The sequence below is a fragment of the Anabrus simplex genome, chromosome 6 (genome assembly GCF_040414725.1).
Source record: "Anabrus simplex isolate iqAnaSimp1 chromosome 6, ASM4041472v1, whole genome shotgun sequence".
NCBI classification, from domain to species: Eukaryota; Metazoa; Arthropoda; class Insecta; order Orthoptera; family Tettigoniidae; genus Anabrus; species Anabrus simplex.
Genome location: NC_090270.1, coordinates 27,948,043 through 28,236,400, shown reverse-complemented (window position 1 = coordinate 28,236,400; position 288,358 = coordinate 27,948,043). Strand labels below are relative to the sequence as shown.

Sequence of the window (288,358 nt, the reverse complement as noted above, 5' to 3'; positions counted from 1 at the left end):
ACTTTAATTATATGCTGTCGCGAATATATATAATTAATATTCTTCTTCAGTAGGCAAATCTATTCTTGGAATATGTAGATCTGCTCGCATCTGCGTCTTGTCTACATGAAAGTAATTTTTTAGAGTCTCGTTAAACAATTCACCCGCTGCTATATTTTTTTAAAAACAATTCAAATGAGCCTCTACTGTTCTCCAGTGTCTTCGAAACCTATCCTTTCCGTGACGTACATAGCCTCCTATACGTTGCATTGATACGAAGTTCATTGCCTTAGTAGATCACATGGGCCATACCTTCCTACGCCGCCATTTTGTTGTTGGTCTACGAGATGCGAACGGGCACATTTAATCCCCCTGGCATGAAGAAAATATATTGGTCACGATATATTTTCTCATTGTTAACTTGAATCTCAAATGTGACTTTGCATCTCGTATATTCTCTGCCATTGCGATATTATCTATTCGATTATCGAATATCAGCAGATTGATATCGATTACGTCCTAGTTGCATTAATTTGTTTACATGTCCCGTAACCATATATTTGGCAACTGCTTTTTCTTCATTCTAGTGGTCGTAATAAAGATATTTATCCCTTCCTCTTTGCGCATTTCACAATGGTAGGTCATTTAATGGCTTTAGACTTTCTTATCTCTTAAGTTCTTATTACATTTGCTGATTCTCTTGGAAGTACAACTTGATATTGCATGCATTATGTACGTTACGATATTTGCCATTTAAACTTGCTATTTCGTACGCATTATTCCCAAGTACGCGTTCGATTCTGTAGGGACCATTGTATAACGGCAGAAATTTAGCACATATTTTTGCTGGTGCATTTGATATTGGTGCAGTCTTAACCAGAACTAGATCTCCTTGTTTGAAATGTGGATGGAACTTCTTATTCCGTAGTCTTCTTAACCGTTTTTGAGACTGATCCTTGAGTCTCTGTTGGATCTTTAGATTTATTTCTTGAGGATCTGGCTTTTTCTCTAGCTGCATAGTGAAAATGCTGTCCCATGTTCTCTGTGGGTGAACATTTTTATGGGCTACGCTAGGAATCTGGGCTATTGATTGATTAACCGTGTTGTTTAAACTTTCAGCTATGATATCTAGCATATCTATCCATTTCCAATGTTGTTGACTACAATATATTCTCCCGAATTTAGCGATCTCCTTCATATATCTCTCTACGGGATTAGCTGCTGGATGACGAACTGAGCGTAACGTATGCTTGATGCCCTCATTTCTTATTCGTTCGCGGAACATAACTGAAGTAAATTGTGTTCCTCTATCAGTAAGGATCCTCTCAGGTTTTCCCATTTCAGGAAATGTCTTATTAATGAGGCCGTGTAAAACTTGTTTAGTATTGGCTCTCTGTATGGCTTGCAATGAAATATATTTAGAGAATATGTCGATAACCACTAGTATATATTTCTTTCCCTTCCTAGCAGTGGGCAACTTTCCAAAAATATCTATTGCATAAATTTCCTGAGCTCTAGATGGTATAATTGGGATCGGTTTATGTCCGCATGTATAATTGTTATGCTTTACTCTCTGACACACATCGCATGTTTTTGCTATGTTTCTTACTGATCTTCGTAATCCATTCCACGTGAATTTCTCCATTATCGTCCCTATAACCTTGTCTATACCAGCATGTCCTGTCATCTTATGAGTATGCCAGATTAATTCTCTTTGTAGCTCTTCCGGTATTACAATTCTTTTGCTGTTACTGATCTTGTCCACTACTTTCAATAGTATTCCGTCTACGATTTCATATTTCTTTGTGAGTTCTGGCGTTGATTCCCTGTTAACCAAATTATCGATGATGATCTTTAATTTCTGGTCAGATTCTTGAAATTCTCTCAGATTCTCTAACTTTCTTAGTAGTTGTTCGTCTTGAGTATCCAGTTCGATTGCTAGCACATGTTCTTCACCTTCATGTGGGTTTCTACTTAACGCATCAGCTAAGATGTTTTCCTTTCCACTGCAATGTTCAATCTTTAGGTCAAACTGTTGCGTGAATAACATCCATCGCGTTATCCTTTCGCTGATCATGACGGCTTTTAACCCAAAAGTCAACGCCTTGTGGTCTGTCCGTATTGTTACTGGGTACCCATAAATTATACGTCTCCAATGTTGTAATGCGTGCACTATTGTGAGTAGTTCAAGCTCAGTAGTAGTATAATGTTGCTCATGTTTTCTAAGTTTCCTACTGGTAAATGCCAAATAAGTTCGTCTTTTGGTTTCATTATCTTCTTGATATAGGCATGCTCCTACACCAACGTGTGATGCATCAGCTTGAATTGTGAATCTCTGTTGATAATCAGGATATCCCAGTTTGATACTTTTCTTCATCAGCTCTTTCATGTTGATGAATGCTTCTTCTGCCTCATCATTCCACTTCCATTTATTGTTGACCTTTAGCAAGTTCTGTAACGGTGCAGCCGTATCTGTGTAACCTTCACAATGGTCTGAGAAGAATCCAGTCAACCCAAGAAATTGCCTTATATGCTTTACTTTAGTCGGCCTTGGGAAATCGCATATTGCCTTTATTTTTACGGGATTTGGTCTTATCCCTTCTCCATCGATCACGTGACCTACAAAAAGTACTTGGCTTTGGCAAAATTTAGATTTTGATAAATTTATTTTGAAGCCAGTTCTCTGTAAATTACTTAATAGCTTTTCTAATTTGACACAGTGTTCTTCGAAGGTAGTGCTCGCAAAGACTAGATCATCAACATAACAATTTACAAAGTCCTTTACTTCACTCGTCAGGCTTCTGTCTAGTGCCCTTATCAATACTGCCGAACTGACCTTTAATCCGAAAGGCAACCGACAATAGGCATATGTTTGGTTATTAAACATAAAACCTGTTAATAACCGTGACTTTTCTTCAAGTACAATATGGTGAAATGAAGCTGTGCAGTCCATACTCGTAAAATATTTCTGACCTCGAAATCTCTTCACAATGTCCTTAATTTTAGGGGCCTGACTATACTCTGGAATCAGTCTGGAATTTAGGACTCGCGCATCGAGGCACAAACGCAGTTTTCCGTTGTTTTTCTTTACAATTACTATAGGGTTCAGAAATGGAGTGGTAGTCTTCACGATCAATCCATCAACTAACATTTCCTCGATGATTTGTTTAACTTCAGTGAAATACTTCTCTGGCACATCATATATTTTTCCCTTATATGGCGTCCAGTCAGTAACTATCAGTTTGTACTTGTAGTTAGGAATCTGCCCTGGTTTATCACTAAAAACTTCAATATATTTCTTTATGATGTTGTACAATATTCGTTTTTCTTCTGCAGATACCGCAGCTTGAGTAATAGCCTCCCAAATTTCAGATTTTTCATAGCTCTCCTCTTCGATTGCAACGATTTCCTCAATTCTCATGATTAATTCCGGCTCTATTTCTGTGCTAAGATCTTTTCTTCTAGTTCTTGGCTCTCTCCGTCCAATAGATCCACTTCTTTTCCCTCGATCTTCAACCATTCGTTTTCTTCAAGTGTGCTACTAATTTGAACTCTTTCTACAGTTCTATTTCCATCATTTTCTACCACTGGAAATCGAATTTCACCCTTATCCATATCAATTGTCATCCTAGAGCTTATCATGAAGTCTATTCCAAAAATGACGTTGTATTTTATTTTCTTCATAACCATGAATGGATGCTCAAATTCATATTTTCCGATCTTTATACTTAAGTAGGCTTGTATCTTGCATTCAACAGACTTGTCTGGAATTATGCCTCGGATTTTTACACCAGATACAGGTATGATTGGTATCTGTATTTTCTGATTTAGCTCTTGGAATAAGGTATATGACATTACACTTATGCTAGCTCCAGAGTCCACTAAACAGTACAATCGGGTGTTGAACACTCTCACAACTATTACTGGTAACTTGAATTTAGGTTGAGTTTCGTGACAAGTATCTTCTTTAATTAAATCTTCAGGTTGAATGTCCCAATGATCTATTTGTGCTACTACCCAACTGATAATTTTGACAATATTCACTAACGGTTTAATATTTACAATTTCGTGTTTAACTAGTTCATCATCGGCGTTTTTTTTCCGCTCAGATGTTTGGGAAATTTCTGTGTTCCCATGATTTTCATGCTCCTTCCAACCTTCTTCCTGTCTTCTTCGTTTATAATTCTGAAGTTCGAGACTTTCTGCGCCTTCGAGGTCGCCGTTTATATCCTTATTTTTGATGGCTTCCTCCCATCGGCTCCTATTTTGTCTCTCTTCTCTTAGCTCTTGAAGATATCGCCTATTCTCTTCATTTTGATTATATTGTGCAGGTCTTCTCCTCTCATCGTATCGCCTTCTGTTCCTCTGATATGGTCGACTTCTATTGTTCCCATATCGAATGTTACTCCTATACTGGAAACTATTTCTATTTCCAATTTGCCCACATCTTCCATGCTGTTGACCACTATACTGACAATAACATTTTCTTGGTTCTTTGTTTTGGGCTCTAAGACAATCTTCTGTCCTAATTTCATGACCCTTATCTAGTCCTTGGTTAGTGATTTCGGAGCTGAGCGTATTGACTGCTTCTATTTGTCTTATATTTCTGGGGTTCCTCTCTATTAAGCAGGATGACGTTAGGTCGATCTGTCTTAATCGTCTCTCCATGTCAATAGCAGTTTGTATATCAGAGGCTGCTAATAATCTTTGTATTTCGAGTGGTAATTGCCTCTGAATAGTTCTAATTGCCTCCAGTTCGCTAGGTGGAGAATCTAAGTCCTGAAAACGATGAAATTGTAGGGAGAAGAAATCACTAAAGCGAGTTTGGCCTGCAGTCGAAAATTTCCTTGAGTACAGCTCTAATCTTAGCTGTTGCTGGATCTCAGGATCCCAGAACTTCTTCAGGAAAGCTACCTTAAACTCGTCATAGTTATGGAATGTGTACTTGAAAGCCTGGAACCAAATATTTGGGTTCCCGTCCAGATGTTTTTCGATAATTCTCAATTTCTTTTCCTCCTGAATTTTTCCTTTCCTAAAATATTCCTCTATGTCCCTAAGGAATTGTTTCGGTGAGGTCTTAACCGAACCATCAAAATGTTTTGGGCGGTCGTCGTATTTTTTAATGATATTAATTATCGTGCTTCCTTCACTTTGATTACTACTGTTTAATATTTCCATATCTCTTCTACTTGGGTCACTTATCCCTGAAGGTGTGTTCTCTCTCTCATTAATCTGTACCTCTACTGCTCTCTGCCTATCACTAGAGCTTGAGGCCATAGATTTCGCCGTGTGTGATTCCACCTTCATCTCCTGTATTTCCCTTCTGATCTGATTCACCACTTCTTCCGTCTTTTCGATTTTTCGTTCCGATTCCACCTTGTTATCTTCTATTTTCTGCTTCAATTCATCAATTTTCTGTGCTACTTTGCTCGCAGCTTGGTCATATTTCTCATCTAAGTCTTGTTGCCTTAGATTTAATCCTTGCATACTAGCTGTTATATTATCTATTTTCTCTTGCTCCAATTTTCGGATTGTTTCCTGGTTCGCCGTTACCATTTCATTTATTTCATTTATTTCCTCGAGCATTTCCCTGTTTCTATTCTCCATGGTTTCAGTCAACCTCGTCTGCATGTTTTGGATTTCGTTCTTAACTTCATATACTTCCGACCGTGTTTTCGCTGTTTCTTCTTTTGCTTCTTCTTGTTTCTTGCGTAGCTCATCGATCATCCCTTTATGTTCGTCTTCTATTTTTCTAACGAATTCTTCTAAAGATTCTTTCTGTTTTAGCTGATCCTCTCTTCTCTCCTCTCTCATCTCAATGATGCATCTCTGGAATCTTGATTCCCGTTCCTGTTCTTTCTCTTCTTGTTTCTGTTGCCATTCTTCTTGTTTCTTGTGCAATTCTTGCATCAACTCATAATGTTCTTTCTTTCTTTCTTTCTTTCTTCGCGTTGTTCTTGTTGCCATTCTTCTTGTTTCTTTTCTTGTTCCTTTTGAAATTCTCTAAACAATTCTTGTTGTTTTCGTTCCTTTTCTATCCGTCTTCTTTCTTTTTCTTCTTCCAGCTTCCTCTCTTTCTCTTCACGCTCCTGTTTCTCCTTCTGTCTTTCTTCTTCCAGTTTCCTCTCTTTTTCTTCCAGTTTCCTCTCTTTTTCTTGTTGTTGCTTCAAATATTCGAGAAACCATAATGGCGCTCCCTCTTGTTTCTCTTGAGCTCTTTTCATCTCCTCTTCTTGTTCTCTTCTTGTCTGAACTCTACCCTGTGTTGCCATTTTATGTCGTTTTCTATATATTCGTTATAATATCTCAAAGTTTATATTAAGCTCTCTATTTTGTTAAAAATCACTTATTTGCCTAACAGTCCTCTAAGTTCACAAAATATTAAATATTATATCACACACACCACAATAACTTAGTCTACAAGGTTTAAAAATCGTTCAAGGTTTGCACTATATGCACTAGTTTGAAGTTTTCTCTTCAGTAAATAATAATATTGATGGACCTTCCTGGAGATCGGCACAATCTCACCAGATAGACCAACAACAACCAGACCAAGAGTTCAAATCTATGATTTCGTTCACATTTCGGAACATGTTACGAAATAAATAAATTAAAATTCCGTTATGCTGCATTCCATATTTATATGTATGGCCATCAGCCTATACCATAATTAAAATTAACTAAGTTTCATTTCATACTGACTTAAAATCACCTTACCCTAGATTATTATTATTAAAAAGAAGCATTCATCTAATAAATACAATAATTCCTTATTAATATATCTTCACAGGTTCAGCCATGTGGTAATAATTAATAAATTACTCAATACATTAGTGACATGTTTTCTATACCCGATACCTACATTTCGAGCTTCGTCACATGATTGTCTATTAAGTAATATAAATTATCAGACTATTTTCATACACTCCCGCGATGTGTTTCTCTTCAGGCGCCAACCATTAATGCGACATTTAATTTATTTCAAAGTGAAGACCGTTTCCAATACTTTTTTCACTTTATTTGGCGTTCCCACGGTGTATTTCTCTTCACTCGCTCCACTGTTGCGGCATTTTATTCTTTGGCAACCAACAGTTCCCACGGCATCTTTCTCCATTTTAAATCACGTTATGATGTCAAAAATTACCTCTGGCAACCAATATTCAATGATCCCGCGGTGTCTTTCTCTTCAAATCGTCACACATTGCGGCGTCATTTTAATAACTTTCCCACGGTGTGTTTCTCTTCAATTGCCCCACAGTTGGGCAGCCATTTTAAATACTTGCACCCGCTCTTGCAACGGTCAGTGCAAGATTATCCCGGTAGCTCATTAATTCTTCTCAGGGTATCCTTTTTCCGCCCATAAAATCTGAGATTTTATATGTAATTATTTAACGTGGTTTCGGAAGAGAAATTGGCCGCTGGGGTACTCGTGATGGGAGTATCAATATCCACGAGAATGACGACCGATATCTAGAAATCATCTTGCATTTCGTTTGTAAGAACTTGTCGATTGCTTACATCTAGAAAACTTAACAACTAACTTAACTCTAAACGTTACCAGAACAGAAATCATAACTCAGTCACATACTAAAGAAAATATATAAGATTATTTATTGACAAAAAATTAATGTTCGAGATATAGTGAAATCTGGGTAGTATTCATTCCGTGTTATCTCATCATTTGAAAATAAGTTAGAGTCAGCGCTGGCTCATTTAAGATAAAATAGTGGAACTTAAAAAAAATGCTAACATTCTCTCATTTATAAGTTCAAATTCCAATAAATACACATGTGAACCTTCGTAGCCATGTTCCGAAAGTATTACATTTTTAAAAAATAATATTTGCGATCATTGAGCATTCAAGGAATCAAATAAAATTTTCATATTGTAAATACTGCTCTGTTAATTATTAAAGTTATCCTCACAACATATGAGACATGTTTCCCAAGTATACACTTTCGCGTGTATTAAATTGTGGCAGTGTTCACCGACCTTCCCTTCATAAGTTAAAGTCTTTCATAGGTTTGAACTCCGAGTGTTAGGTAATATCTTTCTAGTGTGAACAAGTAACGACTTACGAGCTAAAGCAATACCACCCTCGTGCCTACGATATCTGGCTCCTAACTAACCATTGTAATATTCTTCATTTTTATATACTGAGTTAAAATCATATTTATCTGAGTAGAAATTAAAAAAATCTAACTAACTCTTCGAATAGTTTCTAATCTACACACTCATCTATTGTTGGCTCAATGTACTCTTATGATCTGCACTGTCTCAATATTTCATTTATATACGTGCTACTGAACGTGTATGGATAGTATAGAATGCAGGTATTTCATATCAACCTGTAAGATCACCGCTCCATGAAATACTAGATATATAATCAATCATGAGTCTATTGCATCATATATAAGAACACTCTCTCTTACGCAGTACCTGTTATTCACCCAAGTCAAACACAATATCACTGTCACGATACACAATTCTACATAATTCATGTTTACCTTACCTTGAAAATGGTCATCTGCGCGGAATTCTCTTCTTGACGTATATTTTCAAACATGGCATAGAAACTCACCTTATATTACTAATAAATCATTAACACGTCAAATAGCAATTCTTACACTTCCCGTAGAACATAACTAAATCTCTTCACGTAAACCATTCATCAATATATAATCACATTTCAATACACTACCGTCGATACTTTAACATCCTATCGGCTTCCATTTAGCCGCATGCATATAGCCATAACTCCGAAACCATATGCTAAATATTCAAGAATTGCTTAGCAAAATACGCAGTCAATAACCTCTATTTTTAATAACAGTAATATGAATTCATATGCCCTCTTTCTCTGACGAAAGGAATACTTAATTTGTCAATGATCATCGTATTGCGCAGGTAATTCGTGACGTAAACTATACTCAGGTAAAACGATATTAATCGAACCTTTACTAGTAACTTAGACTCATTGATTCTAGCTCTACTCAAGTAACATACCTTTCTCTTATCGGATATTATTTCCACTGTCGATGTGCTAGTGCAGTATCCAGTATATGTCATATTGTCATTCTAATTCATCACTTCCATCTAATTTTAAAATCTTAAGTATTTCACACATTACTTATATTACACACGCGTTCTTAATTACTTCATAAATCACCAAACTCTCAGCACATGCCAAAATAGATTGAGGGTGCAGATTGCAAGAAACTACTCTACTATAGAAAAGTATGGACTTAGCTCGTCAGTTGCTACATCTGGTCTGGTGGTTGCTCCGTCCTTCACTTGCTGCTAGACCCTCAGATTGGAACTGGATCTCTGTCTGAACTGGACATTCGCGGTCATCTGCTGGTTACATAGCTCGTCAGACCACTACGTATCATCCGGTCTTTCGGCTGGCCGATGCTCATCCAACGTCATCATCTCCACTGGTTGGTCTGTCCAATAATCTCCGCCTGGTCATCTGATTCGACGGTACATATCCCCAGTTCGGTCCATCTTGATGAATTAGCAGACGGTCATCATCATGTATCTGTTGACAATGAAAAGAATTCCCTGTGCGCAGTAATTAGTCATGATATTCTGCATTTTCTGTTATTTAAAATAATCGTTAAAGTTTTTCTTTTTGTAAAAAGTTTTCTCCGTAAATAATTATTATTTTTTACTGCTACGGTAGTTATACTCTTCTCGTGTGTAGATATTAAATATTTCACAATGGTGAATTCCGATTCTTTCGATCGTTACGTTGCTACTTGATATTCCAAATCCGTCGTATATCACCAAAATTTATATATTTATATTTTTTTCTCGGCTCATCTACTGGCATACAACGATGAATACTTTAATTATATGCTGTCGCGAATATATATAATTAATATTCTTCTTCAGTAGGCAAATCTATTCTTGGAATATGTAGATCTGCTCGCATCTGCGTCTTGTCTACATGAAAGTAATTTTTTAGAGTCTCGTTAAACAATTCACCCGCTGCTATATTTTTTTAAAAACAATTCAAATGAGCCTCTACTGTTCTCCAGTGTCTTCGAAACCTATCCTTTCCGTGACGTACATAGCCTCCTATACGTTGCATTGATACGAAGTTCATTGCCTTAGTAGATCACATGGGCCATACCTTCCTACGCCGCCATTTTGTTGTTGGTCTATGAGATGCGAACGGGCACATTCTCTATAGGTTGAAACTTGGTTTCTTCCGAACATCGTAACTTTAGTCTATTGGTAAATAGTTATTCTCTTCAATCCTCATGCCATAGAAGAGGTTAATCTTATAATTTCAAACTTACAGCAATGTCTAACCTCTATAGGTTGAAACTTGGTTTCTTCCGAACATCGTAACTCTAGGCTAGCACACTTACCCTTTTATATCCTATTATTACTATGTGTAATGCTAACGCTACATTTATATATTTGTTCTTTTTAGAAAAACCATGGAGAATATTAACCAGCTAGGTCATATTTCAACTCCAACTACCAAGCCGCTAACAAGTCTACCGCTAAATGAGCAATTTAAAGTAATTTCTCTACGAAGATTAAAAACGAAATTTTGAGAAAGGATTTTATGCGTCTGCAAAGACTTTCAAGTTTTTTACCTAATAGATTTAGCGTGGTAACTGATTTAGAAATAGAAGAACTAAATCAACGTTCTATTTTCATTGTATATCGCGGCATAGAGAACAAATCTTGTGTTATTAGTTTTATTGGCGCGTAAAAGCATGTACATACAAGAATTACATCGAGAAAGCAAAAATACGTAAACATCAATACAAGTAAAATTCATCATGATAAAACTAGTACATACAAGATGTAAATAAATACTGTAGAATTGGCATATTCTTTTATTTTAGATTAGGTATTACCTTCATCTCCTACTCCTTCCTCTCGAAGAAGAATAAGAGCAAGAAAGAAGGTGTTGATTAAATTCGTAAGTATGTTATCGTCTAGCACAGTAAGTATGTTGAGAAGAATTTTTTTTCTAAACAGTGCTTGATTCTAGTCTTGCAATGTAGTGTACTACAACATCGCACTATAGTATATATATATATATATATGTGTTTTTTTGAACGGTAGGATGTATTGAAGTCTAAACTTGCACACTCTCGCTTTTGCAATGCATGTTCGATAAATATGTACCTTGGCAGAGTAAGTAAAGGTAAAGGAAGTTATACACATCAATTAATGTTCTGATCACATGTTAAAGTTAACAACATCGAGTGCAGTGTTCGATTCTAGTCTTGTTATGTTTCAATCTGATTTTCTTAGAACAAAGCTATCCCCTAACATGTTCTAAATACATGTTGTATCGAGTACAGTGTTCGAATCTAGTCTTGATCACTTATCTAGTGTTTTGAACACATCAATTAATGTTCTGATCACATGTTAAAGTTAACAACATCGAGTGCAGTGTTCGAATCTAGTCTTGATCACTTATCTAGTGTTTTAGGCACATCAATTAATGTTCTGATTACATGTTAAAGTTAACAACATCGAGTGCAGTGTTCGATTCTAGTCTTGCTATGTTTTAATCTAATTTCATGTTCTAATCACATGTTGAAGTTAACAACATCGAGTGCAGTGTTTGATTCTAGTCTTGTTATGTTTTACAATCGTGTTTTTTTGCAGTTCATGTTCGATAGAGGTGTACCTTGAAAGAGTAGGAAGAGTTCGATTCTAGTCTTGCTATGTTTGAACCTGATTTAATGTTCTAATCACATATTGAAGTTAACATCGAGTGCAGTGTTCGATTCTAGTCTTGTTATGTTTTACAATCTTGCTTTTGCAACGCACGTTCGATAGAGATGTACCTTGACTGAGCAGGAAGAGCAGCTCAGTAAGTATGTTGAGAAGATAATTTTTTGTTTTTCTAAACAGTGCTTGATTCTAGTCTCGCAATGCTGTGTTCTGCAACATCGAACTGTAGTACGCGATTGTAGTTGTAATAGGTTTTAAACAGCAGTATGTGTTCAAGTCTAAAAATGCATCACTCCAGTTACGCGATATGTATAAAGGTATTCTCAAACATGTCGTATCGTGTTCTATTCTAGTCTTGATCACTTATCTAGTGTTTTGAACACATCAATTAATGTTCTGATCGCATCTTAAGGTTAACAATATCGAGTGCAGTGTTCGATTCTTGTATTGCTATGTTTTAATGTTCTAATCACATGTTGAAGCTAAGCAAACAATCGCTATCTTATGCAAGCTATTCAAATCTGTTGTCTTGTTTTCTCTTAGAACAAATCGATGTTCTGATCATATGTTGTATCGAGTACAGTGTTCGATTATATTCTTAATCGCTTCTTTTTAAATTGTCCGTTACTACGATCAAGAGCGCTACACGGTGCTCTCAGACGGCGGATGTGGAATTTGCCGCCACCACATGTCGAAGAATAAAGATGCTAACACGATGCTCTCTTGGCAGCTTTTCAAATTGTCCGCATGATAGCAGCACGATGCTCTGTAGATTAAAGATGGCGGTCGCAAGAGGGCAGCACGGTGCTCTGTAGATTAAAGATGGCGGATGACAGCTAACGAAATTACCCGCATGATGGTAGCACGGTGCTCTGTTGATTAAAGATGGCGGATGACAGCTGACGAAATTGCCCGCATGAGGGCAGCACGGTGCTCTGTTCATTAAAGATGGCGGATGACAGCTAACGAAATTGCCCGCATGATAGCAGCACTGTGCTCTGTTGATTAAAGATGGCGGATGACAGCTGTCAAAAAAGCATGTGGCTTTGTTTCCAAACAAGAGCACGTGGAATTTGCCGCCACCACATTTCAAAGGTATCTAGCTAAAGAGGGCAGCACTGTACTCTGTTGCTTAAAGATGGCGGATGATGGCTGTCAAGAAAGCGTGTGGGTTTGTTTCCAAACAAGAGCATGCAGAATTTTTCAAATTGCCGCCACCACATAGAGGGCAGCACGGTGCTCAAAGATGGCTGCTGTCACGTAGAGTTGCCTGCCACCACAGGTATCTAGCTAAAGAGGGTAGCACGGTGCTCAAAGATGGCTGCTGTCAAAAAGCATTTTTCAAATTATCCGCCACCACATTTCAAAGGTAAGTAGCTAAAGAGGGCAGCACTGTACTCTCTTGATTAAAGATGGCGGATGACAGCTGTCAGAAAAAAGCATGTGAGTTTGTTTCCCAAACAAGAGCACGTGGAATTTACCACCGCCACAAAGAGGGCAGCACGGTCCCCTCTGGATTAAAGATGGCGGATGACAAAAGCACGTGAGTTTGTAAAGCACTTCGACTTTGCCGCCACCACATAGAGTGCAGCACGGCGCTCTCTTGATTAAAGATGGCGGATGACAGCTGTCAAAAAATTCACGTGGCTTTGTTTACCGATTCAAATCTCGCGCTAGTGAGGTTAAGTTGGTAGCACTAACGTTTAGACCCGCCTAGATGGCAGCACTGCCGATGACAGGTGACGAATTTGCAGCTACTGCGATAAAGAGGGCAGCACGGTGCTCTGTAGTTTAAAGATGGCGGATGACAGCTGTCAAAAAAGCACGTGGATTTGTTTATCTCGCGCTAGTTAGGTTAAGTTGGTACTACTGAGGTTTAGGCCCGTCAAGATAGCAGTACTGAGGTTAGCGATGCGTTGTTGTCTGTCAAAAAGCACGTGGCTGTCAAAAAACACGTGGCTTTGTTTACCGATTCAAATCTCGCGCTTGTGAGGTTAAGTTGGTACCACTGAGGTTTAGGGCCGTCAAGGTGGCAGTACTGAGGTTAGCGATGCGTTGTTGTCGATGACAGCTGTCAAAAAGGACGTGGCTTTGTTTACCAATTCAAATTTCCCGCGGGAGGTGGAGGAGACCTCTGGGAGGGCTCTGGCTGTGGTGAAGGTGGAGGAGGCCTCTGGCTGTGGTGGTGGTGGAGGAGGCCTCTGGGAGCCTGTGTTGGTGGTGGCCGCAGAATCCCTGTATTATACTACTTAAGCCAAATTTTCTTTACTAAGTGAGTAACCACAAACTGACTGACTTTTCTTATCAATCTTGAACAGTGATTTTATCAGTGCTGCGTGTGAACAATATTTCGTAGTTTTTCATCATTTGTCAAAAATTCATCTTTAATGATAAGTTTATTTTTCAAAATTTAATATTCATATTACACAGAAGAACTCTAGGATTTTCAAGTGTTCCATATTTCAAGGCTAACAAACTGAGATACTTTCAACAGAAATTTAAATTCTTATTTCAATTTTCAATTATAAGTGTGTGTTCGTTTCATGAATTAATACTTAGAAAGACTTTAAGTGAAGAACTGGCACTTCGTGTTTTCACAAAAGTTAGAAAGACTTTAGGATCAGTGATATTTATTTATTTTTCTCGAACTGAATTCAAGAAGATTTACGTTTAAACTTTTGATTTCAATGAAAAATCTGGGTCCTATATTAATATTGCAGGGTGATGAATCATTCAAATTATTAATAAATTATTTGGAAAAGTATAACCATCTATTATTCGCCCTGCGATTCTATCCTGCTCTGTATCGGATCCAAAATCAACTTCCACTACCTGAGATCCTTCTCATGCCCTAAACCCACGAACTTTTCCTGGTACAATATTAATATCCATGTGACTTATACTTGTTTTCTCTGTCAGCCTATGTAATCATGTCAGTGTCTTTTCAGTTACAGATTTTAACGCTTGCCTGTGAAAAGATATCTTACACCCCTTTTCCAATATCTGATTGTAATTGTCACCAACGCAAGATATGACCATTTTTTGCTATATTCCTTCAAATTGGCGTACTTCACTTAGCACGTTTACGAAAATACGTGCTTTTATATGTTTGTAATATATAACAATTATTTAGAAAAAGCCTCGTACGTCGACAATGATTACTTGAAAGTTCCCGCTTACGCCGGCAGCTCGGCAGATTAAGTGGCTTACGCATTGACAAAAAAATGAACAATTTAACAAGAAAGAACAGTTTGGTGCTATTCAGAATGCTGAATCTGTAAATGTGGATCCAGAAACAATCTCGCAGATTAACGCTAGCACATACCTACCTCTATTCTAGAACCCATGAGCTGACGTTGCTATGGTTACGGTCGAGATTCCTAGAGCGGGGAAGTATGGTGTCGATATCTCGAAAAAGGTTGGTTTTAGGGCCTTAAACGTTGCTTGCCGAGTTTTGTTCTTTCGTCATGAGGCTTAAATGAGCTTTTCCTTCAATCATGCAGAAAAATATCAAAATTTCACCCATATTATTTCACCTATATTACCCTACGCCAGGGCCTCTCAGGGTGCATGCACCTGGTGCATGCACTGTGCACGGTGCCAAAGACGACTTCATTTGGTTGACTAGAGTGCAGATCCCCACTTCTCGATTTGGAGCAATAGCGCTCTCTCTCTCTCTCTTTCCCCACGCCTGTCTCAATCGCTCCCCCTGTCTCCGTCTTCCTCACTTGCTCCGTTACGCTCCAAATCCGAACCGAGTTGAGCCGAGTTGAGCCGAGCTTAGCCGAGTAGCCCAGAGATGAAGCGTTGGTCCGAGCCGAACAGGGCGATACGCAGTGCACGGAGCTCTTGCGCCTCGATTTGCACGCGTGAGATTTTGGGCGTTTGAGAGGCCCTGCCCTATGCTAATGTGCCAAAGACTCCAAATCACAGTTCTCATCGGAACCCCTTGAAATTCCGGGATGATACACAGATACGCAGAATAATATCCTTCAAATGGCGAAAGAAATTTCAATATTGGTCCAATAGTTTCTGAGTTTACCAGTTACATAGACTGAAACGCACAGTCTCTCTTTATACCGGCACAAGAGTATTGAATAACACCCTTGTGGTACGTTCTGCTATGTATCTAAATGTTATGGATAATAATAGTGATTACCTGCTATTCCTCAAAGTTAACGAACGTCAGCTGGACTACTTTATCCCTCCGCAGTTTCATTTCACGACGTTATCTTGGCAAATATCAACGAAAGTAGGTTGTAGTTTAGCCAATGTAAAATACTCCTTCATACCTCTATATTAAGGTAAATCGCCAATCAAAGTCAATATCAGAACGTCAGCTTTATCTCTCCGCAGTTCCGTTTCACGACATTATTTGGGCAAATATCAATTAAAGTAGTTTTTAGGATTAATCATTTTAACAGTACTAAGGTATGTAACATTCTCCATAACTCAAAATTAAGATAAATCAGCAATCAAAGTCAATATCTTTTCCACACAGGAGTATGCATTTCTGCCATAAAACCTTAGGCCACCAGCACCACGTGTCGAGCTATGAAACTACTCCGATTACAGTGCGAGGACCCGATTGTCAAGGCCAGTAAGGAGCTTGCTAGAGCGACGCATCAAGCCGGTCGTGCCAACAACACCTTCTAATACTACAGACCTCACAATCGGCTTGAGTTGGGAAACATGACGTCACAAGATTAGGCAGAGCATTAGTGAGTTCCGACTTCAAGTTTTGCTGCGACCAGTGCCGCTGAGAAGCCATCTACAGTAGGTAGTGAAAATTGGAACTACTCAATTTCTTTTAGTCCATGCAGGAAACCAACGTTTACGGTCTACGAACTAATTTGTCGAATTCATTCCATCTCCATCGTGTGGAAAACAGTAGATGGTGGGGTAAAGTAATGTTTGGTATAGCATGATATTCAACTAAATATGGGTAATGCATTGATATGTATTGAAGTTATATGCTAATTATCTCTGTACGAGGCACTGAAAGGAAGTTTTTATGGCGTTACTGAACCTGTGAGTGTAATTATTAATGGCTGCCGCGTTGTGTGTTACCGAGTTAATGTTTTGTGGCAGTTAGGAGACGATTTTGTAAAATCATTTATCAGAATTCATCATTTAATGTAATTAGAAGTGTGCGATATGTTGTTTAAACGTTACGTACCAAGATGTAGAGGGAATTATGAAAAGGACCCCGAGTAGTTTTTTTTAAATTTCCGAAAGACGATGGACTTCGCCAGAGATGGATTACAGCAATACATCGGGACAACATTCGAGTCACCCAGAATTCAAAGGTAAGCTTGTCACTTTTGTAATTTAATTAGTGTTTTAAAGAGCCGCATTTTGCAACTGATTGACTATTAGGCATGTACGATAGTCCCTCTTGGGATAGGACATCATTTTCTCTGTGAGTCATGTTGTAAGGGCATCACATTTTTTCTCTAATGGTATGTTTACGTTTATCTCCACTGATGTTGTTGGCTGCTTTTATATTCAAGTTTGTCTGTACTCTGGTTGCACAATGTTTGATGCCAGTGAGAGAATATTGTTAGTGCTTCTTTCTTAGGTTGTAGCATACCAGTAACTAATCAGATATTTTAATATTCATTTTAAGGTATGTGAACTACACTTAAATGACGGATCTATTCTTAGACACAGTGAATGTTATGACATTGCGACTGGCAAGAAGTATTCTGTGCCACTTCAGAAACCTCACTTGAAACCAGGAGCCTTACCATCAATTTTGCCTAACTGTCCTAGTTAACCTGTCTTCAGCTTCTTCAAGGGAGAGTGCTGATGAAAAACGAGAGCGTTTAGAAAATAGAGATTTGGCAGCAGCAATAGCAGAAAATTTGCAAACACAAGTTCAATACAATGAGGAAAGGAGTTTTGTGAATTTTGAGGGATTTCTCCAGTGTTCAGAAGGAGTAGAGTTGCCAAGTGATTGGAATATAGTGAAGTCAAAACCTGTTGCAACATTTATACTGGTAGATATTAAAGATGTACCAACACTCTTGTGCTCTGTAGTAGTGAATAATGACACCATAATATCTCTGTATGTAGGAAAAAATCAACTTACAAAACTGGGAAAAAGAAAGTTTCCTTTAGTCATTAATAATGTTAATGATATTACTGCTACTATTGATTGTTCAGAAACCTTTAGCACACTGAACAGTGAGGATGCAGTGCATGATCACCTGTTGTTCATATCAAAACTTGTTGATGGAAACAAAGGAAGATTAATTGTCTATGTGAGCATTTACGTTTATTAGGTGTGCACAAAAATCATTAGACATATTCCTCACACTTTTTAATTTTCTGTGGTATTTTCTATTCAGTATCACCACATGCTTATAAGTTTATGGAAAGCTCTGGGTATCTAGTACCGCCTCATCCTAACACACTTCATCTGATTTGTGCAAGCTATAAAACTAATCCTGTTGTGGAGCAAATGGATGACAATTGTCAGTTCTATGTAAAACAAAGGAAGTTCAAATTTCCTTGTGAATATGATCATGTTATTTCACTGATGGTTGAGGAATTGTGCGATAGGGTGTTTAAATGTTCCATACCAAGATGTATAGGGAATGATGACAAAGGACCCCGAGTAGCTTTTATTTTCATTTCGGAAGGACGGTGGACTTCGCCCGATATGGATTACAGCAATACATGGGGACAACATTCGAGTCACCCAGTCACCTTATTTAGATTACACAGGAGGTAACTACTTGTAACTCCAAAAATGCAGCAGCTAGCACTCAAGTGTTCATGTTGCAAAGTGTACTGTCCTCCTATAAAGATGTTTTTCACATTCTTCCTGTGAGAAATTTAATGGGGAAGGACTATTCACATTTATCAAACAGATACCTTCTGGTTTGCAGTCAATAGCATTCCAAGTAATATGTGTGGTAACTGATAACAATTCACTCAATAGAAGGGCAATGTCATTCGTTGCTACACCTTCCCAATTATCTATTGTTTATAATGAAAAAGGAACGCGCGTACTTCAATTTTTCGGAGAGCATGATTAACGTCAAGGCGTGCACGGATCATGCTTAGAGAGTATGAGAGAAGGGTAGTGAAATAAATTTATGATTAAAGTGGAACTTGCAGTTTATTCAAGAGATAAGCAAAGGAATTATATCACCTTTTACAGATGTATTGCAAGATTGCCCTTGAAGGTGTGGAGGCGAAGTTGTTCTGCGGCGTCGGCGCCGTCTTTCGTCGTCGGCGGCGTCCCGCGTCGTTGGTGTTGTCTCAACACTGGACGTTGACGGCGACTCGAACCTGAGGCAGATCGTGCAGCGTGAAATAGTTGTTAAGGAGCAGAGGAATGAAGAACTTCCGCACAGAATGTCAAGGGAATCAGGTGCGAAACTTTTCTACCGCACTGCGAATTAAGGCGAAGCACTTTTGAATAGTTTCCACAGTAAATGGTGTTGGGCGCACTTTTGAAACAAAGATGAAATCAAAGTAACTGTTCCGTGAGAACAATGCAGTAGGCACCATCGTACTTGAAATAATAAATAATGAAAGCAATCTGGAACCTTCCGAGATGCAATAATTAAGCACTTCACTCAAACTCAAAAAAATAAATTAAATTTTTTGGATACAGTCTCTGCACTGTATGCAATGAGTACAGCACGCACACTCTCGTTGAAATAAATTAGAGCTTCTACGAAAATATCAAGAAACAGTTTATGACAGTCCAAGTTCTGTTACGTCGTAATTTCTCAGAGGCAAGGTTATCACTGAGGCGTAATTTTAGACAGTTTTATGAGGGGAATTGACATAGTCTTTGAATGAAATGAAGGTTGGCACAGTTTATGCTAGGAAATATTAACACTGTTTTCACGCGGAGTGTTAGACACAGTCTTTAAGGAAAAAAAGTAGGCACTGTTCTTTACAAAATAACGTGACACTGTTCGTAAAAGAATTGTTCAGTCGCTAGGGCACAATTTTACGAGACAGCTTAACATGGTAGAGGAAACAACTACAGCACAGTTTCAAACGTACAGTCTCTTTAAATTCACAGTCCATAAACGAAATACAATTGCACGAAAATAAGCTTTCGTTCACGCGCAAAGTCAAAGTCCACGGAGAAGACTTTCAACACTAACACTTTCGAACCCATGTACTCATCCGGACAGAGTAACGAACCGTACAGCGAGGCGACGATGTGCTTGCTCGCACACACACACTGAGTGACACACGCACTCACCGCATACTGCACACTGCTTTACTCAAGGCCGACTCCCTTTTACTGCCGAAGGTCGGACGGTGTGGTTGCGCATGTGGGCATCTAGAAAAATTTATATCTCGGCCGTCCTTCCGTCGATTTACATGAAATTTTGGCTAGCAGCATTTATTGTTCCGGCCTATAAGGTGACGTTCTCGAAATTATGATATTACATTCCGTTCATGATGAAATGCCATAGAACAGGAGAGAACCTTCGGTGTGACGTCACTTGGCCTTGGCTGGAGTTCTGGAGCAGTGCTACTTTGCATGCTGTCTCCCACAATGCCTGCGCGCTCGGCGCTCGTTTTGAATGCATACAGTCGGGTGTTAGCGAGTTCCTCTCAAGAAATACATGAACGTGAATGCTCGCAGGGCATTCCCGTTTCATATCCCCCCTGCTCAGGAAAAAAGAAAATTACTGGACGATTTTCTTTTTGTTCAACTCCTAGTAAAGTATATCTTGAGGTTAGCCGAGTTGAAAATTTCCGCAACGTCGCTATCTGGTCTTCCTACTTCGTAGGCACCATTATCTAGTGCGGTAAGTATCCTGAAGGGTCCTGTGAACAAGGGACAGAATTTGGCATAAATTCCCTGGTCAGGGTGCGAAACTGCAGGCTTGCGTATTAATACCAGGTCACCCACTTGTAAGGGTTGTCGAAACTTGTGATGTCGTAACTTCCTTTCCCGGATTTGAGTAGCATGCCGTAATTGCCGAAGTGCCTTGGCAATGCGAGCTTGTTCCAAGTACTTCATGGGTATCGGATAAGGCCGTTTCTTATAAGGTGAAGTGTCAGTAACATCTAAGTGGTGCTTAAAACCCTTGACAACCCCAGGTTTATCAGAAAATACATCTGGAAATTTCTTGAAAAGCTCTTGGATCGCCTCTGCTACTTTAATTTCTTCATCATCTTCATAATCTGGGCTTTCAGCTACATTGGCATAAATCGTGAAGTTGTAGTGGTCCTCGTTAAACTCATCATCGAAGATGGGCGCCATTTGGTCCGCTACGGGTCCCACTTCCTCGGGTCTCCCCTATTCGTGGATGTCTTCTTCGACAGGCGGAGCCTCGCTCATCTTGTCTTCTGCTATATCCACCAGGTTCTCCAATTCCGGATGCTTCACTTCCTTACATGTAACCAACTGTAGCTCTACAGATTCGACGTGAAAAAATTTAATCATATTAGCAGGATAATCAAGGATTCCCCCATGTTGAATGAGGAAGTCCGATCCAAGGAAAAAATCTAATTTCATTTGAGTTAAAATTTAATATAGATGTTGGAACTTAACACCACTAATTTATATCTCAAGAAACGCCTGGAATTTGCATTTAATAGCCTTGTCGGGAACTATGCCTTTAACCTTAACTTGGGCAACAGGCAGGATGGAAATGTTGGTCGTCTCTTGCGCCACATCTATTAATTTCTGCGAAATTAGTGAGGCTTGTGATCCTGAGTCCACTAAATAGTTGACAATCACATTGCCTAACTTAATAATAATGATCGGTAAGCCGCGCTGTATCTGAGGCTGTCCTGGTGTTTAATCCTCATATAGTAAATCTGCATCCTCTAAATACCAATGGTTGATGAGTGTGCTACAGATTACTTCTCCTTCCTCCGGGTTTCCGGGCAATCTCTTTATTGCTTCGTCAAAGTTTTTTTTGCACCCGTAGCTTCGGGATCCATTTCCGTTCTCTCATTTCTTCTCTGCACTGGTATTCCAAAGAAGCTGCTCCAGGTAAGCCTTCTTCCCTGTTCTTATTCCTTACATATTCCCTAGTCTCTCTCCAACGTTTCTCTAATTCTTCCCGCTGGGAGTTCCTATTGTCATTGGGTTGGTTAGCTGCCTGCCTCCACGAAGGTCCAGGTAGAAACGTAGCCCTCCCTTCGTAGGGACGATTTCTATATCTTCTATGCCGAAACGGAGTATCTCGGCGAGTTTCTCTTTCTTCTCGCCGTTCTGGATTTACTTGAACCGGAGTCTTCACTTCCGCAGAGTTAGCCGAAGTTTCTTTGTTTCGACCTGCTTTTGTTACGTTCTGTGTGTGCGCAGTATCGAGTCTCCTCAGGATGTCATCGAGCTGCTCTAAGTCCTGGACGTTTGCTGCTACCAATATCTCCTGAACGTTTGAAGGAAATTACAGTGTTATGACCTGAATGAGTTCTTGCTCCGGCAAAGGAGGGTCAAAAACTGCATCTTTTTAAGCTGAGATATGAGATAATCTGAGTATCGTGAGGAATTAACGGAAGTGTTACACTTTCTGGAGTATAATTGGAGTTTTATCAGGTGGTGGGCCTCAGCACTCCAAAACCGTCTAAGTAAGGCTTCCTTAAACTCTTCGTAAGTGCTGATACTGAATTTAAAAGCAGTGAACCACATTAACGCCCTGCCTTCTAACAATCGAGATGCTATACGTAATCGGCGGTCAGTTTTAACGTGATTCTCTTGAAAATAATCTTCGAGGTTAAGGAGAAACTCCTTAGCAGTATACTCCTCCTTCCCCGAAAATTTGGGTGGTTTTCCTCAGTCATTTTAAAAAACTGTGGAAGCAGTCATGGATTCTCCACTATTGTGAAGGCTAGATGACGAAACATCCTGTTCAATTTGGGATACTTTGCTGTTGAGAGCTTCCATACCTCCTTGGAGTTCGAGTTTTAGGGTTTTAATTTTCCCCTGTACGGAATTCTCAATTTCCTTGACTTCCCTCTCTAAGTCGGTCTCAACCTCTGCTACATCGCGATAGATACGAGTAATCTGCGTATGAGCACTATCTAGTTGCGTCTTGACACGTTTATCGGCCTCCTCTTGCTGACTTTTCAAAAGAGTAATTTCGTTTAGCAACTTCATGAAATTATTTTTAACAGATTCATGAATTTTGTCTTGAATAGAAGCTATTTTAGTTTGCGCCAGTGACAATTGAGCATGGGACTCTTGAAATTCTTCCTTTAAGTTTTCTACTTCCTTAAGGTCTTCCTGAGAGGACGGAAAAGCAGTTTTTAAGTCCTCTGCTACTTGTGATTTAATGTCTTGCTTAATGGTTTCTAAGTCACGTGTTAATTTTTCATTTATTTCCGTAAACTTAGCATCCATTCTCTTGTTAGATTCTTTAAATCGTTTCTCAATTTCGGCACCTGCACTATTGAGCCTACGTTCCAAATTATTATTAACTTCTGCAAACTTTTGATCAACGGATTCTGTTAATTTTACAATGTTAGCCTCATTAGCCTCCCTAAGCTGAGTTATACTAGCATTAGTGGCCTCATTAGCTTCTCTGAGTTCAGTCATGTTAGCACTTAAGGTAGCGTTAGATTCTCTAAGTTGAGCTCCTAAAGTATTATTAGTGGCCTCAATACGACTTTCTAAGTTAACTAAAGCAGGATTAGACTCTTTAATTAGAGATCCTAAAGTATAATTAGTGGCCTCATTAGCTTCTCTGAGTTGAGTCATGTTAGCACTTAAGGTAGCGTTAAATTCTCTAAGTTGAGATCCTAAAGTAGCATTGGTTTCAGCAATCCTACGCCCTAAATTAGCATTACTCTCTGTAATCCTGTCATTTAGACTGACTTTTAAAGCCTCAATAGCAGCTAGTATATTCTCCACATTAATGTCGTTATTTTCACAAAATGCAGAAAATACAATCATTCAATTCATATGTAAAAGCACCATTATTGTCCAATGGTAAAGTTCAATAGTTCACCAACACAAATATCAAACACTTATATGAGACTGTGCATAAAATTAAATATTGTGTCTGAAATGATTAAGAAAGAGAAAAATCACTTGTGCCATAAAATTAATCAGAGTTCTGTGCCATGAGTTCAGGATTTCATCAAAGTCATTGAATTGAACTTGGTAAAATTTAAAGTATCCACTGAACTGAAGTTAAAGTTTGAAATATTCACTTCTATTTGAACTTCAAAGTTGAAATATCACTGATTTCATCAAAGTTAATTTTTATCACTTTGTACTATCTTTAATCTGGCCCAACGTTACGGGTGCCACTTTACTATTCACTACCTTCTCTCTGAAACAGGAACGCCCGTAATTCAATTTTTCGGAGAGCATGAATAACGTCAAGGCGTGTACGGCTCATGCTTAGAGAGTATGAGAGAAGGGTAGTGAAATAAATTTATGATTAAAGTGGAACTTGCAGTTTATTCAAGAGATAAGCAAAGGAATTATATCACCTTTTACAGATGTATTGCGAGATTTCCCTTGAAGGTGTGGAGGCGACGTTGTTCTGCGGCGTCGGCGCCGTCTTTCGTTGTCGGCGTCGTTCCGCGCCGTTGGTGTTGTCTCAGCACTGGACGTTGACGGCGACTCGAACCTGAGGCAGATCGTGCAGCGTGAAATAGTTGTTAAGGAGCTGAGAAATGAAGAACTTCCGCACAGAATGTCAAGGGAATCTGGTGCGAAACTTTTCTACCGCACTGCGAATTAAGGCGAAGCACTTTTGAATAGTTTCCACAGTAAATGGTGTTGGGTGCACTTTTGAAACAAAGATGAAATCAAAGTCACAGTTCCGTGAGAATAATGCAGTAGGCACCATCGTACTTGAAATAATAAATAATGAAAGCAATCTGGAACCTTCCAAGATGCAATAATTAAGCACTTCACTCAATCTCAAAAAAATAAATTAAATTCTTTGGATACAATCTCTGCACTCTATGCAATGAGTACAGCACGCACACTCTCGTTGAAATAAATTAGAGCTTCTACGAAAATATCAAGAAACAGTTTATGACAGTCCAAGTTCTGTTACGTCGTAATTTCTCAGAGGCAAGGTTATCACTGAGGCGTAATTTTAGACAGTTTTATGAGGGGAATTGACATAGTCTTTGAATGAAATGAAGGTTGGCACAGTTTATGCTAGGAAATATTAACACTGTTTTCACGCGGAGTGATAGACACAGTCTTTAAGGAACCCACAACCTCCCGATTTCGCGTCGGTTCGGATCCCATTGGTGTCTGGTTGGCCGTTTTTGTTCTGTACTTAACATCTCTTCAATACGTACTAAATGTACGTAACACGACCTAATAGGTTGAAAGTCGCTTTCGATTGCAATGCGGTCGTGAAAATTCAATATTCATTGATTTAGCCCTCAACGGGCAACTTAAACGCACTCTACAGTGTGATGGTAGTAGTACCAGACTTGTAGCTTAGATCCTTTTCAACAGAACAAAAATAGCCTAAGCCACCATAGCTCAATTGGTAGAGCAACCGACGCGAAATCGGGAGGTTGTGGGTTCGGATCCCACTGGTGTCTGGTTGGTCGTTTTTGTTCTGTACTTAACATCTCTTCAACTCGTACTAAATGTACGTAACACGACCTAATAGGTTGAAAGTCGCTTTCGATCATGGCGGTGTTGCAAACAAACAGGCTCATGGGGAGAAGGAAAATGATGTTGGTGAAATTATGCTTGAGGAAGTGGAAAGGATAGTAAAAAACTCCATTGTCATAAGGCAGCAGGAATAGATGAAATTAGACCTGAAATGGTGAAGTATATTGGGAAGGCAGGGATGAAATGGCTTCATAGAGTAGTAAAATTAGCGTGGAGTGTTGGTAAGGTACCTTCAGATTGGACAAAAGCAGTAATTGCACCTATCTACAAGCAAGGAAACAGGAAGGATTGCAACAACTATCGAGGTATCTCATTGATTAGTATACCAGGCAAAGTATTCACTGGCATCTTGGAAGGGAGGGTGCGATCAGTCGTTGAGAGGAAGTTGGATGAAAACCAGTGTGGTTTCAGACCACAGAGAGGCTGTCAGGATCAGATTTTCAGTATGCGCCAGGTAATTGAAAAATGCTACGAGAGGAATAGGCAGTTGTGTTTATGTTTCGTAGATCTAGAGAAAGCATATGACAGGGTACCGAGGGAAAAGATGTTCGCCATACTGGGGGACTATGGAATTAAAGGCAGATTATTAAAAGCAATCAAAGGCATTTATGTTGACAATTGGGCTTCAGTGAGAATTGATGGTAGAATGAGTTCTTGGTTCAGGGTACTTACAGGAGTTAGACAAGGCTGTAATCTTTCACCTTTGCTGTTCATAGTTTACATGGATCATCTGCTGAAAGGTATAAAATGGCAGGGAGGGATTCAGTTAGGTGGAAATGTAGTAAGCAGTTTGGCCTATGCTGACGACTTGGTCTTAATGGCAGCTTGTGCCGAAAGCCTGCAGTCTAATATCTTGGAACTTGAAAATTGGTGCAATGAGTATGGTATGAAAATTAGCCTCTCGAAGACTAAATTGATGTCAGTAGGTAAGAAATTCAACAGAATTGAATGTCAGATTGGTGATACAAAGCTAGAAGAGGTCGATAATTTCAAGTATTTAGGTTGTGTGTTCTCCCAGGATGGTAATATAGTAAGTGAGATTGAATCAAGGTGTAGTAAAGCTAATGCAGTGAGCCCGCAGTTGCGATCAGCAGTATTCTGTAAGAAGGAAGTCAGCTCCCAGGCGAAACTATCTTTACAACGGTCTGTTTTCAGACCAACTTTGCTTTACGGGAGCGAAAGCTGGGTGGACTCAGGATATCTTATTCATAAGTTAGAAGTAACAGACATGAAAGTAGCAAGAATGATTGCTGGTACAAACAGGTGGTAACAATGGCAGGAGGGTACTCGAAATGAGGAGATAAAGGCTAAGGAATGAACTCGATGGATGAAGCTATACGCATAAACCGGCTTCGGTGGTGGGGTCATGTGAGACGAATGGAGGAGGATAGGTTACCTAGGAGAATAATGGACTCTGTTATGGAGGGTAAGATAAGTAGAGGGAGACCAAGACGACGATGGTTAGACTCGGTTTCTAACGATTTAAAGATAAGAGGTATAGAACTAAATGAGGCCACAACACTAGTTGCAAATCGAGGATTGTGGCGACGTTTAGTAAATTCTCAGAGGCTTGCAGACTGAACGCTGAAAGGCATAACAGTCTATAATGATAATGTATGTATGTATGTTTATTCGGGGCGTCGACCTAAGAAGGTCTTTTGCCCCTACTTTGCACTATATGTTGTGAACCTGTGTGTATTTGGAAATGGTGGTAGTGTAAAGTGTTAAATGTGAGGAAAAGAACGTTAAGGACCAAGCAAACACTTAGTCCCCAGACCAGCGATATTAATCATTTACAATTAAAAACCCCTGACCCAGCCGGGAATCGAACTCAGGACCTCCGGGGTGACAGGCGGACACGTTGCCCCCTACACCGCGGGGCGGGACAGTGTTTGTGTTACTCTCTGCATTCTGTATATTATAAGTAACAATGTGCTGAAAAAAGTGTCGATTTTCTCATGTAAATTTAATTTTGGTCTTTTGCATGCCTATTTTGCTCATAAAAGTAGGCTTGGAGTGAATGAAACATCCTGTGCATAATTTTTGAGAGTGATTGTACAGCAAGGGTAATCATACAGTTTTTCTTCTTATTCTTCTTACTACTACTACTATCGAGATTATGTCTGTCTTAATGTTTTCACCTTTTTCCACATTCTGCCCATATACATACGCATTACGTCATGAAGTATTTGTGCAGATGCCCTTTGAAAAATGTAAATTTCGCTTCAAAAATTTGAGTTCCTTGTAAAATTTCAGGCAGTTCATTTTCAACACCGTAGATATGAAATCGTCTCGCGGCATACGTGTTTCGATACCGTTCATAAGTGACCGTAGGGATGGTGAGATTCGTTTGAAAATAATTCAACTTACATGAAATCATGAACAAATTCCTACTTAGCGACGAAATGCATGCTGTCGAATCTACGATACCGTAGTTGCGGCCTTACTGCTCTGACGTCATAGCCGTGCCGTGCGATGGTCGTGCCAGAATGTACGCAGTTCGAAATTGTGACGTAAAAATGGCAACTAATATTTATCTGGCATAATGGAATTATAACATGAAAACATCTACGAGTATTTATTTATTTATTTGGCATGTTTACTTGTGGATCGAGACGTTATTTAACATTATCGCTCATTGTTTGGAACTGTCGTCTAGTTGTGGAATTTACCATGCATATTTCATTCAAAAATATATCTCCTATTATTACGTATTTGCTGGATTAATCTGATTCGCTCGATTATTGATCGTGTGCCGTGAGTTTGCGCGGTGCGAACTTTGAATGCTGGGAGCTGCTGACTTCCGCCTTGTCTGTGTGAGAGAGGGGCAGTCTGTCTGTTGTGTTGGAGCATTCAACATGGCTGGTTTTAGACGCGCTCGTAAAAAGACATCTTGGTGCAGTCGGAGAGTGCTAGTAATGGCGAATTACTCGCAAGGATAAGTGTGAGGATGTCAGAGTTTGGCCCTTGATCTTTCGAATATTTATCAGTGTGCTCCAACCTAATTATTTCATCCGTGTAAGAAGAAAACTTTGTGTGTGTGTGTGTGTGTCAACCGTTAACAACATGGCAAGTTCTAAAAGTGTTGTAAGTCTTAATATTGGAAAAACTCTACTAAAATAAGTACTGGAATTAATCTCGTACAGCCAAGGAGCTCATCCTTCGAACGTCAAGTCGTTAATTAAAAACTGTATACGTCTGGTAACAAAATTTATAGTATCGGTTATGGACTAAATTTGTGAAAGTATGTAACTAAATTATGTGGGAATTTGGAATCGCTAGTTATGCGTCTATGAGGTTATATTTCGTGTGAGTTGTTTTAACTTACTGTGTTGTGGTTCGTACCTTGTTTGCCTACTCATTATTTGAGATGTTTATTATTATTATCGTCGTGATTATTATTATTATTATTATTATTATTCTGTTATTTTATTTTAGTGTTGTTTTTCCTCCCTAATTTTTCTTCGTCGTTTGTGTTCTCCTTCTAACTGTTGCTATTGCCTTGGCCGGCTAATTATTTGGTTGTGATCGTTATTTGCATTGTTCGGTATTTAATTAATGACACCTCATGTACGTATCCTAGCGTAATCCAAAGCCCTCTTCATTATAAATTATCTAAGCTGTAGGCGAACTGTTTAACAAAAGAAAATTTAATTTCTAAATATCACCTCTTGCATAAATAATAATAATAATAATAATAATAATAATAATGATAATAATAATAATATTTTTAATAACGTCAAGTCTGTGAAAAATTGAAATTTGCTGGTCGATATTTAACTGAATTTATTCCATTCTCTTTACGTTTTCTTGTCACATTCTACTCATTGTTTGGGGATTCCTTGCCTTTGTTTTTATTACGTAATGTGTCATCCCCTTCTTATCTTATCTGATGGACACGTTATTAAATTTTGGGGCTTTGATGACTATTATGGGATGATGGCTTGGCGTCGGTAAATGCACTCCTGTTATGTGTTGCCGTGTTCTGTTATTATGTGGGAACGTTTATAGTATTTTTCCTTTGATATTTTTCATTTAGTTGGGATTGTTTTCCACCTTTGTTTTGTTATAACTTAATCTGGTTTGGTTTATTTATGTAAATTTTATTCACGGTTGGAGCCACTGATTTCTTGTACGTGTGTTCTTGTGTGTGTCTTTGCGTGTGACTTATTATTCGTTGGTAGTGTAGCAAATTTCAATTTTAAGCAGTATTTATAGTCGCGGGCCCGCATACTGATTATCCTCTGATTATTTTATATTTTTAAATGAATTTCCATGTAGTAATTACCTTGTGTTTATCGTTCCAAAAATTCTGGTTGCAACCAATTAAAAAAAAATAATAATCTTTCTGTACATTAAGGTAACGTAATTGACAATTTTATATAATGGTATCAGTTATGAGTTTTCCAACTTTAATTTGTAGAGGAAGACTATGTTGATATCAGCTTCATTTCGTCTTAATTTAAATTTCATTATAAAATACTGTTTCTCCCTTTAGTTTTAATTGCGTTTTTTGGTTTTTAAAAAGAATATATATATATTTAACTGTTCTTATAGTATTTTAAATGTTCAAATTTAATTTGTTAAGTAAATATTCCTTATTTTAAATTTAATCTTGTCTGTTATTTAGTAGTTAGTAATATTGACCTGGCAACCTGCCAAACGTTAACGTAAGTTCCTGGCCTTTCGCCTGCATGTTTTTGCCCTCCACGCTTCGTACTTTGTGCTACTGCCCTTGCGATAAGTATTGCGTTTGGAATTCATTTTATTGTTTGTGCATTTGCATTGTTTCTTCTACTTCTTGGTAAGGTTGCAGTAGTGTTTGATAGCAATCGCGGTGGTTGTTGGTGTTGTTACATTGTTGTTGTTCTAACAACTTGATAAGTTGCCTAGGTCAACGTTGTTAACTGCCAAAAGAGACCAACCTTTTAAACTAAAAAAATTGTAAAACTGAAATGGATCCAAGTAATTGTTCTTAATGTTTGTTTCATGTGCAATTGAGACTTCCTTGTTGCTGCCCTATTGGCCTTGAAGTATTGCGTGGCTCTGTATTTGTGCACTTCCTGCTTGTTTTATTTACCATGTTCCGTGGTCATGGAATCTTGTTGGCTTTTGGGGTCTGCTTATTCTATACCTGCCATGTATTGGTAAGTTGAAGATCATTATATTATTTCTACTAATGTGTATTTTCTGATATTTATTTAATCTGCTTTTAAATTTATATAATTGAAAATTTCTTCCACATTTTACCTTAATGATGTGAAGTTCTTTGGTCTTGTTATCTACACCCCCTTGTTGTACTATAGGTTTTCCTGGAATTGCTGTGCCTTTCCTTGGGAGAATTATTTGAATTCATTTGTGTTGGGTGTTGGAACTGCTGTTGTAAACTGATTTAATATTTACGAGATGTCTTTATTCCAGCTTCATTCGTGGTCCATATTGAGTGTTACAAATTTGTAGTGTAATTACATTTTCCCTTTCAGTGACTGTGCACCCACCTCACTGTTTGGCCTGAACATGTGAAATTGATTTACAATCTTGACCCATGTGACTCTCTCCTTCCACCTTTATTTTTACTGTCCTGCCTTGTCCAGGTTGCTATGTGTCATGTATTATTATTGTGAGTTTTTTTGATGAGGTGAGTTCTCATGTTATTGATAATTTTTGCTTGTGTATATTGGTTCATATCTGGGGCATTTGCTGTGGGAGTTTCTTCCTATTTTGCCTTATGTGGTCTTGTGCATGTTCCCGTTATTGATATGGTATTGTTATGAGTCTGTATTGAACTCGTGTATGATTATGTCATGTGATTATGTTGTGTTGATAAGAATCTCACTTGGAACTGTTGTGTTTAATGCTATTAGTGTAACCTTGGGCAGTGTTCTTGTTATCATCTACTCTGAAATGCATTTACTGATTGAACGGTGATAGACTATGTCTGTATAGTTCATCTGAGATTATATTATCTTTTAATTTGATATGTCCATGTCAGGTAGTTCCGTCAGTTCTGTTGTGGAGTGATTAGTTTATGTAGCTCATATGATCCATGTCTTAATTCTCTTGGTATTACCCATCCCCCTTTTATTCATCTTTTTGCTGTGTGCATGTACTTCACTCATGTGGTCTTGTTGTAATGAGGTGTGGTCTTAATTTCTTTGTAAATTTGTGATTTCCTTGGCCTGGTTAATTGTGGTCGTTTTGGATTAGCTTCTTACCCTTGCATATTTTCTGTTGGATGTCTATGTACTAAATTCTTGCTCTGGGTTTCATTCTCTGATGTTTATGATGTGTGACTAGTGTCACACATGTGTGTGATTTTCTGGTGCTGGTTAATGATGTCAGTTTTGGCCTTGAGCTTGAGTGAATTTTTCATTCTTCCTGATTTTTCATTGCTAGTCGTGGTTGGTTGCTGCATGTGTTGATCCTTGGTTGTCCTTATCTCTTGTCGCTATACCTATGTGTTGTTACTGGTGCTTCATGGTTGTTTTGTGGGTTCATTTCTGGGTTCTAGTGTGGAGTACAGCTGGCTTATCGCTGAAACGACCCTTCGTTTTTACTGTGTCTTCATGTTCGGAGTTTGGTTGTGGGTCTCGCAATTGTTGTGTGGTTATTGGTGCTGTTCGTTACCTAATAATTGTGAAATCTGTTCTGAAATTAACCTTCTGCATTAAATTTTCTTTTCTGTTCATTTTCTATGGGTTATGGGAATGTATTTTGTAAATCTTGCTATTTTGTGAATGTACACTGACCTGATCATGCCTTCATTTGATGTCTAGTGATTTGAGAGCTTATGTCTCTTTTGATTTGTATCTGTGGATGAGATGATGTATATGATCTGGTATTATTATGAAAAATTTGTGTACGAGAAGTTTTTCTTGCACCTGGTGGTTGTCTCTGTGTAACCTCTTCCGATTTAGCTTATTTACATAAGGTATTCCTTAGTTGGTGCCTTTGCTAGTTCCATATCTGGTTTTGTAACCTAAACTCTTGTAATTCAGTTGCTTCTGACTCTATCCTGCATGTTTTTGCAATTCTATATTGTTGCCTGGTTGCCATCTGACTGTTCTGGGTTCTATTCCAGTGAGTATGGGATCATTTGTGATAGTTCCTGGATGGTAGCTAAAATTTCTTGTCCATCATTGGAGGTATGGGACCCAACTGATGGATTGAACGTTCTCCTCATTCAACTCATGCGCTTTCTCATCGTGTAACCTATCATTTCTTCATCGTTTATGTTTTATTATATCCCGTGTGTTCCGACTGGCTGGTAGAGTGTCTGTGGTGATTGGCGTAATCACACAGGGTGGACTGTTGTATTGTCACCATATTATTAGTCCTGGGTTATCCAGAGGTTCTTCTGAAGAACTAGCCAACAAAAGAATGTAAAATAACTTCCTTATTTTGGCGATTCTTCAAATGCCAATACAAACAATGTGGTCGGATAAAATGACGTTAACGATGTTACTTATGTGTTTAACTTGGGTGGAAAGTTGGAGCTATTATCTCTGGTAAATTTGGACACGTGGAACTTGCGTAATTCCTCGGGACGTACTGAAACATTACAAAAGTGTCTTGGAAGCCTAGTGGGAAATTTTTTTGATCCCTAGCATGTGTGGTTGAAGCATTTCCGATTATTGTGGTCTGTTAAGTATAGTCCTCTCCGTGTAAGGACGTACACTAAGGGTGCAACCTTACCCTTTCTCCCCTGTAATATTAAGGTATTGATTTATAGTGACTTTTCTTGCTGTTGGGTCTTTTTCAGTGTCGGTAACCATACAGTTTAGGGACCCTACTTGCCGATACGACGTCTTACTGTTACCGTTAATCTGGCACGTTGGCAACGTTCAGTCACTGTTCTAGCGTGAATTGTGTGTTGCCACCGCATTGCCTCTAAAGTCACTAGCGATACATTTGCGAGAATATTTAAAGCATATTTTCTTTTTCTGTGGGATTGTAAATCTATTTGGCTAATACCAGGTAAGTAGAATTGTGGCATGTTCGGATAATGCATTTAATAACATAGTTTGTGTGAAATGATGAGCACATCATTTTATTAATTACGTTCCTATTTCGTCCCATACTTATACGAACAGAATTCGATTGGGATGTCTAAGAAGGAAGAAAAATCTGCAAAAACTCCTCCGAAAAGGAAACCAAGGTTACGTCCTTTACAAGCTTCAGGTCAAGAAATGCTTGTACATTGCTACGAGCAATTGAAACAGGAAGACGACGAAGAAGGTATCAGTCGTAGTGATACGAAGCTAATGGCAAGAGTTTCATTATTAACTGGGGTAAGTGTTCGTTTTTATCTTGTTTCTATGATAAGTTTCTGGCATAATGACAATCAGTTGAAAAGGAGCAGTATTTCATTCTGAACCTAACCTAACCTAACCTGATCATGTAGGCCTAGGCCTATACCGGTACCATGTCTTGTGTCGACTTCGATACGGTTCGTAGACTTAACCTTTGTGTATTCATGTTGACTTACGGTATATGTGTATGTAATATATTTCTGTGTGTGTATTCTTACAGTGTAGTTTCGGTTTAGTCCGAAAAGTAATAGGAAATTTCAAGAAGGGAGTTGAATTTTCTACACCAGGTAAACGCCGAAAGCGTGAACATCCAGTGACCGGCATAGACAGTTTTTCTAAGGAAGCGATAGCAAGGTTTATTTATGATAAATTACATAAAGGTAAGGTGACTTCATAAGGAATCTATTGCAACATTATTTATAGAAATTGGCACGCAGGTGAGATAAGCTCCCAGAAATGTTTTGTGCATGTATTGTCATACAGCTCTTTTGAGTCCCTTGTAACTCTTTTTTCTTCCCACAGGAGAAGTCGTAACTGTAAGAAAGGTTTTCGACCACATGAAAGCAAATTATGACACTTATTTGTACAAGGGCTCCGAAACATCATTAAGAAGAATTTTGAAGGCCATGGGGTTTGTGTGGAGTAAAGGTGATCCCTATGCGTATGTTAGAGAAAATGAAGACATTTGTTTTAAGAGATCCTGTTTTCTGAGGGAATACATGCGTAATAAGGACAGTGAGAAACCAAAACCTGTTGTTTTCTTGGATGAGACTTGGATTTTTATGAATGGTGAATATATATGTTATATATTACATTTTATATTTAAAAAATCTTGGAATAATTTATCTTCATCAGGTGTCTTTGGTTTCAGTTGTGCATTTGTCTTTCAGGGTCACCCACATACTCCTGGAATAAACCACACAAATCTGGACATGATGTTCAAGGAGTAATTCGTCGACCTGTGTCTGAGGGAGGAAGACTGGTTATTGTTCATGCTGGAACGAAGGATGGCTTTGTACCTGGTATGTTCTTCTTCATTTTATTGTAGTGAGGTGATCTCTCTTTACATAGTTATGAGGGTATTTAGGGTTTGTAGTACGGATGCAGGGGGGGGGGGGCACATAAGTCTCTGATAAGACCCCAACTTAAGTACAGTTCCTGTGTATGAGACCCTCACTGGGATTGCTTGGTTTGAGAATTGGAAAAGTTCAAAAGACAGAAGCACGATTTGTTGTGGGTGATTTCTGACAAAAGAGTAGCGTTACAAAAATTTTGTCGGGTTTGGGCTGGGAAGACTTGGGTGAAAGGAGACAAGTTGCTGGACTAAGTGGTATATTCTGAGCTGTCGGTGGATAGGTGGTGTGGAATGACATTGGTAGACGAATACGTTTCAGTGGTATTTTAAAAGTAGGTAAGATCACAGTACAGTGATAAAGTTGATGAAAAGTGGGGCAAATATTTGTTTTTTTTTAAGAAGGGAGTTAGGGATTGGAATAATTTACCAAGGGAGATGTTCAATAAATTTCCAAATTCTTTGCAATTATTGAAGAAAATACTAGGCCTATCCCTGAAACTACATCTTCTGTCCTAAGTGCAGATCAGTGGTGACTGATTGATTGAAATTGACTGGCACTAGGTCGGAAGTGGCATTATAACTTACCGCTCATTGAGCTCTGTACGTGGTTTTTGATTTTGACTTCTCCACTGTTATTAAAAAGACTTGCAGGTATTCACTTTAGGCCAATGATTAACCTTAGAGAGGTATTTCAATCAAAACTTACTCAGTGTATTTTCATATAATATTACTGGATATTTGTATCAGTAAATTACTTGTATTGTAGGCCTATTTATTATGTTTATTCTGCATTCGACAATCTCCACCTGAATCAGTGCTTGATACCTGACTGTTGAACACCTTCCAAGCTTCTTATTTCTTACTGCCTGATATAGGTTCAGTGTTCGCAGCAATTACATTTGTTCTAAGGTATTGAAATGGGTGTTTATACTTATATCTTTTATGCAAGTGATCGTGGACTTCTAATCCAGATATAGGCCTACTAATGGAGATACATTCATGAGAGATGTTACGATAAAGTAGTGTAAGTAGTAATTAATTGACTTCATCATCAGGTGACTTTGCTACACAGTAGTTGGTTTTACTTAAAATCAGACAGCTTTTTGTATCATTCAACAGAAATCACATTTTTTTATTAATAGGCCTATACTTTTTTTAGAACAAATAACTTCATACTAAAACTTAAAATTCTTACAGGTGCTGATTTGATATTTGCTACAAACTTGAAGAGAAATCAGGATTACCATGGTGCTATGAACAGCGAGAAATTTCAGATGTGGGTGAAGACGCAATTAATCGTAGGATTAAGAAATATAGGACCCTGTGTTATTGTAATGGATAATGCACCATATCACTGTAAGCTTGTTGAGCATCAACCAACAACGAAATGGAGGAAGGATCAATTAGTGGTAATTATACTTAATTGAATATTTCCTTCTACTGAATGATGTTTAATGATGTTACAGAAATTAATTTTTATTTTTCCTTTAATTTACAGTCATGGTTAAGGCAGAATGGAGTTTCTCCACCAGAAAATGCCACAAAAGATGAGCTGCAAAGGTTGTGTAATATGAATCGAAGTCACTTAAAGAGGTACAGAAGCACGTAAACATAAGTTTAGGTAATGTTGTTTACACTCGTGTATTTGACTTTCATGTATGCATAACAATATTTCTCTGTTTCTTTAAAACCAGGTACATTGTTGACGAGATGCTGCACAGTGAAGGCCATACTGTCTTACGACTTCCTCCATACCACTCATTTTTCAATGCCATCGAATTTGTATGGTCTGTGGCAAAACAGTATTATAACAAAACAGTGGCTTCAAGACCTGGTCACGGATTGGACAGAGCTACAGCTGTGTGGAAAGAATCTCTTGATCAGGTAGGCCAAGTGGAAATGTTATTTATTGGATATATGCAAGTGGAGTTTATAATATACTTGTCAGGTTGTGATACTTCAATATATCTTATAGGTGACAGCAGAGATGTGGAGAAATGAAGTAAAACACACTGAGAAGAAGATTGTCGAGTTCTACAATAATGAGCTGAGAGGTCTTCCTGAAGTGGAGGAACTAGTCATTCATCATGGAAGCAGTGAATCGGAGGAGGAAGATGAAGAAGATGAAGAAGAAGAAGAAAGAAGAGAAGCCGAGGAGTTAGCTGTACCATTGTAAGAGCCATTCCATGAGATTAAGAATGTTATAACTTTGCTGGGAAATAATACATTTCTGATTGCCCCGTCCTTTCTGATATAACGAAGTTACATTTCAAAATTGTGGGAATTGTGTATCTACAAGTTACAGGGCGGTATAGATGTGCAGGTGGGGATCAGTGTCCAATCGGAGTGGAATTATCTAGAACTGCTGTGGCGCAATGTGATGAGGAGCGGGCAAGGGGGGGAGAGAGAGAGGGAGACAGCACTCTGTCACCAATACACGATGTAAACATTGTACGCCTGTTAAAATACTGACATAACTTAAATTTTATACACTATCTAATGTAGTGTTGGCTACTGAATGCATGATTCGAGGCAGTGTATCGATTCATTCAAGTGTCCGAGTGAATCGATTCACAGGAAAGGCGAGCTCATGGCACACGATTCAGCTTACTCCCAGCGGACAGTGCTGAGTGGCGCACTCACTGGACGTTGACGGGGAGCCGAGCTTCCGCTGCAGCGAGACAGTGTATCATGGCACATCGAAAGAATCGTGAACGAGCGCGGCTCAGTGAGACACATGATACACACGGCTCCTTATCGGCTCACTGGACACGCGGAGAGCCGAGCTTCCGCTGCAGCGAGGCATACAGTGAATCATGGCACATCGAAAGAATCGTGAACGAGCGCGGCTCAGTGAGACACATGATACACACGGCTCCTTATCGGCTCACTGGACACGCGGAGAGCTGAGCTTCCGCTGCAGCGAGGCATACAGTGAATCATGGCACATCGAAAGAATCGTGAACGAGCGCGGCTCAGTGAGACACATGATACACACGGCTCCTTATCGGCTCACTGGACACGCGGAGAGCTGAGCTTCCGCTGCAGCGAGACATACAGTGAGCCATGCTAGACTGAAAGAATCGTATGCTATAATGGACTCTCGAGCTCAGCTCATTTGAAAATAATACCCATTTGCATTCACTGTCCTCTTCTTACAGGGAGATTTAAATAATAGATGGATTTATTTGCAGTGTTAAAAAGGTAGTCACAACATAATTCTGAAGTAGCTAGTAAGTAGGTAGGATATTAGGTTATACTATTTATTAGTTTAATGAATCTTAGTATTATAACTTAGTTGACATTTGACAGTTAAACTCGACTCTAGCCTGCCCTATGACTATGAGTCATGCTCATGAGTCATGGCCACTCAAAAGTACCTGTTTTATATTGGGAAGAACGGCTCAGTATTCTCTCAGTTCATATGTCGCATCGTTGCACAAGACTTCAATCATATGTGGACAGACGCAATAACAGTATGTTGAATCAGAAAACCAGCGGGCTACTGTACATGTCGGGTAGCCTATACAACATATGACGATTTAAAAAAATCCTCAGCTGATAGAAAAATACTTTTTTTTTAAAGACTGAGCGAGTTGTCGTGCGGTTAATATCGCGTGGCTATGCGCTTGCATTCGGGGGATGGTGGGTTTGAATCCCACCGTCGGCAGCCGTTAAGATGGTTTTTCCGTAGTTTCCCCATTTTCACACCAGGAAATGCTGGGACTGTACCTTAATTCAGGCCATGGCTGCTACCTTCCTAACCTTTCCCACCTTGCGTCGCCGGAAACCTTCGATGTATTAGAGTAACTAACATTTTTTCTAAGAAAGGAGTTCATAGTATGAAGACCAGATGGCAGCTGCGAGCACTGAATGCTGTTGCTGCTGTCTTACCAGCACATACTACACAGATGCAGTAGGAGCGGTGACCAATGAGCCATGAATCGGATCACTGTATCGATTCAGTAACGTGAACGGAATCAAATGAATCGATTCAGTAAAATGAATCGAATGTCCCATCACTAATCTAATGGTTTTCCACAGTTCTCTGAAAGTCACAACTCACGTATACTGTATATATATAGAGAGAATTACATATAAAAATACCTGTGTCCACAATAAGTAGCCCACATATTAAATATAAATCAATTTGCTTTACGTCGCACCAACACAGATAGGTCTTATGGCGACAAAGAGGATAGAAGAGATAGGAAAGGGCTAGAAGTGGGAAGGAAGCGGCCGTGGTCTTAATTAAGGTACAGCACAAGCATGTGTCTGGTGTGAAAATGGGAAACCACCGAAAACCATTTTAACGGCTGCCGACGGTAGGATTTGAACCCACCATTCCCCGAATGCAAGCTCATAGCTACGCGACCCTAAACGCACGGCCAGCTAACTCGGTCATCTTTGAAAATGTCTTTTTCTATCAGCAGAGGCTTTTTTAAAATCGTCATATTTTGTATAGGCTACAGGAGATGTACAGTAGCCCACTGGTTTTCTGATTAAACATCATTTATTTAATCTATTGCATCAGTCTACTTACATACTCACTGTCCACGTACATCGGTAACCTCGTGATTCGATTATTGAAGTATTGTGCAATGATGCGACATACAAACTAAGAGAATACCGAGTGGTTCTTCCAAATATAAAACAGACAATTTCGAGTGGTCATGAGCATGACTCATAGTCATAGGGTAGGCTAAATAATAATGTTATTGGCTTTATGTCCCACTATCAACTTTTAGGGTTTTTTTTGAGACGTCGAGGTGCTGGAATTTAGTCCTGCAGGAGCTCTTTTATGTGTCAGTAAATCTACTGACATGAGGCTGAGCACCTTCAAATACCACCGCACTGAGCTCGGCCCTGCCAAGTTGGGTTCAGAAGGCCAGCGCCTCGACCGTTTGAGCCACTCAGCCAGGTGTGGAGGCTAGAGAGCTGAGTTTAAGTAATTGTCGAACGTCAACTAGTTATAAAGATACTGATTGATTAAACTAATACAGTAATTAGAATAACCTAATTGACTACCTACTTACAACCTAGGTACTTTGGAATTGTGTTCTATCTTTTTAACACTGCAAATAAATCCATGTATTGTTTAAAACTCCCTGTAAGAAGAGGACAGTGGATGCGAATAGGTATTATTTTCAAATGAGCTGAGCTCGAGAGTCCATTATAGCATACGATTTTTTCAGTGTACCATGACTCTGTATGTATTGCTTCAGAGGAAGTTCGGCTCCCCGCCAATGTCCAGTGTACCGATAATGAACCATGTGTGTGTTGTGTCTCACTGATCCATGACTGCGTACGATTCTTTCAGTGTGCCATGATTCACTGTGGCTCGCTGCAGCGAAAGCTCGACTCCCCGCCAGTGTCCAGTGTGCCTATAAGGAGCCGTGTGTGTCGTGTGGCTCACTGAGCCGTGATTGTGCATGATTTGTGTGCCGTGAGCTTGCCGTTCCTGTGAATCGATTCACTCGGACACTGAATGAATCGATACACTGCTTCGAATCAAGCACTCAGTAGCCTACACTAGTAGAGGTACATAGTACATTACCATTAAGATAGATAGCATTGCAAAGTAATTCGTCTTTACCATAATAACAACAATAATAATAATAATAATCGTATGGCCTCAGCTACCATGTGCAGACATTTCAAGTTGACGCCATCTGGCTGTCTGCTCGTCAATTTTGACGTTCCGTTATACTCTAGGCCCACTAGATGGCAGACCGAGTAAACCGAAACTCTCTTGGGCGTCTGTGGCTGAGATTTAATGAATTTTGTCGGGTAAACACCAAATGTGTCACCAGAGATCTTTTACATGCCGACATCGTACGACATGAAGTGTCGAATGGACTTTTTTCTGCCCTTCAAAAATCCGACTACCTCTGCCGGGTTTGAACCCGCTATATTGGGATTCGGAGGCCGTCACTCTGCCACTGATCCACAGAGGCAGCTGTCTTTACCATGAAATACATCGTCGTCGTACATGACTGAATTACTATCAATATATCTTAGAGAAACTGTAATGTACATGAAACCGAAATTGAGTTAATTTCCACGATACATTCTTCCTATATAAAGGAGACCATGTAGCTTATCCACCTTCATTTCAGCCACATAAATATTCAGCAAAAGTTGCAAAATCACATTAAAGGACAAATACAATTTTTTAAGTAGAAATAGTCTGGAACATAGATTAGTGAGGTTGGACATCATGCCCGTCATCATTCAGGAGTCGCTGTTGAACATACTGTACTTGTCAAAACTAGTAAGTTTCTATTTTACACAATAATAGTGAAATGTTGATGAAGACGACATACACCCAGCCCCCGTGCCAGAGAAATTAACCAACGGTGGTTCAAATTCCCCACCCTGTCGAGAATCAAACCCACACCCTGTGACCAAAGGCCAGCACGCTAACCATTTAGCCATGGGGCCAGACAATAATAGTGAAAAAGCATGTTCACTGCAGCTATTGTTGACAGGATATTTCTTCTCTTTAAAGAACAATGAGTACCACGAATTAATATCCTGTTTTGTTGATTCCTGTAAACTTTGTATGTACGGTTTTGGTTCGCCAGTTCCTAGCGTATCTACTGAATGAAAACTTTGTAGACCAATGGATTCAGTTTTATGTTTATTGCCTTCAGTCGTCACGACAGTTTTTTCAATGACAACAGTCGCTCAATTACAAATCCTGTCAAACCTAACCTAACCCTGCGACAATCAGTGGTTTTCGATGGATCACTACCTAACCGGTCATTATAATTTGTTTTCGGTGGATCACAACCAAACCTGTCCCTATCAGTGGTTTTCGGAAGAATACAGTGGTTTTGTCACAAGTCAATACAGACTCTTGAATCAATGTGTGAAAATGGGAAAGTGTAGAAAACCCTCTTCAGGAATGCCAATCTCTAAGTCCATAGTCTTTTCAGCGTTGTCACACAGCTGAAATTCACTTTAGAAGTAATTGTAAAAAGTCGTATATAGGCTCTACAGATAAATAGTACATTACCAATTCCATCTCGATTGCTATGATACGCACACTGCATAGCGGTTTTGCTCTATAGATAAATCATATTATAGTGAAAAAAAATTTGTTTAAAAAAAAAAATCTGTCTGGCATGAAGGTCCAGAAGGAAAATACTTTCATTGAATTCTTATTTATGTGCTCACCACCCTAGTAGGTTTAAATAAACCTTATAAATACGTTGTAAGACCCATTCTCGAATATGGATCTGCATGTTGGTTTAATAAATTCCCTAGAGAAAGTTCAAAGAAGAGCGATGCGTTTCGTAACTGGGAATAGAAGGAATACCATTAATTGGGAAAGTCTTGAATCTAGAAGAACTAGAGCTCGCCTGTGTGGTCTTTATAAGAGCTATACGGGAAGGGCTGCTTGGAGTTGTATTAGGAATAGGTTATAACCTCCCTCATTGTATCACTATTTGCAGCGATAGCCAGGAAGCGTTAAAAGCACTATGTGCAGTTAAAACAACATCAAAAATGGTATGGGAATGCCAAAGGATGTTAGATCAGCTGTGTGAATTTAGCTCAATTACCCTATTACGGGTCCCTGGGCACACAGGTATCAGTGGAAATGAAGAAGCTGACAAACTAGCGAAACAAGGCTCAAAAGGTCCTTTTATAGGACCAGAGCCCTTCCTGGGAGTGTCACTCCGAAGCGTGAAACTGGTAATATCCCAGTGGACAAACCAGTCTCACTTAGGCATTTGGAAGAGGTTAACTATAGCAAGGCAGGCACGTGAACTTATCAAAGGGCCTAGCCAAAGTTATAAAAAGGTCCTGATAAATTTGAATAGGACCAGAATGCGAATGGTAGTTGGACTGTTGACAGGCCACAATACCTTACAGAGACACCTACACATCATGAAAATCAGTCAGGATCCGATGTGTAGAAGATGCGGTAGGGAGGAGGAGACGTCCGCGCATGTGTTATGTCAGTGTGAGGCTCTTGCAAGCACTAGACATCGATACCTTGGCTCACATTTCGTGAGCCTGGAAGACATCAGGAATGCCAACATCCGGGCACTGGTATCCTTTATAGGAGCACTAGGTCTGGACTAGGCAAACCCGTTTAAGGGACACAAAGGGTCTTCACAGACCTACGTGTGGAGCCCTGCGAAGGCAGGGTTCACCCATTCTTTATCTATCTATCTAACCTCCCTCATACTTATCGAGAAATTATCATAAGCATAAAATTAGGGCCAGAAACCAGCATACGGATGTGGGCAAGTTTTCCTTCGTCAACAGGACCATAAGGGATTGGAATAAATTACCTGCGGCAGTCTTTGATAGATTCCCTTCTGGTATCAAGTCATTTAAGACCATTTGTGTAAAATGAAAAGTAAAAGTTGTAAATTACGGGCACTGAATTTGTGATTTTCTGCTTGGTTTCGATTGTGAAACTGGGAGGCTTTTTCTTGTGGTTTTCTCTTTCCAGGGAAGTGCTTGCTGTACTCATGTTTTTGTAATTGTTGTTGTTCTTGGTTAATTAACAATGTTTTTAACTTTATTTTATCATCACTTGTAACGTTAAGCTAGTAGTAAGCTCAATATATAGTTTTGTAAGCCATAGTAGCAAGTATTGGAAATAATTAAATTGTGTATGAAACTTACATGATGCTGGATTTAGAATGACTAGTAGTATTTCTTGTAATATTTTTTTCCATGGAATTCCTTTTTGTACTTGAGTTGTTGTAGTTGTTGGGTAGTATGATTTAACTTTATTATCACTTGTAGTGTTAAGCTAGTAGTAAGTTCAATCTATAGTATTGTAATTTGTAGTGTTAAGTACTGGAAATACTTAAGTTGTGTGTGAATATGTATATAATGACACTGGATTTAGAAAGTTTAATTAGTAGTATTTCTTGCTTGTTGTAATGTTGTTGTTGTTGTTGTTGTAGGGTAATTACGGTTTAACTTCACTTTATTATCACTTATAATGTTAAGCTAGTAGTAAGGTCAACCTATAATATTGTAAGCCAAATTGTTAAGCACTGTAAATACTTAAGTTGTGTGTGAATTTGTATATGATGTTGCTCGATTTAGAATATTAAACTAGCAGTAATTCTTGTTATATTTTCCTTCCATATATCTGCTTCTTGTACTCTTGTTGTTTGTTTGTTTGTTTGTTTGTTTGTTTGTTTGTTTGTTGTAGTTGGGTAATTATGTTAACTTTATTATCACATTACTGTAAGTGACCGTTGCCACTGGGGTATTTCCCATTTGCAATTTATTAATAATAATAATAATAATAATAATAATAATGAGTGACAGAGTTTTAACGTAATTTGGAAGGAATGTTTTGCGTATGATAAATGAGTACCAGTTAACTATTGGGGGCAAAGGCGGTCATGCGTTGAGCTAACCACTCCAGCCCACCCCACCAAGTGCCAACGTCATGGATAGTGGAAGCCTTCACCTTCCCCCTTTCCAATGGCTTTCATGGTTTGTACGGAGATGACTTTGCTTTTTGCTTTTTAAATATTAGTATTCATGTTTATTATGTTTGTTTATTCATACCCCTGCTTTGTAATTCAGTGACCATGGAATGGCTCTAAATGTTGTAAATTATATTTATATTTACTTGTATTTATTTCCTTTTTCCTTATTGCACACGTTTGTTGTTGTTATTGTTATTACTACTACATATCGCTTAACATGTAAATAAACTAATATTTAATGCAGTAAATAATGCTTATCTCTTCGGATTCATTTCTTCGTTGCATATTCGTTTTGCTATGACAACATGACTTCTTTATGATATAAATAAATATAAAATAAAAGTATTTCTTCCCAAACATATTTGTTATACGTGCACCAATCAGAGAACCAACTAGGGAAGTACCTCTTACTAAGGTGCATAATGTTTTTGCATACATGTATAATTGAAGAATTGAAGATCCATATACAGGTAAGTGGGTCGCCCATGTGGTAGGCCTATTACGCGTCATAGGAAACTGAGTGAACTGGCTGTGCAGTTTGATCACATTGCTGTTAGCTTGGTTTCAGGAGATGGTGATGTATTCGAACCCCACAGTTGGCAGGTCTGAAGTTTTTTTTTGCCCGTCATTTTCATTTCAGGCTAGTGCTGTGTCTGTACGCTTATTTACATCTTAAATCCTAGCCCTCTTTCCTATCCAATTCTTGCATCACAACCTGTCTTCATGTGATTTAAGCCAATATATATGTAAAAATCTGGTAATGTTGTTTGACTCATAGTGCTCCTGTACATTGGTTTCCGTAATGTTGAAAGCTTGAGATACACCAACTTGTAAGCTGAAAATATGTTTAAAATGCCAAATGCCGAAAACCGTAAAAGTTCTTAGTGGGATGTAAAGCTGTTAGCATTATTATTAAAAGGAAGGACATATGTCTTATGTGGTAAGTCCTTGAACTTGCAGAAATCGCAATGAATTATTCAATCTATATTCCCTCCCCCCTTTCTTTAAGAATGCAGTTATAGTAATGCATACATCAGAATCAGAATAAAGGCAGGAAATGTTTAACATTATTTTAAGCGAGTGAAGGAGAGAATGTATGACTAGCTCAGGTTGGCGGATTCGAGTTCGGCGGTATTTGAAAGTGCTCAAATACTCCAGCCTCATGTCTAGATCTACTGGTACATAAAGAACTCTTGCGGGACGAAATACTGGCACCTCGGTGTATGTGAAAACGATAGAAGTAGATAGTAGAACTAATATTCAATTCTGCAGTGAGCTTGAAGCTGACCTAATTTCCGTTCACGTAGCTTGGCACATTAGTATTCCTATATGTTTCCTGATAACCGTGAAGATATAACCAGCCTGCAGGCTGAAAATATGCCCAATCTCTCTCCTTAGGCTACGGGTTACCGGTATTGAAGAGAGAAGGAAATGTTCGCGCAAAAGAAAGGGAAGTCATTGGACTTTCGAAAATCACACTGCAAAGACTTATTAAACAAATTGCATCGTTTAACACGCCCCTATTTTCAAGAATATGGTTATAGTACGCCTACTGCATATCAAAATAAAGACAGATATATGTAACATTAATTTGAGTGAGAAAGGGTGTTTATTTCCTAAATTTCTCATTGAGCGTGGAAACCGACTTAATTATGAATATCTTGATTTATTTCATCTTAACTTTTATCATTTACTAGGGTAGGGAAACATTTATTATCGGTGTTTACATTGAGGTTAGTTTGTTTGGTTATGTCTGGTGATTTTAATATGTAACCAGGCAGGTTGGCAGCAGTGATCAGCCATTACAAAAAAGAGAAAAGAAGAGCATCGGGCGGCGATATTTACTTTCTGGGGTATTTCGTTACGTGGCTATTACTATACACTTGGACCCTCTCTTTCTGCTCGTGTGTGCGGTGTTCCAGTTACTCGCACGCCGTTACACCCATGCATCTGCTGATCGGAGATCTAATGTGTGTGATACTTATGGTTGCCTACTACACTCTGTACTGGTGCGATCAATCTGCTGTATCATGTACTGCCAAATTGTGTGGTGTGTGATGAGACGCTGGCCACGTTGCATCCCATTCTGTTCACACTCAACATGTTTAACTGCAACCAAGTAAGACCTTTTCTTGTTGTTTGGACTTCAAAAATTCGGTGTGTCTCTTCCCGTATCCAACGTATGAAAATTTGGTATGGACTTGGAAATTATACCATATGGCATCCGTTGCTTTGGACTTGCACCTTCCCTGTGTCCTGGCTTAGGGAGGGGGAGGAACTGTGCCGTGAAAATGGCAACTAATATTTATCTGGCATAATGGAATTATAACACGAAAACATCTACGAGTATTTATTTGGCATGTCTACTTGTGGATCGAGACGTTATTTGACATTATCGCTCATTGTTTGGAACTGTCGTCTAGTTGTGGAATTTACCATGCACATTTAATTCAAAACTATATATCCTATTGTTACGTATTTGCTGGATTAATCTGATTCGCTCGATTATTGATCGTGTGCGTGAGTTTGCGCGGTGCGAACTTTGAATGCAGGGAGCTGCTGACTTCCGCCTTGTCTGTGTGAGAGAGGGGCAGTCTGTCTGTTGTGTTGGAGCATTCAACATGGCTGGTTTTAGCCGCGCTCGTAAAAAGACATCTTGGTGCAGTCGGAGAGTGCTAGTAATGGCGAATTACTCGCAAGGATAAGTGTGAGGATGTCAGAGTTTGGCCCTTGATCTTTCGAATATTTATCAGTGTGCTCCAACCTAATTATTTCATCCGTGTAAGAAGAAAACTTTGTGTGTGTGTGTGTCAACCGTTAACAACATGGCAAGTTCTAAAAGTGTTGTAAGTCTTAATATTGGATAACTCTACTAAAATAAGTACTGGAATTAATCTCGTACAGCCAAGGAGCACATCCTGCGAACGTCAATTCGTTAATTAAAAACTGTATAGGTCTGGTAACAAAATTTATTGTATCGGTTATGGACTAAATTCGTGAAAGTATGTAACTGAATTATGTGGGAATTTGGAATCACTTGTTATGCGTCTACGAGGTTGTATTTTGTGTGAGTTGTTTTAACTTACTGTGTTGTGGTTCGTACCTTGTTTGCCTACGCATTCTTTGAGATGTTTATTATTATTATTATCGTCGTGATTATTATTATTATTATTATTATTATTAATTTCTGTTATTTTATTTTTGTGTTGATTTTCCTCCCTAATTTTTCTTCGTCTTTTGTATTCTCCTTCTAACCGTTGCTATTGCCTTGGCCGGCTAATTATTTGGTTGTGATCGTTATTTGCATTGTTCGGTATTTAATTAATGACACCTCATGTACGTATCCTAGCGTAATCCAAAGCCCCCTTCATTATAAATTATCTAAGCTGTAGGCGAACTGTTTAACAAAAGAAAATTTAATTTCTAAATATCACCTCTTGCATAAATAATAATAATAATAATAATAATAATAATGATAATAATAATATTATAATATTACTATTATTATTATCATTATTATTATTATTATTATTATTTTTAATAACGTCAAGTCTGTGAAAAATTGAAATTTGCTGGTCAATATTTAACTGAATTTATTCCATTCTCTTTACGTTTTCTTGTCACATTCTACTCATTGTTTGGGGATTCCTTGCCTTTGTTTTTATTACGTAATGTGTCATCCCCTTCTTATCTTATCTGATGGACACGTTATTAATTTTGGGGCTTTGATGACTATTATGGGATGATGGCTTGGCGTCGGTAAATGCACTCCTGTTATGTGTTGCCGTGTTCTGTTATTATGTGGGAACGTTTATAGTATTTTTCCTTTGATATTTTTCATTTAGTTGGGATTGTTTTCCACCTTTGTTTTGTTATAACTTAATCTGGTTTGGTTTATTTATGTAAATTTTATTCACGGTTGGAGCCACTGATTTCTTGTACGTGTGTTCTTGTGTGTATCTTTGCGTGTGACTTATTATTCGTTGGTAGTGTAGCAAATTTCAATTTTAAGCAGTATTTATAGTCGCGGCCCCGCATACTGATTATCCTTTGAATGTTTTATATCTTTAAATGAATTTCCATGTAGTAATTACCTTGTGTTTATCGTTCCAAAAATTCTGGTTGCAACCAATTTTTTAAAAGAATATTTTAATCTTTCTGCACATTAAGGTAACGTAATTGACAATTTTATTTAATGGTAATATATATATATATATATATATATATGGTTCATGTTTGTGGGTTACTGTAGTCACGTCCTAGTTCGTGAAACATGGGCAACGGCTGAGTGGCCTAGTAAGTGGTCCTGAGAGTCGGGATACCAGTTGCTATGGAATGGGAGTGGGCATATCAGACATATTCTGAGTCGTGGTCCTCCTTGTGCTCAGGCGGCTAGGACTATACAATCCACCGGTGGTCCATAACCCGTTAGAGGAGAGATCCTCACTTGGACTATGTGCAAGTAGGGCAGCATCTTGCTTCATGAATTAACCGAGCTCAGAACACTTTAAGCAAGCCTCGGACCTATGGGAGTAATGGAGTCCCACTCCCATTTGACAGGCGAGGGACTCCTTGGAAACAACTTGGCGAACGAAATGGAATTCAATGGGGAGCTATCAATATTAATGGGGCTTATGGAAGAAAGAAAGTAGAACTGGCTGAGTCAGCTAAGAGGATGCATCCGGATGTGCTAGGAGTAAGTGATATTCGGGTAAGGGAAGATAACGAGGAAGAGATAGGAGATTATAAAGTGTACTTGACGGGTGTTAGAAAGGGAAGGGCAGAGTCTGGGGTAGGGCTCTTTATCAGGAATACCATTGCACGCAACATAGTTTCTGTTAGGCACGTAAATGAGCGAATGATGTGGGTAGATTTGTCAGTTGGAGGAATTAGGACTAGAATTGTGTCCGTGTATTCACCATGTGAGGGTGCAGATGAGGATGAAGTTGACAAGTTTTATGAAGCATTGAGTGACATCGTAGTCAGGGTAAACAGCAAGGATAGAATAGTGCTAATGGGCGATTTCAATGCGAGAGTTGGGAATAGAACTGAAGGATACGAAAGGGTGATTGGTAAATGTGGGGAAGATATGGAAGCTAATGGGAATGGGAAGCGTTTACTGGACTTCTGTGCTAGTATGGGTTTAGCTGTTACAAATACATTCTTCAAGCATAAGGCTATTCACCGCTACACGTGGGAGGCTAGGGGTACCAGATCCATAATAGACTATATCTTAACAGACATCGAATTCAGGAAATCTGTTAGGAATGTACGAGTTTTCCGGGGATTTTTCGATGATACAGACCACTATCTGATCTGTAGTGAACTAAGTATGTCTAGGCCTAAGGTAGAGAAAGTGAAATCTGTCTGCAAACGAATAAGGGTAGAAAATCTCCAGGACGAGGAAATTAGACGGAAGTACATGGATATGATTAGTGAGAAGTTTCGAACAGTAGACATTAAGCAGGTTCAGGATATAGAAAGTGAATGGGTGGCATATAGGGATGCTGTAGTAGAAACAGCCAGGGAATGCCTTGGAACAACTGTATGTAAAGACGGGAAAAGGCGAACATCTTGGTGGAATGATGAAGTGAGAGCAGCTTGTAAACGTAAAAAGAACGCTTATAAGAAATGGCTCCAAACAAGGGCCGAGGCAGATAGGGAGTTGTATGTAGATGAAAGAAACAGAGCGAAACAAATAATTGTTGAATCCAAAAAGAAGTCATGGGAAGATTTTGGTAATAACCTGGAAAGGCTAGGTCAAGCAGCAGGGAAACCTTTCTGGACAGTAATAAAGAATCTTAGGAAGGGAGGGAAAAAGGAAATGAACAGCGTTTTGAGCAATTCAGGTGAACTCATAATAGATCCCAGGGAATCACTGGAGAGGTGGAGGGAATATTTTGAACATCTTCTCAATGTAAAAGGAAATCATCCTGGTGGTGTTGTGAACAGCGAAGCTCAAGGGGAGGAGGAAAATGATGTTGGTGAAATTATGCTTGAGGAAGTGGAAAGGATGGTAAATAAACTCCATTGTCATAAAGCAGCAGGAATAGATGAAATTAGACCTGAAATGGTGAAGTATAGTGGGGAGGCAGGGATGAAATGGCTTCATAGAGTAGTAAAATTAGCGTGGAGTGTTGGTAAGGTACCTTCAGATTGGGCAAAAGCAGTAATTGCCCCTATCTATAAGCAAGGGAACAGGAAGGATTGCAACAACTATCGAGGTGTCTCACTGATTAGTATACCAGGCAAAGTATTCACTGGCATCTTGGAAGGGAAGGTGCGATCAGTCGTTGAAAGGAAGTTGGATGAAAACCAGTGTGGTTTCAGACCACAGAGAGGCTGTCAGGATCAGATTTTCAGTTTGCGCCAGGTAATTGAAAAATGCTACGAGAGGAATAGGCAGTTGTGTTTATGTTTCGTATATCTAGAGAAAGCATATGACAGGGTACCGAGGGAAAAGATGTTCGCCATACTGGGGGACTATGGAATTAAAGGCAGATTATTAAAAGCAATCAAAGGCATTTATGTTGACAATTGGGCTTCAGTGAGAATTGATGGCAGAATGAGTTCTTGGTTCAGGGTACTTACAGGGGTTAGACAAGGCTGTAATCTTTCACCTTTGCTGTTCATAGTTTACATGGATCATCTGCTGAAAGGTATAAAATGGCAGGGAGGGATTCAATTAGGTGGAAATGTAGTAAGCAGTCTGGCCTATGCTGACGACTTGGTCTTAATGGCAGATTGTGCCGAAAGCCTACAGTCTAATATCGTGGAACTTGAAAATAGGTGCAATGAGTATGGTATGAAAATTAGCCTCTCGAAGACTAAATTGATGTCAGTAGGTAAGAAATTCAACAGAATTGAATGTCAGATTGGTGATACAAAGCTAGAAGAGGTCGATAATTTCAAGTATTTAGGTTGTGTGTTCTCCCAGGATGGTAATATAGTAAGTGAGATTGAATCAAGGTGCCGTAAAGCTAATGCAGTGAGCTCGCAGCTGCGATCGACTGTATTCTGTAAGAAGGAAGTCAGCTCCCAGACGAAACTATCTTTACATCGGTCTGTTTTCAGACCAACTTTGCTTTACGGGAGCGAAAGCTGGGTGGTCTCAGGATATCTTATTCATAAGTTAGAAGTAACAGACATGAAAGTAGCAAGAATGATTGCTGGTACAAACAGGTGGGAACAATGGCAGGAGGGCACTCGGAATGAAGAAATAAAGGCTAATTTAGGAATGAACTCGATGGATGAAGCTGTACGCATAAACCGGCTTCAGTGGTGGGGTCATGTGAGGCGAATGGAGGAGGATAGGTTACCCAGGAGAATAATGGACTCTGCTATGGAGGGTAAGAGAAGTAGAGGTAGACCAAGACGACGATGGTTAGACTCGGTTTCTAACGATTTAAAGATAAGAGGTATAGAACTAAATGAGGCCACAACACTAGTTACAAATCGAGGATTGTGGCGACGTTTAGTAAATTCACAGAGGCTTGCAGACTGAACGCTGAAAGGCATAACAGTCTATAATGATAATGTATGTATGTTCTTATAGTATTTGAAATGTTCAAATTTAATTTATTACTAAATATTCCTTATTTTAATTTAATCTTGTCTGTTATGTAGTAGTTAGTAATATTGACTTGGCAACCTGCCAAACGTTAATGTAAGTTCCTGGCCTTTCTCCTTCATGTTTTTGCCCTGCACGCTTCGTATTTTGTGCTACTGCCCTTACGGTAAATATTGCGTTTGGTATTCATTTTGTTGTTTGTGCATTTGCATTGTTTTGTGTACTTCTTAGTAAGGTTGCAGAAATCATGGGGACAGATATAGCTGTGTACCTACCGGTACGTCATCATGACAATGAAACAACTTCGCTGTTAAAAACGCATTTTTCTTTTAAAATTTACAAAACTAGGTCGTGAGTGTTTCATTGTACTTTTCTTGTAAATAAAACGTAACAACCTAATATTGGTGCCAATTTCAGCTGTTGAAACTTGTCCGTTTTCTCGGTATCCTTGCGAATGACAGACGGAATTAGGCATTATATATATTAGTATAGAACAGATTTGCATCAGAACATTACAACGCAATTCTGTACTAATCTGACAGTATTACATTACTGAGCTACGTGCAGAGCCATCTCCGTATGATAGGTTAAATTTTCTCGGGAGCCAAGGGGCTTATACTGTAGTACGTATTGTTGTCGCCAATATATGCGTCAGTACAAGATGCCTCATTAACTTTGCAGTCCTATTTCAAGGCTCTCTGGGACTGGGTGGAGTAATCGTGGTTATGGAAAGTTCTATTTTGGTTCATTCTAAGGTTCTCAACGATCACAGAATATTATAGAGTCGCCAATACGCTGCCAGAGTTGAAACCATCGGACATATTGGACACTAGCTGCTGTAAACAAACACAATATCTATACTGTATTTATTGCGGCTGCGGGAATGAATGAGCTGTGTCATTTTCCCCAAATATCTACTGGAAGAAACAAAGATAATTTCTCTTTATTTTAGCCATTTGATGTGGGAAATACGTTGAAGTGCATATTTAGAGATTACCTACTATTATGTCCGGCTCCATGGCTAAATGGTTCAAGGGGTCCCGAGATTTTAACTTTCCTATGGCTTGGGAGCTGGGTGTTTGTACCGTCTCCTCACACATGTGCAGGTAGCCTATAGACCTGCGCCAGGCCTCTGCGGAGGCTAAACTCCATTATTACCTACTACTATTGAAATTTCTTTTACAGAAGAGGAGAGTCCTTACAATTAGTACTCCATAAGTTGTAAAATTCGTGTCATTAGACACCCCTAGAGAAGTATATGAAGTACCTGATGTTGAATATTGCATCTTCAGTAAAACAAGAGGAACTAGTGTTAACGTCCAAATAGACCAACTGAAGACTAAGGGAATTCCTAACAGAAAGAAAATAAAATCATTGCGCCGGGAAAAGAGGCGAATGAGGAAAACACTGGATGTGTCTCTAGAAACGACAGCAAGACAAGACTTCAGTCAACAAACTACAAAAGGTGATAAAAGCATTTTTCGCTACCTTTTATTTGCTCTCTATTGCCGCTACTGCTGATGGTGGTGATTATTCTTTAAAGGGGATATTCAACTGGACAGCCATCCTCTGTATGGTTCGGCACAAGGTCACGTGTACAGACGATCGGTGAAGTGCTATTGTTCATGACAGTGTTTGCCTTCCTCGACATTCAGATTGTGACCCCTCGGAACGGTCAGATAGACACCGTCATCAACGAGGTTCCTTCACAGCAATTCGAGTATACCCCTGTGGAGTTCTCTAAGTGGGGACCCACCAGAATTTTCACTATATTCATTGATCCAGTTAATCTATTCTAAATTAGTTTAAACTGAATGGGTAGTTAATGATTTATAGCTGTTTTATTAAAAAACGTGGCCTTTTGCATAATGCTACAGGCGCACTCTTCTATTTCCGGTTTTATACTTGGTTAGTAAGCGGAAGGAATATTAAAGTTCATGTTTAAAAACAGTAACATCGCATTTTAAAAGCAGTAGAGTTTTCCATTGTTGTCTCCTCTAGGAACACCTCGATCTTGTCGTCGGTGCTTGTTGATCCCGGGGGCTGTGCCAGCTCAGGGTTATCCATGCTTGATTGGCCAGACTAACAAGGTGTCCCCCGAGTTGCCTGAGAGTGTCTGTGCTCCTTATTCCTCATGTATAGATTTCTTTCTTTCCTATAATATAGCGCATAATTTCCCTTTCTCTGATGGTCTAACGAGGCTCTCTGTCCCGTGATGAACGTTTTCCTCCCTCAATCATAAGTTCCGGGTCGTGATGAGGTGATGTGTAATCGCTAGCGGCCATCTCCAGATACCGGGCGATCTTACCTCGACATGTAGGGATCCGTTGAGTGTTGGCTGCTCGAGGGACCAACTTGGAACATGGGACTTTTTTAATTTCCAGAAGGCTTCCGACCTTAAAGTGGCAAAGGGTAGCACCTTCGAAATAATCTTTGAGAAAATTCCAAAAAGAAAAAAATATACGCCAATTGCTTTGATTGCGGAAAGTGACGAACGAGTACCTCGATTCCAGGGTCTCTCCATGAAAGTCCTTTCTTGACCAGCAGTACGTGGCGAAGTGGAAGAAATGAGCAAGTTCAATGACGGATCTGTCCTCATTAAGACAACGACGGCCGACTTGCAACTACGATGTTCGATACTGTGCCTGTCAAAATCGAGAAGCGAAAATCTAACTCCTGCATAGGAATTATATTTCGAAGGTGTTTGCTAAAGGCTTCCGATAATGATATGATCAGAAACCTTGGTCGCCGGGGCGTTACCGACGTTGAAATGTTAAAAAGGAGTGTCGGTGATAACCTGTTCGACACTGCCTGAATGTATCAGGGTTCCCATTGTGAGGATACCTTAACATATGAGTTTCTTAATTCAAGTCCCTCTCAGCATGTAAACAGAACTGTATTGCTTCCGTGTAGTCCCGGAATGTGCTCTGCACGTAGTTGCTCTATCTCCTTCCCTTCATGGTATGGCTAAGCGGATGCAGATGGCCTTGGTGAGTGTTGAGGGGTAGCCATGTTGGTAGTTATTGCCTGATCTTTCTACGAGAGACACGTGTGATGTAGTCTTCCGTATTTTTCCGGGGGTTATCGCGGTTTTCACCCCCTTTTGGGGTGGGGATTTTGTTAATGGTTCATTTATTTTACCTGTTATTTATCTGTTGGGTATGCAAATTTTATCCTTTTATCGTTTGATCTGCATTCTCCTCCAACCTCCCATCCTATTCTGGCATTCCGGTTAGTATATACAATATTGTAAGATGTGTCCGTTTCTTAATTTAATTACTGGCCCTTTTTCTAAAACTCCTTTTTCTTCTGGTTTGTGGATTTAAGTATTTAGCATGGTTAGTAATTTCCTTCCGTTTAGGAGGCATTCAAACTTTTACCTTTCCATTTGTAACTTTGTATCCTTAATTACGCGGTTTTTAATTCTGCTTATATCAGATACTATTCGTATTATATCACATTTTATAGGAAACTTTGGCCAATTTCTTAGATTGAATTATTTCATCTTTAAATACTGAAGGGGTTTCATGTATTACACCCATCTGTTGGGTAAGCTAACCTTGAAAGTGGTTATCATTTATTGTAATGAATTACCGGTATGTAATGTATGTAATGAGAAAAATGAAACCACCTTATTTGCGGTGATTTGTCTCATGTTTTGACCGCATGTCATTATTTTTTCGGTCATCTTGGTGACTATTGTGTGATGTTGTTTGTTGTAAAAAAAGAAGAAGTGGGTCTGATTCGATTTGGTGGTGTGACACGTTGGTCCCGATTTCATGTGAGATCTACCCTGCATATTCTGGATTGATATTTAATTACCTATTACTGATTTAATCCTAGTCTTCGTCTGGATTATCTGCGATAACCTCTGTTGTAATCTGTACCTTCTATCTATGCAAATATTGAATTAAGGAGTGTGCTCTCCTCCCTGTGAACTTCGGCTTGACGATTTTAAGGTTATACCGTAGTTATTGGATATCACCTCTCTGGTGGATTCTGCTGATTTTGAAATAATACGAAGTATTGAATTTGGGAGTTTTCACTACATTCGATTGCGTTGACCTTTATGTGTCAATGACTATATGATCAGTCCTTGTTTTAACATCGCATTTCTTTAATTAGTTTCGCGAATTACGCCCTTGCTTTCCTTGTACGGTTTTCAGCTCCTGTGATACATTAAGGTACTCTCACCGTACTAAGGTACTGGTTTCATTTCTCTCTTTATTTCCCTGTTAATTTTACTAATTACTTGTTCCTTTTCTTATCAAATACCCTAAAAAACAACGCAGATCATTCAACATTGTAACCTTTATATTCCTTTATTAAATTTATGTTTCCTAAAACTGTGTTATCCTTTGAGACAAACGTTGGTATTAAACTCTAAATTTGGTAAGCTGGTACTGATATAGAGGTCACCTTGCATGATCCACTCCTAGCTCGCTCTCCACTCATTTACCGATTGAGGTAAGTTTTGTTGTTCTTGCATATTGATTTAATATTAGTCTTCTAATTTCCTTATCACCTTATGCAGCAGTGCGCTAGTTCTCCTGTTACGGTGGTATCGATACTTCTCACACTCTAGAATCATAGACAGCCCGAAGTTGCGAAGCGCTGGTTACACCCGTATCTTGATTCGAGAGAGTAAGAAATCTACATGGAGAAAGTATGTGTCTTCTAGGACGGCACATACTCCGTCATCAAAAGGGTGGACAATTGTTGCAGGGACTGTTCGTAGGGCCACTGATTTGAAGCCTTTTATGTTCCTCCTAATCAATCCCATGAAATCCCTAGAAATAATTAATCCTAAAAGTGTGATATTTGCACACTGCTGTATTACGTATTATTTAATACACATGTGCTCTCTAGGCAGTTTCTTGATCTACTTACCCTAATATATTTACATATATATTTAACCCATTCACGGAACACCATCAAGATACATTTGTAGGTCTGATTGTTGGTTTCGAATGTCTTCTATGGTCTTTATAACAGTGTCATCAGCATATTGTGCCATGTGTGCGGTTACACACCCGGAAAGATCGAGCACAAAATACGACGTACAGCAGGAAACCGATCTTAGAACCTTGAACTACTCCTGATGTCACTTTTATAGGTTGTGACCGGACCCCTGAGTTCGACCCTCCAAGAAGGACCTCACTCACACCAATAATCTGTCTCCTATACCGAACTGTTATAGCTTTAACAGAAGTCGCTCATGCGACATTTGATCAAAGGCTTTGCTCAAATCAAGTGACGGGCATTCCACCTGAATCATATTTGATTGATCCTATAACACTGCCAGTCATCAACGACTTTCGTTAAGAAACACGTTCCTTGCTACTAATCGCTATATACATTTACAAATGAGCGATGTTATTGCCCCCAGCCTATAATTATCAATGTTATCTCTCCCTCCACTTATGAAAATTAGTTCTACTTTGACACACTTCCATTGTGTAGGCGCACAGACACTGCTCATTGATTAGTTGAACAGGGCGCCCAAGGAGGAGGCTATGCTTCTCCGTACTGCATTAAAATAACCGCAGGTCCGGCCCGCAAGCAGCATGTGGTCGAGTTAGTTGCCACGAACACCGTGAAGTAAAGGCAGGAGATAAATAAATAATAATAATAATCGTATGGCCTCAGCTACCGTGTGCAGACATTTCGATTTAACGCCATCTGGCTGTCTGCTCGCCAATTTCGACGTTCCGTTTTACTCTAGGCGCCCACTAGAAGGCAGATCCAGTAAACCGAAACTCTCTTGGGCGTCTATGGCTGAGATTTAATGAATTTTGTCGGGTAAACACCAAATGTATCACCAGAGATCTTTTACATGCCGACATCGTACGACATGGAGTGTCGAATGGACTTTTTTCCGCCCTTCAAAAATCCGACTACCTCTGCCGGGTTTGAACCCGCTATCTTGGGATCCGAAGGCCGACACTCTACCGCTGATCCATAGAGGCAGGAGATGGAGTGGCGTGATGGCTGCGTTGTCTTTGGGTACAAGTAGGGGGGAAAAAACCGGAGCTGGCGCAAGGGCTAATGTGCAAGATAGCGGCTATACACGGGCTCTTACGGAGAAAGATAACTCAGGGGAGACACAGGACTTAAGGAGACGGCCGAGGGGCAATTGAGCAAGATGGCGACCATATGCAACTTTCTAGTGCTAGGGTCCCCGAGGCAAGATGGTGGCTATACATAGGCTCTTATGGAGAAAGCTGGCACAGGGGAGACATAGGACTTAAGGAGACGGCCTAGGGGCGATTGCGCAAGATGGCGGGCGTTTACAACTTCTTACTGCTAGGGCTCCCGGGGCAAGATGGGTGCTATATATTGGTTATATGAGACTAACTTAGGAGTTGGACCAGTATCTAATGGCGATACTTTGCTCTTATTGGCCTAAATCTATAGAGCTGCCTGATACCTCACAACTTGTAATGTAGACCTATTAGTTTTATCAGATTGACATTCGAGATGTCGTAGACGCAATGGTTACCGTCTAGAATAGATAGATAGATAGATAGACATAGATAGATAGATAGATAGATAGATAGATAGATAGATAGATAGATAGATAGATAGATAGATAGATAGATAGATAGATAGATAAATGTCTTTATTGGCATAGTTAAGGCCATTGGGCCTTCTCTTACACTAAACCAATTAGTATACATTAAAGTCATAAGTAATACTACCGTAATTAATACTAGAAGACACAATTAAAACACAATCAAAATACAACTGAAATAAAAATCCACCACAGTAGGACATACATACAACAGCAATAATAATAATAATAATAATAATAATAATAATAATAATAATAATAATAATAATAATAATAGCTAGTAATGATATTGTAGTAGCACGATCACTGAAAGGCCAGAAATTCACAGGTCACTCGCATCCTGTTGCACCACTTAACGCTCTTTTAAATGACACTGTAGTTGTTATTTCCCTGACGTCGTCCGGTAAACGATTCCATTCTCGTGCGGCAAACACCGAGAATGAGCTGTTACATGCGGCAGTTCGATGGTGAGGGATGATGAGCAGGTTGGATGTTTGAGCCCTTGTATGTCTGTCATGAACATTTGAGAAGTAATGGAAACGTGAAGAAAGGTAGGATGGGGAAGATGTAGTAAGAACTCGATGGAGGAGAGACAAAGTATGATGGTTACGACGAACATGGAGTCGCGACCACTCTAATTTTAGGAAAGATGGTGACACGTGGTCATATTTTCTTAAACTGCATATATATCTCACACATGCATTTTGAGCGCGCTGTAGCCTTAGGGAAAATTGCGGCCTGACGTCATTGAATACAACATCACAATAGTCACAATGTGGCATTACAAGGGCTTCAATTAATCTCTTTTTAAGCTTTATTGGAAATATATGTTTATATAAAGAATGTAAAGATGAGTGAACTTTTTGACAGATATGTAAGACATGTGCAGACCAAGTCATGCGTTCGTCCATGATAACACCGAGATTCTTCACTTGTGATACAAAAGGAATTGGAACATCCTGCAGGATTACTCCTGGCAACGGCCGTTTATTAATACTTGTTATTTGACTTTGATGGCCAAGAAGGATTACTTGCGACTTTCTTGGGTTCAATTTCAGGCCGTGCGCAGCAGACCAATCACTAACAGACCGTAAGTCAATATTTAGTAAGTCGATATTTTCCTGGAGGTCTCGTGATGTAGAGTAAGAAAAACAGTTAAAAGTCAAAAGGCAAATTTGGGGCTAAAATGTAAAATGTCAAATATCTCGAAATCGGTGCGTCGTAGAGCAAAACGGACAACATTTTAGCCCTCTAATACACCGCGAACGTCTGTCTGGAACATGATAGCATAAGAAAAAGGTGTCCTAATGATGGGGCCAACGGTTCGGCTCCTACTTAGGCCCTTTGATATTTGGTCTGCTTTAGCTTGTTATGTTGTGACTTGCAACAACCTTCGTAACTTGATCTGTTCTTGCCATAGCAGAGGTCATAATGTGCTAGGTACAACGTTTCGATTAATCAAATTTGGGGCTTAAATGCAAATTGTCAACTATCTCGAAAACGGTACGTCGTAGAGCAACAGACAAAATTTTAGCCCTCTCTCACCGTTGTACGGCCTGTCTAGTACATGATGGCATAAGAGAAAAGTGACCTAATGATTTGATCAATGGTGCTTAAGATGGCTGGTACACATAGGCCCCTATGGGACTAATTCCTGGGACCTGATCCAGGGGCAAATGCGCATGATGACTGCTATGTATAGGCTCTTATGGAGAAAGCTGGCCCAGGGTAGGATAGGCGATATACGTAAGACATAAGGAGTTGGTCTGGGGACTAATGCTCAAGATGGCGGCCACGTGCATTTTCCTAGTGCTAGGGCCCCCGAGGTAAGATGGCCGCTATACATTGGTTATATGAGACTAACTTTAAGGAGATGGACACAGAGCTAACGATGATACATTGTTCTTGTAGACCTAACTCTACATAGCTACCTCAGGGGCTCACAACTTGTAATTTATGACTTATTAGTTTTATCATCCTAACATGCACGAACTGAGGCAAGGACTACTGTGCAAGATGGATGCTATACTCTATTCGTATAGACCTTATAGACCTAACTAGAGAGCTACTACAGGGGCTCACAACGTGTAACTTATACCCGATTTGTCTTATTGGCTTAACTTTGAGGGATTTAAGCAAGGGCTGCTATGCAAGATGGCTGCTATAATGTATTCGTATAGACTTAACTAGAGAGCTGCCTCAGGCGCGCAAAACTTGTAACTTTCGTAGGATGATAGTCCCTCCCTACACAAGCTAGGGCATAACTTTACATCCTAGCTAATTGCGCAGGCTTAACCGCACGCTGATTAGGTGTTAACCTAACCGCTTGCCTTCCCCCACCACGAGTTCAGCAGATAAACTTTGTACTACTAGAAGTAGGGAGATGATGTAAGACTTAATACATGTGCTTTATTCGTAGGATCGTAACGTTGAAAGGTGACCTTAGGTCTTGGAGCTGAACTTGGAACAAAATGAAAGGATACACTTGTGACTAGGGAAATGGTGTAAGGCTTAATATATATGCCTTATTCATAGGCGTGTAATATTGGGAAGCATCTTTGAGGCTCAACGCTAAGACACTTATAGTAATTTACAATATTGTTGACATGACTTAGAGATTAAGACATTGTGTTCAGAACCGAAAAGAAATGTCCGCGCTATACATGATGGGGGATCGAACTCAGCACTCTTTCTTAGGGATTGATGAGTATCATAAATGATTGTGAGTTAAAATCAAAAACACCTAACGTTCGTGCTATAAGAAAATCACAGACCTGACTAGGAATCGAACCCGTGTAGATGGAGGCCACGCATGCTACTAGGCAAATGGTGTAAGACTTAATACATATGCCTTATTCATCAGGTGTAAGAATGAACGGTGCCCATAGGTCCTAGAGCTGAGCAAACGCATAAAGGCAAAATGGCTAAAGGACAATAGGGAAGAAAGGCTAAGTGGCAAAAGGCCAAAGGGGGTTATGGCTAAAAGGGTAAAAGGGCTCTTCCTCCTCTTCATCCATATGGAAAGAAGTGCTGAAGGGCAAAATGGGTAAAGGGCAAAAGGGCTGGATGGCTAAGGGACTAAAGTGCTAATTGGCTAAATGGCTCCTCCTCCTCATCCGTATGGCAAAAGGTCTGAAGGGCTAAACGGCTGATGTGCCTAAGTATTAAAGGGCAAATAGGCTAATGGGCAAGAGGGCTAAAGGATATTTTTGCAAGCTGCTTTACGTCGCACCTACACAGTTAGGTCTTATGGTGACGATGGGACATGAAAGGGCTAGAAGTGGGAAGGAAGCGGCCGTGGCCTTATTTAAGGTACAGCCCCAGCATTTGCCTGGTGTGAAAATGGGAAACCACGGAAAACCACTTCAGTAGGGCTCGAACCCACTATCTTCCGAATACTGGATACTTGCCGCCCTTAAGCGACTGCAGCTATCGAGCTCGGTGGCTAAAGGATTAATTGGCTAATGGGCTAAAGGGCTCCTCCTCCGCATCCGTATGGCAAAAGAGCTGAAGTGATAAAGAAGAAAAGGGCTAAGGTGCTGAAGTGCTAAAGGGACAATGGGCTAAAGGGTTCAACCAGGTGGATAAAGAGGAATAGAGAGGGGAAGAGGAAGAGCCCCTTTGCATTCAGCCTTCAGCCCTAAAGCCCTTTTGTTATACGGATGAGGAGGCCTTTAGCCCATTAACCAAAAGCCACTTGTCCCTTTACCCCATTAGCCCATTAACCTTTAATCCTTTTAGACCTTTAGCCCTTCAGCCCTTTAGCCCTTCAGCCCTTTTGCCATACGGACGAGGAGGAGGAGCCCTATAGAACATTAGCCCTGTAGCCCTTTAGCACTTCAGCCCTTTTGCCCTTTAGCCATTTAGCCCTTCAGCACTTTCTGCCATAACGATGAGGAGAAGGAAGCGCACTTTAACACGTTTAGCCTTTAGTCCCTTTGCCTTTTTGCCACTTAGCCTTTTTGCCCTTTTGTATTTTAGACATTTTGCCTTTATGCGGTTGCTCAACTCCAAGACTTAAGGTCGCCTTTCAGCGTTACGCCTGATGAATATAGCTCGAACGTTAGGTGCTTTTGATTTTAACTCTCGATCATTATTGCTACTCATCGGTCCATAGGAAAGAGTGCTGAGTTCGAACCCCCATCATGTATAGCGCGAACATTTCTTTTCGGTTCTGAACACAATGTCTTAATCTCTAAGTCATGTCAACAATATTGTAAGCTACTATAAGTGTCTTAGCTTCGAGACTCAAAGATGCTTCCCAATATTACACGCCTATGAATAAGGCATATATATTAAGCCTTACACCATTTCCCTAGTCACAAGTGGAGCCTCTCATTTTGTTCCAAGTTCAACTCCAATACCTAAGGTCACCTTCCAACATTACGATCCTATGAATAAAGCACATGCATTAAGTCTTAAATATTCTCCCTACTTCAAATACTGCAAAGTGTAGCTGCTAAACTCTTGGTGGGGGATCGGCAAGCGGTTAGGTTAACACCTGATCAGCGTGCGGTAAAGCCTGCACAGTTAGCTAGAATGTTAGGTTTTGTCCTAGCTGGCTTAGGGAGGGATAATCTTCGTACGAAAGCTACAAGTTGTGAGCCCCTCAGGCGCCTATCTAGTTAAGTCTATACGAATAGAGTATAGCAGCCATCTTGCACAGTAGCCCTTGCCTATTTTATCGAATGTTAGGCTGATAAATCTAATAGGACGTTAGTTACAAGTTGTGAGCCCCTAGGGCAGGCCTCTAGTTAGGTCTATACGAATAGAGTATGGCAGTCATCTTGTATGGTAGCCCTTGCCTCAGTTCCCGAAAGTTAGGTTGATAAATCTAATAAATCATAAGTTACAAGTTGTGAGCCCCTGAGGTAGCTCCCTTCGGAGCTCCCTACGGAGCTACAAGAACAATATATCACCATTAGCTCTTGGTCCATCACCTTAAAGTTAGTCTAATATAACAATGTATAGCGGCCGTCTACCTCAGGGGCCCTAGCGCTAGGAAGTTGCACGCAGCCGCCATCTTGCACATTAGTCCCTAGGCATTCTCCTTATTTCTTATGTATACCGCCAATCCTACGCTGGGCCAGCTTTCTCCGTAAGAGCCTATACATAGCAGCCATCTTGCGCATTTGCCTCTGGCCCAGGTACCAGGAGTTAGTCCCATAAGAGCCGATGTATAGAAGCCATCTTGCGCACCTTTGATCAAATCATTAGGTCACTTTTGTCTTATGCCATCATGTTCTATACAGGCCGTACCACGCTATTGGAGGGGTGAAATTTTGTCCGTTTTGCTCTACTACGTACCCTTTTCGAGATATTTGACATTTTGCATTTAGGCCACAAATTTGATGGATCGAACCGTTATGTCTAGCACGTTATAACCTATGCCATGGCAAGAATATATCAGGGTACGAAAGTTGTTTTAAAACACAACATAACAGGCTAAAGGAGACCAAATATCAAAGGGCCTAAGTAGGAACCGAACCGTTGATCCCATTATTAGCTGACTTTTCCTCATGCTATCATGTTCCAGACAGACGGTCCTGAAGCATCAGGGGCTATAATTTTGACCGTTTAGCTCTACGACGTACCGTTTTCGAGATAGTTGACATTTTGCATTTAAGCCCAAAATTTGATGAATCGAGACGTTGTGCCTAGCACGTTATGACCTATGCCATGACAAGAACAGATCAAGTTACGAAAGTTGTTCCAAGTCACAACATAACAGGCTAAATCACACCAAATGTCAAAGGGCCTAAATAGGAACCGAACCGTTGATCCCATCACTGGGTCACTGTTTTCTTATGCTATCATGTTCCAGACAGACGGTCCTGGGGTATTAGAGGGCTAAAATGTTGTCCGTTTTGTTCTACGACGCACCGATTCCGAGATATTTGACATTTTACATTTAAGCCCCAAATTTCCTTTTTGACTTTTAACTGTTTTTCTTAAGTTATCGTGTTCTAGACGGTAACCATTGTTTCTACGACATATCGAATATCAGGCTGATAAACCTGATTGATCATAAGTTAGACCAGTTAGGTCTATACGAATAGAGCATAGCAGTCACCTTGCATGGCAGCACTTGCCTCATTCTCGAATGTCAGGCTGATAAAATTAATAGGTCATAAGTTACTAGTTGTGAGCCCCTGAGGGAGCTCTCTAGTTAAGGTCTATACGAATTGAGTATAGTAGTCATCTTGCATAGTAGTCCTTGCCTCAGTTCTCGACTGTCAGGCTAATCAAACTAATAGGTCGTAAGTTACAATTTGTGAGCCCCTGAGGCAGCCCTGTAGAGTTAGGCCTATCAGAACAATGTATCGCCATTAGCTCCTGGGTCATCTCTTTAATGTTAGTCTCATATAACCAATGTATAACAACCATCTTGCCTCGGGGGCCATAGCACTAGGAAGTTGTACGTGGCCACCATCTTTCGCAATCGCCCTAGGCTGTCCTCTTAAGTTCTATGCCTACCTGTTCCAGCTTTCTCCACAATGGCCTATGTATAGACGCCATCTCGTGATCTTGATGGGGTTTGCTGGGTGAGGTATTTTATTGCCAGACTGGCAAACCCAAGCAAAGTGGAGTCGGGACAAGGTCGGACGTAGCATATCTATACGTTACGTAACCTTTACAGGCTGCGTAACATTTCTTAGTTATCTCGTGAGCTTCCTCGCAAGCCCCGAAAAATCATAGTACTTCTGGTTTGCACCAAATTCAGGTGCGCGATGGGCTTTGCCTGGTGAACCATTCTGTAGCCTCATCGTAGTAGGCGTCGCCACGCAATGGTCACTGCAAGAGGAGTACATCTTATTGACCATAGCCTGTACAACATTTATTTCCACAGTGCTGGGCCAACGGCACTCCGAGAGCGTGTTGTCCGCTGTCCGTCTATTCTTAACTTATTATTTGTGTATAAGTTGTTTATATGGTTTCTTAGGCTTAGGCTATTACTAATGTGAACTTTGTATTGGGCGAAGGCCTGTTTAGTTCAATCAATAAATCAATCAATATAGACGCCTTCTTGCCTCGGGGACCCTAGAACTAGGAGGTTGCACATGGTCGCCATCTTGCGTAATCGCCCTTGATCTCTTTCCTTAAGTCCTATGTCTCCCCTAAGCCAGCTTTTTCCATAACAGCCTATGTGTAACCGCCATCTTGCCTCGGAGTCTCTAGCACTAGGAAGTTGCACATGGTCGCCATCTTGCGCAATCGCCCCTAGGTTGTCTCCTTTAGTCCTATGTCTCCCCTGCGCCAGCTTTCTCCATAAGAGTCTATGCTATTTGCTTTACGTCGCACCGACACAGATATGTCTTACAGCGACGATGGGATAGGAAAGGCCTAGGAATTGGAAGGAAGCGGCCGTGGCCTTAATTAAGGTACAGCCCCGGCATTTGCCTGGTGTGAAAATGGTAAACCACGGAAAACCATCTTCAGGGCTGCCGAGAGTGGGGCTCAAACCCACTATCTCCCGATTACTGGATACTGGCCGCACTTAAACGACTGCAGCTATCGAGATCGGTAAGAGCCTATGTATAACCGCCATCTTGCCTCGGACTCTGTAGCGCTAGGAAGTTGCACATGCTCGCAATCTTGCGCAATCGCCCCTAGGATGTATCCTTTAGTCCTATGTCTCCCCCGGGCCAGCTTTCTCCATAAGAGCCTTTGTATAGCCGCCATCTGCACAGTAGCCCTTGCCCCAACTCTCCAGAGTTAGTATCATAAGATCCCGTGTATAGCCGCCATCTTGCACATTAGCCCCTGCGCCAGCTCCGGCTTTTTTCCCTACTGGTACATGTTTGTACTTTTCCCTGGCCCATTAAAGTTACCTTTACATTTCTCACTGAACGCTATGGCAGGTAACTGTTGTCCCGTTATAGTAGAATACACTTGGTGCTGCATTGCAATTATTTTTATTCAGGAATTTACACATGTCTTTGCTGTTGTTACATATATACGCCTCGCGGATGAGTGTCTTGGTTGTATTCCTCACGCATTTATATTAGTGCCACATAAAAATCGCTTGTATCCAGTTTCCATATTCTGTAAAGAGCGTTCCTTTTGCGTATGATTTTGACTATTTCTTTTGTGATCGAGGAGGTGTTTTTCTTGGTAACGATTTTCACTTTAGGCACCGCTTGTCTACACAGTGAAAGAAACATTTCTGCCATCAAGACCACACCGCAATAATATGTGTAATTTTTAAAAGGGGTGGGTAGATATTTTTATTAGTTACAAGTCAGCTTTTTAAATTTTTTTTTTTTTTTTTTTGTAGTTATAGACTTCTCTATAACAAACTTTTACAGATGGTTTCTTGTCTTTCAGGGTGGTTGTAACTGCTAGGTATTCTGAAAAGCCGGGGTGCCTTGTGTATTCAGTACTGAGGATGGTACGTTCGTAAGGAATACATCTAGCGTGGAGCTGGAGGTTTCCGTTATACGGGTTAGTTCAGTAATTCACAGGTCGTAGAATGCTGTAAGGAACGTTTCTGTTAATGGATTGATAGGAATATCCGGGAGGTGAGGGCGATTGTGCTGCCAGTTAAAATCACCAGTTGTTTAGATTACCTTATATCGGTGTTGGATATTTTGTACACGGCTTAAAGGCAGCAGTAATTCCTCATTGATGTCTCCGGGGGACTTCTGAGATAGGTACACGGAACCCAAATGGAACTTGCTTCCATCGCATGTGAATTCCAACCATATAACGTCTGCCTTTGTTTCCAGCTGCTGGAAGCGCACAGCTTTGAATTGGGGTTTCATTCCAATAGATGCCCTTCCACCTGTGGTCCATGATCGGTCTTTCATGAATACTGTGTATGACTGAGGTACCGTATCACTTCTGTATCATAGATTCACGAATTTAGACAGGATTCAGTAACTGATGGATGTAATGAGGCAAGAGTGGCTTGGATTGCCTGGTTCCGCTTCGCACATTTCAGCCTGCGAGCATTAAATGAAAACACCGTAACTGCCCTGTTACCTGAATGGCTGAAATCACTATTTACACTGCTTGATGTCGGGTTGAAAAAGATTCTGAGAATTGAGGAACACTACATACCCAACTTGACTATGTCTGTACCTCTGAGTTAATTTTCCTCAGTAGTGATGTATTAATTTTTGACATGTTCTGTTAAATGGCGACTGACAAGATGTACACGTCATAAATATATGATTCACACGACTTTTAGAATTACATACGTTGCACAGGCAAGAGCCCTCTACCCGTTCCCGCGGTAGACCGCAAACGTTCACTTCCACACCATGCCCAGAAATTAATTTCAAGTGTAGAAACCACTAACAAGCGTTTTTTAATTCTCGGTTTGTCAAGGAGTGCTTCGGTACTATTTTTACAGGTATTATTAACATTTTTACGATTAAAAATACGACACGAACTCGGAAAACTCGTATCACTGCTTGGTACCATCTTGCACTTATCACACTCGTGATACCAATTCCCAATCCAGGTAAAAATTGAAAATTTCTGGATAGTTTTAGGCCAATATGCCTTACAAATGGCCTTTATAAGCTTTTAGAAGAGGTGGCTAACCGGCGTCTTGTGTGGGTCATAGAAGAGAAAGGTCTCTTGTCTAACTACCAGTGTGGCTTCCGCTCCCTTCGGGCTGCCACCGATCATCTGGTCAGAATGGAGAGCGCCATTCTCCGAAAAGAACACCTAGTCGCCGAGTTTTTTTGTCCTCGGAAAGGCTTACGACACTACCTTGCGATATGAGATTATCTCCACACTACACCAGTGGGGATTTTGGAGAAATGTACCAATGTTTTATGAGAACTTCATGTCCTTCCGGCTCTTCCTCACCAGGCTGTGTGAAGTTAGCACCAGAATACCCTTAGCTCCCAATCTACGTTGGAGTTGCGGGAAGAAGAGGAAGAAGAAGAAGAATTAGACCTGTGGATGTTTGTTTGCATTTTGGCGTTCTGGGAATCGGAGTGACTAGCTATCCGAACTCCCAACAAGCTTTACCATTCCTTGATTGACTCGATGTATTTCTGAAATCTTCAGCCATTTTAGAAGTGAATGGTACTAATTATTACCGAGTGGAGTGACTACGGGGCTGTTATTCTTACGCTTGCTGGGTCTGAGGGACAAACCGTCAACATGACTATTTCCGATTTCTGAACTGACATCTGCGTCCGGTTCTGCTGCTCAAACGTCCCCGTTTATTGCGAGACGATCGCGTTATCGTGTTGTCATGTCACAAACAGTGTCAAGCTCTTATAGCAACGGTAGTATTGGGAGGTCTTGGAACGCCCTCCCTACTCACCAGACATGAGCCCCTGTGACTTCGACCTGTTCCCGAAGTTGAAGGAACCGCTCTGAGGCCGCCGATTTCGTACTCCACGCAGTAGGTCTCTCCGTCGCTGTCATCAACAGCCTACTGCTCCCAAAGGCTTCCCGACATTTGAACTTGTTAGTTCATGAAATATTGCGTTCTATCAATATTGCCACTACTTTATTCACAGTCCTCGTATTTAAATAATGAACTTTTTGTATTCTCGCCGTATTCCCAATATGCTGGCCAAAACAGTAATACAGCCATAAAAATAGGATCGTATCGTATCGTAATCTGTTTACCCTCCAGGGTCGGTTTTTCCCTCGGGGTCAGTGAGGGATCCCACCTCTACCGCCTCAAGGGCACTGTCCTGGAGCTTCAGACCCTGGGTCGGGGATACAACTGGGGAGGAATCAAACCCACCTCTACTCAGTTGACCTCCCGAGGCTGAGTGGACCCCGTTCCAGCGCTCGTACCACTTTTCAAATTTCGTGGCAGAGCCGGAAATCGAACCCCGACTTCTGGGGGTGGCAGATAATCACACTAACCACTACACCACAGAGGCGGACATAAAAATAGGAACAAAATTATAATAGCAAACAATGTATTCTCCGTATTTTCTTCAATTGCAACTGCGGTTCTGTAATTATTACGGACAAGCAGATGGTTGATACCGACAGAAACATACTCGGTCCAAGACGTGTATTTCATCCTTGGTTGTAATACCGGGCGAATTGGCCGTGCGGTTAGGAGCGCGCAGTTGTGAGTTCGCATCCGGGATATAGTGGGTTCTAACCCCACTGTCGGCAGCCCTGAAGATGGTTTTTCCGTGGTTTCCCATTTTCACACCAGGCAAATTCTGGGGCTGTACCTTAATTAAGGTCACGGCCGCTTCCTTCCCATTCCTAGGCCTTTCCTGTCCATCGTCGCCATAAAACCTACCTGTGTCGGTGCGACGTAAAGCAAAACAGCAAAAATTAAACTAATTAGGGCAAGGAGATATTTCTAAACTTCCTTCGGTAGTTCTGTTTAATGACCCCAGTATCGGTATAGTCACCGATTTCACCAGTCGAAGTAATAACCTCAGTGATTATCATCACAGGTTAACTGCTGCACGCAATATTTAAAGTCAGAATTTATCATTCGTTATCTGGAATGTCATAAGCCCTCAGGATCCTGCAACTAACCCTAACCTTTTGAAATATCGTATGGAATGTGTGAGCCGATAGTCAGGTTGCCGAGTTCACTGGGTGAGGAACGTACCATAAATAGGTAAGATGAGTTTCTTTCACTGTTGTAACCCAGACTCAAATGAACAGTGTTGTTAAATGAAATCATTTGCTTGCCACAATTTAATAGAATTTCTAGCGAGCAACGGCTATGATAAATAGCCAAGCAAAATACCATACATTTTGGTGCCATTGTCCAGGGAATTCCTCAATGAATTTCAGTTTTTCTTCCAGAGTAAAGAGCACAAAGATTATCGAGTCCATAGCTCAGTGGTCGGCTCTATGAATTTAGCCTATCGCGAGGGTGTGTTCGAGGCGCAACACCCAGCGCATGAGCGATGACTGTTGTAAACAGTTCTGCAAGTACTAGGTAACATTTCAGAAAATATTGTCCTTTCTTAAAATATAGCGAGATGGCTTAAAAACCACCGAAAATGCATTCGGGACGATACAGCGTTTAGCCGGAGTTCCAAAATGTCCGAAGTCACATTTGACCTTGCATATACAGCATGTAAAATATTGTTTGCATTGTGTAAACCTATCATTGATTGTGAACAAGTGTGACCAAGTCTGTCCGGTTTCCAGAGCTGCTGATGAAAAAAAAAAAAATATGCATACCCTGTTCTTCCTAACCTGATTGTTATGTTTGTTAACGTATTGGCGATAAGCAGAATCAAGTTGATACACCACACTATCTGTGTGATACAGCCGCTCCTCCCAATAAGTTTTATGCAACCCGCAATATTAATTCCCTCCTCAAGACATCTGCCCTGCCGGTATGCTCAGACAACACAACCGGATATCTTGCTATTTATCCCCTCATCATGACAGAATGCCATAATATTATACCCTGGTAGGTACGCGTGTGCTTTCTAGATCATATGGACATCACTTCTTCTTCTTTAGGGGAAGGTACCCCAGTATCGGACGGCACTCAGTATCGGACAGTAGCAGTTTGGGGTTTCCAGTACAATGTTGCAGCAACTTTTGTACAGGTAGTAACAGGTTCCTTCCAGAGAGGCCTGAGAGGGACCATTGTATTTCCGTCAACCGAGAAGTGAACACGTGTTAGAAGATTTCCTGTTTTTGACCTGCTTCTGCCTGCACTAAGATAATCTTGTGAACCTGTTACTACAATACTGGTGAGTGAAATATAATTTCCACGATTATTTATTATTTACCATATGTTAATGTAAGACTATGGAGGATGGCACTGCTTTTCTTTACACGTGTTACACACGGTAATTTTTTTAGTTTTCCGCGTATGGAACTCAATATCGGACAAGCTTGCGGCACCCGGTATCGGACAAAGTTATTTGTATATTTATTGCCGATTCTTAACGTACTTTCCTTTGTTGCAGATAAATATGGGGAAGAAAAGGGGAAATTGGACGGAAGAGAACATGAAATTAGCTGTTGATGAAGTAAGACGGGATAAATTGAGTACTAGGGAAGCAAGTGAGCAGTTTAGCGTCCCTAAAAGCACGTTAGGTGACAGATTGAAATTATTGTCTTCAGGAAAGGAGGTAGAAATGAAACCTGATATGGGTACATTTAAAAGTACATTTTCTGAAGCGGAAGACGAAGCCTTATACAACCACGTGAAAATTTTAGACAGCTCTTTATTGCCACTAAGTAGGAATGAATTTTTGAAACTGGTTTTTCAGTACGCAGAGAAATTGAAACTAAAACATCAGTTTAATAAAGAAAAGGGCATGACGAGCAAACGATTTTATTATTCATTCATGGAAAGGCATCCCGATCTGAGCTTGAGATCGGCTGAATCCACCAGCCTACAGCGTGCGAAAGGCTTCAACAAGGAGCAAGTGGATAAGTTTTTTGACAAGCTCACTGATTTAATGCTTCGATACTTATTTCATCCTTTGAGGATTTTCAACGCTGACGAGACTGGCGTTTCAGTTGTGCACCGGAAAAGTTGAAGGTGTTAATCGGCGAAAGGGAAGAAACAAGTTGGTAAGCTAACTTCCGGGGAAAGGGGAAAAAACGTTACTGTTCTTCTCTGCATAAATGCCTCAGGTGACCAGTTTGTCCCTCCATTGTTTGTTTTTCCAAGAGTAAGAATGGACAATGATCTGACGAAGGATGCGCCCATGGGCAGTGTATTTGATGCCAATCCGAGCAGGTGGATAACTAAAGAGAGATTCCTAAAGTGGATGAAATCTTTTGTTTTGAGAGTGAATCCAAGTGAAGAGAATCCAGTGCTACTTATTGTTGATGGCCATTCTAGCCACAAAGATTTGGATGTTATTCTGTTTGCTCGAGACCATAACATCCACATGCTGAGTTTGCCACCCCACACAATTCACAGGTTGCAACCTCTTGATCGAATGATCATGAAGCCATTCAAGAATGCCTTCAACGAGGCTTGTTCCATGTGGATGAGGAAGTATCCCAATCTTAAAATTAAGCTGAAAGATATTTCAGGTCTAGTTGGCTCTGCATTTACCAAGGTGTGCAGAATGGAGCTTGCTCAATCGGCATTTTCCTGTTGTGGCATCTATCCCCTGAACCGGAACATCTTCAGCAATTTAGATTTCTTTGCGTCCTCGAAAGAGTTGTCAACACCAGCTGCTAAAATTCCTTCCATCCAGGCGTCATCTAAAGCACAACCAACTACAACAACACTCAGTCATTCAGCTTCACCATGCATAGCATCCAATTCCACGGCCTCTAGGAGTGAAGATTCAGATGGGCTTAATGAAAATATATCTCCGAGTGCAAGTCAACTTCAGGAAATTAGTCCTCCTCCAAGTGAAACTATTGAAAATTTAAACCTGAGGAAAAGGCGTGGAGACCAGAATGTTCTAACCTCTACCCCTTTCAAACAAAGGCTTGAAGAAAGACAACAAAACTCAGTGCTGCGAGAAACGAAAAAATCTGCGAAAAACGGTGCAACCAAAGGTGGAAGATCGCGAACGAGGAAGCAGAGCCAGAAAGTTGTAAAAAAGACTCTGACATTTGATTGTGAAAAGACTGACTGCATCATCTGTGGGGAGAATTTTAGAGAAGACTGGATTCAGTGCATCATATGCAAGTGTTGGGCGCATGAAAACTGTGCTAATCTTGAAGGGGATGCCCTTTATTACAAATGTGACATTCGTGTCAGAAAGTTAGGTAATGGTACAGTGTAATAGGAAAATATACAACAATACTGAAAGTGTCCGATACTGTGTGCCATGTTTCTAAAATTATGAAAACTCCAAGTGTTTATAAATATTAAAATTTCATTCCCGCCATTACTTGCTGTGGATTAAAGTATAGCCCCTATTAAACATAAACCATATATGGTTGCAGAAATAATTTTCAATTTTAATTAGACCCATTCCAAAAAGTATTATTCAAAAATAAGCTTAACTGTCCGATACCGGGGTACCTTCCCCTATATGTTTACCCCCCAGGGCCGGTTTTCCCCTCAAACTCAGAGAGGGATCCCACCTCTACCGCCTCAAGGGCGGTATCCTAGAGCAGTGTCCTGGAGCTTCAGACTCCGTGTCGGGGTATATAACTGGGGAGAATAACCAGCACCTCGCCCAGGCGGCCTCATCTGCTATGCTGAACTGGAGCCTGGCGGGGGGATGGGAAGTTTGGAATGGATAGACGAGGAAGAGGGAAGGCCTTAAGTTAGATACCATCCCGGTATTTGCCTGAAGGAGAAGTGGGAAACCACGAAAAACCACTTCCAGGATGGCTGAGGTGGAAAGCGAACCCACCTCTACTCAGTTGACCTACCGAGGCTGAGTGGACCCCATTCCAGCCCTCGTACCACTTGTCAAATGTTGTGGCAGAGCCGGGAATCGAACCCGGGACTCCAGGCGTGGCAGCTAATCACACTAACCACTACACCACAGAGGCGGACCATGAACATCACACCCGGCGAAATACTAAATTGATATTGTGAACGAAGTAAACCTAATACATGGTATAAGCTGCACGGTGTACCGTACGGAACCGTAGCGTAGTTGGTAAAGGCGCGTCGGAAAGGACTTAGGTGCGAGGTGGGAGGTTCGTATTTTTGAAATATTTGTTTCATACGTACTCCACGTAACGTAAGTTCAACAACCGCTTTCATAGAAATTGTGTGTGAATGAATGTGTCTGTGGCCCAAGGACGGCCGATTAGTTAGCAGGCCGGACACATTCTTTTTTTTCCTCTTTCTTAATCCGTTTACCCTCCAGGGTTGGTCTTTCCCTCGGACTCAGCGAGGGATCCCACCTCTACAGCCTCAAGGGCAGTGTCCTGGAGCGTGAGACATTAGGTCGGGGGATACAACTGGGGAGAATGACCATTACCTCGCTCAGGCGGCCTCACCTGCTATGTTGAACAGGGGCCTTGGTGGGGGATGGTAAGATTGGAAAGGATAGGCAAGGAAGAGGGAAGGAAGCGGCCGTGGCCTTAAGTTAGGTATCATCCCGGCATTTGCCTGGAGGAGAAGTGGGAAACCATGGAAAACAACTTCCAGGATGGCTGAGGTGGGAATCGAACCCACCTCTACTCAGTTGACCTCCCGAGGCTGAGTGGACCCCGTTCCAGCCCTCGTACCACTTTTCAAATTTCGTGGCAGAGGCGGGAATCGAACCCTGTCCTCCGGGGTGGCAGCTAATCACACTAACCACTACACCACAGAGGTGGACAGACCGGACACATACCGACCTAAATAATAGGAACACAACTGCCCTGGCAATATTTTATCGCAGCAGATGCTCGATGTGATGACCGTTTTCGTTTATGCACATTCATGCCCGGTGTCTAATAGATCGTCTTGCGCGCTGAAGCATTCCAGGTGTAATTGCTCTGCATGCATCCGTGGATACCGGAGCCGGTCGGGGTTTTACGGCCTTTGAGTGTAAACGACGTTCTTCAAATGTCCCCACAAGCAGAAGTCTAACGGCGTTAAATCCTGTGATCTAGCGAGCCAAGAACCAGGGCCTCCTCGTCCTATCCATTTCTCTTGAAGCCCCTCGTTCAGATGGTTACGAACGGGTAAAGTCAAATTTGGTGGAGCTCCATCCTGTTGTAACCACACCGTCAAACAATCGTGCAAGGGCACATCCTCCAGCAGCAGTGGGAGTTCCTAACGCAGAAATTTCAGGTAACATGGGCTCGTCCGATGGCCCTCAAAGAAATAAGGTCTAATCAGGCGATCCCCCTAGATTACACACCACACATTCACTCCCAGTCTTACTTGGTAGCCCCCTGTCGCACCCAGTGAGGATTGTGCATGTTGTGGCGATTAGTTAGCAGGCCGGACACATTCTTTCTTTCTTCTTTCTTAATCCGTTTACCCTCCAGGGTTGGTCTTTCCCTCGGACTCAGCGAAGGATCCCACCTCTACAGCCTCAGCGTCAGCGCGATTCGTCCGAGAACAACATGTGCTATCCGTGTGCTGCATCATTGTCCAGCCTGCCTAATAACCACCGAAATAACTCCATTTGAGCTTCGAAATCCCTCCCGTGGAGCTCTTCGTGGTATGAGTGAAATTTCTGTTCATGCAGTATTCACCAGACGGAGGGCTGGCTGGTGCTCACTTGTCGTGAAATCGCCCTTGTACTGATGTGTGGATTATTACGAGCTGCCTCCATAACGGCCTCTCCTGTTTCACCCGATGTAACGAGGCTATCGCCGACTGGTGGCTGCTTGAAGATCACGCTTTTTTCCCTTAAGCGTCTTTCAACGCGGCGGAATGTCGTAGCAGCCGGGTGTCGCCTGTCGAGGTACCGTTCCTGTTACAGACGTAGTACCTTGAACGCTTTTTGTCTTGCTTCCCCATAAATGAGGAGCATGTCAACATATTCCTCTGTGGAAAACATGCCAAATGGCAGCAGAGATTACATTCAGGCCCTAACCAGCGGAGTATGCGCAGGGCAAAAGATGAATAACAACGTCGTTCTACTGTTTGAATGTAGCAAACGTGGGCCTGTGTTGACGTATTCGAACATCATACCGATGCAAACATATTTGAACGATGCAGGATTTGAACCGCCGATGGCGAATTCCGTCGATTGCTAGGCTAACGTCCAATCACATCTGCAACGCTACACTGCTGAGAGCATGCTGGTGTACGACGAGAGTACAGTACATACGCCATCCTGATCAGTTTTTAAGACAATAAATACTGCACTGCATTGATTCCCCTCTTCATTACCCCAGTCACGAGGCTCAACAAACTAACATAGTTACATAGTAAAAGGACGTCGCTACCTGGTTTCAGAGCGTCATGTTTTGCGAGCGGGCGATATAACATGCCGGTAGGGTTCAGAATCGTGTGCAAAATGTGCTCTCTGGACATTAGTAACATACAGTACGTGCGCAGGGGAATAGCCACCTAATAACCTCATCGCATGCTACCTGGGTTGCGTACAACTACATTGGAAGGGGAGGCAGTAGATATATTGGACAGTTCGGGCGCCTCCACCGGGCTGCCAGGGGCCCGCTCCTCCGCCTCCTCCCGGGGGCCTACCCAGGGGCACACTCCTTCTCCCGCGGGAAATTTGAATTGGTAAACAAAGCCACGTGCTTTTTGACAACTATCATCGACAACAACACATCGCTAACCTCAGTACTGCTATCTTAACGGGCCTAAACCCCAATGCTGCCAACTTAACCTCACTAGCGCGAAATTTGAATCGGTAAACAAATCCACGTGTTTTTTGACAGCCACGTGCTTTTTGACAGCTATCATCGACAACAACGTATCGCTAACCTAAGTGCTGCCATCTTGATGGACCTAAACCTCAGTGTTGCCAACATAACCTTACTAGCGCGAGATTTGAATCGGTAAACATAGCCACGTGAGTAGTATAATAAGCGGGTTCTGGCGCCACCGCCACCGCAGGCTCCCAGAGGCCACCTCCACCGCCACCACAGCCAGAGGCCTCCCAGATGCCTCCTCCACCACCACCATAGCAAGAGGCCTCCCAGATGCCTCCTCCACCACCACCACAGCCAGAGGCCTCCCAGAGGTCTCCTCCACCACCCGCTGGAAATTTGAATTTGTAAACAAAGCCACGTGCTTTTTGACAGCTGTCATCGACAACAACGCATCGCTAACCTCAGTACTGCCATGTTGACGGGCCTAAACCTCAGTAGTGCCAACTTAACCTAACTAGCGCGAGGTAAACAAAGCCACGTGTTTTTTGACAGCCACGTGCTTTTCGACAGACAACAACGCATCGCTAACCTCAGTACTGCCATCTTGACGGGCCTAAACCTCAGTAGTACCAACTTAACCTAACTAGCGCGAGGTAAACAAAGCCACGTCTTTTTTGACAGCCACGTGTTTTTTGACAGCCACGTGCTTTTTTGACAGATGTCATCCGCCATCTTTAAACCACAGAGCACTGTGCTGCCCTCTTTATCGCAGTAGCTGCAAATTCGTCACTTGTCATCGGCAGTGCTGCCATCTTGGCGGGCCTAAACCTTAGTGCTACCAACTTAACCACACTAGCGTGAGATAAACGAATCCACGCGCTTTTTTGACAGCCGTCATCCGCCATCTTTAATCAACAGAGCACAGTGCTGCCCTCTTTAGCAAGATACCTTTCAAATGTGGTGGCAGAAAATTCCGCGTGCTCTTGTTTGGAAACAAAGCCATGTGCTTTTTTTACAGCTGACATCCGCCATCTTTAATCTATAGAGCACAGTGCTGCCCTCTTTAGCTACTTACCTTTGAAATGTGGTACGTCACAGCTGTCATCCGCAGTGCTGCCATCTTAACGGGCCGAAACCTTAGTGCTACCAACTTAACATTACTAGCGCGAGATTTGAATCGGTAAACAAATCCACGTGCTTTTTTGACAGCTGTCATCCACCATCTTTAATCCATAGAGCACAGTGGTGCCCTCTTTAGCTACTTACCTTTGAAATGTGGTGGCGGATAATTTGAAAAATGTTTTTTGATAGCTGCCATCTTTAATCCAGAGAGCACCGTGCTGCCCTCTTTAGCTAGATACCTGTGGTGGCAGGCAATTCCACGTGACAGCAGCCATCTTTAATCAAGAGGGCACCGTGCTGCCCTCTTTGTGGCGGTGGCAAATTCCACGAGCTTTACAAACTCACGTGCTTTTTTCTGACAGCTGTCATCCGCCATCTTGTATCGCAAACCTCAGTGCTGCGCTCTTTAGCTAGTTACCTTTGAAATGTGGTGGCGGCAATTTGAAACATTCTATGTGCTCTTGTTTGGAAACAAAGCCACGTGCTTTTTGACAGCTGTCATCCACCATCTTTAATCAATAGAGCACTGTGCTGCTATCATGCGGGCAATTTCGTCAGCTGTCATCCGCCATCTTTAATCTACAGAGCACCGTGCTGCCCTCTATGTAGTAGCGGGCAATTTGAAAAGTTCTGTTAGCTGTCATCCGCCATCTTTAATCAAGGGAGCACCGTGCTGCCATCTTTAGCTAGATACCTTTGAAATGTGGTGGCGGCAAATTGAAAAATTCCACGTGCTCCTGTTTAGTAAACAAACTCACGCGCTTTTTGTCAGCTGTCATCCGCCATCCTTAATCTATAGAGCTCAGCGCTACACTCTTTAGTTGAAAAATGGTGGTGGATAATTTAAAAAGAAAAATTCTACATCAGCCATCTCTCGACGCTAATTGCACAAGATGGTGGCTATACATGACTCCTTAAAGGTGCTTATGCAAGATGGCCGCTATACATAGGTTCTTATGAGATGCCCTTGGGATGCTTGCGCAAGATGGTGGTTATACAAGGCTCCTTATGAGACGCCCTAGAGATGCTTGTGCAAGATGGCGGTTGCTCTTATGAGGCGGCTTAAGGGTCCTTGCACAAGATGGCTAGAGATGCCCTAAGGATGCTTGCGCAAGATGGCGGACGCAAGATGGTGGCTATACACGACTCCTTATGAGACGCCTTAAGGGTGCTTGCGCAAGATGGCAGCTGCTCTTATGAAGAAAGCTAGCTTAGAGGCGAACGTGTCGTGCTAGTTCGATTCATTAAATTTGGGCCTTAAATGCATAATGTTAAATATCTCAAAAACGGTGCATCGTAGAGCAAAACGGACAAAATTTTTCTACCCAATACCTCGAGTCGCAGTATGGGGAACAAGTAAAACAGTCTAATGATGAGATCAACGGTTCGGTTCTAACTTAGGCCCTTTGGCATTAGCTCTGTTTCAGCTTGTAATGAAGCAAGTCTTCGTAACATGATCAGGTCTAGCTATGGTAGAGAGTATAACGTACCGTGCAGGTTCGATTCATTACATTTGGGGCTTAAATGCAAAATGTTAAATATCTCGAAAACGGACAAAATTTTTCCACCTGATACCTAGGTTTGCAGTATCAGGAACATGATAGCATAAGAAAAACATAGTCTAATGATGAGATCGACGGTTCGATTCCTACTTAGGCCCTTTGGCATTGGCAGCTATCTATTTCTACAAGATTGCGGCTATACATAGCTTCTTATGAGACAGCTTACGAGCGCTTGCACAAGATGACTGCTGCTCTTATGAGACTCCCTAGGGGTGCTTGCGGGAGGTAGCAGCGACAAGACGATGACTATACACAGCTGCTTATGATACGGCCTTGAGGTGCTTACACAAGATGGTGGCTGCTCTGATGAAGAAAGCCAGCTTTGCATCGTGCAGGTATTGTTACAGCACTAAACCTCATACCTTTGAAATATGGTGGCGGGTAATTTGAAAAATTCGACGTGCTTTTTCATAAGCTGTTAAGGCCTCCTCTTATGTCAAGGCATAGCTCTATCGAACAAGTTTAGACCTGCATCGGAATAGCTAGAGTGAGCACGAGCTGCAGTGATGACGTCATTAAGCATGTTTAGGCTTGCAAATCACAGAAGAAACGTAACAAGGCTGGAATCGAAAACTGCACTCTATGCCGTTAACTTTATCATGTGATCGGAACATTGATTGAAGTGTTTAGAACACTAAATAAGTAGAACCGAACACTGTACTCGATACAACATGTGTTTAGAACATGCCAGGGGATACCTTTGTTCTAAGAAGATTAGTTTACCGCACATTCCTTGTAGGGCTAATAGGCTAAGGGGCTAATGGGCAAAGGGGCTAATGGGCAAAAGGTATAAGTGCTAAAGGGCTAAAGGGCTAAAGGAGCAACAACCTCATCGATCGCTATCAGCAAGAACGCTTGTACTTTGTTAAGTGTAGAAAATTGATCTTTATTTGTAAATGGTTTCATGTTCAGAACAAGGAATGGAACCTAGGGGTTACGTCTTACCTAATAAAATCCCCGAGGTGCGATGAGTTACGTTTTTCGAACTAGTGTTTGGAACACTGAACTTTTCAAGATGAAAGCAGAGAGTTTAGCAATGTTCTGTTGTTGGATTATAAATTCCACGCTACAACATGCATAAGGTGGCAGCTCTTGAGGTTTACTGCCGTAAAGATGACAAGAGTGAGGTTAACAATGTTCCGTTGTTGGATTTTAAATTCCGCGCTATAACATGCATAAGGTGGCAGCCTTGAGGTTTACCGCCGTAAAGATGGCTGCAGTGAGGTTAGCGACGCTCTATTGTCCTTCAAAGTGAGGTTAGGGTTCGTCAAGAAGACAGCTGTCAAAGAAGCACGTGGCTATGTTTACCAAACAAGAGCACGTGGTCGTGACGTCATGGTCACGTAATCAATCCTTAGCTCGACGTCGTTAAGAGCAGCATTAGGATTAGCTATGCTTAAAAGTCTTGGGGACAGAGCAGCAGTATGAATTGCCATGTTTCAAAGCGTGTACACATCACCTATCGATTTTACATGGATCGACCATCGAACTAAACTTCATCCGCTAGATCGTGCTGCTATATTAGCATAACCTATACACATAAAATTAAAGTACAATGAATAGCCATGTTTCAAAGTGTGTACACATTACCTATCGAGTTTGCATGCATCGACTCTCGTACTAAACTTCTTCCGCTAGATTGTGCTGCTATCTTAGCATAACCTATACGCGTGACCTTAAAGTACAATGAATAGCCATGTTTCAAAGCGTGAACACATTACCCATCGACTTTGCATGCAACAAATATCGTACTAAACTTCTTCCGCTAGGTTGTGCTGCTATCTTAGCATAACTTATACACATGAACTTAAAGTACAAAGAATAGCCATGTTTCAAAGCGTGTATACATTACTTATTGATTTTGCATTCATCGAATCTCGTACTGAACTTCTTCCGCTGGATTGTGCTGCTATCTTAGCATATCCTATACCCATGAACTTAAAGTACAATGAATAGTCATGTTTCAAAGCGTGTACACATCAACTATCGAATTTGCATGTATCGATTCTCGTACTAAACTTCTGCAGGTAGACTGTGCTGCTATCTTAGCATAACCAAGACGCATGAACTTAAAGTACAAAGAATAGCTATGTCTCAAAGCATGTACACATTACCTATCGATTTTGCAAGCATCGACTCTCGTACTAAACTTCTTCCGCTAGATTGTGCTGCTATCTTAGCATAACCTATACGCATGACCTTAAGGTACAAAGAATAGCCACGTTTCAAAGCGTGTACACATTACCTATCGACTTTGCATGCAACAAATATCGTACTAAACTTCTTCCGCTAGGTTGTGCTGCTATCTTAGCATAACTTATACACATGAACTTAAAGTACAAAGAATAGCCTTGTTTCAAAGCGTGTGCACATTACTTATTGATTTTGCATTCATCGAATCTCGTACTGAACTTCTTCCGCTAGATTGTGCTGATATCTTAGCATAACTTATACACATGAACTTAAAAGTACAAAGAATAGCCACGTTTCAAAGCGTGTACACATTACCTATCGATTTTGCATGCATTGACTCTCGTACTAAACTCCTTCCGCTAGATTCTGCTGCTACCTTAGCATAACCTATACGCATGACCTTAAAGTAGAAAGAATAGCCATGTTTCAAAGTGTGTACACTTTACCTATCGACTTTGCATGCAACAAATATCGTACTAAACTTCTTCCGCTAGATTGTGCTGCTATCTTAGCATAACTTATACACATGAACTAAAAGTACAAAGAATAGCCATGTTTCAAAGTGTGCACACATTACTTATTGATTTTGCATGCATCAAATATCGTACTAAATTTCTTCCGCTAGATTGTGCTACTATCTTAGCATAACCTATACCCATGAACTTAAAGTACAATGAATAGTCATGTTTCAAAGCGTGTACGCATCAACTATCGATTTTGCATGTATCAGTAGTATAATTGGGGGATTCGGGCGCCTCCTCCTCCTCCCGCGGCGCGGGAAATTTGAATTCTGGCGGGGAGATTTGAATTTTGGCGGGAGATTTGAATTTTGGCGGGAGATTTGAATTTGTAAACAAAGCCACGTGCTTTTTGACAGCTGTCGTCGACAACAACGCATCGCTGACCTCACTGCTGCCATCTTGACCTGCCTAAACCTCAGTAGTGCCAACTTAACCTAACTAGCGTGAGGTAAACAAAGCCACGTGTTTTTTGACAGCCACGTGCGTTTTGGCAGACAACAACGCATCGCTAACCTCAGTACTGCCATCTTGACGGGCCTAAACCTCGGTAGTGCCAACTTAACCTAACTAGCGCGAGGTAAACAAAGCCACGTGCTTTTTGACAGCCACGTGCTTTTTTGACAGCTGTCATCCGCCATCTTTAAACCACAGAGCACCGTGCTGCCTTCTTTATCGTAGTAGATGAAAAATTCGTCACCTGTCATCGGCAGGGCTGCCATCTTGGCGGGCCTAAACCTTAGTGCTACCAACTTAACCTCACTAGCGTGAGATAAACAAATCCACGTGCAGCTGTCATCCGCCATCTTTAATCCAGAGAGCATCGTGCTGCCCTCTTTAGCTACTTACCTTTGAAATGTGGTACGTCACAGCTGTCATCCGCCATCTTGCATCGCAAACCTCAGTGCTGTACTCTATGTAGTGGCGGCAAATTCCACGTGCTCTTGTTTGGAAACAAAGCTACGTGCAGCTGTCATCCGCCATCTTTAATCCATAGAGCACCGTGCTGCCCTCTTTAGCTACTTACCTTTGACAGCTGTCATCCGCCATCTTGCATCGCAAACCTCAGTGCTGCACTCTATGTAGTGGCGGCAAATTCCACGTGCTCTTGTTTGGAAACAAAGCTACGTGCAGCTGTCATCCGCCAGAGAGCACCGTGCTGCCCTCTTTAGCTACTTACCTTTGAAATGTGGTACGTCACGGCTGTCATCCGCCATCTTGCATCGCAAACCTCAGTGCTGCACTCTATGTAGTGACGGCAAATTCCACGTGCTCTTGTTTGGAAACAAACCTATGCGCTTCTTGTCAGCTATCATCCGCCATCTTTAATCCAGAGAGCACCGTGCTGCCCTCTATGTGGTGGTGGTAAATTCTACACGCTTTACAAACCCATGTGCTTTTCTGACAGCTGTCAACCGCCAGAGAGCACCGTGCTGCCCTCTTTATGCCGGTGGCAAATTCTACGTGCTTTTTGACAGCTGTCATCCGCAAGAGAGCACCGTGCTGCCATCTTTAGCTAGATACCTGTGGTGGCGGCAAATTCCACGTGCTCTTGTTTAGTAAACAAAGCCACGTGCAGCTGTCGTCCGCCATCTTTAATCAATAGAGCACTGTGCTGCGGGTAATTTCGTCAGCTGTCATCCGCCATCTTTAATCTACAGAACACCGTGCTGCTCTCTGTACTAGCGGGCAATTTGAAAAGTCCTGTTAGCTATCATCCGCTATCTTTAATCAAGAGAACACCGTGCTGCCCTCTTTAGTTGAACTGTGGTGGCGGCAAATTCCACGTGCTCTTGTTTAGTAAACAAAGCCACGTGCAGCTGTCATCCGTCATCTTTAATCAACAGAGCACCGTGCTGCGGGGCAATTTCATCAGCTGTCATGACTTGCAAGCTCACGCGTATTTTTTTTGCTGAGATATCATGCTACTTCCGTTCGCCAGCTAGAGCGGAAACTCGCAGTACTGCGTCTATTTCATCTTACAACTTGGAGGAGACAACATGTGTACATATAATTTATGATCTTTCATCAACAGAGCACCGTGCTGCGGGGCAATTTCATCAGCTGTCATGACTTGCAAGCTCACGCGTATTTTTTTTGCTGAGATATCATGCTACTTCCGTTCGCCAGCTAGAGCGGAAACCCCCCCTTAAAAACATGTAAGTATGTAGTATCTCGGAACATTCTTATCCGTGTGTGTATCAGTGTTGCAGTTACTAAGCGAGTGAGCCGAGCGATTTGGCTACGCAGTGTGCTTTCTTGATTTTCGTATGAGTGTATTCGCAATTACTAAGCGTCTGAGCAGTGCGATGAACGAGTTAGCTACGCGGTATAGATTTTTTATTTTTATTTTCGTACTAAGTAAATCATTTGAAGTGTTAGCTATGCGATATGTGCACAGTGTGTTTTTTTTGATTTGAGATAGCTATGCGATATGTGCACAGTGTGTGTTTTACACTAGGTAAATCATTGAAGTTGTACTGAACACATCAAACAATGTTCTTACAGTGTTCGATTCTAGGCTTGCTATGTTTCAATCTAATTTTCTTAGAACAAAGGTATCCCCTAACATGTTGTATCGGATCACATGTTAAGGTTAACGACATCGAGTGCAGTGTTCGATTCTAGTCTTGTTAGTTTCAATCTAAACAAAGGTATCCCCTAACATGTTGTACAGTGTTCGGTTCTTAGGATAAAGGTATCCCCTAACATGTTGTACCGGATCACATGTTAAGGTTAACGACATCGAGTGCAGTGTTCGATTCTAGTCTTGTTAGTTTCAATCTAAACAAAGGTATCCCCTAACATGTTGTACAGTGTTCGGTTCTACATGTTTAGTGATCTGAACACATCAATCAATGTTCTGATTACATGTTGTATCGAGTGCAGTGTTCAATTCTAGTCTTGTTATGTTTCAATCTGATCTTCTTAGAACAAAGGTATCCCCTAACATGTTGTACAGTGTTCGGTTCTACTTATTTAGTGATCTGAACACATCAATCAATGTTCTGATTACATGTTGTATCGAGTGCTGTGTTCAATTCCAGTCTTGTTATGTTTCAATCTGATCTTCTTAGAACAAAGGTATCCCCTAACATGTTGTACAGTGTTCGGTTCTACTTGTTTAGTGATCTGAACACATCAATCATTGTTCTGATCACATGTAAAGACATCGAGTGCAGTGTTCAATTCTAGTCTTGTTATGTTTCATTCTGATCTTCTTAGAACAAAGGTATCCCCTAACATGTTGTACAGCGTTCGATTCTACTTATGTAGTGTTCTGAACACACCAGACAATGTTTTAATCACATGTTGTATCGAGTACAGTGTTCGATTCTACTTATTTTGTGTTCTGAACACATCAATCAATGTTCTGATCACATGTTGTATTGAGTACTGGCTGTCTCATAAGGAGCTATGTATAACCGCTATCTTACATGCGCCATCTTGCGCAAGCATCCTTAGGGCGTCTCTAGCCAAGGATCCTTAAGCCGCCTCATAAGAGCAACCACCATCTCGCGCAAACATCCCTAGGGTGTCTCATAAAGAGCCTTGTATAACCGCCATCTTGCGTAAGCATCCCAAGGGCGTCTATGTATAGCGATCATCTTGCATAAGAACCTTTAAGGAGTCATGTATAGCCACCATCTCGTGCAATTAGCGTCGAGAGATGGCTGCTGTAGAATTTTTCTTTTTAAATTATCCACCACCATTTTTCAACTAAAGAGTGTAGCACTGAGGTTTGCGATGTAAGATGGTGGATGACATCTGCGCGTGAGTTTGTAAAGCACGTGGAATTTGCCGCCACCACATAGATGGCAGCACGGTGCTCGAAGATGGCGGATGACAGCTAACAGAACTTTTCAAATTACCCGCTACTACAGAGAGCAGCACGGTGCTCTGTTCATTAAAAGATGGCGGATGACAGCTAACGAAATTGCCCCGCATGAGGGCAGCACGGTGCTCTGTTCATTAAAGATGTCGGATGACAGCTTGTGATGTTTGGGACATCACTGAAGGTTTTTAATTATTGAACTGTATATTTAATTGATAAGATGTATATATTTAATCACTGATAGGTCATGTTTAAATTATTATGTATATATATATATATAGGGTCTTTATCATCCATTTCAATCATCATTTCATTTTTTTTGTATCGCGGCTATAACGTATTCTGAACGAACAAATTATTGGGTAAAGTATTTCAACATCACGCATATTTATAACTTGCAGTAAATTTTCCAATAGCCGTTGTGAGGTGACCAGAGTCAGCAGGCTAATTTCAGCCCAATTCCAGGAAAAGTACGTCATCGAGATTACGAGAGACCTTACCCTCTCCACCTCATGAAGATACAGTTGATACATTATTAACACCCACTTTTCAAACTCGGCTTGGGGACGCTTTATTTCAGCGGGAAAGTTCAGCCTATGCGAATGAACGTAATGAAGCAACGTGATGGATTGACAGCTATACATCGGAGAAGGGATGAGACCTCGAATCTTACTGGACCATGTGATATGGATGATGGAAGGAGACTTGTGAACCGATAAATACCACCGACAAGGGCTGGAGAGGACATTAATTCGGACAGCCGGACTTTCTCATTTATATACTTATTCATTCTACGTCTACACATCGGAGAAGATTTTAACTTAGTTCATTTCGCATCTGAGTATATTCTACTCAAAAGTTACTCTCATTGGGACTTGTTATCTCAATGACGAGAGGTAGTCAACGGGAGACCGGTTCTGACTGGTATAGGGGAGCAGAGCTTTTATTATGAGTTTAGCTACGCTACTTTTCCGTAATAAGGAAGAATACAAGTGTATTCTCTCCATGAACATAACCCATGGTGGTTTTGCACTTAAAATTAGGACTAATTACGACTTTATGTAAGGAGTACAGTAGGAAGTGCTAAGGACAGGAAATGTGGATGTAGGACTGGAATTCAACAACAGATGAGGCAGCCTGTACGAGAGATCCACCCATCTTCAGCTTCAAGACAACAGAGTCTACGTTTGGTGAGCTTATGGCATAAGTTACTGCAAGTCTTCGCGCAACAGTTCATTTTTTTTGAGTTAATTTCATTCACTTTTTTTTGCTTCCGTAAGTTCAGATTTCGTTAATACGCCGTTACGTCACGTTTTTCATCTTAATAAATAGCTGTGTTAATTTATATTTTATGAAATGATTATTAATGATCCTTAAATTCCAAGTTAGTGTACTTAATGATTTGTGTTCCGTTCACCCCACCCCTGGGAGTTTTTTGAGTCTCATTACGTATTTTTATTTATTATTATTATTATTATTATTATTATTATTATTATTATTATTATTATTAATTATCTACTTTTGTTTTCAAGCCATAAGCTTGAAGACTGGCGCCCTTGGGATACTGTTTCTGGAGAAACAATGACATATAATTTATTTATTTAATATTAAAGTGACCCGCCACGCTATAAATTTGCCATACATCTGTGGGCAAAGTGGGTACGTCACAAGCTAACGAAATTGCCCGCAGCATAGTGCTCTGTTGGTTAAAGATGGCGGGTGACAGCTGTCAAAAGAGCATGTGGCTTTGTTTCCAAACAAGAGCACGTGGAATTTGCCGCCACAACAAAGAGGGCAGCACTGTACTCTGTTGCTTAAAGATGGCGGATGATGGCTGTCAAAAAAAGCGCGTGGGTTTGTAAAGCATGTAGAATTTGCCGCCACCACATAGAGGGTAGCACGGTGCTCAAAGATAGCTGCTGTCAAAAAGCATTTTTTCAAATTATCCGCCGCCACATTTCAACTAAAGATGGCAGCACGGTGCTCTCTTGATTAAAGATGGCGGGTGATAACTAACAGAACTTTTCAAATTGCCCGCTACTACGTGCTTAAGGTAGTAGCCATAAAGAGGGCAGCACGGTGTTCTGTGGATTAAAGATGGCGGATAACAGCTGACGAAATTGCCCCGCAGCACGGTGCTCTGTTGATTAAAGATGGCGGATGACATCTGCACGTGGCTTTGTTTACTAAACAAGCGCACGTGGAATTTGCCGCCACCACAGTTCAACTAAAGAGGGCAGCACGGTGTTCTCTTGATTAAAGATGGCGGATGATAGCTAACAGGACTTTTCAAATTGTCCGCTAGTACAGAGAGCAGCACGGTGTTCTGTAGATGAAAGATGGCGGATGACAGCTGACGAAATTACCCGCAGCACAGTGCTCTATTGATTAAAGATGGCGGACGACAGCTGCACGTGGCTTTGTTTACTAAACAAGAGCACGTGGAATTTGCCGCCACCACAGGTATCTAGCTAAAGATGGCAGCACGGTGCTCTCTTGCGGATGACAACTGTCAAAAAGCACGTAGAATTTGCCACCGGCATAAAGAGGGCAGCACGGTGCTCTCTGGCGGTTGACAGCTGTCAGAAAAGCACATGGGTTTGTAAAGCGTGTAGAATTTACCACCACCACATAGAGGGCAGCACGGTCCTCTCTCGATTAAAGATGGCGGATGATAGCTGACAAAAAAGCGCATAGGTTTGTTTCCAAACAAGAGCACGTGGAATTTGCCGTCACTACATAGAGTGCAGCACTGATGTTTGCGATGCAAGATGGCGGTTGACAGCTGTGACGTACCACATTTCAAAGGTAAGTAGCTAAAGAGGGCAGCACGGTGCTCTCTGGCGGATGACAGCTGCACGTGGCTTTCTTTCCAAACAAGAGCACGTGGAATTTGCCGCCACTACATAGAGTGCAGCACTGATGTTTGCGATGCAAGATGGCGGATGACAGCTGTCAAAGGTAAGTAGCTAAAGAGGGCAGCACGGTGCTCTATGGATTAAAGATGGTGGATGACAGCTGCACGTAGCTTTGTTTCCAAACAAGAGCACGTGAAATTTGCCGCCACTACATAGAGTACAGCACTGAGGTTTGCGATGCAAGATGGCGGATGACAGCTGTGACGTACCACATTTCAAAGGTAAGTAGCTAAAGAGGGCAGCACGATGCTCTCTGGATTAAAGATGGCGGATGACAGCTGCACGTAGATCTGTTTATCTCACGCTAGTGAGGTTAAGTTGGTAGCACTAAGGTTTAGGTCCGCCAAGATGGCAGCACTGCCGATGACAGGTGACGAATTCTTCATCTACTACGATAAAGAAGGCAGCACGGTGCTCTGTGGTTTAAAGATGGCGGATGACAGCTGTCAAAAAAGCACGTGGCTGTCAAAAAGCACGTGGCTTTGTTTACCTCGCGCTAGTTAGGTTAAGTTGGCACTACTGAGCTTTAGGCCCGTCAAGATGGCAGTACTGAGGTTAGCGATGCGTTGTTGTCTGTCAAAAAACACGTGGCTTTGTTTACCTCACGCTAGTTAGGTTAAGTTGGCACTACTGAGCTTTAGGCCCGTCAAGATGGCAGCCGTGAGGTTAGCGATGCGTTGTTTTCGATGACAGCTGTCAAAAAGCACGTGGCTTTGTTTACAAATTCAAATCTCCCGCCAAAAATTCAAATTTCCCGCCAGAATTCTAATTTCCCGCGCCGCGGGAGGAGCAGGAGGCGCCCGAATCCCCCAGTTATACTACTTGTATCGACTCACGTACAAAACTTCTTCTGGCAGATCTTATCATAACAAAGACGCATGAACTTAAAGTACAAAGAATAGCTATTTTTCAAAGCGTGTACACATCACCTATCGATTTTGCATTCATCGACTATCGTACTAAACTTCTTACGCTAGACTGTGCTGCTATCTTAGCCTAACCTATACGCATGAACTTAAAGTACGAAGAATAACCATGTTTTAAAGCGTGTACACGTCACCTGTCGATTTTGCATGCATCAAATATCGTACTAAACTTCTTGCGCTAGATTGTGCTGCTATCTTAGCATAACCTGTACGCATGAACTTAAAGTACAAAGAATAGCCTTGTTTCAAAGCGTGTACACATTACCTAATGATTTTGCATGAAACGACAATCCCACTAAACTTTTTCCACTAGATTGTGCTAAAATCGTGTAAGTGTGCTGCTATCTTAGCATAACCTATCGATTTTACATGCATCGACTATCGTACTAGACTTCTTCCGCTCGAGCATGTAGCAATCGCTTTTGTGTATCCCTAACCCATGTGCATGAACTTAAAGCACAAGGAAGAGCTATGTTCTAAAGCGTGTACACATCACCTATCGATAATGTATGTATCGAATATCGTACTAAACTTCTCCTGCCAGAGCGTACGACTATCGCTTGTGTGTGCAAGAACTTGAAGCATAAAGAATAGCAATGTATAAAAATCTTGTAAACAAAGCAGCAGCATTAAGTATAGCCATGTTTAAATGCGTGTACACATCATGTATCCATGATGCACGCAGTACTAAATTTATTCCATTAGAATGTACAAAGTTCGTATGCGTTTGTGCTGCTATCTTAGCATAGCCTATGTGCATGAACTTAAAGCATAAAGAATAGTTATGTGTAAAAAATCTTGTGAACATAGCAGAATGTTTACTACGTAGGTGTAGACATTGAACTTTGCATGCTGAGACAGCATACTACGTGACCGTGACGTCACGACCACGTGCTCTTGTTTGGTAAACATAGCCACGTGCTTTTTTGACAGCTGTCTTCTTGACGAACCCTAACCTCGCTTTGAAGGACAATAGAGCGTCGCTAACCTCACTGCTGCCATCTTTACGGCGGTAAACCTCAAGGCTGCCACCTTATGCATGTTATAGCGCGGAATTTAAAATCCAACAACGGAACATTGTTAACCTTACTTTTGTCATCGTTACGGCAGTAAACATCAAGGGCTGCGATCTTATGCATGTTGTAGCGTGGAATTTATAATCCAACAACAGAACATTGCTAAACTCTCTGCTATCATCTTGAAAAGTTCAGTGTTCCAAACACTAGTTCGAAAAACGTAACTCATCGCACCTCGGGGATTTTATTAGGTAAGACGTAACCCCTAGGTTCCATTCCTTGTTCTGAACATGAAACCATTTACAAATAAGGATTAATTTTCTACACTTAACAAAGTACAAGCGTTCTTGCTGATAGCGATCGATGAGGTTGTTGCTCCTTTAGCCCTTTAGCCCTTTAGCCCATTAGCCCTTTAGCCCTTTTGCCCATTAGCCCTTTTGCCCATTAGCCCCTTAGCCTATTAGCCCTACAAGGAATGTGCGGTAAACTAATCTACTTAGAACAAAGGTATCCCCTGTCATGTTCTAAACACATGTTGTATCGAGTACAGTGTTCGGTTCTACTTATTTAGTGTTCTAAACACTTCAATCAATGTTCCGATCACATGATAAAGTTAACGGCATAGAGTGGAGTTTTCGATTCCAGCCTTGTTACGTTTCTTCTGTGTTTTGCAAGTCTAAACATGCTTAATGACGTCATCACTGCAGCACGTGCTTACTCTAGCTATTCCGATGCAGGTTTAAACTTGTTCGATAGAGCTATGCCTTGACATAAGAGGAGGCCTTAACAGCTTATGAAAAAGCACGTCGATTTTTTCAAATTACTCGCCACCATATTTCAAAGGTATGAGGTTTAGTGCTGTAACAATACCTGCACGATGCAAAGCTAGCTTTCTTCATCAGAGCAGCCACCATCTTGTGTAAGCACCTCTAGGCCGTATCATAAGCAGCTGTGTATAGTCATCGTCTTGTCGCTGCTACCTCCCGCAAGCACCCCTAGGGCGTCTCATAAGAGCAGCAGTCATCTTGTGCAAGCGCTCGTAAGCTGTCTCATAAGAACCTATGTATAGCCGCCATCTTGTAGAAATAGATAGCTGCCAATGCCAAAGGGCCTAAGTAGGAATGGAACCGTCGATCTCATCATTAGACTATGTTTTTCTTATGCTATCATGTTCCTGATACTGCAAACCTAGGTATCAGGTGGAAAAATTTTGTCCGTTTTCGAGATATTTAACATTTTGCATTTAAGCCCCAAATGTAATGAATCGAACCTGCACGGTACGTTATACTCTCTACCATAGCTAGACCTGATCATGTTACGAAGACTTGCTTCATTACAAGCTGAAACAGAGCTAATGCCAAAGGGCCTAAGTTAGAACCGAACCGTTGATCTCATCATTAGACTATGTTTTAATTGTTCCCCATACTGCGAACCGAGGTATTGGGTAGAAAGAGTTTGTCCATTTTGCTCTACGATGCACCGTTTTCGAGATATTTAACATTATGCATTTAAGCCCCAAATTTAATGAATCGAACTAGCACGACACGTTCGCCTCTAAGCTAGCTTTCTTCATAAGAGCAGCTGCCATCTTGCGCAAGCACCCTTAAGGCGTCTCATAAGGAGTCGTGTATAGCCACCATCTTGCGTCCGCCATCTTGCGCAAGCATCCTTAGGGCATCTCTAGCCATCTTGTGCAAGGACCCTTAAGCCGCCTCATAAGAGCAACCGCCATCTTGCACAATCATCTCTAGGGCGTCTCATAAGGAGCCTTGTATAACCACCATCTTGCGCAAGCATCCCAAGAGCATCTCATAAGAACCTATGTATAGCGGCCATCTTGCATAAGCACCTTTAAGGAGTCATGTATAGCCACCATCTTGTGCAATAAACTTCGAGAGATGGCTGATGTAGAATTTTTCTTTTTAAATTATCCGCCACCATATTTCAACTAAAGAGTGTAGCGGTGAGCTCTATACATTAAAGATGGCGGATGACAGCTGACCAAAAGCGCGTGAGTTTGTTTACTAAACAAGAGCACGTGGAATTTTTCAATTTGCCGCCACCACATTTCAAAGGTGCCTAGCTAAAGATGTGAGCACGGTGCTCTCTTGATTAAAGATGGCGGATGACAGCTAACAGAACCTTTCAAATTGCCCACTACTACAGAGAGCAGCACGGTGCTCTGTGGATTAAAGATGGCGGATGACAGCTGACGAAATTGCCCGCTGATAGCAGCACAGTGCTCTGTTGATTAAAGATGGTGGATGACAGCTGTCAAAAAAGCACGTGGCTTTTTTACTAAACAAGGGCACATAGAATTTGCCGCCACCACATTTCAAAAGTATCAAGCTAAAGATGGCAGCACGGTGCTCTCTTGATTAAAGATGGCGGATGACAGCTAACAGAACTTTTCAAATTGCCCGCTACTACATAGAGGGCAGCACGGTGCTCTGTAGATTAAAGATAGCGGATGCCAGCTGACGAAATTGCCCGCATGATAGCAGCAGAGTGCTCTATTGATTAATGATGGTGGATGACAGCTGTCAAAAAGCACGTGGCTTTGTTTCCAAACGAGAGCACATAGAATTTTTCAAATTGCCGCCACCACATTTCAAAGGTAACTAACTAAAGAGCGCAGCACTGAAGTTTCTGATTCAAGATGGCGGATGACAGCTGTCAGAAAAAAGCACGTGAGTTTGTAAAGCACGTGGAATTTGCCACCGCCACAAAGAGGGCAGCACGGTGCCCTCTTGATTAAAGATGGCTGCTGTCACGTGGAATTGCCTGCCACCACAGGTATCTAGCTAAAGAGGGCAGCACGGTGCTCTCTGGATTAAAGATGGCTGCTATCAAAAAGCATTTTTCAAATTATCCGCCACCACATTTCAAAGGTAAGTAGCTAAAGAGGGCACCACTGTGCTCTATGGATTAAAGATGGTGGATGACAGCTGTCAAAAAAGCATGTGGATTTGTTTACCGATTCAAATCTCGCGCTAGTAAGGTTAAGTTGGTAGCACTAAGGTTCGGCCCGTTAAGATGGCAGCACTGCGGATGACAGCTGTGACGTGCCACATTTCAAAGGTAAGTAGCTAAAGAGGGCAGCACTGTGCTCTATAGATTAAAGATGGCGGATGTCAGCTGTCAAAAAGCACATGGCTTTGTTTCCAAACAAGAGCACGCGGAATTGTCTGCCACCACATTTCAAAGGTGTCTTGCTAAAGAGGGCAGCACTGTGCTCTGTTGATTAAAGATGGCGGATGACGGCTGTCAAAAAAGCGCGTGGATGTTTTTATCTCACGCTAGTGAGGTGAAAATGGTAGCACTAAGGTTTAGGTCCGCCAAGAAGGCAGCACTGCCGATGACAGGTGACGAATTTGCAGCTACTGCGATAAAGACGGCAGCACAGTGCTCTGTGGTTTAAAGATGGCGGATGACAGCTGTCAAAAAAGCACGTGGCTGTCAAAAAACACGTGGCTTTGTTTACCTCGCGCTAGTTAGGTTAAGTTGGTACTACTGAGGTTTAGGCCCGTCAAGATGGCAGTACTGAGGTTAGCGATGCGTTGTTGTCTGTCAAAAAGCACGTGGCTGTCAAAAAACACGTGGCATTGTTTACCTCGCGCTAGTTAGGTTAAGTTGGCACTACTGAGGTTTAGGCCCGTCAACATGGCAGTACTGAGGTTAGCGATGCGTTGTTGTCGATGACCGCTGTCAAAAGGCACGTGGCTTTGTTTACAAATTCAAATTTCCCGCGGGTGGTGGAGACCTCTGGGAGGCCTCTGGCTGTGGTGGTGGTGGATGAGGCATCTGGGAGGCCTCTGGCTGTGGTGGTGGAGGAGGAGGCATCTGGGAAGCCTCTGGCTGTGGTGGCGGTGGAGGTGGCCTCTGGGAGCCTGCGGTGGCGGTGGCGCCAGAACCCGCTTATTATACTACTCACGTGCTTTTTTGTCAGCTGTCATCCGCCATCTTTAATCAACAGAGCATCGTGCTGCCCTCTTTAGTTGCAATGTGGTGGCGGATAATTTGAAAAATGCTTTCTGACAGCAGCCATCTTTAATCGACAGAGCACCGTGCTGCACTCTTTGGCTACATACTTTTGAAATGTGGCGGCAGGCAATTCCACGTGACAGCAGCCATCTTATTCAAGAGAGCACCATGCTGCCCCCTTTAGCTACATACCTTTGAAATGTGGTGGCGGCAATTTGCAAAATTCCACGTGCTCTTGTTTGGAAACAATGCCACGTGCCTTTCTGACAGCTGTCATCCGCCATCTTTAATCAAGAGAGCACCGTGCTCCACTCCTTAGCTACATACCTTTGAAATGTGGTGGCGGCTATTTAAAAATTCCACTCGCTCTTGTTTGGAAACAAACCCACGTGCTTTTTGACAGCTACCATCCGCCATCTTTAATCAAGAGGTTACCGTGCTGCACTCTTTAGCTACTTACCTTTGAAATGTGGTGGCGGCAAATTCGATGTGCTTTTCAAACTCACGTGCTTTTTGACAGCTGTCATCCGCCATCTGTAATCAAGAGAGCACAGTGCTGCACTCTTTAGCTACATACCTTTGAAATGTGGTGGCGGCAATTTAAAGAATTCCACGTGCTCTTGTTTGGATATAAAGTCACGTGCTTTTTTGACAGCTACCATCCGCCATCTTTAATCAAGAGAGCACCGGGCTGCCCTCTTTATCTACTTACCTTTGAAATGTGGTGGCGTCAATTTGAAAAATTCCACATTCACTCGTTTGGAAACAAACTCACGTGCTTTTTTGACAGCTGTCATCCACCATCTTTAATCAAGAGAGCACCGTGCTGCACCTTTTAGGTACATACCTTTGAAATATGGTGGCGGATAATTTGAAAAATGCTTTTTGACAGCAGCCATCTTTAATCTACAGAGTACCGTGCTGCTATCTTGCGGTCAATTCCGTCAGCTGTCATCCACCATCTTGCATCGCAAACCTCAGTGCTGCACTCTTTAGCTACTACCTTTAAAATATGGTGGTGGATAATTTAAAAAATTCTACAGCAGCTATTTCTCAACGCTAATTGCACGAGATGGCGTCTATTAATGACTCCTTAAGGGTGCTTACGCAAGATGGCTACTATACATAGGTTCTTATGAGACTCCCTAGGGATGCTTGCGCAAGATGGCGGCTGTACATGACTCCTTATGAGACGCCCTAGGAATGCTTGGTTAAGATGTCGGCTGCTCTTATGAGATGGCTTAAGGGTGCCTGCACGAGATGGCTTGAGACTCCCTAAGGATGCTTGCGCATGATGGCGGACACAAGATGGCGGTTATACACGACTCCTTATGAGACGCAATAAGTGTGCTTGCGCAAGATGGCTGCTGCTCTTATCAAGAAAGCTAGCTTAGAGGCTTACGTGTCGTGCTACTTCGATTCATTAAATTTGGGGCTTAAATGCAAAATGTAAAATATATCCAAAACGGTGCGCCGTATTGCAAGACGGACAAACTTTTTCCGCCCAATACGTGGGTTCGCAATATGAGGAACATTATAGCATAAGAAAAACATAGTCTAATGATGAGATCAACGGTTCGGTTCCTACTTAGGCCCTTTGGCATTTGCTGTTTTAGCTTGTATTGAAGCAAGTTTCTGTAACATGATCAGGTCTAGCTATGGTAGAGAGCATAACGTGCCGTGCTGGTTCGATTCATTAAATTTGGGGCTTAAATTCAAAATGTTAAATATCTCGAAAACGGTACGTCGTAGAGCAAAACGGACAAATTTTTATCGCCCAATACTTCGGTTCGCAGTATGAGGAACATGATAGCATGAGAAAAACATAGTCTAATGATGAGATCAACGGTTCGATTCCTACTTAGGCCCTTTGACATTTACGGCTATCTAAGTCTACAAGATGGCGGCTATACGTAGCTTCTTATGAGACAGCTTAAGAGTGCTTGCACAAGATGGCTTGAGACCCGTAGGGATGCTTACGCAACGTGGGGGACACAAAATGGTGACTATACATAGCTCCTTATGAGACAGCCTAGGGGTGCTCGCACAAGATGTCGGCTACTCTCATGAAGAAAGCTAGCTTAGAGGCTACTGCGCAAGATGGTGGCTGCTGTTATGCATGCGGTGGAGGGAAATTTGAAAAATTATATGTGCTTTTTTTGACAAGCTGCTATCTTTAATTAACAAGGCACCGTGCTGCAATCTTTAGCTACTACCTTACGAACGTGGTAGTGGTTAATTTAAAAAATTCCACGTGCTTTTCTGACAGCGGCCTTCTTTAATCAACAGAGCACCGTGCTGCTATCTTTAGCTACTTACCTTTGAAATGTGCTAGCAGGAAATTTGTGACAGCTCTCATCTTTAATCAACAGAGCATCGTGCTGCTATCTTTACAGCACTAAATCTCATACTTTTGAAATGTGGTGGTGGGTAATTAAAAAAATTCTTCATGCTTTTTAACATTTATCAGCGGTCATCTTTAAACAATAGCAGTTATACATAAGCTGTTAAGGCCTCTTCTTATGTCAAGGCATTGCTCTATCGAACAAGTTTAAACCTGCATCGCGGAGGCAAGAGTGTGCAGCGATAACATCATTATGCATGTCTAGACTTGCAGATGATAAAAGAAACATAACAAGACTAGAATCAAACGCTGTACTCGATACAACATGTGTTTAGAGCATTGCTTGATGTGTTCAGAACACTAAATATGTGATCAAGACTAGAATAGAACACTGTACTCGATACAACATGTGTTTAGAACATATCAGGGGATGCCTTTGTTCTAAGAAGATTAGATTAGATTGAAACATAACAAGACTAGAATCGAACACTGTACTCGATGTCGTTAACTTCAACATGTGATCGGAACATTGATTGATGTGTTCAGAACACTAAAATCGAACATACAACTCGATCTTATCCATAAGGCAGTGCACATACTGCGTAACAAATTCGCTCGGTAAACGATAGAGCAAAAGTACAACTTCAAATGATTTAGCTTCTATCATTTGTCTTGTGCGAAAAGCAGTCGAACAAGTTATCGCATAAACATGTAACGTGAAATATCAGTTCGGAAACTTATTGTTTCAATCTGTTGGCATGGGTTACAAGCATGAAGCTCATGCAGAAAGTAAAATTAAACAGGACACTTAGTGCTATAAGAAATACACCGCTTACATTTAAGACCCTAGCAGTTGAATAAGTTATCGCATAAACATAGGGCAAAAGGGCTCCTCTACTACCTTACCACGCCCACCTCCTAGAAGGAGTTAGCTGAAGTAGGCACATTTTTAACACCCTCATCGATCGCTATCAGCAAGAACGCTTCTACTTTGTTAAGTGTAGCAAATTAATCTTTATTGGTAAATGGTTTTGTGTTCAGAACAAGGAATGGAACCTAGGGGTCACATCTTATCAGAATTACCTAACAAAATCCCCGAGGTGCAATGAGTTGCGTTTTTTAACAGAAATCAGTATCTGCTCATTAGTTTTTAGTGTTTGGAACACTGAACGTTTCAAGAAGTCAGCAGTGAGGTTAGCGATGTTCTGTTGTTGGATTTTAAATTCCGTGCTACGACATGCATAAGGTGGCGGCCTTGAGGTTTAGCGCCGTAAAGATGGCAGCAGTGAGGTTAGCGATGTTCTGTTGTTGGATTTTAAATTTCGCGCTACAAGATGCAAAAGGTGACAGCCTTGAGGTTTAGCGCCGTAAAGATGGCAACACTGAGGTTAGCGATGCTCTATTCTCCTTCAAGGTGAGGTTAGGGTCCGTCAAGATGACAGCTGTCAAAAAGGCACGTGGCTTTGTTTACCAACAAGGGCACGTGTTTGTGCTGCTATTTTAGCATGACCTATGGCTACGAACTTAAAGCACAACGAATAGCGATGTTTAAAAATCTTGCGAACCAAGTAGTAGTGAGAATAGCGAGGTTTAAAAGCGTGTACACATCACCTATCGATTTTGCATGCATCGACTATCGTACCAAACTTCTTCTGCTAGAATGTACTGCTATCTTAGTATAACCTATGTGCACGTACGTAAAGCACAAAGAATAGCTATGTTTAAAAATCTTATAAAAATAGCAGCAGTAAGAATAGCTTAGTTTAAAAGCGCGTACACATCACCTATCAATAACGATTGACGATTGTACTAAATTTATTCCGCTAGAACGTACAATGTTCACATGTGTTTGTGCTGCTATTTTAGCAAAACCAATGGCACGTACTTCAAGCACAAAGAATAGTGATGTTTAAAAATCTTGTAAACATACTAGAAGTACGAATAGCGATGTTTAAAAATCTTGCGAAAATAGCAGCGGTAAGAATAGCAAGGTTTAAAAGCGTGTACACATCACCTATTAATAATACACTGACTGACAGAGCAAATGCAACACCAAGGAGGAGTGGTTCGAAAGGGATGAATGTTGGGGAAAAAAACAGAGTCGGCACGGAAGAATAATTGATGTTTATTTTAAACCGATATGCAGGTTACACAATGCGCACGGCATCGACTCAGTAGGATGTAGGACCACCGCGAGCGGCGATGCACGCAGAAACACGTCGAGGTACAGAGTCAATAAGAGTGCGGATGGTGTCCTGAGGGATGGTTCTCCATTCTCTGTCAACCATTTGCCACAGTTGGTCGTCCGTACGAGGCTGGGGCAGAGTTTGCAAACGGCGTCCAATGAGATCCCACACGTGTTCGATTGGTGAGAGATCCGGAGAGTACGCTGGCCACGGAAGCATCTGTACACCTCGTAGAGCCTGTTGGGAGATGCGAGCAGTGTGTGGGCGGGCATTATCCTGCTGAAACAGAGCATTGGGCAGCCCCTGAAGGTACGGGAGTGCCACCGGCCGCAGCACATGCTGCACGTAGCGGTGGGCATTTAACGTGCCTTGAATACGCACTAGAGGTGACGTGGAATCATACGCAATAGCGCCCCAAACCATGATGCCGCGTTGTCTAGCGGTAGGGCGCTCCACACTTACTGCCGGATTCGACCTTTCTCCACGCCGACGCCACACTCGTCTGCGGTGACTATCAATGACAGAACAGAAGCGTGACTCATCGGAGAACACGACGTTCCGCCATTCCCTCATCCAAGTCGCTCTAGCCCGGCACCATGCCAGGCGTGCACGTCTATGCTGTGGAGTCAATGGTAGTCTTCTGAGCGGACGCCGGGAGTGCAGGCCTCCTTCAACCAATCGACGGGAAATTGTTCTGGTCGATATTGGAACAGCCAGGGTGTCTTGCACATGCTGAAGAATGGCGGTTGACGTGGCGTGCGGGGCTGCCACCACTTGGCGGCGGATGCGCCGATCCTCGCGTGCTGACGTCACTCGGGCTGCGCCTGGACCCCTCGCACGTGCCACATGTATCTGCGCCAACCATCTTCGCCACAGGCGCTGCGCCGTGGACACATCCCTATGGGTATCGGCTGCGATTTGACGAAGCGACCAACCTGCCCTTCTCAGCCCGATCACCATACCCCTCGTAAAGTCGTCTGTCTGCTGGAAATTCCTCCGTTGACGGCGGCCTGGCATTCTTAGCTATACACATGTCCTGTGGCACACGACAACACGTTCTACAATGACTGTCGGCTGAGAAATCACGGTACGAAGTGGGCCATTCGCCAACGCCGTGTCCCATTTATCGTTCGCTACGTGCGCAGCACAGCGGCGCATTTCACATCATGAGCATACCTCAGTGACGTCAGTCTACCTTGCAATTGGCATAAAGTTCTGACCACTCCTTCTAGGTGTTGCATTTGCTCTGTCAGTCCGTGTACATGCATCTTCTACTAGAGCGTGCGACAATCGCTTTGTGTGCAGCTATCTTAACATAAGGTATGTGCACGAACATAAAGCATAAAGAATACTATGTGTAAAAATTTTGTGAACATAGCGGAGTGTTAACTACATAGGTGTAGACATTGAACTTCGCATGCTGACGTAGCATACCGCGTAACCGTGACGTCGCAACCACGCGCACTTGTTGGTAAACAAAGCCACATGCTTTTTTGACAGCTGTCACCTTGACGGACCCTAACCTCAATTTGAATGGCAATAGAGCATCGCTAACCTCACTGTTGCCATCTTTCGGCGCTAAACCACAAGGCTGAATCCTTATGCATGATGTAGCGCGAAATTTAAAATCCAACAATAGAACATCGCTAACCTCACTGCTACCATCTTTACGGCGCTAAACCTCAAGCCTGTCACCTTATGCATGTTGTAGCGTAAAATTTAAATCCAACAACAGAACATCGCTAACCTCACTGCTGCCATCTTTACGGCGCTAAACCTCAAGGCCGCCACCTTATGCATGTCGTAGCACGGAATTTAAAATCCAACAACAGAACATCGCTAACCTCACTGCTGGCTTCTTGAAAAGTTCAGTGTTCTAAACACTAAAAACTAATGAGCAGATACTGATTTCTGTTAAAAAACGCAACTCATTGCACCTCGGGGATTTTGTTAGGTAATTCTGATAAGGTGTGACCCCTAGGTTCCATTCCTTGTTCTGAACACAAAACCATTTACCAATAAAGATTAATTTGCTACACTTAACAAGGTAGAAGCGTTCTTGCTGATAGCGATCGATGAGGGTGTTAAAAATGTGCCTACTTCAGCTAACTCCTTCTAGGAGGAGGGCGTGGTAAGGTAGTAGAGGAGCCCTTTTGCCCTATGTTTATGCGATAACTTATTCAACTGCTAGGGTCTTAAATGTAAGCGGTGTATTTCTTATAGCACTAAGTGTCCTGTGTAATTTTACTTTCTGCATGAGCTTCATGCTTGTAACCCATGCCAACAGATTGAAACAATAAGTTTCCGAACTGATATTTCACGTTACATGTTTATGCGATAACTTGTTCGACTGCTTTTCGCACAAGACAAATGATAGAAGCTAAATCATTTGAAGTTGTACTTTTGCTCTATCGTTTACCGAGCGAGTTGGTTACGCAGTATGTGCACTGCCTTATGGATAAGATCGCGTTGTATGTTCGATTTTAGTGTTCTGAACACATCAATCAATGTTCCGATCACATGTTGAAGTTAACGGCATCGAGTACAGTGTTCGATTCTAGTCTTGTTATGTTTCAATCTAATCTAATCTTCTTAGAACAAAGGCATCCCCTGATATGTTCTAAACACATGTTGTATCGAGTACAGTGTTCTATTCTAGTCTTGATCACTTATTTAGTGTTCTGAACACATCAATCAATGTTCCGATCACATGTTGAAGTTAGCGACATCGAGTACAGTGTTCGATTCTAGTCTTGTTATGTTTCAATCTAATCTAATCTTCTTAGAACAAAGGCATCCCCTGATATGTTCTAAACACATGTTGTATCGAGTACAGTGTTCTATTCTAGTCTTGATCACTTATTTAGTGTTCTGAACACATCAAGCAATGTTCTAAACACATGTTGTATCGAGTACAGCGTTTGATTCTAGTCTTGTTATGTTTCTTTTTTCATCTGCAAGTCTAAACATGCATAATGATGTTATCGCTGCACACTCTTGCCTTCGCGATACAGGATTAAACTTTTTCGATAGAGCAATGCCTCGACATAAGAAGAGGCCTTAACAGCTTATGTATAACTGCTATTTTTTAAAGATGACCGCTGATAAATGTTAAAAAGCACGAAGAATTGATTTTAATTACCCACCACCACATTTCAAATGAATGAGATTTAGTGCTCTAAAGATAGCAGCACAATGCTCTGTTGATGAAAGATGAGAGCTGTCACAAATTTCCTGCTAGCACATTTCAAAGGTAAGTGGCTAAAGATAGCAGCACGGTGCTCTGTTGGTTAAAGATGGCCGCTGTCAGAAAAGCACGTGGATATTTTTTAAATTACCCGCTACCACGTACGTAGGGTAGTAGCTAAAGATGGCAGCACGGTGCTCTGTTAATTAAAGATAGCAGCTTGTCAAAAAAGCACATATAATTTTACAAATTTCTCTCCACCGCATGCATAACAGCAGCCACCATCTTGCGCAGTAGCCTCTAAGCTAGCTTTCTTCATGAGAGTAGCCGACATCTTGTGCGAGCACCCCTAGGCTGTCTCATAAGGAGCTATGTATAGTCACCATTTTGAGTCCGCCATCTTGCGTAAGCATCCCTAGGGAGACTCAAGCCATCTTGTGCAAGCACCCTTAAGCTGTCCTCATAAGAAGGTATGTATAGCCGCCATCTTGCAGACTTCGATAGCCGTAAATGTCAAAGGGCCTAAGTAGGAATCGAACCGTAGATCTCATCATTAGACTATGTTTTTCTTATGCTAACATGTTCTTCATACTGCGAACCGAAGTATTAGGCGAAACAATTTTGTCCGTTTTGCTCTACGACGTACCGTTTTCGAGATATTTATCATTTTGCATTTAAGCCCCAAATTTAATGAATCGAACCAGCACGGCTCTTGATAAGAGCAGCAGCCATCTTGCGCAAGCACCCTTAAGGCGTCTCATAAGGTGTCGTGTATAGCCGCCATCTTGTGTCCGCCATCTTGCGCAAGCATCCTAATTGCGTCTCAAGCCATCTCGTGCAAGCACTCGTAAGCCGTCTCATAAGAGCAGCTGCCATCTTAAGCAAGCATCCCTAGGGGGTCTCATAAGGAGCCATGTATAGCCGCCATCTTGCGCAAGCATCCCAGGGAGGTTCATAAGAACCTATGTATAGCAGCCATCTTGCGTAAGCACCCTTAATGAGTCATGTATAGCCGCCATCTTGTGCAATTAGCGTTGAGAGATAGCTGTTGTAGAATTTTTTTAAATTATCCGTCACCATATTTCAAAGGTAGTAGCTAAAGAGTGCAGCACTGAGGTTTGCGATGGAAGATGGTGGATGACAGCTGACGGAATTGACCGCAAGATTGCAGCACGGTGCTCTGTAGGTTAAAGATGGCTGCTGTGAAGAAGCATTTTTCAAATTATCCGCCACCACATTTTAATGTATGTACCTAAAGAGTGCAGCACGGTGCCCTCTTAATTAAAGATGGTAGATGACAGCTGTCTAAAAAGCACGTGGCATTGTTTCCAAACAAGAGCACGTGGAATTTTTCAAGTTGCCGCCACCACATTTCAAAGGTATGTAGCTAAAGAGGGCAGCACGCTGCTCTCTTGATTAAAGATGGCTGCTGTCACGTGGAATTTCCTGCCACCACATTTCAAAGGTATGTATCTAAAGAGTGCAGCACGGTGTTCTGTCGATTAAAGATGGCTACTGTCAAAGGCATTTTTCGAAGTATCCGCCACCATATTGCATCTAAAGAGGGCAGCACGGTGCTCTGTTGGTTAAAGATGGCGGATGACGGCTGTCAGAAAATCACGTGGCTTTGTTTACCGATTCAAATCTCGCGCTAGTAAGGTTAAGTTGGCAGCACTGAGGTATAGGCCCGTCAATATTGCAGCACTGAGGTTAGCGATAGGTTGTCGTCGATGATAGGTGTTGAAAAGCACGTGGCTGTCAAAAAAGCACGTGGAATTGTTACCGATTCAAATCTCGTGCTAGTGAGGTTAAGTTGGCAAAATTGAGGTTTAGGCCCGTTAAGATGGCAGTACTGAGGTTAGCGATGCGTAGTTGTCGATGATAGCTGTCAAAAAGCACGTGGCTTTGTTTACCAATTCAAATTTCCCGCGGGAGGAGGAGCGGGCCCCTGGGAAGGCCTCCCGGGAGGAGGAGGAGCGGGCCCCTGGGAAGTCCCAACGGGAGGAGGCGGAGGAGCGGTTCCCTGGGAGCCTGGCGGAGGCGCGCGAACTGTCCAATACATCTACTGGAGGCTAAATCACACGGTATAATACATGCATGATTTAAAATGTTAGGAATAATTTTCGTTTTCGGTCTGTTTGGAATATTGCTCACAGAATACACTGTTTTAGTAGGACTACGTATTTCCATGTATCTCCGTCGCAATGCGCATATCCCCTTTCTGTGCATGTTATGAAAGTAGTATAATAGGACAGTTCGGCGGCCACCTCCTCCTCCGGGCTCCCAGGGGCCCCTCCGCCTCCCGCGGGAAATTTGAATTTTGGCGGGAAATTAAAATTTTGGCGCGAGATTTGAATTTGTAAACAAAGCCACGTGCTTTTTGACAGCTGTCATCGACAACAACGCATCGCTAACCTCACTGCTGCCATCTTGACGGGCCTAAACCTCAGGGGTACCAACTTAAAATAACTAGCGCGAGATTTGAATTTGTAAACAAATCCACGTGTTTTTTGAGAGCCACGTGCTTTTTGACAGACAACAATGCATCGCTAACCTGACTGCTGCCATCTTGTCGGACCTAAACCTCAGTAGTACCAACTTAACCTCACACGCGCTAGGTAAACAAATCCACGTGTTTTTTGATAGCCACGTGCTTTTTTGACAGCTGTCATCCGCCATCTTTAAACTACAGAGCACCGTGCTGCCCTCTTTATCGCAGTAGCTGCAAATTCGTTACCTGTCATCGGCAGTGCTGCCATCTTGGCGGGCCTAAACCTTAGTGCTACCAACTTAACCTCACTAGCGCGAGATAAACAAATCCACGTGCTTTCTTGACAGCTGCCATCCGCCATCTTCAATCCATAGAGCACAGTGCTGCCCTCTTTAGCTACTTACCTTTCAAATGTGGTGGCGGATAATTTGAAAAATGCTTTTTGACAGCAGCCATCTTTGAGCACCGTGCTGCCCTCTTTAGTTAGTTACCTGTGGTGGCAGACAATTCTACGGGAAAGCAGCCATCTTTGAGCACAGTGCTGCCCTCTTTGTGGTGGCGGGAAATTCCACGTGCTCTTGTTTGGAAACAAATTCACGTGCTTTTTCCTGACAGCTGTCATCCGCCATCTTGCATCACAAACCTCAGTGCTGCACTCTTTAGCTAGATATCTTTGAAATGTGGTGGCGGCAAATTCTACATGCTCTTGTTTGGAAACAAACCTATGCGCTTTTTTGACAGCTATCATCCGCCATCTTTAATCCAGGGAGCACCGTACTGCCCTCTTTAGCTACTTACCTTTGAAATGTGGTGGTGGCAAATTCTACGCGCTCTTGTTTGGAAACAAACCCATGTGCTTTTTGACAGCTGTCATCCGCCATCTTTAATCAAGAGAGCACAGTGCTGCCCTCTTTAGCTACTAACTTTTGAAATGTGGTGGCGACAAATTCCACGTTCTCTTGTTTGGAAACAAAGCTACGTGTTTTTTTACAGTTGTCAGTTGTTTACACCTGTCAAAAAACACGTAGCTTTGTTTCCAAACAAGAGAACGTGGAATTTGCCGCCACCACATTTCAAAGGTAAGTAGCTAAAAGGGCAGCACTGTGCTCTCTTGATTAAAGATGGCGGATGACAGCTGTCAAAAAGCACATGGGATTGTTTCCAAACAAGAGCACGTGGAATTTGCTGCCACCACATTTCAACTAAAGAGTGCAGCACTGTTCTCTCTGGATTAAAGATGGCGCTTGACAGCTGTCAGAAAAGCACATGGGTTTGTTTCCAAACAAGAGCGCGTAGAATTTGCCGCCACCACATTTCAAAGGTATCTAGCTAAAGAGTGCAGCACTGAGGTTTGTGATGCAAGATGGCGGATGACAGCTGTCAGAAAAAAGCACGTGAATTTGTTTCCAAACAAGAGCACGTGGAATTTCCCGCTGCCACAAGGAGGGCAGCATTGTGCTCAAAGATGGCTGCTGTCACGTAGAATTGTCCGCCACCACAGGTATCTAGCTAAAGAGGGCAGCACGGTGCTCAAAGATGGCTGCTGTCAAAAAGCATTTTTCAAATTATCCGCCACCTCATTTCAAAGGTAAGTAGCTAAAGAGGGCAGCCCTGTGCTCTATGGATTGAAGATGGCGGATGGCAGCTGTCAAAAAAGCACATGGATTTGTTTATCTCGCGCTAGTGAGGTTAAGTTGGTAGCACTAAGGTTTAGGCTTGCCAAGATGGCAGCACTGCCGATGACAGGTGACGAATTTGCAGCTACTGCGATAAAGAGGGCAGCACGGTGCTCTGTAGTTTAAAGATGGCGGATGACAGCTGTCAAAAAAGCACGTGGCTGTCAAAAAACACGTGGATTTGTTTATCTCGCGCTTGTGAGGTTAAGTTGGTACTACTGATGTTTAGGTCCGTCAAGATGGCAGCAGTGAGGTTAGTGATGCGTTGTTGTCGATGACAGCTGTCAAAAAGCACGTGGCTTTGTTTACAAATACAAATCTCGCGCCAAAATTCAAATTTCCCGCGGGAGGCGGAGGGGCCCCTGGGAGCCCGGAGGAGGAGGTGGCCGCCGAACTGTCCTATTATACTACTTAAGAAACGGTAGGTTCTACGCAGGCGCGGACCAAACTCACCCAGAGAACGGCAGAGGCTTAGCCATACTACGCGTCACATGAAAACATTGACCCACTAGCTGCATTTTGCACCTAGTGTCAAAACTGAATCTGTCACCATTCGGACGTCAGTACATTTAAAAGCATACAATAATAGTTTCTTAGCTGTCTGCCCTTTAGAATCAGCCGCTACTGCTGGTTTCAGCCCACTGAACTACACCTACCTCCTTGACACAGAATACGTGCACTTATGAGCATTACGAAAAGTTAAAAGTTTTAAAATATGAATAATTTCTAGATAACAAGAGACTGCTCATCACCCTGCCATCTTGAGGAACTAACAATTCGTAGGTTTCTGCGCTGTTATAAAGTGGTTGTAAATTAATTCTTCTCTTACCGATATGGGGAGAGATATGAAGTGAGATCATCAGAAGTCGCACACTTCTCCCTTACACTGTTACCTTCACCACCGACATACTTTATGTCACTAGAAAGGAAAACATCGCTACCCACGCAAGCTCACGGACTGCTTCAATCACTGTAACAGATTGCGGGGCAGAATTCATCGTCACTCGTCTTCAAAACAATAATATTGCCAAATGATAAGGAACTCGTTTGTGATATGTCTCAGAATCTAGTTCATCCATATGTGCGACGGGAGCTCCGACGAGCAGATTTTACCTCCGTGCACAATCTGGCGCATCCTGATGTCAAAACTGCTATGAATTTAGGGGAAGCACTTTATTTTTCCATCACTAAAACAGGATCTGGAAACCTCGCCAGGGAACTGAAGTCTGGAGACACAGAAACGATGCAGTTGGAAGGTACAATCCTGCTACAGAAAGATTCAGTCATATTAATGTTGACATCCTGGGTCCCTTACCTCCAACGATATCGCTACCTTCTCACAACTATCTACCGCTTATCACGATGGCCCGAAGCAGTTCCAGTATAATTTGCCCTTCAAAATCAAAGCGAATATCCCGTTCTGATGTACCGCAAATCGTCAATACCGACAGCGGAAGACGATTGGAATGTCAGCTGTTGAAATGTCTTACCAACGCACTTGGCATTGTCCACGGACCTACCATTCGGTAGCAAATGGCAAAATTGAACATTGGCACCGTCAGTGAAAGTCCGCATTGGAAGCACAGCTATCTGATGACTGGGTTTTGAAGCTTCCACTAGTCTTGTTGGGCCTCTGCTCTTACATCATTCCACAAATTGATACCACTCCAGCGGAAATGACTTTTCGTTCAACGACCTGGTTACCAGGAGCTTTCGTGTTGCTCATGGACATTCCTACCTTTGTGTTCAAATTGAAAGAATGTATGAGAAATCTAAAATCAGTCCCCAATGAACAGCACGACCACCGAACACTGAAGACAAGCAAGTTTTTTTCATTCGACATGATGTTGTTAAAACACCCCTTCAGTCATTTCCAGGTATGTCCCGTTGTGAAGAGTACATTGAGGTGGAGAAACAAACAGTCAGCGCCTTCATTATTCAACTTCATTCACCTACAGACATAGAAAGTAAACCACAAGGAACTACACTGAGGATTCTGCCAATTTCACCCAGCACTGTCACCAGGCCGGTGAATCTTGAACACAGACTTCACGATCAGGTCGGCGTGCACCTTCCCTGGAAGGAACATGGACTCTACCACTGCGGAGGGAGTGTGTGGCGGACCCTAGTGGTATTTTATACATTAACATGTGTATGGTCTTTCGAACTCATGCGTTTCGATCATTTATGATTTTGTGTGTGTAAGTTATTTTGTTGTATTCTGTCTTGAGTCGCCACGGTATTTTATACGTAATTTGTGGGTTAACAAGAACCATCCATAAGCCTTACATTCACGTCCCTGACACTCCCTACACTAAGGGTACAATCTTACTCTTTTTCCCCTGTTAATACTGAAGATAGGGATTTTTTAGTTATTTTCTAACTGTTGGGTTGGATTCAGTGTCGCTAACCATACAGTTTAGGGTCCCTACATGCCGATAGGACTTCTTACAGTAATTGTTAATCTGCGCCACTGTTGGTACTATACAGTCATGGTTTTTTTCGTGACTTGTGAGAATTACGCATTGTCACTGCCGTATTGTTAAAATCACACTTTGCGGCTATAATTAAAGCATATTTCCTTTATCTGTGGCATTGTAAATCTGTTTGGGTAATACCAGGTACGTAGAATTGTGGCAGGTTCGAATAATGTAGTTGCTGTGAAAGGACGAAGGCAGCATTTTTATTAATTACAGTCTTATTTCGTCCAATACTTATGTATAGAATTGAGCTAGAATGTCTAAGAAGCAAGGAAAATCTGCAAGAATTCCTCCGGAAAGGAAAGCAACTTTACCTCTTCTATAAAGATCAATGCAGTTGAAATGGAAGGAAATTTCGTCATCAACTTAACCTAACATTGTCTTGTCACGACTTGGGTACGGTTTGTGTATTCTTATTGACTTACGGCATATGCACATGTGATATATTTGCTTGTGTGTACCATTACAGTCCGACAAATAATAGCAAATTACAAAAGTAAGCTGAAGTATTTACACAAGGCAGACACCGAGGAATAGGTTATAGTAAAACTACAACCGGTTACGTAGCGCATACCTATCTACGAAATGTCACTGTAATATTTGTCCCAAATGGAACATAATAATTGCTTTTACACAAATAAAGTCGAAAATCTTCGGTAAATTAAAAAATAGTACGACATATTTTACTTGCAGAGGATGATATGGATACATACTTTACTACCTTACAACTATTTTTTTTTCTGCCACGTCGCAGCGCGTCCGTGTATGTTTTGTTTGTCTAACACTCTCGTGTGTAATCTCTTTGCTTACTGAAGTTGTTTGCATTAATTAGGTGTCGTTTTCTTGATGTTGCTTATTCGGTTTGTGCCTTAACTCATTCATTAAATGATATATTTATTGGTCCAGGGATGCTGTTTGAACTGCCCGCGCTAGTCATAAAGACAAAGATAATGATAATTCACAGACATAGTACTCCCATTCGTCGGTGCTAGCCCTGGACCTCAAGAAAGAAACAAAAGACGGCACGAGCAGCGGAATACAACATAAAGGAATCCTATCTACAGCCCGTAAGTACGTATACGTATTTCTCTGGATATTTCTCCAGTAACGACGCTATTTCTTAATTTTACGCAGATTTATCACTTCATTTGTGTAAAATCCATTATCATGTTCCATTTGAGACAAATATTACAGTGACATTTCGTAGATAGGTATGCACTACATAACCCCTACAACCAGTTTTCCAGTCAATGACCGGGTCAGGGATGGGACGAATGAAGCCCCCGTCTTTAGGCGAGGATTAGAATTGTGCCGGCTGCCGAAGCTTGTCGTCGCACTCCTCTGGAGCAATGACTAATGACAGACAGATGAAATGAAATGATAGTGGAGAGTGTTGCTAGAATGAAACATAACAGGGAACACCGGTGTACCCTGAGAAAAACCTGTCTCGCCTCCGCGTTGTTCAGCACAAATCTCACATGGAGTGGTCGGGATCTGAACCATGGAATCCAGCGGTGAGAGGCCGACGCGCTGCCATCTGAGCCACGGAGGCTTACGGTTATAGTAATGAATATATGAACAAATCAAGGCAGAAATGGACATTAAATTGAGTGAGAGTGAGAGAGAGTGTATTTCCTTAATTCCTCATTGAGGGGGGAGAGCCAGCTTAACAAAGGAAAAAAGGTTAATATTCATTCGATTATTAAATATGCTACAATTGTTGTTGACAATTGCTAAACATATCCCAGTATTGGCATGCTTCCTAGCAACCATAACCAACTTCAAAAATGTCAAAATTCTAATAATTATAATATTTTAAAATAAAATGTTCAAAATTTCCCGCCTTTGTAGCAATATACCAGTTTCCCTTATAAATTCCAAGTTTATAATAATTTTCGTACTTTTTCTCTTTTAAAGTGTGTATCAAACCTCCGCCTACAAAATGAACCTCAATCATTAACATAGACTGTGATTTAGATATTTTTGTCGAGTTTTCATTCCGAGCACCTGAAAATATTTTTGTAAATGAATATGTTATATAAAATCTAATATAAATCCTATTGATATGAATGAGATACAGATTGTAGTACAACACTGTGAGAGGAAACCCTTAAAAAATCATAATTATTCGTGAAACAGTAAGATAGTTATGAAGAAAACCGCGATATATTGTTAAAAAGGCGGGAAATTTTGAACATTTTTTAAAAATTGTTATAATTAGAATTTTGACATTATTGAAGTTGCTTCTGATTGCTAGGAAGCATGCCAATACTGGGACATGTGCAGCTTTTGTCAACAACGTTTGTAGCATATATAACAATCGAATGAATATTGGCCTATTTTCCCCGTGTTAAGCTGGGTCTTCCCCCTTGAAAAGTGACTTAAATATTAATATCTTGACTGATCATTTACTTGGGTAAAGGAACCTCCATTATTGAGATTTACATTGAGGTTAGGTGGTTGATGGTTATGTCTCGCGATTTCGGTATGTAGCTAGTCAAGTTGGCAGTAGTGATGAGCTATTAAAAAAGAGAATAAGCTGGAGATATTTGCCTTTTAGTGCACAGCCATTCGTGATGAGTACTATACCACCGGGCGAGTTGGCCGTGCGCGTAGAGGCGCGCGGCTGTGAGCTTGCATCCGGGAGATAGTAGGTTCGAATCCCACTATCGGCAGCCCTGAAGATGGTTTTCCGTGGTTTCCCATTTTCACATCAGGCAAATGCTGGGGCTGTACCTTAATTAAGGCCACGGCCGCTTCCTTCCAACTCCTAGGCTTTTCCTATCCCATTGTCGCCATAAGACCTAACTGTGTCGGTGCGACGTAAAACCCCTAGCAAAAAAAAAAGTACTATACCTACAGCACACTGCTACGTAAAGGAAACAATTGCTCACATTTTGAACATTGAGGTGATTAACCAACGCCATGTTCGAAGGAAACTTCCATGTCATCTGTGACACAAAAAACCGATGTAATCTGCTTGCACTGTGGAAAACCACCGAGTATATATCTGCTGCAACCCCTCATTAATTATGGAACACCACAGTTATGTGAAACTGTAGGTTTGTTTGGACCACTCCCCACTCCACGAACTCTCCGTGATTTATGCGACCACCCAGCAGGATATAAAATGGACTGTGTGTAATATGGTTATTGTGTTGTAAGCCGTCATTTTGCTCACCTTGTGTGTTGTCGTCATTATGCGGCGATATAAGTCATTTCTTTATCGTACTTTATTTTACGACGTGTGCGGGCGAACGTGTATGAATCTCGTTCCGGTCTCACGTAAAGGGTATCGCATTCTAATCTCGCCATCAATATTTCGTGCGGGTTAACTCTACATGAGTATTTGGACATTGGAACCTGTTGTAACGCCGCACAAAGTGTAATCATTCATGAGGACTTGCATGTGTAAGCTTCAGTTTTAATTATTTAAGAGTAAGTAGGAGTGGGTTGCTACACCATGACCGATCCGAAGACGACACAGTAGCTTCTCTCCGGAGACTTGAGGGGAAGTCTGCAGTCAGTCAACTACTTGGCTAAAATTTATTATATGAGTGAACTATTCAAACAGCGGATCATAAATGCTATAGTATTAGATGTGTGAAATGGAGCAAATAAGGGTACTAGGATATTAGTGTCCGAGTGGAAATAGTGCCAGACGAGTGTGGTGAATTGTAATTACTCAGTCGAAGATTAAAGTGACCAACACTATCTTACGGAGGATGTCGTCGCTGTGACACTGCCCTGCGTACCGTGGCCTCACACCACGTATTGGACAGTGAAACCTGACCACATCGCCTACAAACATGTTGCCAGGAAGAAGGCGTTTGCGACACTCGTCGGTGAAAACGACTTTATGCCTATTCTGTAGAGACATTTAGCCCATTAGCCGCGTGATGTCTAGGCTTGAGACCCGTTTGTCGTCATGGGCGTCGAGAGTGACGTTGAGTCTCGTGTGTGATCTGTTTCTCAAAGTATGAGTTGAAACGAGGCGACCTGTGGCTGCCAGAAGCTTCGTAACACTACAGTCAGGATTCCTCCGAGTTGACATCCGAATGCAGTCGTAGCCCTTGGACGACCAGTGTGAGGCAAGTCATCAGCAGCTCCTGTCTCCCGATACTGCTTCCATGTTCGAACCACGTGACTCTGATTACGGTCCACACTTCGAGCAAGTGCCATGTTGACCATCCTTCCCGGCATAATGTGATTGTGCCTACATGCTGACATGTCGACAATGAACATCGTGCCACCCTTGACGCTCACCACACTGATTCTCAGTAGTGCAATACTGCCTGCCATTTGAGCGTGGCGCTGTGAATGTGGGTTGGGGTGAGTGCACTTGTATGTTTACGAACATCTTAAGGGTCGTCTTTCTGGTGTCCATAGGACAGGCCAGGATATCGACGCAATTAAATGGCACACTTGTTGTGATGTGTGTAAATTGTGCACACAAATAAATGAATACGTATTATTATTTATCACATTTATCTATCATATCACGTTTACATACATAAGAATCATAATCACAAGTTTTTTCCCATTACTGAGTAACTACGCTTTTCCATCCAGGATGGTTTTAATTTCTTCTTAAGGTCTGCTGAAGAGGTAAATCATTGAGCTTCTTAACTTGGTCAGCCTTTCCCCGTGGTATTATACCATCCACCTTCCCTTGCATGATGCATTCCTCAAGATTTTCTTTCTCTCGCTCCTCGTAATGTACTCCCCCAAAATGAAGGATCTTCTGATGCTGAGTTACTCATTGATGGATCTGCTTCCAGTCCACTGTACACACGATATTCCGCGTCAACAAATCTCGAAGAAACTGTGAACTTTGGGATGCATGTTTCACAACCTTATGTAAAAACAGAAATAACAAGAGTTTCAACACGTTGTTTGTTATATCCAGATCTTCGAGAGTTATTTTGAACAACTCTCCGCAAGTCGAATGATCCTCTAATTCCTGTCTCACAACTTCCCGTGTGATAATAGAGTTGATCCCAGTTTCAAAATCGTGTGCTATCTCCAGTCCCCTGGATTTGTGCTCCTCGGTCACTTGCTAGTAAGTCAGCTTTCACGCAGAGTAGTGTCGTCAGCAAATCTTAAATTATATTGATGGATAAAGTCTGTTCATCCCAACACACCAATAAACTGTAAATAAACTCGTTTACTCATACTGAGGCACACCCACAATGGAGGTAGCTGCATGTGCCTTTTCAACCACATACCTGTACTCCTGCCATTCTTAAATTTTGGCAGTACCGGAGATTGAACCCGGACCCCCGAGGACGGTAGCTAATAACACTAACCGTTACGCTACGGAGAGAAATGGCTGTGGCATGTCCTCGGGTGGGTTGCGAAGTTCCCCGAGCTGGCTTAGTCGTCCCCTTTCAGGTACTGGACTGCGAAAAGGCTGACGGTCGCTTGAGCACGTAACAATACATTCTATTTCGTAATAGGTTTTTGTAAGACTTGTAGTGGGGGTGATCAGGGTTTAAGAGGCAACCATCCTCTATATAACACTAATCAGAGAGAAAAAATGAAAACGATCCCACATTTCGAAAAAAGAAGATAATTGACAAAGAAATACAAGGGCCACGAAGGGCGTGAAAACAAAAGACTCCCTAGGCCTAGCAACGTAATGCCGTCGGCGTTGTAAAGAACAACAGTTGACCTAGAGAGGTCGGATAAGCTAGATTAAAGTGAGTAGCATGGCACAAGTGTAAGTAATGCCACGACTCAGATAAGGGCCCTCTGGTCGCAAACATACATTCCCAAGCTCATAGCTTCTGGGCCCCTTTTATTCGCCTCTTACGACAGGCAGGGGATACCATGGGGGTTATTTTGCCACCCAAACCCATAGGAGAATCTGATCGGGGGTCACGGGCGCTTATGAAACGTAGGATTCTAATGGGATAACTTGGCGGCCACAGAATCCGTTCGGGGTTCACGGACGATTGCGAAACGTAAGATTATAACGGGGTAACTCGGTGGCAACAGAATCTGTTTGGGGGAACAGGGCGGTTGCGAATTGTAAGATTCTAATGGGATAACTCGGTGGCAACAGAATCTGTTTGGGGGAACAGGGCGGTTGCGAATTGTAAAATTCTAATGGGATAACTCGGTGGCAACAGAATCTGATTGGGGGAATAGGGCGGTTGCGAAATGTAAGATTCTAATGGGATAACTCGGTGGCAACAGAATCTGTTTGAGGGAACAGGGCGGTTGCGAAATGTAAGATTCTAGTGGGATAACTCGGTGGCAACAGAATCTGTTTGGGGGAACAGGGCGGTTGCGAAATGTAAGATTCTAATGGGATAACTCGGTGGCAACAGAATCTGTTTGGGGGAACAGGGCGGTTGCGAAATGTAAGATTCTAATGGGATAACTCGGTGGCAACAGAATCTGTCTGGGGGAACAGGGCGGTTGCGAAATGTAAGATTCTAATGGGATAACTCGGTGGCAACAGAATCTGTTTGGGGGAACAGGGCGGTTGCGAAATGTAAGATTCTAATGGGATAACTCGGTGGCAACAGAATCTGTTTGGGGGAACAGGGCGGTTGCGAAATGTAAGATTCTAATGGGAGAACTCGGCGGCAACAGAATCTGTTTGGGGGAACAGGGCGGTTGCGAAATGTAAGATTCTAATGGGATAACTCGGCGGCAACTGTTCCTTGCTATTAAGATAAGTTCTTACTTTCAAGTATTAAAAGGGTGCAAAATAGAATTTAAACATGAATATTTATATAATTCTTAATAATTACCATCAATTAGCGAGAAGTGTGATTTGATAGACTCTGATGATGCTCTTTCAAGAATAAAACATTTCATTCTGTGTTTAATACATGTTTTCTTTTTTATGTATTGTCTAAATTTGTGTATTATTGAATTACTTTCGACAAACTGAAGATGTTCAATTATATAACAAAAGGGAACTCAAGTTGAATTATTTACCAGTTTTCTGTGTTAAGTGGAAATGTCGGAGCTTTCTATTTGTGGGGGTAGGGAATGAGATTACAGTCCTGATGTGGCGAATAACACCGAATCAGCTGAGAGAGGCTTGAGCTCTGGACACTATGGAAGTGCCACCTCCCCGTAAAAAAAGTCCAGTCTTTCGAAGATTGAAGACATCTGTAACAGAAAATCTAACACCGTCGGGCTCAGAAAGGACAAGAATTGAACAATCACCAACGAACATATAAAGGTACCTACATTTGCCCGGACAGAAAGTAATCATGTAAAGTGTAGTTTAATTACGTCTTGCAGTGTACGATGAGGTAGCAAATGTTTTCACAAAAGTCAATAGTGCGTAAGCTTTCTGTCACAAGACATCTATTACACGCAAAGCTCTGACATTGACCAACGTTAATTCTTCTCTCACAACGCCACAATTTCATCGCCTTCGTTATCTGTGATGGTGGTGGTGGTCGTTCTTGTTTTAAGAGGAAGTACAACCATCCTCTTTATAACACTAATGTGAGACAAAAACGGAAGGGATCCGACATTACGAAAAATGAAGGGATCGGCCATAGAAAGACAAGGGCCACGAATGGCGTGAAAATGAAAGACTCCCTAAGCCTCGAGTGGTCCGATGGGATAGATGAAATTGAGGAGCCTGGAATAAGTAAGGGGAAGAAATGCCAAGACCCTGCTGCGCCCTTACTGCATCCAACAATGACGTCAATAAAATTCTCCGACTGCTCGTATATCTCTCAGGGTAAATTTTCTTGCATAGTCCATTTTATCGTGAATTCCGAAGAGAAGTGCGACCGTGATAATTCACTATTCGATGTGTCAGATGAACGTCTTCATCCTTTCGCACCTTACCTAACGCTTAAAATGTCAAAAATGGCAAAATCTCAACTTAACACTAAACTATTCTACAGTATCAGCCTACTAATTAATTAGTTACACAAATAAAATCCAAAATAAACTAGTTTATTATCTCAACATAAGGACTAGGAATGAGAAAGAAATTAATTTAAATCTTTGTTCCATGTTTTAGAAAATTAAATATCATCCGTCGATTTTATGTACAACAGCACTGGTTAAGAATGTTCATTTTCAATCTTGGCATGAGCTAACTTCATATTTGCAATCATTATTTGACGTGTAAAACTTCCCTTAGATCATCACATGTTCAAACAATAATTAATTTAAAATAATTTAGATCACTGTTTCTCGTATTTGAACCTTTAACTTTGCTTCATGAACTCTAAATTGTGTTTCTGTCATTGCTGCATCAATATATTACCATCGAATGACGTGCTATGCTTACTAACACCTACTGCCATTCATAATCTTGGCACCTACCATCCTAATCGTATTATATGTAATCGCTTTAAAATCATCATATATCTTTCTGAAATAAAAATCTAAAACTCATTTCTAACTATTCTAGTTCTTAATTAATTAGAACTTCGATCTCTTATTCCACATTTAACTCTAAATGAGATGACTCCTTTCAACTGAATACAATAGCTCAATTATTATCTCAGATATCAATACTATTCATCACAGCAACATATACATATCATCTATTAACCTGTGCACTACCTCTATATGATATTTAATATGGGTATTTCCTAACAACGCAACCTTATGTTTGATGTAGTAAGAATTAATTGCCTTGACATATTCGTTTGGGTTATCCATGCCTACCTTATATTACTATATTCCCTCGATGAGAACTCTATCCATGCATTTTCTTCATGTATTATACATGATCCAGAAATTAAATATTTGCATTCAGCATCCATCATTACATTACCTCTACAACTAATTCCATATCAATTCACTTCAGTGCCTTCACATATCATCATTACATTCTACATATCATTCAACTCATTCATTAAAACTTCTTAACGTAACCATTTTCCTAAATATCATAACCTCTTCTCGTATAAAATATTTCCCACGACGTATTAAGCTTCATTGAATCTAAGTTCGCTTCACTGGATCACATTTAAACTCTCAGAATAACATTTAACCATCTAGTATACTGCGATACTTCTTCACGTTCAACATCGATAAGGAATAGTTCATATTATCTGCATTTCCTTTCTATATCATATCATTACGATGACCAACAAGCATGTTCGGATTCCTAATCCATTGAAGAAATCCATCACTCACATATGCCTTCATTTGGCTGCGTTAAATCTGGACTCATTCTCGCAAATAATAATAAATTCCTTAGCTATCGTATTACACTCAATATATATAATATATATATATATATACGGTCACTTCTTCGAGATATATCGATTCTAATATAACTTAACCTTGAAAGCTCAATTCAGAAATTGTACTCCACTGAACACTTGACATCTTAAATACACCAAAATAACTAACAAGTTCATGAGATTACTACATCCTAACTTAATTAGTAACTATAATTTAGTAACCTTAACTTGTCATTCTCTGGCTTACGACGATTTTGTAGCCGTCTGAGCTACAACTGCTGTCCTTAGCCGGATGGAACTCATCCAACTTTTTTTTTGCTATTGGCTTTACGTCGCACCGACGCAGATATGTCTTATGTCGACGATGGGACAGGAAAGGGCTAGGACTGGGAACGAAGCGGCCATGGCCTTAATTAAGTCACATTTGCCTGGTGTGAAAATGGGAAACCACGGAAAACCATCTTCAGGGCTGCCGACAGTGGGGTTCGAACCTACTACCTCCCGAATACTGGAAACTCATGGATCAGCTGGAGTCCACTCCTTCATCAGGTTGGTTGGTTGGCCGGTGACATATTCATCTCCAGGTCGGTCCAGTGCGGATTTAGCAACACATATTCATATTCTTCTTTCTTGCGTTAAGTTCAACAAAATAAAATCCCGATATATAAAAGTTCATATCAACGCTTCCAGTAGTTAAAAATATTTTGTCAATGCTCTTCTTATATACTTGCTTATTGAGCTGACTACTTTCAAAACATATAATACTGGGATCAGTGCATTTCTAGTATTAATTCTGACTTAATTTTTGTATGGATTTTCAGATAATAATTCCGTTCTCTGATGATCTTGAATCTCTTAATTCTGTCTTCTTGATTAGATTCTTGACTTCTTTCTATCTGCCGATCTGTAATTTCAATAGCCTTCGACGTTACGGTCCTCGTCTGACTACTTGCCTCACTTATTTAATTTACATCTTATTTAAATCTGCAATTCTGTTCTTTCGAACTGAATATATAATATTATGCTGTATCTTCTTTTCACACCAGGTATTTTCAGTATCCTTTACTTAAATCTGGCTTTTTTCTTTCTAATTATACGCAGCTAATGACTTCGGTGACCATCCAGTCTCACGGCAATTTTAGCTTTGTGTAATAATATAATAATTTTATCTTGTTTCTTTTAAACAATCCACTTGACATTTCAATGTTCTTTTATTACACAGCCTTCGTTATTATGCTCTCTTTCCCCGATTTCGTCCCCCTGTGAACTTTTGAATCATAGTTTGTTTTATATAGTTCCGTTTTGCGTGGGCTATACATCTACTTTGACGCCATTTTATAATATGCCAGAAAATGCAATGGGCACACTGTTAAGGGCCCTGTGGTCGCCATTCCACACTCCCAAGCAGAGCCCCCGGGGCCCATTATGTCGCCTCTTATGACAGGCAGAGGATATCGAGGATGTTATTCTATCCCTCCCGCCCACAGTGGGTCGTTATCTGTGTTGAGCAAAGTATCTAAAGTAATGCATTACTATACTCCAACGAGGACGAGGCTGTATGAGTAAGAGTTGACTACTCGATCTCTGAAGTCCAGTACACACTGGCCTTTCCAAAGGCCACTGTATCATTAGTACGTGGATTCGGCCAGGGTCAACTGTCGTGCTGTGCGACGCGTTGATCGGAAGGAGGATAGACGGACCGTAGTCCAGCAGATCTCTCGTAAATTCAATGCTGGACCAAAAGATGTGTGATTTCCTTGCCACCCGTCACAAGCCACAAATCACATGGACGCCGCTATTGGACGCTCGAAGTCTGGACGGATGAGTCAAGATACCAGTTGGTAGGCTTACATGCTGATGACCTGGTACGAGTACGTCGTCAACCACATGAGGCAGTAGGGTACAGTTCAGGCTGGTGGGTACATCTGAGAGCGTCCTGAGAACCGGCCCAACGCTCTATGGAATTGTGGCCGACTAGTTTCATGAACACTCCACGGATGTGAAGATGCTTGCCTGACGATCTCAATCCCATTGAGCAAATCTGGGATGCTATCGCGAGGGATGTGTGAGCGCTGGACCCTGTGTCGTGATCTACCTGTCCCGTGAGACGTTCTTGTTGTTGGTCACCGACCGACAAAGTTGATGTATTGTCCTTCCTGCCGAGCGGTCGTGTAGGGAGGTAATTAAATACGTACGTGGCCCAGGAACTCCCGAAATAAGAATATGAAGTAAAAAACGACTGCCCTTTATTAAGTAAGACTATGAAGACTATATACAATATATATATACAAACTTTCACTATGCTGGCCTGACGGCAGCTTGCTCACTACCCCTCTACTCTGCGCGGAATTCGAACTCTGTCTTGCGACACCGTACGTACAACCGTGTCCACTACACTGTCGAGAGTGTCTCCTGCCTTCTTCGACTTTTTGCTTTTATTCACCCACATTAAAACAAAGGTCAGTGCCTTCCCACTATCTTAGGGGCAGGGTTTTGGACGTTTCCGAGCCATTTACCCTGCTAAGTGCTACCCTCAAGGTGATCTTCTGGACACTAACATCTCCATCTCTTACTCTTCTCTGTCTTGGCTGGAAAATCCCTGCACCGGGAATAGTACCTTTGCTCCCTTTGTCGACCGAAGCCGCATACACTTCTACGGTCTATTTAAACATTGGTTTGTCAACACAAACATCCGTGCTCGTAAACATATGAAGCAAGCTCGCCGCCTGACTGAGACAATTTCTTACTCTGGTTTACTGGAATATTTCTCCTTCATTCCGAATTCATAAAATATAATAGAATTACATATAATGGTATGCCAAGGTATCCTTTAGTACAATTTAATATTCTTATACTGGGTTGTTCCTGTCCCGATACTCTGGGTTCGACTCCCGGCTGCCGCTTATCTGACAGTCCAACGGGTCGGCACACACGGCACCTGATCCTGCACTATGGCTCCCCAACGCTTCCGGTGTCTGGTGGAGTTCAAACTACGCCGCATCATCGCCGTCACCGTCCGACTCGTTGGCTGAATGGTCAGCGTACTGGCCTTCGGTTCAGAGGGTCCCGGGTTCGATTCCCGGCCGGGTCGGGGATTTTAACCTTAATTGGTTAATTCCAATGGCCCGGGGGCTGGGTGTTTGTGCTGTCCCCAACATCCCTGCAACTCACACACCACACATAACACTATCCTCCACCACAATAACACGCAGTTACCTACACATGGCAGATGCCGCCCACCCTCATCGGAGGGTCTGCCTTACAAGGGCTGCACTCGGCTAGAAATAGCCACACGAAATTATTATTATCGTCGTCACCAATACGAAACTTGGTGATACACGTACGACCGAGTGGCTGCGCTGCTTGTGTCACGTAGCTGTCACTGTTTGGCAGCCCTGATGTTGGGTTTGCGTGGTTTTCCCATGTTCAAACTAAGCAAATGCTGGGACTGTACCTTAATTAAGGCCACGGCTGCTTCCTTTCCTATCGCATCGTCGTCATAAGACCTATCTGTGTCGGTGTGACGTAAAGCACATTTGCGTGCAACAATCCAACCCGTTGAGTACATTCGTGTCCGACTCGTTGGCTGAATGGTCAGCGTACTGGCCTTCGGTTCAGAGGGTCCCGGGTTCGATTCCCGGCCGGGTCGGGGATTTTAACCTTAATTGGTTAATTCCTACGGCACGGGGGCTGGGTGTATGTGTTGTCTTCATCATCATTTCATCCTCATCACGACGCGCAGGTCACCTACGGGTGTCAAATAGAAAGACCTGCAACTGGCGAGCCGAACCCGTCCTGGGATATCCCGGCACTAAAAGCCATACGCCATTTCATTTTTAGTACATTCGTCAATACGCCCCTTAAGGGCACCTGCACTGAAACCTGTCAATTTTGTAGGTTAATACTTAAGGAGCTACGTGTTCCCAGACTATCAACCGGTACTCACCTCTTAACATCGACTAGAACAAGATACATTCCGAATACCAACCACCTATCACCAGTAGTTTACCAACTCTGATGCACAGGTAACAGTCACTCTCTTCCAGAACCTCAACTACAGTTTTCTCAGAATAAAACGAGTCATCATTATTTTCCTACAAGTGAATAACAATAACAGAGGCAATATCCAAAACGTATTTCACCCCCTTACAGTGGGATATACAAACGTTTGGAGATCCTTAGTGCGATAATATCGTAGCTTTTAGAAGAATAAACAGTTTGACTGCTAGAGTTCTTAAGGTTCAAACGAAAAGACTGAAACAAGACAGTGTTCGAAATGTGATATTAGCTGACAGCTGCCGTATTCAGATAGTCCTTTCGTTATACGAGCGTACGCATATAGTCTTTACTCCATTCAACCAATGAATTTGTCACTTTAGTGTCCTTGAAGCAACACACCATGTTCTCCGTGCCAACAGCTACCTGACATACCTCATGTCTGAATATTACGAGCCGCCGTGAAGATAATGAGACGAGTCATCTGACAGCTCGTACAACAAAAGGACTATCTGAATATGGCAGCTGTCAGCTAATATCACATTTCGAAAAGTGTCTTGTTTCAGTCTTATCGTTTGAACCTTAAGAACTCTAGGAAAAAGTAAATGTAAATGTAAATGGGTAAATGTATATTCTTTGTAAAATCGAGCTGGGAACCCAAAAATTGTAAAACTAGGGGCTTGTAGCCCAAGAATGTTCAAGTTCGGAAATCTTGGATCTTTCTAAATCTTCGTTCTAATTTGCTATGTCATTGTTATTTCACTAAGTGAAAAGTTGTTAAAGTTTTGTTATTTTCGAAAAATATAACCTTTGTTAAAATTTTAAATTAACTTTGACTTTGTAGTTAGACCCATTCATCCCGGCACCTTCTTTCACCTCTGCTGGTCCACGGGTAAGCCCTGTAACAATTATTATTATTATTATTATTATTATTATTATTATTATTATTATTATTATTATTATTATTATTATTATTCACGTGCTCCACCAATTGCTTGCTGAACGTGATTGTCAGCTGACTTTATCGGACATACATAGGAATCAAAAATAAGTCTCTATCTGAACAAGTAATTTCGCAAGTGAACTACTTAACAGTACTTAACTTAAGAAGGTCGGGATACACAGTTTAGTGCTTGAATTCCTCATTTTAGCAGCCTGGCGGAGCCTGTCTTTACGGCCTGCTTTAAGTATCTCCGTGCAGTGTCGTAGTAGGGTAAGTTTCATGTAGCCAAGTGTACAAAATAGATACGTCACAACAGGTCATGTTGCTACTAGTTTCACGTCAGACCGACACAGAGATGTCCCATGACAACAGGCATGACGTGACTGTCATTTGCCTGGTGTGAAAATGAGGAAGAAACGAAAAACCTCTTCAGGGCTCCCTCATTAACTTTGCAACATTTAGGATCGTAGTTTGACTGAAACATAAGCAAGGAAAGTCTTTCAAGTTCAGATCAGAAAGTCGGTTTCTATTTCGTAGTTTGAAGATCATAAATCATCCCCTTTTTGCTCCTACACTGCGGCCGTGCGTGTTTGCACGCTTCCTCTGCCGGCCGATACCGAAGTAGCGGCAGTTCTCTCCCGAAGTGTATCCATATGGGCAGGTGAAAGTAGACCGTAAGGTGATGACGATTATTATTTACATCGATACAGCCATCAGTGAGCTACCTGCCTCTCTCCCTTAGAGTTACATCGTTTTGTTTACACAGTAACCACAGGATTCTCAACCTGACGCTCATTTTCAGCCGTTCTTCCGCTAAGATGTTCCGCGGTTTAGCAGGTTCTTCCTCTGGATCCTCCCCCAGCTCGCATCTGTCTTCCTAAAGACGGTCCTCTCCATTATGTGGTCTCTTCTTACATCATTTATCAGCATTATTTTTTGTGCACCTCCTTCAGCAGAGGGGATGGGATTTCCACTTTTTTTCTATAAAGTGAGCTATTTATGCGGCAATGTCTCCGGATTCTTCTCTTCAGGTGATCATTAACCTTTGTTTCTTCATAATGGACACTTCCTTTCCTTGTTCTCATTGGAGGTATCTTCCATTTCTGCAGCGTACAGGCATGTCGGTCTGACTATTGAGCAGTAGTGTCTCAGTTTAGCCCGGCAGGAGAATGATGTGGGTCTGTTAGTGTCATGGCTCGCTCTAAATGCCAATTTTATCGTCCTTGCTTCGCCCCCTCCTCCATCCCAGTGCTTCCTTTCCATTATCATTCGGGGTAATCATCTCGCCAAGGTATTTCAATTTCATGGTCCTCCAGATAATCCGATAAGCTGTCACAATGCTTTGAGTGGAGTCCATCTTTCCCGAATCCATATACTCGGTCTTTACAAATGAGATCCGTAAGCCTGTTTTAGCAGTTATCCCATGTTTTACTGCTATGAGCACATCATCATCAGCGAAAAGTGATGTCTGTGCTTTTCACATTCCATTCTCACTCCATTTTGAAGATCACGTTCGGTAAACTTTTTCCTCCACACACTGATTGCGTTCTCAATTGAACAGGACTGGGGAAAGGCAATGGGGAGGTATTATTATTACTACTATCGAGTTGCAGTGCTGTTCACCACCCAGGTCATTTGCTCATCGCTAATCACTATTGCTTCAGCAGGAAGATCACATGTCTTGCAGTGGCGTACTGCTAATTTAACCTTTGTTTTTCAGAGTGAAAGGAACTGCTTTTCGTTCAGGAGCATACCTTCATCATGACTGCCACCAGTGTAGAGGAGCTTGGTTCGATGCTCCAGAGGTTCGGAGTAGTGGACTACATTGTATTTACTCTGATGTTACTGATATGCGCTGTTATTGGTATCTACTACGGGTTCATCAGCAAGCAGGTGACAGCAGATGACTACTTGATGGGCGGCCGGAAGATGACGATCTTCCCTGTCTCCATGTCTCTTATAGCCAGGTACAAGACCATTTTTACTATTGTTATTATTATTATTATTATTATTATTATTATTATTATTATTATTATTATTATTATTATTATTATTATTATTATGTGTGTGGTTCACTGTGTGGGTTACTGTAGTCAGGTCTTAGTTCGTGAACCATGGACAATGGCTGAGTGGCCTAGTAAGTGGTCCTGAGAGTCGGGATACCAGTTGCTATGGGCTGGGAGTGGTCAACTCAGACATTTTCTGAGTAATGGTCCCCCTTGTGCTCAGGCGGCTATGACTAGGCAATCCACTCGTTATAGGATTGATACTCACTTGGACTATGTGTAAGTAGGGTAGCATCCTGCTTCACAGTACACGCTCAGAATGTTTTAAGCAAGTCTCGGACCTGTCCGAGTAACAGATTCCCACTCCAAATTGACAGGCGAGGGACTCATTGGAAACAACTTGGCGAACGAAATGGAATTCGATGGGGAACTATTAATATTAATGGGGCATATGGAAGAAAGAAAATAGAACTGGCTGAGTCAGCAAAGAGGATGCATCTGGATGTGCTAGGAGTTGATGATGTTCAGGTAATGGGAGATAATGAGGAAGAGATACTGTAGGAGATTATAAGTGGTAATTGGCAGGTGTTAAAAAGGGAGGGGCAGAGTGTGGAAAACTATTGCACGCAACCTAGTTTCTGCTAGGCACGTAATTGGCAGATGGAGGAATTAGGACGAGAATTGTATCAGTATATTCACCATGTGAGGGTGCAGATGAGAATGAAGTTGACAAGTTTTATGAATCATTGGGTGTCATCGTAGTCAGGGTCAACAGCTAGGATAGGACAGTGCTAATGGGCAATTTCATCACGATAATTGGAAATAGAACTGAAGGATACGAAAGGATGACTGGTGAATGTGGGGAAGATATGGGAGCTAAGAGGAATGGGAGGTGTTTGCTGAACTTCTGTGCTAGTCTAGATTTAGCGGTTACGAATACATTCTTCATACATGGGAGGTTCGGGGCGCCAGATCATAATAAACTATATCTTAACCGACTTTGAATCCAGGAAATCTGTTATGAATGTTCGGGTCTTCCGGGGATATTTTGATGATACTGACCACTATCTGATCTGTAGTGAACTAAGGATCTCTAGGCCTAGGATAGTGAAATCTGTCTGCTGACGAATAAGAGTAGAAAATCTCCAGGACGAGGAAATTAGACAGATCTACATGGATATGATTAGCGATAAGTTCCAAACAATGGCCAGTTAGAAGGTTCAGGATATAGAAAGAGAGATTCAGGATATAGAAAGAGAATGGATGGCATACAGGAATGCTTTAGTAGAAACATCAAGGGAATACCTAGGAAGAACTATGTGTAAAGAAGGGAAAAAGCAAACAGCTTGGTGGCATGATGAAGAGAGAGGAACTTGTAAACGTAAAAAGAAGGCATATCAGAAATGGCTCCAAACAAGCACTGATGCAGACAGGGAATTGTACGTAAATGAAAGAAACAAAGCGAAACAAACAGTTGTTGAATCCAAAAATAAGTCATGATAAGATTTTGGTAATAACTTGGAAAGGCTAGGTCAAGCAGCAGGGAAACCTTTCTGGGCAGTAATAAAGAATCTTAGGAAGGGAGGTAAAAAGGAAATGAAGAGTGTTTTGGGTAATTCAGGTGAACTCAAAATAGATTCCAGGGAATCACTGGATAGGTGGAAGGGATATTTTGAAAATCTTCTGAACGTAAAAGGAAATCTTCCTGGTGGTGTTGCGAACAATCAAGCTCATGGGGAGGAGGAAAGTGATGTTGATGAAATTACGCTTGAGGAAGTGGAAAGGATGGTAAATAAACTCCATTGTCACAAAGCAGCAGGAATAGATGAAATTAGACCTGAAATTGTGAAGTATAGTGGTGGTGGTGGTGATTATTGTTTTAAGAGGAAGTACAACTAGGCAACCATCCTCAATATAACACTAATCAGAGAGAAAAACTGGAAGGGATCCGACACTTCGAAAAATGAAGGTATCGGTCAAAGAAAGACAAGGGGCACGAAGGGCGTGAAAATGAAAGACTTCCTAGCCCTCGCAAACCTATAAGCGTCGGGGGCAGAAAAGGACGAGAATGGACCAACGGATGTCCGATAGGATAGATTAAAGTGAGGCGCCTGGCACAAGTAAGTGGAAGCAATGCCAGGACTCAGCCAAGGGCCCCGTGCTTGCCAACCCACGCTCCATAATTCAGAGACCCTGGGACCCCTATTATTCGCCTCTTACGACTGGGAGGGGATACCGTGGGTGCTAATTATACCACCCTCACCCACAGGGAGATGAAGTATAGTGGGAAGGCAGGGATGAAATGGCTTCATAGAGTAGTAAGATTAGCATGGAGTGTTTGTAAGGTACCTTCATATTGGACAAAAGCAGGAATTGCACGTATCTATAAGCAAGGGAACAGGAAGGAACAGGAAGGATTTCAACAACTTTCAAGATATTTCATTGATCAGTATACCAGGCAAAGTGTTCACTGGCATCTTGGAAAGGAGTAACCAGTGTGGTTTGAGACCACAGAGGGGGTGTCAGGATCAGATTTTCAGTATGCGCCAGGAAAGTGAAAAATGCTACGCGATGAATAGTTATATTATGTTGCCTAGATCTAGAGAAAGCATATGACTCAATACAGAGGGAAAAGATATTCACCATACTAGGAGACTGCGGGATTCTTCTTATTTTCTTCTTTTCCTGCCGCTTTTCCCACACCTGTGGGGTCGCGGGTGCGAACTGCGTCACACATATACATATATGTATGTATGTATGTATGTATGTATGTATGTATGTATGTATGTATGTATGTATGTATGTATGTGGATTTGGCCCTGTTTTACGGACGGATGCCCTTCCTGACGCCAACCCTTTATGGAGGGATGTAAGCACTATTGCGTGTTTCTGTGGTGGTTGGTAGTGTAGTATGTTGTCTGAATATGATGAGGAGAGTGTTGGGACGGACATATACACCCAGTCCCCGAGCCAGAAGAATTAATCAGAAGCGATTAAAATCCCCGACCCGGCCGGGAATCGAACCCGGGACCCTCTGAACCGAAGGCCAGTACGCTGACCATTCAGCCAACGAGTCGGACTAGGAGACTGCGGGATTAAGGGTAGATTATTAAAATCAATCAAAGGCATTTATGTTGACAATTGGGTTGCGGTGAGAATCGATGCAGTGAGTATGGTACGAAAATTAGCCTTCTCAACACTAAGTAGATGTCAGTAGGTAAGAAATCCAAGAGAATTGAATGTCAAATTGGTGATACAAAGCTGCAAGGGGTAGATAATTTCAAGTATTTAGGATGTGCGTTCTCACAGACTGTAAGCGAGATTGAATCAAGGTGCAGTAAAGCTATTGCAGTGAGCTCGCAGTTGCGATCAACAGTATTCCGTAAGAAGGGGAAGTCAGCTGCCGGAGAAACTATATTTACATCGGTCTTTTTTCAGACCAACTTTGCTGTACGGGAGTGAAATTTGGGTAGACTCAGGATATCTTACTCATAAGTTAGAAGTAACAGATACGAAAGTAGCGAGAATGATTGCTGGTACAAACAGGAACAGTTATATTATGTTGCCTAGATCTAGAGAAAGCATATTTGCAGACAACTAGCAGGAAGTTACTTCACTTAGATTATCTACACCCCTATGTGGTCAACCTAATGAATAGACCAGATATTTCAAAAACTATTAAGCTTTCAATATAATAACACTGCCGATAAGTTTAAATTAACAGTATTCAGTTCTTCAAAATAAGTTTTAAACAGCCACATTAAGTTACAGATAATCGAGAGTCATGTGTCACCAGTTACGACAGCATGAATTATTCGGCCCTAATAACAAAATTCACATCATTAAGTTGGAGATACCTTTAGTGGACATGTTAAATTTCACTCCAGAAAATTTTTTTCGGCACAAAATATTTATATCTTGAAGTTTTACGAAGTTCGAAAGTGAATTACAGCAATAAATTTAGCGCATCAAATCCGACATTTTTTGTCGTAGACTAAAGGAAGCTTCTTCGTTGCGATGAACTTGAAGACGAACAGTGAAATAAAGTTTATGCAGATTGACTTACCAAATGCGACAACGATGATGCTTAGGATATAAGACTTACGGTTAAGAATTCCCAGGCTCACACAGAACAAGAAATATAATATGGTCACATCAGAGGATTACATGTTTAAATTACCACCCACAACGAAAGGTGTGTTGTATGTTGGCTATTCAGCTCGAAGGCCGGTTTCATCCTCCACAGCTACGCCAACAGCTGTCATAGATGGCCTAGGCATCACTGAAGAGGCATACTACGGAAATGAGGAGTGAGGTAGTTTCCCGTTGCTTTCCTCGCCGAACTAGTAGATGCTTACATATCAGTCTGCAAAACCCACTGAAATGCACGCACCAACTGACCCTATGAGTAATATTTTCATATCATTCATAACAGAGACTGACTGCATAAAGAATGGTATTACTAGATCGCTAATACTTCAGTCACCTTCATATTATCGAAGCCAAGGATGAGACTGAGACAGGTCAATGAAAGTAACAAATTTATTCTAGCCCATACATGAAGAGTAAATTAAATAATGTACATTAGGGCACTTACTGAACACACTATCTAGGGGGGTTCAAAAAGATAGTTATGTCTAATACAGGCCATAGTAGACGGATTCGTTACTCGTACACCCCACACACTGTCAATCACGGATTCACAGCGCGTCTCCCAGGTTCATACAGCTGACGCTAGAGTGCGCCACACAAACAGTTGAAATTCGAGCGGCGGATTTAACCAATTGCATGTTCATAGACAACAATGTACTACAAAATTACCCAATGGCGAAGCGATGGCCCACAGTTATATTCCAATTTAGTAAAATTATTACTTAAGAGATTCAGACAACAATAATCTGACGAATTTAATCGAGTTTGAGCCGAGACATAACGAACAAGTCAATAATAATAATAATAATAATAATAATAATAATAATAATAATAATAATAATAATAATAATAATAATAATAACTATCAAATGTACCCGTGCTTCGCTACGATATGCTACATTATATACGGATATCAAGTAAATTACTGTAGGTGCAGTGAATAAGACTTTTTTTAAATTGCATGTCTCTTAGCGTTATCCAAGAAACAGCATGGGGAGGTCCACATACGTTGTTTCCATTGTAAAGTGTGAGTTGCGGAGTTGTGACGATAACGGCAGGCTCACTTGCCTACTGCCATTCACAATCGGGTTGCGAAGTTTACATTAAAATGGCAGGCTCCATTGCGTAATGCGCGGTCACAATCGATTTGGGAAGTTTTTGCTACAATGGCAGGCCCCCTTTCCTACTTCCAGACAGATTACAGTTGAAGAGTTTTTATTATAACGGCAGGAAACTCCCCTACTGCCAGTCAAAATTGAGGTGTGCTGTTATCATTATGATGACAGACCACTTTTCCTACTGCCAACCAGCTTACTGCCAGTCACACAGAGTTGGTGAGTTTCCATTAAAATAGCAGGCCAATATGCCTAATGCCAGTCACATTTTAGATGGGCACATTTGTTTACAATGGCGAGCACACTTGCCTACAGCCAAACGCAATCGGGTAGGGGAGTTTTGAACAAAATTACATGCTCCCTTGCCTTCTGCAAGTCAAATCGAGAAGCGAATTATTCATTACAATGGTAGGCCCTCCTTACTAATGGCAGTTACACAGGAGTTCAAGAAGGACCCCATTCCTCCTGCCAGTCAAAGTTGATGTGGGGAGTACCCACTGATTACGATAGCAGACACACCCTTTCTCGATCGCTACAAATCGACATAAATGAATATATATAAATCGATATACGAATGTATATGCATGTATAAATTTTATAGAACTTCATTCACAAATTAACTGTTGCTAAACGGATATTGGTAAACGGATTGTACCATTAGATGCCGCATTTAACGGTCTAAACGTCTTGTCCCATAATATTTTCTCGTGTCTCATCTATTCATGGGTCAGATTGAGTTATAAAAGTTGAATAGGGTGAAATTTGGGGAAGTTTGTCTCACAATGGATTACTTTTCGGATAATTATGTGCCAGATACAAACATAGCATTTGGCTCACATATGACTAGCCTACTGGGTGAGCCAATGTTCGTGGAGAATTTGATAATTCTATCCTTCCTACAAGTAAAAGTGCAATAGTTAATTATTGAGAAATAGAGACAAATATAACGATTAAGGGATAGAGATACGACGAAAAGTCATAGGGCCAACGTTGTAGATCACTCCAAATTGAGATTGTGCCATCCATTTTGTGATAGGACTTCCCGTTTTGCCACGAAATACCTCGAAACGAAAGTCTGCACCGTCATTAAAATTGCCTCCATATTTCGATATTCTTCGGGGATAAAAAGTGAAAAATTGAAAGATATTCGAAGATTTTCGTCGGTTAAAAGATAAAACTATAATTTTGGAAATTTCAATTTTCTAGCTCGCCTAGAAGATTCAGAAAACTAAAGCAAAAAAATATGCAGATGGTCATTATAACCCCTTAAACGGATAGCTGTACGAAAATTTCGCCAAAACAGTCAATACACAAACACACGGTCGTTACGATTTTATTTATATAGATAGTTAAGGAATCTGCTCCACTTACAACACTTTTGAGCTATGTCCACTGGAGTTTGGTTGCAAACCCGACCATTCATGATATCCCGCTTATGAATCTTCGTGCCGAAAAAATGTACATGAGAAAAAAGAAGTTTTAGAAATGGATTTCCATCAAGGTTGGTCTTATATATACAATATTGTGGGAGTGCAAAATCACTGTTTCGGTTTCGTATAAACCCCCAGTCATTTCAAGGATTTAGAAACAATATTGGCCATAAAACCTACCCAAGGACATGCAGATTCTAAATATAGAAGTTAAGTATAAATATTGCACCCATAAGCGAATTTACGTAATTAATTTACAAATTAAAAGTTGAATATTTCGCATATCGAATACTACAGTAGGCTGTGTGAGCTAGCACTCACAAAGGAACTCTCTGGCGTCAGTCAGTCGGCAAGGAAAATCTTCGAAACTCTTCTTAGAGCACGAGCAACTTGTAAACCGCCCTGAGTGCTGCGTCCAATAAATTTTATGGTACCGCCTAGGAGTGGTGACTTTCTACTTGGTTCTCACGAGAAAATCACGCGTTGAGGCCTGACCTACTTAGCAGAACAATGAGACAACGATAGCACCCACCAACCCTCGGCAGAAAATGGAAGCGTCCATGCTGCGAAGAGCGCGAAAGTCTCAGCCAATCACAAAATTCTAAATTTGAATGTCCTGTCATAGCGGGAATCTACAGTCAGTATTTCGCTATCTGAAGCCCGGTGTAGTGGTGAAAAACAGTGTCCTGACTTCCTAATAATTTTTGAAAATTTATCAGTGCGAAGGTGTGGTCAATTATTGGCTAATTAATAAAATTGTAACTTCACACGGAAGAGTAGTATCGCCCAGGAATTGAACTGTCATGGCGGGAAGGAGCCATTTGCTGGAAGAAAATAACGCCGGTGACGCGCGCCGTCGTGTGGATTATCCTGTGATCATTTCCCACGGCGCAATATAACAAGTAAGTCGGGCCGAAATTAGGAAGATTTTGTACATAAATTTTGAAACTTTAACCTACGGATGTATGAAAAAGCGCTCCCGAGTGCTAGATCATTACGCCACATCCCTTCCACAGAACTATTTTCAAAGTGGAGGGAGAACTCATTACAAAAACCAGCGAGCAGGGTGGTGAATCTAACAGTGTGACAGTGTGTGACAGTGACTGTGTGTTTCACTGTGTATCCTGTTCGTGGGTTAGTTGAATCTTCAGTGTGTTTAGAGTATGTCAGCTAATTCAGTTAGTCAGCTTTGAACTTTACTTTGGTCTGGTAAGAAAGCGATCAGAGACACTTGTTGGCATCCGAGTGAGCCATGTATTTTATTTGGGAGAGTAACATTTCAGAAATGAACACTTTAACAAACTTTACTTTACTTTGAATTTATGCAGAGATAACAGACAATAGCTACACTTTCAACGCTTGGCTTAAATGAACTCACATTACGAATCGAGAGGGACAAGTCCATGTTTTCAGCCCAGCTGCATAAAACCTCTCTAATCCACGTGTAGTTTGATATTTGTTGGAAAGCTATTTTATTCTTCATTTTGGGAGGACGATTAGCATAAATTTCTCCACATCATTGGAAACTGTACTTTAGCTTGCTTTTACCACTTACAACAAACTGTTTTTGGCAAGCGAGATGTATTCGGGGAGAAAATAGTTAAAGCAGACAGGGAGGAGAATGACTTTTCTTTAATGAAGGCCGCAGTGGGAGAGACCTTGAGCAAACTGTTATGTTCCGAAGAGGTGAATAACCGGCCAGCCACTAGGTAAACAAAAACTGAGAGAGGGTGTGCAGACCAGCAGGTGATTTTCAGGCAGGTAGCGGAGAGGAACTTCCGTCTTCACGACAGGAGTCTATGCAGTGCTATCGTCTAATCTTCACTGGAGTGCGAGAAAATGCGAGTGTTTATGTTAATGTAAGCGTGTGTAACGCCATGATAAAAATGCATCAAATTTGCGTGTGTGAAAATTTGGAATACCACCTCAGCTTCAAGATGGAATTCTAATTCACCATGACGGAGCCGGAGGGTGAACCAACATGCCTCCATCACCCAGGTATGAGCATCAATAAATAATGTAAATAAATATGTAGGACCGTGCCTAATCGATGATCAAATGTAGCTTAGACTGTTAGGTAGGATTGTAAAAAATTCACATTTTAATAACCATAATAATAATAATAATAATAATAATAATAATAATAATAATAATAATAATAATAATAATAATAATAATATTTTTGCGCTTTCAGCTAGGGTTATTTGCGCACTTCCTTTACGTAGATGTGTTTGCGTATTGTTTTGGATTATTCTGTAGTATGTCACTTTGACAGTTTAGGATGCTATATTATTTGATCTCAATGAGTGTAATGCCGATTCATAATTATAATAATAATAATCATCATGTTATTATAACTTTAGTTTTGAGTGACATTTCTGTTGGAGTTTTGATTTTATAGACGCCGCCTTGTTGATTTTAATGCTTATTTTGCTATTCTGCGCATTCAGCTTGTTTTGTGTTGTGGAATCATCCTTCAGATGACCGTTTCCGGTAGTCATTATACCGTGTATTTTGCTACGATATTTTGGTGGACGCGAGTATTTATTTCTGTGTAGTTGCGGTTACGCATTTTTCAACAGCTGTGTTTTGAGAGGCAATCTCGTCTTTTAGTAAACAGTTAGTGACGGGAAGCCATTGATGAGTCAGCTCTGATATTTTGTGATATGTGAAGCAGAGAATGATCTAGAGATCGAGCTAAGTGAGTAATATCCCTGATGATCTACGTTGATAATGGAAATGTGATATTTGGACCATGTCATGAACTGTCGTAAGAAATAGTGATGTGCACGACAGATATTTCGCCTGCCGGATACGAGCGAGGCCGTCTTATGAAGTACTACGTCGAGAATAATGATGAGTAAATAGAATTGAGAGATGAATAATTTAACCAAGAGTGTTAAATATGTTACGACATGGGTTATGATTGTAGGCAGAAGCCTGTATTTTGTTTCAAATAATTCCAGGGAAAGTAGATGCTCGGCAAATATGCTAGCCGTAGTACAGGTGAGCAGAGCGACGAATCAATGTGCATTTTGATAGTCATGTAGAGTCATGGATGACATGGGATTGCAGTAATTATTGTCCATAAAGGTTAAATAGTGTCGTGGCCAGACATTTGTTGTCTGAGGTTAGAGATTGCCGTCAAATTCACAATATTTTGCTACTCGTAGCGGGGTAAATTTCCTGTAAGCTCCGATATTTTTTTGCGCATTTCGTCCTTATTAATTTTCAATAGGCAGCGATGTTGGGATCTAGTTTTGTTTATTTGTTATTCTTTCTGAGTGTACCTTTTATTACCGTTTATTTGTAGGATGTGATCGTATGTGAATTATTTATATTTGATTTGATGTAAATAGATAGGTGTAGTTAGGCTAGTTTTGATTTCTGTATTTCTTTTGTTGGAGCAGTGTTTCTCCATTAACAGATTTAATTATGTAAATAAGATTTCATGGGTTAGGATAAGGGATCATCGATTAGGTCACAGTCAAAACCATAGTAGTGGTATGCTCATACCAGGCATTCAGTAATTACCAAACCTTTAAAGTCCACTACATTTTAATTAGGAAATGAAGCGATCTTTAATAAACCAATTGTATATAAAAAAACTGCCGCAAATGAATGAGGTAAATAAGATGGCATCTGCCTACATCTAGTGGTGGTACCACAAATATGAGTTCATAATGAAATGCAGTCAGCGACAAATTCAGTAAAAATTTTAATGTACAAGGATCGCTTTCATTTGAAATGTAAACATGAGGCACTTGGCCTAATCATTTGGATTATTTTTAAGAAGTCCAGGCTATCACAGTCATGCAAGTGAAGTTTAAATAATTACATGAGTGATTGTAACACTCAGGTTCATGTGTCAATAATTTCCCTTCAACCACGAGTAGTTTTGAATGTGATAGTGGTTACGTGGTAAATGAAGTACGATGTTCATGGCTGTTTTCTTTGAATTATTCCTTATTTGTTACACATGGTTAGCGCAATCCACGGTTTTTTTTAAAGTTGGGTGTTTCACAACTAAGCCACATGTGATTAAGATTTGATAAATACCTCTGAGTCAGTGTTGATTTGATGACGTAACTAATTAATTAATTATTCAACTACATTAATTTATTTTGAGAGACATTTTCTACGTAATACAATTCTGTACTTCAAATGAGATGGTATTTTCCGACCAGTGTTTTGAATTTATTCACGTCATCGATTCGAAGACAGTGTCAACATAGTCTGGAATATTTTAAATTTTGATCGACTTTCAGTCAATTTTATTAGGCAGTGAATTGAGTTATTGTAAGGCAGATCTTCAATCTTTAATTTTCTTAGTCTCATTTATTACACTTTGTTTACATTTTTCACCAGTTTAGCTTACTTTCATTTTGGCACTTTGCACTTTATTCAATAAATCAGTTTGTTATTTAAATTTTAATTCAGTCTTTGGATACCGTCATTTATAGTTAGTTTACCCCTACCCCTACTATCTTCGGGGATAGCAGTGGGCGGTCCGCGACTGAGGAAGAAGAGTCTACATGCAGCGGTGAGTATCATTTAAATGTCATTTATTACAGGAGCAGCCGGCGCACAGAAGGAAGAAGTCACCGCAGTTGTTGCCTTGAAAAGGGCACAGGGGCCGGAGTGAGGAGTGAAAAGCGATATAGAGTATTTTATATTTTATAGACAAACAGACAAACAAACAAATAGACAGACACCATATTTTTATGTTATAGATAAACAGACAAACAAACAAATAGACAAACAGACACCAAAGCAAAAAATAGGCAGATGGTCATTATTATACATGAAACGGATAACTGTACGGAAATTTCGCCAAAATAGTCAATGTACAGACACACGGTCGTTACAATGTTATTTATATAGATAAAATAGTAATAATAATAATAATAATCATAATAATAATGTCCCTTTAATCGTAACGCCACAGTTAAGAAGGAAGCCTCAGTGACGACACAGTGTAATTAAAAAGCTTTTTTTGGCTAGGGGCTTTACGTCGCTCCGACGCAGATAGGTCTTATGGCGACGATGGGATAGGAAAGGCCTAGGAGTTGGAAGGAAGCGGCCATGGCCTTAATTAAGGTACAGCCCCAGCATTTGCCTGGTGTGAAAATGGGAAACCACGGAAAACCATCTTCAGGGCTGCCGATAGTGGGATTCGAACCTATTATCTCCCGGATGCAAGCTCACAGCCGAGCGCCTCTACGCGCACGGCCAACTCGCCCCGTTAAAAAAAGCTTTTCCGATTGTTCAACACTAATAACATACCTTCAAAAACACTATTAAACAAAGAAAGAATATCATCAGATTCTACGAAATCAAACATTTTAAAAGGAAATTGATGAACTATTTCTGTAAATTAACAAGTATATGGCTTCTGACTCAGATACCTAAATTGTATTTGTTTTTATTAAAGTACATAACATCTACTGCATGTTTAAATTCTTTTTATACCTTTAATACTTGAATGTCAGAACTTGAAGTGCTGAGTAGTAAGCACTCTTGCTAGTCGAACAAAGAGTGCAAGGTGGTGTAATGCTCCTCAGCTGGCTAGTTCACCGCTAACTTTTGAGAAGTACTTGGACAACGACTGTTCCTTCTTGTTTCCAGCGCCGTCTCAGGGATCACTCTCATTGGCACGTCTACTGAGTTGTACCTGTATGGAACGCAGTATCTCTATATTTGCTTCGGCGTGGTGCTAATGGGCTTTGCCATGACCTACGCCTATCTGCCCGTGTTGCACGATCTGCAGCTCACATCAATATACGAGGTACGTCACATGTTAAGAAGTATCTTCTTTTGAAAGTTATATCAACAAGAATGGACATGAGGATCGAGAAGGCATTGACTGATAATGTTCGCGAGTAATTCCCTTGCTCAAGTTTTGCTATATAATAGAGGTTCGTAATCGTTACATTAGTGTAAGAGTGATCAGAAGTAACTATTTAGATCACCTACTACATTCTTGTAAGTAAGATACCTGACATTATTTCCGTGGTTTTTGTGAGAAGTGAAGAACTATACAGATAACCTAAAACCCTTTGTTGGGGTATGATGCGCATAGGTATCACCCAAATATCACTATAAAATTTGTCACAAATGGAACATAACGATTGCTTTTACACATATCAAGTGAAAAATCTCTGGCAAATTAAGAAATACCGTCGTTATTTGAGAAATATGAAAACATACTTAAGACTTGTAGACAGGACTGGTTTATGTCGTATTCCGCTGCTGGTGCCGTCTTTTGTTACTTTCTTCAGGTCCAGGGCTAGCACCGTGGAATGGGAGGGCTATGTCTGTGGATTCTCATTATCTTTGTCCAGATGACTAGAGCGGCCAGTTCAAACAGCAAAATGGAGGTCAACAGAAAAATAGCATGATCCCTGGACCAATAAATATTTTTATTTCTGTTCGAATGAAAGTAGCTCGATCCCTGGACCAATAAATCACTAGTCCACTGAATTTTTCTTATGTACATTGGCAATACCATTTTGTCACCTATTAAATATTGCATATCGCGATACAATTCATGAAATGATGTCATTGACAAGTGAAGCAATGAAACGAAAGCAAAGAACTTCAGTGACCACAGATATCACACACGAAATTGTTGAAAGTGTAAGACAAAAGACATACGTGTGTCACTGTGAGCGTAACACCAAATGTACTTGTAAAGTGGTAAAGTACGCATACATAATATACTCCAAAAATGAAATATTTCTTAATTTGCCAGAGATTTTTCTCTTGATATGTGTAAAAGCAATTATTATGTTCCATTTGTGACAAATTTAATTGTGATATCTGGGTGATACCAATGCTCATTGTAACCCCTTTGTTGACCCACTCAAAATGGCCACCTCTGTTGATAGAGGTTGGCATCTATCGAATTCAATGAATGAAAAAAAAAATCAATGATATTTTTCCTCAACAGACACCAAGTAAGCCAACAAATAATAATAACAACACCGTAAATAACCCTCCACATCCTAACAGTGCATCAGGTAACCAAATGACAACCGTCACAAATAGGCCTAGTAACGAACGTAATTCAAGGTTAAGCTATTCTGCTGCAATACAGGCGTACCCCTCCAAAGAACAAGCTATTGTAATCGAATCTCATGACGGGATCAGTATCAAGGATTATGTGCTAGCTATAAGTAAACTTACAACCCCTAGCAACATTCGGTTTGTTTCATGTATATCGAACGGAAGGATATGCATCTTTCTATCTAGTAAGAAAAATGTCGAAGATCTGATATTGGCAAACCCTAAGGGTAAAACTTCAGTCTTACTTACGCAAGTTTGTATCATAGTAATCATGGCTGACGGTGGGCGAATGGACACTGCCATTGATTGAAGGCTAGTCCAATGAAATGTCGTTCCCACAATTCAATACAGACAGAAGTTATGACCAACTTACGAGATGAAAAGACCTAAGAGGCAATGTGAAAGAATAATCATATGAAACAAATAAGAGTAACAATATCTTCAGGCGATGGCAGAGTCCATTCGTGCCAACGCCAGCCACGATTATAGGTTCTTTCCAACACGCAGTTTGCTGTCAGTACATGGACGCATCCATATACCGCTCTATACGCATGCGCTGACTTTGTATCGGTTCCGGGATTGATCCACGATTGGGTTGTGTTCTCCTTCATGAACTCCAAGCAATAGGAGTAACGGCAATGACTGTACTAACCTGGTGTAATGCCGATATTTTCCCATATTGCCCGTAATGTCTTTTATGATGCTCACTTCTTTCATATCGATTTGTAATATCTTGAGCAACTCCTCGGCTAATGCGGAAATGCTAGAAAAACTCATTTTCATTATAATGAGGAACAGTTTATTCTGAAAAATACATCATATTTCAATTATATTTTATTTCACCTGGTAGCTTTTGTGCCTTCATAAACTATAGGCCTAACGTAACACAATACATAAATAACTAAAGAAAGATGTTTAATTACCGTCACCTAAATAATTTTCATTTCTTTTTCTTTTTGCGAAAAATAGTACTTCCTCTTCTTCGATGGATGAAGAGTGCAAAAAATCGTCGTCACTATCCATCCTAACCTCAGTAACCAAACAGCTGATTAATTTATTAATGGGAGAATGTGCATAAAAACAGCTGATTAAGGAACTCCAAAGAAACCAGCGTACAGGAGGAGGCAACGATACAGTGTTTCTGCGCATGTCACATAAATGTACGGCTCAGTACATGCTTTAGACTGCGGACTAGTTCCGACCGCCAGGGATCGATGCGAAGAGTTTGTTGGAACGCCTGACTGCAGTACACGGACGAATACATGGACGCAATTTTGACTGTGTTGGAAAGGATTTTTCGTATTGCACATGCGCAAGGAGACCATGTACTGGTACAGGGACTGTGTTGGAAAGAACCTTATATAAGAACATTATGAAATAGTTGAGACGTTTCGATGCAGTAATTACGATTCTAAACACTAGAAACCATACATAGCGCTAGTTATGCTTAAATATGAATATGAAATAAAGGCTTATGATTGAATATTAAAAAGAAATAGAGGCCTAATTATTAGTAGTACGTAGCGTTCCCGACACCGGAAGAAAAAAACACAAGGAAATGTAACGTGAATGTTAAACAATGTATAATAGACAAGAACAATGTTTGTAAATGGAACCAACCTTAATGTAGTGGAGGATAGGCGACGACATGAAAAAACAACACGATTGAACTTCTCATTCACTAATAATTTAACGTCACGGCCACACCTTTCACATACTCTGCTATTTGAAATCAAATTGTGACGTACATAGAATTGAACTAAATCATTGAAGTTGTTCTTGTAATTCGATGAAAAACTTGTTACATTAATAACACATCCATCGCACGATGCCATGTCAATATAATTAGATATGTTTTCTGTATCAGCAATGGACAGATGCACTGGATGCGCTATGTACGAAGAAAGAAGTAGTAGGCTTTGCTGCTATCAATCCTATCATTTCGTGACCATTAACCGACATAGAATGCCGTGGTGTATTAATGTGAAGAGAAACGTGATTGTGGTCCAGGGCTAAGTACCGTAACATTTGAAAAGAAACGTAATTGTGGTCCAGGGCTAAGTATCCTAATATCTGAAAATAAAGGTAATTGTGGTCCAGGGCGAATTACCGTAACATGTGAAAATAAAGGTAATTGTGGTCCAGGGCTAACTGCCCTAACATGTGAAAACAAATGTAATTGTGGTCAAGGGCTCAGTACCATAACCAATCCAGACCAATGGTCTTGTCCATGCCCTCCAGACCGCCTTTGCATGCTGTTCGCGACTTCAGACTGGGGCTTTGCTAACTTTGCTAACAGATGGACTAGTTCCTAAGTACACTGGTTGGCAGCATCGGCGAGTCGTGCGAGTCGTCTGCGAGAAATAAACATAGGACAGTCATACCGCGCGTAGATATTGCCGATGCAAGCGGTAACCATGGTACTACCATGGTACTAATGTTGCGTGAGATGGACTGAAGTTTTAATTATCCAACGTCTGTCCTGTGATCCCAAACTATGTTATTGAAAAAGAATTGTTAAAACTCGGTGTGAAAATCATGTCTAGGATTACCCCAATCAGAGCAGGTTTGTCAATTCCAGGATTCTCCCCATTTTTAGCTTTCGAAGAGAAATGTACATTCAAAATGAAGACTTTGATAAACTCCCCGAATCCCTTCATCTCGAATACGATGGTACAAACTACTGGATTTACCTATCATCCGACTCACCCACTTGTTTTCTTTGCCATACCGAAGGACATCTGGCCAAAGTTTGTCCTAACAACGTATCACTTCCAAAAGATGAATCCTCTTCGAATAATTTTCCTCAGCTCCAAGAGATTTCACAAAAGTCAGAGGTCGAAAACCCCAAAACAGACATCGGTACTTCTAGCTCTTCTAGCCCTCTCCCAAAAGATAGGCCTACGCAAGAAGCCACTTCAATGACAGACCCTGACTTAGCACTTAGCCAAGTATGTAATGATCCTCCCTCCTCCAGAATTCAAATTGAGAGAGAAATTGCAGCACCTATGGAAACACACGCCACCCCTACAACAGTGAATTTTCCTGGATGTAAAAGGCCAATTTCACTAGCTAGCAGTGAAACAACTAATCCAAATCCTTCTGATAGCAACAAATCCATACTGGCCTCTCCTGAACAAATCGAAAACCGTAAGAAAAATCACACTTCCAAGAAACCCAAGGCATACACGCAAAAATCAATAAGTGATATGCTCCTGCCAGTAAAACAAGTTCTGGAAGCCGACCCATCAATATTCCCCCTCAGCTACCTACAGCTCCAGTTCTTCTTTGAAAATACAGTTGGTCCTAAGGACATATCAGCAATTGCTTCAAACTACACACAAAACATAGAAGGTCTTGCTAAAGCCCTTCAAAAACTCTATCCTTACTATACCGATAAAAGCATAAAAAATAAAAGCACTCGAATAGTAAAAAACTACTGAAATCCGCCAGTCAAAGTGAAGATCCAACGCCAGACTATTCCAGTGACGACATTTCCTTCCCAATATAACAATGGAGATAAACCTCGCTCTGTTTTTGATCATTATTATGACAACATTACTCCAATGGAATCTTAACAGTGATCGATCACAGTTAGAATATCTACAACTCCTAATAAACAAACACCAACCATCTGTTATCTGTCTCCAAGAAACAAACTTTCAGAACGACTTTGCTGCCAATCTAAGACTCTACAGTGTCTACCACAAAAATAGAACTAATGTGAATCATGCGAGTGGAGGAGTAGCTACTTATATCAAAAACAATATCTATGCCAAAGAAATTACTGTTAACACTAATTTGGAAGCTGTAGCAATTTCAGTCCATCTACCACCTTCTCTATGTATCTGCAATGTTTATATTCCAAAGAGTTATTTGTTTCAAGGTGACGATCTACGAAACCTTATCCACCAACTACCTAAACCATTCATCCTAGTAAGTGACCTCAACAGCCACAACACGTTATGGGGTAGCCATAGTCCTGATGCAAGAGGAAAAGAGATAGAAAAGATACTTGATGAATTTGATTTAATTCTAATGAACTCTACTGCTCCAACTCGCTTTGACATAGCCCACGGCACCTGTAGTAGTATAGACCTAACCATCTGCACACCGGACGTAGCAACCCTTTTCAACTGGTCTGTTTGTTCAACACACCAAGGAAATAGTGACCACTTCCCGATACTAGTCAATAATGAAAATTCTTCTGTCAACTCCTCATTTATTAACAACTCTAAATGGAACTTAAATAAGGCAGATTGGACGAAATTTAGGCAGACAGTCAATAATCACTTAAAAGAACCCCTCCAAATGATTTCCCTTCTAAGCACATAAATACCATTGTTCAAGATCTCACAGAAGTTCTTGTTAAATCTGCGGACATGAGTGTTCCAAAAGTAATCTCAAATTCCTTTAAGAAAACAGTACCTTGGTGGAATGACACTTGTGAGGAGGCTATTAAGAATAAGAATCACGCTTTCTACGTCTCAAAAGAAAACCCACACCTGAAAATAAAGCCCAATTTCAGAAATATAGAGCAATCGCTCGAAAAGAAATTAAACTCAGCAAAAAGAATTCATGGCTATCATTTGTCTCCTCGCTAAGTTCCCAAACCCCACAAAAGGAAATGTGGAATAAACTTCAAAGAATAAATGGCAAATATAATCATTTCTACATTACTTCCCTCAGAAACTCGGTTGATGGAACCTTCATAAACAAACCTCAAAACATCGCTGATAAATTAGCTGACACATTTGCTGAGATCTCTAGTGAAAAAAATTATGATCCCGAATTTCTCCACACAAAGAAATCCGGTGAATCCGTTGATCTAAGGAAAGCCATCTCTGACCCCAACTATAATCTAAACGATGCTTTTCAACTACAGGAAATAATTACTGAACTTGACAAATGTGGCAAATCTAGTCCTGGCCCAGATACGGTCCCTTACGAATTTCTAAAACAGTTTCCACTAAGTGCAATAAACCGGGCGAGTTGGCCGTGCGCGTAGAGGCGCGCGGCTGTGAGCTTGCATCCGGGAGATAGTAGGTTCGAATCCCACTATCGGCAGCCCTGAAGATGGTTTTCCGTGGTTTCCCATTTTCACACCAGGCAAATGCTGGGGCTGTACCTTAATTAAGGCCACGACCGCTTCCTTTCAACTCCTAGGCCTTTCCTATCCCATCGTCGCCATAAGACCTATCTGTGTCGGTGCGACGTAAAGCCCCTAGCAAAAAAAATAAGTGCTATAAATTATCTTCTGGCCATTTTCAACCACATATGGAGCTCTAAGACATTTCCTGATCAATGGCGAAATGCCATTGTAGTTCCAATACCCAAACCAGGGAAAGACAACTCAATTGCTGAAAATTATCACCGTATTGCTTTAACTAATGCGATGTGTAAACTCACGGAGGAAATAGTCAACAAAAGATTACGCTGGTATCTCGAGCACATAAATTTCTTCAGGAATGTGCAAAACGGGTTCCGTAAAGCACACTCCACAACAGACACTTTGATAAGTCTGGAATCTGAAATACAGGAAGTGTTCCTCAATAACCAACACCTAATAGCAGTCGGTTTAGATATTAATAAGGCATATGACATGGTATGGAAAGATTATGTAATCAAAGTACTAATGACACATAATATATCTGGAAATATCCTATATTTCATTTATAATTTTCTCCAAATGCGCCGAATTCAAGTTAGAGTAAATGGAATGCTGTCAAAGAAAGTAGTAATCAACAATGGAGTCCCACAAGTTTCATTTATCAGTGTAACACTGTTTCTTGTGGCAATTAATTGTATAGTCTCTAACATCCACTCACCAGTTAAGTGTTGCCTTTTTGATGACGATTTGATAATCTTCTGCCCAGGGAAAAACATTACGACGACTCAACTTCTATTACAAGAATCAATTGTAAATATTCAAAATTAGACTAAAACCACAGAATTCAAATTTTCTAAAACTAAAACCAAATGTATTCTCTTCTCCAAAAATAAACATACCATCGCTAACCCTGAATTATATATGGAAGACCATAAAATTGAATCAGTTAAAACTATTAAAATTCTAGGACTTCTATTTGATAACAAGCTCACCTGGATCCCACACCTTAAAAATCTTAAAGACGAGTGTCAAAGAAGAATGAATATCATGAAAATTCTCTCAGCAAAAAACTGGGGAGCAGACTACCATGTCCTAATGAACACATAGAAAGCCACAATCAGAGCCAAACTGGATTATGGCAGTATAGTATATTGTTCTGCCAGACCATCTACTCTTAAGATCCTTGATACCATCCAATCTTCAGCTCTTCGAATTGCCCTAGGAGCCCATCGCACCAGCCCCATACCTAGTATAGAGATTGAAGCCAACGAACCACCACTAGAAATCAGACGTAAACAGCTGAGTTTGACATACGCACTCAAGATAGCTGGTACAAGTAACCAACACTTGAAAAAACACCTACTTTGAAAGAGACATAAAGGAAAACTAACTGGATCTCAACCCCAACCCTTTAACATCAGAATATCCAATCTTCTCAAAGAACTAAACCTCAGCCTTCCACGCATTTTATTTCTACACAACTCACTAGATCCCCCTCCATGGAAAGCTCATTTGCCTCCAGTCAACTGGGAATTAAACAACAATCTTAAAGTTCAAACTGACACAGCAAAATCCCAACAGTTATTTAATGAAATTTGTAACAGATACTCATCATATAGTGCAATTTATACTGATGGATCAAAATTCAATGAGAAAAATAGTTGTGCAGTGAAATATAAAGACTATAGTAAGCTATGCAGATTACCACATCTTTTCACAGTTTATACAAGTGAACTGTATGCTCTTAAACAGGCCATGATTCATATTTCAAAAGCAAGATACAATAACTCATTCATAATATTCTCTGATTCCAAAAGTGCATTAACTTCAATACAAAATCCATCAACAACACACCTCCTTGTTAAAGAAATTCAAATGCTCTACCACAAGATCAAGATTGCAGGAAAAAAATGTAATTTTTATGTGGATACCATCTCACAGAGGAATACCAGGCAACGAATCAGCTGATCAAGCAGCAAAAGAGGCTACTAGCCTTCCAATCAACGACCATCAAATTGCCACGCCACATTCTGATATCATCGCTTATATCAAAATCAAACTACACGAACAATAGAAAATGAACTGGCTTAAAACTTCCACTAGCAACTTCCAAAAAATTAAAATGATATTTACAAGAACATATCCTCTCCAAAACCTCACCAGACATGAACAAGTCTTAATCTCCCGACTAAGGATAGGACACACGAAGATCACCCACAACTATCTCCTAGAAAAGAAACAACCTCCCACTTGCAGCAAATGTAACTGCTCTCTCACTATCATCTCAGAATGTCAACTGTATGACCATTGGCGCCAACACCACAACATACCTAAGGAAATGGAACTGACACTGTCTTCTCCAGCACTGAGTCATCAAGTCATCAACTTCCTCAAAGACACTGGCTTGCACTCCAAAATCTAATTACATTATACTTATTTATTTTTCTTTACATTTTATAATTACTATATTATTATTATTATTATTATTGTTATTATTATTATTATTATTATTATTCCGTAAGCATATGTAAGAGTCGCGATAAGACCTTGGAGTTAAAGCGACTATAAACAACCCTAATTAAAAAAATGGACATGTCTTAAAGTTTCACCTGTTGAAATTACTTGACGAATGCCATATTTCTTGTATCTCATTCTCGTCAGGCTAGAGTAACCTCAGCCTCGTGGAGGCTGCTGAGCAATGACATTCAGTGACATTTCTGGCTCAGTGTGAAAGCAACGGCAAACTACCCCACTGCTTGTCAGTACGATTGTGGGTCCATCAAATCTCAGGCTGAAGACCTGACAGAGACACGTGCGCCAGGCATTGCGAGAGAATTAAATATTTGATGGTTGTAGCAGAGATGTTTTGGTAAATATGTAGTTTTTATTACAAATTACTCCATTTCAGAGACTTAAGTTTCGATCCTCAGCTGGCTAAATCCTGCGAAGGTTTTCTTACTTATAATAAGTAGGCTACATTTGCCATACACAGTGATAAGATAGCGGACGGAGAGTTTAATATTACGGCGTGAAACATGACAGCTGGCTGGATTAATAATAGATTTTCGGTGCCTCAAGTATGGGCCATTCCACGCACAAGACTTCCCCGCCTCACGTGTCAGGAGTGTACCGTGGAAACCTCCGCCCCCAGGATGAACTGCTCCGGCGTGCAATGTGTTGATAATTCCGTCAGCTAGCTCAGATGGTAAGAGCGCAGAGTCAGCAATCCTTTCCTCGAAATTTGCTCAAACAGCGCCATTTGACTCCCAAAGCAGAGACAGATCAGTCGATGTACCGATTGATGCACACCGATGATAGGGCACATGAGGTAAAGGAGCCCCGGTGCCAGGCAGGTAGTGGTGGTACCCTCTTATTGGGATTGTTCACACAGAGTGAAATGGGAGCAATGGTAGGCCAAGGAAGAGAAGGTAATAGAGTAGGAGAATTCGGACTTGGACAAAGGAATGAAAGAGGAAATCGGCTGGTCGAATTCTGTATCGATCATAATGCAATCCATGTTAATACTTGATTCAAACACCTCAAACGACAGCTGTACACGTGGACGATACGCGGAGATGCAGAAAGGTATAAAATAGACTTCATTATGATTAGAGAGAGATTCAGAAACCAGATGGTGGACTGAAAGTCCTTCCCAAGAGCAGAAAGGGACTCTGACCACAACTTGTCATCTGAAGTTGAAGTAATTGATGAAAAGAATGAATGCAAAGAGGTGGGATCTAGGCAAATTGCAAGAAAAGAGTGTGATTGTTTGAAAGAACATGTTGCACAACGAATAAATGAAAAAATAAAAGGTGAAGAATGAGAAATTGTTAAGACAGATCAGTAGGACTGCTGAAGATAGGTTAGGAAGAAAGGTAAGATCAGGTAAGAATCAGAGGATAACTTGAGAGGTGTTAGACCTCATTGACGAACGGCGAAAATACAAGAATGATAAAACTGAGAATGGAAGAAAATAATACAGGCGATTAAATAATCAAGAACATAGGAAGTTTAGGACAGCTAAGGAGGAATGATTGAAAGGGAAATGAAAGGATATTGAAGATTATATGGTCATATGAATTGTAGATAACACATACAGTAAAATCAAGGAAACTTTTGGAGAAACGAAATTAATATTAAGAGCTCAGATGGAAATGCCTTTCGTAGCGAAAGAAAATAGGGCCGAAAATGGCTGCAACATATTCAACAGTTGTATCAAGGGAAACAAGTATATGATAAGGTTACAAGGAAATTTTGTTGATGCTGATGCAATTGGAGAGCCACTTTTGAGATAAGAATTCGTCAGAGTTTTGAGAGACCAAATAGAAACAAGGCATCTAGAATTGATGACTGCCTTAGAAGAAACCAGCATGGCTAGGTTATTTAGTTCGGTGTGTAATGATACAGGAAATGTTCCATCCGATTTTAGTCTAAATGTTGCTATACCTATTTTCAAGAAATCAGGTGCTGGCAAGTGTGAAAACTATCGCAACTTTAGTTTAGTAACTCACGTCTGCAAACTTTTAACACTTATTATTTACAGAAGAATGATAGGACAAGTTGAAATTGAATTGGTAAAAGATCAGTTTGGCTTCAGAAGAAATGTAGGAACATGTGAGGGAACCCTGACTTTACTTCAGATCTTAGAGGATCGAACTAAGGAGGACAGGCCCACGTACATGGCGTTCGTGGATCTAAAAAAGGCATTTAATAATGTTGATTAGACCAAACTATTTGAGATTCTGAAGGTGATCGGATCAGTTACCGAGAAAGAAGAATGATCTCAAATCTGTACAAAAACCAGTCTGCGGTGATATATATCGAGATCTTTGAAAAAAGAAGCAATAAACCATAAAGAAGTTAGTCAGAGCTGCAGATTGTCCTCTTTCCTTTTCAATGCTTGTGTAGAAAAGGCAGTAAAGGAAATCAAAGAGGACTTTGGAAAGGGAATCACAGTCAAAGGAGAAGAAATCTAAACCCTGAGATTTGCCGATGATTATTTTGTTTAAATTTGCAAAAGATCTGGAGAATTTGCTGAATGGTATGGACAGAGTCTTGGGGTGGACTTAAATCATTTCAAAAAAACGTAACAGAGTGCTGTCGAACGAAGTCAGGTGATACAGGAAATATTATATTAGGAAACGATGTCTGTGGTGTAGGGGTAGCGTGCCTGCCTCTTACCCGGAGGCCCCGGTTACGATTCCCGGCCAGGTCAGGGATTTTTACCTGGACCTGAGGGTGGTTCGAGGTCCACTCAGCCTACGTGATTAGAATTGAGGAGCTATCTGACGGTGAGATAGCGGCCCCGGTCTAGAAAGCCAAGAATAACGGCCGAGAGGATTCTTCGTGCTGACCACACGACACCTCGTAATCTGCAGGCCTTCGGGCTGAGCAGCGGTCGCTTGGTAGGCCAAGGCCCTTCAAGGGCTGTAGTGCCATGGGGGAAAAATGTCTTAAAGGAAGAAGATTAATATTGTTACTTGGGTGGTAGAATAACTAGCGGTGGCAGAACTAAGGAGGACATAAAATGCATACTAGCACAAGCAAGGAAGGCTTTTCTTAAGAAATAAATTTGCTCACCTTGGACACTGATATACGAGGGCCATTTCAAAACTTCTGCACAGAAAGCCCGCGCGTCCGTAACAGTGGAATGATACCCGCGCGCTCGTGACTTTCAGTTAACACAACGCGTTTTCTCCGTTATGGTAATTTGTGTTTTTAGTAAGAAATTCTCATTTAAGTCACATCTCACGTAGTGAAGAGCGGTCATACTTCAAAATTAAAATTTTGCGGAGGTACCGGATCGAAGAACAGTGTCACGTTGGGCTTCCCGTTTTCGTGGAGGCAAGACAAGCCAAGCAGTGGTCCGCCGGTAACTGCAATAGGCTACACTACCGCTGTCATTATTGACAACATTTTGCAATAATATCGACGAAAAACATGCGAAGATATGGAAAATGAAGCAGATCGATATTACACTGACTTTCTGCAAAACGTTTTGCGGCACAGATTCGCCAAAGACGATTCGATACTTTAGCAACTGGAGTGCTTATTCTGCATGATAATGCACGACCGCATACTGCTTAACTAGTCCGCAGAGGTTTGGGGAATTATGGATGGGAAATCCTACAGTCTTAACATGAGCCCACCAGACTTTGATTTGTTTCCGGAACTCAAGAAACCACCACGGGGGAAACGTTATCGAACTACTGACAATGCTTCTGTTGCAGTGACCCGAGTAATTGGACAGATCACCAGAGATGGCGTCCGACTCGTTGGCTGAATGGTCAGCGTATTGGCCTTCGGTTCAGAGGGTCCCGGGTTCGATTCCCGGCCGGGTCGGTGATTTTAACCTTCATTGGTTAATTCAATGGCTCGGGGGCTGGGTGTTCGTGCTGTCCCCAACATTCCTGCAACTCACACATCACACATAACACTATCCTCCACCACAATAACACGCAGTTACCTATAAATGGCAGATGCCGCCCACCCTCATCGGAGGGTCTGCCTTACAAGGGCTACACCCGGCTAGAAATAGCCACACGAAATTATATATACCAGAGATGGCTTCCTAACGGGAATACAAGACTTGCCGGAACGCTGGGACGCTGTTATTGCAAAGAATGGAGATTACACTGAAAGGCTTCTAAAGTAATTTTGTGTAGAAAAAAAGAACCATAATTTTACGGTGTGCAGAATTTTTAAATGACCTTCGTAGGAATTAGAAGGATGTTTTTTGAAGACTTTCGTGTGGAGCGTGGCATTGTATGGAGGTGAAACATGGACGGTAACTAGCACAGAAATAATTACAGAAGGCGTTATAGAAGAATGGTAAAGGTGAGGTGGATAGATCGAATCACGAATGAAGAGGTGCTGAATCGAGTTGGTGAAAGGAGAACAATTTGGCGAGATTTGACCGACATCTTAAGACATCCAGGACTTGTTCATCTGGTTTTTAAGGGAAGTGTAGGCGGTAAGAACGGTAGAAGTAGACTGAGGTATGAATATGCCAAGCACATTAGAGCAGGTATAGAATGTAGTAGTTACGTAGAAACGATAAGTTTAGCACAGGGTAGGGTGTCATGGAGAGCTGCATGACTGATGAACCAAACAGCAACGTATATAGCGAGGAGATTCCGGGAATCATTAACGTACGTGTAGAATTTCCTCTACATTGCAAGGTCTTATGGCGACGATGGGAGAGGAAAGTGAGAAGACAGCGGCCGTGGACTTACAGCCTGGTATGAAAATGGGAAATTACGTAAAGACATCTTCACAGCTGCTGACTGTCGGGCTCGGAGCCATTGTGTCCCGAATGCATGCTGACAGCTGCGCGACCCTAACTACAGGGCCAACTAGCTCGCTGTATCTTTAATGAACAACGGGAGTGTACATGTGCGGAAGTATCTAGCCAGCAGTATTTAAGATTATAGCTTACGCCCAGGCGGAGGAGATGAAAGTGAAAAAAGCCGCTGGAACAGATAAGATTTCTGGGCTACTCTAAAGGCAATGAGTTGAGGCATAGTACAATATCTATAGTACTTAATTCACTACTGTCTTCACGAAGGAGCTAAAACAAATAGATGGGGACTGCAGTGTACAAGAGAATGGGTGATAAACATCAAGCCAGTCAGCTTGAATTGCGGCGAAATAGTTATTTCTAATTATATTACCAGGTCCATAAAGTTACAGGAAAGTGAGGCTCAGCAAAAATAGCAGGAACGCAAATGGACTGTACCGCTATTGACCAAGTCAAGGCTTTTGATAGGGCAGATCATGGAATCTACTGAAGAAAATGTAGACTAGACAAAAGTGTGCTTGACTGGTGGCTAAATTTGTAGAACAAATAACTCAGAGATTTAGAGTAGGTGAAGCCCCCACTGTTTTCTTTACAAATGATCTGTTTCTCTTGCAGTACTGGGAGCTGAGGTTCAACAAACAAGCCCGCCTCTTTGGCTCCGTGCTGTTCGTCATCTTCGCGGTAAGTTGTCCAGTGTCACGGCCTTGGTTTATAATCAACTGCACTATTTGAGGAGTCCGTGTGATTGCGGAGTACACAGTCGTCACACGTGTCACGTAACGGGAAGTGGGAACTACTTTATACCATTCCATTTTACCATTGCTGTCTGAAATTCTCGACTGGTGTGAAGGATGCGAAAGAGATTTTCTCAGCGATGCCCAGTGTCACCGAGAAGGTCTCTTTTCCCACAGACACCTCGTGTAGCGAATTTGTGAATCGGAATATGACGCTAATGAAAAGATCCCACACGCAGCAGTTTACGATAAACTAAAAATAAAACTGTTTTACTACAAAACTATCACTCAGATCGAAAAACGTACAATTACATACTGTCCCTGAAATAATCTGTTGACAACACGAGCCGACTGTGCACGCCCTTGGGAATGTGAAATAAACACTCATTCGGGAAGAGAATACTTATACCTATTGTTACTCATAGATTCTTACTTTAGACTGATAACTAAGGTTTCCAATACTTACACCAACACAAAAAAGTCTTGCTGTAAAATTCCATGGAAATTCCATGGATATACACTTAAATATGCAATTGAATGGATGAGATAAAAAGGAAAAGATCCCACTCGCAGCAGTTTACGATAAACTAAAAATAAAACTGTTTCACTACAAAACTGTTACTCAGATCGAAAAACGTACGATTACATATTTGTATGAGTGTCAGTCACCATACTGTAATATATATTACCAAGTAGTATTAATATTCTGGCTCCTGGCTAAATTTGAAGTCAATGTTGTTGTTTTCATGTTTTCATTCCCCGCCCCAAGGGCGGGGCGGGCCCCCTGGAGAGTGACGTTCTCGCTCGGGCCGGGAGATGTGAAGAGAGCAGTGCGATGTGGCTGAATGAAGAGGATGGGAAAGCGATGTGAATATTTATTGAGAAGAGAAGGTGGTGTCTCTTGGTTATGGAGATGGGAAGAAATGGACGTTTATACGGGAGTGCTTAAATGGAAGTTGCGGGGAAGGGTGAGGTGGTAAAGTGTGGAGGCGATATGATACAGTATAGTCGTGAGTTGTCGGAGATGTTCGAGTGTTGGCGGCGGTGGGAAGGAGACATTAAATGGGGAGATGGTGGACGGACGTTGTGGGGTGGTTGAAAAGGAGGATGATCAGGCCGGCTGCGGCGACGTGGTGTGGTGAGGGGATGTCTAGATTGTGGAGGGGAACGAGAGGGTTCAACGTTATGGAGACGACCGTAGATGGGGGGCACCGGTGGCGATGAGATGGTCGACGGCTGTTGCAGTGGGTAGCTGTAGGCACACTAAGTATGTTGGGCCCGTGGAATTGAAGATGCGAAATGCCCTCCGGACTGGTATGGCGTGAAGACGTAGCTGGCGTTGGACTTCTGTTACGGAGATGAGTGGGTCGACGCCGCGAACGACGCAACTGAAGACTGTGTTGGTATCTGATGTTGATGGCGGTGATGCTGGTTGACGGGCGGCCAATGCTGTTGCGGCTGGAGTTGACGGTGTCGTAGATGGTGGCTGTGCAGACGAAGAGACAGGTGGTGAACGGCGGCGCAGAAAGCGAGGAGGTGGTACACTGATCCGCGGAAAAGTTTGTGGTACGGAGAAAAATGTGGACATAAGTGGTGTAGGATGGGATGACGTAATAGTCGTCACGGGGTGGGAGGAAAAGGTGAGGGTGGAAGTCGTTGTGGTGGTAGTGGTAGTCATGGTGAAGCGTAGTGGGGAGGCTGACATCCAACTAGGAGTCGGCCTATATGCTGATTAGGGTCGGCGGGAGCTGTTACTAAAGATGTGAAGCCATCCGGCCGATCAAAAAACACTGGAGGTGCTGCTGCGAAGATATGCCCACGTACAACGAGGTTTTGAGAGTGTGACAAGAGCTGCTGAAAGTCAATGGAATCTTTTCCTTCTTTATCTGACTGAGTTTGGAAATGCAGAGAGTCTACAAAAATGTAATCTTATCTGGAAATTTACTTTGTAATCAATATTATCGCACTTTTTACACCCATCAATATTTATTAAATTATTTGTCACGTAAAACAACATGTCTTAGTAGGATAAACTGTTTATTTTATACTAAGAACGGCTAGTATGTATTTTATAAGGCTAGCCACTCTCATCATCAGCCGGAGCATTTGTTGGTGGACAAGTTAAAATGTGCTAATCAGGTATAACTTTCGCGATATCATCTAGCTTCTTCCCTAATAGGAACATTTCCGCGATATGTCTTCTGAGAAGGAAGGTTCAGATTTCCACCTCTAAACAGTCTAAAGCCGGCCGTCAATGACCTTATCTGCAACACACCCTGGCTCTTTTATTTTGAAAGTCAGATGCTTGTACATTCTTATTTTGAATGATTGCTTCAAGGCTTGAGTAAAATATTAGACGTACTTTTTAAATAAGCAGGTCACCTTTCTTTGTAATCCTCAATTTATTCATTTAGTACTGTGTGAACACAAAATTACATATTTGTATTACTTTTACCCCTATTACCCCAATGATCATTTTATCATATAATCAAAGCGTTACATAAGCAAATTGCTTACAAGCTGAGTTTCCAGGAATGTTTTCCTTTTCAAACTCACTCTGAATTTCAACCTCCAATAGAGCTTTAGAAATTCGTTGATTTTTTTCTTTCCACTTTTTGTTGCGACTGCATATAAGCTACATAATGGCTATCTCAGTTTAATTTGACAAGAAAGTGGAACATTTTCCCTTATAATTTCACCTATTCAATTACACAATTTAATGACATTGTCTGATTGACATGAATTATTTACTGAAAAAATGTTCATTTCTCACCGAAGAAAGCATCCGCAAAGAAATGTGATTGCCGAATCATCGTTCTGATGAGCCATGTACTGAAACTCATTACGGAAGTATAAAATTGTGAAAAATACACAGGTGAAGCGCAATCTTGATTCTGCAACTTCCCCGTTCAGAAATGCAGGGACATGAGCTGAGTCATGCTTGTGCGTTTCCTTGATTGCACCAAGGCTGTCAGGCTGATCGCTGTCAGCACCAGAAGGTGATCCAGGCGCTTCTTAGTGTAAGAGTGGATGAAAAAGATTCCACTGCTACCAGCGCACCCAAGACCAGGCGACCGAGTTAGTAGAAATACTGCTCCCAGGGGCGGCAGACAAGGTTGTATGATGGTGGTGGTGATTATTGTTTTAAAGGGAAGTTCTACTGAGCAACACTAATGAGAGAGAGAAATTAAAGGGACCCAACACTTCGAAAACTGAAGCTATCGGCCAAATGAGAAAGAAAGATAAAAAGAAAGAAAATGGCCACGAAGGGCGTGAAAATAAAAGACTCTCTAGGCGTCGGAAACCCAATGCCGTCGGAGATGGAAAAGAGTTGTCCAAGGGAAGTCGGATTCGATAAATGAAAGTGAGGAGTCAGGCACAGATATGTGGAAGCTGAAGGCTCCGTGGTAGCCAATCCAAGTTCCCAAGTTTAGATCCCCGGGTGTCCCATTTAGCTACCTCTTACGACAGGCAGGGCATACCGTGGGTGTTATTCTACCACAGGCCGTATCTTCAATAAAATCTATATAGCACGCAGAGCACATTACAACCTGTAGAGTGCGCTGAACCAATCACATCGCTAGCAGTTGTTATAAAGGTGTTTCTTATGCATTTCTTATTGTGTTATCGGAGAAGTACCACGGCTCTGACTAACTGCTTCCATTGGTTGTTGCAGATCACGTGGACACCCATTGTGATCTATGTACCAGCTCTGGCCTTCAACCAAGGTAAGTCTTCGAGTGAGCCTTGGAACATAGGAGCTAGACTATACTGTAGCCAATATTGTTAACAAAGCTTTAAATTACAGAATATTAAAAAACGTTCATCTAGGAACTAACTTGCACATTAAAAGAAAAAAGTTTTGCGATGTTTATTTCTATGTACGGCACGCAATAACTTTCCTTCTGAATTAGTGTGTGCTCCTAAGTGGTGTTCACGGCTGCTCTGCTCAAGCTTGGCTCACAGCAGGATGCAAGTGGTGTTTATTGTTTTAAGGGGAAGTACAACTAAGCAACCATGCTCTATTAACGCTAATCAGAGACAAAATTGGACGAGGTCCGACACTTCGAAAAATGAATGTATCGGTCAAAGAAAGACAAGGACCACTATGGGCGTGGAAATGAAACACTCCCTAGGCATCGATACCTAAAGTTGTCAAAACTTTCTAATTGATAAGCAGTAATAGAACTCTGCATATTGAGGAAACTATTATTGCTACTACTGAACAGTTTTCATTTGGTCCCCGGCGGGCCTCCTAGAGGGTAACGCAGTCTCTCAGGCTGGGGAGGTTTAATACAGTGAAGGAGATATGCGGAGAATGTGAGGGGGTTGTCGGCCTCGGCACTCGTTTTACTGTGGGAGAACGGGAAACCATTCAGAGGGCAACCGAAAGTGGGGATCAGCCCCTCTGCCTGTCCCGAATACAGAGGCGTAGAGCCACGATAGAGCCGTGGCCACCCCTCCTCTGCTCAGGTGACCGGTCGTTCGGAGTGCAGAGCTGTCGGAGCACGTTCCAGCCTGCGTACTGCCAAGTGAGGTCGGATTAAAGGTGTACAAATTGTACTTCAGGCTTGCCTGCCCCAAGCTGCTCTGCAACAAGCAATGCAGCTTAGCTTGAGAGTCAGCGAAGCAAGAGTGCACGCGTACCGAGCGCGCTAGTCATAGCAAACCAAAACTTGGGTTTCCCTAAGCCTGACAGGTTGCCTGGGACTTGACAAGAGTGAACGTGAAGTTTGCTATCGATGCGACGTGAATGTGCCGTTATATGTTAGTGTAGCTACGTATTCCGTCGAGTGCAGCTCTGTTGTAGTTCGAGGTGCAACCAGCAGGAAAATGAACAAGTCAGCCGTAAAGGAAATCGAAGAAAAATTAAAAAGTGGTGAATTTATTCTAGCAACAAAACAGGGCTCAAGTCTAGCATGGGAAAAATTTTCATGTGTTTATGAACAGGTATCAAATAAGCCAGTAGGTTACTCGCAATGCAATTTTTGCCAAAAGCTACTCAGCACCCATTCAGAGACCTCAAGTATGTTGCGACATGTCTGCAAATTTAACCCAAACGTTCCACAGTCTAAAAATATTTTGAAAGAGGACAAGGACTTGGTGACTGACAAGTGCGTGGAAATGTGCGCCAAGGACTTGAGACCGTTTACAACTATTTAGGGTGAAGGATTTTTAAATTTAGGGCAAACGCTGATAGAAATGGGCAAAAAGTATGGCTCAGTGGATATTAAAAATATTATACCCTCTCGAGTCACAGTTGCTAGGAAGGTACAAACTTTCGCGGACAAAGTGCGCAGTAAAACGCTTCCCGACATAGTTCATGCTATTAAATCTGGTATCTGTGCGAGTACCACTGACCTGTGGACAGATAATTACAAGGGTGTGCACTATATGTCTGTCACAATGCACTATATAAATGCAGATTGGTCTCTCAATAAGTATGTATTAATGTGTTCGGCCTTCCCTGACTGTCCAAAAACTGGTGAAAATATTCGCAGTGAATTGGAAGATCGTTTGAAAGGACATGGCGTTTCTTATGAAGATATTTGCAAAATTACATTTGTAACAGACCAGGGAAGCAATATTGTTAAGGCCCTCAGCATATACAAACGTCTTCCATGCATGGCTCATATTATTAACACGGTCTTGAAGCATGTTCTGAGCGAACCCTTTTTGAAAGAAAGTGTTCCTAATGTGTTAGCTGTTATCCATTCAGTGAAATCTCTGGTTTCGTACTTTAAGAGAAGAGGCCTATGTGTGAGGTTACAATCATCTTTGAAACCGTACGTATCTACTCGGTGGAACAGTTATTTTGACATGCTGCAATCAGTTCACTCCCAGATAGATGCTGTGAGAACTGTTTTAGAGAAGGAGGGTGCCTCTGATGAAATGCTCGGTTATGATCAGGACATTACTGGCCTGCTTATAACAATTCTTAAGCCATTTAAGGAAGCCACAATTGATCTTGAAGGTGATGAGGAGCCGACCTTACATCTGGTCCTTCCGTGGTTTTATGCCTTAAAAGCCCATTGTACTCCACAGGATGACGATGAACAGGTAATATTTCCTTTCTTTTAAATTTTAATACGATTCTCCTGATATATCAATGTAAAAATGTTTTCATACTAAATGAATTTTCAGTACTTGAAGCTTTTGAAACAAACCGGTGGTGTCTTCCTGGAGCAGAAAATGGAAGTCACTATGTTACACAAAATTGCAACATTTTTGGTGCCTAAATATCGCACATTAAAGAAACTAAATGCAGTAGAACAAATGTCTGTTTTTGAGGCAGCTCGACAAATGTGTGCTGAAGGTAAGATTCTGTGGTTATTTCTTCATTATTATTATTATTATTATTATTATTATTATTATTATTATTATTATTAATGTTATTATTATTATTATACCTATGAAAATTGGATATTTTTAATATTCTAACATTAGCATTAAGTATTTGGGCATATATATTTTCAGAGCAGCTACCCAATCAAAATAGACAAGAAGTCCCATCTTCTTCAAATGAAGAAAATTCAGTGCAACGTAAGAAAGCGAAATTTGACGATTGGGCAGAAAATTCGCCAATGATACATGATGAGGTCAGTAGGTACTTGCAAGAAGGGTTTATTAGTGACGAAAATATACTGTGGTGGTGGAAGAGTAATTCGCACAGGCTGCCCCGACTTGCTTGTGTAGCGAAAAGAGTGCTTAACATACCCGCTACGAGTGCCTCCAGCGAGAGGGTCTTCAGCTGCTCCGGAAATTTAATCAGCGAAAAACGTTCCCGTCTTGATACGCAAAGACTTAATGACCTCATAGTAATACACACAAACGATAATGTGTCCATGTATTAAATAGTGGTATGCAGTATGCACAGTATGAGGCGACCACAAAGTAAGAGAGCAAATGGTAAAATTACACTTCTAAACTGATCAGTTTTGTAATTATTTCTTTTTGTTTTGTGGGGAAGGGGTTTCTAAATTATTAAATGTATTTCAAAAAGTTATCTATAAAATTAATATTTTAAAGATATTTATGACCTGTGCCTGCATTATGTATATCTTTGCTTCTAATTTTCTGGAATTATAAATAATACATTATATTTATGGTCATATTTCCTTCAACTTTCATTGTGTTTATTTAAATATTCAAATATTTTTGTTCAGAGAACGTACGTTTTATTAAGTAACTATTTTTGACAGAAATAAATATGATTTGTTAATTAGTTACATAAGACGTCTGAATTACGAAATAAACTTTGTAATGATTAACATAATACTAAATAACCATATAAAATAATATTTGTGTTGACGAATCCTATAAAAATTCTGGCATGTAACAACTCCTTTCCTGTCTGCATTCATGCGAGTCTCACATCAGCACAATGAACGAGCAGACATAAATTAATGCAGCAGGAAGAAGAAAGCAAGCAAGCAAGCTAACCTGTAGCCTGCCCAGGTTGGGCTGAGCTTGACCTGGCCAGGAGTGCAGCAGCCTGCCTGTACTGTTGTTTACGTGCGGCTAGCTTGCTTGCCTGCTCTCTAGGCAAGCATGGGCAAGTTAAATGCGGAGTTTGTACACCTCTAGGTCGGATACGACAGATAAAAGCGAGAAGTCACCCATGCAGAGGTGAGTGACGTAGCTCCCTCTCTGTTCCAGTGACTGGTGTCAACGTCCACGTGGTCTCGCCGCTGGTCTGTGTCATCTGCATCTTCTACACGTGTGTGGTGAGTGTCCCCTCCTTATACTGAACTCACACATCAAGTGTTCCTCCAGCTTCCATAACTTGCTTTTTTGTTCCAGGGAGGTTTGAAGGCCGTTGTGTGGACGGACGTCATCCAGACGATCATCATGTTTGGAGCAATGGTGCTCGTCGCTGTAAAGGGCACCATGGATATCGGTGGAACCGCAGTGGTCTGGCAGAGGAACTTGGACAGTGGTCGAATAGAGTTACCAAAGTTAGTCCACTTCCTAGGGTATAGTAGGAATATTAAATATGTGGACGTTCCGTAGAGCTTGGAAATGATGCAAGCCACTGGGCCGGTATCACACAGACTAGTGTTTCCATCACTTGCACAATGTGACCCACTGCGCTGATTCTTACCTCGTCTCGCGTCTTTTCTCGATCTAGGCAGTGTGACTCTGCTATTTTTTTATTACGGTCGATTATAGTCGCTTTTACTCAAGAGTCATATCGCTGTTCTTACAGGTGATTACAGAGTAATAATATTGTAATTATCAGAAAAAATGTAAATAAATATCATGTAAGGATATTTATCCGATTTTGGAGCCCAATCCAGCGTCCTTGAGGAAGTTGATGACTTGATGACTCAGTGCTGGAGAAGCAGTGTGATTTCGGAGAGGATATATTCTCGTATATATAATTTTAATTTTTTGGAGGTTGGTAGTGGAAGGTTTAAGCCAGTTCGATTTCCATCGCTCGTATAGTTTCATTTTGATATCAGAATGTTGAGTGGCAATTTGAGGGTATGACGAGTATCTATCGCAAATTTCATTAAACAACTGTTGGTATTTGTCCGTTTCAGTTTGAGCTTTAAGATTATTGTTCAATTCCCATCTAGGGAGTTGTGTGGAAGTAAAATGGATGGAAGGCTTAGGTTTAGTTATTTGAGAATATTGTATATTCTGATGTTAAAGGGTTGGGGTTGAGATCCAGTTAGTTTTCCTTTATATCTCTTTGAAAATAGGAGAGCTTTTAAGTAGTGGTTACTTGTGCCAGCTATCCTGAGTGCGTATGTCAAACTCAACTGTATACGTCTGATTTGAAGTGTTGGTCCGTTGGCTTCAATCTCTATACTAGCTATTGGGCCGGTGCGATGGGCTTCCAGGGCAATTCGAAGAGCTGAGGACTGAAAGTTATCAAGAATCTTGAGAGTAGATGGACTGGCAGAACAATATACTATACTGCCATAGTCCAGTTTGGCTCTGATTGTGGCTCTGTATGTGTTCATTAAAACTTGGTAGTCTGCTCCCCAGTTTTTTGCTGAGAGAATTTTCCTTCTTTGACACTCATCTTTAAGATTTTTAAGGCGCGGGGTCCAGTTGAGCTTGTTATCTAATAGAAGTCCTAGGATTTTAATAGTTTTAACTGATTCAATTTTATGGTCTTCCACGTATAATTCAGGGTTAGGGACGGTATGTTTACTTTCGGAGAAGAGAATATACTTGCTTTTAGTTTTACAGAATTTGAACCTTGTGGCTTTAGTCCAGTTTTGAATATTTACATTTGATTCTTGTAATAGAATTTGAGTTGTAGTGTTTTTCTTAGGGAAGAAGATTGTCAATCACATCGTCAGCAAAAAGACAACACTTAACTGGTGAATGGATGGTGGAAACTACACCATTAATTGCTACGAGGAACAGTGTTACACTGATAACTGATCCTTGTGGGACTCCATTATTAATTACTACTTCCCTTGGTAGCCGGCCCCATAGTGTAGGGGTAGCGTGCCTGCCTCTTACCCGCAGGCCCCGGGTTCGATTCCCGGCCAGGTCAGGGATTTTTACCTGGACCTGAGGGCTGGTTCGAGGTCCACTCAGTCTACGTGATTAGAATTGAGGAGCTATCTGACGGTGAGATAGCGGCCCCGGTCTAGAAAGCCAAGAATAACGGCTGAGAGGATTCGTCGTGCTGACCACACGACACCTCGTAATCTGCAGGCCTTCGGGCTGAGCAGCGGTCGTTTGGTAGGCCAAGGCCCTTCAAGGGCTGTAATACCATGGGGTTCGGTTCGGTACTTCCCTTGTTAGCATTCCGTTTACTCTAACTTGAATTCGGCACATTTGGAGAAAATTAATAATGTTATTTGCTTTACGTCCCTGGAGAAAATTATAAATGATAATAGCATACTACCAGATATTTTATGTGTCATTAATACTTCGATTACATAATCTTTCCATACCATGTCATATCTAAACTCAATGCTATTAGGTGTTGCCTATTGATGAACGCTTTCTGTATTTCAGATTCCAGACTTATCAAGATGCATGTTGGAGAGTGTGCTTTTCGGAACCCGTTTTGCACATTACTGAAGAAATTTATGTGCTCGGGATGCCAACGTGATCTTTTATTGACTATTGACTATTTTCTTCATACATTTACACATCGCATTAGTTAGAGCTATAGGGCGATAATTTCTGCAGTTCAGTTGCCTTTCACTGATTTGGGTATTGGAAATACAATGGCATTGCGCCATTGATCAGAAAACGTCTTTGAGCTCCACATGTGGCTGAAAATGGCCAAAAGAAAATTTAATTCATTTAATGGAGCTGTTTTACAAAATTCATAAGGGACCGTACCGGAACCAAGATTAGATTTGCCACATTTGTCAAGCTCAATAATTATTTCCTGTAGTTGAAAAGCATCGTTTAGATTATAGTTGGGGTCAGAAATGGCTTTCCTTAGATCAAGGGATTTGCTGGATATCTTTGTATGGAGAAATTCCGGATCATAATTGTTAAGCTTTAAGGTTCGCTTATAATCCTCAGCCTGAGTGCCGCGAGTGTTGGGAACAGTGACGACCATGTAAATGTGAGCTAACTAAATATTGAAAGTCAAGTATATAAGTATTTGTGTTTAGACAGTTAAAATGTCCTTCTCCATGGCTAAATGGTTAGCGTGCTGGCCTTTGGTCACAGGGGCCCAGGGTTCGATTCCCGGAAGGGTCGGGAGTTTTAACCATCATTGGTTGATTTCGCTGGTACAGGGGCTCGGTGTATGTGTCGTCTTCATCATCATTTCATCCTCATCCTGACGCCCAGGTCACCTACGGGAGTCAAATCGAAAGACCTGCTCCTGGCGAGCCGAACATGTCCTGGGACACTCCCGGCACTAAAAACCATACGCCATTCCATTTCATTCAGTTAAAATGCGTCGACATATATATAACCGTGCATAAAATCAGTTCGGGAGGATCGTCTTGATATTATTGTGTGGGCGCGGTGTGAAGTGACTTGAACGTGTGGCTAACATTCCGTGTTGATGCAACAGCTTTTCAGCAGTGCTTGCACTATGAAGCAGCAGACAGCAACTCAGCTCGGGGCCCCTGATATTCCCCGGAAAATAGCCGTCCTGATGGACTCCTAAGCTCTCTCAGCATGGGCCTTCCCGAGGTTCGAACGGAAAGCATGGTGCAGTAATCAAATGAGTACATTATCCCATTGTAAGTAATTATGAATGCGTAGCTTGTAAATAATTTGCTATTAGACTAGGGTGTATATTTACCTTATTGAGGGAATTTAGCATAGGAAGCTTTTGAGTGAGTTAATTTATATTTAGTAGAAATCGTGAGAGGGTTTTGTGATTATTAAATTTTAGTTATTAGTTCACAGTTATCGTGTAGTTCAAACTGTGGGAACGGATTAGATGTACAGGTAGTTCCAAAATATAATTTTTTATTAATCTTGTGAGTGAATTAGTTAAAAGAATAAGATGTAGGGGAAAGTGGCATAGTAATTGCATGTAAATAGAGTCTCAATAATGCATGTCTTTCAAGCCTGTAGGTTGGATCAGGAATACACTCGATAATTGGTATGAGTGTTTAGCATAAGGCCCGTGGCTGAAGATATCCTGTGTTGTGTACTATGACTACGCTGGAATTCGTATCAAAGGCCCTCATGTAGACAAAGCTTTCCGCATGAAAGCACATTTCATATTAATTTCCTCTATGTTCCCTGAATTTTAGAGAAGTAATTCATTTAAAAATATGACGGGTCATTTTTATGTGTCTTTTGAGTATAAGAGATTTGTTTCCCTTGAGTGTGCTCAGATTATGAAACCCGGTCTATATTTCTTAAGGCTTGGTCAGCATGAATTGGACAACGAGTTAGTCTCCTTTTAAAGATATGATTATTACCAGTTGTGATTTTCTTTATCCTGTCAAATATATCTGCCTGCTGTCATTTCTTGATGGATACAGTACTTTTGCATCCATCTCTTGGCACAGGTCAGAGTAAAGTGCAGCTTTCACCGAAGTCCCAGTCAACATCCATGGCTGCGACAATATGGAAGCTGCTGGGGTATGGGTAGTGCTGAGTAATGACATTCAGAGCACGACTAGTGCATCTGAGTGTTATGAAAGGTGCTGTTCACAGGGTCAGTCGTGCTGCAATAGTACTTTCTGACCCAGTGAGGAAAGCAATGGCAAACTACCTCACTCCTCATCTTGCCTAGTATGCCTCATTTTGGTGCTGCCATTGGTTTTTGGGGTTTCCTTATAACTGCATAACCTTTGGTGGTGCTATTTGAGGATCCAACCAGCCTCTGGGCTGTTGACCTAACAGACAGTCAAATATATTGGCAGTGACATTTGTGCGAGATGGGATTTAAGATATTATTTTCTCAATAGAATGAGACGTTTAAAGTATTGTGTGAGGTTCTTTGCAGAGTTGATGTTTATAAAGGGCTTTTGAGGTCAAGTATGTGGGTCAGTGCGGCGAGGGACAAACCATGTCTGTTATGTTTTAACCCTCGGCTGTTAGTGTTAAATGAATGGCTTTCTTCAGAGGAATAACGACCGAGGGAGGGAAAGAAGCACATTATGACCAATTCTGTGTTGATATTCCCCACAGGGGAGGTTTCATTTGTTCTATGTTTGTTTTAAATACCAGGAGATGGCTGGGCCGTAAGGCCACGTAATTTATTAATGAATGGTAGGTGTTAGGAGCCTCTTTCATAGATAAAGTATTTAGGGTTTTCTTTTACAGCGACCCGCCATAATTTCAGAAGATCAATGGTTCGAACCCCGGGAAACCAACGTGAACACACCCGGACAGAAACGTACCCACAGCAAGTGGTTGATTTTGTATTGTTTTCATTAATTTTCTGTTTATTCTTTTGGTGTAAATAGTAGGTTTTTGTTTGTTGTGAGCAAGTACTGGGCTTGTTCACGTAATGATTCTGAGTTCGTAGTTTCCCGGGCCCAAGGACTGACTCGTTCTATTGAAGTGTATAATGTTATTTTTATTTTCTTCTTTGGTGTAAATAGTAGGTAGGTATTAACCACTCAGTTACCTTCAATTATTATTCTTGTTTATGATTAAATTTGTTTCCAGTGTCGATGGGAAGGTAATATAGGGTTCGCTGACGCATTCGTAATTACGAACCGGGCGAGTTGGCGCGTGGCTGTGAGCTTGCATCCGGGAGATAGTGGGTTCGAGTCCCCCTGTCGGCAGCCCTGAAGACGGTTTTCCCATTTTCACACCAAGCAAATGCTGGGGCTGTACCTTAGTTAAGGTCACGGCCGCGTCCTTCCAACTCCTTGGCCTATCCTATCCCATCGTCGCCATAAGACCTGTCTTTGTCGGTGCGGCGTAAAGCCACTAGCAAAAAAATAACGTAATTACGATATTTTACTACATTATTAATGGGGATGTACTTGTCTTAATCTAATTCGGAATCATCCCCTAATGCGAGTGTTTTACTTCGGAGGGTCAAGTACTCCAGAATACGATCCTAATGACCTATATAAACATCTGTATGAGTTTATGTTATAATTTTTTCTATGACATCTATTTGTCACCAAGGCAATTAAATATTAGTTTGTGCATTTGAGGAGAATTTCACTTGTCGTATCATAGAGCATCCCGAATATTCATCCCCATACAAGCTTCTACACTTGAATGAATCACACCTGGGAAGGCCAGTAATCAAGATCAGAGGTGCTGATTAGTGTGCGTTCGAAACTTGCTCATTCATTGGGCTTTGCCGCATCTCCTGTCAAGGACATACTTGGCTTTTGCTTGCGTGGTGGCATCGAACTCCAGCCAGAATGGGTTCAATATCAATGCCGAACCACGAAAAAATAGGAGGACAGGATTTAATGAACTGCGGTATGTAGGCAGGGAATAAGGCTTTATACAGTCCAGGCTATACATAACTTTATTCACGCTGGATGAAATGGTAGTTTGGGGGAAGGCGCCTAAAACTTAAGTTTTAAATACCTGCTTTATTAAATAGGTCTAGTATAACTGAAGAGTTCAAGCACCGCCGCTGCCGCAGGCCCTCTGCAGAGGCCTCGGCCGCCGCCGCCGTCACCGGTCCCTCCGCAGAGGCCCACGCCGCCACCGCCTCCACACGTTCTCGGGAGAGGGCTCCGCCGCATTGACTGCGGTGGCAAAGAGCGCGAGCCTAACCTCACATCCACCATCTTGGAGGGGCTTAACCTAACTTTTTATGCGTAAGAGAGCTAGCCTAACCTTATGGAGGGGCTTAACCTCAGTTTTACAGCCGGATGCTCTTCTTGACACCTATCGGAGCGAGCCTAACATTACATCCGCTACCTTGGAGAGGCTTAACCTAACCTTTTACGCGTAGGAGAGCAAGCCTAACCTCATGGAAGGGCTTAACCTCAGCTTTACGACCGGATGCCCTTCCTGACGCCTAAGAGATCGAGCTTAACTTTACAGACGCTATCTTGGAGGGGCTTAACCAAACATTTCACACGCAAGACAGCAAGCCTAATCTCATGGAATGGCCTAACATCAGTTTTACGGCCGGATGCCCTTCCCGACGCAATTACTCAAGATGGCGTCTATACACAGCTCCTTTTGAGACGGCTTAAGGGGGCTTGCACAAGATGGCTGCTGCTCTTATGAGAGGCCCTAGGGATGCTTGCGCAAGATGGCGGCTATCTAATTCTACAAGATGGTGACTATACATAGCTTCTTGGGCTTAAAGGCGCTTAAACAAGATAGCTGCTGCTCTTATGAGATTCCCTAGGGATGCTTGGGCAAGATGGCGGCTATCTAATTCTACAAGATGGTGACTATATATAGCTTCTTATGAGACGGCTTAAGGGCGCTTGCACAAGATGGCTGCTGCTCTTATGAGAGGCCCTAGGGATGCTTGCGCAAGATGGCGGCTATCTAATTCTACAAGATGGTGACTATACATAGCTTCTTATGAGACGGCTTAAGGGCGCTTGCACAAGATGGCTGCTATTCGTAGGCTCTTATGAGACTCCCTAGGGATGCTTACGCAAGATGGTGGCTATCTAATTCTACAAGATGGCGGGTATACATAGCTTCTTATGAGACGGCTTAAGGGTGCTTGCACAAGATGGCTGCTATACATAGGCTCTTATGATACTCCCTAGGGATGTTTGCGCAAGATGGCGGCTATCTAATTCTACAAGATGGCGGCTATACATAGCTCCTTATGAGACGGCCTAGGGGTGCTTGCATAAGATGACTGCTGTCTTATGAAGAAAGCTAGTTTAGAGGCTTCTGCGCAATGTGGCAGCTGCTGTTATGCATGCGGTTGAGGGCAATTTGAAAATCCACGTGCTCTTCAAAGCCACATGCTTTTTGACAGCGGCCATCTTTAATCAACAAAGCATCGTGCTGCCATCTTTAGCTGCTACCTTTGAAATGTGGTGGCGGGCAATTTGAAAAATTCCACGTGTTTTTCCGACAGCTGCCATACTTAATCAACAGAGCACCGTGCTGCCATCCTTAGCTACTACCTTAGGTATGTGGTAGCGGGCAATTTGACAAATTCCACGTGCTTTCTTGACAGCAGCCATCTTTAATCAACAGAGTATTATGCTGCCATCTTTAGCTACTACCTTTGAAATTTGGTGGCTGGCAATTTGAAAAAATCTACGTGGTTTTGACAGCTGCCAGCCGCCATCTTAAACAACAACGCATCGTGCTGCTATCTTTACGGCACTAAAGCTCATCGTGGTTGAGGGAAATTTGAAAAATTCCACGTGCTTTTTAACAGCTCCCACCTTTAATCAACAGAGCATCATGCTGCTATCTTTACAGCACTAAACCCCGTACCTTTTAAATGTGGTGGCGAGTAATTTAAAAATTTCTACTGCTTTTTGACAGCGGCCATCTTTAAACAATGGCGGCTATACATAGGCTGTTAAGGCCTTCTCCTCCTCCTCCTCCTTCTCCTCCTCCACCTCCTTCTCCTCCTCTTTCTCCTCCTTGCCTCATCCTCCTCCGTCTAGGGATTGCTTTATATCTCTATCGAACAATTTTAAACCTGCATCGCGAAGGCAAGACTGAGCACGTGTTGCAGCGATGACATCATTATAGATGTGCATGTTTAGACTTGCAGATCACAAAATAAGTGATTGAAACATAACAAGACTAGAATCAAACACTGTACGCGATGTCGTTAACTTCAACATGCGTTCAGAACATTGTTTGATGTGTTCAGATCTCTAAAGAAGTGATTAAGACATAAAACTAGAATCGAACACTGTACTCGATGTCGTTAACTTCAACATGTAATCAGAACATTGAGTGATATGTTCAGAACACCAAATAAGTGATTAAAACATAACAAGACTAGAATAGAACACGATACACGACACAACATGTGTTCAGAACAACTCAGGGGATACCTTTGTTCTAAGAAGATGGATTCGAACAGAGAAAAAAGACTAGAATTCTGAACAGCTTGTGCAAGATGGCAGCTGTTATAACGTGCTCCTCCTTTTCCCGCTCGGTTAAGGCATATCTCTATTGAACATACAACGCGATCTTATGCATAAGGCAGTGCACATACTGCGTAGCCAACTCACTCGGTAAACGATAATATGAATATATATCAAACGTTCAAGTTCAAATGATTTGCCTTCTATCATTTGTCTTGTGCGAAAATCAAAAAGTACAGAACAAAAACCATACTGTGTAGCCAACTTGCTCGGTAAACGATAATATGAATATATCAAACGTACAACTCCAAATGGTTAGCCTTCTATCATTTGTCATGTGCGAAAATAAAAAAGTACAGAACAAAAACCACACTGCGTAGCCAACTCGCTCGGTAAATGATAATCTGATTTAGTTACAATTGAAAAAACATAGATTCAAAGCCTGTTCTCTTATCACAAACACGGAAAGTGAAATTAAACAGACCGCCTAGTGCTATAAGAAATTCATAAGTTATATTTCAGCCCCTAGCAGTCGAACAAATTATCGTATAAACATGTAACATGAAATATCAGTTCGGAAACATATTGTTTCAATCTGTTGGCATGGGTTACAAGCATGTAGCTCATGCGGAAAGTAAAATTAAACAGAACGCTAGTACTATAAGAAATATCCCCCTGTGGGTGGGGGCGGTAGAATAACACCCACGGTATCCCCTGCCTGTCGTAAGAGGCGACTAAAAGGGGCCCCAGGGGCTCTGAACTTTGGAGCGTGGGTTGGCGACCACGGGGCCCTCAGCTGAGTCCTGGCATGCTTCCACTTACTTGTGCCAGGCTCCTCACTTTCATCTATCCTGTCCGACCTCCCTTGGTCAACTCTTGTTCTTTTCCGACCCCGACGCTATTAGGTTTGCGAGGGCTAGGGAGTCTTTCATTTTCACGCCCTTCGTGGCCCTTGTCTTCCTTTGGCCGATATCCTCATTTTTCGAAGTGTCGGACCCCTTCTAATTTTCCATCTGATTAGTGTTATATAGAGGATGGTTGCCTAGTTGTACTTCCTCTTAAAACAATAATCACCACCACCACCACTATAAGAAATATACTGCTTACATTTAAGTCGCTAGCAGTTGAATAAGTTATCGCATAAACATGTAACATAAAATATCAGTTCGGAAACATATTATTTCAATCTGTTGACATGGGTTACAAGCATGTAGCTTGTGCAGGCGAGGGCTACTATGCAAGATGATTCTAAAATGCTGAAGCGAAGAAATAATCGTGCTACACACATGATAGGGAATGGAACCCAGGGGTTACGTCTTATCAGGAAGGCAAAAGGATGAAAGAACTCTACCTCCACCTCGTCCTCCTGACCGCATCCTCCTCCTCCTCCTCCTCCTAGGGCTAAAGGGCTCCTCCTCCTCCACCACCTCCTCCACCTAGAAGGAGTTAGCTGAAGTTGGAACATTTTAACAGCAGCAAAACCCTCGTCGATTTTTATCAGCCAGAACGCATCTACTTTGTTAAGTGTAGTAAATTAATCTCTATTGGTAAATCATTTTGTGTTCAGAACCGAAGAAATTCATGCCACACACAACAGGGAATGGGACCCAGCGGTCATATCTTATCAGAATTACCTAATAAAGAATAAAATCCCCGACATATTAGTGGTGCAATAAGTTGCGTTTTTCTAACAGAAATCAGTATCTGCTTGACAGTTTTTAGTGTTTGTAATACCTGAACATTTCAAGATGGCAGCAGTGTGGTTAGCGATGTTCTGTTGTTGGATTTTAAATTCCGCGCTACGACATGCATAAGGTGGCAGCCTTGAGTTTTAGCACCGTGAAGATGGCAGCAGTGAAGTTAGCGATGCTCTATTGTCCTTAAAAGTGAGGTTAGGCTGCGTTAAGATGACAGCTGTCAAAAAAGCACGTGGCTTTGTTTACAAAAAGAGCACGTAGTCGTGACGTCACAGTCACGTGTATGCTGCGTCAGCATGCGAAGTTCAAAATCCACACCTACGTCGTTAGAATTCACTTTTAAGGACAATAGAGCATCGCTAACCTCACTGCTGCCATCTGCACGGCGCTAAAACTCAAGGCTGCCGCCTTATGCATGTCGTAGCGCGGAATTTAAAATTCAACAACAGAACTTCGCTAACCACACTTATGCCATCTTGTATGTTCAGTGTTCCAAACCCTAAAAACTATCAAGCAGATACTGATTTCTGTTATAAAAAAACAACTTATTGCACCACTAATATGTCTCGGATTTTATTTTTATTGGGTAATTCTGAGAAGACGTGACCCCTGGGTTGCATTCCCTGTTATGTGTGGCATGAATTTCTTCGGTTCTGAACACAATATCATTTACCAATAGAGATTAATTTGCTACACTTAACAAAGTAGATGCGTTTTTGCTGATAAAAATCGATGAGGGTGTTGCTGCTGTTAAAAATAACCAACTTCAGCTAACTCCCTCTAGGAGGAGAAGGTGGTGGAGGAGGAGCCCTTTAGCCCATTATCCCTTTAGCCTTTTAGCCCTAGGAGAAGGAGGAGGACGCGGTCAGGAAGACGAGGTGGAGGAAGAGTCCCTTCATCCTTTTGCTCTTCTGATAAGACGTAACCCCTGGGTTCCATTCCCTATCATGTGTGTAGCACGATAATTTTTTCGGTTCAGCATTTTACAATCATCTTGCATAGTAGCCCTCGCCTACACAAGCTACATGTTTTTAACCCATGCCAACAGATTGAAATAATATGTTTCCGAACCGATATTTTATGTTACATGTTTATGCGATAACTTATTCAACTGCTAGCGACTTAAATGTAAGCAGGTTATTTCTTATAGTAATAGCGTTCTGTTTAATTTTACTTCCCGCATGAGCTACATGCTTGTAACCCATGCCAACAGATTGAAACAATATGTTTCCGAACTGATATTTCATGTTACATGTCTATACGATAATTTGTTCGACTGCTAGGGGATGAAATGTAATTATGGATTTCTTATAGCACTAGGCGGTCTGTTTAATTTCACTTTCCGTGTTTGCGATAAGAGAACAGGCTTTGAATCTATGTTTTTTTAATTGTAACTAAATCAGATTATCATTTACCGAGCGAGTTGGCTACGCAGTGTGGTTTTTGTTCTGTACTTTTTTATTTTTGCACAAGACAAATGATAGAAGGCTAACCATTTGGAGTTGTAAGTTTGATATATTCATATTATCGTTTACCGAGCAAGTTGGCTACACAGTATGGTTTTTGTTCTGTACGTTTTGATTTTCGCACAAGACAAATGATAGAAGGCAAATCATTTGAACTTGAACGTTTGATATATATTCATATTATCGTTTACCGAGTGAGTTGGCTACGCAGTATGTGCACTGCCTTATGCATAAGATCGTGTTGTATGTTCAATAGAGATATGCCTTAACCGAGCGGGAAAAGGAGGAGCACGTTATAACAGCTGCCATCTTGCACAAGCTGTTCAGAATTCTAGTCTTTTTTCTCTGTTCGAATCCATCTTCTTAGAACAAAGGTATCCCCTGAGTTGTTCTGAACACATGTTGTGTCGTGTATCGTGTTCTATTCTAGTCTTGTTATGTTTTAATCACTTATTTGGTGTTCTGAACATATCAATCAATGTTCTGATTACATGTTGAAGTTAACGACATCGAGTACAGTGTTCGATTCTAGTTTTATGTTTTAATCACTTCTTTAGAGATCTGAACACATCAAACAATGTTCTGAACGCATGTTGAAGTTAACGACATCGCGTACAGTGTTTGATTCTAGTCTTGTTATGTTTCAATCACTTATTTTGTGATCTGCAAGTCTAAACATGCACATCTATAATGATGTCATCGCTGCAACACGTGCTCAGTCTTGCCTTCGCGATGCAGGTTTAAAATTGTTCGATAGAGCTATAAAGCAATCCCTAGACGGAGGAGGATGAGGCAAGGAGGAGAAAGAGGAGGAGAAGGAGGTGGAGGAGGAGAAGGAGAAGGAGGAGGAGGAGAAGGAGGAGGAGGAGGAGGAGGCCTTAACAGCCTATGTATAGCCGCCATTGTTTAAAGATGGCCGCTGTCAAAAACAGTAGAAATGTTTAAATTACTCGCCACCACATTTAAAAGGTACGGGGTTTAGTACTGTAAAGATAGCAGCATGATGCTCTGTTGATTAAAGGTGGGAGCTGTCAAAAAGCACGTGGAATTTTTCAAATTTCCCTCAACCACGATGAGCTTTAGTGCCGTAAAGATAGCAGCACGATGCGTTGTTGTTTAAGATGGCGGCTGGCAGCTGTCAAAACCACGTAGATTTTTTCAAATTGCCAGCCACCAAATTTCAAAGGTAGTAGCTAAAGATGGCAGCATAATACTCTGTTGATTAAAGATGGCCGCTGTCAAGAAAGCACGTGGAATTTGTCAAATTGCCCGCTACCACATACCTAAGGTAGTAGCTAAGGATGGCAGCACGGTGCTCTGTTGATTAAGTATGGCAGCTGTCGGAAAAACACGTGGAATTTTTCAAATTGCCCGCCACCACATTTCAAAGGTAGTAGCTAAAGATGGCAGCACGATGCTTTGTTGATTAAAGATGGCCGCTGTCAAAAAGCATGTGGCTTTGAAGAGCACGTGGATTTTCAAATTGCCCTCAACCGCATGCATAACAGCAGCTGCCATCTTGCGCAGAAGCCTCTAAACTAGCTTTCTTCATAAGACAGCAGTCATCTTATGCAAGTACCCCTAGGCCGTCTCATAAGGAACTATGTATAGCCGCCATCTTGTAGAATTAGACAGCCGCCATCTTGCGCAAACATCCCTAGGGAGTATCAGAAGAACCTATGTATAGCAGCCATCTTGTGCAAGCACCCTTAAGCCGTCTCATAAGAAGCTATGTGTACCCGCCATCTTGTAGAATTAGATAGCCGCCATCTTGCGTAGCACCCCTAGGGAGTCTCATAAGAGCCTATGTATAGCAGCCATCTTGTGCAAGCGCCCTTAAGCCGTCTCATAAGAAGCTATATATAGTCGCCATCTTGTAGAATTAGATAGCTGCCATCTTGCGCAAACATCCCTAGGGCGTCTCATAAGAGCCTATCTATAGCAGCCATCTTGTGCAAGCGCCTTAAGCCGTCTCATAAGAAGCTATGTACAGTCGCCATCTTGTAGAGATAGATAGCCACCATCTTGCGCAAGCATCCCCAGGGCGTCTCATAAGAGCCTATGTATAGCAGCCATCTTGTGTAAGCGCCCTTAAGCCGTCTCATAAGAAGCTATGTTTAGCCGCCATCTTGTAGAATTAGCCGCCATCCTGCGCAAGCATCCCTAGGGCCTCTCATAAGAGCAGCAGCCATCTTGTGCAAGCGCCCTTAAGATGTCTCATAAGAAGCTATGTATAGTCACCATCTTGTGGAATTAGCCGCCATCCCGCGCAAGCATCCGTAGGGCCTCTCATAAGAGTAGCAGCCATCTTGTGCAAGCGCCCTTAAGACGTCTCATAAGATGCTATGTATAGCCACCATATTGTGGAATTAGCCGCCATCCTGCGCAAGCATCCGTAGGGCCTCTCATAAGAGCAGCAGCCATCTTGTGCAAGCGCCCTTAAGACGTCTCATAAGAAGCTATGTATAGTCACCATCTTGTGGAATTAGCCGCCATCCTGCGCAAGCATCCCTAGGGCCTCTTATAAGAGCAGCAGCCATCTTGTGCAAGCGCCCTTATGACGTCTCATATAAAGCTATGTATAGTCACCATCTTGTGGAATTAGCCGCCATTCTGCGCAAGCATCCGTAGGGCCTCTCATAAGAGTAGCAGCCATCTTGTGCAAGCGCCCTTAAGCCGTCTCATAAGATGCTATGTATAGTCACCATCTTGTAGAATTGGATAGCCGCCATCCTGCGCGAGCATCCGTAGGGCCTCTCATAAGAGCAGCAGCCATCTTGTGCAAGTGCCCTTAAGCCGTCTCATAAGAAGCTATGTATAGTCACCATCTTGTGGAATTAGATAGCCGCGATCTTGCGTAAGCATCCCTAGGGAGTCTCATAAGAGCCTATATATAGCAGTCATCTTGGGCAAGCGCCCTTGACCGTGTCTTTAAAGCACCCGCCATCTTGCACAAGCACCCTTAAGCCGTATCATAAGGAGCTGTGTATAGCCGCCATCTTGTGCAATTGGCGTCCTTAAGGGCATCCGAACGTAAAACTGAGGTTAGGCCTTTCCATGAGGTTAGGCTTGTTGTCTTGCGTGTAAAGATTTAGGTTGTGCCCCTCCAAGATATCGTCTGTAAAGTTAAGCTCGATCTCTTAGGCGTCAGGAAGGGCATTCGGCTTTAAAACTGAGTGTAAGCCCTTCCATGAGGTTAGGCTTGCTCTCTTACGCGTAAAAAGTTAGGTTAAGCCCCTCCAAGATAGCGGATGTGGTTTACGCTCGCTCTCTTATGCGCCAGGAAGGCCATCCGGCTGTAAAACTGAGGTTAAGCCCCTCCATGAGGTTAGGCTAGCTCTCCTACGCATAAAAAATTAGGTTAACCCCCTCGCGCTCTTAGGTAGCGCAGTCAATGCGGCGGAGCCCTCTCCCGGGATCGTGTGATGGGGGTGGCGGTAGAGGCTTGTGCGGAGGGGCCTGGGGCGGCGGCGGCGATCGAGCTCTCCATTTATACTACTGTATTACTCCTATCGATCATTACTTCATAGAAAAGTTAAGAAAATTTCGATCACTTTTGTCTTATACAGACATGATATAGGCCTTTGGCCTTAAGCCGTGTCAAGAAGATAAGGTTAAAATCTTTACGTTTTGCAGAGAACTTTGCGTCATTACAAGAAAATGTCGACTGTCCTTGAGAAGGATCGCTTGAAGAATGCGAGAAGAGAGAGTTATGAAAGATTCGGAAGAAAAAGCCTACAATAACGAAACCTCATAAAACTGACCAACAATAACATTACATTCACCACTGTTATGGTGTGATTTGTCTCTTTTGCTGCCATTCACTCCTATAGATGTTGCGTCCCGAGTAAAACAGTCTGCCTGTATATTGGTTGAAAGGAACTGGGGAGTTATGCGACTTTGCACATGCTATATGTTTGTCCCGACAACGGAGGGATTCGGGAAGAGTATCAAAGTCTTCATTTTGGATACACATTTGTCTTCGTAAGCTTAAAATGTCGGAAAATCCTGGAAATGACAATCCTGCTCTAATTGAAGTAATCCTAGACATGATTTTCACACCGAGTATTAACCATTCCTGTTTGATAACTTCGCTTGGGATCACAGGACAGACGTTTATTAATATCATACGCTTGTTCTTGGTTGGAAGGGGTCGTATATCAAGTGATACATTGTTTTTTTACAATTTTGAAGTTTGTCAAAATCAGATCTTCAACAGCTTTCTTACTAGAAAGAAAGATGCATATCCATCAGTTCGATATACGTGAAACAGACCGAATGTTGCTAGCTAGCACATCATATTTAATACTGATCCCACTTGAAATTCGATTACAATAGCTTGTTCCTTGGAGGCCTACGATTGTATTGCAGCAGAATAGTTCTACCCTGAATTAAGTCCTTTGCTAGTTGTGACAGTTGTTGTTTGATTACCTGGTGAACTGTTAGGAAGTGGAATGTAGAACGTAGTAGGTAAAATAATAATTTCGTGTGGCTATTTCTAGCCGAGTGCAGCCCTTGTAAGGCAGACCTACCGATGAGGGTGGGCAGCATCTGCCGTTTGTAGGTAACTGCGTGTTATTGTGATGGAGGACAGTGTTATGTGTGGTGTGTGAGTTGCAGGGGCGTTGGGGACAGTACAAACACCCAGCCCCCGGGCCATTGGAATTAACCAATTAAGGTTAAAATCCCCGACCCGGCCGGGAATCGAACCCGGGACCCCTGAATCGAAGGCCAAAACGCTGACCATTCAGCCAACGAGTCGGACAACGTACTAGTTGATCCAAATGTTTAGTTCTGATCTCTCATAAACTGATGTAACGACGACATGGGCGCCCATATGACGCTTTGTAGGAGGAGGGAGAGTTGGCCTGGGGGTATGTAGTATTTTTAATACTTTGGAAGATGAATGGTGAGTTGTATTCCGTGGTAGAATAACACCCACGGTATCCCCTGCCTGTCGTAAGAGGCGACCAAAAGGGGCCCCAGGGCCTCTGAACTTTGGAGTGTGGGTTGGGGACCACGGGGCCCTCAGCTGAGTCTTGGCATTGCTTCCACTTACTTGTGCCAGGCTCCTCACTTTCATCTATCCTATCCGACCTCTGTTGCTCAACTCTTGTTCTTTTCCGACCCCGACGCTATTAGGTTTGCGAGGGCTAGGGATTCTTTCACATTCACGCCCTTCGTGGCTCTGGTCTTCCTTTGGCCGATATCTTCATTTTTTAAAGTGTCGAATCCCTTCCATTTTTCCCTCTGATTAGTGTTATATAGAGGATGATTGCCTAGTTTTACTTCCTCTTAAAACAATAATCACCACCACCACCACCACCACCACCACCACCACTCCTCGACAATGGAGACTATACTTACTTAAAGAGTGGCAGCTTATATTCTTTACTTCACTGATTGGCACAGCATGCAGATCTCGTAAGTTTAAGAAAGGATGCAAATGCATATTTTTGAATTTCGTACTTTTAACCAGCCTTCTTTAGTTGAAATTTGGAGCTTCCTCGTCCCGAGGTGTTGGAACGGACGAGCTAGAATAGCATAGAGAGGCGGAAACGCTGCCTGTCTGAAGCTAATAGGACAAAAGTCCGCCGTGTTTTCGGTGGTAACATAAGGGGGCGTGGCTGTCGAATGACAAAAAATGTTGAAAATACGCATTATAGAATGACTGATGCAAAATTAAGTACTGTCAGCCGAAAGCTTAGAGCATTCATAATCACAAAGCGCCACTTCCTCCATGTCGCGGCGCGAGGCCAACATCACGATCAGCAGATTGTACGGTAGTTCGAAATGGATACAGGGAAAATCGTCATACAGTGACAAATGAACACACAACGAATCGGAACACGAGCGTAACCCTGCTTGGCTGTTGTGGTTAAGCGTAAATTATATAAAAACAGAGGGCATAGATTAGTATTTATTAAGGAAGCCCTTAAAATGGAGGGGACAACGACAGGTGACAACCTCATTCTGATCGTATTTTTAAACGTATTGCATCCCCATGAGTACCTCTATAATTGTTTAATTAATGTATTTATTTATTTATTTATTTATTTATTTATTTATTTATTTATTTATTTATTTATTTATTTATTTATGCCACTTGTTTAACGTCGCACTAAGACATCGAAGGTTTCGGTGACGGAGGGAATGGAAAGGGCTAGGATTGAGAACGTAGCGGCCGTGGCCTTAATTAAGGTACAGCCCCAGCCTTGGCTTGTGTGAAAATGGATAACCACGGAAAACCATCTTCAAGGCTGACGGCGGTGGGATTCGAACCCACTTGAGTGGCTTGAAGCAATGTTGTCTAATAGAGGTCTCACAAATTTTCATAGTAGAGAAAGAGGTGGTTTCTCGTCTTTACACTTTCTACGCTTAATTTCACTGTTGAACATGTCCTTCGAAAAAAAAAATGACCTTTTAGTAACTCTCTTCGGGGCAAGTACTGCGTAGCGGAGGTGACAAATTCCGTCGTTCACTGCAGAAGTGCCACAGGCGATGATTTTCGGTAGCTGAGGGCTCTTCGATCTTGAAAACGAATAAGACACAATAATAATAATTTCGTGTGGCTATTTCTAGCCGACTGCAGCCCTTGAAAGACAGACCCTCCGATGAGGGTGGGCGGCATCTGCCATTTGTAGGTAACTGCGTGTTGTTGTGGTGGAGGATAGTGTTACGTGTGGTGTGATAGTTGCAGGGATGTTGGGGACAGCACAAACACCCAGCCCCGGGCCATTGGAATTAACAAATGGAGGTTAAAATCCCGACCCGGCCAGGAATCGAACCCAGGACCCTCTGAACCGAATTCCAGTAAGCTGACCATTCAGCCAACGAGACGGACATAAGACACAATGTTGGAATTTGAGTACCTGGAGAAGAGATATGTTCTAAACAGCCTTTACAGCCTGTTTGTTCTTTTGCCACACGGATCATAATGACATTTTTCCGCTTGGCGTCTTAGGTAGCTGAAGAATTGCTCGGTGTTATCGCTTGTTAGGTTCCTCGTCAATGCATAATGCAAATGTATACTTATGAGGTATTTTACGCAGGCCACAGTGGATTGGGTAGTCAAGATCTATGCCTGATACATTTCCCCCATGCATCTTTTTAACTTTCTCTGAATGCATTTGAATTTTCTTAATATACGACAGGAAATGATTAATTAACCAACTGAGGCGTTCATATTCAGCACTAAAAAATGCTTGTTAGTTCTCATTTCTGGAATATGGCCCATGTGAGGCGTTGCAGACGTCATGCGCATCGAACAATTTCATAAAATGCTCCGTAAAACAACTGGTTCATTTTAAACTGTGTTTAATGCTCTCGGGACCAACCACCTCCATACTTTTCAAACCAGAGATTGTTTCAGGGTAAAATACAATATTTTTGGCTCTTGCTACATTCAGTTTCTCAAAATTTGTTGGGCGAATTATTTTTCTGGTTGGTTTCCTAATTTAAGGTTTTCTGAGTTTGAAGAGGCCTCTCAAATGATCGCCGGTCACGGTAGCACTGTTTATAAAAAAGTCTAGTGATAAATTTTGGGATCGCCCGATTCTTATGACGTGCCGGTAACTCGGATCAAAACTTAGGGACAGAGGCCTAATTTCATCAGCTTGAAGTCGTATCTCACGTAATACTTCCTCTGTATAATGTTTCGAACGTTGAACAATCACTGGAAACTTGTGAAACGAAATTCCACTACCTTTAATTTCTCGTAAATAAACCATGACTGGAACTGCGAATGCTTAATATCAGACGAATACATAATACATTCACAAGCAACTCAGTTTATAAACACGTTTACAGGCGCGAACCTGGTAGACAGGGGGGGGGGGGGTAAGAAAGCGATCCTAGCGGTCCGGCATTGAACTTCAGTGTGACCACCTCAATAGCGTTTTACGGGCTCTATTTCCAGGCCTTGTATCATTACGTAGGCAACGGTTCTCGCGTCGACTCTCTTTGTTTTGACAACTCAAAACATGGCTGTCCTTTACGAACTTACCTCCGCAAGGAGCGCTGATGTTATTCTAGCTCGTTGGGTGGAGCTCTTTCCAAACACATCTCCAATGGAGGTAAGCTGCATGTACCATTTCAATTTCATACCACGCTTTCTGCCGTTCTTAAATTTGTGGGAGTATCGGGAATCGAATCCGGCCACCCTACGATAGCTGCTACGCTACGAAGGTGGACCTAATAAAATAGAATTACCCTTTCTATATATCTGAACATTTATTTTTGTTTATTATTGCTACGGGCAGTGGTTTAAAATTGCACTAACTCAGAAAGGTTTGCGACGATATTTAGGGAGGAATTAGCCGTAGACCCAACTTTCACCTTATGTGAAATTGAAAAAGCCTCTACAGAGCTGCCGATGGGGGTTATTACCGATAGGAATGGGTGGCACGTACTTCACAGCCGACTATTTAGGTTAATTATTGTTATTGTTGTACTTCTTATTTTCTGTTTCAGAAAATGTCAGGAAATCTTCATCTGTAAGTATGGACTAGTAGTCTCCCGTTAGAAGATTTGCAGGTGACTCCTCCGATCGGCAATCTTCACCATTTAAACGATTCATCGTCCTCAGATTATTTTATTTTTAACAAAATCGAAATTTCTGGAAAATAAAAAGGTATCAATCCCTTTGATGATTCGTATACATCTTTTCCTGTGTAATCACTGGGGTTGTCACCCGCTCCCTCTCTTGTGTCAAAGACAAGTTCTAGGCAAGTTTTACCATCACATTTGTTGACTCAAAGATGGCACAAATGTTTTCTTACATGCAGTATATTCAATAAACTGATTTTCGAGAACGGTGAGTTATCACACTCTTGCACCAAACTTTTAATTCTACAGTAACAATATTGTGAAGAGGTTTCTGTGAACAGTTGTTTGACCTGCTCGTGCATCATTCAAAGAACCTATCAAGCTTACCACCAGGTGGCAGTAGTTTTCAGGTTGTAATTTTATTTCCTGATACCTGAACCCCTGCCCTAAGCACCGGATCTCGCTACCAACCACAAGGTTGAATGTCCTCTTTTTCCTTTCCTTCTCGCGACAGTTTGGAACTGGACACGACGATGCCACACACCTTTTGGTCCGTGTCAGAAGGTTGCAGAAAAATGCAGTGAAACAGAACATCTTGATAGGGTATAACGATACAGAGATCATTAGATGTTGTAAGTGTTAGTAATTTTAATGTGAATATGTCTAATTTTTCTGCCGAGGTATGAGTGGCGATTTACAAACCACATGACGACACGCCTTGGTCAACCATCATAACTCAGAGACTTATAAAACCTAGGGCTAAGTAACATATCGACGGCCTAGTTCTACTACCACATATCTGGCAATACCGCTCCTATCCATTATTTCCCTTAGAACTGGTCACGCCTTCCAGCCACGTATGGAATGCAGTCCACAACAACAATTTTCGTTGGAACCATTTTCCTATGCTGATGTGTAAAGGACCATACAGTACTGTAGGAATATTGTAACTATGACGTTTTACCCACTCCTGCCGAATAATGTATTTAAGGGACATTTTCCTTTCTCATATAAGCCTAGGAAAATGAACACACGGAAAATTTGTTCTGATCGACTGCATATCTATATGTGGCTGGGAGGCGTGACCATCCTTCAGGATAATACTGGATAGGAACAGCTTTGTTAGATACGTAGTATTAAAACAAAATCGTCGATATACCATCAGGTAAAGGACATAATTATTGCGCGATAACATAACAATCACACCTACTGACGTCATCATAAAACCATAAATGTTTATTGTTGCTGAACATTACAGGCTTTCCGACCAAATACATGTTCCCGTTACAAAGCAATAAATAAATAAAAAATAATAAAATAAATTAAAAAAATGAAAATAAACTAAATCTACTATATGGACACTTACATGGGCGGAAAACCGGGCCACATGTAAGCGCCACCCCTATACTATGTGGACACTCACATGGGCGGAAAACCGGGCCACGTGTAAGTGCCATCCCTATAACTCTAAATATCCTAACTTAATTCTTGTGACCACTTACACATGCGGAAACCAATCCACACGTGAGATGCCACCCCTATAACTACTGACCGGGCGTGCCGTCCCACCCTGGTGAGGAAAAAGGAACCACTCACCCTGGAACGACACGTCCGGCCCTCTATAGAGTTGACAAAGTTAAGATCCACACCATTCTGTTTGTTGGCAGGCTACCTGTGTGCTGAAGCCCTGCTCCACATGTACCCTGCCTCACTCTCTCCTTTCTCGACCTCTATCTATTAACATTTGCCAACTACATTTGGGAAAGGACCGCCCTATCCCTCCCTCTTATGACGTTCCCTCCACCTCCCCTTCCTACAAAACAACAATAAAAGATAAAAATATACTGTCTACTGTGTGGTTACTCACATTGGCGGAAAACCATGCCTCGTGTAAGCGCCACCCCTATAACTAACATACTCTAAACTCCTAAGGTAATTTTGTGACCCCTCACACCGGCGGAAACCAGACCACATGTGAGGTGCCAGCCCTAAAACTACTATGTCTACTATATGGTCACTCACATGGGCGAAAAAAACCAAGCCTTATATAAGCGCCACCCCTATAATTAACTTACTCTAAACTCCTAACGTTTTTAGTGACCCCTCACACGGGCGGAGACCAGACCACATGTGAGGTGCCACCACTAAATCTACTAGCCGTCCGTGCCGCCCCTCTTGGTAAGGCACAACATGTCAGGCCCATCATTATAGTAACACTACCCATTCATCTCTCTCTTATACATCTACCTTAGCTCTTACACACACTTATTTACTCAAGACCTGCCGTCCTCAGCAGAACACTGCTTTCCAGATCCGCTGACTTTATATTTCGTCATCCGCAGCGCCGTATGTGCCCTAATTCTTATTACACTTAGCAGTTACTACTATTGTGTATGCACTGACCTACTTCCAGATAAATTGCAGTTCGCTTGTGTGTCAACAGTTGCGTCATGTCTTTCATTATCTAACTTACTTACCTCTACTATTTCAATTATACTTCCATATTTTGCCATATCGATAATACCATGTCCCATCTTTATCACTTAAACCTTCCAACATTACAATATCTTACAACTTCCCCCATCTTAATTACACTTCACAAACCTTCCACATTTACAATGTATCTCCAGGTTTAACAATTAGATATAATCGAACCTTCTAACTTTTTGCCCTTATCTTAACAATCATTCACTCACCCTCCACACACATTTATAACCATACTTATCTTAATTAACTGCCCTTAACAAACCTATCTCCTAAAAATCCTTACATCTAACCTTTACTCATCACTCTTACACACTCCTCTATTCATTCTCATTTTACACTCTTAGCTCTTTACACTTGCTTTCACATCCACTTTTAAGTCTTATACATTCATGACTCGCCAGTAAACCTTACCACCGTTGCTTAACTTATTTCAAACCTAAATAACATTATGAATTTTCCTCTTTTAACTTCATTTCACAAACTCTCCTTACCGCACATAAATATCTATTTAATTCCTTCCCATTTTCCCATTCGTGGATAATCTACCCTACGATTTTTCACTCATCCCCTTTTTCTAATAATTCCCGTTTATTGGCACTCAAAAGTATATGTCTTACCTTTTCCGTATCTTTGCAATTGCCTGTTAAGTGTAGATCATTTCCTGATGCCCCACATAATACGTATAGTGACTTTTATTTATTCTTTGTCCATCCCTTATTTTTGTATAACCGCATCATGGTAATCCTCCTCTGTTCAACCTATCGACATTCCTAATATTTAACACTGACCCTTCCATTACTTTGTTAAAAACACTAAGCGATCCTCTGTTCCTACACTCTTCTATCAATTTCTCTCTTTGAATATCTCTGACTCTCCTTAAAAGCACCCTCTGTCCCCTAACTTCCTTCTTCTTCCAAACCTCTTCCCACATGTACCCCATTCCCATCCTCTCAAAGTATAGTTTAATTTTTTCTAGCCAGCACCCCTTATACATGCTTTTCTTTTGTTGTTTGTACGCAGACTGAAGCACCCTCCCTCCTACCCCTCTTTTCAAACCCATCCAGTATTTGACTACTCTTTTCACACACTCTACCTCTATTTATCCTCTGCACATTAATTACACCCCAGCATTTGCTGTGCACTGGGGGAGCTTCATCACTGCCTAACCAAATTTACTCATAATTTGTCTTAAGTTAACCCTCTTTTCCTCCAGCCCCCATACTTCTGCCGCATACATTACCCTGCCAAATACTACTGATCTTAAGACTAACCTCACAGTTTTATAGCTTATTCTCAGAAATGTAGCCACTAAATTTTTTACTAAGGCTAAGGCTGCCATCCCCTTTCCCCTTGTTCTCTTAATTTCCTCCTCCCATGTCCCTCTTCTGTTTAAAATCACCCCTAAGTATTATAACTTATTTATTTGAACTATTCTCTCTCCCTGGACCATCCAAGTCATTTCTTTCTTTCTCCCTTTATGTTTCTGCATTACTAACACTTTAGGTTTATTCCCGTTAATTTTCACGGCCCATTCCTTTGGATGTTCTGACACTGCATTTAAACTTTGCACATCCCACCAGCAGTTAAAGTCAGCAATACCACATCGTCCGCAAAGATCAGACCCTGTATCTCCAACCCATTTAGAACCAGTGCCGCCCAATTATTCCTACCGTGTCCATCCAAAATGCCGTTAATGAATAAAATAAACAATATCAGGAATAATTTACAACCTTGTTTTAGACACACCTTACACTCTAATGGCCTACTTAACCTGTTTTCCTCCAACTTAACACAGCACCAGACCTCCTTATATATAGCCTCCACAGCATGTATCATCTTCCCAGAAACCACCCAATTTTTCTACGTACTAACGCACTTCTGTTTACCGCATCAAACGCTTTTACAAAATCAATACTCGCTACATAAACTTTGCATCTTCCCATACTCATGTATTTATCTAAAATCACCTTCACTATCATTATGTTGTCTACCGTTCTTTTTCCTTTTCTAAAGCCCCCTTGGAAATCTGACGAAACCGAATTCTTTTCAGTCCGGTCTCTTAATATGTTTGCTAAAACTCCTGTATAAATTTTACTTAGAGAATCTAACAGCGTTATACCCCTATAATTGTTAGTGCTGTTTTATTATCTATTTTCTTGTATATTGGATATATAATTCCTGTCTCCCATTCTTTGGGATACTTTGCCCCCTCAAAAATCTTGTTAAATAACTTCACTATGCCCTCTATCATCAGCCCAATTTTGCTTAATTCTTTCCAAAACTTATTATTAATACCATTGCATCCTCCCGCAGACCTACCCCTAATTTAACCTATCACTTCCACAACTTATTCTTTTGAAATTTCTTTGTCCAGTTCATATATCGATTCCCCTTATCTCTCCAAATAACTTCTTCCCCTTTCTCTCTACATCATTCCTTCCCCCACCTCCAAGTAGTTCACTAAAATAGTTCACCCTCTGCTCATCCTCGATACTTGGCTTCTCAAATCTCCTTCCACAGTTGTTAATTCTGTTTATTCTCTCCCAAAATTTTCCCATTTTATTCCTCCTACACTCTTTATTTATCGCTTCCGTTTGTTCTTTCCTCCATAACTTTTTCTCTCACTGATTTCCCTTTTGTAGTCTTTCTTTAATTTACAGAAAACTTATCTTTCCGTACTCCCACATTTTTCTATACTCTCTTAACATACCCATAACCCTATTTCGCAATTCCTCACACTCCTTATTGTACCACCCTTCGCCCTCTCTCCTATTACTCCTCCTGCCTCTGTCTATCTGAGCTACCTTTTGATTGGGTATAAAATCAGTTCCAAGGCTCTATGCTGTTTTCCTCCAACGCAACCTCCCACCCATACCTTACTAATTGTAACTCCTATTTTATTATCTTATCCAATTCCCGTTTTGCTTTCTCTGACCATTTATATTTAATATACCCTCCCCCCAGTACATCATTGTTCTTTAACTCTCTCTTCTTGTCCCTCCCTACCTTCCTTTTTATCAACACCCACACTGGAAAATGATGTGATTCAACGCAATTTTCTACCTCCATCCTTACGATTTCTTCTAACATATGTTCTGAGCTTATTACAATGTCAAACGCGCTTCTTCCCTGTTCTGTAACATAAGTCAGCTTCCCCTTCCTGTCACCCTCTTTGCAACCATTTAGAATATATAAATTTCCCGCTGCACACATTTCTAAAAGTTTATCTCCATAACTGTTTATGACTGTATCTTCACTTCTTCTACTTTCCCTCATTTCCTTTCTGTCTTCTTTACTGTACATTGGGCTCTGCTCCCCTATTCTCGCATTCCAGTCCCCAAATAACAACATACCATCTTCTTTGAACTTCCCCCTTATCATACTAATTTCGAGCAATAACTCCTCAATTTTGTTGTGTACAACGAACTCCTAGGGTGGCAATATGTAAATGCTAAACTTACCTTCTTAACCCTCCCTTCTTCCCTCCCCATATTAAATCTAATCCAGATCACTTCTTGCATCTCTATCTCAATATCCTACACTAGTCCACTAATTTCTTCCTTTATTAGAACCACTATTCCTCCTGGGGTTCTCTCCTTATTCCACTCCTTTCTGTTGTGAAAATGAAAACCTACAACCTGTTTTCCAGTCATTGACCTGGCCAGGGATGTAATGAATGAATCATATATATAGGCTATTATTACGATGGAGTCGCTACTCCCAAAGTGATGTATACCAGGTGGCTCACGGACGCCGTACTTTCTACTTATAAATGTCCCGCATGCATAAGTAATGTGTGGGGTGTCTACCAACTGATTTTAACAGGGGAACTACTGCCAGCGGGCAGGTTACGTCAGAATATGAAGAGATAAGAAACAGAGTCACACTCGCAGCATGTTACTCAGCGTTGCCGATCGAATGCACCCCTTGCATTAGTAAACATCGTTTTCGACCGCATAGTTCTAGGCTGGTGTTTGCTACAACCGCACTATATTTGCTGTCTGCATATCGGCAGTAGCTAGTGTGATCAGCAGCGGTGAATACACAGACATTATTTTAATCTGAACAATCTGGTCGGAATGCAACAGAAGCTCCAAACAGACGTATGCTTTCTACATACGTACTTCACCGAACAGTATTAGTTTTTGTTTCAGACATGCAAGTCTTCCATCGAGTGGAATGTCTACACGTGTATAAATAAACAAGTTATTAGATTTCATTTACTGCATCTTCTTTTCTTTGCTAGGGGCTTTACGTCGCACCGACACAGATAGGTCTTATGGCAACGATGGGATAGGAAAGGCCTAGGAGTTGGAAGAAAGCGGCCGTGGCCTTAATTAAGGTACAGTCCTAGCATTTGTCTGGTGTGAAAATGGGAAGCCACGGAAAACCATCTTCAGGGCTGCCGATAGTGGGATTCGAACCTACTATCCCCCGGATGCAAGCTCACAACCGCGCGCCTCTACGCGCACGGCCAACTCGCCTGGTACTACTGCATCTTTGGCGTGTCTACAAGCAGTAGCGGCGGTTATGGGGTGGGGTGAGGAGGGACAGTCGCTCCCACCCGCACTTTGTAGAGTAAATATGACATTTATTCCATTTTAGCCAGCTGAAACTAGGAATTATTTTAAAACAAGCTATTTGTACAAGCCTTGTTGTCTTATATGCTAAATCTTTCCTTTACTGTATAGCGCTACGGAATGTAGTGGAGACGTTGCATGTACTGTGAGGAAGGATAGTAGGTGTACACATTTTTGCCGAGGTCGTGGCCACGGAGTTATAATTCACCCGCTTGGCGCGCGCATTCGTCAGTCTGGCAGTCTCTTTATTGTCTGTTAGTTTCTTAGTGTGTATTCAAATACTAAATGATTATTAATTGCATAATCATGCCGTACATCTATGTAATTGTACAGGGCGATCTGGCCGTGGGGTTACGGGCGCGCAGTTGTGAGCTTGCACTCGGGAGATAATGGTTTCGAATCCCATTGTCGACACCACTGAAGATGGTTTTCCGCTGTATCCCATTTTCATACCAGGCAAACGCTGAGGCTGTACCTTAATTAAGGCCACGGTTGCTTCCTTCCCATAAGTTCTATCTGTGTCGGTGCGACATAAAGTCAATTGTAAAATCAGATATATTTAAGTGTAATTGTAATTTCAACGCGAGAGAATACCAACTTTACATTCACCGGACTAAATTATTTCGTTTGTATTATGCTTTTTTATAAGTAAATGTAATTAATCAGCCCCGTGGATTAGGCCTATTCGTAATAATAGTTTTTTGTGATTTTGATTCAATGCTGTATAATAAAATTTTCACCAGGTCTCACAAACATACTACGGGGCATTTACTTAATAAATACCATAACACAAAGAAATAACATAGGAACGTTGGTATTAGCTCCTGTTGCAATACGATTACAACTGAATTTTTTTTACAGTCGGCTTTACTTCGCACCGACATAGATAGGATTTATGGTGACGATGAGACAGAAAAGGGCTGCGCGTGGAAAGGAAGCGACCGTGGCCTTAAATAAGGTACAGCCCCAGCACTTGCCTGGTGTGAAAATGGGAAACCACGGACAACCATCTTCAGGGCTGCTGACAGTGGGATTCGAAACTACTATCTCCCGAGTGCAAACTCAGAGCTGCACGCCCATAACCCCACCGCCACCTCGCCCGGTATAATTACATAGAAGTGCGGCATGATTATGCAATTAAAATAATTTAGTATTTGAATACTCACTAAGAAACTATCAGACACTAAAGAGACTGCCAGACTGATGAATGCGCGCGACAAGTGGGTGAATTATAACTCAGTGGCCACGACCTCGGCAAACATTTGTACCCCTACTACCCTTCCTCACAGCACATGCAACGTCTCCACTACTTGCCGTAGCGCTATACAGTAAAGGAAAGATTTAGCATATAAGACAACAAGGCTTGTACAAATAGCTTGTTTTAAAATAATTCCTAGTTCCAGCTGGCTAAAATGGAATAAATGTCATATATACTCTACAAAGTGCGGGTGGGAGCGACTGTCCCTCCACACCCCACCCCCTAACCGCCGCTACTGCTTGTAGACACGCCAAAGATGCAGTAGTACCGGGCGAGTTGGCCGTGCGCGTAGAGGCGCGCGGCTGTGAGCTTGTATCCGGGAGATAGTAGGTTCGAATCCCACTATCGGCAGCCCTGAAGATGGTTTTCCGTGGTTTCCCTTTTTCACACCAGACAAATGCTAGGGCTGTACCTTAATTAAGGCCACGGCCGCTTTCTTTCAACTCCTAGGCCTTTCCTATCCCATCGTGCCATAAGACCTATCTGTGTCGGTGCGACGTAAAGCCCCTAGCAAAGAAAAGAAGATGCAGTAAATGAAATCTAATAACTTATTTATTTATACACGTATAGACATTCCACTCGATGGAAGACTTGCATGTCTGAAACAAAAACTAATACTGTTCGGTGAAGTACGTATGTAGAAAGCATACGTCTGTTTGGAGCTTCTGTTGCATTCCGACCAGATTGTTCAGATTAAAATGTCTGTGTATTCACCGCTGCTGATCACACTAGCTACTGCCGATATGTAGACAGCAAATATAGTGCGGCTGTAGCAAACACCAGCCTAGAACTATGCGGTCGAAAACGATGTTTACTAATGCAAGGGGTGCATTCGACCGGCAACGCTGAGTGACATGCTGCGAGTATGACTCTGTTTCTTATCTCTTCATATTCTGACGTAACCTGCCCGCTGGCAGTCGTTCCCCTGTTAAAATCAGTTGGTAGACACCCCACACATCACTTACGCATGCGGGACATTTATAAGTACAAAGTACGGCGTCCGTGAGCCACCTGGTATATTAAATGAGAATGGAGAGTGTTGCTGGAATGAAAGACGACAGGGAAAACCGGAGTACCCGGAGAAAAACCTGTCCCGCCTTCGCTTTGTCTAGCACAAATCTCACATGGAATGACCGGGATTTGAACCAAGGTATCCAGCGGTGAGAGGCCGACGTGCTGCCGTCTGAGCCACGGAGGCTTTCTCCTTTCTGTTGTATTTATACTTAACCACAAACCCTTCCCATGTTATCTCCTTCCCTCTTTCAAGCCTTGTCTCCAAGAGTGTCACAATATCGTAACTTTCCACTACATCTTTAACCTTTTTATTACCTAACTAGCAAGATACCCGTGCTTCGCTACGGTATTATACTGAAATTTATAATTGAATGCTTATTATTTTAGATATATAATCCGCCGAAATTCGCGATCTGACTCGTTTTCTGCGAGAATCCACCAAAATTCCCGATCTGACTCGTTTTCTATTAGATTACGGCACTTTTCCTCCCATTTTTCAATCTTCCTTTCCAGGAATCGATTTCGTACTTCCCGGGCTAGGCTCAGGTATTCCTCCCGGTCAGTTGGGTCCGTAAATCTTTGCCATCTTTTCCTATAATCATTTTAATATGTATAAAATCCTTCAGAAGATCCGGCGTGGTGTCATATTGGGTGCTTTGGCGGCACTGAACCCGCGGCCGGACTGCATTCTTAGTCATTACCCGTCCAGGAGCCGTTTCCAGCGCGGTCCGCATATTTGACGACGGTCCAGAACATTATTTTTTTTTTTTTTTTTTTTTTTGCTACGGGCTTTACGTCGCACCGACACAGATAGGTCTTATGGCGACGATGGGACAGGAAAGGCCTAGGAGGTGGAAGGAAGCGGCCGTGGCCTTAATTAAGGTACAGCCCCAGCATTTGCCTGGTGTGAAAATGGGAAACCACGGAAAACCATTTTCAGGGCTGCCGATAGTGGGATTCGAACCTACTATCTCCCGGATGCAAGCTCACAGCCGCGCGCCTCTACGCGCACGGCCAACTCGCCCGGTCAGAACATTATTATTATTATTATTATTATTATTATTACTATTATGTGTTGCTGGAATGGCTGATGACAGGGAAAACCGGAGTATCCGGAGAAAAACCTGTCCCGCCTCCGTTTTTTCCAGCACGAATGTCACATGGAGTGACCGGGATTTGAACCACGGAACCCAGCTGTGAGAGGCCGGCGCGCTGCCGCCTGAGCAACGGAGGATACTTATAAGTACATTAAGAACAGTAAAATCAATAGGTCTCACCTCCTTCTACATCCCACCGCCGTTAAGTTTATTTACCGCCACCCCCCCCCCCAAAAAAAATTAAAAGAAGGCTTGTTTCTTTATGTTTAAAGGTGATTCCAAACACCAATGTTCACGTCTATTGCCTTCAGTTTTGAGATATAAGTATCCCCATAAAAATAATTTACTTTTTTCACTTCATTTCACACTACTCCCCCCCCCATGTGAATTTTCCCGCAAAAAATACTTGTTTCTTTAATAGTAAAAGTTCTTCTAAATACCAATTATCACGACTCTAACTTCTTCAGTTTTTGACTTATGTGTCCTCATGAAAGGAATTCAACTCCTTTACACTCCCACCCTCCAAGATGGTTTCCCCACCAAAACGCGTTTATCTTGGTTTTTAAAGGAGATCGAAATACGAATTTTCACATCTGTAACAACTTTAGTTTTTATTAGATGTATGCATTCTCATACAATTAAGTCAATTAAATTTTCAATTCTTTCACCCCCCCCCCCCTTTTCATTGGATTTTCCGAGAATACGTCTTTCTTTACTTTTAAAGCAGATTGCAAATATCAAATTTCACGTCTGTAATATCTTCATTTTTGAGATATCAGTAGAATAATTAAAAGAATTCAACACCATTTTCAGTCACTTTTACCCACCCCCCACCACCCAAGTGGTATTTCCGAAAACTAAAAATACACGATTCGTTATGTTTAATAGAGATAAAAAATACCATTTTTCACTTCTGTAACATGTTAAGTTTTTTTAGATATACTGTAAAAATTCTCATTTTAAAATTTCACCCCTTTTGAGTTCCCCTTAAGTGGAGTTTCCAAAAACAAATCACCTATGTTTCCTTACATTTACAGGAGATTCCAAACAACCACTTTTTACGTCTGTAACATTTTGCGTTTCCAAGATATTCTGTAGATATAGTCTTTCAAAAAATTCACCCCAACTTGTCACTCCTGTTTAACAGCCATTAATTGGATTTTCCAAAAACTAAAAAATACGTGTTTCTTTATTTTTAAAGGAGGTCCCATATAAAAATTTTCAGTTCTGTAATATCTTCAGGTTCTGAAATATAAGTATCCTCATTAAAGGCATTCAACCCATTTTTCACCCTTTTACACCCCTCCTATTAGGATTTACAGGAAACAAAAAAATACGTGTTCCTTTACTTTTAGAGGAGATTCTAACTACCAATTTTTACATCTGTAAATTTTAAAGATGTAGACACACTCATTTTAAAAAATTCACCCCCCTTTTCACCCCCCAATATTTGGATTTTACAAAAACGAAAAAATACGTGTTTCTTTACTTTTAAAGTAGATACAAAATACCAATTTTCAGGTCTGTAGTATCTTCAGGTTCTGAAATATAAGTAGCCTCATTAAAGCCATTCAACCCATTATTCACCCTTTTACACCCTTCCTATTGGGATTTTCCGAAAACCAAAGAATACATGGTTCTTTATTTTTAAAGGAGATTCTAAATACCAATTTTTACATCCATACATTTTAAAAGTTTTGAGATATAGATACACTCATTTTAAAAAAAATCACCCCCTTTTCACCCCCCATTAATTGGATTTTCCAAAAACAAAAAAACACGTGTTTCTTTATTTTTAAAAGAGATCAAAAGTACCATTTTTCAGGTCTGTAATATCTTCAGTTTCTGAGATATAAGTACCGGTATCCTGATTAAAGGCATTCAACCCATTTTTCCCCATTTTCACCCTTTTTTACCCCTCCTATTGGGATTTTCTGAAAACAAAAAAATACGTGTTTCCTTATTTTTAAAGAAGATTCTAAATACCAATTTTTACATCTGTAAACGTTTAAAGTTTTGAGATATAGATACACTCATTTTAAAATTTCACCCCCCTTTTCACCCCCTTAGCGAAGGAATATCCAAAAATCCTCTCTTAGCGAGCACCTACATCTTAATATGAATATATCCCCAAAATTTCATTTCTTTATGTCCAGTAGTTTTGGCTCGGCGATGATGAATCAATCAGTCAGTCAGTCAGTCAGTCAGTCAGTCAGTCAGTCAGTCAGTCAGTCAGTCAGTCAGTCAGTCAGTCAGTCAGGACAAGTTATTTTATATATATAGATTTGCCTAACAGCCTCTCAATATTCACAAACCCTATTTTCCAATTTTGCTATAACTTACCCTCCCCGTTCCAGGTTTCCTCCCCTATTCTTGATTCATGTTACAAAAGCCCTCTCACTTTCTGCCTCCGTTTCTCCCTTCCTTAACATTTTTGTCGGTCTCTTTCCACTTTATCCTCCAAACTTTTATACCTTCTACCCCACAAGTCTTTTAGATTAAAACTTCTTCCTTTGTTCATGGCACCTTTTCCTTCCTGTTCGTCACGCATATCACCACCTTTACTGTTCACTTGTCCACTGCACTCTGCTCTTAACGATTCTTGAGTCTCTCCCTCGCTCACCACTTCTCGACTCCCTTCCTTCACATTCGCAATGCGCTGCCCACTTCCTCTTGGGTAGCTCTCTTCACTTACCTCCACACGTTCCATAACTCGCTCTGCGTCCTTCCATCTTGCTTTACCATCACTTCCTCCTCCGTTCTGTCATAATTGTCCATCGCTTTTAGTTTTGACACCGGCCACTCTCGAAACCATTTTCCATTTGACACCACCAGCCGCTGCCCCCTTATATGTGCCTTCAGCCCTTGGTGTCTCACCCTCCATAGATGCGGCTTCAGAGTGTTCATATTTTCACTTCCTTCTTTACCCATATCTCTCTTAACCCAGATTTTGTGTCCTTGTAAATTACTGGCATTCCTTAACACTATTTATGCCTTTAAAGAAGATAGTAACTTTACTTTAATTGGTCTGTGACCTTTAGCTTAACCCAGTCTTACCACATCGTCTATATAAACTTCAATAAAATTTGTTTTCATCTTGTTCTGGATAACCTCCACCACTTTAAAAATTACGTCCACCTTGCCTTCCTTCTCATCTTCCTGGACACCATAAACAAATATGGATTTCTTCATCCTCTCCTGGTTGCATACTCCTGCTTATTTCCTCAACTTCAGCACCTCCTCTTCCAGATTTATTACTTTCCTTCTTAACAGCTCTACTTCTTTCTCGTTACTACACGTTTTGTTCATCATTTCTTCTGTCTTTGCTTCCAGCCATTTCTTCATATTCCCTATCTCCTTTGATTGCTCTTTCATCATTTCCTTCGTCTGATCCCAAGGGCAGGTTTCTCGTATAACTTCCCTCACTATCTTCTTAATTTCTGCCAAGTGTTCCCAGCTGAAATTGCCGCTGGTATTTGGGCCGGGGTTTATATCCACCCCCCCCCCTCAATGACCAGAAGTACAGCTGCCACCAGTACCGGTACACCCATCTTTTCCAGCTCTTCTTTTCTCTCCAAACCATTCTTAGAATTCTTCCCCTGCTTCCAATGCCACCTCCCGATAGCGGCCCGGTACTGTTCAACTCCCACCATACTTCACAGCACGCACTACCCAACACGTTCTCTCTCGCCGCTTGCTCAAGCTGGATTACCTCGTCATCACAGCGCAGCTATGGAAATCAGAATGGCGCTGATTGCAGCGACCTTTAAAAAAAATGTCAACTGTAACTTGGAACTCAGTGGACGTATTTCAATTACGGAGGCATCATTTGTCATAGAACAAAGTGTCCTTTAAGACATAATAGACTGATGTGTAGTGACATTTGAAGCAAGTGAATTGTATGCATGTAGATTGACTCCTGGCGATGACTCTGACGCTTACTTTTTAAACGTATCTTATACTCTTCACGGCGTCTTCGGCACTGATGGATATTGACGATAATACTAATATGCGACTTTCAGAGAGTTTCGTAGAGACGATTGTTACGACCGTAGGTGTAGGCAACTCACATTTCGTTGAGGTGTTTCTAGGAAATGAATTTGACCACGGGTGATCGTTGGTGGTTCGAGCGCGATTTGATTCCCATCAAAATAAATAGTAGCATTTAGACCAGATAGGTGTAATCACGCTTACAGCTGGACAAAATTAAGCCTAACCACAATATTTTTGTTGGCAGCTTGAGTATAGACCCCTTAGAGCGACACACTCTTATAATAATGGTCATTGGAGGCTGTGTCAGCTGGATTTATAAAGGGGGAATTATGCAGATCATGGCCCAGCGGTACGTGTCGCTACCCAAGCTGCGTGACGCCAGGATGTAAGTATCTGCCGCCTCTCCTTAAGACTCGAACCCGTGGGAAGCCCACGCTGCCAATACCTTCGCAATTGTCTCACTGGGTTTTGTAGTTTATCATATTTCGAACAGAAAGTGGACCATGATGATAATGAGGAGGAGTAGGACGAGAAGGAAATTCTGTTGTGCATATTTAGTGGAGAAGACAGTGGTTTCTTCCGAAATAGGAATACCGAAGTAGTCTACAATATTCGTACTGTTCTCTCTAACTTGATGCGATCTGCCCCCATAGCTTTCCTTTCATCATATGTTTCTATCTATAACACTGGCTGAATATGGACTTATTCAATCAATTTCTCTTCCATTTTGACAGTAAAGCTCGTTGATGCTCTATCCAACCGCTTGCCGAAGTGTCGCGCAATGTGGTGGGACGAATCAATCTCAAGTTGCGCACACAATTCCCCTTAGGTCCTGTAACTCGTGCGAAGGAGCTACGCAACTCGCGCCTCACACGGGTCGAGTCTACCATAAACCAAGTTTTTAGAGTATATGAAGCTCGTGTGAAACTGACCGCGTCAATGTCACTTACAGAGCGGTTTGGATCTTCGTGTTGGGAGTGCTATCGCTCACCGCAGTGTGTGGTTACAATGGACTGTTGATATACGCCACGTACTACGACTGTGACCCACTGACCACCAAGGTAAGTATGGGATGGTTGTTCTCAGTGGCGTGCGGTGAACACATTCGTTACCCCAGCACAAAAATCTATTTTTAAATGTAAGCAATCTTAGCCCCACTACTATTTATAAAGTCTACATTCCCAGTTTATAAGGCTGCATTTTTCGTGGAAAAAGCTATCTGAGAAAGGTATTTCAAAAATATTTTCAACCACACACTCACACATATTTCCAAATTGATGTTCACGGCAGTGACGACATCGTCATAATTGAATCTATAGCAGATTTTAAACAATGTCTTTACAGTTTTGCCTGATGACGCTTTGTGGTAGTATAGTCATGGTTTTCACAAAAATACACTGGGACTAACTACAGGTACTTGTTTTCAACTTTAAAAACCTAACCTGAACTGATTCATTAAAATTTAATTGGAATTTTACCGTCACCGAAGTTTTGTAGTTTCACTCGCTTACTGAGTGTACGTTCGTCAACGACAAACGAGGGAAAATATTCCTCACGAGGTATAACACACGTTATATTCATGAAAAATGGCACAGAACTCACGAAAACATCACCTGTAATCCAAGAGGAACCCTACAAAAATTCACTATACCACCATCACAGACAACCAAATACAAAGTTCGTTTATTTCGCGCTCAGCTCTTTGTTCATGCTGGGCAACCTAAATATTTTTCTGCGGCTATCGGAAAACATACTCTATAGCTTACGTGCCATCAATGAATTGCCGAACATGTCGAACATGCCAAAATCAAAAAATAAAATATATTCTTCTATATTAAAATAGATTTCCTAAACTGGCTCTACTTTAATTAGCAAGACGATGTGCAAGTTGCTGTACTGTTAACATGTTAATATTTTCCCTGTAGCCTCCAGTGTGTGGCGCTGAACACTTCGAGTGTCAAGTATTAAAACTAACATCCCTTACCTAAGCTAGCTGGCCTGTCGCCGTAAACCCAACTCGCTGGAGAGAGCTGAATTACGGTAGTGATAGCTGCACTGGGCTTGGCTTAGATATTCACAGTTTTAGCTTTATAAAAAGTGTGCTAAGGAATAATAAGAAAATATTAAAACAAATTTATTTGCGTCAGCAGCGCTGGGGTAGATGGGGTTCAACGCACGCTACTGGTTGGTCTAAGTGAAATACAACAAGTGAGTCACGTGATGTGGGTGTTCTGTTCGCAGCTCGCCAAGGCCAAGGACCAGCTGCTCCCCCTGCTGGTGATGCGGACTCTCGCGGACTTCCCCGGTCTGCCAGGCTGCTTCGTGGCCGGAGTGTTCAGTGCAGCTCTCAGGTACAGTCTGCTTCGGGGGAGATAAGGAGGACTGGTGTTGAGAAAAATGCGTAAGGTGAAATGGGTCGATCGTACCACAAACCGAGTAATTGTGAAGAGTACGATTTAGCAAAATTTGTCTCGAAAAGGAGCTGGGTTTGTTAGTTACTCTCTGAGACACAGGATTTGTTAATATACATTTGGAGGGAGATCTTTTTTTTTTCTTTGCTAGTTGCTTTACGTCGCACCGACACAGATAGGTCTTATGGCGACGATGGGATAGGAAAGGGCTAGGAGTTGGAAGGAAGCGGCCGTGGCCTTAATTAAGGTACAGTCCCAGCATTTTCCTGGTGTGAAAATGGGAAACCACGGAAAACCATCTTCAGGGCTGCCGACAGTGGGTTTCGAACCCACTATCTCCCGGATGCAAGCTCACAGCTTGGATGGATGGATGGATGGATGGATGGATGGATGGATGGATGGATGGATGGATGGATGGATGGATGGATGGATGGATGGATGGATGGATGGATGGATGGATGGATGGATGGATGGATGGATGGATGGATGGATGGATGTTATCATCTATCAACCTTGCGGGCTGTGAGGTTTAGGTATGGATGGATGATCAGTCAATGTTACTTAACAACCGTGTAGGTTGTGATGTAAGAATGGTCAGACAATGTTACCTAGCAACCGTACAGATTGTGATGTAAATGTGGTCAGACAATGTTACCTAGGAACCGTACAGGTTGTGATGTAAGGGATGGATGGTCATACAATGCTACATAGCAACCGTGCAGGTTGTAATGAGAGATGGTCAAATAATGTTACCAAGAAACCGTACGGTTGTGATGTAAGGTATGGACGGATGGTCATAAAATGTTACCTATCAATCGTACAGGCTGTGATGTAAGTTATGAATGAACGGCCAGACAATGTTACCTAGCAACTGTGCAGGCTGTGATGTAAGGATGGTTAAACAATGTTACCTTGCAACCGTACAGGCTGTTGTGTAAGGTATGAGTGGATGGCCAGATAATGTAACCTAGGCTGCGATGTAAGGTATGCATGGGTAGCCAGACAGTTTTACCTAGCAAGCGTGCAGGCTATGATGTAAGGTACTGAAATGAAATGGCGTACGGCTTTTAGTGCCGGGAGTGTCCGAGGACATGTTCGGCTCGCCAGGTGCAGGTCTTTTGATTTGACGCCCGTAGGCGACCTACGCGTCGTGATGAGGATGAAATGATGATGAGGACGATACATACACCCAGTCCCTGTGCCAGAGAAATTAACCAATTAAGGTTAAAATTCCCGACCCTGCCGGGAATCGAACCCGGGACTCCTGTGACCAAAGGCCAGTACGTTAACCATTTAGCCATGGAGCCGGACATGTAAGGTACTAATGGATGGCTATACAATATTACGTAACAACCGTGCAGGCTGCGATGTAAGGCATGGTTGGCCATAACCGGGAGACATATACTGCATATTTATGATAATTTGATTTTCGCTTTGGGAAATTTGACACGATTTTAATGTGACTTAAAATTGCACTACACTTCAAATACCTTAAAATCTGTCAGTGGCAGGTTAATTATGATAGATTGTAAAACAAGGGCTCTTACAAATTCGGAGGTAAAGATCTTTCGAAAAACACGTAATTGATTATTTGTACAAACGGGCGGGAGTCAGCGAAGTATACTCTACTACTGCCTACACAACAAACTATACTGTGCTACTACCTACACGAGGGTAGCAGACAACAAACTATACTGTGCTACTACCTACACGAGGGTAGCTGACAACAAACTATACTGTGCTACTACCTACACGAGGGTAGCAGGCAACAAACTATACTGTGCTACTACCTACACGAGGGTAGCTGACAACAAACTATACTGTGCTACTACCTACACGAGGGTAGCTGACAACAAACTATACTGTGCTACTACCTACACGAGGGTAGCTGACAACAAACTATACTGTGCTACTACCTACACGAGGGTAGAAGACAACAAACTATACTGTGCTACTACCTACACGAGGGTAGCTGACAACAAACTATACTGTGCTACTACCTACACGAGGGTAGCTGACAACAAACTATACTGTGCTACTACCTACACGAGGGTAGCTGACAACAAACTATACTGTGCTATTACCTACACGAGGGTAGCAGACAACAAACTATACTGTGCTACTACCTACACGAGGGTAGCTGACAACAAACTATACTGTGCTACTACCTACACGAGGGTAGCAGACAAGAAACTATACTGTGCTACTACCTACACGAGGGTAGCAGACAACAAACTATACTGTGCTACTACCTACACGAGGGTAGCAGACAAGAAACTATACTGTGCTACTACCTACACGAGGGTAGCAGACAACAAACTATACTGTGCTACTACCTACACGAGGGTAGCTGACAACAAACTATACTGTGCTACTACCTACACGAGGGTAGCAGACAACAAACTATACTGTGCTACTACCTACACGAGGGTAGCTGACAACAAACTATACTGTGCTACTACCTACACGAGGGTAGCAGACAACAAACTATACTGTGCTACTACCTACACGAGGGTACCAGACAACAAACTATACTGTGCTACTACTTAGACGAGGGTAGCTGACAACAAACTATACTGTACTGCTACCTAGACGAGGGTAGCAGACAACAAACTATACTGTGCTACTACCTACACGAGGGTACCAGACAACAAACTATACTGTGCTACTACCTACACGAGGGTAGCAGACAACAAACTATACTGTGCTACTACTTAGACGAGGGTAGCTGACAACAAACTATACTGTACTGCTACCTAGACGAGGGTAGCAGACAAGAAACTATGCTGTGCTACTACCTACATGAGGGTAGCAGTCAACAAACTATACTGTGCTACTACCTACACGAGGGTAGGAGACAAGAAACTATACTGTGCTACTACCTACACGAGGGTAGCAGACAACAAACTATACTGTGCTACTACCTAGACGAGGGCTACTTCCGTTACCAACATGACCACGACTCTCTACTACCTTTTATCACACCTTTACCCACCTCCTTTCACCAACTTCATGCCGAATCCACCCCTTCCCCCCGCACACTATATGTAATTTTGTAACTCTATGTACAATGGTATCTTTCGAAATACGCGCCCGTGATACGTTGCTACAATGAATTTCTTCTCCCCATTCCCTTGGGTGTTCGCTGGGGTTCGCCTGTGCGGGGGGCTTTGCGGGTCTCCCCTGGATTCCGACTTGTTGTCCCGGTCTCCCTGCGCCAGTTCACTAAATATCTCCTTTCTATGGTATGTACGATACATACCACCTCTAACTGATTTCTTCACGGATTTCTTATTTCTCTCCGGCCGAAGAGCTACTCGTTTAGCTGGTGGCCCGCCCATCTGTTGATGGGAATGAAATAACCCTGTGAAATGAAAAAATAGACGAGGGTAGCAGACAACAAACTATACTGTACTACTACCTACACGAGGAGTTAGTGTTCTAGTGTTAACGTATGGTCCAGGTCTTTCCAGTGGTCGATCATCGCGTCTGTGAACCTTTTCAGGCGAAATAACCAGTGAAGACCTCGGTATTCTCTAATTACGTAACCGGGCATTTTACACGGAATTTATTTGTCGCTTAGAAAACCGTTTTATAAAATGACGTGAATATACACATGAAATCATTAATTTTACAGAGGAGTTCATCGTTATTTGGAGAGTGACGAAGTTCAGCTTGAGCTAAAGTACTTGTTGCTATTTTTACAGTTCCATGTCAACCACCATGAACTCGATGGCAGTCGTGGTATTAGAAGACTTCTACAAGCCTTTTTCTGCCAAGCCTTTAACAGAAAGACAGACGAGTATCTTAATGAGGACTGTCGTCGTTATCTTCGGCTTCGTGTGCGTGGCACTCGTGTTCTTTGTCGAGAAGCTGGGCTCCGTACTGCAGGTGGGTAATTCACTCTGTTATCTCGTCCTAAAATAATAAAACTCAGACATTTTTAGATTTTGTCAAACAGAATTATTGACAATTTCGTGATAAATTTGGTGCATCCTTTGCTAAGAGACTCACTGTTATGTTTACCAAGTGTGATTAGAAATGATGACATGTTCCGCATGGTTCTCTTGAAGATAATCGTGTGAGACCCATACATAACCACCAACCTTTGTTTTCCAGAACTTCAGCCTAGATCATCTATCATCTATTAGAATGAATTCCTACTCATACGGGGATTGGGGCAAAAGTCATGGCAACTACATTTTCTTCGTGTAGATATATGAACGGATCACAATCGTATATGTGTCGTGTGGAAGTTCTGCAGGCATAGTGTGTACGCAGAACAACAGATGGCTCTATGATAGCTGGTAGTAGAGCAGCGAGGGCTGTGAAATCAGTCAGTTGGGGAGTGTCGTGCGAGATGGAAGTAGCCCGTGTTGAGCAGCGCGCTTACAACAAAATAGCCGTTCTCCGAGGGAGAAATGCGATGGAATGGCACAGTGAATTAGTGGAAACCCTTGGCAATAATGCCCTACTATACCGTACAGTAGAACGGTCGGTAGGAAAGTTTCAGCAAGGACGTTTGTCAACCAGTGATGAGCAAGCTTCGGGACGACCTGTCAGTGTGTGGACCGACGTGGCACGTGCCGTTATCGAGCAGCTCCTGGTAGTTGCTTTACGTCGCACCGACACAGATAGGTCTTATGGCGACGATTTGCTCTTGGATGAAGACAGACGATGGACGCTACTGGAGTTAAGGAGGGCAAGTGGCATCGAGAAACGCACCGTCCACAGGATATTGTGTAATGAGCTGCAACTGCGCAAAATCGCATCGCGGTGGGTACCGCATGCACTGACGGAAGTTCAAAGGTGGGTGCGCTATGCAATATGCTCCTACCACCTTGCACGCTGCCAACAGGACGGCGATCAATTCTTGTCACGAATAATAATCGCTATCGATGAATTTTGGGCCAGGGCATACGAACCAGAACTGAAACGTCAGTCCGCGGAGTGGCGACATGCTGTATCACCAAGGAGGCAGAAGGTCCGTCAGAATCCTTCCCCAGTGAAATTGAAGGTGATCATCGCGTATGACGTCAGGGGTGCCATTGTTTTCCACTTTGTTCCACATGGCAGAACAGTGACTGTACAGTACCACAGGGACTGCCTGGTGCGACAGGTACGACGTGGCATTCGAGAGAAACGTCCGGATCTTGTGGACAGTGCAATAATCCAGCACGACAATGCAAAACCAAATAAAGCAGAGTGTGTATGGCAGCTACTGCGACGTTGGGGATGGGAGGAATTGGAGCACCCACCGTACTCTCCCGACATTTCGCCCTGTGACTTTGATCTCATTCGAAAGATTAAGGAACCACTACGTGGTAGGCGGTTTGCAAGACGAGAGAACATTGCTAATGCTGTGCACCAACAGGTGACCCGATTCACACATGGTGCGGCAAATGCTGAGGCAGATGGTATACAACGCCTCCCACATCATTGGCAGCGTGTGGTGTCAGTAGCAGGGGAATACTTTGAGGGTCTAAAGGCCAAGGTTTGTCATGTCAACTTTATGTGTACTGTGTGGTCATTCGTTAGCACCGGGAAGGCCATACTGCTCTGTATACTACCGTAATAAATTAGTGTGTTACGATATTTCAGTGCTATTCATTGTCCACACATGTAGTTAACACCTTGTCCTTTCGTCTATATATGTCACATTTTCCAACTGGACTGGTATCTTCAAGAAAAAAAGTGGTTGCCATGACTTTTGCCCCAACTCTCGTATTTATAAAGATATAACGTAAATTCCTCGATCCTGTTTATTTGCTATTGCTTATCTCGAGATTTGGTGCAGTTTTCACCATTCTCGAGAAAACATTAGTCTATGACGAAAGGAAGCCGAGAAGTAACGATTTAAGTTAAGGAAGTCGAAGAGAAAACGGCCGTCCGTGCGCCTTTTGTAGCTTAAGATGGCTAAACTGTTAAAGATGTATCAATACCACGAGTCAAAGAATTGTCCAATATATATGAAAAGCATATATAGGTAATCGGCTATATGTGGTTTATGTTGTAGTTTGCATTAAAAAAATCAATGTTAAATTTAGCAACAAATTTTAAAATTAATGAATTAATCGTTGCCAAAATAAATTGTTTATTCACCTGAAGTAACTAGCGTAGATTAAAATGCCATTTATAAATTGTAATTTAAATCTATATTTTTAGAAGATATCGCCGTTCTGAATTTTTCGCTCAACTTCCAGACTGAAATATCATTCTAAAATAGATGTCCGGAATCTGCTGAGGTAGGTTGTCGAAATCTTTCAGGGAAGATGTTTTTAGTCCTTAGGTGCTTACTAAGAAAGCTAGGATTTGAAAGCAAATTATGGAAATAAAGTGCAACGAAAGACTAATGGGATGGAAAAATAGAATAGAGGTTAAGTGTTCTTATTCTACCGCATTCCTTCCTGATTCGTCCGATGACCTTGCTGTTTTCTTCGCACGCACAAGAAACATCTTACCTGGAGCTGGGAAGGCTAGCGCACAGCGAGCCATCTAGTCTAGAACGAGAGTACCACTTACTATGACCGACGGTGAAGAAACCTGAAATTCAGAACTTCGTTATTAGAGAAGTCTTGTTCGCGAACAGTTGAGAGTTTCTTCTGAAGACGCGGAGCAACGTTCTCTGTTTTCTGACACGGCAAAGCTTATCATGTCTACGTATGCTCATGAACATTATGCTCTGCAGAAGGAACGTGACAAGCTTGTAAGCAGCCTCTAGATGCCTATCGTCGTATGTGTAATTATTGTTTTGTAACGATGAATACATTTAAAACTTCGATACTCCGTATTCCTCAGAGATTAAAATCTGCATGATCGTACAAACACTTGTACACACATTTATGAAAAGCAGCTGGAATTGATAAAACTTCTGGGGATATACTAAAGAAAATGGGTTAGGATATAGTACCATATCTGAAGTACTTATTTTATTATTGTTTGCATGAAGGAGCTATGCCAAATTAATGGAGAGTTGAGTTGCTATAGTAGCCCTTGTGTATAAAAGAAAGGGTGATAGATATAAAGCTGAAAATTACAGGCCAGTGAGTTTGACATGCATTGCATATAAGTTTTGGGAAAGCATTCTTTCTGATTACATTAGACATGATTGCGAAATTAATAACTGGTTCGATAGAAGGTAGTCTGGGTTTACGAAAGGTTATTCCACTGAAGCTCAACTTGTAGGATTCCAGCTAGATATAGCAGATATCTTGGATTTCTGGGGTCAAATGGACTGTGCCGCGATTGGCATGACTAAGGCATTTGACAGGGTGGATCATGGGAGACTACTCGCATAAATGAGTGCAATTGGATTAGACAAATGAGTGACTGAATGGGTGGCTAAATTTCTAGAAAATAGATCTCAGAGAATTACAGTAGGCGAAGCTTTATCTGACCCTGTGATAATTAAGAGGATAATCCTTCAAGGCAGTATTATTGGATCTTTATGTTTTCTTAAATATATAAATAGTAGAGTAAAGAAGTGGAATCAGTGATAAGGCTTTTTACGGGTGATGTTATGTATTACCGGTATGTATAGAGTAATAAATAAGTTACACGATTGTGAGCAACTGCAAAATGACCTCGATAATGTTGTGAGATAGACAGCAGGTAATGGTATGATGAAAAACGGGGTTAAAAGTCAGGTTATGTATTTCACAAATAGGAAAAGTCCTCTCAGTTTTAATTACTGCGTTGATGGTGTGAATGTTCCTTATGGGAATCATTGTAAGTACCTAGGTGTTAATATAAGGAAAAATCTTAATTGCGGGTAATTACGTGAATGGGATTGTAAATAACTGATGCAGATCTCTGCACATTGTTATGAGGGTGTTTAGGGGTTGTAGTAAGGATGTAAAGGAGAGGGCATGTAAGTCTCTGGTAAAACCCCAACTAGAGTATGGTCAAGAACTGGATAAGATCGAAAGAAAAGCAGCTCGAATTGTTCTGGGTGATTTCCGACAAAAGGATAGCGAACCAAAAATATTGCAGAGTTCGGGCTGGGAAGACTTGAGAGAAAGGGGACAAGCTACTCGACTAAGTGGTATGTTCCGAGCTGTCAGTAGAGAGATGGCGTGGAATGACATTAGAAGATGAATAATTTTGAATGGTGTATTTAAAAGTAGAAAAGATCACAATATGAAGATGAAGTTGGAATTCAAGAGGACAAATTAGGGCAAATATTATTGTATAGGAAGGGGAGTTAGGGATAGGAATATCTTACCGAGGGAAATGTTCAATACATTTCCAATTTCTTTGCAATCTTTTAAGAAAATGCTAGTAAAACCATAGATAAGGAATCTGCAACCTGGCCGACTGCCCTAAATGCAGATTAGTAGTGATTGATTTTGAATACTTTTTGGTATAGTAAATTGTCTTCACATTTCTTAAAGTAATTTAAAAGCCCTCACGGACCGCATGCGACTCGCAGGCCACCATTTGAAAACCCCTGGTCTAGAATGAGGAGAGAACGTAATGTTTCGATTGCAAATCGCAGAATAACAATAAGAAAATATGTAGTAAATTAGAAATGAAAACTGAAAGAGAAGACAGGAATATAACTTCTCAGACACACACAAGGACGGAACTGATGGCTTGAAATCACTGCTTGCTTGGAGTCTGGAAAACATTCATCTGAGTGAGATTCATTGAAAGTCTTAAGATATGTTCTTAAGTTCATAATTAGTGATCAGATTGCCCTATTGTGGCCAATTCTGTAACTTCCCTTACCGACATTTTTCTTTCACAAACACTGATAGCTCCAACAACACTGACAATTACAGTATATTGCTACCTCAACTTTTAGTACCTCATTGATTGAAAGAGTGTAAAATACAAATTAATTTTCACTACTTTCTATCAATCATCTGTTTCCTAAACAGTTATCAAGAAGGGTTTTAGAATCTTTTACGGGTGCAAAATCTACAATTTGAAGATATTTTATGTGCTGTAGTTTAAGAAATTAACTTATACGCTATTTGGTATCTTGGAACGACATTAATTTACGGCAGAAGTGAGCTTTCTCTTGTGCAGTATTTATAATCGTGATAATCCACATCGATTTAAAGCCATTCTGTGCTGTATTTTTCAAATTTTTGTACTTTAAAAGTGCAGCATGATTGTGTTATTTTCATAAGTATGACAACCACAAGTGAAGTTAGGCTTAATTGCTGTGTTCCCCTTGCTCCAGCAACTATTATTCTAATCCAGAAGGATACATTTCAGTGTTCAGATTTCCTAAGGACGATGCAAAGAAAGCTTCATTGAAGAAATGGATCTCCAGGGACAACTGGAACCCTACTTCATCTAGCGTAGTCTGTGATAAACACTTTGCTCCTGAAGATGTGGAAATATTTGAGTCTTACATTGATCCCAATGGTGAAAGGAAAGCAAGAAAAAAGACAGGACTACATTAAAGTCTGGTGTTCTACCTAGGATTTTCCCGCACCTTCCCAATTATTTAACCAAACCCAGTCCATCCACAACAAAAACTCCAGATGATTGGCATCAAGAAATTCAGAAAAGGGAGGAAAAAGAATTTCAGAAACTTATTGAGTAAGACGAAATTGAAGATTGTAGCCTTAAAAGCTTGTAACACCCTCCTTGCTGACTGTTCAGGAGACAGATGGTTCGCGGAAATTAGTGAAAATGTATTTGCATTTTACGCTCAGTCAATCAATGCGGTATCAAAAGTTGAGATAGCAATAAGAGCGTCGGACGCCCAGTTTCACCAACCTCCGTCAAGGAAGATGATGATCGTCAAATATTTCATGGTCCGTCAAGTCCACTTTTTACGTTTCTTCAACATCCATTTTCACTGATTATCATCAAATCGTTCCTCATCTTTGAAGACTGGTTCTTCGTTCGTCAACTCACTTGACGATCCTCAGGTTAATTAAGATGACTACCATGCTGTAAACGTACGGCTATGTTTATTGCAATTTAAATAATTATACGGAAAGAACTGCTTATCTTTTGTTGAGGGAAAACAATATTTTTCCATTAATATTCAGACAATTTCAGACGCGAATCTACTCATTAGAAATGTAGTATCACGATGGCCCGGCTCGGTACATGATGGCTTCATTTTTGATAATACAGAAATCAGAAGGATATTCGAAACAGGAAGAATACCAGAAGGACATTTATTGGGTGATAGACTGCAGGTCAAGAAAACTACAACAAAGCTCATGTGGAGACAAGAAACATTGTGGAGAGACAGGATTGGGCGTGGAAAAGGAGGTTTCCTGTGCTAACTTTAGGATTATGAACAAAAGTAAGAACTGCATTAACCATACAGTAGCTACTGCTGTTCTTCACAATATTGTAGTACAAACTAGAATCAAGATCTTCGCGAGTATTTGCAAGAGAAAAGAACTCATGACAGAAGTTGCCTTATATCTGATGCGGTACCTGTCCCCGTCCTAGATGTTCCTCGTGACGGTGCGTCTGCTGCTGTTCGTGAAGGGTTTTTCGAAACTCATTTCCTCTAAGAAAGTAGTCCAGCTAAACAAACAAATTCGCAAGCATTTTAATAAAACGTCCTGATAGAACAGCGACATGAACTTACTTTTATTACATTTAACTCATTTGCTTTCATTTTACTGGCAATTTAAATTGTGCCTACATCAATGTGATTTTTGTTAGTCAATTTACTTTCACCTATATGCATTTTGTCACATAATGCAAAGACGCAAATGTCATTGTTCTCTAGCATTTAGAATGATCCCTTATGCCTATATGGGACGAGAGAAAAATAAAAAATAGTTTAAATACTAACCGATATTTACATTATTTATAAATGATTAACAAACCTAACCCCATGGCACCACAGCCGTAAAGGGCCTTGGCCTACCAAGCGACCGCTGCTCAGCCCGAAGGCCTGTAGGTTAATAAATAATAATACTTGTTCAAGTACTTGGCAAGTTTTTCTTGCAACACATATGTTTTAAGCTTTTCATTTTCTTCTTTCATGTGTTCAGTTTCCCTCTGCATTTCAAGAAGCCGCATTTCTGAATCATGTTTTTCTTTCAAGTTCTTGAACTCTAGGTTGCATAGTTTTTGTCTCTCTTCAGACAGTTCGGAAAGTTCTTCACGAGTTTTGCTGCTTCGGCCTTTTTTACTTTACTTAAATTGGGCCTATTCCTTGCATTCCACGGATTCCTTATAGTGGTTGACACTGGTTTCGGCTGCGATATCGGTACTTGCTCAGTAGAAACTGGAGTCGGAGAAATAGCTGACGTCACTGATTCTTCATGAGGTGCGATTTCCAACATAGCAGAGAGGTTATTTATGTCGTACTTGTCTTATCTCCACCGCATCGTTCGTAACCGGTGTTGTCTATTTGATCTACGTAGAAAGCGTCGCAGTCAAACTCATTAGGAACAGGCTCCATATGATCACAGATAATAATTGGGAAGAGGCTCCATATGATCACAGATAATAATTGGGAAGAGGTTTCATCTAATGATGAGGTTCCAGCTGGTCCACCTCGCGTTTTATGCCTGTTGATCTCATCCTGGATCTTCTGTTGTTTCGACAGGCGTTTAAAATTGTCATAGAATGATTTCAATTGTTTTTTCGATCTTTTTTTAACAAAGTCTCTAGCATTAAACATGTCTTTTAATTGTTCCCAAGCACTTTTACAGTCATACCATCAGTTTTTTTTATTTTCTATTACATCTTTATTTTCAGCAACTAACCTTACCATTAGTTCCTCTCTTCTTTGGAGAAATTCTCTCCCCCTTTTTAAATGTTTCTTTGTTATACATTTTTTCTTAATAGTTAATCAAAGCAATGTTAAATAGGCCTAACTAACGTTTAAATATGAGGTTAATTCAATAGAGAAACAGTACATAACTCACGGGAACATAATTATATTGCTTATAATATTATTTTGTTTTAGTAGCGAATCAGAAAGGCCAACATATATTAATTTGTCATGGACTTCTAAATATTCTTCTGATGAATCGTCAAATTGGACGAATGTGTTGGTGAAACGCTTCTCATTCTAACAAATCGTCAAGCCTTTATCGACCGTCATATTTGATGTTCGCCAGGACATTTTGACGAAGGTTAGTGAAACCAGGCATCAGTGTTGTTCCAACTATCAGCGTTAAAATTTAAGACCGTGACTTCCAACGTTAGTAACATTAATAGGAATTAGCACTTATGGAAATCTTACTTTGAGAGAGAGATGTGTTCATTGTGATGTCTTGGAAGGCACCATCCCGCCCCCAGAAGTACATTTACCCAAATAAAGAGCAACATTCGTCACAAGTAAAAAGCAACAGTCGCCATTGTGTATTGCTCACCGCCTGCTCGATGTGCATCCCACCTTCACGTAGTTCATTAGGTAGATGTGCAGGGACGATGAAGCGTAGAAAAAGTATTTCACCGCTAATAAAGGAAATACTGCAAACAGAAGCCACTAATTTGAACGATCTGAAGGAAATTTCTCCCTTCTTTGCGACGAAATGGCAATTAAATATCGGCTGGTTTATAATAAAGAAGAGGACAGATTCCACAGACTTGTCGAAGCAGAAGGAGTCTATAAAGAAGAAATTGGAATAAGCCCTCAACTCGCCAACAAATTGTTGTGCATTGTAATTCATAGGTTGAGGTAGAAATTTACGATTCCATCTCCCTACTTCGTGGTGAAGGCATTGCAACTAAATGAGTCTTACCTCCTTGTTCAGCATGCTTTGAAGGGTGGATTCTATGTTATTCGTCTTGTGGCAGATAACCATGGAACAAATACTTCAATGTTCAAGGAATTTGGTGATGGATAATTGAAGTAATGTGCAACTCCTTTCGACAAATTTATTTGTCTTCCAATTATTGCCACGTTATTAAAACCATCAGATCTCAGTTTCTTGAGCATGACATGGCAGATGAAGATGGCTTAATCCCTTAATGGTGCTTCAGAAAAATCTCGCGGTGAATCCTGTTCGGAATATAAAGAGGAAGCTTGTGTAACTATGTTATTTTGCTTTATTCTGTGTGAGTTTCCTCACCACCAGTCACAGCAGCTTTGCAGTTCCTGATAGAAAACTCATTCCACGTGACGGTAAAAGTCGATGTTTCGGTGGCTGGACCTACCATACAATTTATGAAATATGTGTATAAATTTTTCAGTGTCCATGACACTAGTGACAAAACATCGCACTTGAAGCAAAATAATCCCGACAAAATGACGTTCTTTTCTCCAGAATATGAGCGTCTGCAGTGGCTGAAAGACAATTCCTGCCAATATCTTTCAGAGATACAAGAAGCGTCCGAAGCTCTCAATTAAAAAGGCATTATCAAAGAGACACATCAAGCTACATTATTGCAGGATTATCTACTTCCTCGTTCAGTGTTCATCTTCTACATAATTGAGTTTTTATGTGCTTTATGTATATGTTTTCTACACTGTAGAGGATAGATAGATAGATAAATAGATATGGTTTATTTTACCTGGCAAAGTTAGGGACACGTGTCCCTGTCTTACACTTAACCAGTGAAATACATAAATAACATAAAAATATATCAAATACTGAATAAATGAAAAAAAGAGACTGAAACAAATTACTATGGTACTATGCTATCCTGCTGTACATAATAATAACTATTATAACACACAATATAAATTAACATTTTGCTTCCTACGAATAAATTAACGTACAACATACAACGAATTACAATTTTAATAATAATAATAATAAAGATAAACCTACTAATAATTACAATTAATTTGTCCAATTCCAGAAATATATCACATTGATGAATGTTACAGTTTTCGTGTGTTTACTGTGGGTGAAAAACATTGCAAAAACGGGTTAGGGATAAGGATAACTATGCTGGAAACTACAGCTGAGTACTTTCTAACACTATTGATGAATAATAATAATAATAATAATACATTATGAAAATTTAATACTCCATCTTGTGTGAAGTAAGATTCATCGGTGGCAAGGTTTCTGCCTCTTGCCTTTTCTTACTCAGAAACTACCGGCAGAATCGCCCTGCGGGTACATCTGTTCCTTGAAGCTGTTCCCTTAGTGTTCGATGTGCAGCATAGTGAGACACACCGACCTCATGGAATATTTCTGTAGCGCTCCTCCATGGGTCATCTTGACTAAGTTCAAAATGTCTTACTCCGCCTTGAATACATGTTGTTGTGAACGACCCCTTCAGTTGTCCAGTGTCAGAAAGTCCCTGAAGAACAGTGACAACTTGTGTGTTTTCTACTGGAAAATGTTCCCGATGCATTAATCTGGCCTTGCTCTATTTCATCTTACCATACCGTAAATTAAAATTATATCGCACATTTCATAATTTGATAAATCGTTTTCGCATGTACTGACACTCACAGACCTCGGACATTGCACTAGCTTGTAGGGGACGGCAACCGGACATTCTGTTTAGTAGAAGCGAATATCCTGAGTCTACTGGCTTCTCAAAACCCTCGACCGAAGTTCTGTGATTTATTTGCTCGTATACTAATAAAGATAGAAGTAAAATTTGTGAGGATGTTTGCTTTCAATACCATCTTCCACCACAGTTCAACTGCCATCCTGTATAGAAACCGCATCATTGTGGTCAACACAAACTGGGACGAATGATTTAGTAAAGTGTTGTATACACACACAACTCTGGACTCAGAAACTAAGGACATAAGGAATGTTATAGTTAGTTTACTGTTTTTGATTTTAAGTTTAATATTTATCTAAGGATTTTAATTAAAATGAAGAATATTTTTAAATAAATGACTGAACTCTGGTAATATAGAAGTTTTGTAACTCTTATTTATTTATGTTGTTAAAAAAATTTAAAACATTTAAGCTCTTTAAGTCTTTAGGCTTTTCAGTCGTGAAATTACCAGCATTTCGCCCCAGTGTAGCAGTGGGCTCATCAGTTGGATTGCTACACCTTTCCATGACGCTGGCGGCTAGTGCGCCATTGAGACACCACTGCAAACCTCCTATGTAGGACAATGCAGTGACGGTGCACTAGCGGAAGCATGTGCCTCCAGTTATTTAAATGCCTGCCTTTGGCCTATATCAGAAAGTAAAATTGCTAGAAGGAAACCATAATTTAATTTCATCGATTGAAAGTGTTAAAAACATTTAAGAACTTTAGGCTTTTTCAGTCGTGAAATAACCAGCATTTCGCCCCAGTGTAGCAGTGGGCTCATCAGTTGGATTGCTACACCATTCCAAGACTCTGGCGTTAGTGCGCCGTTGTTGTTTAAAAGAATTAAGCTCTAGATAATCAATAATAGTATTGATTGTGTGTTCTTGCAGGCGACGATGTCCCTTGATGCCATCACTAGTGGGCCGTCACTGGGGATATTCAGCATCGGCTTCTTCCTGCCATGGGTCACGTGCAAGGTACTACCAGTGATCTTCATACGTTATGTCTAGGAGGGGGTGTTCTTTAGCTTGAATTGAAGAGTTCTCTCTGCCACAGGGAATGGTGGCTGGTGGTGTTGTTGCCCTGGGGTTCATGTCTTGGATTATCCTAGGAGCTCAGACAGCAATCGCTACTGGTCGCATAGTACACCAGACGAAGCCGATGACAGTGGAAGGCTGCACGTACGAGTTTTCGTCTTCAAATACAACGTTCAACACACAGCACTCATCAGACATGAGGTTTGTGCACCATCATACTATTGTTGCCGCTCTTCACTAGAGGCTGTCACATCTGCGTATATGTCAATTATACACAGAGTGTACCTTCATTAATATTATTGTCATGTTAATAGAAGCCTTGAGTGGTTTTAATTATAACGATTATAATTTAATTATAATTCTGTATTAATGATGAGAGACGGCCGTGAGCCCTAACTTCGCCACATACAAAGGCATAAAAAGATTTAAAAAAAACAACAGTTAGTTGTTGGTAGTACTGTAGTGTTCAACATATCCCGATTGAGCCATAAGAGAATTTTAAAAGAATATTAATTTCAAAACTGTAACCTACAACAGATGGAGAGAGACGGAACGCGTGCAAAGGAAAAGGTGAGAGGGTGAGTGGTGGTTGACGACAGGCTCAAAGGAACATAAGAACTCTACTAGAAACATGTAATCATCTTAAATTGATTATAATGTAATAAAAATAAAGCGGTGAGTGCTAATATAATACAAATATATAGAATATGGATATAAATAAAGAAAAAGTTAAGTAATGCAGTAAAAAACATACATAGGTTAGGAAAAACCAATTAAACAAAGACTTAGCAAAATTTAAAAATTGTACAAGTAGTGTGCTACATATCCGAGCACGGCTAACTATTTTTAGGATTACGGCTGTTCCGGTATTTAAATTCTAGTTTTCCATTGAAATACATTCTTAGCGTCATAAAGGAAAGATGAAAAATGCTACCATCAGTGCGTTAGTTAATTAATTAATACTTGTTATAAAATTATAATAGTTATTACACCTCTTGTTTCCGCCAAATTGAATACTCTCAGTGAAATACATAGGGAAATATAGAAAAATATTAAATTTACTGAAATCGTAAAACATAGAAAATAACGGAGGAAAACCACCAACAAAGTAGGTATTTGACGCAGAAGGGAAATTTATAACAACCGGAGGATATCCAAATAAGTTAAATTAATTGAATTACATTACAGTGACAGATATTTCCCGTAATCAACACTAGAAATAAAATTATAACACTCTAACACAACAGATTGCACCGAACAATCAGACGCATCTCACAACATCGCGTTATCTCTGCCGGGAAGCAAAAGCAGCAACCATACAATAGGAAGAGTTAGTGTCATCCAAGAAAATAAAAGTAAAGAAAAGGGGAAAACAAAGAACAAGGCTGCATGTGTGACGTGTACAAGGAAGGAAAATACTTAGAAATTGTCAGTTAACGGGCAAAATTGCAAATCGTATCTTTGAAACAAAACACACTTCGATATACACAAAGGAAGTTAAATAGGAAATTATCGTGAAATGAGCTCAAATTTTTACCAGTATTGTTGTGTACTCCGTGCCATGAAAACTTATACACTAAGGATACAGCCTTACTCTTTCTCCCCTTGTAATACTGAAGTTATTTTCTAACTGTTGGGTTCAATTCAGTGTCGCTAACCACAGTTTAGAGACTCTACTTGCCGATACGACGTCTTACAGTTACTGTTAATCTCGCACATTAGCACTATATAGTCATGGTTTTTCCGTGTTTTGAGAGATTTACATATTTTCACTGCCGTATTGTGAACATCACTAGTGTTACATTTGCGGATACAGGTAAAGCATATTTTCTTTTTCTGTAGAATGCCGGGCCAACCCGTGACAGAGGTGGAGCAAGCCCCTAGCACTCCGTCGATTTCCAAAAATAACTTTAATATTCTGGTCGTGTGATGCACGACGTATCAGATTTTAAGTTGATAAGAACAGATTAAAGTTTTTTATCTGTTTTGCTAATACCAGGTAAGTAGAATTGTGGCATGTTCGAATAATGCGTTTAATAGTAAAGTTAATGTTAAATGAGGAGCGCAGCATTTTAATAATACGGTCTTACTTTGTCCAATTCGTATTTATAGAATGAAATTAGGATGTAAGAAGGAGCAAAAAAATCAGCAAGAACTCCTCCGAAAAGGAAAGCAACACTCTCTCGTCTCTAAAGACAAGTTCAATTGAAATGGAAGGAAATTTCGTTATCAATCTAACCTAACCTTGTCTTGTCACGACTTTCGTACGGTTTGCAGACAGCCCTTTCGTATTCTTATTGACTTACGACATATTTACATGTAATATATTTGCTTGTGTGTATTATTACAGCGTGGTTTCTCTTCAGTCCGACAAGTAATAGCAAATTCAAGAAGGGAGCTGAATCATTTACACCACGCAAACCCCGAAGAATACTCTAACAGCAATGCGTATATCAAAATAAAGGCAGACATATATAACTTTAAATTAAGAGAGGGTGAGAGAGAGGGTTCTTCTTCTTAATGTGCCATCTTCTAGCGAAGGTTAGCGGTCAACATGACGACCTTGAATTTGGATGCAGCGACACTGAACAGAGACATCGTGTCCAACCCATACCAGTCTACGAGGTTATTCATCCATAGAGTTTGTCGTCTAGCTGCAGGATTCTGTACTTATCATTCCGCATGATATGACGAAAGTATTCCAGCTTCCGCCTTTTAATGGTCAGCATGACTTCAGTCTTCTTTCCAAGTCGATCCAAAACCTCGGAATTCCGGATTCTGTCTGTCCACGAAATGCGAAGCATCCGTCTCTACACGCACATTTCGAATGCTTCCAGTCTTCTGCAGAGGGCTTGAGTAAGTGTCCAGCCTTCAATTCCATAAAGTAACGCGGGAATGATGTATGCACGGACCAGACGGAGCCTTAGGTTTAGTTGTAGGTTGCGGTTGTTGAGCAGTTTCTTCGTCGGCATGAAGATGCTTCTCGCATGTTCAATGTGGAGCCGTATTTCTTGGCTGCAGTCCTATTTCTGGTTTAGGTAACATCCTAGATACTGGTATTGGCGAATCCTAGCGATGGGTTCATTGTCGATAGTGAGCTGCACGTGGACGTCTTGCCGTTTACTGACGACCATGAACTGGGTTTTCTTAATATTTATCTTTAGTCCTCTGTTGTTGCAAGCAACATTCACTTTGTCTAATAATACTCCAAGGTCTTCTGCGTTGTCTGCTAGCAATACCGTGTCGTCAACATAACGGAACTTGTTTAGACGTTCCTCGTTGATAATAATGCCTATGGTAGACGGTTCTTCCAGAGCTTCTGCAAGAATAGCCTCTGAGTAAATGTTGAAGAGTAGAGGTGATAATACGCAGCCTTGTCGAACGCCACGGCGGATGTCTATTTGTTCTGACAGGTTTTCCCCAATCTTGACTGCTGCTTTCTGACCCCAGTACAAGTTGGCAATAATCCGTTTATCTCGGTCGTCAAGTCCGATGATCTGCAGAATTTCCATCAGCTTCCCGTACTGGACTTTGTCAAATGCCTTTTCTTAATCTATGAAACATGCATAGACATCCTTGTTAATTTCCTTAATTCCCCATTAAGCTTGAAAACCGACTTAATTATGAATATCTTGATTGAATATTTACTTGGGTAAGGTAATCTCCTTTACTGATACTTTGAGGTTAGATTGTTGATGGTTATGTCTCGTGATTTAAATATATCACTAGTCAAGTTGGCAGCAGTGGTAAGCCATTATAAAAAATGAGAACATGACGTTGCTTTTTAGTGTATACATAGCCTTACGTGACGAATACTATACAAGCATTCTGCATCCCATGGCCATATGAGACCCGTTCAACGGCTGTGTAGATACATGGTGACATGTGTTTTAAGCAAAGATACCGCAATAAAAGAGATAATGAATAAGAAGTGGTACCTCAAGAAAATAAAACATAAAATAAGTACCACAATGGTGGTGGTGATGTTCACTGTGCGTCTAGGCAACCATATCTATTAACACTAATCAGGGAAGGGTTCCAACACTTCGAAAAATGAAATTCAGCCAAAGAAAGACAAAGTACACGAAGGGCGTGTACTGAACTACTCCCTAGACCTCGAGAACCTAAGACAGTCGGGGTGGGAAAAGAACAAGAGTTGACCAAGGTAGGCCGGATTGGGTAGATGAAAGTGAGGAGCATGGCATAGGAAGCACTACCCTCACCCACAGGGGGAATACTCACAACATAAAATCTCAAGATTGAACTGCAAACTAAATGTCCAATAATAAACAACGAGAAACGAGAAATGTCAACCACTAACAGGGCCGCTATAAGGAGTGAAAAAATTACAATTTAAATTCGTCGATATTTAGGTTGTCAACATCTAAATGATAATTGCAATGACGAAATTGTCGAAATGTTGAAAAATTTCCTGAAACAACACTCGTAGGATATCGTGTCGTACGATTAGCAGTTGAAAAGTAGAATTAGGGGTTTCGAAATTTTGAATGCTTCAGAGTCGAAGGCGAACAGTTGAAGTCAAAGTCTTATAATCCAATATTGAAATGCAAGACCTACCGAAGTGGTCAAGTAGCGATTGTATCAATTCCTTTTAACTTACAAACATTTCTTTCTTGCTAGTTGCTTTACGTCGCACCGACACAGATAGGTCTTATGGCGACGATGGGACAGGAAAGGCCTAGGAATGGGATGGAAGCGGCCGTGGCCTTAATTAAAGTACAGCCCCAGCATTTGCCTGGTGTGAAAATTGGAAACCACGGTAAACCATTTTCAGGGCTGCCGACAGTGGGGTTCGAACCCACTATCTCCCGAATGCGAGCTCACAGCTGCGCGCTCCTAACCGCACGGCCAACTCGCCCGGTGTTACAAACATTGTAGAACTCCAAATATGCCCGATCACCAAAACGCACAGTTCAAAAAAATTAGGGGAACATATTTTTGAAAGTATGCCACGGTCCACAAAACAACACCTCACACCGAGGTATATTACCAACTTAACTTTTATTCTTTGCCGTTGAAGTATACAAAAGAACACCGATGGTTTCACGTTCATTTTCAGAACACAAACGGAAATGTCCAAATTGGGGCGAAAACAAAGTGATAACAGACCTTCAAGAGGGATTTTTATCACAGTTGGAGAGGTTCAGTGTGGTGTATGTCCTCCGCGAGCATTTATCACAGCTTGGCACCTACGTGGCATACTCCGTCTAAGTCGACGGAGGTCACGTTGCGGTATCAGATCCCATTCTTTCAATGAGAGCCTGTTCGAGGTCTTGGAGAGTCTGTGGTGGAACAGGACGCCCACGAACACTTATGTAAGCCTATCCCACACATGCTCGTTGGGATTACGGTCGGGCCTCAACTGATGGCCAATCCATCTGTTGAATGTCCAGTTCTCGCAAGACAGCTCTGGTGATGCGAGCTACATGAGCCCTGGCATTGTCGTGCATGAGTACGAATTCAAGGCCAAAACCGTATGCATTAACCAACACATACTGTTGCAGAATTTGATCGATGTACCCGGCAGCGATAAGATTACCACCGACGACGACAAAATCCGTATGGCCATCAAAACTGATGCCACCCCACACCATCACAGAACCTTGTCCCAATCGGCCGCCTTCCTAGACAACATTTGGCATGTACTGGTCACCACGGCGTCTCCATACAGGTCGTCGTCCAGCACTCTGTCAAGGAAAATCTGGACTCGTCTGTGAACAACACAGGTCTCCATTGGCGAAGTTGCCAGTTGACGTGAGTACGGGCAAACAGAAGGCGAGCTGCGCGATGTTGCTGCGTTAAACGGAGCACTCGAACAGCACGTCTGGGTCGCAAGGACACTTCTCTTAACATGTTCCCTATTGTCTGGTCAGGCACCGTGTCTCCAGTGACCCTCCTGAGGTCTTGTTGCAGTTCTGTGACAGTTGCTGAACGACGCCGCAACGCACAGATGGTAAGATACCGGTCATCCAGTGGGGTTGTCATGCGTCCACGAGCTTATCCAACCCTCCTTGTGAACTGGCCCGACTCACTGTAGCGATTCCACAAGCGTTTAATAACTGACGGATATACATTGAGATCCACAGCAACACGAAAAGCCCATCCTTCCCCTGCGACTTGAACCTCGTTAAGATGTCTCATGGGATGTTCTAGTTTACGTACAACGTGCTCAAATGACCCAGTAGTCTGTGTACCTCACAACGACACACGGACGCACCGCTATTCACTTTGTTTTGAGGGGCCATCTGACAGTTTAATGCATGGCTACACCTACAGATGCAGTATAACTTCGATTTGACATACCCTGAGTAGCTGATGTCTCAAGGTATGCTGTACGACCTTTTGGAACCTCATCAAATTAACGTTCACACACCAGGCGTTGCAATATATGTTCCCCTAATTTTTGAACTGTGTAGCTCCGTGCGTTTACCATGCAGTGAGGCCACACCTCACACCAAGTTTTGAAAGTTTAAAAAGTCTCTACCCACAAGTAAAGCGTTTCATTTTGTTCTTCTTTTTCAGTCTAAGTAGGTTCAAAACTCCAATATAGCCAGAACTGAGCAGGAAAATTCCGCGTCTATGTTGACAGCGAGGCCAGCAGCAAGCGTCTCACAGCTTACACAACGATTTTTCAAAAATTAATGTATTGGCTTTAGGTGCCAGACTAAACAGCCAGCCAGAAATACATTAGATAACAAAGCATATACATTACATATACACTGAGAATACATATCCACCTATGAATCTTAGTATTATACTGGTATTACGTTCCGAGCCCGTACAGAATGTACGCACACACATACGAAGAAAAAAAAGAACAAAAGAACAAATTGGGACACTGCAACTGTAGTATGTTTACGTAGTTTTTCTGAAGTAGTGTCACGTCAAACTTTATATTCTTAAATCGGTGTCTTTTAAGAATATGGCGATTGCATTATACGCTTCTGATTGTTGGGATGATAAAATGCACTGGATGTTGAGTGGTAGTTGGAAGTTCAATGAAAGTAAAGTTGTTATAAATTTTTCCTGCTGTACATTATAAAGATGGCACGAGAAGAAGATGTGGTTGAGGTCAGCGATTGCTTGGCGGTCACAGGAACAGTAGGGCGAGTTTAGGACTCCTATCCGATAGAGATGATTTGCAAAACTGCCGTGATTGAACCTCATGCGAATAAGAGAAGTGATGTATCGGCGACAAGCATTCTATTTGGAGAACAAAGGTGAGTGAGGGGGGTATGGTTGGACTGCAGCGTATTGTTTTCCCCGTTGCCCTTTTGTAATAGACCATTCTTCTTCAATTTGCGTCCAGGAACGCTGCTTGATACGTGGCACGTAGTCTCGAATAGACAATGGTGAATCTAGCCGTTTGCCCAAATGCGTTGCTGCTCTAGCGAGCCGGTCAACATACTCGTTGTGTTTGATACCTTTATGACTAGGTATCCAAAGAAAGTGTACAGCAATATTGAGACGAGTAAGTTGTCGAATTCTCTGAATGGTCTGAATTTGATGAACCGTTAGTTTGTATGTAGCAGGTGACTGTAAAGTCTTCAAGACACTGAGAGAGTCAGTAATTATAAGAACTGCAGAAGGTTTAACTCTTAAACTGTATGCTAGAGCTTCGGAAATAGTGACAGCTTCTGCTGTAAAAATAGTCCAGTCATTTGGTAAAGTGAATAAACGAGATTCTTCAGTTCCGGGACAGTAAAAAGCGCATCTCACTGCAGGTGGTGAGGGTATTTTTGAGCCATCAGTGAAGATGTGAAGAGCATTGGGCCACTGTCTTTGAGTATATTCCACAAAGTAAGACTGAACTCTGGTTAGAGGAAGTAAGTCTGTTGTAAAAAGATTTATTGGAACAGAAAACAATAAGTAGGAGTACGGAATCTCAAAAGCAAGAATTGTGGGGTGTTGACGATGGAAGTATGGGGCGTAGAAACTGAAGACTGTTCAGAAGGCATATATTTTTCATCCATTTTCGGTGTCCGTGCTCTCTCATAACTGTTTCTAAATCAGCCAGACTGCTGCAGATTGGTGGTTCATTGTTGTACATCCTGGATAATACAAATTTGTCTGCTAAATATTGTCGACGTACAGCAAGAGGAGGTTCGACGCACTCTAGTAACAACGCATTTGTTGGCGTCGAAGCCATTGCTCCAATGCAGGTTCTGACACAGCTATATTGTATTCTGTCCAGCTTGCGCAAAGCGATTTTGCTTACGTTATGATAAAACATACTCCCATAATCCATTTTGGATCGGATCAAACTGCGATATAGGAGAAGGAGAACACAGGGATCAGCCCCCCACCATGTTCGGGTGAGAGCACGAAGAATATTCATAGATCTTTCCAGTTTTGGTGTAAGCTCAGATATATGTGGCGACCATATCAGTCGAGTGTCATATGTGAGACCTAAAAACCTTACCTGAGGTTTGACTCTGAAGTTGTATGGTCCAAAGTTCAATGTTAAGGGTAGGACTCTCAGGTATTTTCGCGTAAATATCACTACTTGAGACTTAGAAGGCGATAGGGATAAATTATTTTCAAGGAGCCAATGGTCTAATTGAAATACAGCTAAAGCCATGTGGGATTCTACAGTCTGGAGAGAGCTTGCACTAGTATATACACACACATCGTCAGCATATTGTAATATTTTAATCCTGGGTGAAAATATGGTCTCTAGATCACTGGTGTAAATGGTGTAGAGCAGGGGACTAAGCACAGCACCTTGAGGCAGACCTTGTGAGAATTTCCGTGGGCCAAGTAGTTTGTCATGATGACGCACATATATCCATCTGGTGTGTAGAAGATTGTAAATGCCCTTGATGAGCGGATGAGGAAGGCCGAGGACCATCAATTTCGATAATAATCTTGAGATATCAACATTGTCGTATGCAGCAGAAATATCCAGAAAAAGGGTAAGCATATAACTGTTCGTAGCAAATGTCTTATATATGTTCGTAGTGAGCAGTGCATGACTATCATAGGTACTTCTTCCTTTTCGAAAACCATTCTGAGTTCGTGGTAGAAGATTGTGAAATTCTAGCCACCATTCGAGTCAAAGTTTAATCATACGCTCGAGGGTTTTCAGTATACATGAAGACAAGGCGATAGGACGGTAAACGTTCGGATCCTCTGATTCCTTTCCGAATTTGAAGATGGGTATCACAATCTGTGTTAGCCAGGATATTGGAAATTCTCCTTGAGACCATATTTCGTTTATGATCCGAAGCAGCCACTGTGGAGCATGGATTGATAAATGGACCAGCATCGGGTAACAAATATTATCAAAACCTGGTGCGGTACTTGAGGACTGTTTTATTGCATTTTGCAGCTCAGCCAATGTGAAGTGAGAGCATAAGAAATGAGTACTCGGGTTCGTGTTGAACTGAAGGGGTTGAGAATCAACAAACGGTGGAGCTATTTTGTCAAAGAATCCCTCTATACAGGCTGGTGAGATCATATGGGATCGTGGACTATGATCATTGTGGCGGAAGGCTTTGATTTTGTTCCAGACGTCGGAGATGTTGGCATTCCGATCTAATGATGCACAAAATTCCTTCCAGCTGTGTCTTTTCCTTTCTTTGAAAAATCTCCTTACTTGAGCTGTAGTGTGCATTGCTGGTACCTCTCAAAAGTGGGTTGTTCCCGATATTGCCAAAGCGCTGTCCGTCGTCGTGCAACAGCTCGAGAGCAATCTAGGGTCCACCAGACAGCTGGTTTTCCCGTGTGTGTAGATCCAAATTTCTTCAGCGCAATTGAATCGGATGCAGCTTTTTCCAAAGCGGAGATATAGGGTTGTAGCTGACACCACTAGGATTTTGCAGTGGAAGGCGTAATATCTCTTCACCCATATTGGCTGTAAATACTGGCCAATTTGCTTTAGAGCAGTTCCATTTTCCTGTTGACACTTTCTGGGGCTGAGGTAGAGGAGAAGTCTCTATTGTGATCAAAATGGGAAAGCGGTTGGAACCCCCAGAATCAGTAAAGACGGACCAGTTGGAGGACCGATTCGGCGAAGGAACCAATGTAGGGGAATGATCATTCAGGATGACTAAATTATAATGTTCGACCATATTGACTATATCATTGCCGTAGCGATCGGTGGTTGGACAACCCCATGCTGTGGAGTGAGCGTTGAAGTCTCCACAGATGATCTGTGGGGGAGGAAGTTGCGACATGATTTCTTCCCAAATATCCAAGGTGACTGCTGTTCTCGGTGGGCAATATCCAGATGCTATCGTAAGAGTTCTAGAAGGTAGTTGTATACTGCCCCCATTATTCCCGAGCTAAACCCAGCCAGCGAGCGAGAGATCCCGAGGTGGATCGTTCGATCGTTGGCTATCACTTTCTAGAGGCATTTAAGGGAAGTTAAGGGTTGATGACCAAGCAGGATAAAAAAATATTAAAACAACACTCTGATATTTATTCACATAAGCAAATAATAAATGAAAATATTCTTGATGATATTCTTTTTTACATTGAACTTCAATAATATTTTATTTCTTCCTCGGTTTTGAGTGACACGTGTTCTTAATCTACAGCCTTACTGTGCTGTAATGAAAATCAAAGAAAAATTAGGCCTCTTGCCTTTCCAAATCAAAATATTTGATTGAATTTAAAAAAATTAACATAGACGTTCATAAAATAATTAAACAACTGTCTTGCTAACGAGGGTTTTACAATAAATGTGTTCAAAGCTTTACCAATTCAGAGTAGTCTCAACACGTGGTTTTAAGATGAACTCAACTAAATTTATCATTTACAGTATTTAATATTAGTCAATGACACCAACATGAACTTCAGTAGAAAATGAAAATTGATTTCAAAATTTTCAAAATTAATTAATTTATTATTATTATTATTATTATTATTATTATTATTAATCTCTCATCATTTAATTAACCTATGCTTCACTGTCACACGATCATGTTCTCATTAATTTTCCACTGCTTCATTTACCTAACGATCGTCATTAACATTCCAGAATAATTATTTTTCAATTAATTATTATAACATATTTTCACCATAACTCAAAGTAATTATGTGGCTAACGAACTTCTACTTCTGATCTTTGTATTGCATTTCCATTCAAATTAATCTTAAAATCTTTCAAAGTTCAACTATAAATGTGTCAGAAATTTATGTTATCCACGTGTGAGCTAGTTCAATAAATTTTATTTGCAAATCGAGTGCCTTCGTAAGATAACGAGATGATCTTTCCTTTTAAATCTCGCTAATGAAGATAATAAATCCTTTTGTAGTCTTCCTCGACTTAAGTTGATCAAATTTTCCCTTAAGGGCATGAAAATTGCTTCTTAAGGCAGCACACAACGATGAATGTAATCTGCGTCGCAGCAAGTGTACGACCAGATCAAATTAAATTGGACCAACATGATACAAGAGAAATATACGTATTTACATATACACACACATTCACACGAGGAAACACGTATTTTATGTACATTATTTACATCGAATCCTATTTTGGCAAGTTTATTCATGATTTTTACGAATGGTCAGGTCACGTAATATCTAGCAGAAATAATCTGTGTACTGAAATTATTCTTCATTAATGTTGACTATAACAGACAACAAATTTCCGACCGCAGCGCCCCTAGCGGAAGAGACGATTATTCATCGGTAGGAGAAACACCAGAATAACATCAGCTGTCGTTGTTTACTTATTGAAATGTGTTGTGAATACGTAGGCTATAATTTGAATTAATCAGCTATGTCGAATGCTGTTATTCTTGTTTTCAGAAAATTACGTGGAGTTCACAGTATTTTGTGACTTAGGGACAACAAAAGCTGGAAGACTGCTATTTTTACACCAGCTATGTCAAGCAAACTATTTTCATTGCCCTCTACAGACTTGTATCCACAAAATGATTTTTTCACTTGTATGAGGTCAACTCCAACACCACAGTTTCTCTTCAAACAAGTATCAGTCATTATATTCTTATTAATGTTAGGTACTGTTAATATTGTCAGAGTTTCTTAATCACGTTTTGAATTATCACTGGGCAAATGTAAATTACAAAAGAGTACATTTACATTACCCTGGTCATATGAAAATGGTAAATTATCAGTCTGAATACCTATACTACAGTTTGGAGAGATTGTGATTCAAGAACAGAATTAATGTTTTCTTGCATTTCACTTTGTCTCCCTTTCCTCCTCGTGTACCTGGCCGTCAGTTTCCTCTGTATTTCGTCCTCATTAGATCTTCCTGGTAACATATGCAAAGTAGGTTTATATCCAGGGCTATCAGGATCTCTGGTAGGTGTTCCATCAATGAAGTGTCGGCTGCAGATTCTGGAATTACTGGTAGGAACCCACGGTTTTCCATCAGGTGTTGAACGTTTTAAGGATGTTATCCACGCTTTCCTTCTGATCTTATGGACAGCTGCAGCTGGGAAACGAAACAAATTCATTCTTGGTGGGCTGTTTTCGTAGGTATAATTACAACCGTACACGGAACAGGTCACGTGTCATTTACTGCGTTTACTGGTTCTATGAGTTTCGTTCATGCTTAGAGAATATGCTGAAGAAACCTAATCAAAACGTAGGCTACCTCAGTAAGCAATGTGAACAGTCAAAGACTAGTAAAATAAATAAAAAAACTATTTACTACCTCGATGGAGAAAGATGCTCCTACCACTCCTACCAGTTACTTCAGATTAAGCCACCAGATGGCAGCACTCGCTATACGCACGGTCCCTATAGTTCCCTAGGTTTGTTACTTGTTCCTGAAGTCAGGAGCTTTCCTCAGTTTGGTTAGATATCCTGGTGAACTGACTTGATGAATTAATTTTTTTGCCCTGTATAAACATGGAAAATATATCACAGGTTGTATGTTATTCGGGTTCGTTACCAACTCTTATATTTCATACGTAGGTGGCTATGAATAGTTATTGTTCTCAGTGGTGTATGCAGCAAAATAATAATTATTTAATATGATATTGATATCTTATTGCACTGTGTACTTAGTAAGTATGTTCGAGTTCATTCCACTGCTGGTAAGTTCGCATAATATGTGTGACGTTGAAGATGGATCGAAGAAAACTGTTGGCAATACTGGCTGCAACAGCGTGTTCAGTATTCATAATGGCTGCCAACTGTGAGCAAGACGTGTGTGATGCTGTGACGCTTGAATCCCCTGTGAAATACTTTAAAGCTAACAAAAGTGGAGAAAAATAAAGTAGAAATTCTAAACCAAATTATTTTAAACGTTTACAGTAGCCTACGAGGTTAGAACCCACTACGGAGTGTGGAAGACGTGAAAAAGACCGCGCAGCTGATCGGCGTTTCTGTGTACAGTGTTTACGCCGCTCGCTTGGAATTTAAACTCCACGGAAAATCCAAGTCTCCAGCGAAAGATCGATGTGTCAGCTCAGCACTCGCCGTAGATAAAACAGGAAGGCCCTTAACACGGTATGGGAATAGGATCCTTGGCTTATTCGATGATGATGATAATACTAATAATAATAATGTGTACTTTATATTCGTAACCGCCCTCTACCTGCAGAAATGTTGTCACGAGAGGATCATGAGTTCATTTTTACCTTCCGAATGACGAGACAACAATATTTATAACATTCCTGGAAGCATTGTATTTTGCAATCCCACTCACGGGTGGGTTTTTCAGCTTTTTTAACTGTGAGAAACTGCCACTGACAGTCGTTGCACGAGAGCGGAATCGTATACTTACGTTGTAAGTCTCCATGTGCCTCACACAAGTTGCATTATGAAATAAAAATAAACCTTGCTTCTCTTGCCTTGGTATTCGTTAGTAATCTGTAGGTTTTACATGGTCAATAAAGGAATAAATAGGTATAGTACGTAATCAAAGTACAGCTATGTGAAAGGAAGTGATTTCGTTTGATGCTTCACTATTTCAGAATGAAGTGCTGTACTTGTCTGATGGACGCACGATGTTAATGATAAGCTGGCTGTGGCCGCGATGGTGAACGGAGACGAGACGGGAAGGGGGAACAGGGGACGTGCTCACATGCGGAAGGATACTTTTCCTAAACTCTTGACTTGAATTTCAGTATAGTAATGAAATGAAGAAAATTGTAGTTCAGTTACATATGTACGGGAAGCAGGAGTAAAGAACGTTACGTAAATAAATGCACGCATAAGCACTTCCTTCTTCTTCTTCTTCTTCTTGAAAGGTGTGGTTGGACTCATGTGTTATCGTCCAGTCACGAAACCAGATTAATAATTTCAACACTGATACATGTATCACTCGTAGTGAAAGTTAAACGTGTATATTATAGAAAAACACACCATAGGACTCACACAAATGATGACCTCATATAAGACAGAGGTTAAGGTGATTTATATCCCACCAAAATTATGACAAACATTTTGCAATGGAAGAGTAAGCACAAAGAGGCTGTCAAAGGATTATAATAAAATATGTGCATCATCAAGAAACTGATTTATGCTGTTAACAAGAGTAGGAGTTAGAGAGGATAATAAACACGAAATACTTGTGGGGAAGGGGATGCCCATGTTAAGCAAAGAGGATAGGAACCGCTGGCGGGGAACATGAAAAGCAGGACATTGAAACAGGAGGTGATTACTGTCGGTATCAGACAAGCCATAAACACAGGATGTTGGGGGAGAAAGATGAAAACGATTTTTATATTGGGGAGTAAGAACATGATTAAAACGTAGCCGTATAATATATGTGATATGTCGCCGAGAGTACGTGCCATACTAAAACCACGGTTTAGGAGGAATAACGGGTTGTAATTGATTATAAAAACGTCCTTTTTCTGGTGACGATTCATTCCAATCGGACTGCCATTGTTGATACCATATAGCCCGCTCTTCATGAATGAGATCAGAAGGAGGGATCACTAGAGAAAGAGGGGGAGATTGTTGTGATGCTCGTTTAGCTGCCTGATCAGCAGTCTCATTCCGCCTTATAGCAGAGTGACTGGGAACCCAAACCAGAGTTACTTAAACACCAGAACGAGTAAGGATATATAAGAGATACTTAACGCTATATAAGTACCAATTAGGGGAAGAAAGAGGCGAACATAAGGCGTGCAGAACATTTTGTGCATCCGTGAAAATCGTAACCTTGTCATACGCATGTGACCTGATGGCAATGAGGGCTTGTCGAGTAGCAAACAATTCGGCAGTAAAGACAGAAAAGGCACAAGGGAGGGAAAATTCAGAGAGAGTATACGGTTGAGGGATATAAAAGGCTACTCCAACGCCATGTTCTGATTTTAACCCGTCAGTATAAATATTTACTTCCCTTGTGTAGAGGGAAAGTCGAATACGTTTAGTCGCAAGAGGGGAAAGAGGAGTAGAATGTGTTAGACAAGAAAATGATTCAGAAGAAGATATAATGACTTGAGGACAAAAGGACTGACTGTCATAAGGGATAGAGTATAAGGGCAATGTGGGTAAACGGAGGAGCTCAACTTCTCTCGGGATAAAAGAACAAAAGGCGGTATATAAAGCAGGGACACGACTTCCACGGGGAAGTTGGGAAGAATAATAAGAATGTAAAAGTCGTAGCTTGGGGATAAGCTGAGACCGGGAGACAGTAAAATGTTTGAGGACATACTTAGCGGCTAGGTTCTGTCACCGAATCTTTAAAAGGCTGTTCACCGGCTTCTATTAATAAGGCGTTGGTTGGTGTAGTTTTAAGTGCTCCTAAACAGACACGTACTGCACGGTATTGTATTGTATTTAAACGTGCAAGGGTAGTAGGAGAAGCGGTGTCGATAAAAAGAACACAATAATCTAGTAAGGATCGAATAGTTGCTCTGTAAAGGAGAATGGCTGTAACGGGGTCAGCGCCCCAATTTCGACGGGTGATCGTACGTAATATAGTAATAAAACGATCAGTTTTACGTTGAAGCGAATCCACATAATGAGTGCACGATTATGTGTGGTCTAATATGACTCCAAGGTAGGGATGCTGATTGACAAAGGGGATGGGAAGATGATCAAGAAGGAGAGGAGAACTGTTAGGTGCGCGAGTATGGGTAAAAAGCATTGCAGCACATTTTGAAGGAGATAGTGAGAAGCCATGTTCATGTATCCAGAGAGCAACCTCACGAAGGACACACTCCATTTTTCTCCTACACACGTCAACACTATCATGTGATACATATAAAACATAGTCGTCGGCGTAAGCTAAAACTCGGGCGTTATTTGTAATTATACGTTCTAAATCTCGCATATAAAGCGCAAAGTGGATACCGCTTAATATATCACCCTGTGGGACTCCATGCGAAACGTGTCTTCCTGGAAACGGGGGATAGGGGTATTTGAGAATGACAGTACGAGAAATATACAGGCATTCTAATAGAGAAATAAAAGCAGAGGGAAAACCAAGGGAATCAAGGCAAGTCCATAATAGGTGTAAAGGAACGAAATCATAAGCTCCTTGGATATCAAGAAAAACGGCAATAGTGCTATGTTTACGATGTCTAGCTAGTAGGAGATCAGTCAACAGAATATTGAGTGGATCTTGTGTGCTACGTCATTTAAAAAAGACATACAGATATATAGGAAGGATTTGATGTTTCTCCATAACCCAGAGAAGACGCTGTAGTAGAATTTTTTGAAAAAGTTTCCTAATACAGGAACTTAAAACAATGCCACGATAAATTGAAGGAGAAGAGGGATCTTTCCCACGTTTAAGAATTGGGACTAAATGAAAGTCGTTCCACTGTGTCGGTACCTGTAAGGTGAGGAGGATATTTTAAAAAGAGAAAGTAAAACAAGATGGCCGGAATGGAGTAAAAGGCGGAGCATAGTGTAAGTGATACTATCAGAACCAGGAGACGAACTACGAACTGCTTGGAAAACAGACTGTAACTCGGACAGTTGGATGGGTTGAAGTAAAACGGAAAACTGGGAAGATATGGGACGAGAGGAAGAAAAGGGAGGAGGGATTATGAAGTCAGGTGTTAAAGTATATAGAAAAGAAAGACGGACATTAGGCAAAATAATCGAATGCGCAGGGTGCACAGAAGTAACACGGGTGAGCGCGCGAATGGCATTCCAAAGGGATGTTGCAGATACGTGGTGATTAAGAGAGGAGATGAAGGCTTTCCAAGACTCGCGTCTCTTTGCATTAAATATGCGCTTGATACATGCATTATGGCGTTTCAATGTTAAATAATTAGCTAAGGTCAAATTCTTACGACACAATTTAAATAAAGCTGTTCGCCGCAGTATTAACTTGTGACATTCGTCGTCCCACCAATGTATTTTCTGATAAGGACTGGAACAGAGGTGGGATGAATTTGCATGGATGAAAAGTCTCAACATATGTGGAGAGAATGCGTAGAAGGGTGGGATAGTCTAAGGTGGTGGGCGTGTATTGAAGGATATGGGTGTGAAGGAAACTACAATACGATTGTTTGTCAAAATTCCGGAAAGACCTAATATTACTGAACTGGGAGGGTGGGGATGAGGAAAAGGGTGGTTTACAAATGCCATAAGAAATAAAATAGGGAAATGATCACTCAAATGAGTGTCACGGAGTGTACATCACACGGTCTTAGGAGTCATGTGGTCATGGCAGAGCGAAAGATTAACAGCACTAGGGGGTGCTCCAGGAGGGCAGAGCCGAGTAGGGGACCCATCATTTAAAAGGGTAAAGTGATGGGATTGAGATGTCGTAAGAAAATTTGTCCATTTCGATGTGTCTTTAGAAGTATCCCAGGCAGTATGATGGCAATTAAAATCACCAAAGGAAAAACATGGTCAATGGAATCAAATTGGGTAAGGAAGTGGGACTAGTGAGAGGCAGAGATGTAAACATCAGAATAATACACATTGATGAAATAAAAATTACGCACAATAATACCTAAAGCAAGAGTATTTGGAATGCAATGCGTCAGAGTGTAGGGGACATATGGAATAGTCTTATGAATAAAAATGGCAACGCCGTTACTTCCATTAGTATCAAGGCGTTCGACATGAAACTCAGGAAGTTGAAAAAGGGTGTCTGCATAAAACCACGTTTCTTGTATTACAATTGTGTTAGCACATGTTTCCTGAATTAATAGTTGAAGTTCATGATTTTTTGTGTGAAAAATACTTCTAGCGTTCCACTGCAAAACGCTTATCATATAGGGTAAGGATGTGAGGGATGCGATCTCGTAGTTGATAAATTATCGGTGAAATGGGAGACTCTCCTCCGATATTCTGGAGAAGCAAGAATAAGATTTGTTGGATTTCTTGATTTACTTTGTTTCTTTGCATCAACAGTTGCGAGTCGTGGGATCGGGGCGGATAACTAGGACCCGGAGTAGACGGAGTTGATGCTGTGGAAAGAGAAGATGATGATGTAGCAGGCGGGGGTGAAGATAATGGAAACCGGCCTGTAGAACCAGGGTCAGGGCGTACTAAATCAAGATAACCAGTTCGATCATAACCCGGAGTCAAAGGCTGGGGTACAGATTTCTGTATTACTTGTGTAAATTTACGTTTTCAAGAAAACTCTTGAACAGGGGAAGAATAGACATGTTCTGGTACCAGAGGGGTGGGGAAATCCTGGGGGTGTTAAGACGGGTGATAATGAGGGAGGGAAGTCTTGTTCTTAGCATCTTGAAATGAGATATATTCCGTGCTAATGACCTTCTTTATATCTTGATATTTATGTTCCGGACAAGATATTGCTCCCGTTGGATGTGGGCCTTTGCAATACACACATTTTACAATCTGAGATGTACATTGATCGGTAGCGTGCCCCATTGAACACTTCCCGCAGCGTGCTACCTGCGCACGACTATGGGCCTGTGTATGGCCATATCGGAGGCATTTTGTGCACAGAACAGGGGAAAAAATGAAAGGCTCAACACGCAAGTCAACTTGGAATAAAGACACTTGTGCAGGAAACTTTTGGGCTCGAAAAGTAATTTTAATGGACCCCGTGAGGACGTATCCAACACCGTCATTGGAAACGATACGACGGTTGAGTCGTTATACTGATTTAACTAGCTCGGCTGAAGTAAGATAAAGTCGAATGTCATCCTCAGAATGGTTCTTATCCACATCTCGAATAATCCCCACACGAAAAATATAAGAAGACCGGATGTATGCTTTAAGACGCAGAGATGCGAGCAGAGAGTGGCACAGAAAAGTATTGGCTTGCTCCGCATTATTAAAAATTATTTGGAGACGATTACGACCTTTACGGGAGATAGACTGGACGAAAATATCACGTTCGTAAAAATGTCTCCCAAGGGCCATAGGATGGAGTTGCCCTAATTTTTTTCCAGAGATTCAACGCATACAATATAAGGTCCACGGTGTGAATGAGAATACTGTTCACGTTCCTCAGGAAGTGGTACATTGTCACCATTAGAATTAGGACTTTGTGATAACTGAGAGTCTATCAAATTCGATTGAGCTGCCGGACTTCCAGAAGATTCGTCTTGCATCCGAACTTCTTCCTCTTGCGTGACAACTGACTTATCTCCTAACAAAAGGCTGTCACCTCTACTGGAGGCAGCCAGTATAACACACGGCACTAGCACTAAAACAAGAAAAAAGAATTCTCACAACCAAGCACTAAAAACACGGAGCATACGACTAAGCGTACCACACTATATAAATACTAGGAAGCGACTGGACAGAGTTCTTAACAATATACCAGTAAATAAACTTCAAACTATTTGCCGAAGTTCAAACAACACCACTCTATGTTTGCCAAGGAAAACGCATATGTACTTTAATAACAGTAACCGTACGGATTATCCTCCACAGGTCTTGACATCAAACATGGAAAATACATACACTGGGATTTCATAGAGTTTATAACTTACCCAAGCATAACAAGTGTTGTTCTTGGTACTAGAAGTTGAACTTGCCACAGTAGGGATCTCATCCGCTTTAAAATGATTAGTGTGTTTCAATCTGAATGACTCTTCCAAACCCTGCCATAGTCATGTGGGCGTGGCTCGTGAAGCGTCATTTTCGTGAACATTTGAAGGCACCTACAGGCATCAGAACCCCCAATAAATTATATTCAGAAGAAATGGAGAATTCTGTCTCGTTAAATGAGTGATGGAGTGATGCTGTGTTTCCAGTGACGTCTTCGTGCTGTTCCGTATTTCTTACCTGTGGTACACCGTGCTGGGCGCTGTGGTCACCATGGTGGTGTCTCTGGTGGTAAGCTTCGCGACGGGGCCCAACGATCCGAGAGACGTAGAGCATCGGTTGCTGAGTCCAGTTATCAGGTGGATGATGCCGCAGCAAAACACGAAGTGCGCTCTCAGCAAGGGGTACGAGGTACGTGTTGATGTCTTTACGCCGAGCAGGCATTTTAAATATCTCATATTCCAGTTACTCCCCCGTCAATACCAAATGCCACTCATTTGTTACTGCATTCCTACAGACCACTCAGGTAAATTAATGTAAGGAAAGGAGCCGATGGGCATTACCACTGTCTCCATGGTGTCCAGGCCGTACTGCAGCTCTGATGAAGTCACACTTGGAGGCGACACCCACCCGCTCCACTTGAACAATATACTCGTTTAAATTACTCACGGAACTGTTAACGCCTTATAAAACCAAAGAACATTCATAAATATTTGTTAATTCTGATTTACAATGCATTATCTTTCCCCACATATTCTTGCGATTTTCTAGTCAATTGGAACATTTATATTACACACACACTTAGCAAACATGCAATCAATTACAATGGAGTGTATTACGCAAGTACCTCACAATTTCCACTCCATGAACACTGCTGCTTTCCTGGACTTCCAGTCTCCAACAACAATAAAACAAAATGTCTCTGTCACGAATTCAAGCTACTGCTAAAAATTGTAGACTTTGAAATAGCATATTTCGACAATACAATTATTTTCATCTTCAATTTTCATGGAATAACCCAGTACCGCAGCCTATGATATGAAGTTTGATAGGAAAAGATTCAGCAGGCTTATTCCACAATACATTTCGAAAGTGCATAGATTGAACTTGAATTTTCAAATACGCCGTACTCAGATAAGCCGTAAATCTCATTACGTAAAAAGATACCTACCGTTACGCATGCTTTTGATATAAGAAATGTTAACTCACCATCTGGACGAAACATTTATATTTACGTTAGGATTTGGTCTTCAGGAAAATGATTAATACACACAACTGTGTTCTGATCAGCTATTACATTCTCGCTAGGAACAGCCTTCTCCCATAGTCTAACTTTTTCTTAATCAGACGTTTCAGCCAGGCACATAGCAGATATTCGGCATTGTAATATCTCTCACTGATGACCTTAAGTAAGGTAAGGGTGAATTCTGCCCGAAGGCAGGTCCGAACCTCCGCAGAGGTGTGCCTGAGCCGGAGTTTACGTACGATAGGGTGGCCAGTTCATTTCCGCTCCTCCATTCCCTTACCCCCACCAACAGCGCGTGGCAACCCATCCAGATCTTGACCACGCCCAATGTTGCTTAACTTTGTAGATCTCACGGGATCCAGTGTTTCAACGCGGCTACGGCCGTTGGCTGATGACCTTAATTGATAATAAATACCGAATACACTATCTCAATTACTTTTGTACTATAAAACACTACAAAAGTAAATTTGAAATTTAAAATTTAAAACACTGAAGAGCGATCTTCTTAATCTACATGCTCACATATAAGTTGTTTTCACTACTTAGGCACTTTACTTACAAGTGCAGCCGGTGGCGACTCATTCTCTTATATTTATGAGTAAATATGCAGCGAATGTTGAAAATTTTAACAGAACAGCGAAAATTTCACAACTAACTCAAGTGCGAACCTTCCACCCTAGCGATCAGCTGATGGTTTTCCCGCGCTAGCTACAATACGGCCTGGACATCATGGAGGCAGTGGCGTTAGTATGCCGGGGGATTCGAAACGTTGTCCAGAAAATGAGTAGTCCATAGAAAGGTTCAGATACAAAAATGTTTGTGTCAGGGGGTCGCTGAGCGTCGTGACCCCGTGAACTAAGAGGCTATCTTCAAGACTGCTGAAGAGGTAAGTCGGTTATTTCATTGACTTGTCCATCCACTTGTTCGCTGGTCTCCTGCCTTTAACCTTCCCTTCCATGATTACTTTTCCCAGGTTTTCTCCACCTCTTTTTACTCTACGTCCAAGGAAATGGAGGATGTTTTAGCTGACACGTGAAGAAAGGCGCTTGGAGATGTAATCTTCTTTGACAAATATAGGCATCAGTTCTTTTTCCGATCCACTTTATGCGTAGCATTCGGTGCCAGCACCAAAGCTCGAATACATCAATGCGCAGCATGTCTCTGGCATTGAGAGTCCATGTTTTACATCCGCACAAAAAGACAGAAAACACGAGTGTTTTAACAAGGCGGATGTTTGTGCTGATTGTGATAGCCCTGTCCTGCCAGATCTTGGCGAGCTTCTTCAGAGCCACTCGTCTTAACGCAATTCGTCTTCTTATCCCTTCTTCACGACTTCCTGTGTCACACAGAGTTGACCAATGATAGGCGAATGAATGCACCACCTCCAAATCCCGTGATCGACCTGCGAGTTGGACCCGTGCTACTATATCAATTGTCATAATTTTGGGTTTACTGAAGATGATGTGTAATCCATAAGGTAAACTAACGTATTTTACTTTTGTTAATAGTCAGCAAGTTCATCTTTTCTGCTGCCTATAAGCACGGTGTCATCTGCAAATCGGAGACTTTTAATAGTCCTTCCACCAATTGATATCCATCCACCAACAACGTTTCTAATAACACATTCAGCAAAGACGCTGTATAGCTGAGTAGACAGGACACAACACTGTCTAACACCTTTAGACACCTTGAAGAATTCGGAAGTGCTTCTCCAAAGAATTCAAAGCTGAAATACGTTCGTTATACAGACCTTTGATCAATGCTATCAAGAGTGGTGGGATATCGAACACTATAAGCACCTGCCACTACTTTTCCCAGACAACAGAATCAAAGGCGTTCAGATCGTCAAGGAAACATATGAAAACGAGGGCACAAAACTCATACGATTTCTCAATTACTTCTCTTATATTAAGCATCTGTTCAGAAGTTCCTTTTCCTTCCTTCAGAAACCTGCTTGTTCTTCGAATATAGACTATGGGAGAAGGCTGTTCAATCTATGCACTTTCGAAATGTATTGTGGAATAAGCCTGCTGAATCTTTTCCTGTCAAACTTCATATCATAGGTTGCGGTACTGGGTTATTCCATGAAAATTGAAGATGAAAATAATTGTATTGTCGAAATATGCTATTTCAAAGTCTACAATTTTTAGCAGTAGCTTGAATTCGTGACAGAGACATTTTGTTTTATTGTTGTTGGAGACTGGAAGTCCAGGAAAGCAGCAGTGTTCATGGAGTGGAAATTGTGAGGTACTTGCGTAATACACTCCATTGTAATTGATTGCATGTTTGCTAAGTGTGTGTGTAATATAAATGTTCCAATTGACTAGAAAATCTCAAGAATATGTGGGGAAAGTTTAAGCCTGTACTCACTGAACCAGAAATAGTATGTTAGGGGGAAGATAATGCATTGTAAATCAGAATTAGCAAATATTTATGAATGTTCTTTGGTTTTATAAGGCGTTAACAGTTCCGTGAGTAATTTAAACGAGTATGTTGTTCAAGTGGAGCGGATGCGTGTCGCCTCCAAGTCTCATCCCAAGTGTGACTTCACCAGAGCTGCAGGATGTTGTACGGCTTCAAACGCTGGTTCAAGATGTACCGGAAGATTTTGCTTGTGTGGAATATGAGTGCAATAGTTCTGTGGTTACAGCAGATCTTGTGCGAGGTGTTGAAGAGAGACTTAACCCAATATTCCTGGCTACTCCCCACTTTCCCATACTTTTTTACACAAAGAATGCAGTACATCAACGCCTTCCTGACCCATCTCTATGATCGTCTCCCCAGATATACCATCTACACCGAGAGACTTGTAATTTTTCAGATGATGAATTGAATTTTCTATTTCCCTGCATGGGATTCGAGGCTCAACTGATCCATGATCTGCACCGTTGTTATTTCCAAAAAGCATCTCTTCACTGTTATGTTTCCACATCGCAACAACATCCAAATTGTCTCCGATAGGGTCGCCATTTTCGTCGTCTACCACCAACGAACGAGGTTTGAATTTGCAAAGGATGCTGTGAAGTTTCTTCAAGAGGTAGCATACCTGATTCTGATTTTTTGTTATTCACACAAACATTTTTAATTAACTCCTCTCTGTCTCTTCTACAGTTTTGTTCTATTTATCTGCACGGGTTCTTATATATTTCTTGATCTGTATAGTGTGAGTACCATTTTTGTACAGATTACATATGTCTTCAATTAATTGTAAAGTGGATTGTGATATCCAACCATATTTTACAGTTTTCTGACGTTGTTCTGATAAAGAAATAGACAAATATCAGTCCTCTTTCATTCGATCCCTTATTTGCGAGACTGGATTTTCCCTATCAAGACTGAAGTTCCGGTCTCATAAGGTCACCAAATATCTACCAAAATTTGTGATTCTTCGCTGTCTTTCTTCGTCTTTCTTTGTAGATCTTAAATTAATCAGCATTTTCATGGAAAACAGATTGTGATGACTTACACAGTCAGCTCAAAGAAACGTGTAAGGATCTATGACCGAAGTCTATCAGCATCTACGCACTAACACAAATTCAAAATGGTTTATGAATCTATCACCAGGTGATATCCATGTAAACAGCCCTCTTCGATGACCATGCCATTATTCAAACAGAAATCCGGTAAGTACCTTCCTCGTTAATTTCCTTCACCTAGACCATAAAGTCCAACCACAGTGCAAATGTGTGGCCGAGGTAACCAATTTTAGCATTGAAATCTTCTTTGTTGGGGATCTTAGTACCGGTAAGTACTTGTTCCAGTTGTTCATGTAACTCCTCTATCTCGTGATCCGGTGCTACAGCAGTAGGGGCATATATCTGAATGGCATCCACTAACTGCAAGTTTGGTTTACTTTTTGCAATGATCACACGTAATATACACTCATGTTCATAAAAAACAGAACACCTTGAAAAACTAGAGATAGGAAGTTCATATCCACTGGACATGTTCATTAGTATGTTCTTCAGAAACGATTAGCATTTCAGGCACTTTGGTTCAGCATGTGTCTGTTGTCTAGTAGTTATTTGGTCCTCCATAGGCACTGACAACTTGTTCCATGCGTGATGTCATCGACGCGTATAAGGCGTGAATGGCATCCTGGAGTATAGTCATCCATGCTGCATTCGCCTGGTTCCACAGTTCATCTTTGGTGGTTGGCATTGGGTCACAGCGCCGCACCCGTCGTTTTAGCATATCCCACACATTTTCGATTGGCGAGAAGTCCGGCGATCGTGGGGGGGGGGGAGGGGGTGCAGGGCAACACTCTGACATCCTGTGGCAACAATAAGGCACGTGTTCGTGCAGAAATATGTGGTCGGGCATTGTCCTGCTGAAATATGGCGTCTGGGATGTCGTGCAGAAAGAGTACGTCTACGGGTCCCAGGTTGTGATTCACGTAGTTCATACTGGTCACAGGGCCCTGGACACGCATCAACTGTGATTTGTGGTTGTACCCAATAGCACCCCACACCATAAAGCCTTGAGTTGGCTCTGTATGTCTTGTGCGAATGCAGTCAATGTGATGCTTCTCTCCCTGTCTGCGACGAACCAAAATGCGGCCATCATTTTCAAATAAACAGAACCTGGATCCGTCCCTAGTGACGTCATTCCATTCATCATTGCTGTCTAGCATGTTTACGCACATTAGTCAGAGGTAGGAGGAGAAGTGGACGACGTGCCTGTAACGCAGACCGTAATTAACGGCAACGGACTGTCACTCCTGATAGTGTATGATGTGTTACACCGTTCCACTTTTGCGCCAGAGACGAGGAGGCGCAGATCTCTCCTGCAATGCTATTCGGATGAGGTGTTGATCTTCTCGGGGGTGGTCTGGGTGGTGCGACCAGACCCATCTTGTCGTGTTCTAGGGCCTTCTGTGAACCATTCTGTGCACACCCGTTGCACTGCCGACACAATTCGTCCCACACTAGCAGCAGTTTCCCGGATGGTTGAATCACGTTCTCTCATGCCTAAAATGCGCCCTCTTTCAAACTCACTCCTTTGACGGTACGTTTCTCGCATACGTCTGCGAGGCATCCTGCACATCTCCTCAAGTCACACTGATCCATTTCCTTTAGTTTATAGCGACAACGAGAGCGGCAGGCGTAATTTACCAGTCGGTGGTGATGCGCCGAGATATTGATGTCGACCCTGAACCTGAGGGCCGATATGATTCAAATGCTAATCATTTATTTAGAGCATACGAATGCACATGTTCTGTGAATATGAACTTTCTATCTGTAGTCTTTCAAGGTGCTCTGGTTTTTATGAACATGAGTGTATTTTATTGGTCTACACATACAACACGCGCCCGGTCTGTGCATTTCGTACACTGCACCCATTCTTCATCAAACGACTCAGGACAGATAATGCATACTGCGTTTCCTTCAGTTTCCTTAGTATTTGCATAATAATCATAATAAAACTGCTTTCGGACAGTTTTGTTTTCCTTGCTGAACTGGTGAGGTACTTTGAACGCTCTGCCAAAGCGAATGCTAATTGTAAAAATTCTTTCCTGCTCATGAGCATGAAGTTATTATCTAGATCCTTCATATAAGTAACCAACTGATTTTCCATATAATCATCAAAGTATTTTTGAGTAGATCCGCAGCCTCACCAACTCTAAGTGCTCTCAGACGATCTCCTAACGTACTTTTTGACACACCAAAAGTCTCAGCAGCCTGCCTTGCTGTCATTTTGTTAGAAATAATTTCGTTTAGTGCCACCTTCATCCCGTTCTCGGTCCACGTTCCTTTTATTTTACCCTTTTCCTCGGTCATTTCATCCTGTAAAGTGAAAAGAAGTGGATATAATTTTATTCCTTTACAATTCTTATTGGCCGGTACTGTACGAAACTCACGTGAAGGAACTTCCCCGATGTCGTGAAACATTTAGCAGCTATAGCGCTTCTAAAGAATATAAGTTATATAAAAAAAATGTTCGAACAAAATTAACTGCTTACTTGGAATTGGAGTACCTGGGGCTTGAAAATAACTTTTCGCGATCGAACGTAAGCCAGCCGAAGTACCACACTCATATTACACATAAGATTAAACACTAATCACGCGGGAATATAGCATCCTTCAAATGCCACCTGTAAGCTACTGCCATTTAGCACCAAAAACGATAACCAGCAATGGCTGCTCCTGTAGGACTCTCTCATACATACATACATACATACATACATACATACATACATACATACATACATACATACATACATACATACATACATACATACATACATACATACATACATCATACATACATACATACATCATACATATGGACAGGCAGAAAGAGATGACGGAAAGTTAAAATTTGCATTTCCTTTTTACTGTGGATACGACCGATGCTATTTCTTTTTAAATTCTGAGCTATGTACAGACAAAGCTCATATTATATATAGACGGTTGTCCAGTTGTACTCTCTCTTGAAACAATAACCACCACCGCCACCGCCATCTTGAAATGGCAGAGTATCATTCTGAAGTACGCAATCTCGCCACCTTCTACAAATACCACGTAAATACCAATTAGATCAAGTACAGAATATCACAGAATCCTCTATGGCCGCATCAACTATGAGACGAGAGAAGCACCCTAGGAAGCGACACTGCTCCTATTCTCAGCTTAGAGCTGAGTTCACTGTTCCGTCATCTGTCACTAAATCGTGTGTACACTTTGACATGATCATAGATACTGGAACTTCTAATAGTTTCACTGATGAAACGTTTGTGTCTTCTCATAAATTCAAACTCTTACCTAGCGGCAGGTAACAATGGCCACTTATTCTAACCACTCAGAGTTTCTGGAGGGATGTTATGTCAGTCTCGAGTTGGAGGGACACTTACACGGAAGATACACATTACGAGTGCTCAGAAACCTTTGTGCAGACATTATTATTGGCCATCACACTGCTGTCGAAATATTATTCGAAGGACCCAAAACTCGATTAGTAGCTTGGTTTCAGCCATTGATCCAATATTGTAGCTAAGTTGTTTGGCAATCTGCTTCCATGCGACAAATCAGCCGCTCACAAATCAAGACGCCATTTAAAGGAAGATGCTGGTTTTATTGAGTCATAAATAAGAAATCTCTTGAATGTAGGTATTATAAAGGAAAGTCATTCTCCTTTGCGAGCTCAAGTACTCGTCGTAACTAACGAACATCGCAAGAAAAGGACGGTTGTAGATTATACCCAAACGATCGGTTTACAATAGTAGATACCTTCCCTTTGCCACGAGTACCGGTACATGAATTCGTTCAAAAGTAGCCAATTACTCATTTTTGATCTCTATTGATCTCAGAAGTGCATACCATCAAATTTCAATTTCTCCTGAAGACAAGCCGTACACGGATTTGAGGCATGTGTAAAGCTTTGAATGAATGAATGAATGAATGAATAGGAGTACGCCCATCCCCTAGTTCCGGATTATCCGGAATTAAGGGAGAAATCTCTCTTTTATTGAAATTTGTTCAATTTTGATACATGCCTTACATTTTACATTTTCCTCTTATATTTGTTTAACTATACTACTAAATATAATTTGTTTTGTCCTAGACGTTACCAATGCTACATTGTCTAGGACAACATGTATCTTACCTTAGCCTATTCATACACTTAAAGCAAAAATGATCATTATCAAACATACAATATAACTGCTCACCTCGTGGCAAACTAACAAGAAAAAAAGCACACACTTCTACTTCACAGCATAAATAATTTAAATAATTGTAAATACCCACTTTCCAGCAGATACTCTATATTATATCAAACCTTTTCAGGCAAGACACAAAAACGCCTACACAGGCAATTAAAGAACCTTTTCAGGTGTATCACACTATTCCAATGCTTGCTTAAATATCGCCATGTATCTTCCCTTTACTATTTTTGACACAAGTATTTGTTTAAGAGCAACAATACTTTTGGTTAGTGCTAATCTCTTTTAATTTCCGTCTGCCACATACTTCTTAAAATACAAATAAACTTTGCTATTCGTCCTGGAGTGATCCATTTTTTATCTTACAGTTTAGCTATTGTATAAAATTCCTTCTCTCTTTCTACTTTTAATTTATAATCCTCACCAAAATATTTAGTTCTCAATACATACGTTCCCCTACATACTCTCAATAGATGAGCCTTTTACATTATTTATCCACAGAATAAACAATGATTCTCATTATGTTTCTCTCTCGGCCCCTTATTTATATATAAATCCCAATTAGCCACCACACCTCTTAGTTCTCTATTTGGGAGTCTTTCTTTCCTAATTGACATGTTTTGAATAATTCCACAAAATTCTGATAGTGTTCTTTTGGTTTCACATTCTGCCAAAATCATCTGTTTTTCCATGTCCCTCACTCTAATCGTTACATTTTTTATGAATATCTTCTCTTTACTGTTCATCTCTTTATCCCAGTATTCTCCCATTCCTATTCTGTCTAGCATACTTTTCATTTTCGACACTCAATAATCATCATCTAGGTGTTTCATCTGGTGTTGGTATGCTTGGTTCAATGTTTCTCTCCCATCTCCCCTTCTTAATCTTAACCAATATTTTACTACTTTTCTGCTTATATCTGCTTGGATATTGATATCTTCACATAGTCTTCTAGCTCCAATATTTGCTGTGCATTCTGGTAGACCCATTATTATTTTACAGAATTTGTTACTTATTACATCTAAACTTAATTCTTTTTTTCTACTTCGATATTCCATATTTCTGCCCCGTACAATGTTCTTGATATCACAAGATTATTTAAAAATTTGTGTGCAGCCTGTATTCCATATTTGGCATCTTCCTCTCTAGAGACCTTGTACTTGATAGGGCGGCCAATCCTTTCAATTTGGCACGTTTTATTTGTTCCTTCCACATCCCATTTGATGTTATTATGATTCCTATGATTCCTAGATATTCTAATTTATTCACAACTTCTAGTTCTACATCTTATAACTACCAGCGCCTTTCGTTTCTCTTCAGTTTACTCTCTTACTAACCATTACCATTGTTTTCTTGATATTTATTTTCAAATTCCATGTACTGCAATATTCAGCTGTTTTCTTAAGACTGTTTTGCATACCGAATGTTGTTAGTGCGAGAAGGAGGATGTCGTCTGCGAAAACTAGGCCAGGAATTTCTTTGTTATTTAAGCTGGGACTTGTCCTATCGTCCTTCCCCTGACAGTCCATTACATCAAAAATAAAAAGTAAAAACAATATTGGTGATAATTTACATCCCTGCTTAAGTCCGATATTCGAGCGTATCCTGCCTACCATTAGATCTTACTTAAATTTAATCGAGCATATCACTTCTGCATATAATTCTTCTATGGCTTTAATCATTGGCTTTAATCATTTTATTTGACATCCCTATTCCAGCCAGTTTCGCAACGACAGCCCGTCTGCTAACCGAATCAAAAGCTTTTTGCAGACCTATTGCTGCAATATATAATCTACCTTCTTTCTTCCTTATGTACTTATCTATTATTCTTTCAATTATAAATATATCATCTGTAGTTCTCATTCCTTTCCTAAATCCTGACTGGTACACTGAGAGCATAGAGTAATGTTCTGCCCATTTCATAATTCTTTTTGCTAAAATACCGGTGTAAATCTTACTGAGTGTATCCAACAAGGTGAGACCCCTATAGTTATTCGCGTTCGATCTTTCCCCCTTTCTTTTATATACGGGGCATATTACTCCTTTTTTCTGCCATCAAAGATTTTGTTAAATGTTTTAGTTATTATTTCTAGCATTTGGCTGTTATTCCCTAGCTCTTTCCAGAATTCATACGTAATTCCATTGACAGCACCTGATTTTCCTCCCTTCCCTTTTTTCAATGTGTCTAATACCTCGTCTGTGGTTATTATAGCATCTAGTACCAGCAGAGTGAACTCCACATGTCTCAGTATACCTGTCTCAGTTTTCTTCCTTTCCCATGTGTCTTTACCCCATAACAACCCCTTAAAATACGTTAACCACTCCTCATCGCATATGCTTTCTTGATTACAGCTTTTAAAATCCTTTCATATTGTACTAATTATTTTCCATACTTGTTTCATTTTCTTTACAGAACTTATATAATAATTTTTCCCCTTTGGCCTGCCAGTTCCTTTCATTTTCGCTCATTAAATCTTTTTATTCCTTCCTCTTTTTACAAAAATCTGCTCGTAAATCCTGAGATCCATCTTTTCGATCTTAACGCTTTCATCACTTGATTTTTCTTTTCTTTACACTCATCAGTATACCACAGGTTTTGTGAATGTTCCCTTCTCTTACTCCCAACCATTTTTACACCAGCTACTTCTATTGATCTTTCAACCATTCTTATTGCTTCTTCTATGTTATTATCCTCTATCATATTCTCAATACCTGTCTTCAAAATTTCAGAAGTTTTCCAACTATAGTAGTCCCTAAATTCGTCTCTATGTTCCTCACTCCACCTGTACCTTTCTAATTTTCTCTGTACATAGTTAAAATGATGTTTTCCTTCTTGTTTACCTTCGTCTCTCATTAATCGAGTAGCAACTGGGAAATGATGAGACGCTGTCCAATTTTTTACCTGAATGTCCTTAACAAAATTTAAAAAGCCTTTCTAGATGTCAACACCAACACATACTCGACTATGTACGGTATGTTAAGTTACCTGATTCGTCCCCCAACCAGCCCCCATTCAAAATGTACAATTCCTCTATCGCACACATTTCCAGCAATTTCTCTCCATTTTTCTTACACTATTTGTCTTTACTTCTCCTTCCTTCTATTAATATTTCGTCAATTTCTTTATCTATAATGGACTCTTTTCGCCAATCCTTGCGTTAAAATCACCCATTATAATTATTCCCGCTTCTTCATTTTCTAATTTAATCTGGTTTACAAAGTCAATAAGATCTTCAAAGAAGTTTTTCTTCTCAAACGGGGACCCCGGTGGGTGGTAGTAATCAAAACCTATGAATAACTCTCTCCCACTCTGATTTCCTTTCTTTATTTTCACCCAAATCATTTCCCCACAACCCGATTCCCAAAGCTCTACCTGACTGCATATTTCATCTTTTACAATCACTGATATCCTTCCTCGGTAACGCCCTTTCAGTCACCTTTTATGTTTCATTCTACTGCAGATCTTAAAACCCGGTATTTGTACATTGTAGCCCCCCGGTAACCAAGTCTCCACCATCGCAATAAACTCACTATCTCGCATTAGATCTCTAACTCCATTTCCTAGTTTGCTCAGTATACCCTCAATATTTGTTAATCCCACGACCCAGTCTAGCTACTTATTCGTGGGTATATCTGCTGTCGCCAGGGCCTTACTTCTCGTCATTCGTGCTTTATTCAACTATATAACGGATCTACTAGGGGAGCTATTCCCTCTTCTAACCCCCTGGCTTCCTCGGACCCTGTCAACACTTTTTTGGCCCAAATATCTTTCAAATTTAACACTGGCTTACGTTTCTTTTATTTTTTCCCGGAGTTTTCTAAGGACCCCCTCTTCTTCTTGTGTTGATTTCCTGGGTTGGTGATGTCTGGTTTCGAGCGCCGCGTCATCCAGTTCACTGTCCGTGTTTCGTTGATTGTCACACACAGCTGCTGACTCGGATCTACAGTTGTCACTCACTAGTCTGCCGGCCTTCCATATAGCTGACACATCAGGGCAGTGCTCCAGCTCGCGTAGCTGACTAGCAGTCCATGTCCTACTCCATGAATCGCCCACCGTTACAAGTCTGCTTCCACGGATAAATATTTTTAGACCCGAATGCCACACCTTCCCTTGATGAAAACGTAATGTTCGCATATTTTCCATTTCTCCTTGATCCAATACTTTTTCAATCCATATTTTTGTGCCTTTCAAGCTTTTCGCACTTTCCACATTTTTTCTGGCCTTCAAACTAGATACCATACATACTTTCTCTGGTATTCTTCCTATATTCCTCCCTAATCTGAAGGCACTATCGATATCACTCTCATTACACTCGATCTTCAACTTCTCCATGATTAAGGAAAGTATTCAAACATATCATTAAGGTTAAGGATTGTTGCCTAGTTGTACTTCCTCTTAAAACAATAATCACCACTACCACTACCATTAACGTTACCGGTACCTTTTTCTGTTTCTTCCAGCCCGTATATTATTATGTTTCTCTCCCTATCTTCCTTCACTCGCGTCCTTTCCTTTTCTTCGAGGTTCTTTAGCCTTTCTTCTATATCCAGGACTTCCTTCCTCATTTCATCTATCTCATTCTTGTTCTGCAGTACGCTCCCTTTGATATGCTTAAGTTATATTTGTATGAAGGTCTTCAAATCCCTAAATTCATTTTTTTGTTCCATTAACATTCCTTGGTCTTCTCCGCTTTGCATTCTTGCATGACCTCCTTGAGCTTCTCAATATCTTCCCATGACAGCCCAGGGCCTGGATTTAGCTCCACTCCACCGATCACTAGTAGCACCATCACCACAACCAATGAAAATACCACTTGCGCGATGTTTAAGCTATTTTTCACCATTTAAGTTGATTTCACTTTCCACCTGCCCTGCCATCTGCCTATAGTACATCTGTATTGATCTATTGAAACTCCCATGGTAGCACACTCCTACACTATTTACTCGCTCAGCACACCACGTCCTTTCACCTCGCAAGCTGAATTGCAACTGTGTAAAGCTTTAGCAGTTCCGCAGGACCCCTTTTGGAATAATAAACCAAGTCGCTTGCTTCGAACGAAATAGTTCGAAATGAGTTTCGTGATATAGATTTCGATGATGTTACAGTTTGTGAAATAACGCTGAGCGTGATGAAAACTTGAAGTGGCTTCCAAATATAGACCGACCTTAAAATGAAACAAAATGTAAATTTTCTAGGACTACCATGAATTTGTTACCGAGAAGACTATCAAACTGAATCTTGAACGTCTCCGTCCTCTGCTTAAACTCCCCCATCCAAGGTAACGTGGCCTCACTCTGGCCAGCGATGGATATGTCTGCTCATTATTACAAATTACTTCTCTGACAAGATAAAACCCATAACAAATTGCTCTACTCTTCCATTGTAGACGTCTGCTATTAAAGCTTTCAATTATCTAAAGTAGGACATCCCGAACTCTGAAGTGAACTCCATAGATGAAGAAGTTCAGTTCACAGTTGAAACTGATGCAACAGGTGCAATGTTTTCTCAAATGGGAAGAGTTGTAGCATTCTTTTTACTGAAGTCTTTCAAAGACTGAGCAACGTCACCCCGTCACTGGGAAGAGGCAAATGCGATAGTACAAGCGCTGCAGAAATTGAGGAATTACCTGCTAGGTCGTCATTTCACGTCGATAAACTAACCAGAAGTCGCTTATCTTTATGTTTGGAGTTAATGGCCACAAAGTTAAAAATTAAAAGATTCACAGTAGGAGACTGGAATTGTCTTCTTACAAGTGTGATATCATATATCGCCCTGGAGAGGAGAGTATAGTAATAGATGCACTATCAAGATTCTATGTCATCCAGGTGTAACACTTTAGTGCCATTCGGTTCGTTCCAAAAGCATGCCGTATTCCACAGATGACATAATACAGATAACAGCATCTTTCTCCACGTGTGCTGAGTTGAAATGGAACTACTTTAAAGCACACTGGTAAATTCATGAAACCACTTCACCCTCCGAAAGTTTAAATATTGACTCAAAGGACGATTACCGTCTGCATCTAGAAATCGCTATCTTTTGGTCGTGGTGGAGGAATATTCAAGGATTCCTTTCGAATTGCCATATCCTGGAATATCTCTCGTGACTGTATTAAAGCATTTGCGCAATCTGTTGGGCATGTTCGGAACTCCTGCGTACATTCATTATGATCGAGGCTCGTCTTTCATGTCAAAAGAACTGAAGATTTCCCAGACTGCTCACGGAATATCCACCAGTCACACATCACCATACACTGCTCAAGGTAATGGACAAGTTGAGAGATGCAATTGTGTTGTTCGGAAAACGGTGACACTTGTACTGAGGAATAGAGACTTACCTATGACTAAGGGGGAAACTGTATTGCAAGATGCTTTACACTCAGATCGATCTTTGCAAACGCGACGCGTCAAGAACGCATGTTTTAACATCAGCGGAGATCCTACTATGGACACTCCTTACCAACATCGCTGACAACACTATATCTAGTGTTAAGGAAACGGCATGTCTGAGCTTCGAGTACGATCCATTACTTAAAGAAGTTCCTCTCAAGGAATTAAATCTTGACTGCGCACATGTTTGTCTTCCTAATGGCCAGAAAACAACGGTACCCCGACGAGACGTGTCTCCTGCATATGATGAACACCCTTACAGCAGCTCTCAGTCGTGACATGACACATCCATCAGCAAACTTACCACAACAGATGACAGAGATGTTTCGTATCGGGATACGCCAGTAAGTACGCTTCCCGTTTGACTTTCAGAGGGGCTAGGAAGGCCTCCTAAACATCTTTCTGGTTATGTGACATGTTGATGTTAAAAATTAAATTGGGGAGTGTTATAGTGATCAGCACTCATAGCGTACAAATATTTCGGTTCTTCTAGGGATATTACACTGGCACTTTGACATAACATGAAGTATGTACAGTTTCGTAAAATAAAGCCAGTTTTTAGTCTATTATATAGGGCAACCCTGAGAATGTCAGGAATTACATAATGAATAATTTATTTGTTTTGACATAAATATGTCATACGCCTGGGCAATCGAAAATGTGTGTAACTTGATGGGACATAATGTGTGACGGAAGTGTAACCATAGTGACGGTGCGAGTAGTGATTTAAGATATAGATGAATGGGCCACTGCCTTCGTAATGTCCAGGCCGTACTGTACCTCTGATGACGTCACGTTTTGGGGGGGACTTGAAGGCCATACACATACGCTCCGCTTGAATAACACACTCGTTTAAATTGCTTAAAGAACTGTTTACACCTTATAAAAACCAAAATAAATCCTCAAATATTTGTTAATTCTGACATACAATGCATATCCTTCTCCGTAACGTTCTATTTCTCCCGTATATACGTTCGTTTGCGTGAGTACAGCCTAACACTTTGAGATATATTCTTGCGATTTTATCCATTTTCTGGTCAACTGGAACATTCACATCATACACACTGACAGAAAACATGCAGCCAATTACCATTACTATTTATTACAAATATAAATTATTTCTGTACCTCACTGTTTCCACTCCATGAACACTGCAGCTTTCCTCGACGTCTTACAGGAAGTTACACCGGTATGAAGTAGGTCTGCTCTCTTTGAAGCACTTTGTTGAATACACAAGTCGGTGTGAATTTTGGAAAAGTTATTTTAAAAAATTTCACCCAAATATATATAGGCCTACACTGTCCGGCCAGGTCTTCCAATTTCTTCCCGCAGTCACAAATGACTAGGGAATCTGCCAACTGCATTGACTCCAAAGCCAGGGATTTTGTGACACGCTTAGGATCGTCTGAATTTAGAAATACCATCTTATATGTATCTGACACTAACACACAAAATACTTTGTACACCTCAATTCCAAGTTCTATTGACATGTCTGATAGATACTTTAGGCCCCCTCGATTTAGGAAATTCAGATATCTTACTTCTGGAGGTAATTCATAAATAAGATCTGAATCTGTCAGAAGATAAGATTTACATAAATCACACTGCTGTTTGATACTCATAATTTATTATTATTATTATCATTATTATTATAATTATTATTATTATTATCTTACGGTGAGGATGGGACAGGAAAGGTCTAGGAATGGGAAGGAAGCGGCCGTGGTCTTAATTAAGGTAGAGTCCCAGCATTTGACTGGCGTGAAAATGGGAAACCACGGAAAACCATCTTCAGGGCTGCCGACAGTGGGGTTCGAATCCACTGTCTTCCAAATACTGGATACTGGCCGCAGTTTTTAAGCGACTGAAGCTATCGAGATCGGCGTTACTCATAAATAAGACTTGCATTTTCAAATACACCGAATTCAGATAATCCGTAGGTCTGATTACAAAAAAATATAGGGCCTACCTAATGTTACCCATGTTTATGACATAATAAAAAAATTAACTCACCATCTGGACGGGACACTCTTATTTCTCCCAGGATGCGATTTTCAGGAAAGTGCTTAATACACACAACTGTGTTGTGATTAACTATTAAATTCCCCCTGGGAATAGCCTTCTTGCATAACTTAACTCGTTCTTCATCAGAAGGAAACACTAATACCGGAGTGTACTCTCCTTGTTTATAATTGGCTTTGCAGCCAGGCACACAGCAACTCTTAGGCATGGTGATTTCCCTCACTGACCATCTTAATTCAAGTATATACAATTCGTGGTTAGTAATAAAACACAGAATGCACTAACTCAATTTTACACTATAAATATAACTGTACACAAATAAACTACAAAATTAAAACGCTGAAGAACGATCTTCTTCACATAAATACACGCTCACACTAAGTTTTCTTCACTAATTAACGACTTTCCACTTAATAATGCAGTCGATGACGACTCATTCTCACATATATCTGAGTGAACACGCGGCCATCGTTAAAAATGTCAGTAAAACTGCGAAAATCTATGTTTAACTCTATTAACTCATGTGCTAAACTTCCCCCCTAACGATCAGCTGATTGCTTTCCCGCGCTCGTTACAGTACGGCCTGGACATCACGAAGGAAGTGGATGGGCAGACAGTGTTACCTAGCAACCGTGCAAGCTATGTATTATGGCTGGTTGTCATCTGAAATTAGCAGACGTTGATGGATAGCTATGACCGGAAGAAATATTTACGATCAATCGATCAATTGATTTTGGCAGTGGGAAATAGTTTCTTTTTGCAAAATGCTCTACATTCGTGAACAATACAAAACGAACACTCAATGAAGTGAAGTTAGTCACCCACGATATTCAGTGTGTGTCTAGTTTCACTATGTCCCCAAAGGATCGCCCGTTTCTGTTTACAGTAGTTCTTATTGGCATATCACTCGGCGTATGTACACACAAGCACGTCCAGCAATGTGAATTCTCTGTGAACTGGACTGTTGTGTTGATATTTCAAAGTCATTACGTGAAGTAGAAGTGAACTCGTATTATTCTGTTATCAAATTTACCCCACACCGAGACTTATTTTGGCGAAGACGGGATAGGACAAGGCTACCATGGGAAGGAAGCGACCGAACAGCCATGTCTGGTATAAAAATAGGAAATTATTTTGAAAGTTTTCAATGAAACTACCATCTCGCGAGTGCAAAGCCATAGCTACACGACCAAACTGCGCTGCCAACTGAACTACAGAGAGTTAGGAACTGTCCAATACTACTTCCTTTATAAGTTGACGAAGGAAGACATTACAGGAAACTAGAGAACCATAAAAATATACAGTGTTGGGAAAGTAGATTTGTCAGGATTTTTTGAGAAATTATTGTAGATAACCTCTCATTTTTCAGCATTTAAGGACACTTTTATTCTCGTCCTGCGGAGTAGGGAAAATAACCATGTGTAAAAACACATAACCACATTTGAGTTGAGAATTTTAGTGTAGATACGGTATATTGAATTGTATCTTGCCTAGGCAGTTTTCATTTCTATTAGAGTGTTGTTGTTTGTCCAACCCTTGTCCCGTTTCCCTACGGGGTCGGGTATGAGGTGAGATGAATTTGTCGTGGCGGTTTTTTATGACCGGATGCCCTTCCTGACGTCAACCTCATCAGAGGAGTTAATGAGAGATGAAATGAATGACGTGATATATGATAGTAGGGAGAGGGTGAAACCCGGTGCCGGCACATAGCCTACTCCTGTCGAATAGCACCAAGGGGTCTGCTCAAGGCTTAACGTCCCCATCCGACGGACGAATCACCATCAACAGCGTCATATGCCCTCACTCCATATGAGCACTGCGGAGAGGTTTGGAATTTAATCCAGGCTTTTGGCACGCAATCTAGTGATTAGAAATTGTATACCACCACCTCCCCTACCCTGCCGGCCAACATTCTGATGGTGAAAATTTTTTCGACCAACGGGACTCGAACCGGCTAACCTCGGTGTTAGACCGTTTTAGACTTCAGCGCCTTAACGATCATGGCCACCAGGCGGGCTATTTCTATTAGAGTATAGTAGGAAAAAATAGTATTAATAACAATCTGTCTACGCATCTAACTTTGTTGGTAATCCTTGAATAGTCCTTGCGAATTTCATTTCTGTTTGTGGTTAGTAATAACCTATTGTAATTAGAATTCATCTGAACGTAGTTTAAACATTATTGTCGTGTATTGTAGTATCTTATTATAAATTAGCCTGATTATTCCATCATTATGAAATATTTGTGTAGTAGAAGTATCCCTAGTAACTAGTATATCTAGAAAATCTCTTTCTAGAATGATGATGTAATTAGGATAGGCTTATCTAACAGTTTAGAATTGTGAAAATCTTGTGCATTCCTTTCAGTATTTAGTAACTAACGGTAGTTTTCGTCCTGTTATGGTGTTGTAGAATAAATAAATAGCGCGACTAAGTAGTATTGTAGTGTATAAGTATATTAATGATCTTATTGTCGTGTGATATTTGTGTAGTATCCTAGACAATATTTCTTTCAATTCATTTTTTTGCACAGAAAAAGTTTCCCCCTATCTTTTCATCATTCCGTAAAGAATGGCTAAGGAGCGCAAGTGTAAGAACTGAGGATGTCTGCAGGCAGTGAAGAGTATGACGGAGGAGTTGGAGAGTTTGAGAAAGATAATTAGGATTCTCTCAGAAGACAGGAAGGAAGGTAGGCCTCCCTCAAACAATGTACAGGATACAGTACGGGTAAAAGAGAGATGGGAAGGAAAGGGGGTAATTGTAGAAGACAAGTAGTCTTATGTTTTGAGGGGAAGGACATTGCAGACTAAGGACTCTATTCAGGATCAGAATTCAGGACAGGTGTATGTGAGAAATGGGTACGAGTCACTACACGTAAAACAACAGTAGAAATATGAGGAACGGGGACTGTCGCTGAGAAGAGTGGAAGCAGGAGGAAAGGGGACGGTAGGAAAGGACAATATGGAGTAGCGGATAGGAGAAGAAAGTTTAAACAGGGTCATGGGAGGGAGAAAAAGGCAGGAGGAGGTAGATTCTGCAGCCATCATGAAAGATAGGGCTGACCAGGAAGGGAAGGGGATCAAGTGAGGTGGGTAGACCTGAGGTTCTGATCATGGGGGCCCCATTGCTGGACATGTGGGTAAAGTGTATGGAGGAAAGGGAACTAAGGTCGAGTGTTATCCAGGAATTAGCTTAACGCAGATGTTGAGGAAAGTAAAAGATAAGAAGGAGGGAAAGGAAAAAGTGGTATTGCTTCACATTGATATGAACAACGTAAGGTAGGCAGGTATAAGTACCAACATACTGTACTTGAAGATGTGTGGGATTTAATAAATGCAGCACGGTTGAAGTTCAACGAAGCGGACATGGTTATCAGTGGAATACTGTGTAGGAGGGATAGTGACTGAAAGGTAATTGGGGATTTAAATTTGACTATGGAGTAAGTATGTGGGAAAATGGGAGTGAGATTTCTAGATACTAATGGGTGGGTAGGAGGTAGGGATCTGCGCGCAGATGGCCTTCACTTAAACCACAGGGGTACGTATAAGTTAGAACATTTGTTTAGAGGGGCTTCATGGAGGTATTCGGGGAAACGGTGTGGTCTACGGAGCGGTGATCAGGGTACAGGGACCTGGAAGTCAAGTAGGGAAGACACAAACATATTACTGTTGAACTGCAGACGTATTGTAAAGAAAGGAATAGAATTAAGATTTAATAGATATACATTTACCAGATATTTCAGTAGGAGTCGAATCAAGGCTGAGAAATGATATCGTGGATGTAGAAATTACTCAACAGAACTGGAATGTGTATTGTAGAGATAGGATAGGAATGGTAGGAGGGGGAGTATTCATTCTGGTTAAAGAAGAATTTGTAGCTGCGAAAAAGTTAAAGTGACAAACATGAAATTCTAGGTGTAAGGCTCATCTCTAAAGAAAACAGGCAACTTGATTTCTTTGGAGTGTACAGGCCGGGAAGGGGTAGCCCTGGCGCTGATTCGGATTTGTTTGATAAGATTATCAGCTATGTGGGAAAGGATGTGGAAAGGAACGTGATTGTAGCGGGTGATCTCAATTAGCGAAATGTCAATTGTTAAGGTAATGCGAACGACAGGAAGGATGACAACAAATGGCAAATAAGTTAATATGGGAAGGAGAGCTGATTCAGAATGTGATGGAACCAACTAGACGAATGAATATACTGGACGTGGTGCTGGTAAAACCAGATGAGCTCTATAGGGAAACCGAAGTAATAGATGGTATTAGTGATCACGAAGCTGTTTTCATCGTAGTTAAAAATAAATGTGATAGAAAGGAAGGTCTTAAAAGTAGGACTATTAGGCGGTACCATACTGCTGATAAAGCAGGCATGGGGGAGTGTTCAAGAATTAACTATGATAGGTGCAAAACGATAAATAAAAATGTAAACGGACTTTGGGATGGGTTTAAAGCAATTGTTGCGGAATATGAATACAGGTTTTTGCCTTTAAATGTGGTAAGGAATGACAAAGACCCACTTTATTATAGCAGAGACTAAAGTGACTAAAAAGGGTGTGCAGGTTGGAAGGAAACAGAGTTAGAAATGGCTGTGGAAGTAAGCAGAAAGTGAAGGTACTTAGCCTACTACGAAATTGAATCTAGCAAAGAAGGCAAACGTAATTATCAGTCATACAAATTTTGGAGAAAAATCGAAGGGTATGTAAAGGTGTTTTAATGTAGAAACTGGTTCCAAGTAGGCCATTCTACGGACCATTAACGAACAAGGGGAGTGTGTATGCGAGGACCTTCAAAGGCAGAAGTATTCAGTCAGCAGTATGTAAAGATTGATTATTTCAAGAATAATGTCCAGTTTGAGGAGGTTGAATAAGTACGGTATTAACATGTACCTAGGATAACAACAATAAGGTACAACAGTTGAAAACTAGAAAAGCAGCTGGGATTGATAAGATTTCTGGGGATATACTAAAGTCAATGTGTTGGAATGTAGTACCATATCTGAATTGCTTATTTATAACTCGTTCATTAGAAGGCAGTTGGGGTTTAGGGAAGTTTGTTCCAGTGAAGCTCGACTTGTAGGATTCCAGCAAGATATAGAATATATATTGGATTCAAGAGGTCAAATGGACTGTATCGCGATTGACCTTTCTAAGGCATTTCATAAGGTAGATCATTAGAGACTACTGGCCAAAATGAGTGCAATTTAACTATAAAAATTAGTGACTGACTGGGTGGATATATTTCTAGAAAATAGAACTCAGAGAATTAGAGTAGGCGAAGCTTTATTTGACCCTGTAATAAATAATAGGGGAATTCCTCAAGGCCGTATTATTGGACCTTTATGTTTTCTGATTTATATATACATGATATGAGTAAAGAATTGGAATCAGAGATAAGGCTTTCTTCGTATCTGTACAGAGTAATCAATAAGTTGCAAGATTGTGAGCAACTGCAAAATGACCTCGACAATGTTGTGAGATGGACAGTAGGCTATGGTATGATGATAAACGGGGTTAAAAGTCTTGTAGTGGGTTTCACAATTAGGAAAAGACCTCTCAATTTTAATTAGTACGTGAAAGTTTCTTATGGGAATAATTGTAAATACATAGGTAAATACATGTATGAAAAGATCCTCATTGGGGTAATCATATATACATGATTGTAAATAACTGGTACAGATCTCTGCACATGGTCATGAGGTTGTTTAGGGGTTGTAGTAAGGGTGTAAAGGAGAGGGCATATAAGTCTCTGGTCAGACTCCAAATAGAGAATGCTTCCAGTGTATGGGACCCTCATCAGGATTACTCGATTCAAGAACTGGAAAAAAACAAAGAAAAGTAACTCGATTTGTTTCGGGTAATTTCGGACAGAAGAGTAGCTTTAAAAAACGTTGCAAAGTTTGGGCTGGGAAGATTTGGGAGAAAGGAGACGAGCTGCTCGACTAAGTGGTATGATCTGAGCTGTCAGTGGAAAGATGGCGTGGAATGGCATTAGTAGGTGAAAAAAATTGAGTGGCTGTCTTTAAAAGTATGAAAGATCACAATATGAAGATAAAGTAGGAATTCGAGCGGACAAATTGGGGCAAATATTGTTATAGGAAGGGGAGTTAGGGATTGGAATAACTTACCAAGGGAGATGTTCAATAAATTACCAATCTCATTGAAATCATTTAAGAAAAGGCTAGGAAAACAACACCTGGGCGCCCGCCTTCAATGCAGATCAGTAGTGACTGATTGATTATAAAATGAAAGCAATTGGGTTGAATTACAGTTATCGTAGTGGTGATTGTAGTGGTGATTTTTGTTTCAAGAGTACTACTGGTCAACCATTCTCTGTATAACAGTAATCAGAGAGAAAAAGTGGAAGGGATTCGACACTTCGAGTAACGAAGATATTGGCCAAAGGAAGACAAAGGCCACGAAGGCCGCGAAAATGAAAGACTCCTTAGGCCTGAAGTGCTCTAATACCGTCGGGGTCTAGAAAGAACAAGAGTTGACCAAGGGAGGTCGGATAGGATAAATGAAATTGAGGAGCCTTGCACAAGTAATTGGAAGCAATGCGAGGACTCAGCTCAGGGACCCGTGGACACAAACCCACCCTCTCATTTTAAGATCCCCTGGGGCCCTTTTAGTCTCCTCATACGACAGGCCCGAGAAATTCTCCCTATTAAAATTGGGCTACAAAACTTTTAACAAGTGATCAGTAGAATTAATATTACCGGTACGTTTTATTGAAAGAACGACAGACTGTAGGGAAATGACTGATACTTTTTAACATAGCCTAGAGACATTAAGATGTTATAATCACGTAGTGAGGCTAAACATGATTCCTTATAATTCAAAATGATCGCTCCCAAAGAAAGTTTACATTTCGCACCCTTGTTCTCATTATTTTTAGGACCAATTGATTCAAAATATTTATTCAAATAGGGGAATGCAAACTCCATAACCCCTTCGCCGTGGTTTGTTTCTTGCTGCGCCATAATCAGGCACGTGCAAACTCACGAAGTCGTATTACAGGAGTAAATAAACCTCAGCAAGGACCTGCGGGCAAATGAACGAATGCACAATAGTGAATACATTCCCCCACACAGGGCAGTACACATGCCCATCAAATGCCGGCTCCTGAAAAGTGGGAAATAAAGAAACCACTTTTCCCTTTGCGAAAATTTATTGATTATAAATATGTCTCCCGGCCATGGCCATCCATAAACGTATGGTAATTCAAATGTCCACCGGCGATAAGACAGCCTGTGCGGTTGCTAGATAACATTGTCTGGCCATCTATGCATTTCTTACATCACAGCCTGTACGGTTGCTAGGTAACATTGTCTGACCATCAATCTGTGCCTTTCATCACAATCTGCACGTTTGCTAGGTAACATTGTCTGGCCATCCATTCATACCTTACATCACAGCCTGTACGGTTGCTAGGTAACATTTTCTGACCATCAATCTATTCCTTACATCACAATCTGCACGGCTGCTAGGTAATATTGTCTGGTCATCTATGCATTCCTTACATCATAGCCTGCATGGTTGATAGGTAACACTGTCTTTCAATCTATCCATACCTTACATCACTTGTCTGGCCATCAAACTATACATCACAACCTGTACGGTTGCTAGGTAACATTGTCTTGTCACCCATCATACCTTACATCACAGCCTCCACGGTTGCTAGGTAACATTATCTGGTCATATATCTATACTTTACATCACAACCTGCACGGTTGCTACGTAACGTTGCCTGGCCATCTATACATACCTTATATCACAGCCTACACGTTTGCTAAGTAACATTGTCTGGCCATCTATGCATACCTTACATCACAGCCTGCATGGTTGCTAGGTAACATTGTCTTTCCACCTATCCATACCTTACATCACTTGTCTGGCCATCACACATTACTTTACATCACAGTCTGCACGGTTGCTAGGTAACATTGTCTGACCATCAGTCCTTGCCTTACATCACAATCTGCACGGTTGCTAGGTAACATTGTCTGCCCGTCCATACATACATTACGTCACAGCCTGCACGGTTGTTACGTAACATTGTCTGCCCGTCCATACATACATTACGTCACAGCCTGCACGTACTGAGCCATATCCTGACGGCCCATAAGAGACACTCAGATTTATACTTGCCATATTGAATAATTTTATTGAAATAAATAAAAGTCAGGCATGGTAAAAGTAGTAGATCGCAGGATAGCTGAGACCGGAAGTTCGTGGAGACATAAAGTCGCTGAATATTGCACGATGCTTCCTCAGGACCGTGGGAAAGGCTTAGCGTTACCAGAAGTTAGCACATCTCGGCACGTGTAGAAGACGTTGGCCAAGAGGAACATTCAACCAATTAGAACGCGTGGGTGTGGCCAATATGGAGTCTGGATCGCGCGGAATTAAAATCCCAGGTTGACCAACCTGGACTTTTGCATGAAGAAGATATTGCTATAGAGGAATCAGTTCTGTTAGTTGACGGACTTCCACAAGTTGGAAAGTGTATAATAATAAGGAATACGCTATAGAAATAATCTGAGTCATTTTTATATCATCTGGAGTGTGTTTTATGTTGATTTTAATTAATATAAAAGTTATTGTGAATAGCAAGCACGCTGATTGGTTGCTTCTTTAAACATGCGGGAATCCCATAGCTACAACGGCGTTAGCCAAACTTCTCAAGCGTCCCAAGTTTTGGGAGTGTCACTCTGATTATGTGAATCGCCGGGAGTGAACGTTGTTCTGGACTGCTCTGATACTTGTGCGTGAATGTTGCCACGTGGATAGATACATAACAGTGTATGGTCTTTACGATCGAGAAACAATGATTTTAGTCGTGAAGTTTGCTAACTGGTGTAGTGCTAAATTGCCGATTTCATTATGGCGCAAAATGTTACTCCAGTGTAATAGACGGTTATATCAGCCGCAGACTGGAAAGTGAAGAAGAGACGCTCAGCTGGATTGCATTTTTGTGTCGGTCGCGTTTTGCGAAGAACTTTCGAACAGAACCGCGAGCCGTTCTAAATAACTGTATAAAACCCTAAGTGATATTAATTTTACGTGTGTTTGTTTTGCCAGAGTAATGTTGGCTTAGTTCACAGCTAAGAAGGGTTTTTTCGGCACGTGCAAATAGAGCGGTGAAGAGGCATTCACCTGAAGTGTTCTGTGTTGCAGTGTACAGGAACTTTCATCAAGAAGATGGCACCGCCCATAGAAGAAAGAAGAGTGTTTCCATGTGTTAAAGCAGTGAAGAACATGGAGTAAGGGAATCACCATGGCAAGGATGTGAGCCGTTGCCAATGTCCAGAGAGTCGTCAAAGATAAGACATATGTTTTTAAATTAAATGGCATGTTATATGAATTATGTTTAAAATACTAGTGAAGTTTAGTGTAGGGATTTTTCTTTAACGTAATTTTTGCCTGACGGCATGTGTTTATTTTACATTTGTGATGCTGTAAATACGGATAGAAGGGGAATGCATGATTTCTATATTTTTATTTTTATTTACGATTAGTTGGATGGGATATTGTGGGAGTTGTTAGGATTTATTTTGTTTTTGTGGCATTATGCATGTTAATTAGCTTAATATTATTCCGATATTCTTGTGTGTTAGAGAGAGGAGGATTAGATTGACAAGATCATCCCCTTTCCGAGTTAAACACTTGCTGCGTTGAGAGTAAATTCAATTTTTGTCATTTAGGAAGTTAGTAACAGAATGCATGACGCATGTTATTTCAGGAGCTGACACGTGTGGAGCTGTATCGCAACGTTGAATGAGAAAGGAGTCTTACAATGTAGGTTGGAAACTGTTTCGAACAATGATTTGTATGGGAATCGAACCTGGATTTATAATGAAAAAGGCTGATGAGATTGTAAGAAATATAAGAGGATTTAATGCATGCTGATCTATGAAGTTGATTATGCAGGCAGATTGCATGCCTGATGACGTTATAAGAATGATGTGCAGTGAGTATAGCCCTGCAATTGTATTCTGAGAGAATACTGAGAATCAGAATTGACGGGAAATTGATATCAGGCCAGTGAGTCTGATGTGTGTGATAAATTATTATAGCATGCTAGTAAGAAGCACGATTGTATGTGAGTTTCCGTGCAGTTGAGGAAATATGAGATCGCCTTACAGGTTTACTTATGAGCCGTGTTTACATAGACAGCGTTAATGAGATGTTATTTCCGTGATACAGTCTTGTCGAACAGTAACCAAGCCTCAGTGCAGTATTGAGTTCTAACATTTCTTTTCAGCCCACAGCACAGCAGGAAATATGCGACGGATGAACGAGCTTTTGGGTGCGCAAATGCAGCAGAAGAACTCAATGTTGCCCATTGCTTTCCACTTGTTTAATAAAGGATAATATATGTTTTCTCTTATAGGATGGTGTTTTGTGCTATTTCATGATCTTTTGATATGTTGTCTTGTTGTTTAACGAGGAACAGACCGAGTGCTGATTGAATGTTGGTGGTCAATCTAGTTCTCACTAGATCCTTTTGGTGAACCGCGTTTCACGTCGAGTCAGTGTAGTATGTAATATTTCCCTGTCCTAATCCGATGTAAATATTCGAGATACTTTGCTTATATTGTGTTCATTGTAAATATAGCGTAGGGAAAAGCCACTAGTATTTTTCATAATTCATATCATGTTCCATTGCGTCTTAATTTTCCTTTTATGTTAACTTTTGCGACGACTCTCCGGAATTTAAATCCGTATCATTGTGATACTTAACATCGTGCTACTCCATGCGAATCGAGTACGTATATTTATACGCATACGTATACTATTATGAACATGAACTATGGACAATCTTGAGAAGTCATTTGAAGTTCACAAGTATTTAATGTTGTGTTTGAACTTACCTTTTGCATTTAATTATTTGAGTAATTAACGTTTTAATGTCCATTTCTTTTCAATTTCATTTTTGAGATAATGTTATTATCATTTTTATTATTTGATTTTCACTTTACGTTAGTATAATTCGGGGTTATTTTATGAATAAACTTATCCTACCCCTTCTCGTTCGAGTTATACCTCCTCTCATTCGAGTTATACCTCCATTTTCCTGTCATTTATTTATAATTAGACTCGCCTATCTACAACCAACCCACCTCTCTGCCCAAGCCTGAGTTAGTCGGATGTTTAAACAGGAATGGAGACATCGTCCTAGAGGGTCATTACCCCTGGGTACGGTACAGTACGTTAGGTAACATTGTCTCGCCATCCATCCATACCTTACATCACAGCCTGCACGGCTGCTAGGTAACATTGTCTGGCCATTTATCCATACCTTACATCAAAGCCTGTACGTTCACTAGGTAACATTGTCTGGACATCCATCCATACGTTACATCGCAGCCTGCACGACTGCTAGTGGCATTGTCTGGCCATCCATCCATACTTTACATCAAAGCCTGTACGTTCACTAGGTAACATTGTCTGACCATCCATCCATACTTTACATCACAGCCTGCACAGTTGCTAGGTAACATTGTCTGACCACCCATCCATACCTTACATCACAGCCAGCACAGTTGCTAGGTAACATTGTCTGACCATCCATCCATACCTTACATCACAGCCTGCATAGTTGCTAGGTAACATTGTCTTTTCATCTATCCATACCTTACATCACAGCCCACACTTTGTTAGGTTACATTGTCTGGCCATCAATCTATGCCTTATATCACAACGTGCACGGTTGCTAGGTAACGTTGTCTGGCCATCCATTCATACCTTACATCACAGCCCACACGGTTGCCAGGTAACATTGTCTGGCCATCAATCCTTTCCTTACATCACAGCCTGCACGGTTGCTAGGTAACATTATCGGGCCATCTATCCGTACCTTACATCACAGCCCGCACGGTTACTAGGTAAGTTTGTCTGGCCAACCATACATACAGGTACCTTACATCACAGCCTGCACGATTGCTGGGTAATAGTGGTAATGATGATTATTATTGTTTTAAGAGGAAGTACAACTGAGCAACCATCCTCTATATAAGACTAATCAGAGAGAAAAAACGGAAGGGATCCGACGCTTCGAAAAATGGAGGTATCGGTAAAAGAAAGACAAGGGCCACGAAGCGCGTGAAAATGGAAGTCACCCTAGGCCTCGAGTGCTCTAATACCGTCGGGGTCGGAAAAGAACAAGAGTTGACAAAGGGAGGTCGGATAGGATAGATGAATGTGAAGAGCCTGGCACAAGTAAGTGGAAGCAATACCAGGTCTCAGCTAAGCGCCCCGTGGTCGCTAACCCGCGCTCCAAAATTCAGAGCCCCTGGGGCCCATTTAGTCGCCTCTTACGACAGGCAGGGGATACCGCGGTGTTATTCTACCACCCCCACCCACAGGGGATTTGTAGATAACATTGACTGGCCATCAATCCTTGTCTTGCATCACAACCTGCACGGTTGCTAGGTAACGTTGTCTGGCCATACATACTGGACATCACTGCCTGCCACGGTTGCTATGGTTACACTTCTGTCACACATTTTGTCGCCTCACGTTACAAAAATTTTCGGATGAACCCCACTCATGAGAGAGATTTATGTCAATATATATATATATATATACATACATATATATATGTGTGATGTGACGTATGTAATGTAGTGTGGTGTGGTTCTCTTTACAGCCCGTGGAACTACTTGTCATCGAGGGTCCTGATCGTCAGGAGAACACAACACAAACCATCGAGGAATGAGCAATGGCTGGTCGCAGAAATACATTCAAGATATTTATACCGGGGATCTGGCTGAAAAATATGATATTTCCGTTCCCGCCGAACATAACAGAATTAAGAGAATATTTTATCTCTAAAATCCGTGTCAAGAATATCAGTAATAATGTACAGTATGTGAATACTGTAAGTTGTTTATTCAGACTGCATCAGACTCTTACTTATCTAAGAAACTGAAAACATCAAACAATATTCTTCAGAAACTGTGCGGACAACTTCGGGATCTACTGCAAGCACTCGAGGACAATCTGCACTGGAATAAACCGGACCAAGGTATGGTTCTCCTGCATTGCTTAACCCGATATGCTGATATACCATCAGAAGCATTGTTAGAGTGGATGGAAATTGTTTTCTTGATATTGTAATATATTCAATTGTATACATGTAGATTTTGTGCCACACTTTAAATAAATATGTAGGTAGGCATTATGATGCCTCGGAGAAACAAATGATAATTGTAGCCCACTTTCGAATTTAAAAAGTCAAGATTATTCATATCTTTCTTTTTTCTTTCAAATTGTATATACAATTTACTGAATATACCTTAAGAGAACCAAGTAGTGTGATATTTTTGTTTTTAGGCTCAAAACATTCTCCTTTTCCCGATTACGGCAATATAAAATACGTTGTTCTTAGGAATATTTTTTGGGATTTTTATGGATATTTTAATGTAACCGTGGGTACATCTACGTCTTGTAATGCCACGCCCTCTTTCTTTTCAGCTATATTTCGTGTTCTACTACGTGTAACTGAGAGGGGCAAAGTTTGTTATTCTTTTAGGCACATGGGCTAGCGTAAGTCTACTTTAGCGATCTCCTTAATTTTTATGTTTACATGTCATATCTTCCGTTTACCGGTACATTGTGATTGTGTTATTTATCTTCTAAGGGTAAAATCCGTGAGAACCATCATACATCATCTGGGAAGAAAGAGGCATGTGAAAAAGTTATTTCTGATGAAATTACTGAGCAAGATACAACTCCAGCTGTGGCAGGAGGTTATGAATGTCAGAAATAGTGATGGAGAAATCGACCGAGAAAGCATACCTTATGCCGACAGGGCAGCTGAATTCAACCAATTAAGGCAGAATAAGAAGACAAGAAAAGAGAAGTATTGAAGAGGTGGAAGATGTCTTTTGTCCCGGAATGTCTTAAAATCGTTGGCAAGTTCTTACTCAAACTTCAGCCTCACTTTTCTCAAAATCTATTGTTTGCTCTTCGGGAATTACAAAGTTTTGCAGAAGAAAATCTCTATCACATACTGAGAAAATACGCACACATGCACTGTAGCAGAATATTCTTGATTTTATTACTAATTACTGAGATAATAATTAAATATGAACCAAAAATTGTTTCAAAAAGGCTCCAAAAATTTGCTCGATTAGAATTATTTCATCAGGCAAATCAACCATAAAAGCAATCACTATAAATCGTCTACAGGGTATTTGTCTCGTGTACTTATTAATGCAGTATGTACCAATAATCATTACTCTGTGACATCTCTAATACAAGAGAAGAAGTACACAAAATAGCAGTATATTTTAGTTTCTAAAAATTTGTTAACTTCCTTCACTGCTCAATGGACGAGTCAATCCCCACTAAATTCAACATATGTATACCCACAAGTCATTGTAACAATACTGTATAATCGCATAAAGAAAATTCAAGTACTTTAGATGATATTAATGATTTATCGGTGACATTCGAAGTTTTACATTCACATAACATAATGGTCTGAAACTGGAAAAGTGTCACTGGAAGGAAGGGGCGATAATATTGGCGTTGGTATTGTTGTCTTCAGACTTCGGAGATTTGATCGTCTGTGGAGTAGCATTAAAATATTCTCCCCCTCTTTTTACTACACTGTTATTATTACATAAAATGACTAATATTTATGTTGCGGATTTTTCCAACATATCAAAGTACACAAAGATGCACTGCACTGTCAAAGCTCTTAATGTTCCTTTACTTCCTCTAGCTTTACAGTCAACAGTTATAGTAACTCGAAGCTATGTTCAGTTCCTACTATTACTGAGGGTGCTTGAACTGAACAATCATGATTATTTAAAAAAAACGGAAAACAGAAAAAGCGATGAAAATGTTTGAAATTTGTATAACGAAGTTGCCGTGACTTAGTGGGACCTCTGAACATTCGGATGAACTTCAATTGTTTCACTCATAGTAGAGTTTGTAGGGAATAAAAAAGGATCCTATATGGCGCTTTTCAACCTTCAACACTTTTAGGAAACTCACTAAGAGTCTTACTACATGTAGTGGACAAACACAGGAAGAGGATGCACATGCGGACATTGTTAACACTTTAAACACTGCGTAGTGCTGCTCATCCTTGTCCAGATTCCATGAATTTTCTACAGGTGGAATATCTGTGGTGTTGTGTACCAACTCTTCCACATATCCTAAAAAAGGGGGTGATTCTAACATGTCATGAAATACTTTCTTTTGTTCTATCACAATTTGTGAAAGTATAAAGACAGCAGTTGGAATTGATTGAACATTATGATTTTATTGTTTTAAAAATTATGTTTCTATTGTATAATATTTTGTTCGGTTTGAACTTTTGGACATGGAATAATTGTGCTTTTGAGACTGTTATTTACAGGTTGTATCTAAATTATCATTTATCTGCGAATTTTAATATTTTTGTTCTTTTGTTGTCAAAATTTTTGAAACGGCATGTGTACCTACACGCGCAGTTCTGGAAGAGAGTTTCCTGTTGCGTAAACGAAGACTTTTTACGAACAATTATTATCACTGTGTCAGCAAGAACGAAGAGACTTTTGATTGGAGAAAATCAGAATTAATATAATTAGTGAATGTGAATGTCGGAGGTAAATTCTATATTATGATTGGTTCTCTCTGGCGGTTGCACAATTCCCTGTTTCTCGATCTTACCCCGCTCTTTCTGTCGGAGCGAGGTAAGATCTGTGTCTTTGATCTTGACCATCTTAGTGAGCGGACGTGTTCCCCACTTGGTCCCCTCGTGGGAAACCCAGTCTCAGGGTAAGCACTGTTTCTATGTTTATTTCGGTTTATAACTTCATTCAAATGTGATTATTTATTTTTTCTTACGCAGGAGTTTATCCTCGATTTTCACGTTCACCACTAAATTTGTCGAAATGACTTTGTTTTTCAGCTAAGATCATGTACTATTTGTTTCGGAGGCAATAACCTTTTTCTTAACTTTGTAACTTATAATTATACCTCGGGGTTGCCTCCCAGTATTTCTGTGTCACCTTACATAAGTACGGAAAGTCTATGCACATTATCTGAAGTGTTTTAGATAGTGATGCAAATTTTCTGTACCTCTGTGTTTGGCCTTATTTCTACACTGTTGTAGATTGGGATTAGCCCTCATTTTTATCATCATGTATCATTGGATAATTTTCTTTCAATTCAAATTAAGAGATTAAATTTCTTTTAACGAAATGAGCATGTCTGCAGGCATGCTTAACAACCTTTTAATTTGCGTTTGTAAAGATATTTCTGTTTTGAGTTTTGATTTGTTTCCTTTTTCTTCAAATAAATATGTGTTTCCAAGGGCAATTAGCCTCTACGTTTCTTTCTTCGCAGAAGGCTACGTTCCATTACCTCTCAGGGTCCCATGCCGCTTTCCACATTAATTCTGTAGTTGTCATGTTTTCTAACCTGCTGTTTACGTTTTGTGCTGCAACGTTTTTGTGGAATCTTAAGTTTTTCTTTCACTGTGTTTAAATTTTATTTAAAATATTATTTTTAATTTTTAATCAATCCGGTTCCGGTTACACAATTATATCGTTGACAGCTTTTCCATACATCTATATTTTATACTTCTCAAGCTGTCAGGAAAATATTCAGAAAATTCTATTAAAATACACGAGTAGTGAGGGCAACGGGGTTTCAGACAGAGTGCAGACGATTTGAATTTTTTTCAATCAGTACTTTGGTTAGTGAAAACGTCAGTAAGGTCAATGAACCTGGCATCATCATGACGTCCCCAAGGTCATGACATCATAACTTACTCTAACCTAACAATCCTAACCTATCTCACAAGCTCCACGGACGAGCCCATTAATCTGATTAGTGGCCGGTTTTGGGGTAAAATGTCTCCAAATATCTCCCCTGGACCGCCCTCCAGTCCACCAAACGTTCTATCCTTAGGCCTAACACAAAATTGCCGGCCTTCTTAGCAGAGCAGTCACCTGTTCCCCCCAGGCTTAATGACCGGCTCTACGTTCGAAGACGGAGTTGAACTATGTAAGTTGTAGACACGAAGTCCGCACTCCCCGCGTGACGATCATCGCATCCAACATCTTACAGTTTCTAAGATAAGAGGCAACATGGAAGATATTTTTTTTTTTTTTTGCTATGGGCTTTACGTCGCACCGACACAGATAGGTCTTATGGCGACGATGGGATAGGAAAGGCCTAGGAGTTGGAAGGAAGCGGCCGTGGCCTTAATTAAGGTACAGCCCCAGCATTTGCCTGGTGTGAAAATGGGAAACCACGGAAAACCATTTTCAGGGCTGCCGATAGTGGGATTCGAACCTACTATCTCCCGGATGCAAGCTCACAGCCGCGCGCCTCTACGCGCACGGCCAACTCGCCCGGTGACATGGAAGATAGGAAGCGAGTGATACTGTAGGAAGTATCTGCCTGTCCCCATGTCAAACTTGCCACCTGACCAGATGAGGTGAGCGGTTGAATCGGTAGTGAGCGTCAGGAGAAACCCTCGAGGCTTGCTCCAGAGTAAACTTAACATTTAAACTGGCGGCTTGCTTGTATGGACGCAGTTCTCTCTTCGGAAATGCTCCCCTTGTTACGAGCTTCTTGGCTGTTTCCAACTTTAAGAACGCGTATTTATTTTCAATGTTACCTTACACACAACTCCTATATATGGTTAGTAACCAACATAGTAGCCTTGTACGTAACTTACCGTACAGCTATTGCGGTGAAAATATGCAGTAACTTTTATGATAGACTTCAGCTTGACGGACAAAGTGCCTACCGTTTACTACAAAGGCAAGCTTCCATACTTTAACCCTAGAGTGTCCAAATGTGTATATCTAACGTAGTAACTGGCATCAAAGATCAAATTGCAGGAAAGGTTAGGAGTTACTAAACATTTGATCTTCCAGGTAAAATTATCTATCCTTAATTTAACCTTCACCAAATCCAAGATTTTCAAGAACTGACAATTAGCAGAAACACATTTGACATTGGTATGTTCCAATTCAGGCAACTTACATGAATATTTCATTTGATAATATCATGCAGAATTAATTAAACACACCACACTTCCATTATCAAGGGAGGCATTCACAGGTTCATTATTAACTTCAACAAGAGCACAAGTACCTTTGGAGGCGACATGAGCAGAAATCTTATTGCATTGGGAGGGTTCAGAAGCTACGGAATTTCCAAAATTAGGACGGTTGCACACTATTTTGTTGGCATCTAGTCATTGACCACTATTTTGAACCAACACGGGGCAATTTTTCTTAAGGTGCTGTTAAGAGCCACAGGTATAACAGCTAGGATTACGCTTGACAGTAGGACAAGTATTCCTCAAATGATTTTTGAACCCACAGTTGAAACATTTACGACCATTTACATCTTTAGCGGTTGGAGAAGCAACGGGATACACCGGTTTAACAGGAGGGGGAATGTTGACAGGTCTAGAAGCATCCCCGTGTTTAACGTCTTCAGCGAATGAAAACGCCTCTTCTAGTTCCTGAAAATTGGTCGGACATCGAGTCAACGAAAGGTAGGAGCGGTATGAAGGAGATATACTCTTTAGAATCCTAGCCATCATTTCCTCTTCGGGAACGGAAATTTTAAATATTTTAGAGTAAAATCTCAAGTCCAGAACATAACTCAGTAAATTCTAATGCAGAAACTGTATTCTAAATCAGTGCTGCGGGATTAAGCTGTGGAGAGCAAGGTAGGGAATGAATTTCGCCACCACCAGTTCAAGGAAGGCCTTGATCGACAGGTTTCGTGATAAGGCTTCAGAAATCCCCCATTTCAAGATCCCTTCACAATGAAGGAAGAGGGCGCGGAAAATACCCAAATCGTCAACCGAATAAACACTACCAGTATCAGTTAACTCGATAAGAAATCGGAGGAACCTAAAACTCTCTTCAATAGAATTAACGAAAAAGTTAGTTACTTACTCCCTTAAAAGTTTCTTTCAAACAGTTCGGAGAGGAAGCAGAATTAAATCGGCCTAACAAGTTTTCTAAAATTGGGGTTGTCATACAGCAGATACTTTGGTTAATTCCAGAGGACGTCATAGGACTTGGGGAAGGATTAGAAGTAGGCACGGTGGGATTACATTTCTCAGAATTCGACAGGTTTTCGATATTCCTGCTGGCTAACAAACGATCCAGATCAGTAGAAATATCCGAAACAACAGTTAATAATCGTACACATTCTGATACCAGATCGGCCTCAAGTTTTATCGCAAGTAAATCCTGAATACGGCCAAGGTAGTGTTGAGCTCCGGCCTTCGATCTGTTTATCTGAGCTTTCGAGGGAGGCATTTCTGAAAATTCCTCCCTGATAATGTTAATCTCGTTCAATGAATCACAAATGAAATTTACGTACTCACCAACTCTGTTCTATCAATTAATGATAAGTTAATTTGGACCTGAGCTTTCACTGTCAGCAAGGCAGCGCATTCTCTGACTGACCCGGCTGGTTCGAACCCTCGAACAGTAAGCTCGTACTCGAACTCCGCCTTCCTAAGCTGGTGGGGGGACATGACTGGGCGAGACATTGTTGTTGACATTAATAAAAAATACGGACAAATTACACAAGATACCTGCATCTCCTTTCCCAAATCTCTCTTACAGTTAGTGTTTTTTATTCCCACTATAATTCAATCAATTCAGCACTGCACTGCAAACGAAACAAAGAGCAAAAGTGAGGATATAATAAGAAGGTAGTTAGTTACGAGCCCAAGAAACACCACAACACAGCACTCTACTAACCAAAGGTTGTTCAGAAGGAATAACTTACCTACATGAAGCACGAGGCGAAAGTGAAACAATCAACAACCTCAGCGATGCTACCACTACACCGTCCGCAGGGCAAACCCAATAACCCCACGGAAGATGAGCATTAACCTTACAGACCTAAAGGAAACCCTCAAGGTATGAAGGTTGGTAGCGTGCTGGCCCCTGAAGGGAGTTGAAGCTAGCACAAGTGAGGTACCAAAAAAGGCAGGGGAAAAGCACAAACAAAGCATAGCAACAACAATAGAATGGGAGAAAAACAAAACACTTACCTTGGGAAACGCGTGCCAGTGGTTCAGAAGGCCGTGGCCAAAATTAGAAAGAACAGTGACAGTGCTGAGTTGATTCTAAAAAAATTAAAATCAACGGTCTTTAGGTAGCCTACCAAAAAACTTTAATACTTAAGTGAGGATTAGTTGAAGATAGTTAAGAACAAATAAAAATGTTGACCTCCCTATGCAAAAATGCAAAATAAGAACTTGAAAATCAGAATAATTAGAACAGAAACTTACAGTTGTGACCGGTTACCCAGCTTAAAATTCATTAAATAAGGTCTTTACTCTTAATTTAAATTAATTACAAGGTTCATCCGGCGGTGTGAACATTCAACAGGTTTCCTTAAAATCTTGTGTGATTTAAAACCCATTTCCCACCAAGAGGTCAACACAGGGGTGGTAAGTTAACTAGCAGACAAGAAAACAAATCGCCCCAAAATAAAAAACACAGAAGATTAATAGGCAGCTAAAATGAATAAATTGGAACACATCACGGTCAGTACACACTGAAATCAAATAAACATTCCGCGTCTTGAAGGCAAATAAAATATCACGGCCCAATCATTCACAAACTTCACAATAATCACATCAACAACCCGTTGCTATGGAAACCAAACCAGAAACAACGCGTCCGCAAAACCAAATACGAAACGGATCCTGCACAAACTTAAATGGCAATAATTCATAAAACAGGAAAGAATTACAGGAAAACCAGAACTTAAAACCACGACGTGAAATTAAAATTTACCTAAGAGTTAGGCGAGATTAGAAGAAGGCCTAGCGTGGACTTCCTTGATTCACAAAGAAAATATTACCTTCTGTTTGCATTTTAGGCCTAAAAAATAATAATAATAAAAATTTAATATTAAATTTTGAAGAACCATCGACATAGAGCGTTTTCCACAGATCAAAATGAAGTTTAGTTAATCGAACCCTCGTGAAGAGGTAAATGAACAATCATTTCTACCAACACAGATATTATTATTATTATTGTTACCGCGTTTTGATGGTAGGTAGAGGTGTAAGAAGGTGCGGGCGTGAATGGGTCTCAAACTACGGAATCAAAGTTAACGTAAAATTTAACAAGGTTATATTTTCTTTTCAAAATTAGGTAACAACAAATAGAATAGGTACTTAGTAGCCGAAACACAATTGAAAAATACATTTACATAGGTACCCCATTTGGGGCTTCAAAAGTCAGAAACATAATTCTTGGGCAATCAGCTCAGTTTTACCCCAAACACAATTTTAACAGAGGGGCAGAAAACCCCATTCATACCTAGGAGCCCTTGCTCCAAATTACACTGAAAAGCCTCCTCGAGGCATACAATATACCATTTTCAAAAGAGCCACTCGCTCTCAATTTTAAGCCTCTCCCAGGCCACACCAAACTCCACCTTTAAGCTGTCCTCAAAGGACATATACACAGGGGTAAAATACCCAACCTACTGAGGTCTATTAAATGACAAGAAGGTTAATTAAATGACCTCTAAAACAATTTGAGAGGAGGCGAACTTGCACTCCTAATACACTTTGATTAAGACCTACTTGGCGCTAGGCCGTTAATACAAGGGCTAATCCCATACTAAAGAGGTGACTTAAGAAGAGAACAATTTGTTTTACATTATCGAAGAATAGGTTGAGAAAAATAAGTTCACCTCAAAACAATATGAGTGGGAGCTCGAGAGGGTTAGCACTCTCTATCCCAGAATGTAGCTTTACAAGAGAATCGAAGAAAAGAGTAGTTACATTTTAGGAAAAGGTTACATGGTAGAACGCTTCGCACCCGCCCCGAGAGTTAAACTGCTGAGCAAGAAAAGAAAGAATTTATTAATCGGCCATTACCTTATTGTTGACCGCTGCAGAAGAAAGAGGCGCTACCCGCCTCCTGCGATGTACTTAATACACTGAAAGATGGAACAGAAGTGGCACGGAGACCCAAAAATCAGCAGTTTATAACCTCTCGTGGAAGGTTCTAGGCGTTAGGGGAATGAAAACACCCGCCCACAATTATTTTATTGGCTAGGACCCCGCAATCGATTCAAGTTGGGGGAAGATACATCTGATTGGATAGAAATTAATTTCAGAAATTCGGGATTGGCTACATGCAAAACAAGGGGAAAGAGAGGGGTATACAGCCAACTTAAACAATAACAGAAAGAAATTTAGCAAAGAACAAACATTTGAAATAAAAATTTCTTCAACAAAATAGTTCTTTGACTCCGCACTAGGTTGCACTATTGTTGATCTTCAGTAGTGTCCTCTAGAAGAGAAAGTTCACACTTCTTACTTCAAGCTAAACAAAAACACATCAAAAGTGACACAGTTCAAAAACTCAAAATTTTCCACGTGGTGACATCTTCTCAGAAAGTAGAGAATTAATAGAGTAGATAAAGTTCAACCTTCCTCCAGAAGAGGAGTTTCAACTGGCGCAACTTTTAAATAAACGGTGTAGAGGTGTACCGCCCGGTACAATTATTATTATTATTATTATTATTATTATTATTATTATTATTATTATTATTATTATTATTATTATTATTATTATTACTATTATTATTATTATTATTATTATTATTATTATTACAGTACTATTTTAGACTTGATGTTTAAAGTTCAATTTTGAGACGCGCGATATAGATAATTCCTTTTTTCTTTTTTGTAAAGATACATTCTTGAAGCTTAATCCATTTGTAGGTAAATATTCCAGGAAAAATTAATGCCAAGACACACTTACAATTTTTGATCCGTTACCAACGATGCAACACAGCCCACAGCATGTTACCTTCCACACGAAGAAAAACAGATGAGAATGCAGATCATTCACACGTTGTGAGCCCCTGAGGGGGTCCTCTAGTTAAGTCTAAACGAAAAGAGTAAGCAGCTATCTCGCATAGTAGCCCTTGCTTCAGTCCCCTGAAAGTTACGTTGAAAAAACTAATAGGTCATAAGTTAGAAGTTGTGAGCCCCTGAGGTATCTCTTCAGTTACGTCTATACTAATAGATCATAGCAATTATTGTGCATAGCAGCCCTTGCCTCAGTTCTCGAATGTCAGGCTGATAAAACTAATAGGTCACACGTTACAAGTGGTGAGTTGAGGGTTAGAGTTAGGCCTAAGAGTAACGCCATCATAGTAGCGAGGGCTGTAGTAACGTCACCGCTAACAAGCTTTGACCTGTACCCAGTGGCGGCTCGTGGATATCAGCATTGGGGGGGCGCGCCTTAGTTTCATAATTCCATAATATATCTCAAGTTCTTCAAACCATGTTATCAAGATACACACTTCGAACACTATACGGTGCAAAAGCATATGCAATTATTATTATTATTATTATTATTATTATTATTATTATTATTATTATTATTATTATTATTATTATTATTATTATTATTATTATTATTATTATTATTATTATTATTATTATTATTATTAACATTTGCCTGTTCTTGTCCACGATCGAATTATGTTTACGAATAGTTTCACTGTACTGATAACTCAAACAAGACACGACATTGACTTTACCAAGCATTTCAGAGTCCATGGTACTATTGATATCACCCCTGTGGTGATCCATTTATCTCCTTTCCTAGAACGGGAGAATAGCAGGCAAGGAATGCAGTAAAAGGTTTCTGAAATATCACTTCCACATATCCGCGTGTTCTTGTTATATAAGTCAGGATAATTAATTTGTCTTTGAAAAGCCCTATTTTCATTTTCCTTGGTCTCCGATTTTTTCAACGAGAAGTCTGGTGTCGGCCTACCACACTCCTTCAGTTCGACTTTCTTTTCGATAGAAAGAGAAGGAAACGTTAGTTCTTTAATGTTCGATGGTAATCATACTGTACGAAGTGCAAACATAACACTACGCCTACATATAAATCACAGCCTCTCTCCTAATTTCACCTCGTCACGTCACCTCACGAGATCATTCCTCAACACACAGCTAAACATCGCGCTCTCCAGTGAGTATGGCCAACATGAGTCAAGTGCGAGGAGACAGTAGTTACTCGTTTCGTTAGTTAATAATCCTAAAAATTACAAGACTATTTTAAATACACTGACTGACAGAGCAAATGCAACACCAAGAAGGAGTGGTTCGAAATGGATGAAAGTTGGGGAAAAACAGAGACGGCACGGCCAAATAATTGATGTTTATTTCAAACCGATATACAGGTTACACAGTGCGCACGGCATCGACTCAGTAGGATGTAGGACCACCGCGAGCGGCGATGCACGCAGAAACACGTCGAGGTACAGAGTCAATAAGAGTGCGGATGGTGTCCTGAGGGATGGTTCTCCATTCTCTGTCAACCATTTGCCACAGTTGGTCGTCCGTACGAGGCTGGGGTAGAGTTTGCAAACGGCGTCCAATGAGATCCCACACGTGTTCGATTGGTGAGAGATCCGGAGAGTACGCTGGCCACGGAAGCATCTGTACACCTCGTAGAGCCTGTTGGGAGATGCGAGCAGTGTGTGGGCGGGCATTATCCTGCTGAAACAGAGCATTGGGCAGCCCCTGAAGGTACGGGAGTGCCACCGGCCGCAGCACATGCTGCACGTAGCGGTGGGCATTTAACGTGCCTTGAATACGCACTAGAGGTGACGTGGAATCATACGCAATAGCGCCCCAAACCATGAAGCCGCGTTGTCTAGCGGTAGGGCGCTTCACAGTTACTGCCGGATTTGACCTTTCTCCACGCCGACGCCACACTCCTCTGCGGTGACTATCACTGACAGAACAGAAGCGTGACTCATCGGAGAACACGACGTTCCACCATTCCCTCATCCAAGTCGCTCTAGCCCGGCACCATGCCAGGCGTGCACGTCTATGCTGTGGAGTCAATGGTAGTCTTCTGAGCGGACACCGGGAGTGCAGGCCTCCTTCAATCAATCGACGGGAAATTGTTCTGGTCGATATTGGAACAGCCAGGGTGTCTTGCACATGCTGAAGAATGGCGGTTGACGTGGCGTGCGGGGCTGCCACCGCTTGGCGGCGGATGCGCCGATCCTCGTGTGCTGACGTCACTCGGGCTGCGCCTGGACCCCTCGCACGTGTCACATGTCCCTGCGCCAACCATCTTCGCCACAGACGCTGTACCGTGGACACATCCCTGTGGGTATCGGCTGCGATTTGACGAAGCGACCAACCTGCCCTTCTCAGCCTGATCACCATACCCCTCGTAAAGTCGTCTGTCTGCTGGAAATGCCTCCGTTGACGGCGGCCTGGCATTCTTAGCTATACACGTGTCCTGTGGCACACGACAACACGTTCTACAATGACTGTCGGCTGAGAAATCACGGTACGAAGTGGGCCATTCGCCAACGCCGTGTCCCATTTATCGTTCGCTACGTGCGCAGCACAGCGGCGCATTTCACATCATGAGCATACCTCAGTGACGTCAGTCTACCCTGCAATTGGCATAAAGTTCTGACCACTCCTTCTTTGTGTTGCATTTGCTCTGTCAGTCAGTGTATATACCGGCACATTAAACTCAGGTAAGTGCCTCAGTAAAATAGTTCCTAGTTTTAGGAGAGAAATGGCACAAACTGACCCCTGTTAAATAGCAATCAAATCAGCAGTATTTCGGGTAGGTTGGCTGCAACGATAGGCCGCGGCAGAAACGCGCCGGAATCTCCGTTAGAACAGCACATCTCTACTATGTCTCTGACTGGCTCCCTCAAGGCCAGTCGAGCGAGACTCGGAGTATTTGGTCCGCTATGAGAGAGCGCCCTCCTGCGCAGGGCCAGCAGCACATCGGGCCGCAGTACAGTACAACTCGCGCCCTTGATAGTAATAGTAAAATATTTCCCTTGTTAACATTTAAGATTAAAATTCCCTAATTTAACGGAACCCCATGGGGGGCGTGCGCCTTAGCGCCTCCCAAACGAGCCGCCACTGCCTGTACCTAAAGCCCCGCAGTTCTCTCAAGTCAGGTGTCTTGCATCATAACACATTGTCAGCATTCCTTTACTACACCAGATGGAAAAATACAGCTTAGCTCACAGAGTCACTCTTTCTGCTGAGATGCACATGTCTCCACATTTACTGTAGTCAGTACACCTTCACCGTACACACATTTCAATCAGGGTGAGGATATTTGAATTGCACTTAAGCTCTTTAGTTTTGAGTTTATGTCAACTCCACGTTCGAATCCTTAGGAGTGGTATTTACTCTGCTCCACTAGGGCGGAGGTATTCTCTACAAGAGTTGGCCAAGTAGGTTAGATAGACGATAGCTTAGCACACAACGTGTCTAGACTCAGCTAAAAACCCCGAGTTTGCCAATGCAGACACAAGATCAGCACAGGTTGCTCGGTTCCTACCTAAGACCCCAGGAGGAACTTTACTCTGCTCGACCCCACCACCTCGGAATGAAGTGTCCTACAAGAGCTGGCCAAGGGAGGTTAGATGGGCAACAGCTTAGAACACATAATGCCTAGACTCAGCTAAAGACCACGTGTTCGCTAACCTATGCTCTCTCAAGTCAGGTGCCCCATTTAGTAGCCTATTTCGACAGTATTCCATAAGATGACGGCATCCTATTGTCTCAGGGTGTCCGAGTTCGTAGCACGTGGCTAGAGGCGGATTGCACGTGGCGGCCATCTTGCACACCTGCCCTTGCGCCAGCTCCCCAGAGTTGGTCCCATAAGAGCTCGTGTATAGCCGCCATCGTGCACATTAGCCCCTGCGCCAGCTCCGGCTATTTTTCCCTACTTTAGTTGAGTTAACAACCGCGAAGAGACGTGGCGCTGTGTAGTGGACAGCGTAGAGAGTGTCGGGGTCGGCAGTTGCAGCCTACAAGTGGCTACAGCTGGTCCGTGGTTCTACGGCTCTGCACTCCAACCTACCAACAGAGCAGAGGAGGGTGGCCGCGGCTCTGTCGTGGCTCTACGCCTCTGCATTCGCGAGACGGAGAGGAGCTGGTCCCCACCATCCTTTGTCCTTAGAATGGCTTTCCCTACTTTTCCATTCTCCTGTACTAAGGCAAAAGCCGGGACAGTTCCTATTATAGACCGTGGCCGCCAACCCTCTCACATTCTCCGAACATCTCCCTGGCCTGGTTTTATCGAAGTGTGACGGATCCTCTGAGTTCTTCAAAAGCCCTAGAAGGACTCCACGACACTTTCCAATATCTTACGCATTTATTCTACTAAGTAGTGGCTGATAAATAAAAATAACAAGTATTTTCCTTTACTGACTTTCTAACTAGCCTCACAGCTTTTATTCAATGTATTTTTGTTCTCACTTACGAAATACATATTTTCTTCGTTACTCAGGTCATTGTCATCATTATTATAATGTCCACGTAACGGTTAGCACTATTAGCTGCCATATTCAGGGGCGTGGGTTCAGTTCACGGAACTGTAAGATATTTAAGAATGGCAGGCAAAAAGGTAGAAGCAACTAACCTTTCATGGAAGCGTATCTGAAAAGAGCTGCATTACTTTAGGGTGTGGGAACGAGTTTTACATTTCTTTATTAATACTATTATTCTAGCTACCTCTGTGGATCAGTGGTAGAGTGTCGGCCTCCGGATACCAAGATAGCGGGTTCAAATCCGGCAGAGGTAGTCAGATTTTTTAAGGGCGGAAAAAAGTCCATTCGACACTCCATGTCGTACGATGTCGGCATGTAAAAGATCTCTGGGGACACATTGGTGTTTACCCGACAAAATTCATTAAATCTCTGTCACAGACGCCCAAGAGAGTTTCGGTTTACTCAGTCTGCCATCTAGTAGGCCTAGAGTGAAACAGAACTTGGATGGCGTCAAATTGAAATGTCTGCACCACGGTAGCTGAGGCCATACGATTACTATTAGGCCTATTATTATTGTTCCGGATTGTTTGTGGAACGCATGGAGGTGAAAGAAGGTGTGGGCTTGAATGGGTCTAACTACAATATCAAAATTAATTAAAACTTTAAATAAAGGTTATATTTCTTTTCATAAAACAAACTTAACAACTTTTCACTTAGAGAAATAACAGTGACAAATTTGGGGATAAAAATAGAGAACCCCAGAATAGGGAATAATTTTGGGCATCAAGCCCCTAGTTTACACATTTACAATTTCAAAAGTGGTATTATTTAGACAAGGATAGAAATCTCCCAACTTCAAGAGCACTTTGCTCCAACAGATTTACAACCTTCCAGAGGCACTCCTCAATGTTACAGTAGAATTTAGAAAATACAGAAATGAGCTTACATGCTCTCCCACTTTCACCAATTTCTTACAGCCTAATCAAGGCAATATATCGTTCTGCAATGCGATTTTATTTTACGCAAACAAATATCACACGAGAACTCGTTCACTTCCTTTTATAAATCACATTACTTACACTGTACGTCACAACACACAATTATACACAGTAGCAAATGACACTACAACACTCTCTTGAAATCACCGACTCCGCCTTGGAGCCCAACAGTTACTCGCAGTCCATCACTTGCCTGAGTCCTAAGAACTAAGAACTAAGAACTGGCTTCACTGACTGACAGCTCGATATGTATACTATTCGATCAACCATCTAAGAAGATCGATTTCTGGAAGAGTTCGTACAACACCCTAATGGAACACACTCGAAACATCGATCGACCAGCTAGTCGAATGGGTACTCGAAATTTCGTTTACTATTTACAAATACACATGGAAATGTATACAACATTGGTAATGTCTCTACATGTATCTGGATAATAAAACCTTACAGTAAGTTCCCAGAACCCTTCATATATACCAAATTATAGTGCAATAAGTCTAACATACGAACATTATGGAATTTTCTACCGCTTTCGACTATCTAGATTTTGTGGTTAAACTTATACACAATACGTATTTGAGGTTATACAAATTTATACTACATATTTATAGGGAAACCCTGTACTAGTCATGTTTAACGTTTAATAAAATATAATTTAGCATTAAATAAACTATAATTAAAATATATTAAACATAATAATTGAAGGTTTTATACAGGTTACGATGTCGTACCTACGACAAACATTACATCAAAAATCTTATAATTTCTGACTTCTCTAGGTCCGTCTTACACTTTTACAATATTTATGTACACAGGGGTATAATTTAACCCGACTACTGGGCCTTCGCGGAAAGAAGAACAGGTTAAATTAATGGCTCGAACACTAAATGAATGGAGGCGTACACTTGCACTCCTAGAACATTATATATAAAACCTTAATCGGGCTCTCGGCCCTATGGTGCAGAAGGCTAATCCCAAACTACTGAAGTGACTTGAATGAAAGTTAATGCATGACAGGAAAGAAAAAAAAACAGTTACAAAATCGTAGTCACCTCAAACCAAGTTGAAGTGGAACTAGAGAGGGTAACGCACTCTCTCTCCTCGAATTGCGTTAAAGACTTTATGAAATTTTACATTAACCGAAAGGAAATTTACATTTCAGAAACCAGGTTACATAGTTAGGAATTAGGACCTTCCCCTCGTGTAAGTCTGCAGAGGTAGCTACAAAAAAGTAAGTCTGGTTGTCATTACCTTGGCTGATGGTCTGCCTGGCGAAGAATGAGGCTCCCCGCATCCTATCTTAACACACACACACTCTCAGAAATACGGCGATCAAGAGAGAAAGTAGCCGGAAAGGTCGCAGGTTATATACACGAGGGGACGGTTCTAGAGGGTTCTGGACTAATCCGGACACACCCTCTCGATTTTAATGGCAGAATCAAAAGTTACACCCAAAAAACCAACAAGAAGCTTTTGACAGGCTGAAAAATAATTACAGAAAATTCCTGTTGGCCAGATACAAAACTGGCGGAATGAGAGAAAAGTGTTGCAAACCTTGAAATGTATAAATAATAAATGTAAGTTAATTTACTTGAGAAAACCCATAAACACAAAATTTCTTTCAATAACAAATTCTTTTACCTTGCACCAGAGTGCATGACCTCAGTTTTTGTAATGACAGCTATGGGGAAATGTTCAAACAACTTGATGTACACCAAAACAAAACAAGATAAATCTAATCAGTTTGGGAAACTTAGAAATGACAAACTTCTCAGTTATTCAGTAATGACATCTTCTGATTAATGTCGCAACTTCATGCAGTGGCATTTTCACGTTTGTTTGATAGATAGAGTTAATTAAGGCGCTTCTTTTGAATGAGCGGAGTTGAGGTGTACCTCCCGGTACAATTATTATTATTATTATTATTATTATTATTATTATTATTATTATTCTCATTACTATTATTATTAATTATATAAAATCTGTGAAGTTTATATGTTATGTCCGTTCCTGAGCTCTTTTCATACTTCCGGATGACTTAAAAGGTTGAAATTCGATATCAAGTTTCCGGGGGACCCGAGGATTAAAAAGAACTAAAATTCGAAACGTGGCCCTATCTGCGACCCTAATATGCTAAAGTTATGACACAACAAATTAGCTTTCCTTTTTCTTCACTTCACTGACGCAGCCAGTAAAACTCGTAATATTTTACACATTTCGTGACAGCTGCACTCCCGGAATGCGAATATGAATCCAAATACCGAATCATTTTAGCAAAGAGTTATTATAACATAGCGGGTGTGATGAACTGAGCTGCCGGCTACCCACCTGAAATGCTGACGTTCGAATCCCGGTTGATTCTGGGTCGAGATTTCATCACAAAAATCATGTGACGTCACGAAGGGCAACGGGTCTTAAAACTCGGGAGAAAACCAAACTGAGGCGAAGTATAACTCAGATAGCATTTTAACATGATACACATAAATAAGAGGAAATTTGTGGTATAAACAACAGAAAAAATCAGTGCCAAGGTCTTGATTCCGTGAATTTGACGGACAACGCTCTAGTCTATATCCAAGGCCTATACTACAAGGTGGCTTTCTGTGGTTTCCCATTTTCATACCAGGCCTTAATTAAGGCCACGGTAACTTCCTTCCCACTCCTAGCCTTTTGCTGTCCCATAAGACCTACTGTGTCGGTGTGACGTAAAGCAACTTGTACCAAAGAAAAATGGATGCATGCGTAATAATGTGATAATATGTGACAAATTTTGATCAGAATCATATACACGAATAGATAGCAAGAATTCCCAGTGTCTTTCAGAGTTTAAGTATACCGTATATCCTTGTTCTCTTTTTATTTTTATGGACTTTGATGGTTGAAGATGTTCTCCAATCAGGACGAAATATGTACCATGATTTAATGTTATTCTGAAAGGAACAAAGTTAATTGTTATTGTAACGGTGGAAATCTCCTAAAAGTACCATAACAATTAATAAGAACCAGACTCAGTACACCTAGACTGCGCTACTAGCATAAAATAGCAATGTCTAGCAAAAAGGTAGCATTTCCCTACAATTTTCAAATGTAAGTTTGTTGTATCCGAAAGGACAGGGCAATTAGAAATGTATTATTTCCCAGCTAAGTTGGAAAACTCTTTGTCTCATGGAATGGCTCATACAATGGTAGAGCTAACTCCTCAGTTTCTCCTCTTCTTTCTTCTTCCTCAATCAACAATCACTACTGATCTGCATTTAGGGCAGTCACCCAGTTGGCAGATTCCCTATATGTTGTTTTCCAAGCCTTTTATTAAATGGTTGCAAAGAAATTGGAAAATTATTGAACATCTCCCTTGGTAAGTTATACCAATCCCTAAATACCCTTCCTATAAACGAATATTTGCCCCAATTTGTCCTCTTGAATTCCAACTTTATCTTCATATTGTGATCTTTCCTACTTTTAAAGACACCACTGAAACTTATTCGTCTACTGATGTCCTCCCACGCCATCCCTCCACTGACAGCTCGGAACATACCACTTAATCGAGCAGCTCGTCTCCTTTCTCCTAAGTCTTCCCAGCCCAAACTTTGCAACATTTTTGTAACGCTACTCTTTTGTCGGAAATCATCCAGAACAAATCGAGCTGCTTTTCTTTGGATTTTTTTTCTAGTTCTTGAATCAAGTAATCCTGGTGAGGTTCCCATACACTCCTCTTTTTCCTCCTCTGATTCACTGCTTCCATGATGAATGACTAGTTCTTCCACTTCAGGAACACATGTCACCTCATTATTCTAGACCTCAACCATCTTCCTCTCAGTGTGTTTCACTTCATTTCTCCATATCTTTGCTGTCACCCGTACGATATAAAGTATCACAACCTGACAAGTATATGATAAACTCCACTTGCCTATATCCAATAAATAACATTTCCACTTGGCCTACTTGATCAAGCCATTCCTTCCACACAGCTCAAGCCGGTCTAATCCATGGCCAGGTCTTGAAGCCACTATTTTGTCATAATACTGCTTCGCCACAGACCATACTAATTAGACGGCATTGAAAAATGAGCAATATGGCCGTCATTGCACAGCATCTCATCAACAATATAAAACCAAACTCCATGGCACTACAACCCTTGAAGGCCTGAAGATTATTAGGTGTCGTGTGGTCAGCATGACGAATCTTCTCGGCCGTTCTTCTTAGCTTTCTAGATCGGGTCATCAACAATATACCTGGTTTGAAAGAACAGATACATATTGTTATGCATACATGAAAGTAAACAACATTACCTAAACTTATGTTTAGATGCTACTGTACCTATTTAAGTGACGTCAATTGACTTCGATTCATATGACACAACTTTTGCAGCTCATCTTTTGTTGCATTTTCTGGTGGAGACACACGGTTCCGCCTCAACCATGTCTATAAATTGAAGGAAAAATAAAAATTAATTTTTGAAACATAATTAAATATCATTTAGTAGAAGAAAATATTCAATCAAATATAGTTACCACTATTTGATCCTACCTCCATTTCGTTGTTGGTTGATGGTCCAACAAGCTTACAGTGATATGCTGCATTATCCATCACAATAACACAGGGTCTTTTATTTCTTAATCATACGATTGTATTTCCACCCACATCTGAAATTTCTCACTGTTCATGGCACCATGATAATCTTGATTTATCTTCAAGTTTGTGGCAAATATCAAATCATTACCTATAAGAATTTTAAGTTTTAGTATGAAGTTATTTATTGTAAAAAAAAAAGTATTCCCTAAAAATATGCGATCAACATTTTCAGGTATATTGACAAAAAAATTTATTTCTGTTGGATGATTGAAAAAGATGTCTGGTTTTAACTGAAACCAACAACAATGCAGCGAAGTCACTTGATGATGAAGTCAATGAATTACTACTTACACTACTTTATCCTAACATCTGTCATGAAGGTATTTACATTAGTAGGCCTATATCTAGCTTAGAAGTCAACGATAACTTTTATTAATAATATAAGTATAAACACTAATTTTAATACCTTAGAACAAATATTTCCGATATCGTGCGAGTCAGTTTTAATCAATCAGTCGCCACTGATCTGCACTTAGGACAGTCGCCCAGATGGCAGATGTAGTTTACCTAGGCTTTTCTTCAATCATTGCAAAGGATTTGGAAATTTATTGCACATCTCCCTTGGTAAATTATTCCAATCCCTAACTCCTCTTCTTAAAAAATAAATATTTGCCCCAATTTGTACCCTTAACTTTATCATTTTACTGTGATCTTTCCTACTTTTAAAACACCACTCAAAGATATTCGTCATTCCACACCACCTCTCCCCTGACAGCTCGGAAGATACCACTTAGTCCAGCAGCTCGCTTCCTTTCTCCCAAGTCTTCCAGCCCAAACTACAATACTTTGTAACGCTACTCTTTTGTCAGAAATCACCCAGAAAAATCGTGCTTCTTTCATTTGAACTTATCCAGTTCTCGAATCAAGTAATCCAGGTGAGGGTCCCATACACTGGAACTATACTCTAGTTGGGGTCTTACCAGATACGTATGTGCCCTTCCTTTTACATCCTTACTTCACACAGTGCAGTTTTACGGCCAGATGCCCTTCCTAACCTCACATGGCCTAATTATACGTCCGGTTGCCAATTAAAACGCCATCTTGGAGGCGCCTAACCTCACACGGCCTAGTTTTACGGCCCGATGCCGTTCCCACCTCACAGTCGCCACCTCGCTGGGGCCTAACATTACAGGGCCTCGTTTTATGGCCAGATACCTTTCCCGTCGGCATTTTGGAGGCGCCTAACTACACAATCGCCATCTTGACCCAATTTTACGGACAGATGCCCTTGCGTTACCATTCTGGAGGGGCCTAGCTACACAGTCGCCATCTTGACTCAGTTTTACGGTAAGGTGCCTTTCCCGTCGACATTTTGGACGGGTCTAACGATACAGACGCCAGCTTGGGCCACGTTTTACGGTCAGAAGCCTTTTCCTCCTCACAGCCACAATTTTTGAGGGGCCTAACTACACAGTCACCATCTTGATCCAGTTTTACGATCAGATGGCCTTCCCATCACCATTTTTGAAGGGCCTACCTACACAGTTGCCATTTTGACCTAGTTTTACGGACTCATGCCCCTCCATGTCGCCATTGTGAGGGGCCTAACTACAGTCTCCATCTTGGCCCAGTTTTACGGACAGATGGCCATCCCATCACCATTCAGGAGGGGCCTAACTACACAGTCGCTATCTTGACCCAGTTTTACGGTCAGATGCCATTCCCGTCGACATTTTGGATAGGCCTAACTACATAGTCGCCATATTGGGCGCTGTTTTACGGTCAAGTGCCCCTTCCCTCCTCACAGATGACATTTTGGAGGGGCCTGACCTTACATGGCCTAGTTTTACGGACAGATGCCACTTCCCGTTGATTTTTGAAGGGCCTAACTACACAATCGCCTTCTTTGGCGCAGTTTTACAGTTAGATGTCCCTTTCCTTCTCAAAGACGACATTTTGTAGGGGCCTACCTTACAGGGCCTTGTTTACGGTCAGATGCCCCTTCCCTCCTCACAGACACCATTTTCACACAGTTGCCATCTTGGGCGCAGTTTTACAGTCAGATGCCCCTTCCCTCCACACAGACGACATTTTGGAGGGGCCTAGCCTTACAAGGCCTAGCTTTACGGAATGACGTCCTTCTCCGTCGCCATTTTGAAGGGCCTAACTACACGGTCGCCATCTTGGGCGCAGTTTTATGGTCAGATGCCCCTTCCCTCCTCACAGATGCCATTTTGGAGGGGGATAACTTTACAGGGCCTAGTTTTATGGTCAGATACCCCATCTCGTCGCAATTTTGAAGGGGCTTAACCACACAATCGCCGTCTTGGGGCGCGAAGCCGAATCGATCGACCACTTGTTTTAAGAAAAGTAAAAATTATTATTATTATTATTATTATTATTATTATTATTATTATTATTATTATTATTATTATTATTATTATTATTATTATTATTATTATTATTATTATTATTATTATTATTGTACCGGGCGGTACACCTCCACGCCGCTAATTCCAATATTGCACCAGTTGAAACTCCTCTACAGGAGAAAGCCTGAACTTCAACCAACTGAATTAACTCAACGGTTTCTCGGAAGATGTCACCCCTGTAAATTTTGTAATTTTGAAGTGTTCTGAACTGTGTCTATTTCGAATTGTTGTTTGTTTTTTTTTTTTTTTTTTTTGCCCTGTATCAAGAAGTGTGGACATTCACTTCTAGATGTCTCTACAGAGAAAAGACTACGATTGTGCACTCTGGTGCGAAGTGATGGAACTGTTTTTTGAAGAAACCTTGTATCCATAAGTTTGTTGTTTGTTAAATTTCTTTCTTTCAGGTTTTGGGTTGGCAATATTGATCTCTGTTTCCGCCAGTTTTGAATTCAGCCAATCCCGAATTTTCTAAATTAATTTTCCTCCAATCCTAGGTTTCTTGTTCATGTTGTGTGTAACTTTTGATGTTAGCCAATAAAGCGAAAGGGTGTGTCTACTCATTCCTGAAAGGTCTCGAATGTTCCACGAGGGTATATAAACTGCTGATTTTCTTGTCTCGGTGCCACTTCAGTAACATCTTTCTTAGTGTGTGAATATGTAGCAGGGGGCGGGAAGCGCCTCTTTCTTCAAGCAGCAGTTCCTCTACAAGGTAATGGCCTGTTAACATCTTCATTTCTTGCTAGCTCAGCAGTTTAACTCGCAGTGAGGGTTCGAAACCTTTAGTATGTAACCTACCTTTTAAAAATGTAAATTCTTTTCTGTCTATGTAAAATCTATAAATTACTGTAAAGCGGGGATAGAGAGTGCTTCACCCTCTCGAACTCCCCTTCATTTTTGAATAGGATTTGACTGCGTTTTCATAACCGTTCTTCTCTTCTTTAATGTAGTAAAGTTTTCTCATACGTGTCACCTCCCTAGCTTGGGATTAGCTCCTGTATAATCGGCCTAGCGCCACATAGGTTTTAGACAAAAACTTGGTGTAGTAGTGCAAGTTATCGCCTCCATTCATTTTGTATTTTGGGCCATTTACTTAACCCGTTTTGTTTTCCTTCCTGCGAAGGCCCAGTAGATTGGGTACTAGTTACCCCTGTTTCCGTGTGTGCCTTAAGGGCAGATAGAAATGAAGTTTGTTGTAGCCTTTGATAGGCTTGTAAAATTGAGAGCGGGTCTGCTCTTTTTCTTAACATTGTAATTAGGAGCAAGTGCTCCTCGTACTTAGGGGTTTTCTGCCCTTCAGCAGTAGTGGTTTAGAGCTGAGAGCTCAGGAATTAAACTTGGGGCTCGAAGCCCAAATCTTGTAACGAACTGTAATTTGTTAATTTGTTGATCTGCTACTTGGTACCTGTTATACTCTGTTAATTGTTGATTTTGAAAAGATAATATAACATTTGTTAAAGTTTTAAATTAACTTTAATTTTGAAGTTGAGACCTATTCCAGCCCGCACCTTCTTTCACCTCTAACTACTACGGATACCTCCGGAACAATTATTATTATTATTATTATTATTATTATTATTATTATTATTATTATTATTATTATTATTATTATTATTCAATCGCAATCATAATTAACATTACAATTGAAGTGCTATCTGATTATATGATGCCGACCCAGGTCTAGAAAGCAAAGAATAACGGTTGATAGGATCTGTAATGCTGGCTACACATTACCTAGTCTGCAGGCTTTCGAGCTGAAAAATGTAATAATAATTATTACATGTTATCCTTAATTTCATGTTACCTATCACCAGTTTAGCTGCAGAATTAGGTGATGAGTACAAGAAATAACCACGAAAAACATGAATAAAAGAAGCAATTACCATTTTTCATTACTGTTATACTTACGGTATTGAAATGTCATCAAACTGGTTTGCATGGTGTAGAGGTGTACTTTTTACCTTCTGATAAGACGTAAGCCTTGAGTTCAACATTTTACTTACCTTCTTCATTTTAACCTTTTGTGAGGTGAAAGAAGAAGAGGGGGAGGAGGATGAATGTGGAAGGCGCGGTAAGGAGGAGGAAATGGATTTTGTACGGAAATCATAACTTTAGCATTTAACACTACAATTGATGCGCTAACTGATAGTATGTTGTTGTGAATTTGAACCCGGCCCTCTAGTCGTGAATTAATGAACATTTATTGTGTTTAGTAGTAACAACATGATGTCTGCGTAAAAAGCAGCCGCCCGCAAGTTGTGAGCCCCTGGCACTGATATGAAGTAGCATCTTCTGCCTACAGTGAAGAATTGGAGAGTTAACAATTATTGCACTTTTAATGTAATTGAATGCGATTCAACTATATCGTGAGAAGAAGAGTTAGAATAAGGTACAGCCCCAGCATTTGCCTTTCCTCAGTTAACATAATATAAACTTTGGAGAAAAGAAATGGATTAATGCGTTTTTTCTTTGATGATTTTACGCTTTCAGTCGCTACTTACGACAGGCAGCGATATCATGACAAAATCTCTATCCTGCCTAGGAATCGAACATAGTTATTCTAGCGCTACTCCAAAAGGTATCGTTAGAAAAGACAGCTGACTGTAAAGCTCAGCTTAGTGAGGAAAGGTACAGTAACTACACACTCGTTGCAGTATGCCAGAATCAGCTAGAATTTCCTAGGTTACTACACACACTGAGATACGATTCAAAAGGCATAAAACACTAATATAAAATAGCATCCTCTGGCACAATAAAGAAAGCGTTAATAGCTCACGATATAGACATTATATTGATATTACTAGCAAATGTACCCGTGCTTCGCTACGGTATTCTACAATGTATACGGATCGAAGTAAATTGCTGTACATGAAGTGAATAAAAAAATTGAATTGCATGTCTCTTGGCGTTATCCGAGAAAAAGCATAGGGAGGTCCGCAGACGTTGTTTCCAATGTAAAGTGCGAGTTGCAGAGTTGTGATGATAACGACAGGTCCACTTGTCTGCCGCAATTCACTATGGGTAACGTCAGTCACATTTTGATGGGTAAATTTGTTTATAATCAGGTGCACCTATACCTAATGATAAAGAGAATCAGGTAAAAGAGTTTTAAAAATGCACGCTCCCTTGCCTTCTAGTAGTCAAATCAAGAAGGGAATTATACATTACAATGGTACACAGGCGTTGGAGAACTACCCCATTCCTATTGCTAGTTAAGGTCGATGTGGGGAGTATTGATTACAACAGCAGACGCCCTCCTGCTGAGAGTCACTTTTGATTTGTAAAGTATTAATTACAATGTAAGACACACGCCTTTCTAGATCGCTAAAAATCGACTTAAATTAATAAATGTAGATCGACATACGGAAGTATATGCATGTTCACCTTCGTTTACAGAATAACTGCTGCTAAACGGTGCATTCATATTGAAAAACGGATTGTATAAAAAGACGACTCTGACCTCATTTAGCTATCTAAATGGCTGGCCCTATGGTATTTCCTCGTATCTCATCTATTTAAAGGCAAGATTACTTTAGAACCGTTGAATA

The 288,358-nt window shown here is 41.1% G+C and overlaps 1 protein-coding gene and 1 pseudogene across 1 annotated transcript; one reads left to right on the top strand and one right to left on the bottom strand.

Moving 5' to 3' along the window:
• The first annotated feature begins 124,747 nt into the window (after nt 1–124,747).
• LOC136875843 (sodium-coupled monocarboxylate transporter 1-like) lies at nt 124,748–263,279 on the top strand. Its single transcript, XM_068228212.1, has 15 exons — nt 124,748–124,953; nt 137,318–137,477; nt 151,783–151,848; nt 155,578–155,629; nt 159,561–159,628; nt 159,705–159,859; nt 194,697–194,837; nt 195,405–195,513; nt 196,694–196,803; nt 200,571–200,754; nt 212,151–212,237; nt 212,317–212,468; nt 225,569–225,586; nt 232,397–232,598; nt 263,151–263,279. Exons 1-15 carry the CDS (start codon nt 124,748–124,750, stop codon nt 263,277–263,279), a joined length of 1,839 nt encoding a protein of 612 aa, XP_068084313.1.
• LOC136876591 (U2 spliceosomal RNA) lies at nt 214,139–214,307 on the bottom strand (annotated as a pseudogene).
• Nucleotides 263,280–288,358: the final 25,079 nt, after the last annotated feature.

What these genes read in the sequence shown, in the direction of transcription:
- LOC136875843 (XM_068228212.1), top strand. Translation starts at nt 124,748, where the DNA reads ATGACTGCCACCAGTGTAGAGGAGCTTGGTTCGATGCTCCAGAGGTTC. An exon ending in AGCTCACATCAATATACGAG is followed by an intron (nt 137,478 to 151,782) that starts GTACGTCACATG and finishes TTTCTCTTGCAG; the next exon opens with TACTGGGAGCTGAGGTTCAA. An exon ending in GTGACCCACTGACCACCAAG is followed by an intron (nt 195,514 to 196,693) that starts GTAAGTATGGGA and finishes TTCTGTTCGCAG; the next exon opens with CTCGCCAAGGCCAAGGACCA.